This window comes from Rattus rattus, chromosome 9, assembly GCF_011064425.1.
Source record: "Rattus rattus isolate New Zealand chromosome 9, Rrattus_CSIRO_v1, whole genome shotgun sequence".
In the NCBI taxonomy this organism is placed as follows: Eukaryota; Metazoa; Chordata; class Mammalia; order Rodentia; family Muridae; genus Rattus; species Rattus rattus.
Genome location: NC_046162.1, coordinates 55,594,148 through 55,811,647, shown reverse-complemented (window position 1 = coordinate 55,811,647; position 217,500 = coordinate 55,594,148). Strand labels below are relative to the sequence as shown.

Here is a 217,500-nt window from a genome sequence, read left to right as displayed (position 1 = left end):
CGTGTCTTCCAAAATAAACCCTTTCCTCTCCAGGTGGCTTTGGTCATGGTGTTGTACCACAGCGACAGTAACCCTAACTAAGACACGGCCCCAGGCCAGCCTGCTGATCCCACAAGTGGCAGTGCTACATGACATGGACCTGAGGAGAGATGGACACCGTCACATTGTATGTGGGCCTTGAGAGAGGTACCACATAGAGGCAATAAATAAGTCCTCTCTGCAAGGGCAGGAAGCTCTTCAGGGTCTTCGGTCACCTCTGACACTGGTGGGCATTCTCTTCCTAGTGATGGACATATTTACTCTTGGACTCTGAGCTGCCACTGCCCATGTCAAGGAGCCTGCACCCTTATGCAGAAATTATACTTACACGCTCCTTCCCACATCCTTAGAGATAGGTAGCCCAGGGCTGTGCCTGGATGACTCAAGCAGCAGCCAATACCCAGAGAAGGTACAACATGCCCTCCGTCCCTGCCCAAGGCCTCTCTGGCGATACAACTGTCTTGCTTGGGATTAGATAAAATCCCATTCAAAGCCACAGACCTTACAACCTGGTCAGAAAACACAGGACGTGGGAAGCCACGGAGCAAGAGCGGCACCAGGGCTAGGCTTGCGAATACTTCAGTGTGGCTGGCTCCTTCCCGTCCCAGCCGTGCTGACATGAGCAGATGGCCAGGAGCTCAGCTGTGCTCTGTAGACATCGGACCTTCAGGGAGGACACACAGCAAGTCGGAATTGCCCTGGAAGGAGCCTGGGGTCCCTAGGCCAACAGTGCATGGAGGCTGCTTCTCCGTAAGCAGACTTCCCGTCTGTGGCTCCCACCTCCAAGTGCTGTTTCTTCCTGTAGCCCTGGCTGTCCTGGAGCTCACTCTGTAGAACAGGCTGGCCTCGAACTCAGAGACCTGCCTGCTTCTGCCTCCTGAGTGCCGGGATTAAGGGCGTGCTCCGTCACTGCCAGGCTGCACTAACTGTTTTGAATGCAGCAGGCAAGCAGCTGCTTCTTCAGCCTCAAGAGTCCAGGGCCTCTCCCTATCCATCAAGTACCTCCCACTTGACAGTAGGAGCTGCCAAACCTATTGCAGTTCATTCTACCTACTGTGGGATGGGGGCAGGGATGCACAGTGGGAAGGGAACTCACTAGAGCTTACAGTGTGCTCCTGCCATCACAGGTGGTGAGAGGGAGGAGGAGGAAAAAGGAAGGAGGAGGAACAAAGAAAAAGAGGAAGAAGAGGGGAAGAAGGGGAGGGGAGGAGGAAGAGGCGGAGGGGGAGGGAGGAGCAGGAAGAAGAGGAGGAGGAGGAGGAGGAGGAGGAGGAGGAGGAGGAGGAGGAGGAGGAGGAGGAGGAGGAGGAGGAAAAAGGCCTCCATAACCTCCATGGCCTTCCCCTCCCTCCAGGAATCCTACCCTCAACCTAGAATCCATTCGAGAACTCTAGAGAAGCTCAAGAGGCCTTTCCTGAGCAGTGCTACGGTTAAAACAGTTCAAAAGACCAGCAAAGCCTCTCTGAGTTTTGGGGCTTGCAAAAGGAAAAAGTGCAGACACGTCCACCCCATAGGAAAGAACCCGCCATGAAAGCAGGAGGGAGCCTTCCCCTGTGCAGCTATTCAGCAGACCACCCACTGGGGGGGCTGGAGACAGGTAAATAAAGGCAATAATGTCACAAGTGCTCCCAACCCAATGGAGAAGCCACGGAAGCCACGGAAGCCATGGGTTACAAGGCAGAGCACAACAGTATGATGGGGTTAAGCAGGCAAGTCAAACCTGGCAATGGTGGCACATGCCTTTGATCCCAGAGCAGAGGCAGGTGAGTTTTTGAGTTCGAGGCCAGCCTAGTGAGTTCCACAGCATCCAGTGCTACACAGAGAAACTGTCTCTAAACAAAAGATGCAGTCTCTGTTCCATCTTCCTGCTCACCAACTCTGCTATGTATTTTCTCCCCTTCTTGTGTCTTTCTTTATGGAGGTGCACAAACATGTAGCAATCAACTAGTGGGTGGCAATGGGGAGCCAAGAATGGAATCGAACAGAAGCAGGCAAGGCCCCTGGCTGGCCGTTCCTCACCCGCCATACACTGACCTCTGCATCTCGCAAGCTGACAACAGTGCTTTGTCCTGGGTTGTGTCCACTATGTCCTTCAAGGTGAGGTCTGTCTGGTACAGCACCATCCCCAGAAACTATTCCTTCCTCTCAGCAAGTAGCAGCATTTGACTGTATCCTCCTCCTCCTTTTCCTCCTCCTCCTCCTCCCCCTCCTTTCCTTTTCCTCTTTCCCCCCCTCCCCCAATCCAGTATCCATGTCCTGGACCAGAGAACTGTGACTCAAATACAGGCAGTTAGCGTGGACCAACTGTGAGGAAAATGTATTGGTTCAAAGGGGCATTGGTTATTTTGCTCTTACAGTCCTCTGTAACTCAGGCTGACTTCAAACCTGTGCAGTGAAGGGTGGCCTGGACCTTCCGACTGTCCTGCCTTGTTTAACATGTTTTTATTTGACCTGTTTCAGTGTTTTGCCTGCATGTACATGTGTGCGCCACATGTATGCCCGGTGTCCATGAGTCAGAAGAGGGTGTCTGATCTCTGGGGATTGATACTATAGATAGATGGTTGTGAGCCACCATGTGGGCGCCGGGAACTGAACTCAGATCCCTTGGAAGAGCAGCCAGTGATCTTAACCACTGAGCCATCTCTCTAGCCCAGACTCACTTTGACGCAGTAAAGGTGACCACCGCAGATCCCAAATCTCTCTGTGTCCTTCACAGAACCTGAGGCAAGAAGGGGTGGGGGGGTTTCCCCACGTGGGAAAGGTGATCCCCATTTTCTGAAGTTCTTCAGAGCAAAGTTACTGTCTATTCTCAAAGGGTAGACTCTCAGCAGTGTTAAACACGACTTCAGATGATCAGTCCTAACTTGGCTATTTCTTCCCTAGGATCTCTGCCTCAGATCCCTGAGCTTCCCTACCAACCCTTTCCCAATGACAGGGTGCTCAGCCAGCCCTGGAAAGAAGCAAAAGCTTCCTGGGTTTCCATGACCACCTCCACCTGTAACCTATGTCTTGTGACCTTCTCCTAAGTCCCTTAAGGCTAGCCCAGGCATTGACCCACCCACTGCCCCTTTCTCTGTCCCCAGTCCGATCACAGTGGTCTGCTCTCAATTCTCTTCTGGTTTGGTGTTGAGACAATGTCGAGGACCGCAGGCCTGTCTCACGGGCATCATCCTCGGCTTCCTACTGAAATGAGAGAGTCAGGATCCCATCAGACCTCTGCACAGCTCCCAGCTGGAGTCTCAGGTGCTCTGATAGGCACTGAAAGCACCCAACACGAGTACCTCCAGGAAACCTGGTGAGCACAGGCGCCCCACCTCTCAGGCCTTTAGATAAGGTGAGTTATGGCCTACGTGGAAAGATAAGGCCAGGAGAGATCTTGCCCTTCTGACCCAAGTGTGAGATTCTGATAACTCAGTGAGCTGAGATGACAAGAGCTGGGTCCCAACCAAGAAAGGTAATAGCCATGGCCATGCCAGGGAGGGAAAGAAAGACCTCAGGGCCAGCTAGGCAAACGCCGTGGCGTAGCAGGCAGTGGTAAAGACCAAACACAACCCCAGCCAACAGCTACAGGTTGGTCCATCAAGTACCTGGCCTCCCATAGGACACATTTCCACATCGGGCCCCTCCTCAGAGTCCTGGGAGGTGAATGAAGGTAACACCTATCTTCTTCGTGCCTTCTCCTCCCAGGAGTCTGCTGGGTTTCCCTCTATTTGATCTCGGAGGTAACTGCTAGAGTGAGCCCGGCCTATCTTCCGGTCTCCCCATCCATCCATCCATCCATCCATCCAAAGCACCCTTGAGGAAGTAGTGATGCTAAATGCCATATACAGCTACTGAACTGCTGGCTCTATGCCAGCACTATGCTCGTGCCCACACCAGCCTGAAGAGCTCTTCCCTCATCAGCAGAAGACTGAGCTCAGAGAGGCAACTAGATAAGACCGTGGAGCTCCAAGTGGCAGACAGAGCGGGGATCAGAACAAAGGTCACTCACTGTCCAGATACCCTGGCACCTTGCCCTGACAGGCTTCAAGGACAAGGAAGCAAGTGGGTGTGCCCACACCCATGACTGAGCCCGGTGGCCGGCAGCCCTTCTCCCAACACCACATGGTCCCTATGGGAGGAGGGAACAGCGTGGCTAGACTAGGACGAAGGTCCCACTCTCCTTCACTCCCACTACAAGAACACCACGGCAGTGGGTGGGGCCACGGAGCCCGGCTGCTGGGAAGGGCTTCCCCGCTTGCCTGGAACTTTGTCCTGGCCAGGGAGCAGCCGACAGCAGTACCCAGAAGAGCCTGAGAGGCCAGTGTCCTCAGGAGATAAAGATTCCTTCCTCTCCTAGCTGTGCTAGCAAAAGCTAGGGTGAGCCCTCTTCCCCTCCTCATCCTCAAAGCGGGAGGAGGCACAAAAGCCAGTCCTCCCCAAAACAAGAAGTGGCTTGAAATGACCAAAAGGACCAAGGTGAGAAGAGAGGACAGATCCAGTGGCAGGAGGAAACCAGAGGTAATCCCAACCCCACTGCACTTGTAAAGCCAGGTCTGGACTGACCTTTCCAGCCACTAAGCCCCATTCCCAATACCCCCAGCCAGACCTGTAAAGTCAGAAGCTCAGAGCCAACTGAGGACAGCGCAAGGCACAGACAGCAGCAGGACTCCACTCTGGCTTACCGGGGTCATCACTATCTTCCTCACACCCCTACTGGCTGGCTGTGCTAGACCTAGAAAAGGACCGGCCACCCCAGAGTCCCCACCACTGCCTGGGCAGGAGCTGCTGTTGCCCACGCTGCCAGCTTTCCTCCCAGGCCTCCAGGACACAGAGGCCAGACGTGGAAACAGACACGGTGCTCTTTATTTGCATTGTTCAGAATACTGTACAAAGGGAGTAAAAATCCTATTCACACTTTGCTTAGAAAGACCGGAAGGTGAAAGTTCCCTATGATACATGGGGTTCAGAAGGAGGGCAGGGGGGAAACAGGTGAGTGACCTCCCTCTGGCCCCTGGGAGAGGGCTTGGGCAGCCACACTATCCAAAGGAACATGCCCCAGTCGAACCAGCGAGGGGAGAGACTGCTCCTCTCTGGCCTAGCCTAAGGCTCTATGACCTGCCTGCCACTCTGGGCTGAGGAGACAGTGCCCGCAGCTGTCCCTACTACTGCCTTGTCTGGGCAGGGATCCTTAGCACTGTGGAGACCACTGACCGCATGTGGAAGTGGCCTCCTGACCATTCCCACGCAAGCCACACACCAGGCACTGTCCCAGCCCAATCAAACAAGAATACAAGTTGAGTTTTAAGGAAGAGCCTCTCTGCAAGCTTCCTCACCCCACTAAGGGAAGTGTCAAAGTAGACTGCTCTGAGGGCTCACAGGCCTCTTCCAGCCTGTGCACACCCTCATGCAACCCAGGGGTTTCAAACCCACAGAGGCCTCCCTTCCCCATCAGCATCATTCTGTGGGTAAATTAACCCTCAACGCCAGCTCTCCTTCCAGCCCACATCTCAAAAGGAGGCTGAGTCTGGCTTCTCCCTCCCAGACCTCTTTTTTTACATTGATCCATACTGGCTGCTGCTATCTTGTCCATTCTAAGACCCAATATACTATCCCCACCCAACCCCTGCTCTGAACTCCCCTCTCCCCAGGACCAGGGCGGCAGCATCCTGTCCCCCAACTCCAGGTGTCCCACCAACCCATCTTCCTTTCCTAATCCCCCCTGCTCCACAGCCTACCCATCGTGGGTTGCAAGAAAGTCCACAAAGCCCGACTGCTCTCTGCCTGGGGGGCGGAGGCAGCAGGCGCAGGGCTCTAATACAGACAGAACAGAGTCTCACTTCACATACTGAAGGACTGAGGCCAATCAATGCAGAAGCTGTACCGTCCTTCTGCCCCCTTTCCGGAGGCTAAAGTGCTATGGCTGCCTGAGGGTAAACAAGCCAACAGGGGTTTTTCCTGGCTTCCTGTCCCAACTTCTCAGGCCCACAGTCAGCCAGAGAGCCCGGCCTCTTTCCTGACCACCCCCATGGCATCTCTATTCAAAAGGCAAAAGGAAAAGATCAAAAACTTCAGAATGGGTTAGAGCCCAAGGGCCCCACCCTAACCCCACTACAAGCTACTCCAAGTCGGCTACTGGGGAAGCGAGGGGGAAGCCAGGCCCAGGGCAACCCCCATCTCTGGCAGTGTCCAGAGGCTCCTGTCTTCAGCGTCACAGCAAAGGCCTTCTGCCCTTCCCCTGCCAACCTGGCTGGGGAAGGGGCTACAACCTCAGTACTTATTGATTCCAAAGATCCGGACTCCATGGAGCTGGGGCAGCTTGGGAATGAGCACACTCATCAAGGACACAGTGTTGAGTATGAAGTGGACTTGATCATACTTGGTGTAGAAGCTGGTGAGGAAGTACCTGGAGGGGGGAGGGGAGAGAGGGAGAGATGGGAAAAACAGGTTCCCAGATAAGAGGAGCGACAAGTCTCTAGCTAGCAAGGCCCTCCTGACCTACCCATAGCTTACTCCAGGCCCATGGGCCTGTCTCATGCACAGAGTGGGGGAAAGACAGGGCCAGGGAGGCCCAGGGCTCCGGGGTGAGACCCAAGAATGTCCCCTCCCTCCCTCTGCTCATCCATACACCAAAGGACAGAGCTGGAATGACTTAAGGCCAGCGAGCCCACCAGTTTGCCTCTGCTTACTCTCCCATAGCCAAAACACTCACAGCACAATGGGCGTGATGGTCAAGAACTTCCTGGAGGCTGTGAACTGGACCCCATAGTCCATCTGCTCCCAGTGGGTCAGCAGCCTTGCCTTGCCCTGGTCCGGAGTCTCGAAGGGTGTCCCTTTCACCGTGTGCAGAAAGATATACATGCCCTGAAAAGAGGGGCCTTCATCAGAACATACAAAATGACTCCCAGCCTGTCTCCCCACCCATCACAGACAGACTGCCCCCTGCCTCTGCGGCAGCGGCTAACGAAGGCAACGTAGGAAAGAGCACCTGATCTCGGTGGGAGAACAAGGGGGAAATAAGTAAGGAGCAGACACAGCAAGGCAGCCTTTCCAACTGGGGTCTCTACATGCTGGCTAAAAGAAGCAAACCATGGAGGGAGGACAAGACCCCCCGCCCGCTCAAAAGCAGGGTACAAGGCAGGTTTTAGGGAACACAGAGGAACATGAGATCCTAACTTGGGAAAAGTGTTTCTGCACCAGATCCCTGGAACCCGGGACAACCTCGGCAGGACTGAGCCCTCAGCTGGCCGTCCTCCAAATGTACCCGCCACCCCGCTCTGGAGACCCAGGCAATGTGCAGATTTGATTTACAGCCCACAAGGGAGAACCAGGCAGAGGTAAGAGCTGGGCCTAGGCTCTGGTGACACATGTTCTCAGGACCTGCTGTCTGTCCCATTACAAGCTGTTCCTGTCTCTCAGCTCTGGCCTAGACCAGCACATATGGTGGGAGGCAGGTGGCAAGCAGGATCTTACCAGGTTATGGATAAGGTTGGTGAGGGTCCAGACGACGGGGACGCTCACAAAGGGGATGCTCAGCAGCACGACGTGCAGGAGTCCGATGGCCAGCACGTAGGAGAGCCAGATGCCGCGGCTGTTCATCACCCGCGTGTTGGGGTTCACCTCACTGTGTGCTGTGCCCACATTCATCCTGCCACCCCTCTTGACTGCCGCTCTGCAAACGAGCAACACAGGTGAGACAGGTCACACCACTTTCCCTGCCCCCTCACACCCCGCGCCCCGCAGAGAGGCAGGCTTTTCATTCCCTGAGAACTCCACACCACCGTCCACTCTTGACTCTCAAACCCACAGGCTGGAGAAAGTCCACATGAATGTAATGCTAGTCACTTCCTGTCACTGGGCTGGATTAGCACCCGGCTGTCATTCACACCATCCGCTGGGACTAGGGGCTGACAAAGCCTGGGAGGACAAGTCACCAAGAGGTGACTAGCAATCAATAGCCCAGGCCATAGCGGTCAATGCCCACTCCCCAATCATATTCCCCACAGTTCCCAGGGGCCTCTTCTTCGTCAGGTGGAGAGGCCTGCCCTGAAACCCCCTCTCAGAATAACCTCTGTTATCTCTCTCACGGAAGACCTGACATCCACCACTCTAAGCTCTCCCCAAAGAGCAAGGAGCAGGGGAAGAGCTGTGGGTACAGTAACTACGGATGAAGTACTCTGGGCTTACTGTTCCACCACCCCTATTTCTTCAATCCTGGGTTTCCTCAGGCCCAGGATGACTGACAGGGGAGAAGAGGAAGAGACAACAGCAGGCCAGGGACAGCCTCCACTCAGACCTACAAACATCTCCACACAAAATGACCCATCCACTGGGACACACATTTCATCCATTTGGCATCTGCTGAGGCTCTCTTAGGGTACCACCATTAGGTGCCAAACCCGAGTCTTTATCCCACCAGAGAGAGAGAGGACAGGACGGAACACACAGCGGACATTACAGTTCCCATAGGATGTGGTACCCATATCAGGCATACCCCTCCCAAGGACACAAAACTACCTGTGGCCTCCCTCTTACCGCCTCCCTCTTACCGCCTCCCTTCTCGGCCTCACCTGACCTCCCTTCCCAGCATCTGTCTGTGGGTGTGAGTAACAACACCCCTTTCTTGTCCAGTGGTGGGAGCTCTACCCCACAAGGAACAGAAAGGGCTGCCCTCGATGCCCAGAAAACAACATAGTAGCCCACAGTGGCCGGAGGGGAGAATGGCTCTCCCCAGATTCCCGGGGGGAGGGGGGGGACGCTGACCAATGACAGTGGGAATGGGAGGCACTTGTATACTGGATCACCTCCCTACCTTAGGGCCCTGCCTAGTAAAGACCCCTCACCGTGGCTAACGACTCCATTCCAAGGAGTACAGAGAAAAGGAGCAGATGGAGACAGTCTGGAAGCCCGGCCCAGCTCTCTCACCCTGCAGCAATCACCTCACCCCCAGACTCAGATGCTACCTCTCACCCAGCTAGGATTCCGGCCAAGCCTCCCCCACAGGAGCCAGAACTCACTCAGATAAGTTCATTACTTAAGTATAATGGAAGTAAGTTTCCTCTTCTCCAACACCTCGGGAGATATGACCCACAACAGTTTCCCAACAAACATACCAGTGAGTTGGCCTAGGGTGCATCCAAGTGGACATACTCCTGGGACCAAACTCCTGGCTCATTAAGACATTAACTGGTCCCCGCAGAAACCCAAGGAACTAGAAAACCAGTTGTTTACCTTCCTCAGACCTTAGGGCTTCAGTTACCTTAACATAGCCAGCCCCTGGGACATCTACTGTGTTAACAGCCTCCATGTGAGGGACAGGGACTGAGAGGTAAAGTCTCTGAAAGATCATTAAGGGGAGGAAGAGTTTCCCAAATTTCAGCAGAAACTACTGTCCCTCCTCAAAACGCAGCTCTACAGTGGCACAGCTACAGACAGAACTCCCTCACACTGCATTCAGGAGTGCCAAAAGTCTTGGCTAGATCCCAGGATTAAAAGCCCCTTCACTCCTTTCTGGCTCTAACAGGGCAGGCATCTAAGAGAGCCAGAGTGCCCCAATGGAATTGGCTTCCTGAAGCCTAGGTGCCAAGTCTTTTCTTTTCTTTTTTCTTTTCTTTTTGGAGCTGGGGACCGAACCCAGGGCCTTGTGCTTGCTAGGCAGGTGCTTTACCACTGAGCTAAATCCCCAACCCCAGTGCCAAGTCTTTTAAAGCAAGTTAGAAACTTCAGGAGACCCCCGCACCCTCTTCCACCATCCCCCCAAAAGTACTTCTGAGACTTTCCTGTGGCTTTGTGGATTTCCATTAGTGTACAACTGACCTTTCTCCCAGAAGTGAAGAAATAGGAGATGGCAGGGACAGAAAGGCCTGCAGTGGCCAGATTAAAAACTTCTACCACAGCTGGCAGGTGGCTGGTGTGATTTCATAATCTGCCTCAAATCAGAGCCCGAAGCAACTCTGTTCTGTTAACCACTTTTTTTTTTTTTTTTTTTTTTTTGGCTATAGCTCCTTGCCTCTTTTCCATGCAGGCCCAAGCCAGTCTGTCAGACACTCATGCCAAGACCAGATTACCGCCCCCATCCCCCAGCATAGCCATCCGGTAAGCACCTCCAATTCCCTCTCCAGCCTAAGACTGGCCCTTTATACAGCAAACCTGTCCCGAGGGATCCCAATAGGGAGTTCATGCAACACACTATGTCTCTTCCACTCGGCCAAACCCTCAATCTGCAGGACCACAGTTGTCCTCGCCAACCAGACTCCTGTACTCGGGAAAGTGGGAATGGAAAAAGAAAGCTAACCCCCACCAGTCAGGAGCAAGGAAACAGTGTCCTCGATATACTGGGGTTGCGTGTATGGAGAACTCCTTCCAAAGGGCCTCCCGCTCTGCTCCGCAGCCTGGTACCTCGCACTAGCAGTCTGGCTGGGTTCGGGGCCCAACCCCCATCTCCATGCATTCACTCAGCCCTGGAGGCAGCCAAACCTTTATCCCAGAAGTCCAGCCATTCCCCGCCTCCCACCCCCAGCTGAAGCGCTCCTCCCGGACGTACCACCCCCGGCCTCCTGCTCCCACTTTCCTCTCTCGGCACTCCTTCGCCTGATGCACGCACTCTCCACCCCCAGCCACCCAGCTCAGGTCTCCTCCTGCGCGGACGCCTCCTCAGCAGCAACCTTCTCTCTCGGCTTTCCAAGCCGTGGAGCCTTCGAGCTTTACCACTCCGAAGACGCCCGTATGGACTCACCGCGCTGGGCCGGAGGTCGAGGGCCCGGGAGAGAAGCCCGAGAACCCGGGCCGCGGCCGCTCCAGCAGCTGTAACAAACCAGCGGCGGTGGCCACCCCGCTGGCAGCTCTGGCCGAATCAGCTCCTTGAGCCGGAGTCGTGACGTCACTGCCACGCGCCTATCACGCTGCGCCTCTTGGGAAGTGTAGTGTCTACGCTGCCTCCTCACCCGCCCGCCGGCGCCTCCTGGGAGTTGTAGGCTTTTCTCTGGTCTAGATCTCCGACCCCACCGCGAGCTTCCGAGCTGCAACACGGCGCAGAATGTCTCACCCTGACGCAATAGTGAGATCAGATGCTCTCTCTCTTCTGCGTTAACAATTCCAGCTTTTGCATGCACCCTTCAAGAGATGCACAGCGTTTTGCCCATGTCCCGTCTTGTAGACGAAGAGTCAAGAGGTTTTGGTGTTTTTTTTTTGTTTTTTTTTTTAAAGTAACTTACAATAAGGCCCTTGTAAGATAGTCTGACCCTAAGTGCAGAGTTTTTTTCTCTCCTAACCGTCGTTGTCTGGGCCCCAGATTGTCTCCAGAAGCCGAGCAACACGACCCTTTGCCCTTAAGGAGTCCCATTCACTCCCGGGATCACATTTTCAGAACTTTGGTAGGGGTACATGAGTTTATCGTTGGTCCACCTAGTCTTTATTAAAGCTTAATTCCTGCTGGTGTGGGTCTGGCCACTCCTGGATCTCCCCGCAGCGGGTATAAGATAGGATTTAAGTCAGAGGAAGAGAGCTTACGAACATAAGGAGCTTTGAGCTTCTGCCTGAGGTTAATAGGTGTAGCTTTAGGTAGGGAGCCTCGGTTCTGCAGTTTTCATGTCTGGAAGCACTGAAAAGGGCCCAGACTTTACTGCTAGGTATATAATAGTGCACATACACCTTTATTGGCAGAGTAAGCCTAGACGAATTGCCTTAATCTCAGTTTTACAGCTGTGAAAACTTACTTCCAAAGTTGTTTTGATATTTCAAAACAATGTAGTACAAAACACCTATTATCCTGTAGGAACCCAACTAGATTGCTCTTTAGTTCTCCTAGGCCACTCCCACTCTCCGTCAACAAGCCAGGGCCTCCTTTCAGTTGTTTCTACTTCCCCCCGCCCACCTTCTCAGTCTCGTGCCCACAAATCCTGGCAAGGCTGGAATGACAGGATTAAATGACGTAACATGCCAACCTGGCTGCCTATAAATGCGCGGTGAACTGAATGTGCGAGGACAGGAAGGAGGCCTGCCCAGACACCTGGGAGCATTTTCCTTAGGCCCGCCCTTCATCGGGAGTTACGGGAGGGTGGGGGGCGGGGAGGAATAGCTATCTCAGGCTGGAGGGGGAGTCCTGGAAGCCAGGAGTGATAGTATATCTGACCTACCCAGAGAAGTAGAAAAAGGCAATTTCTCAAGTATTCCAGAGCTAGGGTCCCTTTAGATCCGAACATCTAAATAGCCATTCTTCAGCCTCTATGGCACTGAAGAAGCCTCATAGAGACACCCCCACACCTCCATATGCCCACAGTCCACCTCCACCCACTACGCCCACACAGCCTTAGAGCCAAAACAATGGTTCGGTTTTGTTTTGTTTTTTTTCTGTTGTTGGTTTGTTTTGGTTTGGGTTGGGTTTTTTTGTTTTTATTTTTGGTGTTTTGTTTTTGCAAACTGAACCTGCCTGATTCCTTTGATTTTTTTTTTTTTTTCCTGGAATTCTTTCATTGTCCATCAAGTTGGTTGAGCTCTGGATCTTTGCCAGGTTTCTCCCATCTCTGTGAAGTTCAGTGACCAGACAGGGTCTGCGTCTCAACAAGGCACTCTGAGTAATGCAGACTCCATTGGCAAGGACATGGCTGTGTCATGGCCTATTAATAGCTCCTGTTATCAAGTTGGGTTTTTTTTTTTTTTTCCACAATGGGAATGAACAAAGTCCTGGCTCTTTCTGCCTTGTGGTAAGTTAAGGATCACATTACACTTGAGTTAGTTTGAATCCCTGTCATCATCTTCTGTAATTCACTGCCTCATAACCACCAAGGCTTCCACAAACATCCTCTAGCTGTGGTGGCCTCAATACTGTTCAGGAAGAGTGAGAGCTCTCGGTAGGTGGGGAACATGCAATCCCTGAGACAAACGATCCGCACCGTGCACCAAGGAAATAAATTGCCCATGCCCTGAAGGCATGATTGTATCCATGTCTAAGAAAGCAAACCCATTTACAGCACAAGGATCTGTGTGTGAGGTTGTGTATCCCAGCAGCGTGTAAAGCAGTGAAATCCTGAGAGCCATGGAAATGCCTAAGAGAAAAGGAAAAGCTTTACCCACACCAGACAGAAAAGTACGATGCATTTGTGGCTGTGGAAACTGTGTGGCAGCATGGGAAAACACGCCACACAGGTTATACGAAGAGATAAGGATAGAGACAGCATTTCTCAGGGATGTCGTCAGCCAAACCTAGATCAAGGGACACAGGTGCATGCTGGGAAGCAGGGACAGGAGGCTCACAAGTTGGAAGTCAACCTGGGCAGCACAGTGAGTTTTAGGACAGCCCGGACTACATAGCAAGGCGATTTGAAATTGAAGAGCCAGGCATAGAGGTCTTTGCCTGGGGTCCCAGCACTCAGGTTTTGGTTTCAGACCAAAGGGTCTGAGGTGCATATTTTACATACCAAAGCAGACCTGACCTCCTGGTTCTCCCAATATCCCTCAGTTCCTACCTGGCATATCCTGCCCCAACCTTGAATTTTCCAACCCAGGGGCTGGGCTGCCCATTCTTCAGAGGTTCTTCCCTAAATAATCCAGACATTTTGCGCTCTCTCCCTCTCCCTTTCTCTTTCCGTTTCTCTTCCCCTCCCCCCTCCCTGTTGTGGTTTGCCCTGGAGTTATCTGTATTTTGTTGCTAATTCCACTGCCCCAAGGACTGCTGACTAGTCACGTACTCAGGACTCAGGTGACTTCACCAGAACCTTCTCCCCATTCAATTTGTAAAATAAAGCGAGAGCTGGTGATTGGGCAGGGGAAGGGAAGTTGCAGGAAGAGGAGGAGAGAGAGGGGGTTGGAAGAGAGGGAGGAAGGTGGAGCCGAAGCAGCTGGCTCGGAGAAACTGTAAATAATGAGGGATTTCACAACTGGGGAATAGGACAGTGCAGTGGTAGATCTGCCCAGTCTAGACTCGAGCTTGCATTCATGTTAATCAACTTGTGTTTTCTTTGCACGGGCATATTCGGGTTGGAGAGGTTACTGCAATACTTCCCTTCCCCTCTCCCCTCTGTCTCTCTTTTCTCCTCTTTCTGCACGAGCTCACCCCTCCTCCCCCCAACTACCCCCCTCCCCAGTGACTTCCCTGGCCTCCGGCCTTGGGGCCAGTGAACTTGCCCATCTGAGTGCAGCTTCCCAATGAACCTGACTTTAATATAATCTAATCTGGCTGAAATGGGCTCACTTTACCAGTGGCGGCAGAGAAATAACCTATCTCTCAAGAGGTAGATGCAGAAGCGTCAGAAGTTCAAGATGAGACCCTCAACTGCGTGGTGAGTTGGAGGCCAGCAACGCTATGAGACCCAATCTCAAGAGCTCGTGAGAGACAGCTAGGGTGAGCTCTGCGTCACCCCAAGCCTTAAGAGTATATTTCTAATTATCAGAGATAATTGAATAATGACCAGGTATTTGATGATAAAAAGAACTTATACATTCTACAGCATTATGCTCCTACCATAAGTTTTTTCATTAAAAACAAAACTGCAGGCTAGGAAGACAGGTCAGTGGGTAAAAGCCCTTACCACACACACTCAGCCACCTGAGTTCAATCCCTGGAACCCCTGGCCGAAGGAGAGAAACAACTCCCCAAAAGTGACCTCTGACACATGAGAGTGTGCCTTGGCATCCACACATGAGCACACGTATACACAATAATGATAAAATAAATTCAGAGATATATAGTATATTTCTGAATAACACACACACACACACACACTGAGGGGAGAGCTGGGCAGGGGTGGTACACACCTTTAATCCCAGCTCTCCAGAGGGAGGCAGAAGCAGGTGGATCTCTGTGCTTTTAAGGCCAGCCTCGGGGGCTGGAGAGATGACTTAGTGGGTAAGAGCACTGACTGCTCTTCCAGAGGTCCTGAGTTCAAATCCCAGCAACCACACGGTGGCTCACAACCATCTGTAAAGAGATCTGGTGCCCTCTTCTGGCTTGCAGCCACATATGCAGGCAGAATGCTGTACACTGGTTGTTCTTCAGAGGTCCTGACTTCAATTCCCAGCAACCACATGGTGGCTCACAACCATCTGTAAAGAGATCCAATGCCCTCTTCTGGTATATCTGAAGACAGCAACAGTGTACTCATATACATGAAATAAATAAATAAATCATTAAAAAAAAAAAGGCCAGACTGGTCTACATAGTGAGTTCCAGGACAGCCAGGGCTAAGTAGAGAGACTCTGTCAAGAGAAACCCTGTTTCTAAATTAGTAAATAGAAGAAAGAAAGAAAGAAAGAAAGAAAGAAAGAAAGAAAGAAAGAAAGAAAGAAAGACAGACAGAGATAGATGTATTCTAAACTATTTGCGAACGGATGATACAATACCTGGATTTATTATAATCTGGACTCGGGGCATGGGAAAATAAACAGCCATAAACTGATAATTATTAAAACCGTGTGCAATGGTAGTTATTAAGGCGGGGTGATAGCGACACCAGGTCCTTCATATTATTTTCTCTACTCCGTTGGCACTTGAAATTGCTCGTAAAAGGGTTTTTGCGAACCTGAGCCTGGGTCCACTAAGCAACTGTGGTATCGGGCTTAGCTCTTCACTCCCTTGGCTCTGGGCTGTGCGACCTTAAGTCACTAACCCTCTCTGTACTTCGGTGACCTCATTTCTAAATGGACGTTAATGATCACAATAACCTCGTTTGCTAAGATCAATGGGGTCGATAAGTGTAGAGTACTTGGAACGGCCCTGGCACGAGGCTAAGTATCCAGCATAGGCCGTCTGCTATTGGTCCGTTTCCCGTTGGAATGATGACGTCTTTACTAGGCTATGGAAAGTCGGCCGAAGGAAAGAGACCTTATATCAGGGGGATGGACTCAGGGTGATCTTTTCATTCTCCAGTTTCAACCTCTATGTAATGTGATATAACTTTTAAATATTTTATCAAATGTGTGTTGTTGGGTTTTTTTTTGTTTTTTGTTTTTTTAAATATCGCCAGCTCTCCCTGCCCTGTGCGGGCTGCTTAGCCAACTGAGCAGCCCTTACGCGTTCCTCAGCCTTGGGGTGATTCCATCTGGGGCTGGGAGGCCCTGCTTGTGACAGACACGCATACGCCCCGGTGGATCATGGCCAAGATGGCCACCTGCATGCAGGACGGTAGACAGGGAACACATTCTTTGAGAGGAGGCCACAGTAGATGCTGGGAAGTGGGAACCCATATGTTCTGTCTTGTCAACGGGAGCACTGGGGCCACAAATACCACCTCTGCTCCTCTGCACCTTATTCTCTACTTCCTACAGAAATGCAGGAGGGGAAGGCTGTGTTGAGATTGTATTTGTGCTTTTGTTTCGGTTGGGGGAGACACCCCAGGCCTGAGTAAACCTCCTGGGAACCACTTTGGGGAAGAAGCTGAAGGTTAAAAAGATACAGCAGGGGTTGGGGATTTAGCTCAGTGGTAGAGCACTTGCCTAGCAAGTGCAAGGCCCCGGGTTCGGTTCCCAGCTCCGAAAAAAAAAAAAAGATACAGCAGCAGCCTGCCTCTCACGTTGTGCCCTGCCTAACAGTGGGCTCTCATGAGCTGCAGAGGGGAAAACTAGCCTGCCCAGGCCTCTGGGCCCCCAGCCAGTGCCAGGCACCAGAAACCTCTGTAGAGAGAATATCTTGGATGCATCACCTGTCAATTAAGAAGCCTATGGCACACGGCTTAGGCAGAGAATAAAGGTGGGACATCCGGGAAGAGAAGAATTCTGGGAGAGAGCCAGGCGGGAGAGGCACGGGAAGATGTAACAAGATGGACACTTGATACCTAAGCACAAGTAACCAGCCACGTGGCAGAATGTAGGTTAAAAATAAATGGGTTGGTTGGGGATTTAGCTCAGTGGTAGAGCGCTTGCCTAGCCCTGGGTTCGGTCCCCAGCTCCGAAAAAAAGAAAAGGAAAAAAAAAAATAAATGGGTTATCTTAAGTTATAATTCTAGTCAGAGAAGAGCCAAGCTATATGTGGAGGTATTTGTAAGTATATTTTTGGTCCGAGTCTTATTTCTGGGAGCATAGGAAAGGAAGGTAAAACCAAACAGAACTTCAACACCCCTCCTTCTGGGTATCAAATGCAGGAAGATATTTTTCAGCCTGTATGATCCATGATGTGGCCACTGTCTCTGGATAGACTGCCAAGACAGAGGACAGAGGGTATAAAACCCAGCAGTCTCACCACAAGGCCCACCCTGATACCTTCCCAACTGAGTTCCTGCTCCTAAGAGGCCTTACCTAGATAGACAGTCTGGGTGGCCTCCACCCCTAGACACTCCTCCCCCTGCCTGAGGCTAGCCCTTCTGGTAGAAGCAATTCCAACACTATTGGACACTTGCTTTATTTACAGCTCGGGGCCAAGGGCTTTACTCTACAGACTTGTGGCTCTGCTTCCTGGGTCAGGCTGCCTACCCCGAGTTCTGACTGGGATACTTAGGTTTCCTGCACAGAGAAGAGCTCATGACTGAAGTGTGCTCCTGCACACTTACCAGTTACACCTCAGGATTTTCATTCCCAGAACACACCTGCTCTCTCTTGATCTTTGTCTGTCTCCAATCCCTCTCCTCCTCCCTCTCTCTTTTTTTTTTTCCCCCCCAGAGCTGGGGACCGAACCCAGGGCCTTGCGCTTGCCTAGCTAAATCCCCAACCGAGAGAGAGGAAGAGGGAGGGAGAGGGGGAGAAGGGGAGAGAGAGGGAGAGGGAGTTTTATAGCAACCTTTTTGAGATGTAACTTGAGACCCACCAAAGGGTTTATATGGCTTTGTATGTGTGTACAGGTTTTGCATATGAAAGACATTTGATATTTGCTTTTCTGAATCTTCCTTTTATGCTCAACATGATGATCACCCATTACATCCATTTCCCCCCCCCAAAATGGCCTAAATTAGCTCTTCTTTAAAGCAAAAACGAACAAAGCCCCTCCATTGCGTATCTCTCATGTTTTCTTTATCCACACCAGTTGGCTTCAAAGCTTCCAATACCCTATTGTGTAGCTAAGTTAAAGGAGGGCGGCTAATCTTCCTTAAAAAAAACGGGGCTGGAGAGATGGCTCAGTGGTTAAGAGCACTGACTGCTCTTCCAGAGGTCCTGAATTCAATTCCCAGCAACCACATGGTGGCTCACGACCATCGGTAATGAGATCTGATGCCCTCTTCTGGTGTGTCTGAAGACAGCTACCGTGGGGCTTACCTCTCCATGTAGTGAATCAAGGAGGTACAGGGTAGGGGGTTCTCTGCGACCTTCACGGGCAGCAGGGAGACCGCTATGGGAGGCAAGAAGGCAGCACAATAGCAGCTCCTGAGTAGTCAAGACTCTTTCCAAGTTCAGGAGTCTGACTCCAGATGGTTTATTTTAGGGATCTTTAAGCACAGCACAGTTTGGTGAAAACTATTCTGGTGATAATTAACTCAATCCCGTGCGCACAAGGAAGCTAAATACAGCTCAGATGTGTCTACACTGAAAGATTTTTGTAAAGTCCATAAAGATAGGTTCTATAGATTGACTGAAAAAAAAAAATGTATGCTGAGGGTCTTGGGGAAGATCCAGTAATGGAAAATCGCCAGGGCTGGAGAGATGGTCCAATGGTTAAAAGCACTGTTAAGACCTCTCCCTAGAGATCCTGACTTAAATATCCAGCAACCTCATGTTGGCTCACAACTATCTGAATTGGGATCCAACGCTCTCTCCTGGGGTATCAGCAATGACAACATACTCGTATACATTAAATAAGTGGATAAATCTATCTTTTAAAAAATTGCATAGCCACACAGAGTCACCAGGTCATAGACTAGAAAACACAGCCCCTCCAGCCTTCTGGATTCTTAAAAGGTTTTTCATTCCTTCCCTTGAAGGGACAACCCACTGTGCTTAACAGTCTAGGCCTCCCAGTGCTCACCTGTGAGCACGAAGACCTCTGTTCCCTACACGAAGGAAGGCTGGTGCTGGCTGAGTGACCCAATGATGCCAGGCCAACACCTCACTGAAGTTGTCCCTTCTGTATTGCACCATGGTGGCAAGATGGCTAGATTGCCCCTCTCCGTTCAAGGCACGGAACATGAAGGGCCTGGCCCCATCCTCTCCTGCGAACAAATCAAAAACTGTCCCAGAAAATACTTTAGTCAGCCCCTAAGAAATCATTGGCTGGAATCTGGACCAATACCAAGCTGCCAAGGAGGTGGGGAAAGAGGACCTGGAGTATCTCAAGGGCCAATCAGGCTCCATCATCAGAGACTGAGTATCCAGAGACTCCCCCTAATCCGTGAGGCTATCACCGAGGGAGACGAGGGCTAGATACCGAGCTGGAAGTCAGAGGGTTCAGCCACATCGTCTCTCTGTGCTTCAAGCTCCTTACACACATGTCAATCAAGGCAAATGTCACATTAATGTATGGAGAAGACATATGTCAACATGTCTGTGGTTCCTAAACTGACAAGTCATAACACAGGCTCACATTAGAAATTCCTGGGGATGCCTAGGTAGTGACACACGCCTTTAATCTCAGCACTTGGAAGGCAGAGGCAGGCAGGATCTCTGTGAGTTCAAGTCCAGCCTGGTCTGCAAACTGAGTTCCAGCACTACACAGAGAAACCTTGTCTCAAATCCTACCCCTCCCTACCCCCCCAAAAAAAGAAGAAATCTCTGGGGAAAGCCAGAAACATTGCCTAGAGGCAATGCATGAAAATATTGGTGTAATTGTTCCAGATGAACCCTGGCACAAATGATTTTCAAAGCACTCCCAGAGAGTCCACAACACGGAGACTGGTTTTGAACCATGGCTACAGGCGCAGCACTCTAGGGCCGAGGACTGGTCAGTACACTCTTCACCTCACATACTTGAGCATCAGGCTGACAGGAAGTCCTCACTGCATGAGGAAGCCAAATGTGGGGGGAGGTGTGCAGAGATGGCTCCGTGCTTAGGACCCCTGTTGCTGTTTGCAGAGGACCTGAGGTCGGTTCCCAGCACCCATGTCCAGTTTTCCACAACCACTTGTAACTCCAGCTCCGGGGGTCTGCTATTCTCTTCTGTACTCCGATGGACACACTCCCCAGCACACACAAATACACAGGTGTGCGAATGCACACACACACATACATACACACACACACACCAATACACACACACATAACACACTTTCTTAAAAATAATACACATAAATCTTTGTCTAAAATGGCTGGATGAGCACATCTTCTCCTCTGACCTCTATTAGCCTGCACGCCGTAGTGTACACGGTCCTAAGCACGGTTTCGAGAACCCTCGGATCTCCCATTTCTTGAGCCCTGGCTTGGCCTCCCTTTATCAACCATAAGCACAACTCCAGGTGGCCTCTCCCGTGGGCAGATTGCCAGCTGCTCTTTTAACTGCTCTGTGCGTGGCACACGCCAGTCCTACTCTTGGCTTGGCAAATGTCCTTGTCCATCAAGAGAACTCTCCAGCAACAGCCAGACTCAGCCCTTGGTCCTTGGATCATCTCCCTGCCAGGGTAAGAGAACACCAGGATGGGAAGGCTGAAAAATGTACTTCCAAGCATTCAGTGGCAGAGTGTCTAACCTTAACTGGAAAGCATCTCACACAGGACAAATGCAAACAAACCAACAAAAAACCAAAACCGACCAAACAAACAGAACCAATACCACCAGCAACAAATTGTGTGTGTGTGTGTGTGTGTGTGTGTGTGTGTGTAGGCAGTGTCTAGTCTTAACTCAAAAGCAACTCACACAGGATAAATACAAACAAACAAAAAACCCAAAAACAAACAAACAGAACCAACGCCACCAGCAACAAAGTGTGTGTGTGTGTGTGTACTTTGTTCAGACACGAGGGCTCAGAGGTACACACAAAACACTCTCCAGACCTCAAATCCTTCCTTCCCACCACCCATAGGCTATCAGGAGAGGGGATGTAGCAGAATGGTGGGGCCCATAAACAGTCGTTAGGATGAAGAGACCTTGAAGAATAAGTCATTGCAGTCCCAGGCTTGAAGAAGGATTGGAAATATGCTGGGGACCCAAGAACATCTTAGTTGGCCTCTCATTCAGTACTGAAAATTGGAACATACACACACACACAGACACCCTGATCTTCAGATGCCCCTAACAACAAAACAAAGATGAGTCAGAGGCCAGTACATCGCCAGAGGCGATAACATCTGGTACCCTACCATCCGGTCCTAACCCCATCATACTTCTCAAACTGCATTTTCAAAAGTAAGTCCCGGGGACAGTCTCATGACATAGTGTCCATGGTTCCAGGAGAGCCCATGTCAATGCCTGGAGAAACCTTGGGCTAGGTTTGCACTATTACTCTCTTGAAATTCTTAAGTTCATAAACAAAAACCCTCATATTTCATTTTGCACCAGACTCTACAGTTATGTGTCTGATCAAACACAAACTCTTACAAAAACCCAGCAAGGTTTGGGAAGCTAAGGAAGAAGTGTGAGTTCAAGGCCAGCCTGGACTACATAGCATATGGTCAGCCTGGGCTACATAACGAGACAAAATATCAAACTATAAATATAATGATAATAAAAACAATAATAATAATAATAATAATAATAATAATAATAACAACAACAACCCAGTAAGGTTCTAAACCTTTCTAATGCTACAACCGTTTAATATAGTTCCTCATGTTACGGTGTCCCCCACCCATAAAATTAATTTCATTGCTACTTCATGGCTGTAATCTTGCTAGTGTTACATTATAAATAGTAATGTAAATATCTGTTTCCAGCAGTCTTAGGTGACCCCTGTGAAAGGGTCGTTTGACAACCCCCTCAAGGTGTTGTGACCCATAGCTGAGACCAACCAGTCTACACAGCCATTCATATCTATGACTTCGGGTCACCCCTGCCCCTGCAAAACACAACAGGGGAATGGAGCAGGGAAACCTGTCTTGGTGTTGCAATAAAGTCAGACGGTTCTGGGAGATGTAAAGAAAATAGCACTACAAGCTCTCTCACATCCATTCCTCATGGAGCCTCTCCACATTCTGCCTTTGTTCAGACACGAGGTCTCAGAAGTACATCCAAACACTCTTCAGACCTCAAATCCTTCCTTCCTAGGTCCCTAGTTCAGAGTGAAAGTTTGGCAGGAAAGCTCATAAAATCACCACACCAGGCTCCAAGCGCCTTCAAGAACCCGGCTCAAGTCCTAGAGGGACCGTCTACAACAGCAAACGGAAACGGAACCACAGCGTCGCCTGGTGGTCAAGAGGGTTAGCCCTGTGAAGATTCAGGGGCATTCTCTTTAGATGTTTCTGAGGAAAAGACAGGCACCAGAGAACAAAAACATAGCGGGAGGGGGCTTGGGTTGCAAGTTACTGAGGTGGAATCGCAGGATTCTGCACCCAGGGCAACCAAGCCGCCATCCTTTTGGCCAGTCAGGGTCTAGGCAAGAAAAGGAGGTTCTGGGAGGCGGATCTCAGCAGCTGATAGGAGAGAGCAACTGCTGGGTTATGGGGAAAAAGTCCGGGGCAGGGAATGGAATCCAGGCCTGTCTCCCTCACATCAGGGTCTGGGATCTGCTCTCTCTTGGCATTGTCTGGCCAGGCCATGGCTCAGGTATCTGACACCTGGGGCCTAGAGTCATATGCCAGGAAACTCTATACTCTTGGGCCCCAGGTCGCAGCTTCCAGCTGCCTCAAACAAACAGGACTTCTGAAGGAGGAAGCGGGTCTCCAGAGCCCACTGGCAGGGGGGCTACTTCTGGGAGGAAGGCGGCAGCACAGGAGAGGACTCAGCCACCAACCAGGGTGAGAGGCAGGAAGGAGAAGGCAGAAGAGGTGGAGAGGTGAACTGAGCCAAGAACACAGAGCTGGGGCAGGCTGGGGTAGATGCTTCCAGAAAAGGGAGTTGATGAGCTCAGAGGGCGGGGCCAGAGGTACCGGCTACCTACGTGGGTAGTCTGACTGGACACCCTGGGATCTATCACTAATAAATCCCTCTTGTGACACTAGTGCCAACCAGAACCGCTGGTGTTCGCCTGGCCTCCCTTGGCAGTCATACTGGTACGTAGAGGACGAAAATGTTTATTTCAGTGAGTGAAATGAATATGCAAGCAGAAGAAATAGCGTGGGAATCCCCCTCAGGCCCATTTTAGCAGGGCAAAGGGACAGAAGGACTATATAGATTAACCTAGAGTCAATAGAACCCAAAAGTTCCAAGTCTAAGGGAGTCCCCTCCCCAGGGACCTGTTGGAGAGAGAGAGAGAGAGAGAGAGAGAGAGAGAGAGAGAGAGAGAGAGAGAGAGACAGAGAAAGAGACAGAGAGACAGCCAGAAAGAGATAGAGGGATGCGGTCGGACAGACCAACTGTCCTAGGGTTCAGAAAGCCTGGAAAGGTGTGGCTTGGGTCAAGAGAGATCCCACCTAGGGACTCTAATCGGAGAGCTCTTCATGGGACATAGAATTCTAACTTTGTCCTCTGTCATAGGTTCGTCTATTACTCAGATTCTCCTCAAGTCCGGGATTATGTTTATCTGCGACCATGCTCCTACTAGCTCCTCGCCTCCTGCCCCTCCTGCTGGTGATAGGCACAGGGCGCTCTGTGTCCAGCCCCCAGACGCTGCCCCAAGGCTGCTACATAGCAGAAGAAGCCGGAGAACAGACATTCCGCTGCAGCCGGGCTGGCCTGAGTGCCGTGCCCAACGGTATCCCCAACGACACCCGAAAGCTTTACCTGGATGCCAACCAGCTGGCATCAGTGCCAGCTGGCGCCTTCCAGCACCTGCCGGCCCTGGAGGAATTAGACCTGTCTCATAACGTCCTTGTTCATCTCTCAGGGGCTGCTTTTCAGGGCCTGGAGGCCACTCTGCGCCACCTCGACCTCTCCTCCAACCAGCTAGCATCTGTGCCTGTGGCAGCCTTCGTGGGGCTGCAGATCCAAGTGAACCTGTCCGCCAACCCATGGCGCTGCGACTGTGCCCTACAGGAAGTGCTCAGGCACGTGAGGTTAGCCCCAGGCTCGGGGACAGGCATTGTGTGTGGTCCAGAAGCCCGACCAGATCTCGTGGGACACGAGTTCCTTCTGCTCACCGGGGAGGAAGAGTTGTGTGGGACCGGACGAGGTGGGACCCGAAGGAGCACGGACGTGGCCCTGTTAGTCACCATGGGGGGCTGGCTGACACTGGTAGTGGCTTATCTGATCCACTATGTGTGGCAGAACCGGGATGAGACGCGGCGCCCGGTCAAGCGGGCTCCTCCTGTGCAGCCTGTGCGCTCAGAGGATTCCTCTACGCTCAGCACAGTGCTCTGAAGACCGGAAGCACTCCAAGCTCTTGGCCCTGTGCCCCAGCCTTTTATCTGTCCCATGTCCTCTCTCTATACCAGCGGTTCTCAAACGGGGGATGGGGTAGGGGGTGCAATGACCCTTTCACAGGGGTCACCTATCAGATATCCTGCATATCAAATATTTACAATACAATTCATATCAGTTTCAAAATTATAATTATGAAGAAGCAACGAAACTAATTTTATGGTTGGGGGATCACAACAAGTGTTGAAGGGCTGCAGCGTTAGGAAGGTTGAGAATTGCTGTTCTATATCTTCCTGCATCCCTAAACATCTTCTGTGGTGCTCTCTCTCTCTCTCTCTCTCTCTCTCTCTCTCTCTCTCTCTCTCTCCCTTCTTCCGTCCCTCCCTCCATCATTCTCTGGAACACTTTGGCGTCTGGATTTGAGGGTACCTCCTATACTGAGATTGTGCTAAACTCAGAGAATCCAAAGTTCCCGAATCCACGGGGCAGAGGTGGGGGCGGCAGAAGGGACAGCCATCTGGGTGTGCAGCAGCTCAGAGGGAGAAGCCAGTGGCTATAGGAGGCTGCAGGTGACCACAGAGGCCTCGCCATACAGATGTGTGTAATGACCCCAAAAGAATGATGGTTTTGGGGGGTTAGGGAGATGCTTCACGATAAAGTGTCTGTCCTGCAAGCAGGAGGACCTGAGCTCAGATCTCTAGTCTCCCCTTAAAGTCTGGGCGTACGTAGGGTGGGTGTCTGCAAACCCAGTGCTGGGGGCTGGGGGAGAGGCAAACAGATCCTAGAGCTCATTGGCTGGTCAGACTAATCAGATCAATATGCTCCAGGTTTGGTGGGCCACTGGAGGCTGAAAGAATGGGGAGAGAGCTGATGAACAACGTGTACACGTGCATGCATGCTCTCTCTCTCTCTCTCTCTCTCTCTCTCTCTCTCACACACACACACACACACACACACACACACACACACACTAAGAGCCACCCAGAATGAGGGCTTTGGGAAGAAGAGGCAGAAAAGAAAGGACGCTATGAGAAGATGTGGAACATGTGGGTGGCCACAGGACCAGCCTTGCTAGTGGGAGGGAGGGTGTGGAGAAAGTCGAGGGATGGTGGAAGCAATATGAGGTGAGAACAGAAAGCAAGGGTGCGGTCAATTGAGGTGCAGGTCAGGGCCTCTGGGCTCTTCCTTTGCTCCCCCTACCTCTTCTCCACCTTGCTTCTCACCTCTCTGTTCCCAAACTCTTCTCCCTGTGTCCCCTATCAAGGACCTCTATCAAGGTCCCCTACTTCCTTTCCCAAAATTTCCCCGTCCTCCTGCCCTTTCCTTTGTACACTGGCAGTTTCCCCGAGCCCTTTCCCCTGGAGGAAAGATGGCCCCATTTAGAGATTGAACTGGATATGGATGACAACAATTTGGGGGTTGAGCAAAGACCCCAGAGTATCATTGAACAAATGAGAAAAAAAAAAACCTTTTATGAGCTTGGTTGGTCTGTTTCTTTGTTCATTTTACTGAGCATATGTGGTATGCAGAGAGGAGCAGGAAGAATGTGGAGTCCTGCCTTCACCTCCCATCTCTGTGGGTTGCTCCCACTGAGCTACATGCCCACCCATCTCTCTCCTGCTTTGGCCCCTGACACTGGAGTCCAGCAGTAGGAGAGAGTCTATGAAGTAGTGCGGGTGGACTCGAAAGTGTGAGGAAGGCTGGAGAGAAGGTGGCCTGGCTTCCCCAGTCTCCAGCCTTGCCAAGATTCAGGGAGGATAGAGCGGGTTCTAAGATACACCTGTGAAACCCGTAGGTAGCCTCGCTGATATTATATCTATGGCCTGACCAGGAAGAGAAAGGTAAGCCTCTCCAAGGGACCCAGTATGTCAAAACTAACCTCCTCTGCCTGGACATGCTGAGTTCAGATACCCAGCTCCACTCTAAGGCAAGATTCCAGACACCTGGGGATAGGCCCCAGCCTAGCACGAATAGGCAACTTCCTGGAGCTGGCTGTCCCTGGAAAGGAGTAGAAAGGGAGAAGAGGCCCGGAAGCCTTCCACCATCAGCTTCCTCACCCTGCTGATTCCTCAGAGAATCCTGAGAAACTCAGATCAAAGTTAGAAGAGTTCTCCTCTGGGGAGTTCTGAACTTGACCAAGCTAAGTCACCCCCAACACTGGAGACAATTGTCCAAAGCCTTCTTATCTACAAAGGGGGTTTGGCAGAGAGCAAGCCCCGGACACTGAAGCTGAGGCCTGAAGCAAGGGCGTGAGAACAAGTCTCCTGCTGTAGTGGGACAGAGCCCGGTAGGGCCAAGGTTGCAGCTAAGAGGAAAATAGGGTCCAGGCTTCACCCCCCCCAATTACAGGAAACTAAAAAAAAAGAAAAAAGAAAGAAAAAAGAAAAAAAAAGCCAGAACAGTGACCACGGGTAGTGGTCAAAGGTGTGGAGACGCTGGACACCCTTCTGGAGGAAGGGGCAAAGCAATGGGGACACTCCACTCCAGACCCTGACCTACCCATGGTTCCCTGACCAGGGGTGTCTGAGGAACGAAGCAAAACAACAAGCCCCAGAAAGTTCTGTGCCTAGGAGAGGATCCTAAAGATGAAGCCCTGTAGAAAGCCAGTTGCTAGGTCCGACCCCCAGAGCTTAATATGGGCCTGAACAAACAGGGTTTCCGGAGCTAGAAGCTAAGGTGGAGGATGAGCGGTGATGCTGAAGGGCTTGATACCGCTGACGGATTTCTTGCAAAAGGGAAAAAGAGTTCTAATCCCGCCCCAGTGAGGAGTTTGCAGGTGCTGGAGGGCACTGCTTTAGGGGACAGCACGCAGAGTGGGCGGGGCTTGAGTTGTGTGGGGCGGGGTAGTCAGTAGGAGGAGGGGTTTAGGAGGGTGAGTTTTGACCTGAAGGGACGGGGTGGAGGGATACGTGTGGCCTGTGGCCGGGGTGGGAAAGAAGCATTCTGGAAAGTGGTGCTGAAGCAAGCTCGAGGTTAGGCTGGGCCCAGGTCTCTGTTGTAGCAGCCCAAAACAGAAAAGCGAAGCAGCTCTGAAGGGGGCGGGAGGTGTGGTGTGTGGCGGAGACGGAGGTGGGGACGACGACCGGCCACCTTTGTAGTGACGCTATCTGGAGGTGGAGCTGGATGGACAATGACTCCAGTGCTGGAGAGAGGCAAAGAAGGGGATTTAAAAGGACTGGGGACCGGGCTGGTCACCCGAGGACCGGATCGCGGGCTGCTAGGGAGGGAGAATGTCTTAAATGAGGCCATAACTGGGAGATTGTCTTTCACCTCAACGAGAGACTGACTGAAGCTTGCGCTCGAAGGGACGCTCACTCGCCTCCTTCAGGAAGCTTCCTGTTTCTGGAAGTGCAGGAGTATCTCATCTTCCTGGGGATGACCCAGAATTTTAAGGAGTCAGCTAGTCTTGGAAGGGGGGCGTGGAGACAGTCCTTAAACAGCTGTTTGAGACTTGTAGCAAACTCGACTCCAAGATGACTAGAAACATCCTCCACCTGCTAGACTTTGCGTGGTCAGAGTCAAGAATGGGGGACGGAGAGGAGGAGGAGAGGGGCAATCCTCTATGTAGTGGGCCTACCAGGATAGGCACAGTAGCACCAAACAGAGCCTACCGTATAATTTGTAGGTCTTAGTGCAAAAAGAAAGTGCAGAGTTACATGTTCAAAAGTAAAAATAATTAGGCTAGAGAGTTGGCTCAGCCGAGGACCCAGGCCAGGGCGTGGTGGTGGCTTGCAACTTTAATCCCAGCACTCAGGAGGGGAGACAGACTCAGCTTGAGGCCGATCTGGTCTACAGAGTGAGTTCCAGGACAGCCAGAGCTACAGAGAGACCCTGTCTCGAAAATCCAAAAGCCCCGTCTGGATGTAAACAACTTATCCCGCATGAGCAGGCTTGTCCCCTTGCCAGGGCGGCCGTAGGATAATGACGTGATCCGGCGCCCTCCCGTGGTGAACAACAGTACTGCGCATGTGCGGGTTTGCACCTGGTGTCAACCTGGCCGGGGCCGTGCCATGCTAATAGGGTAGTTCATGCTCCGCCAATCCCTGGAGGACAAGTAGCAGGGGTGATAGTGGGGTGATTCGTGCTCTGCCAATCCCTGAAAGACAATTAGCATAGCCCCAGCCTGTTTGTATATAAGGCAAGCGCTTTTGCCGCTCGAGGTCCTGCAATAAAGGCTTTGAGAAGAATCTGATTGTGTTGCATCTTCTCTTGCTGGCCGAGGTGGGCGCGACAACCTGGTGGCCCGTACGGGGAACGAGGACATCCTCGTGGATTCAGGACTCTTCAGTTCCAGGACAGCGACGGCGACGGCGACAGCGACGGCGACAGCGACGTCGGTAAGTTCCCGGGTAAGGGATGATAAAGTTCTCTGGAGGTAAGCAGAGACGATGGGTTTAGAGGCTATAAAGTCTGTGGTCTACAGCAGTGTTGTTTCCAATTGATCCTTTGTGGGTAGGACTTGTAATTTTGTTTCTTTTCTTCTTTGTGTGGTGGATTTGTTTTTTTTTGAATTGCCACAGTCCTAGACGGGAGTGCATTTGCTGGGAATAGCCAACAAGTGCCAGGCTACGAAGTCGTGTGTAAACAAACACGTCAGCCCACCCTGCTCGTAAGACCACTCGTAAATAAGTGCATTGAGGGGTTGGGGATTTAGATCAGTGGTAGAGCACTTGCCTAGCAAGCACAAGGTCCTGGGTTCGGTCCCCAGCTACGAAAAAAAAAGAATAATAAAAAAAAAAAAAATAAGTGCATTGAGTATGGGAAACTCACATTCCAGCCCACTCCTGACAGCTCTCCAGGAACTCCTCAATCAGCATAAGCTCAAAATCGAAAGGAAAATCCTGTCGAGCTTTCTTGATGAATGCGACCGTTGTGCTCCATGGTTTATAGTATCGGGATCTCTTACCTTGCGAGCATGGGACAAATTGGGAAAAGATCTGGATAAAGAAGCCACAGAGGGCAAGCTTAAGCCCGGATCAAAACCTCTTTGGCGAATGGTCCGTGCCTGCTTAGAGGATAGACGATGTGAGGAAGCCATTAGGACAGGTCAGAAAATCCTTGCAGAGCAACAAGAAAGTATGTGGGAGGGAGAAAAGGTCCCAAAGGAAGAAAAGAAAAGAAAAGGATACAAAAGGAACAGAGAGAAGGCAGAGATAAAAAAAGGGGATAATCAGGACCAGGAAACAAATAAGATATATCCCTCTTTAAAAGCCTTGACCTTAGGAATGTCAGATGATTCAGAGCTTAGTGAGGATGATGAGGCTGATCTCAAGGAAGAGGCTGCTCAGTATGAGAGAGAGAGATGATCCAGGATGGCCGCACGCTAACACCATGTGGCAACGAGGCAGACAATTAGGCAAGAAAGCGGTTATACCAACAGCACCTCCATATAACCCTCAACATAAAAGCATGGTGAAGCCTGCAAAAGGTACTTCCTATTGCCCAGAGGTGTGGAAAGAGATGGGATTAAGTTTTCCAGTATTTCTGGATGCTAACGGGCATCGGTATCATGAACCCATTGATTTTAAGACCATAAAGCGGGGTTGGGGTATCATGAACCCGTTGATTTCAAAAAAAAAATAAAAAAAAAAAAAAAAAGACCATAAAGCAATTGGCAGAATCTGTCAGAACCTATGGGGTCAGTGCAGCTTTTTTTTTTTTTTTTTTTTCGGGGCTGGGGACGGAACCCAGGGCCTTGCGCTTGCTAGGCAAGAGCTCTACCACTGAGCTAAATCCCCAACCCCTATCAGTGCAGCTTTTGTTGTGGCTCAAATTGAGGCTATTGCTAGATATTGCCTCATCCCTGGGGATTGGGGGAGTCTGGCTAAAGCCTGCCTCTCCTCAGGTCAATACTTGGATTGGAAATCTTACCTTTATGAATATGCTAACACTCAGGCCGCCATTAATCTGGCCTCAGGAGTAGACCCTCAGAGACATTGGGACGCTGACATGCTATTGGGTCTAGGGAGATTCGCTCTGGACCAGACTGGTTATCCAGAACAAGTTTATAGCCAAATTAATGAAATAGCCATCAAGGCATGGAAAGCACTGCCTAATAGGGGCGCAGTCTCCAGGAACCTTACCAAGGTTCTGCAAGGGCCAACGGAGCTGTTTTCAGACTTTGTAGCCCGCATGGTAGAGACCGCTACCAAGATCTTCAGAGATCCTGATACGGCCATGCCTCTCATTAAACAGTTAGTGTATGAGCAATGTACAAAAGAATGTAGGACTGCTATAACCCCATACAAACATAAAGGTTTAGAAATTTGGATGAAAGTCTGCAGGGAACTGGGAGGACCATTGACTAATGCTGGCCTAGCGGCAGCTATGATGCACTTAGGGAAAACCGCCACCACGGATACCTGTTTCAAATGTGGCCATAAAGGGCGTTATCGAAGACAGTGTCCTGAAAGGAATAAGGGGAGAATTAGCAATAGACCCAAGCAACCTGGACTATGTCCACGGTGTAAGAAAGGAAACCACTGGGCAAATGAGTGTCGATCTGTGAAGGACTTGGATGGCCGACCCCTATTGACAGGATATGGTGGTGCACGACCAAAAAACGGACAACGGGGCCCACGTCCCCAGGGCCCTCAAATATATAGGGCTCTGCAGGGCGATCCTAAGGATCCTTTGCTACAATTTTTTACTGAACATCCAGTGATCTTTCCTAAGGTCACTGCCTCAGAGCCTTTGTCTGGAGCGTTAGATATTTATACAGATGGCTCCAAAACAGGTATAGGTGCCTATATGGTTGATTCTCAAGAACCAGTCTTAATTCAATACAGTCCAGGCACCCCCAAAATTACAGAATGTAAAATTGTATTGGAAGTTTTTAAAAGATTTCATGATTCTTTGAATTTAATTTCTGACTCTGCTTATGTAGTTAATGCTGTGTGCTCACTTGAAATTGCAGGGCCAATTCGGTCGACTAGTACCATATGTCAAATTCTTTTAGAATTACAAAAATTGATTTGGGCCAGAAAAAATAAATTTTTCATACAACATATTCGAGTCCATACTAGTTTGCCTGATCCCATGACCAGTAATAACGCCCTGGTGGATGCTAGTACTCGTAGAGAGTTTACTTTTCATGCTGCTCTGGTTGATCTCGCTAGAGAATTTCATCAAAAGTTTCATGTTCCTGACTTTACTCTTCAACAAAACTTTAAAATCTCTAGAGCTACAGCCCATGATGTGGTGTTACGTTGCCAGAATTGTGTTCAATTTCACCACCCTCCTCATGTGGGGATTAACCCTCGTGGTCTGATCCCGCTAAAACTTTGGCAGATGGATGTCACACACATATCTCAATTTGGAAATTTAAAATATGCTCATGTTTCTGTTGATACCTGTTCCGGTATTATACACGCTACTCTGATGACTGGTGAAAAGGCTCGTAATGCCATTAGTCATTGCTTAGAGGCATGGGCAGCCTGGGGAAAGCCTGATAGTCTCAAGACAGACAACGGGCCTGCCTACACAGCAAAGTCCTTTCAGACATTTTGCCAGACAATGCAGGTCGGTCATACTACAGGATTACCATACAATCCCCAGGGTCAAGGAATTGTGGAAAGAGCACATCGTACCTTAAAAGAGCTTATACAAAAACAAAATGAGGGAATTGCCAGCGGCCGAACACCAAAAGAACAACTTTCTTTAGCTCTTTTTACTCTAAATTTCTTAATTTTGGATTCGCATGGCTGCTCTGCCGCGGATCGCCATGCTGCTACTACACCTATGACTAATGCAGAAGTAAAGTGGAAGGATGTCTTAACTGATGAATGGCGTGGCCCAGATCCCGTGATTTCGAGATCTAGGGGAGCGATTTGTGTTTTTCCACAGAATCAAGAAAATCCAATTTGGGTACCTGAGTGCTTGACTCGAAAATTGCCTTCTGCTCTTCCTGAAGATGAGACTACGAGCCCTATTACTACTGGGAATGGTAATACAGGCTGAGTCACTCATCTTGTGGGCTATTGCCAGATCCTGGCCAGTACCTTACCATGCCAGTTCATAGCATTCTACTGTTTTGCCAACCTTTTTCTCCACCTCCTGTTTGCATGATGTTCTCTGTATAGTGCCAAATGGAGAAATGCCCCAACGGTATGCCACCACTAACTTTTCTCTGTCACATACCTTATGTTTTACTGTTAAGAACTCTTCCCTGCCCTGTGTTTGGTTGCGTAGAGCCACATTAGCTAATTGGTTGGATCCTATGAGTGGCAGTACAGTGGACACCAGGATCATCCTGGCTGCTTTGAGTCAAAATACCCAGGGGGTCTCTTCAGCCAGCAGGAACACATCAGTCAATAGTTCTGCTGATTTGAACATTACAACACTGATTATGATGCATAATTGTAGCGTTCCCATCACACCCAGGTATACACAGCATAACTCTACCTGTCGTAGAGTCTTACCCACTTGCCCCCCATATCAAGAGTTCCCACCTGATTTTACCCCATGTCAGAGTCCATTTCATAGAGCAAAACAATTCTTGCCAGGATTTGAGTTTTCCCCACCTCTTGGCAAAACACAATTTAATTGGAAACAGAATAAGTCTGGCATGGAAAATCTCTGGCCTTGGTTTCAGTGGGTGCTGTCCAATGAACAAGGGGCATATACATCCCTGACCCCCTTTGCTAGGTTGATGGGTGAGAACTTCACACTGTATAATGTTTCAGCTACCAGAAAAAATGATACCAGGTTGATCAATATAATAACCTTTTGGCAAATGATACTGCCACTAGTACTTCAGTATGTGTTAGATCACCTTTTTTCTTTCTGATAAGCTCTAATGTAAGCAAGGATGTTTTAAATTGTAATAGCTCATGATGTAGTCTGCTATTTAGCTGAATGCTGGGATGGCACCAACGACACCGCAGTGATGGTCAAGATTCCCTCCTTTGTGCCAATCCCAGTGGAGGCAAACCCAGATAGCTTTCCTATCCTTAATTTGCTAAGAGCCAGAAGAGATTTTGGAATTACAGCAGCTATAATTTCAGCTATTGTGCTGTCTGCTGCCGCAGCTACTACAGCCGCAATAACCATGACTAAACAATGCAGACGGCTGAGACTGTCAATCAGATTGTAGAAAGAACTGCAGTGGCGCTAGAGATACAAGAAGAATTTAATACCCATTTGGCATCTGGCCTTCTATTAGCCAATCAAAGGATAGATTTAATTCAAGAACAAATTGAAGCACTGTATCATATGACACAGCTGTCCTGCGTTTCCTCCCTTAGAGGTTTATGCATTACTCCTTTGCAAGCTAACTTTTCTCAGCATTCTCACCAGAGCAAAGAAATCTCGAATTATCTGAAAGGAAACTGGTCCATGAAAGCAGAGCAACTATCAAGACAATTGCTGATGCAGATTGCTGTCCTTAACAGCACTAGATTGGACCCCATCACAGTTGAAAATTTTACCTCATGAATCACCAATGCTTTCTCCTTTTTTAAGGAGTGGGCTGGCATGTTTGCCTGGGAAACTATTGTCCTCCTGGGATGCGGAGTATGTCTCTGGTTATTGGCCATTTAAAAAGAGAACATGCCAGACACAAAGCGGTTGTTTACCAGGCTATGATCACCATTGAAAATGGTGCTTCTCCCAACATATGGCTGGCCTCTTTGAAAGATTAAGAGTTCGCCCTAGATCATTTTTGTCACTGTCATGTGGAGTCATTGTATCCAGAGACGGGCAACTTTCCTCGAGCTCGGACCAACCTAAGACACGGGGCCCGGTGGCGATAGGGTAACCTAACGACGGGTAAGGCCGAGTCATCATCAGGAACGACCTAAGACAGGAGCAATGACATATTGGCGTGACACCCTGATCTAGACCAGTCATTTTATTAAACAAAAAATGTAGGGAGCTTCGCGGTAAAACAAAGATGGCGCCTACATCTTGCCAGGGCGCCATAGGATGAGGTGATCCGGCGCCCTCCTGTGGTGAACAACAGTACTGCGCATGCTCGGGTTTGCACCTGGCGTCAATCTGGCCGGGGTAGTACCATGCTAATAGGGTGGTTCATGCTCCGCCAATCCCTGGAGGACAAGTAGCAGGGGTGATAGTGGGGTGATTTGTGCTCCGCCAATCCCTGAAAGACAATTAGCATAGCCCCAGCCTGTTGTGTATATAAGGCGAGCGTTTTTGCCGCTCGAGGTCCCCGTATCAGCAATGAGGTGGTCCTGCAATAAAGGCTGTTGAGAAGAATCCGATCGTGTTGCGTCTTCCTTGCTGGCCGAGGTGGGCGCGACAAACAAGTACTAAATTGTCATACAAAAAGGAAAGATAGTTTATCAGCAAAAGCACAACAAATAAAAACTCACGGTAGGGGTTGGGGATTTAGCTCAGTGGTAGAGCGCTTGCCTAGCAAGCGCAAGGCCCTGGTTTGGGTCCCCAACTCCGAAAAAAAAAAAAAAAGAAAAAAGAAAAAAAAACTCACGGTAAGGGGCTGGAGAGATGGCTCAGGGGCTAAAAGCACTTTCTGCTCTTGCAGAGGCTGTGGGTTTGATTCCCAGCATCCACAAGTCAGTTTACACCTGTAGTTCCAGTTCCAGGAGATCGGATGCCCCCCTTCTGGCCTCTGAGGGTACATGGTGCTATGCATATACAAAGGCAAAACCCTCCGAGACATAAAATAAAAACAAACATTAAAGGCAGAGATTAGCAAGATGGCCTGGAGGTAAAGCATTTGTTCTGCAAGCGGAAGGCACTGGGCTAGAGCTTGGATCTCCTGAATCTTTGTAATGTTGGGTGGCATGGTGACTTACCTGTAGTCACAGCATTAGAAGGTGAGGACGGACTCCCTGGAGCAGGCTGACTGGTATTGAGGACTTCAACTGAGAGCCCTTGCCTTGATGAATGAGAAAGAGACCAATCAACAAAGACTCCCAAAACTACCTTCAAGTCTCCACAAGTGCATGCAAGCGGACACACATGAACATGCATGCACATGGATACCACACACACACACATAAACATGAAAAGAAAAGGATTTCTTAAATCGTGAATTACTATTCAAGGGCTTAGAGAGATGATGGCTCAGGAGTTAAAACCATCTTTTGTTCTTGTAGAGAAACCTGGATTCAGTTCCCAACACCCACATGTGGCTCACAGCCATCTATAACTATAGTTCCAAGGGATTTCATGCTTTCTTCTGGCCTCCCCAGGCGTGAGTGTGTGTGTGTGTGTGTGTGTGTGTGTGTGTGTGTGTGTTTATGCACATATGTGGCATATAAATATATATGCAGACAAAACACTCATATACATAAAATAAATAAATCTAAAAACTGTGTTAGAGCCAGCCAGTGTGGCCCCTGGGGTTTCAGGATAAGCCTGAGACTACAAGAGGACAAAATTGAGCTTGAGGTCATCTAGCTGTCATGGATGAATCCTCCAACAGTCGAAAAGCATAGGGGACTTCAGGGCCACCTCGCCGGCTCCTAACAGGCTTCTGTACTGAACTTAGGTGTTTGAGTTCTAATCCTTGCTGGGTTCTGCTCACCCCTAGCCCGAGAGTCATCAAGGATGAGGGTGGAGCTGAATTTTAAGATTTTTGCTGCCGGTCACTTCTGAAATCGATGACTCTCTTAGTGCAAAGTGTTTTGTGGGGGCTGGGTGTTGTTCATTGGGTTTGTTTTGCTTTCTCTCCTGTGCAGATGGAAACCATCCTAGGCCAGAATGTCTTCCAAGTAGTAGCCAGGTCCTTCCACCTTCATGTCGGCATGCTCAGGGACCTCTGGATGAGGAGTTGACAACTAAGCCCTGATGGGATTTTGTTTTCTGGCCTTTCCACATATGCAAACAGCTGGTTGTGGTGGCAAATGACTGAAATCCCAGAAGTCAGGAGGCTGAGAAGGAGGATCGGTAGTTCAAGGCTAGCCTCAACATGGAGAGTTTGAGGCCAGAGGAGGCTATGTGAGACCCCGTCTAAAAACAAACAAACAAAAGCACGCACGTGTGTGCACACACATGCATATGTGCAACCATGCACACACACACATACACACACACACACACACACACACACATACACACACACACCCCAGACAAGTTTCTCTATACCGAAAGCCAAGAGCCTTGCCACATAGCTCTGTGACCCCTAGTATTTCTCCATGTTTTGTGCACGGGCCAACAATAGCCACTCTTCAGATGTTTCATCCTGCTGCAACTGTGGTTAGAGAAAGTGGAGCCTAGGGATAGGCCTGGCTGAGACCCAGTCTCTTCAGAGAGGGTCTGGACGCTATGTCCCATTGAGCAGGTCTAGCAATCCCAGCTGAGGAGGCTGTGCCTCTCCCACCATCCACAAGGAGCTCTGACACCTGTCACTGCCACCCCCTCAGGTGCTCAAGAAGGTCCCGGGGGTCAGCTGACAGAAGAGGTTTCTAGAGGTTGGTGCGGATGCTAACAGTAGTCTCTGTGTTTCCATCAGCATGTGAGATGGGGAAGGGTGGGGGGAGAAAGGAAAAGAGGGAAAACAACAAGCTGATGTGGTAGGGTACTATAATCCCAGCACCCAAGTGGCTGAGGCAGGGGAGTTGGGAGTTTGAGGTCAGCCTGCATTATATACTAAGGGGAGAGGGGAGAAGGGGAGAGGGGGAGAAGGGGAGAAGGGGAGAGAGACACAGGGTGGGGAGAGAAAAGGAAGAAGGGAGGGGAGGAGAGGAGAGGTGCAGAAGCAAGCTGAGAACTTGAGTCTCTGGTGTGAGATATAAAACAGCTTCCTCCTGCCCCAGCATCTCCCTCCAGGCTCTTTTCCTCATCTTGCCAGAGAAAGTCTGGGAATGTGTCTGTGTGAGGAGTCGCTGCCCTCAGCTGCTCCATACGGCTACCCAACAACCCACAGCATACTTGTCTCCTGCATTTCAGAACCCCCTCTGCCCCCTGACTTCCAGACACCAGAGTTCCCCATTCTTGCCAGGATCAGCAACTCCCATCCAGACTCTTGTGGTCTGCTTTCCATTCCTTATGCTGGCCCACTCCAAGGGGTGAAGTCAGCCGCAATGAAAGGAGAAACGTGCTAAGAAAGCTCTGTCCTGCTGCCCAAGTCTGTCCTCAGAGAGCTCTGGGACAGAAAGAGGCATCGAGTTTGCCAAAGAGCACGAAGCTGGGGACTTCCTCCTTTTCCCATTTCCATGTTCCAAGTAGCAACACATACATGCATGTATGCATGAATGCATGATACATACATACACATGCACATACGTTATGCATGTGTACAGCGTCAGAGAATCCGGGATGAGCCTCTGCTAGCATTTACATAGACTGACCACCAGAGGGCGATAAAGATCAAAGCCTACCACCAACTGCAGCACCACGGCCTCCCACAACTGTTTTCAGTTTGGGATTAAGCCACTTTAATTGACTTTGAAAGTTTTCAAGGTTTGTTTGTTTGTTTATTTTGCCCCTCCCCCTCTCCCACCCTCAGGTCTCTAGCCTGACCTCAGGAATTCTTACAGGAGCTGGAAGGTGGCTTAGCTCACCTTAGGCAGCTTCTACCTACGGTAACTCCAACTCCAGGGGGATCCCACGCCCTTGGCCTCCATGAGCACCTACATACACACGCACACATACACATAATTAAAAACAAAGGCCAGCCTAAGTACTGGAGAAATGGCTCAGTGGTTAAGAGCACTGACTGCTCTTCCAGAGGTCCTGAGTTCAATTCCCAGCAACCACATGGTGGCTCACAACCATTTGTAACGGGATCCAATGCCCTCTTCTGGTGTGTCTGAAGACAGCTACAGTGTACAGTGTACTCATAGACATGAAATATGAATAAATAAATAAATAATCAAGCAAGCATTGGCTGCTCCTGCAGAGGACCGGGGTTTAGTTCCCAGCACCCATGTGGTGGCTCCTTACTACCTATAGCTACAGATCGAGGGGCTCTAATACTGTCTTCTTGTCACACTTACATATGTGCAAGTAAACACTCACACATAAAATGAACACAAATAAAATAAGAACTTAAAAGTTCTTACAGAGGGGGTTGGGGATTTGGCTCAGTGGTAGAGCACTTGCCTAGGAGGCGCAAGGTCCTGGGTTCGGTCCCCAGCCCGAAAAAAAAAAAAAAAAAAAAAAAAAAAGTTCTTACAGAGATAGGTGTAGCCAATTCAAGTTTTGTAGCCTCAAAACTCAAGAGGCCGAGGCAAGAGGATTGTGTTCAAGGTCACCCTTGGCTACACAGATAGATTCAACACACACACACACACACACACACACACACACACACAATTCTTACAGATTAGCCAAATTCACCTATGTGTGTATACATATATACACACATTTTTTCAACTGCAAATTAAATTCTTACCTATATTCCCCTGAACACAGATTGCTCAGAAAGTCTAACCTATTGCGTTGTTCTCTTCCCCTTGAGCGGTTCACTTTCTGGATACTACATAAAAGTGGGAAGAAATACTTGACTCCAAAATTGTCCTCTGACTTTTACAAGTGCATCATGACAAGTGTAACTATTCAAACCACACACTCACACACACTCATAGGCTCACACACACTCACACTCACGCATTCGCACAACTGGCACACTTACACTCACTCACACTCATATACACACTTGCACACCCACACACACACTCACACACCCCCTCACACTTATACACACACATACTCCCACACACACACCTCACACACACATTCACATTCTCACACTTACACACACGCTCACACCACACATACTCACACACACACACATTCACATCACGCACACCCCTCACACTTATACACATTCACACCACATTTACACCACACTTACACACTCACACACTCACACATCACACACACACCACATACACCACACCACACACACACCCTCACACCTACACACATTCACACTCACATTCACACCTCACACTTGCACGCACACACATTCACACACCACACTCACATTCACACACCACACACATCCACACACATCACATCACACACCTCACACACATCCACACACCCACACACACCACACTATACACATTCACATCCATGCACCCCACACTTGCACACACACCTCACACACACATTCACACACACTCACACACATACTCACACATTCACATACCACACTCACACACTCATTTACACATTCACAAACACATTCACACCCACACACATCCACACACACACATTCACACCACACTCACACATTCACACCCTTACACACATTCACACTTACACATATTCACATGCTCACACTCACATTCACACACTCACACTTACACTCACATGCTCACACTCATACACACACACACTCTCACAGTTATACACATTCACACTCATGCACTCCCCACACTTGCACACACACACACACACACTCACACACACACCCCAGCTCCAACAGTAAATAAACTCCACAGAGGAGCTCTGGGATGGAAGAGGCCAGGGCATCTGCATGTGAAGGCCAACAGCTCAGAGACATGCCTGAACACACTGTATCTCCTCCTCCTTCCTTCTTCGAGCCCTCTAAGCCCGGAGCTTAGAATACCATTAGTCAGTCTGGGGAAATGGTGCAACAAGACAGAAATGAGGTGGAGGTAGGATAAGGAGAATGACATCAGGCTGGAGAGAGATCTGCATGGACGCCAAGAGAAAGAAGCCAGATGTGAGGTCAGGAAAGAACCGAAGGGGGACTTGGGGACTTCCAGGAAAGACAGACAGACACATGTGTGACTTCACTCAGCTGCTGCTCCATAGAACTTTCAAAGATGAATGAGACAAGAAACCTTGGTCATCAGACACCAGAGGAAGATAGACTCTGAGAAGAGATTCCCATATGTCTGACTGAGGTAATTTTCGGTTTGGCTATCTTTGAAGAGCTAATTAAGAGATAGGCGTTTGCACAACCATCGGACTATATACAGGAGCTCAGGTGCTCTACCAGTGTAATGAATTAAAGAAACAGAGACAGGGGCAGAAACCTAGGGGGAAAGAGAGAGAACAGATTTGCATAACACACCAACCACACTTCTGCACGTGTATGTTCACATAACAAAGCCATCCTACGCACCCAAGCCCTCGACTCTGCCTCCCCTAAGGGAGATGAGCATGGACAACAACTAGAGCTGTCTCAGAGGCTGACAGCTATGCCAGAAGGGCGTGAAGGGGCTGGGAATAGAGGCAAAAAAAGGAATGAGGGATGGGGACCAGAGAAGCAGGGCAAAGTGTTGAAGGAGGATTTGAGAAAGTAGAGTAGTAAAGTTTTCAAGGTGTTTTGCGGAGAGCGAGACTCTGTCCTCCTTCCTTCCAGCCCCCAAAGAGGTCTCCAGGGAAGCGATTCTTCATATGGCCTTGGAGTAAGTCTCATAAGTTGTATTCTGGAGCCTTGCCCGTGCCTGTAGAATCCTCTTTTAAGTGATTTCCAATCGGCAAGGAAAGAGAGAGAAGGGAAATTCCTGAATGACCTGCCGGGAGACAGCTGAATGCCCAGGGCATGCGTCCTGGGCTGTCGTCACCGAGGTTGGGATCCGCCACTGTGTATGGATGCGCATATATTCCATATCCTTAGAGAAGCAGAGGTGCTTCTGAATCATGGGAGGCCATTCGAGCTCTCTCTATCCTGCCTCCCCAGACTTCTGTGCATACTGGCACCAAGCTACGCATGTGTAGCCAATGTGCGTATACACATAGAGAGAGGTAGCGATCATCAGGCTGATGCACACAAAGGTGAAGGGAAGGTTCTCAGCTGCCCTGCTGTGTGTGGTCCCTGAGCATACAGGATTTCTTATCACTTATCATTCCCACAAGGCCTCAGATGAGCCGCAGATGCTTCCGGATGGGCCCTAATGACACCAGAGCATGATCCACCCTGTATCACTCCTGCACCCAACTCCCACTGCCTCCCTTCCTCCCCGTAGTCCACAAGCAAACTTTCAGTCGCCACTTCTTTCTGTCCCAGCCCCGGTTACACAGATACCTGCCTGGCATATCCCTACCCGCCCCCTCATCTCTTAGGAGGCCAGGGCCCAGGGCCTGAGGCGGGGCAAACTTCAAACAGGTTGATGCTGTTCTCCTGGAAGTGGAACAAAAAGGGGTGGGGTCATTGAGGCAGGCGGGGTCTGTGGGAGACGACATCCCCGCCCCCATGGACATATAAAGCAGCCTGTCCTGGTAGGGGATGGTCAGTCGTTCTCTCGACCTGTAGAAAGAACAAGTTCTGGTTCCTCACCACACACCCAGCTGACGGACAGGACCCAGCATCACTCCCTCCCTGGTAAGATCGATGACAGCTGAGAAGGCAGGGGGACATTCTGGGGATCTAGGGGAAAGGTTGGGACCAAACGGGCATGGGATTTCTTATTCTTTATCATGGCCATAAAGTCCCCCTGGATTTCACTGGGAACAGGAATTATGGGAAACCTTAGAGAGAGAAGAGAGAGGTAGCCCTTTGAGTGCCTCTCTGGTGAAGGGCAGGTACTTCTAGGTACACTCAGTTGGTCCCTGGAGGGACCCATGCCGTCCCAACCCTTCCAGGAACAAGAGCTAAAAAACACATTGTAGACAGACAGCAGGATGCCCCACACATCTGTGTGTGCACCTCCTGTTTCCCTGCCTCTGTCAAGTACCACAGAAAGGTGGGGCCCATGGAGGCTACCTGATGTGTCTGACCTCTTCCACCCACCAGGAAAATCTGGGTGTGTCTCCTGGACTTCAAAGACAGAGACCTAAGATGTCAACCTTGCGGTCCTTGCGGGTCCCACATCCTTTGGACCCTTTCCCCGCAGCATGTCTCTCAGGACCACATTCACTTTTCTATCCTTTCTACCAGCACAGTGCCTGGTGCTGATGCTGCAGAGATGACTGAGGCCCATTTCCTGCCCTCTGGGAAGTCACAGTTGAGTAGGCGAGGCAGTCAGGTGAACAGGTGGTGAATTAGCAGGTGTTTCAGGTGTACCAGGTGCCTTGGGAATGCAGGCAGAGTCACCAAAGTGCCCAAAGGAGTAAAGGGGAGGAGTAAAGGGGTGAGCAGGAGAGCTGAGGGGTGACCAGGTGACCTGAGCTGAGTCTTCCAGGACAGATATGAATTCTTTCTATTGGAAAGGGGATATATCATAAGCAGTACTAAGAAAGGCAAAGAAGTAGAACCCGGGCAACTGGTCCACTTATAGCCATGTTGCTAGGAGGTGGGCGGGAGGAAAGTTTGGGGTACAAGGAAGTGTAACCTTGCCAAGGAATGGGCAACTGGGGGAGCTGCTCAGCTCTGACTGCCCAGGCTCCTGGGCCCAGTGGCGGTTGTGTCCTTTTCCTAGTGTCCCCAGGTGCTAGCTTCAACTGTGCCTTAGTGTAAGAGGGAGTTTCACTTCTTTTTTTTTTTTTTTTTTTTTTTTTCTTTTTTTTCGGAGCTGGGGACCAACCCAGGGAGGCTCTACCACTGGAGCTAAATCCCCAACCCCAGGAGTTTCACTTCTGATGATGGCAGAGCTGAACTCTGCGGCTGTGAAGAAATGGACGTGTGATGAGAAAAGAGCCCTTGGCAAAGAGGAGGGCTGGCATCTTGTGCCAGCCGTGTGAACTCTAGAGCTCAGGATTGTCCATCACGGAAGGACGACTCCTTGGGCTCCTTCCAGATCCAGCATCCAAAAACCCAGGCAGCTCTAATTGTCTTCTCCCAACTCTAGGAGTGAAGCCTGGTGACAAACTCCTTACAAAGTCCTTGACTTTGCCCACCTTGACGTTCTCCATCTCTCTCTCCACAGAGACAATGACTATGTTCGAGAATGTCACCCGGGCGCTGGCTAGACAGCTGAACCCTCGAGGGGATCTGACACCCCTAGACAGCCTCATTGACTTCAAACGCTTCCATCCCTTTTGCCTGGTGCTGAGGAAGAGGAAGAGTACACTGTTCTGGGGGGCCCGCTACGTCCGCACCGACTACACTCTCCTGGATCTGCTGGAGCCTGGCAACACCCCCTCAGGTCAGCCTCTGAAGCATAGCTGGGCTCTAAAGGATGCCGTGGGGCGAGGGCCAGTCATCTGGAGGACAGGAAAGACTCTCGATCTTCTCCCTGATACGGCTAGCCCAAAGTTCTCTCGAGGGGTGCTCCCCGGCTGAGCTCCTTCTGTCTTTTCCCTCCCGCAGATCCAACAGATGGCGGGAACTTTAGCTTTAAGAATATGCTGGATGCCCGGGTCGAGGGGGACGTGGACGTGCCGAAGACAGTGAAGGTAAAGGGGACCGCAGGCCTGTCACGAAGCAGTACACTGGAGGTGCAGACACTCAGCGTAGCTCCCAAGGCTCTGGAGAGCCTGCACAAAGAGAGGTGAGAGGGGACGGGGCTGAGGGACTGACAGGATGGGGTTGGGCAGTGCAGAGATGATGCTTCGAGTCACAAGCGGAAGGGTGGACCCCTCACCCTGACCTTTACCAATCCCGGAAGAGAATTCTCCTGGGGGTGGGGAAGAGCTAGGTGGTCAGGAACCTGAGTGTTCTTTGCTATGGCATCATGGGAATGCAGGACAAGTCCTAAGGTTCCTTCAGCCCTAAGACTGTGAAACGCAATGGAAAAGAAGTTTGTAGTAACTGTTCCTTACAGAGACTGCCGGAGCTCGGCTCCCATTAAACAAGCTTCAGGCTGGCTTCATCCATATACAAGGAACACTGCCCCAGAGGACAAGGGGTGTGGCAGAAACGATGCTCATACAAGGCTCTGGCACGCGTCTGGCTTGACAGGGGACCTAACTTTTAAATAATTAAGTAGTAGTTGAAAGAAGCAGGTGAGGACTGGAGGGGCCGGAAGGGGAAGGAGAGTCCTGAATGTTTGACAAGTCACCCGGTAAACATTTGCAGAGTTCTCACTAAGTGTAAAGCACCCTACTGTGCTGGTGTACCTAGAATGTCTACATCCAAGAACCTTGAGGTGTAGGAGGGTGAAAACTACCTCGCGTAAGAATAATTATCCGAGGCTGGAGAGATGGCCCAGGGGTTAAGAGCACTGGCTGCTCTTCCAGTTCAGTCCCCAAGAGTAATTATTCAGTCCGGCAGTGGTGGCAGACTCCTTTAATCCCAACCCTTGGGAGGCAGATAGAGGAGAATCTCTAAGTTCGAGGCCAGCTTGGTCTACAGAGTGAGTTCCTGAACAGCCAGGGCCACACAGGGAAACCCTGTCTCAAAAAACCAAGAACAAAAAGCATGCACTTAAAGCATTGTAGCCAATGCAAGAAGCTTTAAGTGCATGGTGAGCATTCGGGTGGACTTGCAGCAAGGGAGGGGGCTTCTGGCTGGGGACTTGAGGCAAATCCTCATGAGGCAGTAGTCTTGGGTTTAACCTTGAATGATGGGGTCAGGCAGGGTCAGGCAGGGAAGGAGAAGGGCCTTACAGAGACAAACAGGTGAGATGTCTCAAAACCAACAGGAACCACGAACTAGCCAGATGCAAAGGAAAGACAAATGGAAGACAAGAGGGAGGGTAGACCCAGAGCAGGTGGGAGCCAGAAACAGGTCAAGGAGCCCAACCAGGACCCTGAAGCTGCTCTGATGTGTGTCGTGACTGACCTGAACAAATGGAAGAAGCGCATTAGAGAGAGGAAGGTGGACAGAAACACACTGTCCCGCTATCCGTCAGAGAAATAAAATGAGGACATCAGCTGAGAGGCGTGGCCGGCATGCAGGGAGGCGTGGCCGGGTTGCAGGGAGGCGTGGCCAGATACGGGAGGAGTGGGCGCCAGGCTTACGGCAAAGGATGACGAAGTGGGTTAAACTCAGCAGCTGACTTCAGGGTGACAGATTTTTTTAAAGATGACTCCAAGTCTTGACCTAGGTTGTGTCATTACAAAACATTAAAGGTGACAAACAGGTGACAAACAGGAAGACTAGTGAGCTGTAGTTCTGTGGGGACGGTTGTCAGCTCCTGTGGTGGTGCAGCTGGAGTACTACCTGAGACTGTTCAACGGGTAGGAGGAAAAGGGGCTGGCAGCTCAGAGAGGTAAAGACGCACGCGTGGGGGTCAGCAAGATACAGACTAAGATGGCAGGAATCATTGGGACGCTCAGAGAGACGAGGCATAAAAACAGAATTTCGGGGACTGGAGAGGTGGCTTAGTGGCTAAGAGCACTTGATGCTTTTTGCTGAAGACCCGAGTTCAGTTCCGAGGTCTCACACATTAGTGAGCTCACAAGCACCTGTAACTCCAACTCCAGGGGATCTGATGCTTTCTTCCACACACACACTCAAGCACACACACACACACACACACACACACACACACACACACCACCCACACACCACCACCACCAAAATCTCAGAGGACATAAAATATTAAGGTTCCAAATCAACTGGAAAAGGGAAGTCAGATGGTGTGTGTGTGATTTGGGAGCCAGAAAGACAGCAGAGGCAGCATGCAATTGGAAGCCAAGATAAGGCCGGAATGGGACAGGACAGGAGGTCCAGTGTGGTCCACAGTTAGGTGAATGGGGCGGGTGGGGTCACTGTGATTTCAGCAGAGTGAGGCTCCGACGGGTGATGAAGACAGACTGTGAGGATGGCTCAGCTGTTGAGACATTTGCCAGGAGGTGAAGGAGAGGAACGGGGTGGTGATTTGAGGGAGTATTCAGGAACGAAAGCAGATTTTGTAAGGGCAGAGACATGTTTTCATACGGAAGCAAAGGGGAGGAGGAAGTGGCGATGCCAGGTGCTGAGCCTGTGGCTGTTTGCACAGTTTATCTCGGCGCCCTGGGAGGTAGTCGGCGTCACCTGTGTTTTATAGGCGCGGCAACTCAGACTGGGCAGCGGCCCTGCCAGGAAGCAGACGTCTGAGTTTGCACTGTGCCCTGATCTGAGCCTCCTTTCCTGGTACCACACCGTCTATGATTGACAGATTGAAAAGCAGACACGGAGGGGTGACTCACGCCTTTAGTCCCAGTGCTTGAGAGGCAAAGGCAGGTGGATCTCTGTGAGTTCAAGGCCAGCCTGGTCTACATAAGCCAGCCAAGGCTGTACAATGGGACCCTGTCTCAAAAGTAAAATAATGTAAGGCAAAGGTGGTAGGAAACACTGACTGTGGTGCCTTTGTGCTTCTCCTGCCTTAGGAAACTGTCAGCAGATCACCCGTTCCTGAAGGAGATGTGGGATCGCGGGGAGAACCTGTATGTGGTGATGGAGGTGGTGGAAACCGTGCAGGAAGTCACTCTGGAGCGAGCTGGCAAGGCAGAGGGCTGCTTCTCTCTCCCCTTCTTTGCCCCACTGGGACTACAGGTTTGCTATACACAGACACAGATAGAAACACACACACACACACACACACACAGAGAGAGAGAGAGAGAGAGAGAGAGAGAGAGAGAGAGAGAGAGATCCTCCTTTGCTCAGTGGTACCCAGCAGGTCAGGTTTCCACATGCCATAGAGGCAAAAGGGTCGTCACAGGTTCAAGGTCAGCCTGGGCTACCTGGTAAGATCCCAGGATGATGACTGCTTTCGGAAAGTCTTTTAGAACCCAGTAGAAATGAGTGCATCTCTTATCATCCATACATGCATCCAGTGAGCATGTTCAAGAGGAATGTCATGGGATCGGGAGCCAGGGGAAGACTTCCTGAATGAGATAAGAATGGGGCAGCTGGTGTGGAGGAAGGAGGAACCTGGATGTGGGGCAGGATGATACACAGGCAGGTGCTAGAGCAAGTCCGTCCAGTTCCCTTCCCCTGTCCAATCCAGAAGCTGGCATAGCTTGATAGGGGGTGACCACTAGAAATGAATGGGAAGGGGGCTGGAGAGAGGCTCAGTGGTTAAGAGCACTGATTGCTCTTCCAGAGGTCCTGAGTTCAATTCCCAGCAACCACATAGTGGCTCACAACCATCTGTAATGAAATTCGATGCTCTCTTCTGGTGTGTCTGAAAACAGCTACAGTGTACTCACATACATAAAATAAATAAGTGAATATTTTAAAAAAAGAAATGAATGAGAAGGCCTCAAGGCCCATAAGTTCAGAGCACAGAGAAAGACAACTGGAGATCCTACTGAAGGCATTCCAACTGCTTGTGTCCTCAAAGGCTCTCAGACCTTAGTCCCTGCATCCTGCCCCTCTTCCTAATGGATCTCAGAGAACTCACAGATTCCCCTTGTGTTATCCTAGGGATCCTTGAACCACAAGGAGGCTGTAACCATCCCCAAGGGCTGTGTCCTGGCTTATCGAGTGAGACAACTGATGGTCAATGGGAAAGATGAGTGGGGTGAGCAGAGCCCAGCATGTTCCCGCCTCAAGATAAGGGGCAGTGGCATCCTGTGAGGGGATGGGGGGGAGCATCTTACAGCGCCCACTGCTGGAGAGAGAAGAAAGTTTGCTCTGGAAAAAAGAACTGAAGGAGACCTGAGTTCCAGGTGTCCCTGGGCACTGGGGGAGATGTGGGGGGTGTGACCCAAAGACCAAACGAGCATAGCCTCTACCTCAGGAAGCCCACGGAGGAGACAGATCCTGACACCAGTACTAGATTGGTGATGGGGGTGGGAGGCTGTGCTAGTGTACTCCGGAGCTTACAACCTCCAGCAGTAAAGGTCGGGTAAAGAATTAGATAGGGCATTCAAGGAGCTCTGCACTTGAGACTGAAGAAGGAAGGGTGTGGCGAGCAGGTCATGACCTCCTGATGCCTCTCCTGCTCCTTACAGACATCCCACACGTTTACAATGACAGCATGCAAACCTTCCCTCCCGGAGGTAGGTGCACAGTTTACAGGCTTCCCTCAACATCTGCTCCAATGTTATCTGGTAAAGTCTCCCACCACCCTAAAATAGCAGCGGCTCCTATGATCTACCCCCAAGAGCATCTGCTCTTGTTTCCTGGGTCCTCAGACGGACAGGGGTATGGGATATAAATTCTACCCAGAAGGGACAAAGAGACGGGGTCAAATCAGAAACGGGGAGATTTGGAGGTGGGGTGTGTTCCAAAGTAGAACAGAGTCTAGCAGAGTCTCTGTGTTTCCATAATGCATTGCGGTGTCTTGGCAATGGCTTTAGGGAAAGGCAGCAAAGAGTTGGTCATAACAGATGTTCTTTTTGTGTTTTCAGAAAAGCCAGGAGAAGGGAAGTTCATACGTAAGTGTTCCTTTGGTTTCACAACCTCCTTAAGTTCAAAACCCTCGCCTTCTTCCCTCCTTCATGGGACTGGCTGGAGAGATAGTGGGACAGTTCTCAGCCAACTGCAGCAGAACTTCCGATCAGAAGTTAGGATAAGAAGTTCCAATAAAAAGAAAGACAATAGAATGGGGAGATCAGTAGACAAGATGCCCAGGAGATCTGCTGCCCCAGACCTTTGTTGTCAGCTGTAACCTGTTCCCCGTGTATCTGCTGCCAGTAACTAGGGCAGCTGGTGCTGAGTCACCCAGCTGCTGGGTGATACCAGTTCAGCCTGTGTGCCCTTCTCACATTGTATTAGTTCTTCTGGTCCATTCCTGCCTCCCCGGATGAGAGCGAGAGGATTCTGAAGACAGCCGAGATCTCAGAGGGGTGGTGCTCTCTCATGCTCCCCGAGGGATGGCTGCCATTCTGAAGGACTGTGTTCTTGTCTATTTGCCTCTTATTTTCTCAGTGATCCAGGCATCTGATGTCGGTAAGGAGCTTTGTGAATTCTTTCAAGACTTTGCTACACAGGTAGGGGGAAAAGCATTAGAATAGAAGGAGAAGGGAAAGGCTGGATTAGAGCCACTTCCAGGAAGCCATTACCACCAACACAGACTAGATGTACTTTTAGGATTCAGCTGCGAAACAGGCAGGCTGCAACTCACACCCCACCCCTGGTTACAGACCCATTGCTCTCTAAAACAGTCCTGGTCTGCCCGTCATAGGGCATAAGTTGCCAAAGCCGCCGTTTGTCCCCAAACTCAAGACATTTAGGCTTCCCCTAAATGTCTGGGTGCCATAGTTGAAACCAGAATTCAACTGCGCACCGATACAGGATGAATGCTAGGATACGGGACGATGGTGGTAACGCTAAGGCGACTGTCACGTTAGTTGAAGGCAGGGGGTCTAGTTCACCTCTTTGCTCCATCCTTCATAATATAAGCACAACCACACCCCTTGGTAAGGAGGAAAAGTCAGGTTCAAGCTGGAAGCAGGGCACCGGGTCCTGAGGAAGGTGTCACGAAGCCTACAGAACGTATGTACAGGGCGAGAGGGCGCCAGCTGAAGGGGTGCCTGCCACATTAACTGTGCCCCTAGGGGAGATGCACGACGACTTCAAGACATTAAAAGAAGAGGTTCAGCGAGAGACTCGAGAAATAGAGAAGTTGAGTCAAGTGGGGCGAAGCTCCCTACTCACTTCCCTCAGACATCTCCTAGGAAAGAAGAAAGAGCTCCAGGACCTTGAGCAGACGGTGAGACACCGGAACACTGGAAGCACGGGGAAGGGGAGTCTGGGTGGTGGCAGCCATTGCAGATGGGAAGAGGGAACTGGCAATGGCACAGGGTGACCAAAGGCTGTGGAATAAATAGCAGATAGACAGCCTTCCCAAGGCTGGCCAAGTGTACCTCGGCTGCTGGGCCACCACTGAAAAAGAGCACCAGTACAGGGTTCCCGGAGGTGGTGCGCGCCCTCTGATGGCCAGAGGGTAACAATAGGCCTGTGGCGCCCTCTGCTGGATAACAGCTTGAACCTTCCAGAGTTCAAAACCCAGGGATCAAGGAGCCTACCAAGAGTCCAGCACTTTCTAGGACCTGACCACAGAGTCAGCCTCGGTTCAGAGTCACTGTGTGCCAAGTGCTAGGTTAGACCTTTACCGGAAGTAGTCATTCAGTTTTCCTCACAGCTTGAAGGGGCTCTAGACAAGGGACACGAAGTGACCCTGGAAGCACTCCCCAAAGATGTCCTGCTGTCGAAGGATGCTATGGACGCCATCCTATACTTCCTTGGGGCTCTGACAGGTGAGCGAGAAGTGGGTTGAATGGGTTTCTTTCTGTTACAAGAGTAAATCATGTGAATGAATTCCCAAATGAATGAATGAGTGGATGCCAGGTGGCTTATATTACAACAGTGTGTGTGTGTGTGTGTGTGTGTGTGTGTGTGTGTGTGTGTACGCCCTGAGTTCAATCCCCGTACTTGAGAGAGAGAAATCACCTAGGGTTTCATTCCTAGAGTTTCAGTTGGTTCATTTTTATTTTTATATTTTGCTACAATTCCGAACCTTTTTTTGTTCTTTTGTTCGGAGCTCTACCACTGAGCTAAATCCCCAACCTTCTGCATGGGACCAAGTCCATCATTTCCTTATTGCTGCCCACCTGTTAGCTTGCCCGCCTGTTAGCTTTAATTTAATTTCAGAGTCACTACTCTTCTGATATTGTGCCTGTATTTTCTCCTTCCCTCTACAGGACACATTTTCCCACTTTAAAAAAATGTCCTTTAGGGGTTGGGGATTTAGCTCAGTGGTAGAGCGCTTGCCCAGCATGCGCAAGGCCCTGAGTTCGGTCCCCAGCTCCGGAAAAAAAAATGTCCTTTAGACATAAGCTGAAACGTTTGCTACTTTTTTCAAGGGCCATAAAATGGCTCAGTGAGTAAAGGTGCTTGCCACCGAGCCTGACAATGCGAATTCAATTCCCAGACCCACACAGGGGAGGGCGGACCCCTGCAAATTGGCCTCTTCTTCCATATACACACCATAGCATGCACCTGAGTGTGCTTGAACACATATGTGCTTATGTTGGAGCGTACACACAACATATACACATATACAAGTGGGGGGAAGTTAGGCAGACTGAGGCACACCTTTAATCCCAGCACTAGAGAGACAGAGGCAGGAGGATCTCTGTGAGTTCAAGGACAGCCTGGTCTACCTAGTGAGTTCCAAGACAACCAGAGCTACACAGTGAGATACTGTCTCAAAAAAAAAATTGTGGGGGTTGGGGATTTAGCTCAGTGGTAGAGCGCTTTCCTAGTAAGTGCAAGGCCCTGAGTTCGGTGGTCCCCAGCTCCGGAAAAAAATTATGGGTGGGTGGGGAACTTTCTGTCAAATGCCAAACTCAAAGGAAACCCCTCAGCTATGGCCCCCTTAACATGCTGGATAATCAGTGTGGTAGGTACCTCGTGCCTATAGACCCAGCACTCAGGAAACTGAGGCAGGAGGATCACTGTAGATATGAGGCCACCTGGGGCACAGAGTGAGTTTTAGTTCAACCCTAATCTAACCCGAGCTATAGAATGAGATCCTGTCTCCTTTTTTTTCGGAGCTGGGGACCGAACCCAGGGCTTTGCGCTTACTAGGCAAGCGCTCTCCCACTGAGCTAAATCCCCAACCCGAGATCCTGTCTCAAAAACAAGCAGAAAATAAATGACATCTCCCCAAAACTACCTCCAAAGATTAGAATTTGGGTTGGCTTTTTTTTTTTTTTTTTGGACGAGGTCTTACTATGTAGCCCTGGTTGGCCTGGAACTCACTCTGCAGAACCATCTGGCCTCAGACTCACAGGGGTCCATGTCCCTCCACCTTCCAAAATGCCGAGATTAAAGGTGTCACTTTTTTCAGTCAAGGATCACAACCTTTTTTTTTTTTTTATTTAATGGCCAGCAAAGGTGTGTGTTATACAGCAGGTGTTCAGCTGTGGACAGAAGGAGGGAGGGATGGTTGGCTGGCTGGCCAGACAGACAGATGGACAGACAGATGGATGTGTGTGGACTGATTAGATTGTGCTAACACTATTTGGAGTCTGTAATTCCCTCTGTACCAGCAACGTATTATTTTTTTCTTCTCTGATTTTTCCCTCCAGTGCTAAGTGAGGCCCAGCAGAAGCTTCTAGTGAAATCCGTGGAGAAAAAGATCCTACCACTGCAACTGAAACTGGTGAGGAAGAGTAGCAGATGCCAGGGGGAGTTGGGGGTGGAAGGAGCGCTAGAGCCGGTGGGACCATGCAGACCTGCTGTGCTCAGAGGTCGCAGCCTTATCCCTATAGGAGAGAGAGCCTTCTCCTCTCCCTAGAGGCCCAGGCTAATCAGCGTGCCTCTGAGGGGAGAGAGAAAGGTTTTCCAGTTCCTCATTTCCAGATCACCTTGGTCCCTTGCAGGTTGAAAGCACCTTGGAGCAGAACTTCCTGCAAGATAAAGAAGGTGTCTTCCCCCTACGGCCTGACCTGCTCTCCTCCCTCGGGGAGGAGGAACTGACCCTAACAGAAGCACTGGTGGGACTAAGCGGCCTGGAAGTCCAGAGGTCCGGCCCCCAGTACACGTGGGATCCAGACACCCTTCCCCATCTCTGTGCCCTCTACGCTGGTCTCTCCCTCCTTCAGCTGCTAAGCATGGGTTCCTAATGCACCTTCTTGGCCTGCTTCCCTAACGCCTCCCAGCCTTACTGTGTGCTCTGTCTGTAACACTCAAGACACTACAGAACCTCCAGGCTGAAGATAACTGAAATGCCGGCTCCTCCATGGTCACCAAGTTCCTCCTGCCTCACCATCTCTCTATCCCCTGCCCTCCAGCTCAGCACCCCCTAAGCCCATCTCCTGATGCTTAAATCCTGAAGATACAGAATCATTCAAACCCTTATTACTTTGAGTCACTTCATTAAAGGGGGGGAGGGGGCTGGGGTGGGAGTGTGTGGGGTATACGACTTTAATCCCAGCATTCCTGAGGCAGAGGCAGGTAAATCTCTTAAGTTCGAGGCCAGCCTGGTCTACAGAGTGAGTTCCAGGACAGCCAGAGCTACACAAGACAACCCTGTCTCAAAACAACAACAACAACAACAACAACAACAACAACAACAACAACAAAAACCACATTCACTTCCCATGCATGTTTCCGAAAAAAAATATTAGCCATTCAAGAATGAATGAAAATATTATGTCAACCCTAGGACAAGCTGTCTTCTGGTTTTTCTGTAAAGGGAATGGTTCATTTGTGCCAGGTAAAGAAACAGACATTACCCATAAGCACATGATACTGCTCGCACTGTCCTCAGGCTGGTGGGGAAAATGCTCCAGGAACTCAGAGGGTTAGAATTCAGAGTGACTGCTTTACTTGAGAAGATCATCGAAGCAGTGTGACTTCACCGAAGAGCCCCTGTTCTCCAGCCATGGTTGAGGGCTTGGGAGAGGGAAAGAGAGGTCTAGAGGACTATGATGCAAGCACAAAACAAAACAACACATTTTCATGTTGATTATGTAGAAAATGGGGGCAGGAGAGGTGCTCAGTGGTTAAGAGCACTGACTGCTCTTCCAGAGGTCCTGAGTTCAATTCCCAGTAACCACATGGTGGCTCACAACCATCTGTAATGGGATCTGATGCCCTCTTCTGGTGTGTCTGAAGACAGCTACAGTGTACTCATATATAATAAATAATTAAATCTTTTTAAAAAAAGAATTAAGTAGAAAATGAAGGTGAGATCCTATCTCAAAAAAAAATTAAATTAGAGGAAGAGGAAGGAGGGACACCCAAGAATAAGACCTAAACCTTTTTTTTTTTTTTCTTTTTCTTTTTTTCGGAGCTGGGAACCGAACCCAGGGCCTTGCACTTGCTAGGCAAGCGCTCTACCACTGAGCTAAATCCCCAACCCCAGACCTAAACCTTTAAACAGTGGTTTGATCTGTGGGTCTTGACCCCTTCGGGAGGTCAAATGACTCAGAGGCGTTACATACCAGATATCCTGCATATCAGATATTTACATTATGACTCAGAACAGTTGCAAAATTGCTATGAAGTAGCAACCAAAATAACCCTATGGTTGGGGGTCACCACAGCACGAGGAACTGGATTAAAGGGTTGCGGTGTTGGGAAGTTAAATAGCTGGTTTAAATCATATTTGCTTTTTTATTCGTTTGTTTGTTTTCAACCCTCAAGTGAGGATGGGTGTGGGAAGCAACAGTATGGATAGCCTTGACCCGGATATTATAATTTCATTAAACTTCTGGGGTCTCCTCACCCTCTGCCTAAAGCTGGCTTTGAACATCTGTCACCAGTCTTATTTGTTTGTTTACATTCATGGGGGCGTGTGTGTCATGCTTTGCTGTCACGGGACAACCTTTGAGAGTTGGTTTTCTCCTCCCATCCTGTGAGGATCAGAGTCACTTGTCAGCCTGGGCAGCAAACAGAACCCTCTCACCCTGATCCCTCAAACGTCTCCATCTTCTCTTTCCTCTTACGTGCACATGTCGGTGTGCACCACTTGTGTACCTCGTGCCCTCAGAGGCCAGAGGAGAGGGTTGGATCCCTGGAGGGAACTGGAGTGTATAGATGGTTGTGAGCCACCATGTGGGTGCTGGGAACCTGGAAGAGCAGCCAGTGTTCTTAGCCTCTGAGCCATCTTTCCATCATGAATGCATGCACACACACACACACACACACACACACACACACACACACACACACACACGATCTTTTAAAGCATTTTTTTTCTTTTTTTCGGAGCTGGGGACCGAACCCAGGGCCTTGCGCTTCCTAGGCAAGCGCTCTACCACTGAGCTAAATCACCAACCCCTTAAAGCATTTTTTTAAAGATGTATTTATTTTATTCATTTAAGTACACTGTTGCTCTCTTCAGAGATCTCATTGCAAATGGTTGTGAGCCACCATGTGGTTGCTGGGAATTGAACTCAGGACCTCTGGAAGGACATCTGGACATCTCTCCAGCCCTTTTAAAGCATTTTTATGAGTAGAATCTATCTCTAAGGCCCCAGGAGTCAGAACCTCCCCCTCCTGATCCACCTCCTTGCTCATTTCCTCCACACAGCAAGAACTCATGACCGGCTGTCAAAAGCGGCTTCATAGTTATCCATCCTCCCCATTCCTAACATCCTCTGAAACCCTCCCGTCTATTGGGCTGCTTGCTCTCTGCTGACTTGTCTCCTTGTGATGTAAACTTAACAGAGGGATGAGCTAACATCCCCGCCATCCAGAAGGGTAACCTCTTTGTTTGGAAGGACAAACAAGAAAGTTGGTCTGTTTACTCCCTTTACCGTTCCCACGCACCCCAAGTCCTCAGTGTCACGTGAGTTCATCACTAAGTTTATCCCTGTGCTCATTCGAAAGTCCTGTTCCCTGTCCCCCAGCCCTGAGAGGTGGGGCAAGGGGGACCACTCAGATGAACAGGTCCAGGTGTGTACCCCAAAACTGGAGCACACATTTCTATTGGGCAAGTGACTATTTAACACAGAGAGTCATTTGCCACAAAGATAAATAAATAGGGACACCAGCAAGGTGGCTTAGCGGGTAAAACCCCTTGCTGCCTCACAACCTGACTTCAATTGCCAGACCCCCCCACGGTGGAAAGAGAGAACTTCTGAAAGTTTATCCTCTGCCTTCCACACTTACATCGTGGTAAAAGTGCCCCCCCACACTGAATAAGTAAATAAACGTAATTTTGTAAAGATATGCAGGGCTGGAGAGATGGCTCAGTGGTTAAGATCACTGACCACTCTTCCAGAGGACCCAGGTTCAACTCCCAACACCTACATGGCAGCTCACAACTGTCTGTAACTCCAGTTCCAGGGGATTCAGCACTCTCACACAGACACACATGCAAGCAAAACACCCATGCACATAAAATAAAATTTAAAAAAAAAAAAGGGGGGGTGTTGTGGATTTAGCTCAGTGGTAGAGCGCTTGCCTAGCAAGCACAAGGCCCTGGGTTCTGTCCCCAGCTCCGGGGAAAAAAAAAAAAACAAACAAACCAGGAAATGGCACAGGAATGCCTTTAATCCCAGCCCTGGAGAAGCAGAGGCAGGTGCTGGATCTCTGAGTTCAAGACCAGACTGATCTTCAGAGCGAATTCCAGAACACCCAAGGCTACATAGAAAAACCTCATTTTATAAGACAAAAATGTGTGTGTGTGTGTGTGAGTGTGTGTGTGTGTGTGTGTGTGTGTGTGTGGTGTGTGAGAGAGAGAGAGAGAGAGAGAGAGGGAGAGAGAGAGAGAGAGAGCGCCAGGTGAGGTAGGGCAGATAAGGATCTAACTCCCTTTCATCCCAGCACTCTGAGACATCTCTGTGAATTACAGGTCAGCCAGAGTCACATAGTGAGACCCTGTTTCCAAACAAACAAACAAAAGAAGGAAGGAAGGAAGATGTCTCGAGTACAAATACAAAGAGAGTATAGTCTGAACACACCCCCTGTCTTCTGAGTCCTTTTTAGAGTGGGAGCTGAGCCAGCCCCAGCTCTGACACTCACTCGGGGTCTTGTTTATGGAGGATTTGTTTATATAAGTTTTGATGCTGGAATTTTGTCTTGTGCTTTGAGAAACTGAGCCCTGTATCTTCAAAACCGATGGTGAATACGTCTTATGAGAAAGACAGGAAGATGTCTAGTCTAGTTTTCTCCTATTTATGTAGACACCACAAAGGACAACGTTCTGCTCCCCATTCACAGGCATTTGGGTGTGTAAAGTCCTCCTCAAATTGCTCCCTGGAGCCTCTGCCGCTGAGGCTCCGCCCTCACCCTTCATCCCCTCAGTGCACTGGAGAACAGAATGCAGACTGTCGGCTTTCTCTAAAGGTCTCTGTGACACATCCATCATCCCCTGTTGTCTCCAATTAGAAAAGATGGTGGTGGTGGTGATGATAGTGGTGGTGGTGATGCTGATGCTGATGGTGAAGATGGTGGTGGTGCTGCTGCTGCTGGTGATGCTGTGATGGTGATAGTGAGGTTGTTTCATCATGCCACAGCCCCCTTATGGAATCAGTGAACCTTTCTTCCACCTTTACCTGTGGTTTCAGGAACGGAACTTTAATGGGTCCCTTTTTCAGGCTTTGAGTTTTTACTATGGACTCATCTATTTCCGTTGTTTTGAGCTTTTGGAGCATGTTTTCTTAACCGCCTAGACTTTAACCTCAAACTAATAATTCTCTGGGCCTAAGCGCTGGGGTTACTGGAGGGGAACATCGTGCCTGACGGGGTATAGTACTGTCTCAGTTAGGGCTTTATTGCTGTGAAGAGACACCATGACCAAGGCAAACATTTATTGGGGCTTACAGTTTCAGAGGTTCAGTCCATTATCATGGTGGGAAGCATGGCATCTTACAGGCAGACAAAGGGCTGAAGAAGCCAAGAGTTCTCCATCTTGATCCGAAGGTAGGCAGGAGACTGGCTTCCCAAGACAGCCAGGAGGGGGCGCACTTCCACACTGAGCAGAACCCATTCCCACAGTGGCACACTTTCTCCAACAAGGCCACATCTGATAGTGCCACTCCCTACGGGTCAAGCATAGTTAAACCACCACATTTACATTCTTTAAAAAAAAAAAAAAGTATTTATACTTATTAGCGTGTGCAAAGGCTTTAATTCCAGCACTTGGGAGCCGAGGAGTTCCAGGACATCCAGGACATCTGGAAAAACCTTGTTTTAAAAAATGAACAAGAGCTGAGAGATGGCTCAGTGGTTAAGAGCACTGGCTGCTCTTCCAGAGGTCCTGATTCAAAATCCCACATCCATACAACCATCTGAATGGGATCTGATGCCTCTTCTGGTGTGTCTGAAAACAGCTACAGTGTACTTATATATAATAAATAAATCTTTTTTTAAAAAAGAAGCTTATGTTTAAAAAACAAAACAAAGCAGTTATGGGGAGGAAGAATGAGGAGAACGCACACTTTAGCATGCTTGTGAGGTCAGAGAAAAACATGTGGGACTCAGGTCTCTCCTTCTACTATAGGATCCACGGATCAAACTCGTGTCTTCATACTTGGCAGCAAGCACCTTTACTCCCTTTAGCCATCTCACCACTCAACATTTTTTTTTTTTGAGACAGGTCTTTTTATGTAGTTCTGTCTGTTCTGTAATTTGCTAGGTAGACCAGGCTGACCTTGAACTCAGAGATCTGCCTCCTTAGTGCTGAGATTAAAGTTGTGTACAATACCTGGCCCTACATTACGTTCTTGAGCTGGTGTTTGTCTGCTTGCTTGCTTGCTTGCTTGATTTTTCGAGAAACAGTTTCCCTGTGTATCCCTGTTTGTCCTGGAACTCACTCTGTAAACCAGGTTGAGCCTCAAATTCACAGAAACCCTGAGTGCTGGGGTAAAAGGTGTGCACCATCACTCTGGGCCTGTTGGGTGTTTCAACAGTCCTATATGTACTGGCCCTGAGCAGTATACAACGTGGACTCCTCTTATTACATTTGACTAATTCTACACAAATACACACTACCCCACACTCCCAAGCTACAGAGATGGTATGTCTTAAATTCAACACTAGACAAAATATTTGACAAGGAAGTTCGGATGCCCTAGGGGTTGAGCTCAGTTTATCGTAAGCCCAACAGCCTAACTACACCTCCACAGGCTACTTTTCTTTCTGGTGCTGGAAGCATCTGGCGGGCGTTGAGAGCACGAGCCTGGCGGATTTCATTGGGGACCTGACCCGTGAAAACTGGGAGAGTTTGACAGGGGGGAGACCGCCCGGCAACTCATGACGTCATCCTCATCTGAGCTCTGATAGGTCCTACCTACTTACGTTTTAGAGTCTGTTGTAACCCAGTTTGAAGTCTAAAGGGACCTCTCGCGGACATTCGAAGATATGCACTCGAGAGGAAGATAAAATCACCACTCTCAAGGCCCACAAATTCCTGTAGGCTCCTTCCACTTCCTAGAAGATCCGTCTTCATCGATTCCTGCAGACTCCTCCCACTTCCTAGAAGATCCGCCTTCATCTTGCACCTCGGCTGTTGATTTCTTTTCCCTTCCTGGACTCGGCCATCTGCTCGTCCTACCTGGCATTTCCCAGAAGCCCCAGCGCCGGGAAGGAGTTTGCAGCTGCTCGGTCATCGTGCGGCCCGACGCGAGCCCGCGCTGGTGTGCAGGCCCGGCTCTGTGCCTGGTCTCTGGTGTGAAGGTTTACGCGAGGCCCCTGCTTCGGTCCCCGGACTAGGCCGCAACCCCGGGCTCCATGAAGCAGGAGGGCTCGGCGCGGCGCCGAGGCGCCGACAAGGCAAAGCCGCCGCCGGGAGGGGAACAAGAACCGCCGCCGCCGGCCCCCCAGGATGTGGAGATGAAAGAGGAGGCAGCAGCTGGGAGCGGCTCCGCGGGGGAAGGAGACGGCAAGGCTGCTGCGACCGAGCACTCCCAGCGAGAGTTGGACACTGTCACCTTAGAAGGTACGGGATCCCACGTCGGGGTCGTGCCGCGATCGCTGGTGACAGCGGCCACGGTGATTCGACTTCTCCCTGGGACCTCTGCGTAACCTCCACCTACCTCGGTTCCGTGTGTTTGGTCAGTGGGGCTGGGGTCAGAAGTGCCCGTCCAACCACCATTGACTCTCTGGACCCCAGCCCATGACCGAACCAGTTCTCCAGTCTGCGGACTGTTCTCCTCTCACTCCCTCTCCTCATCTGGGGTTGCATTTTAGTCTCGCTGAGTCTTTTCTTCAGTCCTTCCCACTGATCTACTCCTGCCGACCGATTCTAGCGCCTGTTATTGATATGTAGAAATCAGCATCTGTATTTGTGTCTAAAGAAGCCAGGGTAACATTACATTGGCCCCTTAGTTTAAGAGTTAAAAAAACAGAAAAGGGTCTGTAGCTCTAGCCTCCTTTAGTAAACTTCCTCGGAGAGCCATTTCTGCCTTGTATTCCTTACTTCTGTAATTGAAGCATCTAAACTGTCTCGGTGCACCTTTTCTCTCTCTTAAAGTTCTTACCCCTCCTTTCCTAAAGAGTCAAGCACATATACACTTTTACTTCTGAATCAACCTCCCCACCCCTTTGTTTTTTAGTTTATAATGCTTACCTGTGACCCCAACTACTATAAACCAACACCATCCTCATCTTCTTTCTTCCAGAGGTCCATTCTCAGGTTCCTATTGTCCCCTTGTCCCGTTTAAGTTGCTGTTTTGCTTTTTCCACTTAGTATATCTTGTCCATGTTTGAATTGGGTGTGATGAGACCTCGGGAGTGAGGGTGTCTTCTGTAGCTTGTTCTTCTCTCTCTGTCTGCCTTTCTGTGTCTGTCTCCTTCTTTCAACTGCATGAGAAACTACTTTAAAACATGGAGATAGGCCATGTTATGCCCTGAGTGGTACTTTTGAAGATGTAGGTATGGACCGCATAAACTCCATTCTAAAGTTGGCAACAAGGTCTGTATACAGTAAAGGTCTTCGTACCTGAAATGAAAGTTGCCAGTGGCAGAGATGTCACTCGGCAGCGCCTGAGTGTGTGTGCATGTGGTGAACATTTCATCGTGGTTTGTATTCACTGTAGAAATTTTGGAACAGGTGAGAATTTTAAAATAACAGGGAGAAAATTTCGACTAGGGTTAACATGTTTCCCTGTGTACTTTCAAACTGTTCCATAATTGAAATCACTCAAGTACATAGTTTGGATCAGGGTATTAGTATGTAAAGATATTGTCTTTTTTTTGTCTTCATTTAATACGTCCATAAACATAGGGGTCAATTTATTCAAGAGGCATTTGTTGACTACTTAGTATAGTGATGGAGATTATAAACTCCAGAATCTGTTACCTTGCTTATGCAGGTGAGTTAATCGCATTCGCTGTTTCCTTGGGTTATTGTGAACATGGTATAAATGCATGGTGAGCCCTCCACACGTAGTCGCTGTAACTGTAATAATTACTATTACCCATTGTTAAGTGGGAAATGTAACCGAGAGACTGTCAGTTAATTGCATTCTCTTAATTGCTGCACATTTAAAGTTTTTTTTTAAGTAGTTTTGGAGTCATCACTATTCCAAAGTTTTTAATCTACTTTTGTAACTACTTAAATGTAGCTTCCAGGAATTTATATACCTAAATCAAAAAGGGTAAACACATCTAAATTTAAATTTGTGTGTATACATATGAGTGTGAGTATTTTAGCTGCATGGTTGTAAATGTGTGTAGTGTCCACAAAGGCCAGAAGAGGTCATCTGATCCTCTGGAACTGTAGTTAGGGACAGGTGTGAGCCACCATGTGGGTGCTGGGAGTGGGACCTCTGCACAGAGCAGCTAGTACTCTTAACCACTGAGCCGTCTCCGCAGGCCCCAGTTCTAAAGTTTTTTATGTTGTCCTAAAATCTGATCTACAGTATAAAGGTTATTTTCCCTACTGTTTATTATTAGCAATAAATATTGCTAATTTACTAGTATAAAATGTTTCCGTTTCAGATCTTTGAATGCTACTGAAGTACATTTCTGTCTCTCAGCGCTTTGCCGTCCCTGGTTATGCGCACGCCCACTTTTGTTTTGAAGTTACAGCAGTAATTTCTCTCACCCAGTTACATCAATTCTTTGTGAAATGAGATGTGAATCTGGGGGTTGGGGATTTAGCTCAGTGGTAGGGCGCTTGCCTAGGAAGCGCAAGGCCCTGGGTTCGGTCCCCAGCTCCGGAAAAAAAAAAAAAAAGGAGATGTGAATCTGGTCATATTGTTCCACGTTTCTTTTCAGAAGGCTTTTTTTGTAGTTACATTTCCGGTGTGTCTATCTCTGAGATTTCTCCATTATTTACAAAGTCCATGTTTTGAGCTCTAGTGAATCTCCCTGTGTTTCTTCTACTTTGCCTCTCAACTTTTCTAGGCCTTTCTGCTATCCTCTGCCCTGTCCCCTGCCCAGCCAGCTTTCTCCTTGTTTGCTGGTTATGTCTGAAAATTGGTGTGCCCCATCCCTAAGTATTGCTTAGCCCTATTGGGCTGGGAGGAGTAAATGCCCATGCTACCCCTTGGTAAGACACTCTGTGGAACTGTTCCTCAGAGTGCTAGGAAAACCTGAGGAATTGCAGGTAACATCTTTTTCTCTCTGGTCCTCTGCAGACATCAAAGAGCATGTGAGACAGCTAGAGAAGGCCGTTTCCGGCAAGGAGCCTCGGTTTGTGCTGAGGGCACTGCGGATGCTGCCATCCACGTCACGACGCCTCAACCACTATGTTCTGTATAAGGCCGTGCATGGCTTCTTCACCTCCAATAACGCCACTCGAGATTTCTTGCTACCCTTCCTAGAAGAAGTGAGTGGGGCTAGCTTCAGGGGTGTCTGATACGATTTGCAGTGATCTTGAGTGTGGCGGCTTCATCCTTAAGTCAAGAAGACTTCTGTGAAACTATTGAAGTCGTTGTTATTGTATTCTGTCGTTAGCCTCTTGGCACTTCAGGAAAAGGACTGTCTGTTAATTTTGTATCCTCAGCATCTGGTAGACTCTCTGTGTATTAGGAAACACCCAAGAGTGCCCAGTAAACTCATGTTGATTGCTCTGTCCTCCCCCAGCCCATGGACACAGAGGCCGACCTACAGTTCCGTCCTCGCACAGGAAAAGCTGCGTCAGCGCCCCTCCTGCCTGAGGTGGAAGCCTATCTCCAGCTGCTCATGGTCATCTTCCTGATGAACAGCAAGCGCTACAAAGAGGTACCCAAGATGCAGTGGGAGTGACTAGCAAGCCCCAGGGGCTCTGGAGGAGATTATCTGGGGTGAAGAAGTAGAGGGATCACTGTGGACTCTTTTGCCTCCCATCTTCCCAAGCCAGCGTGGTGGTGCGCACCTGCGACCGCATAGCTCAGAGGCTGGGACAGAATACAAATTCAAGACCAGCCGGGGCTGCATAGTGAGATCATGTCTCAGACATGCACACAATAAACTTTCATAGACCTGCAAGACAGCCGGGCAGTGATGGCACCTGCCTTTAATCCCAGAGCTTGGGAAGCTGCCACAGTCATAGTATTATAGGGCACAAGCATATACAGATAACAGTAGTGATTTTTATATTTTTTATTGGTTATTTTATTTGCATTTCAAGTGTTATCCCGCTTCCTGGTTTTCCCTCCACAAATCCCCTCCCCCCTCAAAGTTATATTTTTAAAAAGCCAACTCTGTGAGCTTGGAGAGGTGGGTCAGCTGTTAGGAGCACTGGCTGCTGTTGCAGAGGACCTAGGTTTGATCCCTGCACCCATGTGGCAGCTCCCAGCCATAACTCCAGCTCCAGGGCATCCAACATTCTCTCCTGGTATAGGCACCAAGCAGGCATGTAGTGCACTTGACATAATTCTGGCAAAACACTCATACAAGTAAGAAAAAAATAAAATGAAAACTCTCCCCTCTGGCCTGAAGCATGTCCAGTAAGGGCCAGTGGATGCTTATCCTACTCTGCCTCTCGCCAGAGTGGGCCATCTTGCTTGACGGTTAACTACAGGACATGCAGAAATGACAGGTCCTGCTGGGCAGTTGTGGCGCATGCCTTTAGTCCCGGCACTGGTAGAGGCAGGTGAATCTCTGAGTTCCAAGCCAGCCTGGTCTACAAAGCGATTTCTGGGACAGCCAAGGCTACACTGAGAAACCCTGTCTCAAAAAAACCAGAAACAGAAAACAAGAAAAGACAGGAGCCTCTCTCCTGCTGTTTTGTTCTTTTTCACCACACTGTCTTTTCTAGGTACAATTTATTTTTTACTGAATAGAGCTGGGTTTCCTGTATATCACAAAAGGTTATGCAGCCATCAGCACTCATTCCAAGGACATGTCCTTGTTCTAGCACAAACACCATGCTTGCCGTCGATCATTTGCCACAATTTACCCACAAACCACTAGGTTGATTGCTGTCTCTTTGGAAGATTCGCCCCTTGCACTTAATACAGAGTTTAAAGATTATGCACGGGTGATGGGGTAGCATGGACCAGTGGGCATGCCGTTCTGCGTTGTTGTTTAACTGAAGGTGGAGCCTAGGATGTCATGGGTGCTAGTTCTGGGCTTAGCCTGTTGTTGTTTTGTTTTGTTTCAGTGTTTTACTGTATGACCCAAGCTGGCCTGAGACTTGCTGCTTTCTGGCAAGTGGAATCACATTTTTGTAACTGGCTAATATTCTAATGAATATTCTTACTTTGTTTATTGTCACTATTTTTTTGTTTAGTTTTGTTTGTTTTTTTCGCCATGTCTCACTCTGGCCCAGCCTAGCTTCCCTCTGGATCTTCCTTCCTCATCCTCCCAAGAACAAGGTTACAGGCCTGTGGCACCACCGTGGTTATTTATGCTTTCTTCAGCTACCAAGAAATTGGGGTCTGAGTGTTCGTCTGTAGGCCTTTGCGTGCAGCTGTTTCCAGGTCTCTTGGATACACACCTAGGGACAGAGTTGTGGCTTATGATATTCCTCTGTGACTCTTGGAGGACTTACAGTTTGTTCTCTTTTGCCTCCCGACCCTTGCCAGGCACAGAAAATCTCTGACGACCTGATGCAGAAGATCAGCACTCAGAACCGCCGAGCCCTGGACCTCGTAGCTGCAAAGTGTTACTATTACCACGCCCGGGTCTACGAGTTCCTGGACAAGCTGGATGTGGTGCGCAGGTACGGGTCCTCAAGGTCTCCATGGTGTCAGAGGCCCGGTCATCCCTTCTGCAGAGGTGTGGGTCTGGAGAGAGAGAGGAACTGGTGTGTGTGTAAGGGTCTATGTCAGTCACTGTTCTGTTGCTGTGAAGAGACACCATCACCAGGTCCCCTTATGAAGATAAACATGTCACTGGGGGCTTGCCAACATTACCATGGCGACATGTGCAGGCTGGAGCAATAGCGAGGAGCTGCATCCTTAGCTGAGGGGTCGGGGGCTGTCGTGGGCTTTTGAAACCTCCATGACATACACCAATAAGCCCTGAGCTGCAGGAGTGGCAGCTCTGGGTAAACAGTGGGCTAAGCTCTGGGCTCTAAAGAGCTGTCCCTGGCTCTTTCTGTCACCCCACAGGAAGAGAGAATTGTAGGTGAATTAGAGCTGGAAGGAGAGCTAAGAATATTTTGGCCTTCTTTTCAAAACCTGCTACTGCCACCCCCATCCCTAACCCTGCCCCTTCACCCCTGACCCTGCCCTTACGTCCAGGGCCTATTGATGGACGGATGGCTCAGCAGGTAAAGACACTGTTGCTGAGTTTGAGGACCTGAGTTTGAACCCTAGGACGTAGGCTGCGGACTGCGAGGACAACCCTTGCACAGTGTCCTGTCTACACACTGTAGCTCTTGTGTGCGCACATAAACCTGACGTAAAGGAGAACCAGGCCAGAGAGACAGCCCGGCTGCTCAAGGCTCAGGCCCACACCCAAAGCACAAGGAGAAGCAAGGCCACCATTCTTTCCTCCTGCGTCCCTGCCCCGCTTCCCCTGATGTCCTCCTGGCTTCTGCTGCTGCCTGCCCTGCCTAAGCCACATTTTTTGGCCTAAGCACAAGTTTTGTCCTCTCTAGAACAGCGCCAGACCTTAACGAATGTTGGCTAGGAAGCTCAGAGTTGTGTTTGGGACTTTTATTGTTTGTTTTGAGACAGGGTCTCTCTGTAACTCTGGCTGTCCTAGGACTAGACAAGTAGACAAGGCTGGCCTCAGACTCACAGGGGCCCATCTACCTCTGCTTCCTGGGTACTACGATTAAAGGTGTGCCACACCACACTTTAGTTTGTTTATTTTGGGGGCAGGATCACTATGTCCCCTTGGCTGGCCACTCTTTGTGGACCAGGCTACCTTAAACTCATAGAGGCTCTCCTGCCTTGCCTCCCGGGTGCCAGGATTAACGGTGTGAACACCAAGCCTGACCTTGGTTTAAGAGTTTGACGTCCCCCTGCCTTTCCCTCTCACAGCTTCTTGCATGCCCGGCTCCGGACAGCCACCCTCCGGCATGATGCTGACGGACAGGCTACCCTTTTGAACCTTTTGCTTCGGAATTACCTACATTACAGCTTGTATGACCAGGCTGAGAAGCTAGTGTCCAAGTCTGTGTTCCCCGAACAGGCTAACAACAATGAGTGGGCCAGGTACCTCTACTACACAGGTAAGCAGGGGTCCCCACCCACAAAGCAGGGATGGCTCAGGCTCTGTGGTGCGGACTTGTCGGGGTTGGTCCATTTGGTAGAGACGGTCCTCACTCAGATAGGCCCGTGAGAGACCAGCTAACAGCTTGGGCCGATGAGCACAGTCTAGACTGCACATGGGATAATATGCAGATCATCAGGCCAGTGAGAGATGACAGCATTCTGAAGCACAGCGTTTGCCCAAAGAGGGGTAGCGGGTCATGGTGGGTCACACCCCTCTTTTGACCCACTCTCCTCTGCTGCACCCCAGGGCGAATCAAGGCTATCCAGCTGGAGTACTCTGAAGCCCGGAGAACGATGACCAATGCCCTTCGAAAGGCACCACAGCACACAGCAGTTGGCTTCAAACAGACGGTAGGCCACAGTTCACCTGTGCCCCCTCGTGCTTGTCGGGTACCCTAAGGTCTGCTTCCCTGCCATGGAGCCGGAGCGTCTTGACCCTTATGTGCTGAGGCTGCTCCAGCGCCCCTGCCCCTTGTGTTCAGATGAGCCTGACGTGTTCCTGAGTCCCAGCACTGACCAGTTCTTCTGGCATGGCCCTGGCCTGCCTGGACAAGTTCTGGCTTCTCCTTGTCCCCTCAGTGTCTGTCTGGATGAGTGTTGTCTATGACCAGGAGACGTAGAAAGTCTCCTAACCATGAAGCTGAGGGGCCCTAGCCTATGTGCCTGCCTCAGCCTGGTATCAGCCTCCATTGCTCCCTTGTCAGGGTGGGTGAGTGTGCTCAGTGACGAATCAGAGGGCTGGAGAGCGTGGGATTTCTGTTCAGAAGCTCAGAGTGGGCCAGCTTGGTTTTAAAAGTCACTAAGCAGCACGAGTGGTGGCACCCAGTAATCCATGTGGTTGGGAGGCTGACACAGCAAGGTAGCAAGTAGAGGCCAGCCTGGGCTACATAGTGTAAGACTCTGTCTAGAACAATAAAAAACACTGCAGACACAGATAAAGAAATAGTGTGTCACATGCTGGTGCATCTCCGTGGGGTGAATCCCGTATCTCAATAAGACGTAAGGGGGCAGGTTTCCTTACAGGAGTATCTGGGGCAGAATGAAGCAGACTTGGTCCAGAGTCTTGGCCAGTGTTGAGTGATGAGGAAGCTTGGGATGATGGAAGGGGAATGTGTGTGTTTAAGGAGGGGCTTGTGTGGGGTGGTGTGTCCCCCTGCACTCCCAAAGCTTATTAAAATAGTTATAGCTGGTCGTGGCGGGGATACATAGCTGTACACCTAGGCACTCAGGAAGCCACTCCAGCCTATAATTCCTTTACTCTCTTACTTTTTGGGGTGTGTGTGTGTGTGTGTGTGTGTGTGTGTGTGTGTGTGTGTGTGTGTGTCCAAAGCCTAGGGTGTCCTAGAACTCACTATGTAGACCAGGCTGGCCTCAAACTCACAGAGATCCGCCTGCCTCTGCTTCCCAAGTGCTAGGATTAAGGGTGTGTGCCACCACCACCCAGACCTTGTTTTCTTCAAGATCTACTTTTGTTTAAATGTGTGGGTGTCTGTCTGCCAGTGTGTGCCATGGGTGTGTGGGTTCCCGCAAAGAGGGTGTCAGACCTGCTTGAGCTACAGTCGCAGGCAGTTGTGAGCTGTCGTGTGTGTTCTGGAGACCAAACTCCTGTCCTCTGCAAACCTTACCTGCGAGTCTCCCTTTTAATGTGTTTAGTTTCTGTGTCGTTTGTGCCTGCTGACTGTGTGCATCCCAGCCTGCCTCCCTCGTCCTCCGTATGCCTGAGATCACAGCCCAGTCACTGTTTTTCCCTTTCCCGTGTCTGTGCGCCCTGCCCACTGTGCTCCATGTCGTACCCTGTGCAGGTGCACAAGCTTCTGATTGTGGTGGAGCTGCTGCTGGGGGAGATCCCAGACCGCCTGCAGTTCCGTCAGCCCTCCCTAAAGCGCTCTCTCATGCCCTACTTCCTTCTCACACAAGGTAAGGCTGATCTCCCAGAACCCTGCTCTGTGGTCTGATGTGTGTGTCCATTTACATCAATAAACCACTCCTGTCCCCACACAGCTGTTAGGACAGGAAATCTTGCCAAGTTCAACCAAGTCCTGGATCAGTTTGGGGAGAAGTTTCAAACAGATGGGACCTACACCCTAATTATCCGACTGCGACACAATGTGATTAAGACAGGTATGGGTTTGGGTCTGACCAGGATGCAGACGCTTTCTTTCTCACACAGGCAGCCTCATGGGTCGGTGGGTGGTGACCTGTCCATGTCCTTGAGACCATCACTGTTCCCCCTCCCAGGTGTGCGTATGATCAGCCTGTCCTATTCCCGTATCTCCCTGGCGGACATCGCCCAGAAGCTGCAGCTGGACAGCCCAGAAGATGCAGAGTTCATTGTCGCCAAGGTGGGGTTTGCAATGGCCAAGGCTGTGACCTTCCTGCCTGTTAGAGGGGGCGGGAGTAGGAGGGAACTTACCAGAGGCCCAGCAGGAACCCAGTCTCATCAGGAAACACCAGTTACCGTAGCAGAGCAGCTTCCCAGGGTGCAGACTGGGCCTGGCATGCGTGTTGGGGCAGAGGAGCTGACCAGCATGAGTCTGACAGGAAGTGACCTTTCCTCCCTTTGGGAGCCCACAGGCTATCCGGGACGGTGTGATTGAGGCCAGCATCAATCATGAGAAGGGATACGTCCAATCCAAAGAGATGATTGACATCTACTCCACCCGGGAACCTCAGCTGGCTTTCCACCAGCGCATCTCCTTCTGCCTGGACATCCACAACATGTCCGTCAAGGTGAGCAGCGGGCACAGGGACACAGGGCTCGGCCAAGGCTCCATACCCTGGCCAGCAAGACTGTAGTGCCTTCCCCCGTAGCATAGCAGGAATATCACCAAGAAGGAGCAAGCAGGGTGCCAAGTTTGCACAGTCCCCTCTCCTGAGTCTCTCTGCCTGTGTGACACGTGAATGGCTCCCTGGCTGGCCTGCATCAGGAATTGCTGAGACTGAAGTGAGCGCTTGGCCAGGCTCGCCTGTGTGAAATGAGAGATGGCCTTTAGTTCCGCAGGAGATTAAGCCCTTCTCTGCCTGATCACTGAGTTTGGTGCTGCTGCTCCCTCCTGGTTGTCTTCCTTCCCCCAGGAGCCAGGGTGGTGCTGTCTTCCTTAAAATCTGGCAAACTCACTGCAGACTTGTGAGGCTCTTGGAGATCCAGCTCTTTCTGTCCTCACTGTTAACATCTGGCAGTGTCAGAATCTGCTTCTAAACAAGTGTGCCTTTAGTCTCAGCCCTCAGGGTGGAGGCAGGTGGATCTCAGTGAGTTCAAGGACTCCCAGGGCTGTGCAGAGAGATCCTGCCTTTGGATGGATTGGGTGGATGGATGGATGATGGATAGGATGGATGGATGGATGATGGATGGATGATGGATAGGATGGATGGATGGGGTAAATGGATACATATATGAAGAGATGCATACATGGATGGAGGGATGGATGGATGGATGGATGGATGGATGGGATGGATGGGATGATGGATGGATGATGGATGGGCTGGATGGATGGATGGATGGATGATGGATAGGATGGATGGATGATGGATGGATGATGGATAGGATGGATGGATGGTGGATGGATGGATAGATGATGGATAGGATGGATGGATGGGTGGGTGGATGGATGGATGGATGGGTGGATGAATAGATGGATGGATGGATGGATGGGTGGATGGATGGATGGATGGAGGGATGGAGGATGGATGGGTGACCACTTCCAGCCTAGATAGGAGGGAAACCATGGCCCATCGTGTTCAGACCTTGGTGTCTGGGACATGTGAAGGCTCAGTGATGTCTGCTTCTCTTTCTTCACCTGCCATTTTCAGGCCATGCGCTTTCCTCCCAAATCCTACAACAAGGACCTGGAGTCTGCAGAGGTGAGCAAGAATCAAGGGTGGACCTTTTCAAAAGGGAAGCAGGGAGGGACCTGGAGGGCAGGGCAGCCCCTGCCTTGGGTGGAGCCGTCAGCCCCTCTCCTCACAGGAACGGCGGGAGCGGGAGCAGCAGGACTTGGAGTTTGCCAAGGAGATGGCGGAGGATGACGACGACAGCTTCCCTTGAGCCAGGGCCTGGGGAGGGGTGGGCTGAGTGGAGACTGGCTTTTTGTCTTTTCCCTCAGAGGTCCCCTGCCCGGGAAACTGTTCTCCGCTTCCCACACACAGCTCACAGACTGCATATGTGCAGGGGTCAGGGATGCTGGGAGCCAACCGTCCCCTTCTTGCTACCATGCCTCTCTGTAGCTGGTGACAGTACACTGTGGGCAGGAGAACGGGTGGCAGCCTCCTGGAGGCAGAGTCCTGCCTCATGGTGGTGTAGGCAGCAGGAGGGGACGGACAGAACCATGGATTAGGGTGTGGACTAGGGCCTGGAGTTGGGGCACATTGGGTTCTATGTTTTTGAAGCTTCAATTATGATTTTTAAACAATAAAAAGTTCTCCAAAACCCCATGTGCGTGTTATCAGTGACTACATAGTACTTGCTTGATTGACTGCACTGTTGACAGGCCCCGGGTGGCTTTATTTTTCTTGGCGTCTTAGCCCCAAGTGTGATAGCATATATGCAGGGAAGGAAGCCAACCAAGGTGAGGGGAACTAAGGTCAGGAGGCCTGGCCTTAGGGCTCACACATGGTGGGTAGACTGATGAATGCCCTAGGCTTCTGTGCTCCTGTCATCAAGTAAAGGACTAGACTCTGGCCTCCTGGCTCTTCAGATCAGGAGCCTAAACTTCCAAGAGGCTCAAAGGGGCAAACAGTGGGAATGGACGTCAGTTGGCAGAGTGTTTGCCAAGCGTGTACAGAATCTGATTCCCAGCACCACACAAACCAGGCTTGATGGTGCAAGCCTGTCTCCCAGCATGGGATCGGGTTCAAGAGCAAACTGGGCTACTTGAGACCCTGCCTCAGAAAAGTCAAGAATGAGCAGCCGGCCTCAAGTGCTGTGCAACAAGGGAGCAAAGCCTGGCGGCGGGGTGGGAACAGCATTCTGCCCAGTGGCCCTATGCTGTGGAAGATGGCTGAAAACAAAAAACTGGGGGGTCAGGACGGGGCTCCCCAGCTCCTCAGCCAATCCCAGCTGCTGATGGCAAATGTCCCCTGTCCCTGCTGAGCTCTCCATCCCTGAGGTGTCTAGCATTCTGCCTCCTGCTTTCCAGCCTTGCCTTCCACCTTGTCAACCTCGCTGGCGTAGGTCTGTTCAGTCGTGTTTTCCTGAGCAGTTACCGGTGAGAGCTCCATCTTGCCAGCCTGTTTGTGGGCTCCTTAAAGGAGGGGCCTCAGTGGCCACCCTGGTGCCCGGCATAGTTGGGCTGGTTAAAGTATTGTTTGTTGGGAGAATGCACACGGACACACCTCACCAGCCTCAGATCTTACTCCACAGGTCTTGGTCTTTTGGTTCCTGATCCCAGCCCTGGTCACAGTGACCCAGCACTGCCACCTCCTTCAGGCTAATGCCACCCCAGTGCCATGAAACGCACAAAGTCACTTCTGAGTGAGATGGGACTCCCAACAGCCTCCATCAGCAACATCTCCCAACAGCAGATGATCTTATCCGGTGTCCTAGTTGTTCACGCCTTAAGTATTCTGTAGTTTTGTTTTTTGAGACAAGGTCCATGTTCGGCTGGGAACTGGCTACACAGAGCAGATTGGCCTTAAAATTCCAGATAGCAAGGAAAGGAGGTTGACAGAAAAAAACAAAGGCTCACAGATTGAAGAAGAACCAGAACGTTTTAGCAAATTACTCAACTGTCTGTAGCAGTGTCAAACCGGAAGTCCTAGACTCACCAAACCAGGAAAGGGTTTACCAGGATCCGGTGGTAACCATGAGCCTGTGGTACTAGTAAGTACCAGGCCTCACCAGGGTCTTACCCTGGATGCTGGGCGGGGGAGAAAGCCGCTGCGCCAGCTGCATACACAGCTGCAGCTGCACCATAGGCTCAGATTATATAAGGTGAAAAGGAAAAAATGCTCACTTAAAGATCACAGACGAGGGGTTGGGGACTTAGCTCAGCAGTAGAGCGCTTGCCTAGCAAGCACAAGGCCCTGGTTTCGGTCCCCAGCTCTGAAAAAAAGAAAGAAAAAAAAAGATCACAGACGAGGTTGGAGAGAGGCCTTACTAGTTAAGAGGGCTTGTTAGGACCTGGCTCATAACATGGGGACAGTCCCAGTGGATCCAGTGCCTTCACTGACACAGAATGCATATACATACATGTATAGAAGGGAAACACTAATACACAGATATATAGATATAGATATAGATACATATATAGAGGTAGATAGATAGATATATGTTTTGGTTTTTTTTTTCAGAGCTGGGGACCAAACCCAGGGCCTTGCACTCGCTAGGCAAGCGCTCTACCACTGAGCTAAATCCCCAACCCCATAAATATATTTTTTAATTAATCCAGGGATGTTGCTCAGGTAAGGGTGCCGGCTTAGCATGCCAGAGGCCCTGGATTCAGTCCCTGGCCTTGAAAAAAAAAAACAAACAAAACAAAAAACAAATCTTTCCAAGCCTTTAGTGGAGCTGACAGCAAGCGTTTGTGCAGCCTCTCACGAACCACCCTGGCCTCTGATCTTCTTCAGTTTGGCCCTGCTCAGCCCCTGTGTGACTTGTCCAGGGAAAGAGGCCATTGCTCTTTGGTCTTTTTTTTTCTTTCTCATATCATATAGCCCAGGCTAGCCACACACTTGCTATGTAGCTAAGGATGAGCTTTATAATACTTATTTATTAGTATATACTAATTTTGCATAGTTGCAGGCGCCACTGTGACATTTTTTTAAGATTTTTTAAATTTATTTTATGTATCTGAGTAGTACACTGTTGCTGTCTTCAGACACACCAGAAGAGGACATCAGATCCCATTACAGATGGTTGTGAGCCACCATGTGGTTGCTGGGAATTGAACTCAGGACCTCTGGAAGAGCAGTCAGTGCTCTTAACCGCTGAGCCATCTCTCCAGCCCCACTGTGACATTTCCATAGAATACATATAACGTATTTTGGCCATATTAGCTCCTCATTACCCCTTATTTCCTTGCTGATGGTCCTCTTCCTCCTCACAGCCTCTACCCTGTCCACTCTTGTTGTGTTTTGGTGATCAGTGAACTTCCTTTGGGTTCTTTGTTGTTGTTGTTTCAAGAAGGGATTTCTCTGTGTAGCCCTTGCTCTCTGTGTAGCTCTGTGAGTCCTGGAACTCACTCTGTAGACCAGGCTGGCCTGTAACCCAGAGATCCGTCTCCGGGGATTAAAAGCATGCACTGCCACCCAGTGTCCAGCTCCAGGTTCTTACAATAACATGGAGGAGTTATTAGAGGCATGGGTAACTTGCTATGGCTACTGAAGAAAAAGTCTCTTCTTTCCCCAGTGACTATAAACTGCTTATAAATCCCCCCAGGGGTAGAGGCCCACAGACCTAGTCCCTTGCAGGAAGCCATCAGAGCGCCCCTGGGCTCCAGTACAATGACCATAGCCACACCTTTTCTGCTGCTGGTGAAGTGTGTCGACTGCATAGCCCCTTCCTCCAGGCCTGTATTCTCTCTGGTCTCATCCACAATGCTCGCTGGGCCTTGGATAAGCTGATACAGCTCTCTCAGTAATAGCTGAGCATCCAGCAGTCACTTCTCAGCACTTAGACCACCACAAACAAAGCTTCTCTGGCCAACACTGATGAGCTATGATGGTCATAAACCTAACTATTCAGGTGGCAACCGGACAAGGACACCATGTCTGTTTTTCAGCCCTAGCTTCCTACTGGGCCCCAGGACTTCACGGACATAGGCGTCGACCATGATTACAGCACTACAGTGGATTCCATCCTGTGGGGCAGGCCTCAAATCCAATTGGGAAGCCACTGGCCAACCCTATGGACAAGACATCGTCGCGTGCCGGAGGCCCTGGGCTCAGTTGTACAACATGCAGACACCATAGCTGAGTAAGCCATTGGATGGTAATTCTCTTAGCATCTGCACACACTCCGAGGTCTAGCGAGGAAGAAGCTCTGAGGTCGCTTCCAGCTTGATTTCTAACTCCTGTGACCAGAGCCTGTGGTGTCTTTGGCAACGTCTTACCACTGAGTTCTGGTTAGCGGCTAGCAGCGGCTGGCAACTGATTATACTATTTTGGGGGCCTCAGGGTCCCTCTCTAGCCAGATATGGTTCTGATCCCTCTGGCTCTATCTCCGAGGTGCTGAGATGACAGATGTGTGGCACCATGTCTGTTTTGGGCAGGGTTAGAGATGTAACCCAGTGCTTTGTGCATGCGAGGCAAGTACTGTATTGATTAAGCTACACTCCAAACCCTACCCTCTGGTCTTTATTCTCCACCATCCAAAGTGGCACTAGAACAAAGGGGGCTTGGGCTGGGAAGATCATCTATGAGCTCTGACACTCCAGGCGAGGTCACCCCTTGTCTGCAGCCCACCAATTGGTTGGCAGGACAAAATGACAGCAGCAAATGATCTCTGACATCCCCACTGCCACCTACACCATGGCTCTCAACCTTCCCAATACTGAAGCCCTTTAATACGGTTCCTCATGCTATGGTGACCCTCAAACACAAAACTATTTCATTGCTGCTTCATAAATGTAATTTGCTACTGTTATGAATCATGACGTAAATATCTGATATGCAGGATGTCTGCTGTGTGACCGATGCAGGTCTTGAGTTTGTGACATATAAGGTAGGCAGCTGTGGTTAGTTAGCATGTTTAAGAATGAAATCTGGGGGTTGGGAATTTAGCTCCGTGGTAGAGGGCTTGCCTAGCAACCACAAGGCCCTGAGTTCGGTCCCCAGCTCAGAAAAAAAAAAAAAAAAAAGAATGAAATCTCAGGCTGGAGAGATGGCTCAGCGGTTAAGAACACCTGACTACTCTTCCAGAGGTCCTGAGTTCAATTCCCAGCAACCACATGGTGGCTCACAACCATCTGTAAAGAGATCCGATGCCCACTTCTGGTGTATCTGAAGACAGCTACAGTGTACTTATATATAATAAAGGAATAAATCTTTAAAAAAAAAAAAAAAGAATGAAATCTCGCCTGGGGTTGGTAGTACATGCCTTTAATCCCAGCATTTGGGAAGCAAAGGCAGTCGGATCTCTTGAGTTTGAGGCCAGCCTGGTCTACAGAGTGAGTTCCAGGAGATCCATGGCTGTGGAGACAGAGAAAACCTGTCTGGAAAAACCAAAAACCAAAACCAAAAACCAAACAAAATGGGAATCCCTTGTCCTGTCCTCTCAAGCAAAGAGGCTATGTAGTTGTCGTCCATGACATCTGTGGCCACCAGAGGGCACTCTAGCCCCAGAGATGGCCCCGCCCCAACAGGTATGCCTCAACGTCAAAAAATGTCTATATTCTTTGGCCCAAAAGGTGGGGGTGAAAAAGTTCAGAAAGTACCAGCCTGAGATGCCACCAGTCAGACAAGGGATCCCTCCCTCCTTTTTAGGCAGTAAAACCCTGTTGGGACTGAGACAGAGGCTGGGATGTCCCTCCAACCCTACTAGCCATGATTGGGCAAGGCATTTATTTCCCTCTCTGACCCAGTTCACAGGGTTGAAAACACCCAGGTCCGTCCCAGAGCTAACACTGGACAGATATCTAGGACTGGAGATGCAGCTTCTCCGTTCTCACCCCAGCCTGCTTCTACTCAAGCCAGCTCACACCACTGCTGGGTGATGAGGAGAGCATCAGGACGCCACATGTGTCAGCCCCTGACACCAGATGCCCCCGACTGGCTCCGCTACAGCGAGGTAATCTGCGACGGGAAACAGAAAGGCAGGGTCAGGTGAGCAAGGAGCCCCAAAGGGTCTTGATTCATTTAAGACAGACATCCGGTTTCCTCTGGCCTCTCTGCCAGGATCTAGGGGCTTAAAAAAAAATGAGTCATAATGGGGGTATTGGGGAGTTCCCAGATAATCAGCCTGGGACAGAGTGGCCTGAATGCTGGATCATTTTGTTTTTATCCAAATGGGCGGGCGCAGACAGCAAGACCCTAGGTTCTGTGAAGGGCTCCTGGCACTACAGGAGGCAGCGGCCTTATGGGTACAAAATGAGATCAGGTTCTCTCTCTCTCTCTCTCTCTCTCTCTCTCTCTCTCTCTCTCTCTCTCTCTCTCGGAATGTTTGTCCCAGGTAGGGGGCTACCCAAGCAAGTCTGTCAGAGGATAGAGAGAAGGAGCAGTCCTGACCTGGGGGCCAGCCTCTTCCCCAGGGTCTGAGTTCCCAAAAGTAGGCTGAACCCAAAGTAGCTCAGCCTTGTTGGACAATTCAGATCAAACACCCTGCAGCAACTCAGGCCTGGGTGTGGCTGGAAGAGAGGAAGAGAGTTTGAGGGGGGGACAAGACGTCAAGGAAGGAACAGAGATTCCCCGATTTCATAAAAACTTTCGCAAACAGCTTTTCCCCAACCCCCTGCATTGTCCTGGGCGATGGACAAATTTGCATAAATCCTGGGAAGTTATTACTAAGCCTGAGTTGCCCCAGCCCCAGGTAATTTCCTCCCGGGGCCTTGATGGGTTTATGTATAAAGGCCCCCTGGAGCTGGGCCCTGGCAGAGCCCAGAGCTGTAGCCCAGATCACCCAGAATTCATGGCTCAACTTTCTGCTCAAGGACGCATGAGGCTGATGGGTGAGTGCCCTGGTTACCTGCTCTGGGTGTGGGCCGGAAGGAGGCTGGAGCAACACGTGCCTCAGACCCGTCTGTTTGCTTCCAGCCCTACAGCTGCTGCTGTGGCACAGTGCACTATGGTCAGGACAAGAGGCCATTCCCCTGCTCACCGTCAGCTCTCTGCCACCATCCCTGCCTTTGCCCCGAAGCTTTCTGCTTAAGTCCTTGGAGCAAGTGAGGAAGCTTCAGGCCAGGAACACTGACCTGCTGGAGCAGCTGGTGAGTGCGGTTGCTCTAGGTGTGGAGGGGGCAGGCGGGAGAACAAATGGGAAGAGGGCAGGCTAGGGACACACAGCAGTGACAGTGTTTGCCTAGTGTGCACAAGAGCCTGCATCGTGCCCTCAGAATACTGACGGAAACATAACATGGGGCACAAAAGGGACAGGGAAGAAAGAGACAGCAGTGGGACCTCTGGATGAGACTGTCCTTAGGGTCACTAGGAAGGTAGGGAGCTGAGACATCAGGTGGATGAAGAAGTCGGAGGACCAGAGCTGGACGAACAGCCTGGCCCAGGTGAGAGCCCTCAGTGTCCTTCCATCTATAGTGTGCCACCTACAAGCTGTGTCATCCGGAGGAGCTGGTGCTGTTTGGCCACTCTCTGGGTATCCCCAAGGCTTCCCTGAGCAGCTGCTCCAGCCAGGCCTTGCAGCAGGTGAGTATTTGGAAAAGGAGGAATAGGAGGAGGAAGAAGAGAAGGAGGAGGAGGAGGAGGAGGACCAGGAGGAGGAGGAGGAGGAAGAGGAAGAGGAAGAGAAGAAGGAGGAGGACCAGGAGGAGGACCAGGAGGAGGAGGAAGGAGGAGGAGGAGGACCAGAACCAGGAAGAGGAGGAGGAGGAGGAGGAGGAAGAGGAAGGAGGAGGAGGAGGAGGAGGAGAAGGAGGAGGAGGACCAGGAGGAGGAGGAGGAGGACCAAGAGGAGGAAGAGGAGGAGAAGGACCAGGAAGAGGAGGAGGAGGAGGAGCAGGAGGAGGAGGTGGACCATGAGGAGGAGGAGGAGGAGAAGGAGGAAGAAGAGAGGAGGAGGAGGAGGAGGGAGGAGGAGGAGGAGGACCAGGAGGAGGAGGACCAGGAGGAAGAGGAAGAGGAGGATCAGGAGGACCAGGAGGAGGACCAGGAGGACCAGGAGGAAGAGAAGGGAACACATCCTAGTATTTGTCTCCCGAAGAGAGGGGGTATCCCAAGGCCTGCTGCCTAACCCTCCTATTGTCCCTAGACAAAGTGCCTGAGCCAACTGCACAGTGGGCTCTTCCTCTACCAAGGTCTCCTGCAGGCCCTAGCAGGCATTTCCTCTGAGCTGGCCCCCACCTTGGATATGCTTCACCTGGATGTCGACAACTTTGCCACCACCATCTGGCAGCAGGTGAGCACCATCTGGAGGGGGTCACAGCAGCGTGCCTGGGCACCCTGGAGCCTCTCTCTTATTTCTAGAGGCCTGGGTATGGGAAGACACCCCTCGCCCCCTGCCCAGCTTCCTTCAGGCTGACAGACAGACTGGGTTGGAGTCTTGATTGTGCTGTTCATGAGCCCCACAGGCTAGCTCACCACCTTCCCAGCACTCCCCTGCCTGCAGGAAGGACCGATCCCTGACTTCTTCTCCTCCCCACAGATGGAAAGCCTCGGGGTGGCCCCTACTGTGCAGCCCACCCAGAGCACCATGCCAATCTTCACTTCTGCCTTCCAGCGTCGGGCAGGAGGAGTCCTGGTCACTTCATACCTGCAGAGCTTCCTGGAGACGGCTCACCACGCTCTGCACCACTTGGCCTAGGCCTGCGCAGAAAGCACTTTCCAGAAAGTTTATTTATCTCTATTTAATATTTATGTGTATTTAAGCCCACTATTTAAAGACAAACAAGAGAAAACGGAGCTCTAAGCTTCTAGATCCTTCTCTCCACTTCTGAGTTTTGTTCTCCTGCTTGGAGCAGAGAGAGAAGGCTCTTGTGTCCTCCTGTGGAGGGCAGGGAAGGAGATAGGTAAATACCGAGTATTGACTCCTGCTGCTGCTCCAGGCACCCCGTCCTGTGGTGGTACCCAAGAAATCACATTGAGCCCTGCTGTGCTGAGGCACCTGTCTCAGGGGCCCAGGCAGCATCTGGTCTCCCTTCTGGGGGACAAGACATCCCTGTTTAATATTTAAACAGCAGTGTTCCCAAACTGGGTTCTTACATCCCTTGCTCTGGTCAACCAGGTTGTAGGTTTTCCTGACCCCGTAGGAATGAAGTCCCTAAAGAAACAGTGGCGGCCAGGTTTGGCCCTGGAATTGACTGGATTCTTTTTTAGGGCCTTGCTGGCCTAGAACTGGGAGTGTGGGAGGGAAAAGGCACAAGGAATCCTGTGGGGAGTGCGTGGCATAGAGGAAGGCCAACTTGTCTACCCTCCCTCTCGACCCCACTTGTCAGTGTAACCAAGCTTGCGGATAATAAAGTGTGTGTGTGTCCAGTAAATGTTTTCCTTCTTGGGTTTGGCTAATGCCTGGCCAGGGGCTGGTGGGTGGCAGGAGAGACCAGATAGAGAAGGTGCAGGGAAGAAGGATGTTCTGGTGACCAGTTCTCTCGGTGCCACTCTGTATAGTCTTGAACTATGCCGTCGGGACCTGACACTAAAAGTGCCGACAGTGTCCCTGCCTCAAAGAAGCCACAGCTTCTTGGGAAAGAAAAAAAAGTTGATGGATCATAAATCAGTGGGAGAGAGGAGGCCTGGGGCTGGGGCTAGCTGAGCTGCAGCCAGGGCATATGAACAAGTGCAGGGGCCTGGTCTCTTCACCACCTATGACCAGCAGCCCTCTGCAAAGCTCCCCGCACCCTCCCTTAGACTGACACCATGCCTATTACAGACAGAAAGCCTACTTCATGTGACCACTGGGTCAGAACTAGGGTTCTGGGTTGCATGGCTTTCCCTCAGCAAGCTCCATCTCCCCACGATCTCGTGCTTGGCTCACTCCTGAGCTGAAGAAGCCCCGCAGAGTAGGGAAGCACACTTCAGCTCAAGGTCAGCTGCAGGCTCCCCTGTGGTTCAGGCTAACCTATCACTGCCCTCCACAAAACTGTCTCCTCCCTGCTTCCCCTCCCCACCTCTTTCCTTCCCTCAGCCTCACAGGCCATGCCCCTGGACTGGCAGTCTACGGAGGACAGACAGTCCTCACCCTCAATCCCAAATAATCTTCTGGCAGGAACATACTCTGGGCCAGAGGGTAAAGTGTGACTTAAAGACCAAGGCATCCTGCCCTGCACAGTACAGGGCAGGCCTTTCACAGAACGTCCCACTTTCAATGAGTCCACACCATTGCAGCAGGACTGTGAACAATGCCCCCAGCCTTCCTCACCTCCTCCTCCTCCTCCCCCCTACCACAAGACTATGCCCACCTCCCACTACAGCACAGCAGACTGCAGGAAAGGACACTGTCCCCACATGAGCCAGAGAGCCACAGAGCCACCAGCAGCACTTGATAGCCATAAGGATCTTTATTTACAGAGGGACCAAGGGGGGACCTCCCACTCATGGGTTATAAAAATAAACTTATATACACACTGTGGCCGTATACATTCCTCCTTGAAGTACAGCGACTGCTAGAATTGGGGTGACCACAGTCTTTGGGTGCTCGTTGAAAGGACAGAAATTACAAAAGCAACTGGGAGATGTGCAGGGCTATGGTAAGTCAGGGCACGAGAGGGGAACGTCTCACTCTCCCGGCTCCCTGTCTGGATCCTGGGCCTGGGGTTCGCTGTAGGCCACTCATAGCTCCTCAGAGTGCCGCGATGGCTTTGGCAGCCACCTGCCGACCCAGGGGCAGGCTGAGGTCTGTGATGGCCAGAACAACCTTGGGGCTGGACATAGCAGACACCTTTACCAGTTCTGATACCTGCGCAGACAGACGAACACAGGTAGCTCCTGGGCATGACACCCAAAGAGGAGGATCCCTCCTTTCTCTGTGGGTCCCCCTGCAGCCACTGGGACACTCACGGTAGTGAAGGGCATGAACTGCAGAATGCTGCCCCTGCTGTCCTGCTCCAGGCAGTCCACACACTCCTCCATGAACCACTGCACAAACTGGGTGTGGGGGCCAGCGGTGCGTGAACCCAGGATGGAAGAAATGAGCAGGAACAGGTTGGCTGTGCAGAAAGGAACAAGACACACAGTTCTAGAACAGGTCAGACAGGAGAGGGAAGCAAGAGGCGGTGAATGCCAAAGGCAGCAGGCCTGGGTGGAAGAAGATGCAGTAAAGGGGGCTGAATACCTTAGACAGACAGTAGTAGGGGCAGGGCAGGGTGTGGAGGTGGAGCAGGATGCCCCTTCTGGGGGACTCAGCCCTGTCTCCGATGAGGGCTTCTAGCTCAGTCTGCAGGTAGGTGCAGCTGGCAAGACTCACCCAGGACTCGGTTCAGAGGGTCCCTCATGTTGACTGTGTGGAGCTGGGAAGCTGAGAGGGAGCTGTTCATGGAGCGGTCAGCTGTGGGACGGCAGGGAGGGTACCGTATCAGCTCTGTGCAGGGGAGCCTTACCTGTCCCCCTCCATCAGGGGAGTCTGGGGAGGAGCTGAGGGGAACCAGGCCTGCTGAGTACCATCAAAGACCACTCTGTGCCTCGGGCTGCCTCTCTGCCTGCTCAGAGCTCATCTTACAGACAGACAGACAGATCCACAGTCTGTTTGCTAAGGGCCTAGCTAAGGCCATAGGTCTCAGGTGGGCAACCGAACATCTTTCCTTTGCACAAGCATGTAGCTCGGACCCTGATCCCTACAAAGCTCCAGAGAAAGTTCTAGGTTCAGGAGAAATCTCTGGAAACAAGAAAAATTGGATGCCACACAAGAGTTTTTGGCAGAAGGGAGTCTGTCAGCAAGGAGAGGGTGGCATGGGCTGCCCTCTGAGTAGGAAGGCAGGAAGACAGCCCCGGGTCACAGCCTGGCGGGGCCTGTACTCAGCCACAGGGCATGTCTCTGGGTTAGGAAGGAAGGGAGAGTGGGTGAGTCAGTGGTACAAGGTGTGTCAAGCTGGCGAACTCACTAAATGCCTCGCCACCCTCCCACTGGTGATAAGGGAGGGGGACCTGTGGGGTCAGAGCACCCACTAGGGACAGAGAAGTGCAAGCTCCTGCTCTGCCAGACGACCATGAGCTGGGAGTCGAGGAAGCTCGTGAGGGAGGAGTGAGTCCTGGGCAGGCCCGTGACCCCCAAGTGCTCACTGGGACTTGACAGGATGCTGGCATCATCCTCATTGGAGCTCAGGAGCCGCATAAGCTTTGAAGGCTGCATGTCCTCCACAGGGAAGAGGCTGATATAATCCTGGGGACAAGGAGTCACTGTCACACACCCGACTTCCTAAGTCTCCAGGAGCTGGAGAGGACTGGAGGGCAGATCTGACTGGAGAAGTGAGCTTCCTACAGTCCTTGGCCAGCGTTACCAGTGGTGACCCTTCCCAGACCCCAATCTCTGCCCAGTGAGCAGAAAAGGACCCTCATCAAGGACACTCAGAGGCCCACTCAAGCCACTCCTCTAGACCCTGACCAATCAGACAGGCTCACACACAGATGACCTTAGCCCCAACCTCTGGCTGGGAGAGCACCTCTGCTTTAAGCGATCAGAAAATGTTTGCTGAATAAACACATGACCAAGTCAGCAGCAGGCCTACCTCTATGTCTTCTCTGTGCCTCTTCTTCTGGCGGGAGGATGCCTGTCCCTTGTGGGAAGAGTAAGAACTCAGGGCACACCAAACGGCTAGCCTAGCAAAGGTTCCAGGAAAAGGCATAGTTAAGTCGGTCCCAGAAGAAGTACATGTTCACAGTGAAGGAGCCCCTTCCGTCCCTCACTCCCACCCAGATCCCAGCTTCCTGAGGTGACACCAGACTGAATCTGGATGCTAGATGCTTGGGGCTCAAGGAAAGCTCTGGAGAGAATCCTACTTGGCTAGTGCGGTGCCAGGAGGGTCCATGAGGCTGTGCCACTTGGAGGAGTCAGTAAGCAGCCCAGGCAGGATGTGGCCCAGCAGAACTAGGGTCACTTGCTGCATGTCCAGACAGAAGATGGAGTACAATAGTTGGACTGCCCTTAGCGTGTGCTCCTTGCGAGTCTCCTTCAGCAGTTCCTGAGAGGCAGGCGAGTGGCTCCTGAGGTGCTGCCTGGACCCTAGGATTCTGATGCTCTAACCACCTCAGCAGCCAAAGGTGCTATTCGACCCCAACTCCCAAGGTGCTTCTCTGAGGTGAGGCCCTATTTCCCCAGGAGACCACCCAGCTTCTAGCAACCTCTCAAAGAAGCCTGGCCTATCCCAGACAATGATGTCTCCTGTTCCTGTCCACCTGGCTGTCCACATACACCCCAGCCCAGCCTATCCCAGCTGATGACATCTCCTGCCCCTGTCCAGCTGGCTGTCCACATGCACCCCAGCCCGGCCTATCCCAGCCGATGATGTCTACTGCCCTTATCTATATGGCTGTCCACATGTACCCCAGCCCTAGTACCTTAATCAGGTTGTTGCAGAACCAGTAGACGCCACCCATGTGCAGCAGGGTGTCAAGGATGTGAATGGAGCGGCTGTCCACCCAGCCCTTCTCCAGTACCTTGGCAAAGATGTCTGTCAGTACCTCCTTGATGGGACGCTTGGGAGGAAGCAGGTTCCAGTAGGGCATTGTGTCCACGCCCGTGGATGGAAACTTGATCTGCGTGGCTGTCTGCTGTAGCACGTCCGCACACATATGTTCCAAGATTGAGTTCATAATCACCACCCTAGGGGAGCAGGGAGGGTACATGCAGGCATTACCCCTGGAGTTGGGTTACGGAAACATGGCTGAGGAATTAGACCCACCGTATGCTGGGGAGGACAATACAGTTCACTACCGTATACTGGGGAGGACAATACAGTTCACTCCTGGCAAGGAGCTCACTTGCCAGGCCTGAAGCCTAGGAGAGGCACAGACCAGGATTTTCTTCTCTTGCAGGTTCCATCAATCCACTCAGATTTTCTGTTTCTCCTCCCCTCAACCTCCTCGTCCCGCCAACTTGTCCCCTCCCCCAGGCCTGAGCGCTGCCAAATCAGGGTCATAAATAAACACAATCACTTCCACTTAAGCTGAGCACTTGGGGGAGGGGGGTCGGACCCAGCCCTGGCACCCTCCCAAAGTAAACTGTAACTTCCAGGAGAGGCCTTTAGGCTGCCCCACAAGACTCTTCCCGGCCCTGGGCAGCTGGGCAAAATGTGCATAGCCTGGAATCCTCTCAGGAACATCTGGGCTGCAAACACAGCTGGGGTCTGAGTACTAACTGCTGGGATGTCAGGGTGCAGAGAGTGCAACCTTGACTTTCAGAGCCCCTCTGCGCCCGTGTGCTAGTGTGTGTGTGTGTACGTGTGTATTTGTGTGTGTATTTGTGTGTGTACGCGTGCGTGTGTTTGTGTGTGTGTGTGTGTGTGTGTGTGTTATACACACTTAATTTGGATGACGTCCCACAGGCAGGGGAGTGCAGATAAGAGCGTACAGAGCCTCCCCAAACTTTGCTTGGGCTGTTTCCACATGTCCCTCAGAAAGCGTCTTCAGCAGCTGCCCTGCAAGCCAGCCCAGCCCCACATACGCAGCAACTCTCTCCAAGTCCCCTTGAGGGGCACGGATATGCAATGTTACTCAGCCTTAAAAGGAAGGAAATCCTGTCACATGCCAGAGTATGAATGAATTTTGAGGAAATTATGCTGAGTAAAGTCAGTCAGTCATGAAAAAGCAGGTATTACATAATTCTAGTTATACGAAGTATCTAGTGTAGTCGCTCAGAGGGACAGACAGCAGCATGGTAGCTGCCGGGAACCCAGAAGGGGAGGTAGACAGTTGCTTATTGGCTAAAAGGCTCAGATACACCAGATGAAAATGTCTGGAGATCTGTGTCACAACCCACATCCTGAGTGACACACAAACACAGTTGAAATGGCAAATTTTCTATTATGTGCTTCACGCCACATTTAAAAACCAACAGCCCACAACCTAACAGTTGGGGGAATGAACGGACACCACCAGCCCCGTGTGGCGGAAGTCCCTCAAGAGCCAGTACTTGAAATGGTCACCAGGACAGCTGGGGGTGGGGGAGGGCAGCTATAAAAACTGCAGATGCCTCAGAGTTCCTCGACAGTGACACAGCCCTATAATCCCTTTGCCCTTCTGCCTCAGCTGGTTCTCTACAACTGGGAGCCTTTGAGGACAGCAGCCAAGCTGTCTGGGGTCCATATTTCCCACTCATGGACTGCAGGACTAAAACCCTCTGGATCCAGAGAGACACCAACTACCTGCTGTGCCAGCTGAAGGAGTGTGTGACTAAGAATGTGAGGGAGTGGTAGGGAAGGGAAGCCGCAAGCCGAGAGGGTAAGGAAAGCCAGCCACCCTGACTGGGCACGGCCTGGGCAGCACAGCAAGGTGGGCTGTCAGAGCCTGGACGGAGGAGGAAGTGGTGGGTGAGCGGCTCCCGGGGACGGGGAGGGCTGCTTGTTCCTGGTGGTGCTGACTCCTCACCACACACCTGCAGGGGCCAGGAGGGCCAGGCCAGGTTACTGACCTCTCATTGTAGAACTGCAGCGTGTTCTCACTGTACAGTGGCCCTGCCAACTGGCGGATCATCTGCAGTGACTTCTCACGCTCATCCAGCCCCAGCATCCGGACGTGGGCCACAAGCCAAGCCACAGCACACACTGCCAGACTGCATACCTTTCCCTTGATATTATCGGTGATTTTCTGTGGGGAGGAAAAGGGAATGACTTGGGGAACTCTCTCGCTCTCCCTAGCCATGACTCCCATGGCCTCTGGGGGAAGCTGGGGGGTCACAGGTGGCATCCCGAGGTACATTTCACACCTTTGCAACACAAATTTGATTTTCTCAAGGACAGCTGGGAGGGATGAAGTGGTTAAGAGGGGGACACTGTGGGAGACTAATACCGGAACACGACTCCAGCTTGAGGGTTTGTGTGTATGCACAATGACAAGCTCTCAATGACAGCCCTGTGTCTCAGGCAGAGAGGCTCAAGTAATGGTGGGGCTACCTGGATGGACTCGAAGGCCAGAACCCCATTCTCCCAAGCGTTGAGGATTTCCAAAATGGCTGCTGAGATGCTCAGGCAGGCTTCATGCCACTTCATCTGCCTACAGAGAAGATTAGGGATGGGAGAACCACCACGGCAAGGGAGTGTGAGATGGGATTAGGGGAGAGGGTCTTGGAATGTCCCCACTACTACCCAAGGTCAGGACCTAGACCACTGACACTAGCTTCATCTCTGAGGAGTTGTTGAGTAAGGCCACCAAGGACTCGACTTTGGTGGAGTCAGGCCGGAAGCAGGGGTGGTCAGGGTTCAAAATCTTGCCCTCCTCAGGCATGCAGGTCTGCATCCAGGTCTCGAAGAAGGGGACTTCTTCTCCTGAGCTTGACTCGGAGAGAATCACCTGGAAAAGAGCACCAGCTGAGAGAAGAGGGCATGGCGCCTGCCAGAGCCCAAGAACGGACTCTACTGCCATTCCCTTTCCTTGGACAAATCTAAATCTGTCCAGGGGAATCAGACAGGGAGTTGTGCTGCCACCTAGTGGTCAGCACGAATGTGTCGCTAGAGGACCTGGGACGCTGGGCACCTGTTGACTGGGAAGCCAACAGAACTGGCTGGCTTGGGAGATCAGCGGGGGCAGGGGTGAGTAAGGGAGCTCCTGGCAGTTTCCTTCCTCTTTGTTCCACTCACTTGGGGCCTCTTCCTGTCACCAGCTCTCATCACTTACCTCGGAGCCATAGGTCTGGGCCACGTGGCATAGCATGAGGAAGGAGATGTCAAAGAGCAAGGCACGAACTGAGGCTGTTTTTGCTGTGGGAAAGACAAGAACGCCAAGCTCAGCCCAGGGCAGAGGCCCCAAGCCCTGTGTAGATCAGGAGTGCCAGGGATTGAAGGCCTCACGCACAGTAGCAAGTGTGGAGGCTACACCCCAGCTCAGGACTTTCTGAAGGAAGGTCAGGGACCAAGTGGTTCCTTCAAAGCTCTGAGGCTCAGAATCCTTTTCTTGGGTCTTAGTAAAAACATCATCCCTTCCTTGAAATCCACAATCTCCAGAACGCAAACCGGTCTAAAATGGTCCAACTTGGAGAAGGGCAAAGGGGTGGTTTTGGCAGAGCCCCTTCCCAGCATCGCCCTCACCCCCGGAATGAGCAGGCATTCCCTCTCCTCCCTCCTCAGGTATCCGCAGATAGCACAAACTTACTGCTCTCTCCGCTGCCGTGGGTAGTGAACTCATTCAGACTACAGGGGACAGAGACAGGTGACATCAAGCAGAGCAAGAGCTGAGCTGAGCTACAGGAGGGGGTGGGGTGGGGCAGGAGGGGGCTACACATTCAGGGGGGTGGTCCTTAGAACCTGAACTATAAACTAAGTATGAACGAGTGTTATAATTACAGAAACAAATCACTATTATTAAAAGAACTTGGTGCCTCACATCTACATCCCAAGACAGAAGAGTCTAGCACATGGTGTGTCAGAGGACAGCTCACACTACACAGTGAGCCCCAAAGACTTATAAGGAACCATGTTCCACATGTAAAATCCTGGTAACCTGCGAAACTCCAGGTAACCCCCCAAAAGCTGCAGAATTTAAGAACCCATTAATAGCCAGGCTGTGGCCATGCATGCCTCAGGGGGCAGAGTGAGGCAGATCTAGGAGTTTGATGCTAGCCTGGTCTACAAAGTGAGTTCCAGGATAGCCAGGGTTGTTACACAGTACAAAACAAAAAACAAAAAGAACCCCATGAGCTAGATACAGTCGGCTACACAAGACCCTATGTCCAAAGTCAATATCCAGACCAAGGAATTCTCCCATGCTCACTGTTCAATGTCTCATTTTAAAAATGTATTTATCTTTTATTTTTATGTATTAAGTATGTCTGTGTTAGTTATGCATCTCATATGTCACAGGGAGGGCAATGGATCCTCTGAGACTGGAGTGACAAACAACTGTGAGCTGAATGTAGGTCCTGAGCCATCTCTCTACCCTTGCACGCACCCATCCCCCTGAACCGTCATTATCTTAGCAAGCATCTCCATCCACCTTCAGTGAACCCTTCTGTCACGGTTTCTAGTTAGGATGCTCTGCCCTGGTCTGTATACCTCAATGGGAGACCCACACCTAGGTATCTCCTCCCTCCAAACAGGACATCCCATCGCACAGCAGGGCATAGCTCTACTCACTTGATGAATTTCGGGCAAAGGATTTGCTTCCCAGTGGCAGCAGCAGCAGCCAACAGCAAGTCCAGGCTCTTCCCAGACAGCATGTGTCCCAGGACCCCGAGCAGCCCCTCCGGGGACTTGGAGTGATCCGCATCCATTGTCTGGTGCAGGACAAAAGGCCAGGGAAGGACACTGATGACCCCAGACAGCCTAAACACATTCCTCTCTGCCTGTGTCCACTGGCTGGCCCACAGCACCTTCAAATAACCTGCCACTTCCTGCTCTGACAGAAAGATGATCATTGCTAACACTCTCTACTCTGTAAGCCTTGTGCTCAACTACACGGGTGTGGTGGGGTGCAGGGGCAGGGCGTGAGGGGTGAGCGGTGAGGTGGGGGACAGGATCTGGCTGGGAACTTCCCTTCTATGCCTTCATGGGTAGTGTCTGGAGAGGCTCCAGCCACATCACCTAGCGCACAGCGGGAGAGCAACCAATGTCAGCTTTCAGTGGTAGCTACCTTTGCCTCCCCAGTTGTTCCACTCCCCAAACAGCTCTCCGCAGAGAGCCAGAGAGGTCTGTGGGCCCTGTTCATTTATCTGGAAACAGGAAAGCAAAAGAAGAAAGGAGTCCACAGCGGCACAGGCAGGGTGCACACACGCACCTTGAGAATGTTTGTGACAGTGGGCTCTGCCCGCAGGATCAGTCCAGGATTAGGCTGGATGTTAGCATTTTCTGATGATTTTAGCTGGGGGTCCCGATCTGCTGTGCTGTGGTCATAAACCAGAGAAGAAAACAGAAACGAAGATTATTTCCTTTTTGGAGACAGATCTCGTATTGTCGCTCAGGCTGGCCTTAAACTCAAGGTCGTTCTCCTGTTTCAGCCTCTCGAGGTTGGAATTACAGCTGTAAACTACCTCACTCATACTTGGCTAGGAAAATCCTGATACAGTCTCTAATACACTGTGTGTGGTGGCCTGCACTCTAATCAAATCTTAAACCATTCAAGTGGCAGAAGCAGGCAGACCTCTGTGTATGAGGCTAGCCAAAGCTACATAGTGAGACTCCTATTTTTAAGAAAAAAAATTCTCTAATTCAACTCCAGAAACAAAGGTAGAGAGGAGACGGAAGCATATAGCCAACGTGGGAGCCGGCCGGACAGCTTTTGCCTCACGTCATAGCACGCTGGGTTTAATCCTTAGCACGGCACAAAAGCAAAGAATCTTGAGAGTCAGGATGAAGTTTATGCGTGAACCTGTGCTCAACATTACCATCATCTCAATTTGTCAGTATCATTACACACATTCTGAGTTCAGTTAAGATTAAAGGAAGATGTAAGACTTTCTCTATGGCCTTTGCTCACAAAGGAGGACGGGACAAAGAGCAGTGACTTGGAGGGCAAAACTCTCGTCTGAGGTTCTGCTCTCTAGACCCAGAAGGCATCAGCCACTTGCAACTCAGGCCTTAAAGAGGAAGGGAAAGGCACCAGGAACCAGTCTGGCAAGAGGGAGGCCGCCCGAGGGGCTCACAACGTACCGCTTGCTCACAAGGCTGGCAAAGCTGGCCTCAGACAGAAGCCCCTGCTTGTTGCACTCCTGGAGGAGGAAGTTCGTGCAGTCACAACTGTGAAGGAAAGCCAGAGGATCCAAGTGAGAGGAGAGTTGGATCACAGGGTATCTGTCCGGTCTCCTCTCTCCTTCAGGGTGACGAAAACCTCAGGTACCCAAAGGTAGAAGTGCTCTGGGTACTTGGCAACTATGAGCCTACTGCCTCTTGCCTCTGCCAAGTGGGAGAGTCCAACAGGAAGAAAGAGTTCCCAATGCTCATCTAACACGGTGAGCAGGGAAGGACTCAGAACACTTTCCAGGGAGCTCGTACTTGCAGCGCTGGTCAGCTTTGTCCAACAAGGGTGTGAGCTTCAACAGGAACTCAAAAGCACAGTTGACATCCTCAGTGAAGTCCTAAAAAGAATCAGAAACTGCCACCTGGGGTCTACATCCCAGGGCCCCACAGCCCAAAGGGCAGGGTTACAAGGACACCTTGCTTGGTAAGAGAGAAAGCTGGCTGTGACCCCTACCAGCCCCCAGTGACTAGGTGGGAGGTACTGGAGGCCCCACGCTCTCCTTGTGGTTACTTTGGCCAAATCACCACAAGCAGTCTTTCTGCTGGGTGGACGGGAGCCACCATCTTTACCTGGGTGTATATGCAAGGACATACCCAGGTGGTCACAGGTCCACTCAGCCTCCTCTGGGCACAAGAACATGTCACCACAGAGCTACAGCCCAAAAGACCCACCCTTAGCACACACCCTTAGTCCAAGACTCGGGAGGCAGAACCAGGTGGATCTCTGAGTTCGAGGCCAGCCTGGTGTACAGAGTGAGTTCCAGAACAGCCAGGGCTACACAGGAAACCCTGCCTCAAAAAAAAAAAAAAACAAACAAAAAAAGAAAAAAAAAAAAAAAAAAAAAAAAAAAAAAAAAAAACGAAAGGAAAGAGAGACCAGGACAAGGACTTGTCTACCTTCCTCTGCTTCCATGGCCCTCACGCAGGCTCCAACTCACCTTGTCTCCATGAAAATATTTCTTCAATTTCACCAAAACCTGTGGAATCTAGGACACAAGGGAGAAGAGAGGAAAATCAAGGACCTTTTTCTCTTCCACTTACCCCAGAAGACTGTGCATTCCCTACTGTGGGCACTGAGGTAGGAAGGCTCTTCTGGCGTGGATGGTACTCTCTGAATGACCTGTAAGCCTACACACAGGGACCCGAGCACCCGATGCCTCTGGCCTACAGGACATGGCCCCCCACTTCTGCTGCCCCCAAATCCTAACAACAAAATTGGAAGTAAGGTTCAGAGCCACCTCCCCAGCTCTCTTAGGTGACTGGAACCAACCTGGCTAAGGACGGGCTAAACAAGCAGCAGATCCCCAAGGGGCTAAAGCAGCCAAGACTCAGAGACAATGACCAGCTAAGCTTGTGCTAGAGACTCAGAGGCGACTAGGTGCCAGGAGGGGGACACACAGGGCAAAGATCCAGCACACTGCTCTTCTCCTGAGCGCTGTCCCCCTTCCTGGGTCTTCCTTGCCACCATATCACCAAATAGATACCTTGAGATAGGTGAAAGCCGTCCACTTCAGCTCCTGTGTACCTTCAGGGGACTCGATGAGTCCCACAAAGCAAGCTTTCCAGATCTCCAGGACAAAGAGAGGTGTGGGGATATGCTGTGGGAAATCCAAGGGGGTGGTGTAAGAGGTCCCTCCCCTTCCACAGGCTCCAAGGACCAGGTTGGGTTTGTGACTACACAGCAGGGCTCCAGTTCAGACCCAAGATCTGGAGGACAAAACTGTGTACAACTGGCATCTGTGGTCCACTAGGGGATCAAGAGGAAATCTCTATTCCTCTGGAGGACCAGCCTCCTCCCTCTTCCCCCATGGCCGCCCACCCTGCTTGGCCACGCCCACCTGCATGCGCTTCACCATCATCAGCTGCTCCACCAGGGGCTGCATCTCGCCTGTCAGGTTCATGGTGCCCTCAAGCAGGATGAGCGCGTGGATGGTGGGGAAGCCAGTCTTGTGCAGCTGCTCCGAGTGCACAGACAGCATGGTGGGGATGCTGAGGAGAGACGCATGGGGACAGTGTCGGGGACTGAAAAGACAGAGGGACAACACACCGCGGAGCCCACCTTCCCGTCTCCGGCAGAAACTTAACCTCCTGATGAGTGTGCCACAATGCTCGGCCTGGCTCCGGAGTTGGGGGTTGCTGAGGTTGGCCAGGATCTCCCCGAGTTTTAGAAGACAATGCTCAATGGCAGTCCAGGAGGCTGGGAGAGAAAAAGCAAGGCAGAAGCATGCTGGGAAGGAGACGCGGGCACAGCCCACACTCCGTGACTGTGGTGCTCGCTGGCTGTGAAAGCACACAGCAAGAAACCTCCGAGGATGAGGAGGCAGAGTCCTGAGGGGAGCATGCTTCTGTAAGGGGAGTAGGCGCCATGGGACAAAGACCCCTAGAAACCATACCAAGGGCCTGACTTCCAGTGACCACACACAACTGACACACAAGCAGTGGGAGCAAGGCACAGGGTGGGTGTAGCATCCAGTGGGCGAGCGGGGACAGTCACTTCTACTCTAGGCAACCTAGTTCCAAATGCCTTGCTGACAAGGCTTCCGAGTTCCTGCTATTTTAAAGCTCACCCAGCTGGGTGAGCCCACTGGCCTCTCTCTTAAATGGCCGCACTTGTGGCCTACAGCACATATTAGTATTTAATTACTAGTCACTTATCCTAGTTACAAGCCCCACGGGTCAAATGATGAATGATGGCACCAGCTAGCCAATTAACCTCCACGTAGCACAGGGACAAGAGAAAGACAACCGAGACCTGAGATCCATCAAAATGAAGCGTTCATCTACTTTCCTACCAATAACACTTATCAAGTGCCAGGAAGGCAAGGCACTGCCAACACTAACAAGAAAACAGATGAAGAAAAACTGTCGGCACAGCCCATTTTGACACAGTGATCAGTCTCTTTCTGGACTTTTGCCAGAGACACTAATCCCCTAACAACATCTCCACTGAGCCCTGAAGACCTGGGTGCCACCCATTTTAGCATTCCTGTCAATGGAAAACAAGAGACCCTTAGGTGGCCCTAGCCAGAGGGGCTCAAGACTCAGAGGCCCGAGGCCTCTGTTGAAGAAGACTTCCCTCCTATAAATCTGGAAGGTTCCAAGACGTAGCAGAACTTGAGTTGAGAGATAAGAGCAGACATGGCAGACAGGTACTGAGTTTAAACTGAAAGCTTAGGTCACACCTGAGTCATCCGCTTCTAGGCGAGCAACATGAAGACAGACAAGAGCGGGTGCCCGTCTCGTCCTCGAATTTCTCAGGTGCATGGCATTCCAATCTTACTCCCCACCAGTGTGTAAGCTTGCTGAGGGCAGGGACCCTGCCACATGCGCCTTCGGCAGCCCCCCTCCCCCACTCGAGCACCTGGCGCGGTGCTGGGCACAGGAGAAGGCTCAGTAAATACCTGTTGGTTGATTGGCTCGGGTGCCACCCTGCCCAAGTCCCTGGGATGTATGCAATGCTTATGGGGAGAGAAAAAAGGAAGTGGGATGATTTCGGATCCTTCTAGAAAGAAGTGGGATGGCATCCTGCCTCTCCCCTCTCAATCAAAGGACCAGCTACAGAAGCAGCAGCAGGCAGGGCGCAGGGGAGTCGGGGACATACAGGCCTCCTCTAGTTTGGCGATGTGCAGCAGGGCTCGGTTCTTGGTGCTGCTGAGGGTCTTCTCCAGGCATTGCAGGCACAGGGCAAGCTGCTTCTCCCCAGTGACCGCACTGCCAGCCTCCAGCCCTTCCTGGAGCCGCTCCGCAGAAGCTGCTGTACATCGCAGCAGCCAGTGGAGGGCGCTGAGGAGCGCTCGGCACAGCCCGATGCATTCCTCTGCTTTGCCGTGGCAACTACCCAAAAAGGATGAAAATTTGTATCTATTCCAAAAGCTGAAATCCAACCCACACCAATGTTCCCCCAGAGTCTCTGGCACAACACTACCAGGGGACAGAGTTGGAAAGTTGGCAGAATCCTAGGTAAGACACCTCGTCTAGCCAGCTTCCACTAGACAAGATCTTAAAGCAGCTGTTCCAAATAGAGGAGGCACTTTGTCTTCAGGAAATAGTTAAGAAGCTGGGGGTGGGCAGGCAGAGACCCAGAGATGGTCTCAGTCGTCTCCTAGACTATGGGCCTCTGCTCGGCACTGAAAGAATGATGCAGTTCTCCGAGCTTCCTCACCCATCTCTTACCTGAGTCGGTCACAAAACATGTCCATGATGTCCAGCAGAGCCTGGACACACAGGTCCCGGGAAAAGTCATCAAACTGCAGAGAGAACAGAGAACAATGGAGAGGCACAGCACTGTCTAGTCAACCCCGGTCTCACAAGCTCTGCTCCTTCTCCTCCCTCCAGCCCTGGGCTCAGACTCTCCACGTGGACATGTGTTCCTAACTCCCAGACCTTCTCCTCAGCTGGGAGAGGCATCAGGTGTTGCCTATTCAGCCTCAGGGGACACATGACCAGAGTGGCGAGGCCGGTGGCCTTGTCTGAGTCCTCCCCACAGTTCCTGAGGGGCCATGGTCATACCTTACTGATGGCAGTGAGCACGGAGGAGTAGGACACCATCTAGAAGAAAGAAGACACAGGACGTTCAGACAAGTCATCCACTTGAGAGGGGCCAACACTGATGCTTGAACTGCCACAGCTCGGGATCCCCAAGGCCTTCAAGACGCTTCCTCAGCTCATTAAGGGGCACACGATAATGTCATGTGCTGTCCTGGTTGCTACTTCTGTCACACTCATCGCAAAGGGCATCCATATAAGGCTCTGAGAGGGTTTCCCGTACCCAAAAGGGACCCTGTCCTGTCTTTATGCTGTTCCTTTCCAAAGCTAAACGAACTTCAGTTGGCCCCTAGTGGGCAAAGGGTCACCGAGAGTGACAGTCATGTGGCTTTATGTCTCTAACCTTCCTGTATGTGGTCCGGAAGTCCAGGGGACGAGGCTCAGCCCCAGCCCCATGCCTGCTAGGCAAGGGTGATGTGCCATTCTGCTGGGCTGAAGAGACACTTCAGTGGTTGGTGCCAGCCAAGCGTGTGCCCTAAATTCAACCCGAGGCACAGAGGTGGTGTGTGTGCATGTGAACTATTTCTCCTCCACACTAACTAGTCCCATTGCTTCTTTTATCAAGAAGACTAATTGAGGGCCGGAGAGATGGCTCAGCGGTTAAGAGCACTAACTGCTCTTCCAGGGGTCCTGAGTTCAATTCCCAGCAACCACATGGTGGCTCACAACCATCTGTAATGGGATCTGATGCCCTCTTCTGCTGTGTCTGAAGGCAGCTACAGTGTACTCATATACATAAAATAAATAAAAAAAGAAAACTAATTGAGCTGGACGGTGGTGGTGCACACCTTCAATCCCAGCACTCGGGAGGCAGAGGCAGGTAGGTCTGTGAGTTTAAGGCCAGCCTGGTCTACAGAGCAAGTTCCAGGACAGCCAGGGATATACAGAGAAACCCTGTCTTGAAAAAAACAACCAAACAAACAAAAAGATTAACGGAGGCTGAGGGTGTGGCTCGGCAGTAAAGTGCACTCCAGTACTTGCCAAGATGAGCAAGACCCGGGGCTCAAGCTCCAGCACTAGAGAAATTACAAGAAACAGTGACCGTCAAGGACACAGTGGCAGCCCCCGTAGTCACAGCTACTCTGGAGGTTAAGACTGAAGAACCACTGAGCCTTTAAATTGGACATCAGTCTGACCATCATAGCAAAGCTTCGAGTCAACAGAAAGAGGTGTGGGGTTATCTGATTTGGACAAGGACTGGCGAATATCTCCCCTGGGAAACAGGAGGCGCCTGCTGCCTCTGTGGATCAGGGAACCACTGTCCAGTAACCACCGCAATCCTGACGTTTGTAGAGTGAATACATTAAAGTGTGCCCTTAGATCAGCACTTCCTAATGTTGCTGCCACAGCTGCACCAGCAAGGAAGCCCCCAGCCGCACACCTTCGAGCCAGCACGCAGGGCTGCTGGAAAGGTCAAAGCCAGCCTGGCCTAGATAGCAAGACCCTGGCTCGAAAATCAGAAGCACATAAATGAAGTGAAAACGCTGGCTCCTGGTGCTGGTATGCAGTTCAGTGGTGGGTGCTTGCCTAACATGTACAAGGCCTCAATTTCATTCCAGTCTGCAAAAGAAGTAAATAATTTTTTTTACTTATTTCTTTATATTTATGCGTACATGTGTTTTGGCTGCATATATGTCTGTGCCACCTACATGCAGTGCCCTGTTAGTCAAAAAGGGGCATGAGATCCCCTGGGACTGGGATAGGTGGCCGGTTCTTGTTTTTTTGAGACAGGGTTTCTCTATATAGCTCTGGCTGTCCTGGAATTCACCATGTACACCAGGCTGGCCTCCAACTCAGAGTTCCATCTGCCTCTGCCTCCCCAATGCTGAGATTAAAGGCATACACCACTGTGCTTGGCCAGCAGCTAGCGTTCCTGACTACAGAGTCATCTCTCTGACCCACAATAAATTCTAATTCCTCGGGCATATAACCCTCAATACAGTGCTGGTGCCCACAGTATTACTCAGCACAAAAAGAGCAACTTTTTAAAAGATTTATTTATTTTATTTATGAGTACAACGTCACTGTCTTTAGACACACCAGAAGAGGGCATCAGATCCCCTTACAGAGGGCTATGTGGTTGCCGGGATTTGAACTCAGGACCTCTGGAAGAGCAGCCAGTGCTCTTATCCACTGACCCATCTCTCCAGCCCAAAAGAGCAATTTCTTTACTATAGAAAATCATATCAGACCATGTTGCTCCTGGCTTCTTTAAGACATTGGGGAATGTTACAGGCCTTGGTGGTGTGCTCGGCTGTAAGAAGAGTGTGTACTTTGGATGGTCCTGGCTTCCCCCCCTGCGCTGCAAATAGGGAAATCTTTTCGCAGGCACACACAGTGCTTCTGTGTGATAGATGCCATACAACCCTAAAGTAAAAACATACATAATACGTACATCCTCGCTGTGAGACTTCTCAGAACCAGGATGCATTTGTAAACAATGAGAGATGACTCAGTAAAGAGACTTGCTGCGGAATCTCATGACTTGAGATCAATCCCCAGACCCCATACGCTGGAAGAACTGACCAGCATGCCCTCTGCCTTCCGCACGCCATGGCACACGCCGTCCCCTTCCCAGAGGCGCCCAAGCAATAGCCTTCAAAGTCATTTCATCACAAGATCTCATTTAAGTAGTATTTCCAAATACATACTTTATATAATTCTATCTAGACAGTAAATTCCTTGCAGACAGAGATTACTACATTTATATCCATTTCTCTAGCACAAGGCCTTGGACTTGTCCTTGGGAAATTTTCATTGCTTCAAGTAACTGAGTTCTATTAATGAGCTGCAATCTAAAATGATTTTACCTTACAACACACTTCTGTTAGTGAGTGTGCTCTACATCACAGAGAACTGGTTTGATAGAAATAATTTGTCCTGAGCAGATTTAAACTCTTAATTCAGCAGGCTGAGGTGTATGCAGCTCGGTGGCTAAGTGCTAGGCTAGCACGCTTAGGCCCTGGGTTTGCACTGCAAATAGTAACGGTGACAGCATGTGTGCAGTGTGTGGTCAGAGATGACGGCGATCATCACCTGAGCAGACTGGCTCAGGCATTTTAAACCAGACCTCGTGGATGAACACGCGCAAAATACAGACAGGGCTTAAATGCAGACAATTAGCATTCAGAGCCGTCAGCAGCAGGACATACTGTGAAGCCAAAGCGAGTGTCTGACAGTGAGCAGAAAGTTGGGAGAATGCCTGGGCAGAATGGCCGTGCCGTTCCAGGCCAGTGTTTGTTTATTTATAACCAATGTCCCCATAGAGAGAGCTTGGAGAAGAACTGAGCCTTGCTGGGTGCCAACCTGTAGGGGGAGCTGGATGTTTCAACTTAAAAAACCTGGACCCCACAGCGAGAAGAGAAGCCCCCGCTGTGCATGTTCTCATTGAGGGCTTAGTCAGAATGAGTTGATGGCCTCCACACGGTGCATTCTGTACATGGCTTCTAAGTGTGTCACTTAAGCTCTGCTCCAGACACACCTGAAAGCGCTTACGCATGGTAGGTAACCTCTTCCTCCCAGCAGGACTTAAGGCAGCTCCAGTCTTAACAATTCCACCAACTAGACACTCTGAGCTGACACAAAACCTCGAGGCTGGAGGCTGGCGTGGCCATCTGCACACGCGGCTAGCCCAGGCTGACCTGGCAGCTGTCTCTAATCCTCTTGCTCTTCTTCATACCCAACACCCCCAACCACTCCTAAGTGCCCTCTCCAGGCATAGCACCCGACCAAAGAGCCTCTTAACTCCGAGGGAAGAATAAATTACTAATTTTGTATAGCACTTGACAGGCTGTGAAGATATTCAGCCTTTCTGAGCCTGCCTTTCTTGCTGGTGTTTATGTATCTCGAGAGCCTCCTATTTTAGAGAGAGCTTCCCACAGACCCCACATTTCTCTTAACCACCCTCTGTCCTCTCCAACAGAGTTCTCTCCTCTCACGGTCTCTACCTCCACACCTTCTGCTCGCTCTTTAACACACTGCAGTCACTTCTGTCCTGACCCCTGCACTAATCTCTCCCTCACAGCTGCCAACAAACTCTTGCTGTGAGACCCACGGGCTCTCACTTCTGATGGAGTCCAGCCTCCTGGCTGCCGCTGACGTCATCAAGCACATCCTTGATTTTCTACCTTTCCTTCCTTCATACCTTCTACCTGATACACTCTTTTTTTTTTTTTCTTTTTTCTTTTTTTTCGGAGCTGGGGACCGAACCCAGGGCCTTGCGCTTGCTAGGCAAGCGCCCTACCACTGAGCTAAATCCCCAACCCCAACCTGATACACTCTTGACGGTTTCCTTTGCTCTCCTCAGATCATTTCTTACACATGCTCTTACGTGACTGGGTGCTTAGGAATCTGGCACGGACCACTTCCCTTGCCCATATTCCCTGAACAATGTCCTCTATACCCACATCCCCCGTCAACCATCTGGGCCCGACAACTTGTTATGATTTGTTCCCCAGATATAACCTAAAGGCTGACTGGATAAACTGATTCATGGACTCATAAAGTGATGGCGCTGCCGGAGGGAGGGGCCTAGTTGGAGAGAGGCATGTTTTTGAAAGGCCATATCTTGTCCCCAGCCTCTCCTCTGCTTTCCTTGCTACCAGGGCAGGAGCAACTTCTCTTCTGTGCGTCTTCCTAACACTCCATTCTGCTTCATTACTACCTAGAAATGACAAAGCAGGCCAGTCGTGGCCCAAACAAACCCTTCCTTCCCTAAGTGGTTTAACTCCAGTATTTTGTCACAACAGAAACTGACTACACATTTCTAAACCAGGTGCTCACATTCAGTCAGACTCCTGAGCTCTACCTCCTTCTGACTGTCTCCTTTGAATTTAAGGCCAGAATCGTCTGTACAGACCAACCCAAAGGACCACTCCTCTCCAGTTCTACTCTCCCCTCGTGATGAGGCCAGCATCGAACTAGAAATCCAGGGCTCACCTTGGACCTCTCTCCTGCACTCATGCAGTTAATCAACAAACCTTCCCAACTGGACCCCCTAAACAAGCGGTTCTCAATCTCCCTGATGCTGCGACCCTTTAATATAGTTCCTCATGCTGTGGTGGTCCCCAACCATAAAATTATTTTCACTGCTACTTACTAACTAATTTTGCTACTGCAGGATGTCTGATATGTGGCTCCTAAGAAAGGGTCATTCAACCTCCCGAAGGGGTCACAACCATTTTGAGAACCATTTTCTTAAGCTGTTCTTAAACTCATCCCTTCCTAAGTTCATGCTGGTATCCTCTCTAACCTGAGTGACTCAACTGTCCTGAGTAGGGGACCAGAAAACTCCATCGTCACATCTGTCTCCTCAATAACACAGCGTCTCTGCTTTCAGGCTGTAAGAACACAGCAGTGGCATCCAAGAAGGAAGGACCTGCGGATGTGAAATAGTTACTATCTAGTCCTTTACAAGAACAAACAGACCAAAAACAAAACAAAACAACAACAACAGCAAGAAAAAACAATCTGAGGAATAGTCTCCCTGCTTTCTGTCTATTAACATAAAATTTGAATTTAAAATTTGTCTGTAAACCGACATGCCTGGAAACAGACAAGACATTTTTAAGGATTGTGTTTTTATTTGTATGGATGTGTGTTGTGCGAGCCATGAGTGTGCCGTGTGTGGTACAGGTGCCCACGGAGGCTGGAAGACGACGCTGGGTCCTTCCGAGCTTGAGTTACAGAAGCTGTGAGCCAACAGATGTGTGTGGGCGCTGACTCCTTGGGAAGAGTCGTAGGCTCTCTAATAACTCATGGGCTACTCTCTAGTCTCAATCACACGTTTTTGGAAAAGAGTTAAAATATTAGGGCTGGGGTGTATGTATGACTCAGTTGGTACAGTGACCTAAAAACGCATAAAGACCTCGGTTCAATCCCAGTTCATAAAGCTGAGCAGAGTGGCTCAGGCTTGAACCTTCACACCTAGGTAGTGGACCGCAAAGTAAGTGCCAGGCCTGAGCTACACTCAAGCCTGTCTTAAAAAAGAAGATAAGAAAAATAAATAGGTTGGGGATTTAGCTCAGTGGTAGAGCACTTGCCTAGCAAGCGCAAGGCCCTGGGTTCGGTCCCCAGCTCCGAAAAAAAAGAAAAAAAGAAAAAAAAAAGAAGTTTTACCCAAGTATTATGTATAGTATATATTATATATAATATATATTATATAGAGACCAGATATGGTAGTGCGTGTCTGTAATTCCAACACTCTGCAGGTGGACACAGGAGGAGGAAGCATTTAAGACCAACCTAGGCAGGGTGGCTGTGGCGGCCTGCACCTCTAATTCCAGCATTCGGGAGGCAAAGGCAGGTGGATCTCTGAACTCAAGGCCAGCCTGGTCTACAAAGTGAATCCCAGGACAGCCATCGCTACCTGGAGAAACTGTGTCTCTAAAAAGCAAAGAAAGAAAAGAAGGAAAAAGGGAGGAGGGAGGGAGGGAAGAAGGAGGGAGGCGGGAGGGAGGGAGGGAGGAGGGAAGGAGGGAGGGAGAAGGACGACAGAACAAACCATAGTAATTGAAACAGCACTTTCCTAACATACACGAGGTTCTGGGTTTGATGCCCAGCATAACAATACAACAACAACAAAAGAGCAAAATACTTGTGTAAAAAAGGACAAATATATATCTATAAGAGAAGACAGGACAAAGGATGGCCAATCAATAAAGTCTGTAACTCCAGCCTCACGGGATCTGAAACCCTCTTCTGGTCTCAATGGATATCTACATGTTAGTGGAACACAGTTGAGTGCTCACACATACACAAATGCAAATAAAACCGCTGAGCTGGCAGTGGTGGCCACACCTTTAATCCCAGCACTTGGGAGGCGGAGGCAGGTGGGTCTCTAAGTTCCAGGCCAGCCCGGTGTACAGGGTGAGTTCCAAGACAGTCAGGGCTACACAGAGAAACCTTGATGCTAGGTGCAAAGGTGTGTGGCACTACCGCCTGGCAGAATTCTGAAGTATCTATCCTAGAGGTATTTCCCAGGTATGGAGGGAAATCTGCAAAAGAAGGGTCTTTGGTGATTACTGCATGAAACAAATAACAACAACTTAAACTGCAGGAAGCAGGAAAACGATACAACCGGGGGAACTGCAGTGGTCTCAGTGCTAACAGGGAGAGCAGACGGGCTGCCAGGGGTAGAGAACAGTGGATTCCCAGCTGAGGAAGTGTGGTCACAGGCAGCCTCCCTAACACCAACACATACCACAGGGCTACACTTCCACAGATTACAAATATTGGTAGTATTTGCTGACACAAGTCATCAGGTAGCTGTGGGGAAGGAGGCTGAACAAAAAGTACAAGGGAGGTTTCCAGAAGAATGCAAATGTCTTGCCGTCTGCTATTTTGGACGCTGGTGAATACAGAGAACTGCTAAAAATCACTGAATATCTGGGTGAGTATCTGGGTACTTTAGGGCTGGAGGTAAGGCTCAATGGAAGATTGCTTATGCATAAGCCTAGCTTCTATCCTCAGAGCCCACCCTACGACAGACACAATTACAAAGTCTGTACATCCTATCCTAATTTTACACATTTACATATATACACATATTAAAAAGTATTTCCTCATGTGCATGGTGTGTACACATATGCTTGTTCCTACGTGTGCTGCTGGTGCATCTATGCATGTATGTATGTATACATGCATGTGGAGGCTGGATGTTGATACAGGGTCTTTCAACTGAACCCAAACCTCCCCAGTGAGGCTCAGCTAGCGAGCCTATTACTAGCTCCCTGTGGACATCTCATCTCTGCCCTCCAAGCACTGAAATTACAGCTGGCTGCCATGCTCAGCCAGCATTTACTTAGGTTCTGGGATCTGAGCTCCAAGTCCTAATACTTCTCTAACCCCCCCCCACACACACGCACACACAAACACACACACAAACACACAGTTCCCAAGAACTCTCCCTGACAATAAAAGTCTTACCAACACTGTTTTTCTTCCTGAAACTCCTAACATGACTTCTGGTGACTGTGATAAAGTCCACATTGTTCACATTACCACAGGGGCCCTAGTATCTGACCTCTATCTTTAAACCGTCTTCCTACACCAGATGTCACAGTGACTTACACCTGTGATCGCAGCATTTGGGAAGCAGAGGCAGAACGATCAGTAAGGTCAGGATGAACTAAAGATCAGGACTCTGTCTCAAAAATACCAAACATTGAGCTGGGCAGTAGTGGCACAGGCCTTTAATCCCAGAAGAGGTGGGCGGATTTCTGAGTTCAAGGCCAGCCTGGTCTACAGCCTTCCAGGGCAGTTGGTGCTGTTACAGAAAAACCCTGTCTCGAGAAAAGAAAAAAAAACCAACAAAAATAAAAACCACACCAGTATCCTTGAAATGCTATGCAGCAGATCTCAAGGTATGATTCAAGGAATACTTAGGGTCTCCAATACCTTTCTGAGGGGCTGGAACCCCCAGGTATGTTTAAAACAAGGCTGAGAAGTTGATTCAGCAGGTAAAGTACCTGCTGTTGATTCCAGGACCCACATGATCAACTCCCAGGAACTATCCTCCGACTTCCATGTATATGTGATGCTCAACACACACAGACACACACACACACACACACACACACACACACACTTTACTTCCCAACTCACACTTTCTCCTAGTTGTGCAATGGAGTATCCCAGAGATTCGATGATGTGTAGTGATACAGTGTAGGTAAATGTATCGATAGCTAGATCATCTCCATAGCTCAGTCATACAGTTCCCAAATGACCAGTTCATGATGTTGCAATGCTCAGTGCGATGCTCTACAACCCCAGCACAAACCTGTAATCTAGCACTTGCAGGGCTGAATGAAGCAAGAGGTTCAGGAGTCTGAGGCCAACTTGAACTACACAAAGACACTCAGTCTCAAAACAAAATTACACTTCAGTAAAAGATTGGCTCAAAGTGCAAAAGGGTCACTGAGGGTGTCTGCAGGTGGTAGAGCAGTCACCTGCTGCGTGTAAGTTCCTGGGTTTCATTCCCCAGCACAAAGAAGAAAAGTGCAAGAGAGACCAATGGATTTGCATGTAACAGTATAAAGTCATCGGTGACACAGCTCATGTTACCTGTCACAGTTTAGTATAATAATAAAGAATAAACCCAGGGGTGGTGGCCCACACCTTTAATCCCAGCACTTGGAAGCAGAGACAGATGATCTGTCAGTTTGAGGCCAGCCTGATCTACCTTGTGAGTCTCAGGACATTCGGAGTTACACAGACACAGGTTTGAGACAATGTTTCTCTATTGTATTGTAACATCATAAAAAAAAACATTGTAGCATCATAAAACAAACAAACAAAAAGCCCAGTACCTTGTCTATGCTAGGCAAACATACTGCTAACCGAGCTCTGCCCCTATCTCTGGATAAGCATACCTTAAATCTCTGTTCCAATCCCTATGCTATCAAGTGAGTGTGTGACAAACATAAACAGAAGTGCCGTGCAGTGTTCAGCTCTGCTGCGGCCATGCCAAATTCTCTTCAGTTCTTTTGTGGTGCTGGGGAACAAACCCAAGGCCTTGTCCATGCTAAGCAATGAACTAAATCCCCAGCCCTTACTTTCAGGAGTGGGTATCTTGTGATGTCTCCCACCCAGCCTGTGTATAATTTCCTCTGTGCCTTTCATTCTCATTAATCTGTGTGGCTAACTCCTACTCAACACAGAGACTTTGGTTTAAAATTCCTCTAGAAAGCCTTCCGTGTTGACTCAGACAGGACTAGGCATTCCTTCCCCATCTTCTCGTCATTTTTTTTTCTTTTAGGAGCTGGGGACCGAACCCAGGGCCTTGCGCTTGCTAGGCAAGCGCTCTACCACTGAGCTAAATCCCCAGCCCCCCTTCTTGTCATTTTTATACTCTGCCCTAACCATGCCATAAACCCATCCGTTCAATGATCAGTGACGGTCTGCATCGCCTTCAACATCCCTTGTGTACTAGGATCAAGTCCCCAGGACTTACCACTGCGTGACAGACAAACATTAACACTTGTAAACACATTTGTAGGGACTACAGCTCAAAAGGAGAACGCTCACCTAGCAGGTGCAGGTCCTAGCTTTGATTATTAGCACTCACCCACTCCCAAATCAATTGTGGGAGGGGGCAGCAGAAAAGCAGGAATTCAATCCCAGCCTGGGCTACATAAGACATTGTCTCAAAAATAGAAACGAGGAGCTGGCAAAGAGGCTCAGCAGGCAAAGATGCTTCGCATGCAAGCCTACTGACATGAGTTCAAATACCCAGAAAGGTGAGAACAGGTCAACTCCACAGAAGTATCTTACCTTCACGTGCATTCTGTGGTATACGTGCCCTTCCCACTATAATTACATGTAATTTTTTTAAAGATTTATTTATTTTTATGTATTTGAATACATTGTGGTTGTCTTCAGACACACCAGAACAGGGCATTGGATCCCATTACAGATGGTTGTGAGCCACCATGTGGCTGCTGGGAATTGAACTCAGGACCCTTGGAAGAGCAGTCCGTGTTTTTAACCGCTGAGCCATCTCTCCAGCCCATATGTAATTTTTAAAAGTTTTACTTGTAAATGTATATGGAGAGTAAATGGACGTAATATTCATTCACTACAACAAATGAAGTGTTATTTTTGTAAGAAGATAAACCTAACCTAAACTGACAACTGTTTCTCCTCCAAAAGCCAGGAGGAGGCATGAATGTTTTACCTGGGAACTAATGGCGTACTTCAGGTAAGACAGGATAAGAGGATTGGGGGAAGGTCCAATCATGGCCTGCTCCAGGAGTGCTTCTGCAAGGGAAATTAAAGTAAGGCTGAGTGGTTACAGCTTTCCTGGGGTTGCCCCTCCCATCCTTCCTTCCCCATTTGACTTGAGACCTGCTAGGTTGAGAATGTCCCAGGTGGCTCCTTTGGGAAAGAATTTTTTCATGTTGATTGCCCATTGGTAGTCACTCCATCGCTCTTTCCAGGCTTGCAAAATGGCCTGCTTCAGGTTCACCACCTTCATGATGTCACTCCAAGGAGGCGAGAGGAGGGACAAGGTGGGAGTTTAAAAATGGAGCCAGAAGAGAACCGGAGTTCTGAGGAAAAAGAACAGGGGAGAGGTAAACAGAATGGAAATTCGGGAAGACTTAAGCAGAACAGAAAAACTAGACAGAGTGGAGGAGTCGAGTTACCGGCTCTGTCACCCTCTTAATTTCTGAACCATCTTTTCTTGAATTGGGACAGAAAGTGTCTCCAAAGCTTAAGAGAGCAGGAAAGGGTTAAGCCCGCTCCGGTTGCCTAATTATGCGCTTCGCTCTAGCTGCGTTCCTCACCACTGCCACCCCCAACGTAGATCTCTTCCCATTTCCTCTACCTTCCTCAGCCCTGAAGCTGTAATTCCTCCTTTTCTTTCATCCACCATCTCCCCAAATTCAAGCCTACCAAACGAGTTCTACATCGTAGGCAGCGCCATCTTGACACCTATTAAGGAAATCATTTACTATTGGCCAGTGGCAACACACACCAACCAATGGAAACGTAGCAAGAGGCGCGTCCTGCCACAATACCTTCTGGGAATTGTAGTTCTCTGTCTAAGACTTGTCTAAGCCGCCGAACAAGCAGAAGGATTAATCTAATTGGTTATGGTGGTTTTTATCTGAGATTATCCGAAGAGCTGAAGTACGTTGGTACCTGGAGACTCAGGGTCTGGGGAGAAACCAACTCTCTGTCTTCCAATGACGTCGCCATCTACTCCTTACCTTCAATCATGCTGAAACTGTGGTTATTCCCCAGAAGTGAGGCACAACAGTGGATTCTAACCTCGCTTCCCTTTTGAGTTCTAACCTGGCTTCTGTTTGGGTTTTGGCTTTTGTTCTCCAAAGCCCCCTGTAGCCACAAGAGTTCTCATTTTCACATTTCTATTCCAAAAGGACACTGAGGTGTGGGTACCGTCATACCTACCACCATTTTATCCCCAAATCTGACAATTCTTCCAGAACTCACTGATCCTGAATAATGTTTGGATATAAAGGGAAATAAGGAGAAAACTGAAGTCAGGCATGGTCCCACACACCCTTAGTCCCGGCACTCAGGAGGCAGAGGCAGTTGGATCCCTGAGATTAAGGGCAACCTGGTTTACAGAGTGATTTCCAAGTCAGCAAGGGGGAGTACACAGAGAAACCCTATCTCAAAGAAAAAGAAAAAAGAAAAAAAAAAAAAAAAAAAAAAAAAGAAGGGGTTGGGGATTTAGGAAGAAAAAAGAGCGCTTGCCTAGCAAGTGCAAGGCCCTGGGTTCAGTCCCCAGCTCCGAAAAAAAAAAAAAAAGAAAAAAAAGAAAAGAAAGAAAGAAAGAAAAAAGAAAGAAAGAAAGAAAGAAAGAAAGAAAAGAAAGAAAAGAAAAGAAAAAAAAAAGAAGAAGAAAGAAAAAAAAAACCAAACCCTTTTAAAAAGGCCTAGGGAAACAAAAAGTAATGTGCTGTTGTGAGTGAGACCATCCTGTAAAACCCATTTGGAGGCAGAGTTTTATCACCCCTCTTTTTCTTGGCTCCCAATCTCATATCCCGAGAAGATATGTCAGCCTGTTTCTTCAAATTCTGTTTATATTCCCCAACAACTCTTTTGTCCCACCCTCCTTTTTGTACAGCTATGAACGCGCTCTCCCACTGAGCTACATTCCCCTCCCTACTACCTTTTGAATGAAAATCAGGATAAATATTGAGAAAGCAGTCCACAAGGGCTCTAAAAATGGCCGTGCAGACATTTAGGGAGACTAACAGGATCCTGGGTACCTGGAGCTTGCTATAAACAGGGAGAGTGTGGTTGGAGTGAGGCCAAATCACACCCTTCTAAGATGGATACTGTCCGTGGTCTTCCTCCCTCTCTCTCTAAACACACACACACACACACACACACACACACACACACACACACACACACACCTTTTTACTCTGCTCTTTTGTGCCTTCCCAGGGGATACTACTGGAGAATTGGATTTATACAAAGTAGCTGCCAAGAATGTGGAGCTAAATCTTCCAAAGCAGGAAGGAAGAAGGACGCAGACTCCAGATTCATAACCTTCAGGCTTCCCCCTCCACACAGACCTGCACTTCATACCGCCACATTTGCCAGTGCTGAGCCCCCTACTCCTTTGCTGTTACACAGCCCAACACCCTACCACCACCACCACCACCACCATAAATTGTTTCTGGATACCACTGCTCTTTTCCTACCCCTCATAGCTCAAACTGCCCCTCTTGGAAACAGACTGTCAATTCTGAGTGCGCCTTACTGAATTAGTGAGTGTTGGTCCAGCCCATATGGAAGGGGGTGGAGATATTTGGGCCTGACGATGGTTAGACTCTGAGCTCAAATCCTTCCCTCTGGCACAAATCCTGGCAGATTTCTGAGAGGGAGGGTGCCCCGCCTCCACACTTCATAATGATGAGAGGCAGCTTTTGGTATTGAGCCATCTGCCTTCCCTGGTCCCCTACTCCTCACCAGCAGCGCATTCTTCAGGCTTGGCAGGGTTTTCTCAAGGACTCAACTGTACGTACAAGGACTCCCTTAGCCTCTGGGCAAGGACCATCACTGACTTCCCTACTTTGACTTTCCTGCTTCTCTGGCCTGCAAATATCAGAGCTAAGACTTTCTCTATCCCACGTCCTCCCTCCTGGGAACCCTTTTAAGCTCTGTGACTTACCTACCACATAAGACTCGATGATAATGTTCCCAAGAATGAGAGAAAAGATGCTATGTTCCCTTTGGAATGTATGGAACATGTCTCCAGCTCGTCTCAACCTCCTCCACCAGCCTTTACTTACTCCACTGTCTCTAGCTGTCCCTCGAGTGGTGGGCTTCCTAGTTCTGAGCCCTAGTATCTTTACCATTTATTAATTTATGTTATTATTTATGTGTGGTGTATGTGTATGATCATGTGTGTGTGCATGAGTGTGCACGTGTGTGTACATATGTGCATATGCACACATGGAAGCCAGAGATTGACTTGTGTCATCCTTAATTGTTCTCTGCCCATTTTTGAGCCAGAGTCTGCCTCTGAACTTGGAGCTCACCCTACTTATTTGGCTACATAGCTGGCCAGTGGGCTCCAGGGGTCCACCTGATTCCACCACTACCCCTTCCCCAGCACTGGGATTATAGGTGTGAGCTGCTGTATATGGGTACTGAGGATCCAAAGTCAGAGTCTTGCAAGCACTTTACTGACTGAGCCATCTTCCTAGCCCTTAAAAAATTTTTTTGAAACATTGCATAGCTCAGGCTAACCTGAAACTAGCAGGTTACCTTTAAACTCTTGTTTCAGCTACCTGGGTGCTAGAATTATAAGCTTGCATCTTAGTGGATGGTCTGCCTGAAGAAGAGGAGTAGCTGGAGAAGAGGAGTAGCTGGAGAAGAGGAGTAGCTGGAGAAGAGGAGTAGCTGGAGAAGAGGAGTAGCTGGAGAGCAGGGAGTACAAAGAGGCCAGCAGGCTGAGTGACATGGAAACATCTGGAGCCATTGAATAAATAAAGCATCCTGGCCTTGGAGTAAGGGACTGCAAGAAACAGGTTTTGGGGAGCTGGACAGAGAAGCTGGTGGTTAAGAGGACTCGTTGCTCTTGTAGAGGACCGAGTTTCAGTTGCCAGCAATACAGTGACTGGTAACTCCACTTCCAAGGGGTAAGATCCCTGTTCTGACTTCAAAATGCAACAGGCACACATGCAGGCAAACCTCACATTATTTTTTAAAAAATCTTTAAAAAAGAACAAGGTTTTATACTCAAGGTTGAGTGAATGTTCCTGACAAAAGGAGGGTAAAGAAAAATACCAAGAGTTCAGACTCAAAACAATAAAATCACTTAGAAACACACAAGGCCCAGATTCCTTTTTCTCCAGGGGGAAACTGAGTCTTTCCCTCTCCTCTGTGGAACACTTTCCTCTAGAGGCTTACGGGACTTCTCTTCTGTGGGCTCCAGGTATGAGGAAAGAACTCACACATGTAACTGCAAAGTAGTTCGCAAATTGGGATCCCTGCTTTCAAAGACTGGAGAGACAAGAGGGCTCAGGGGTTAAGGGAACTGACTGTTCTTCCGAGGGACCTGGGTTTAATTCCCAGGACCCATATAGCAGCTCACAACTGTTTGTAACTCCAGTTTCAGGGGACCCAACGTCCTCTTCTGGTTCTGAGAGCCCTTCGTGCAATGGATGCATAGAAACACATGCAGGGAAACACCCATACTAGTGAAATAATTAAAAGAGTATTTAAGCTAATTGTGGTGGAGCATGCTGCCTTTAATCCCAGAATTCAAGAGACAGAGGGAGGTGAATTTCTGAGTTGGAGACCAGTCTGTTCTACATAGGGAGGTCCAAGACAGCCAGAGCTGCACAGAGAAACCCTATCTCGAAAAACAAACAAACAAACAAACAAACAAACAAACAAACCAAAACCCAGCTGGGTTGGAGTGGCCCATGCCTCTAATCCCAACATTCAGGAGGCAATGAATTTCTGAGTCAGAAGCCAGCCTGGTCTACAGAGCACGTTCTAGGACAGTCAGGGCTACACAGAGAAAACGTATCAAGAAGAAAAACAAAATCAAACAACAACAATAACACAAACAAACAAACGAAACCTCATCCTGATTTCTATTTATTTGGGGAAAAAGATATTTGGGCAAAGAAACCTATAGGTGATTATACCCCCTATAGGTGATTGATTATACCTCCTATGGTGATTGATTATACCTCCTATGGGTGATTATACCTCCTATAGGTGATTATACCTCCTATAGGTGATTATACCTCCTATAGGTGATTATACCTTGGGCAGGCCTTAGGTTCCAACAGGGTCTCTATCTTCCTGCTAACTCAGAAATGGAAGGCAAAATTTTCCTGGGGTTCTTTGTTTTTTGGAAAAGAATTTATTCGTGTTTATTTTATGTATACGAGTGTCTTGCTGGAATGTTTGTCTCTGCACTATATGTGTGCAGAGCTCATGGAGACCAGAAGAGGGAGACAGAGCCCGCACAACTGGAGTCAGAGGCCGTTATAGCAGGACCACATGGTTGCTGAGCCCTGAACCCAGGTCCTCTGAAAGAGCACCTAGGGCTCTAACCTACAAAGTCACATCTCCAGCTGCTGGGCTTTGCTGTTTCTGAGACAGAAACTTGCCACGTGTCCCAGGCTGGATTGGAATTTACTAAGACACTTGACCTGGACTGGCCTCCAACTCCTGTCCTCTGGTCTTTGCTTTCTGAATTGGAATCACGGGTCTACCGTTCTACATACCCAGGAAGGAGGACAGAGTTCCAACCGACTCTTGAAGCTTCCTTATGCCTGAAGGATGCCTCCCCTCCATACTCCTGACAACTGGAGAAAAGGAAGGAAGATGCTATACTACAGTCCTGGAGCCCCGGCCTTGGGGAGGACAAGCCAGCCTGCTGTCCTCTTTGCACTGCTCTTCCCTCACCACCTAAGAGCGCTCTCACTCTACTCTATGCTTGTGTGCACAGAGGACAGGTGTGGGCGTGTCATTCCTCGGGTTTTGCTTATTGATTTGTTTGTTTGTTTCTTTTTTTTTTTTTTTTTTCGGAGCTGGGGACCGAACCCAGGGCCTTGAGCTTCCTAGGCAAGCACTCTACCGCTGAGCTAAATCCCCAACCCCTGTTTATTTCTTTACTTCACCTGGGGTCTCTGAGCATATAGCTTAGGCTAGCAAACCCCAGGGATCTACCCATCTCTCTCTTCCCAGCACTGGGATTACGAGCGCTTGCCACCACGCCCAGCTTTCTTATTGTTTATTTCGTTTTGTTCTGTTTTGTCTCCTACGTAGACCAGGCTAGCCTCAAACCCTCAGATACCTGCTTGCCTCTGCTCCTGAGCGCAGGGTTTAAGGTGCGCACCATGATACCCAGTTGAGGCGCGCAGGTTTGACTGTGGGTTTTCAGGGATGGAACTCAGCGCCTCGTGCTTACAGAGCTAGCGGTTTGCCGCCTTAGCTCCTCTCCTCAGCCCTTGCCGTGCCTTCTGTTCTTGACCTCCGTGCAGACTGTGCCATTCTCTCCTCTAAGTGGAGGGGGAGGGCTGCAGGGCAGCAAGCCTCACACTGACAGTAAATACTGGCCTCTGCCCCATTCTCTTCTCTCCTGTTGGCAGAGGAAGGATAAAGGGATAGTGGGAAGATGAAACAGAAGGTGGAAACAGTTGGAGGATCCAATGCCTGGCACACATGAAATATTTTTTTAAAAGTCAAATGAGGGACTGGAGAGATGGCTCAGTTGCTAAGAGTGCTGGCTGCTTATTGCTAAAATTCCTTCCCATGAGGAGATGTAGGCAACGTCTATCCCTTCTCCTAAGGTCTTAATGACAAACCGAGGCACGGTCCTACCAAGGTTCACTCCAGGGGACCAATGAGTGTCCAGGGCTTCTTTACAAAGCACAGGGGTTTACTTACGGGGCGTTGTACTCTGCTCCTTCTCCAACAAGCTACATCTGAAAGCCTTCACCCAGTGGGGTTGAGGACTTCCCCCTTAGCCAAAAGATGGACACACACACACACACACACACACACACACACACACACACACACACACCAGTCCCGTGTATGTACTGCAGCCCCTCCTGGAGACTACTTGCAATCAAGGTAGGGCCGCTCACCACAGATTGTAGAGAACAGTTGGAAACTCAGGTAAGGGTCTTGTGACCCTCCTCACATCTCCATCAGGAGGTATAAACAGTCGACAAGCCCACCGGGGATGATCCTTTGGCAATGGGGGATACCTGAACTCCCCAAGATGGTAGATCCTTGGCTCAAAGGACAGTCTTCTACAGTACGGCTCAGCCCTGGGATATGAGTTTGATTTCCAGCTCCTACATGGTGGTAACAACCATTATCCAACTCCTCCCCCAGGGGATTTGACATTTTCTTCTGGCCTTTGCCGGCACCAGGCACACATGCGATGCGCAGACACGAATGCTGGCGGAAACACCCATATAACTAAAATAACTTTTAAAAAATGAAGTCGACACTCAGGAGGCAGAGGCAAGGGGATCACTGAATTCAAGGCCAGCCTGAGCTATACAGTGAATTCCAGTTCAGCCGGGAGGAACCACATAAGAATAGACTCTGTCTCAAAAATAAAATAGAAAGGAAAGTCGAATGAATGAATAAAGGTAGGAGAAGTCTTGAAAGGCAACCCGGAGAAAGCATTGGTTTATTCGTATTGACTGATTGATTGGTTGATTTTTCAAGACAGGGTTTCTCTGTCTAGTCCTGGCTGTCCTGGAACTCACTCTGTAGACCAGGCTGACCTCGAACTCAAGAGATCCACCTGCCTCTGCCAGCCAAGGGCTAGGACTAAAGGCATGCGCCACGATTGCCCGGCTTAGCTTATTTTTCATATCTTTCTTTAGTGCCAATACCAAGGCACACTAGGCCTGGTCCCTCCCCTGGCTTCCTCTTCAGTGATCCACCTGAGGGAGCAAAGACGAGATAAGGGGAAAGCAGTGGTCTCTGTGCTCTTATCAGGGTCAACCCTAATTTCGTAGATTCTCGTGCCTTCCAGACACTTAACCCCCAGTCTCTCCATATCGCCCCTTTTCTCGTTTACTTTTTCTTCATTTCTATTTTTTGAACCCTCTGCCTACGGAGCCATTCTTCCATTATTTATTTTAAGACAGGATCTTTCTATGTAGCCCTGGTTGATCTGGAAATTTGCTATGAAGACCTGGTTGGCCTTGAACTCTGAGATCTGTCGGCCTCTGCCTCTCGTGTGCCAGAATGAAATGTATGACTCCTTTTTTTTTTTTTTTTTTTTTTTTTTACTTTTATTTATTTACTCTCCATTAGTTTAAATCCGGGATGGGTACAGCATCACACGGATTCCATGTCCAATGGCCTTAGCAGGAAGGTTGCTTTGGAATTTGGCACGAACCATGCCACTGTTTCCATGAGCCCGAGTTACTTTTCCCCAGATCACTCTGGTTTGGTTTGGTTTGCCTCCAGGAGTTACTGTATTGTTTTTTGCTTTGTACACATAAGCACACCTCTTGCCTAAGTAGAACTCAGTTTCATCTCCGGCATAAACGCCTTCCATTTTAAGAAGAGCCTTGTGCTCTCTTTGGTTCCAGAGGCCTCGCTTGTAGCCAGCAAAAATGGCCTTGCACCACAGCCTTCCAGACATACTTGCTTTTATTTATTTATTTTTTTTAGAAGTCCTGTTCCCGGCAGGCCTCCAAAGGCGCCAAGATGGCAGAAAGTGTATGGCTCCCTCTTTTTCCCTTTTAAATTACATTTTTTTGTGTATCCAAGTTCATACACATACGTAGAGAAATTAGAGGACAACTTGCAGGAATGCGTTCTCTCCTTCTACCATGTGAGTCTCAGGGATCGAACTCAGGTCCTTAGGATTAGCAGCAAGCCCCCTTTAACCGCTGATCCCTCTCACTGACCCATTTCTATTACCTGCTTTATTTGTTTAAGTTTATTTTATGTGTTATGAGCATTTTACCTGCATGTATGCATGTGTACTGCATATGTGTCCGGGGCCCATGGAGGTTCAGAAGATGGTGTTAGATCCCCCTGGAGTTATGGATAGTTCTAAACCACCATGTGCGTTCTGGGAACCAAACACAGGTCCTCAGCAATGAATGCTTTTAACCACAAGCCATGTCTCCAGTCACGTCAATGCTTCTCAGTTGAGAGAGCATTAAGGGGGAGAAAGAAATCCCGGCTGGTGGTACTTGAGTTCCTCTCACCTTTCTCCTCATCTCATTACCAACAAGATGGGTCTTTTGTCTGCAGACCTAAGATCTCATGGAGGCCTCATCTGGTCCTGATGTCACTCAGCAAGCTCCATGGTAAAGTATGTGCTTCCCCTTTGCAGACTCTGAGTTTGACCCCCCCCCCAACAACAATGAAATATAGAAGGCAATTACCGAGGCCTGGGCTAGCTAGCTGCAGGGCTGGCTGGCAGGCAGGCCTGCTCCCTCGTTCGTCAGATTGCTAAGACTCGAGAAGCTTCCCAGCAGAGGTGAAGGATGCTGAGTGGGTTTTGGCTGCCAAGCTTTTGGAGGAAGCTCTGCAGAAAAGATATCTCCTGGTTCACAGGGGGTGGAACCCTCAAGAAATCTTGGGGTGCTTCCTAGCAACAGCCTTGGAGGAAGGGAGGGAGAGGAGAGAGGGAGGGGCTTGGGCATGTCTGCTCCCACTGGAACCCAAAGAACAGGCTGTCCCTGCTGCCTCCTTGGCAACCAAAATCCAAGCTGGAGGGGAGGGGCTGGCAAAGAGAGCCCCTCAGAGGGTCTGCAGCTATTTCACTCATGCCGGCCTTTAGGCTTTTCTGGAAGGTGAAGGAGCACCTTGAATCAGAGATAAGGGGATAAGAGGGGACCTACTGATGGGTGGCGGAGTGGCAGTGGTGGGGGATGGGATGGGGGTGGAGATACATGGCAAGGAGAGAACAGGAGCTGGGGATGAACTGAAGTTGAGAAGAGCTAGAAGCTTCAGGAAACAGGTGGGCAGGAGGAGCAGGTGGTAAGAGGGATAATGCAGCACCAGGTCAGGGGCTATAAGCCCAGACCTGGACTGGATCCTAGCATCTGGTGAGAAGCTAGCTCTGGAGGCAACACGTCCTTCACATTGCCCTTGTCCAGGTCTGTTATCTGCCCATATTGGAAACTCAGAGAAAGGTGGCTATAGGGAACCTTTGTCTTTTAAAAGTTCAGTGTGACCCCCGACTGTATCCCTGGCAGGGGCTGGTTGAAGGTGGGCTTTGTAAGTGCTTCATCAGCAAGATCTCTCCTAGAATCTAAGGAAGCAGCAACCTTCGTCGTTAGAGCCTTACATCAAGACAGATGTGGTGGAGAATGACTGAACGGACTAGCCTGGTGTCGCATGACTTTAATGCCAGGACTCGGCACTCAGGAGGCAGAGGCAGGAGGATCACCGAGTTCCAGCCTGACAGTTAGGGCTCCGTAGTAAGTTAGTAGCAAGACCCTGTCTTTAAAACAGACAGACAAGCAAACCAGCAGGCATACCCAGTAAAACGAGGCAAACAACCAACCCTGCAGACCATGAAGAGAGGCCACCTTAGTGCCCTGGGTTTTCTCAATCCTTGTCCTAGTCCAGATTACTGCTGAACCACAACTTCCGGGTCCTGCCTATCCAGGCAGACTATAATTGTATTTCTCACAACTTGAGATTATCCCTTAGCTCCTCTGGTACCCCAATCCCAGGAGACTACTTCCCCGTGAGCATGGACCCTGAGCCTGTACACCGCCTTGCTCCCCAGAGTTTCAACCAAATTTGATTATTGTCCAGGTGGCTTCGATTGGCAGACAGCCATCCTGCGTTGCCTCAGCGCGCCAGAGAGCACAGTGCTCTAAACTACAGCTGTTGCATGCCCACTGGGAGACGGGACTGATCAGGTTTATTTACTGTTTGCTGACTCTGCACACTACAGCCTCAATTCCCCACTGCAGCTGCCACTGTACAGTGCAGGCTTCTTTCAACCATTGTGTGTGTCCCTCTGTCCCCCCTTCCCATCACCAGTAACCGTAGGCTTCCCCTTCATTCCTTCCTCATCCAGCGTCCCTCCTTTTGTATCAGGAGCCCCACCAGAGAGGCATTCTCCCTTCTCCTCATCCCTTGCAAACCCTTAAAACCTCTTGTACAAGAAGTGACTCCGTTGGCTCAGGGTGTAGGTGGCTGAGACTAGGATGAGCAAGGACAGCCCAACTTGGATAGACTGTTGGTCAGCATCCCACTCAGCAAACGATTCTATCCAGTATGAACGGTTAGAAGAGCAGCTCCCCTGACACACTCTCTGGCTCCTCCCCAAGAGCAGGCTGTGGAGGCAGGGCTCCGCCCTGGGAGCCGTGGGAAGGCTATGGCCCCCGCTGGTAAAACTGGGCTAATGACAGCGGGGGAACCGGCGGGGCCAGAGGGGGGTGCTAGGGTAATTAGACCTCTGCCTGGCGGTAGTAGATCCCGAGATGAAAGGGGCTCTGGCGTCACTGGCAGGATTTTATGTCCATGAATGCAGGTGTGTGTGTGTGTGTGTGTGTGTGTGTGTGTGTGTGTGTGTGTGTGTGTGTGTGTCTCGCACGTGCGTGCGCGTGCGCGCGCAAGGGTCCGGAACTGGCATGGAGACCTCTCCTTTGAGAAAACGAGTCCACCTCTTTGCAGCCACTCCGCTCCTTAGGTTGGCCCTTGAACCATTTGGATTTTGATGGTACAAACAGGAGAGGAAATATCACCTCAGTGAAGCTGGAGATAAGGGGCTGTCTTGTCCTAGCCAGTCTTGTCCGCCCCCATTCCCCAAGCTTGGCATAGGAGTATATTGTTGGGGAAAGGATGGTGGGCAGTGAATAGAAAGAGCTTCTATGGAGAACAGAGACGTTTGCAAGAGGAGGCAGTGGATCCAACATTAATGTTAAAAGACGAGAGAGGAGGCACAATATGGAACCACCCTCCAAAAGGGCTGGAAAATAGGATGGTTGAAGTTAGGAGGATTTCAGAAGTAATCTGTGCAACCGTTGGATTTTGAGCTCTTACCCTGAAAGCTGTAATTCGTTCAAGGTCACACAGGGGAGTTGCTCCGAAAGAAGGGACCCGAACTCTGAAACAAACTACCCTTAGCATTTGGTTTCTGGACTTCCTCCCGGATTTATAAGGTGTGGAGATCTCCTCCATCCTTCTCCCCTTACCCCAGGGGACAAACCAGAAACCCCCCCAATTCTCCCCGCGAGTGAAAGCTATTATATTTGAAAATGACATCTTTCTCAAAACGTATCACCGAGCGTCGCTCCTGGACAGAGCCGCAGGGGGGATGAGGTGGGTGAGTCTGAGCCTGGTAGGGGCCAAGGAGTAGATGTGCTGCGGGGCGGTAGGCCAGGGTCCCGGGAGCGGCGGGGGGCGAGGGGCGGGGACCGGCGGCTTCTAGGCGGCCTGCAGGGAGCAGCCGCGAGCCGGCCGAGCGCGCGGAGCTGGAGCCCCAGCCGGAGCGGGGCGGGGGAGGGAGGAGCCAGAGCGGCCGCCGCCTCTGCCGGAGGAGCCGCGGGGCCGCCACACTCGCCCCCCGCCCCCCCGCGCTCACTCGCACTCACACCCCGGCGCTGGAGGCGGGCGGCCCGGGCCCCACCGGCCCCCCATGGACGCCCCCGGCACGGGGCGCTGAGACCCCCGCGTCCTTGCTCAGCTCGGTCCAGCGCGCCAAGCCGAGGTAAGGAGGAGGGAGCGAGGGGGCATTAATATGCAAATGCATCGCGATTGATTATGCAAAGCCGCGGGTCTCTGGCCAGCTCGGAGGCGGGCTGGGGGCGCCCAGGGGGTTCCCGCCGCCGACCTCAGCCTTTCCCGGCGCCCGGGTGACCCTGTCACAGCCCGAGAGCTAGTCACTTACGCCCTGGGGAAGGAAGATGCTGTTAAGTGGTCGGTGGGCCCTGGGGTTCGCCCGCGGAGATGGCGTCTGGGCCTCCCCTTCGAGGGCCCGCCCCGGCCTCTGTCCGGCCGGTCTGCTGCGCATTCCCGGGATGGGCCCCGCTGCCTGCCGAAGCTCCCCCGCCCGCCGCGCCGCGGTTTGTTTACGGTGTGCCAGAAGCCTGTCGTGTACCCCCACCCCCACCAAGCCCCCAGCCAAAGAGACCGAATAGCCTTTGCAAAGCTGCCTCTAGCTACGGAGGGCAATGTGGGTGCGGCAGGGTGGGGGGGCTTGCATGGGCTGGGGGAGAGAGAAGCCCCCCTCCCTTCTCCACCTCTCCAGTTGAGCATGGCTTTCTGGTTGCAACACTCCTAATTGCAAAAACGCGGCGGGTGGGGTGGAGTCGGGGGGGGGGAGTGTGAGCGTGTAGTAGTGGGGGTGTACTTGATGGTCCCTGGATGATTAGAATTGCTGGCCTGTGGTTGGGGAAGAGAGGAAGAAATGGACCCGTGGTGTGTGTGTGTGTGTGTGTGTGTGTGTGTGTGTGTGTGTGTGTGTGTGTGTGTGTGTGTGTGTGTGTGTGTGTGTGCGCGTGTGTGTACACGCGGGCACGCGCCTGTGCATGTTTCCCTGTTTCCCTCCCTTTGCAACGTGTCTCTGATGCCCCTTTTCTGTCCTGGGCCCTCCCTTGTCCAGTGTGAAAAGAAGGCCTGGGAAGATGTCAGAGGCAATGAAGAGAGCCACCCATTTTAGGGACTGGAGGGGGAGCACACAGAAGGAAAGCCAGGGAGATGGGAGCCTGCCCCTGAATGCTGGCTCTGGACCCAAGAGGGGGAGGGGATGAAGGGGGCCATTGTCCAAGATGAAGGGGGAGGCAAAGGTGACATGCAGACACAGATATGCCTACACAGACAGCCACATGCACACTCGGGGACACCCAGGCAGATTCAAGGACAGGAGCTGCTGGACACACCCACATGGGGACAAGGGAAGAGGCAGGCCGCCACTGCATAGTGGAGCTCCTGGGGTGGGACACACCCACGGGAGACCAAGAGCAGAGCCGAGAGACGGCCTATGCACATACCCACGCACAGGTTCACAGGGAGCTGCTGTCACACACAGGGGTAAGGAGGAGTCGCTGTCACCCACACCGAGAAAGTCACTATCGAATGCATGCATGCATGCACACATGGCAATTTGCACACAGCCCCACGACCATAAAAGACTTTATCATTCAGAAGCACACACATGTGCACATGTGCCCAGTCGTGCAGCAGCCGTCATTGCTTGCCATGACAGTAACTGTCACTCAGGCAAACAAACAAAAAAAAACCCGAGGCTACACATCAATACATTTGTACACAATTTAGCAACAAGTATTTTCCTGGATTCATCTGTGGAGCCGAGGTTCTGTAGACAATAAAATCCCTGCTACGGAGGAAATCACCTTCATCTGTGTTAAAAGATTTTTCTGCAAAAATGGTGCAAAGCATGCATTCCTGATAAAATAGTTTCATTTCTGCCACTGGCCATACCAGTTACTACATGGCAGGCTCCTTAAGACATGGGAGAATCTCTAGAAGAGCCTGGATCCCACCCAGAGCCTAGCACAGTATGTGCTCTGTAAACACTTGTTAATTGATTGACTGTGGGAACTCTAGGCACAGGTGCACTTTTTTACACCTAGTCTCACAGGTGCAGGGGCCATGCACAGGGCTCCGGCTGAAGTCACAGGTCCCACCTGGCAGTGTCCAGATAACCCTGCAGGTCGACACATTGTAGCTGGGGCGGGAAGGCCCTTAAATGCACATAATCACAGACTTTTCTCTTTGGCTTCTTTCTATCTTTTAGGCTCTGGCACTGTGTAGCAATGGGCTCCCCCCCCCCTCCGCCCCCTCTCTAGAGGGACAGGGGAAACAAGAGCAAAGTGGGTGCAAGGGGGTTCCAGAGGGCCGAGTCATAGGCCTGCAGCAGTGTCCAGTGACTTCTAGCAGCTGGGTTTGTCCTGGTTGCTGGGGGAGGGGTGTCTGGGGAAGAGTTGGGAGTGGCTCTCTGGCCCTCTCATCCCTAGCCCGTAAGCCAGTGTGGACCTGGCTGCCTCTGCTTGGGGTCATTTGGCTGGGCCTTTCCTGGGGACCCTTAGTTGTCCCCAGCTGAGTGCTAGCCTCCCACTGCGAATCCGCCCCTTTTCTCACCTCTGGCCCTCCTGTCCAAACTTGGAAGCTTTCCTTAGGAGGCCGTAAGCTGGCGAGTGGCTGAGTGAGTGAGGTGTATTTTTGACTTGGAATTTCTCTCTAACTCCGTCTCTCTCTCTCTGTTGCTGTCTTGGGGTGTCTGACTCCTGCTGCTCCTCCGCCAGTTTGTAACATTCTGTCTTGCCCTGTGCTCCTCTCTGTTTCTGCCACGGCCTCTTTTCTCCGAGCTGGCAGCAACATTCTTCATACTTTTCCAGTTGTTAATACTCAGATTCAGGCCCTCTGGCCCGCCCAGCCTTCCTCTGGGGTCAGTAGGAGGTTGGGGGGGGGGCGTGCTCAGCTGGCTGTTCAGGACATCCTGCGCTTCCTCAACGCCGCAGCTGTGGCTGGCCAGCAAATTTTGGGGGCTGGGAATGGGGAGGGAAGGGGAATAGGCTACTGCATGTGTTGACCCCTCAAGCTGGCAGGCCCATCCAGCCAACCTTAGTCAATTCAGTGAGAGGACCTTAGGTTCAAGCCACAGCTCTTTAAGGAGCCAGCGAGGAGGCTCCTCCCCTGACTGGACCCAGGCGGGGTCTGAATTTGAACTCGGGGCCTTTCTTCACATCCCTAGCTTCTGAGACCCACCTCAGAGATGTCCCAACAGCTGTGTCTTCTTTGCCCAGCTTCATGCTTGGTTCTGAGGGTACAGCTGTTTAGATTGTGCCAAATTGGGGTGGGGGGGAAGACCGTAGCCCACACAGGAGAACAGAAAGGGTGCTCTTTCAGGGAGGGAAGTTGAACAGAGGCTACTGGTACAGGCGCCCCAATGCCTGTGGGGGACAATGCATGGTGGGGGCGGGGGGACTAACATGCTGACTACGCACCCTGCAGCCTTGGCCTGCTTGGATAAGAATGCGTTAGTGATGGTTGTCGTAGAGTACTCATGGACTTCAACAGAAAGACAAACGGAGGTTTGTCACAGGGGCTACGGGGCCAGACGAAAGGACAAGGTATCCTTCTAGCAGGACCCACTGCGGGGTTTATGTTGTCATGGTTAAAAGCGGGATTTTGTTGTTCACTTTGGAGCTCAACTGCCTGGATTTGAACCCTAAATGCCTCCCGCTAAGTGTGTAACCTTGAGAAGACTTTGATTTCCTTCTTGCCTTATCCGTAAGCTAGAGATGATAATATCTACCTGGTTTAGCTTTCCACATGTATAGACGCTAAACTACACTAAATGCTTGGGGAGCTAAGTCAGGAGTTTCAAGGCCAGTCTCACCTGCATAGAAGAGTCGAAGGCTAGCCTGAGTGGCATGAGGCCCTGCCTCAGACAGACAGACAGACAGACACATATATATTGCTTTAAGTAGATATGCCCTGTTTAAGTGCCCTGTTCCTAACCAGGTGTAGTGAATGGCACAAGCTGTAATCCTGGCACTGGCTGGAAAGGCTGGGGAAGAAAGACTAGGAGTTCTAAGCCAGCCTGGGATACAAAGTGAGACTTCCTAACCCCCACAAAGCAACTAGTTTGTGCCTGGAGACCCTGGGATTTCTGATAGAAGTCAGGTAGAGAGATAGGTCTCCTGACCATGACAGGGATGGGAATAGAAGTGAGGGGAACAGCAGGGGTCCAGCCACCTCACCCTCTGGACCACAGATTGGTCTGTTTTATTCTTTTTTTCTAACAAGACCCACTGCAGGCTTCTCTGCCCCGCTTCCTCTGACCCCTCACCTTTTAACTTAAAAGGAGCCCTTGGCATCTCAGCCCAGGACACACCTCCTCGGCTAAGGGCACATGCATGAATGCTGGGTGTCACCACATCTCTCTTGGGGCGAACCTCAGTGTTGGCAGTGAGAGACACAAAGAGAAAGAGAGTGCAAACATGAACAAAGGCAGGGTGGGCTCTGTCAACCTAGGAACTTGGGGAGGGGAGCAGCTCCTTTCCTCCTCCTTGGGGGTCCCATCACCCCAGCTACCTACCAGGACCTAGTCCTGGCGCACAGATGCCAGGTTCCTCTGTTCATAGCGTCTGCTATAGAAGGTGGTGGCAGAGAGGAAACTGACCAGTACCTGGAGATCCTGGATCTGTCCTGGTGTCCCTTACTTGGCTGTGGGTCTAAGGGACGGGATCCTCTTTCCCACAAGCCCCATTTATTCAGCCCCTGCTCTTCAAGGTTAAGTAAGGACAATGAACGGGCAGTGTCTGTTAGTAGATTGACTTGGAACCTTTGGTGTGAGAGACGATCTCAATTCCAGGTCTCATGGCTGCCGAGGCACTTAGGGGAACTTTGGAACCTCTTGAGAGGAGGCAGGTGTGGTGTGTGGACAGAATACTGGCTGGGAGTTGGGGGCTGGGTTTCTGCTATTCACCAGTTGTATAACTTGAGGCCTGGCTTTTTATTATGTATTACCTGCTTAGGGTAAGGGTCAGGAACATAATAGTGGGCATGGGGCTATAGCCTGCCAGCAGAACACTTGCCTGGTGTGCGTGAGATCCCAAGTTTGAGCCCTAGCACCACAGGAAGAAAAGACAAGACCAATAAGGCAGGATGTTAGCATGTTCAATCTATCGCTGCCTGGCACGGTAAGTCATTCCTGTGGATCTCTCTCCTCCCCGGGCTGACGATGCACGTGCCACCAGGAACCAGAGACAGTTCCGTCTCTCACTGAGACGTCTGTGGCTCTAGTACAGCGGGACACGTGTCATGTCCTTTTGCCTGATGGGCAAGAGCTAAGGGTACCCAATAGGGACCTCCTTCCTGTTTGTTAGAGAGGTCAGAAGTTCACAGGTAGAATGGGAGACAAAATGGATATTATTGTACCCGGAAATACTGTCCTGTCCCTTTGCTTTCGGGGTGGGCGTTCGACCTGGAGAGCAGGGAGTTAGGGTTTACTGTTAGTGCCAGGGGCACAGCCACACCCACTCGGCAGTGGCAAAGAGTGGTGCTTTGAGCCAAGCAGCCACCCACCTTCTCGTCTTCCTCCACCTCCCCTTCCTCTTGTGAGGAAGAGATGAGCTCCTGGCTCTGAAAGCTCTGGCTGCACGTTTCATTTTCTCTCTTACCAGGCATGGGGAGGAGGAGGGGACGAGCTTCGGTGACTATCCGCATTTTCATACACATCAGTGAGTGGGCGTGTTGTGCATGCATCCATGTGAGAGTGTTTTGTGCATGTGTGGGCCGGGTAGGGCTCTGAATATCTCCTGGAACGGGTACTGGAGCCCTGCAGTTCTGCGCATGCGGGGTGAATGTGTGAGTCTGCACGTGTCCATGTGTGTGCCTGAGACTCAGCTGCATTTGCTGCTCTCTCTCTCTCTCTCTCTCTCTCTCTCTCTCTCTCTCTCTCTCTCACACACACACACACACACACACACACACACACACACACACACGCACGCACAATCTCCCTCCCCCTTCCATTCTCTCCTTCCTTCCTTTTCTATTCTTTTATTCTTTCCTGCTCTCTCTCCCCCTCTGTGTCTCCTCTCCTGCTGTCTGCCTCCCTCCCTCTGCCAGTTCTGACTGGGTGGGGGCTAGCTCTTGCCTCCCTGGGGTGCCTCGAAGAACATCCTGTCTTTCATTTTCCCTACACCATTCCTTCCCTTCCGAGGTGATGCTTTCTGTCGCTGGTAGACAATTCCTTCTGCTTTAGAAGAGTAGAGTGCAGGAGTACCCCCGAGCCCTGTGCCCGTGGTGCCATCTGCTGTAAGCGCCTTGGCCCCATGACATTCATGCCTCTAGCGTTCAGCTGCCCTAGCTCCCAGCTCCAATTACCCGTCGGCTGGGGGTGGAATGGGGAGAGTATACTATGCCCAGTTTTGGGTTTTTGTTTTTTTTTTTTCTTTTTGGCGGGGGCTGAAGGGGAGTGCTCCTAACTCTGCTTTCTTGGAGACTTGGATCTCCTGCTGCTTTTTCTGAGGGGAATTGGGAAAAGGGATCTGAAATTCTGTGAAGATTGGGTATACACCCATCCATCACTTAAAAGTGTGAAGGCTGGGCATGACCAGGGAGGTGATCCTAGACCTAGCACCCTTGATACTTGATGGAATTAGCCTTGACTAGGGGAAGGGAGAAGAAGCAGGTGGGTAAGGTTATAGGAGAGTGGGTCTGAAGCGCTGTCTTTGATGTTAATACTGGGCATCTGGCCCAAGACAGGCTACTGTTTATGTCTTTCTGTCTTTGACCTGCAGGGGGGAATTTCCTGTTATATTCTTTGTGGTGGTGGCGGTGGAGGGGGGGACAGGGAGGATCCTTTGTTTAAAGCAACCAGTCTCCCCACACGCACATCCCCCATCTAATCTCCCATTCCCTAGTATTAAGGCCTCCAGTAAGCTAGGAAATCTGACTTCTGGGTTATTGCTCTTAAGTTCTAGAATCCCAAGCAAGATCCTACCCAGAGGTGCTGCCTCTCCGGTTCCCCACCCCCGCCCCTATCCATAAAGCTGTGCCTATGTCTGTGTGTACTTCTCTGACACCTGCCAAATAGTCCCTGCCTTCCCTCCTTCAGTCTCTCCTGGCACTGGGATAGCCGAGAACTGGGTGGGGCAATCCTGCCCAATCACTACCTGAGAACAGAACAGGGTAGGGGGTCTGTGAAGGAGGGATAGACCCCAGCCCTGGGGAGACATCTGCCTCAAAACATAGGGTGCATGTTGCTACCACAGGTCCTCGATGTCCATAGATGCCCCCTAGCCACTGTTAGGTTGGTGGCTACTTGTGGGAACCCACGTTGGCACCGGGCACGTCTGCACACAGATGCCTATTTGCCTGTGCACGCCCGTGTATGTCTAGGGCTACAGTGGCTGCCCTGGCCTCTCCACATTACCCTTGATGATTCTATAGTATGGAATCAGGACATCTATGCAGATGACTGGGACTTGGGCAGTATTGGTGGGGGGTTCTTCAGCCTGCCCATCCTAGTAGCAAGCAGAGGGGAAGGGGAGAGGGGGGTGTGAACCTACCCACAGCACTATTAATAGCCCACATGCCAGGCCACCAAGAACCAGCTGTCACCGTGGAAACCATTTCTACTCCCCCCTCCCCCAACCTCCATGGGGTGGGACTTAGGCAGGGCAGAAGCACCCCCCACCCATCTTTCTTTGTTATTTTCCTTTCTCCCTTTGTCTTTCTCTTCCATCGGCCTCTCCCCTCCTCCCTTTATCTGTTCTTCCCATTTCACCTTTCCTCTCCCATCTTCCTTCTCCTTGCTCCCTTCTCTCTTGGCCCCTACTTCCTGGACACCCCTGACTCTACCCGAATCTTCCCTGCCTCCTGTCTTTGTTCCTCCCTCTGTCTCCCTCTTTGCTCATCATTCCTATTACCTGTTCTTCCTCCCTTTTCTCCCCTTTACACCCTACCATGTGTGTGTGTGTGTGTGTGTGTGTGTGTGTGTGTGTGTGTGTGTATCCAGGATGGCTGGGCTTTCTTCAAAGCCTTAAGGACAAAGTTCAGGGGCCCCAGAAAGGTAGAGCCAAAGCCAGGTACAGATACTCAGAGGTATTCAGACCACTTGCTACTAGACAACTAGGGAACAGGCCCTGCTGGCAGCCTCGGGAGGCCTTTGGGGGTATCCCAGGGACCCACAGAACTACGGAGTAGGACAGGCAGCAGTGGGAACCTGGCACGGTGCCCATGGATGCCGCATTGGCTTCTTGTCCCCATCCCCTCGTTGCAGAATCACTTAAGCTTAATGAAATGCTTCCCCCTCTATGGGCAGCTTGCCCATACTGCCACCCAACAGCTCTTATCTGACTAAGAAAGAGTGGGTCGTCGGGCCAGCAGGCAGGTGGGGCTTGCTGTCCAGTTGTCCATCTGAGTGCCTGAACCCCACAGCTCCACCCCCTCTGTCTCCTTGGGTCTGAGCTCTTCACCTACCCCAGCCAAAGAGGTACTAGACATGAACTGGGGACTATTAAGCTGGATTCCAGAAAGAGGGGAGAGAGGCTGCTCTTCAGGGTGTTATCTCTGACATAATATGCTTTTCCACTAACCTTTTCCTACGCCTAGCTACCCAGCATGGACTCACATGGTCCACACCTTTCTCCATGCTAGGCCTCTGCCTGGGCTTTGTGTAGCCTCAGAGGCCCATATGTCCTTGGAGAGGTTTTCAGGTGTCCCCAGGGGTTCTAGACTCTTGCTAAGGGCCAAGCAAATGCCACAAGAAGTGAAGCTAGCACCTTGACCCTCTTCCACCGCCAGGAGACAACCATAACCTGGGCTACACCACCTGGCACTGGGGTGCATTCAGCTCAGCCCAGAGATGGGGCAGACAAGGACCCTGCCCCTCCCGCTGTGGGCACGTGCAAGCCCTTGGCAGTGCCCAGACACACTTGGAGTTAAGGCTGGGCCAGGGAGGAGAGAGGGGAAATAAACGGGGTGGCTTAGATTGGCACTGCCCCAGGTCTGCCTTGTAGCAACTGGTCGTGGTGGGATACTGGGGGGGAAGGGCACCTCCAGAGCTATGGCCTGAGGCAGGAGCTTCCCATCACTGGCTCCTGCTGGGGTTCCCTGCCAGGCCCTGCCCACAGCTGCTAACACCCATTCCTACACACCCCACACCCCGGCATTCTTTGCCTGCCCCCAAGGCCTGTTCCCCAGGGCTGCCCCTCTCTTTGCTTGCCCACTCTTGGGTCTGCCTCCTCCCTTCCCTGGGGGCGCTTGGGCCTCCGGCTGGCGAGTGGATTTTTCCAGCTTCTGTAAACAAGTGATGGCAGTGTGCCAGGCGGGCAGGAGACAGGCGGGGGCAGCACCGCAGCCAGGGTGTGCCAAGCACTGAGGCACGGTGGGGAGGGGGGACTGCGGGGAGGGAGACACCCAGACCCAAAGAGAGAGAGAGAGAGAAAGAAAGAGAAAGATTCAGACAGACAGATCGACTAAATGAAGCCTTACTGGGCACCGAGAGCAATGGGAGACAGAACAGTCTCTATTGTCCAGCCCCCCCAGAATGCTCCTTGCTGTTGCCCCTCTGTTCTAGCCAAGAGCAGTAGGCCCCAGTGCCCAGCCCTGGGCATCCCCACCCACTTCTTCTCCTCCCCCACCTCCACCCCTTAGGGCTGGCTATGCCATTATAAATTTATAACAGGAATTTCTCCACAAGCCAAGAAAAACTTGACCTACTTTCTTGACGGCTCCCTGGGCTAAGTCTCCCCACTCACCCCCCCAACTCCTGTCCAGCCCCCAGTGCCCAGTCCTAGCCTGGGGTGTCAGAGACAGAGTGGGCCCCTTTCCTGTGCTCCTCCTATTCTCTCCACCCAGGGGTTGCCTGAGTGCAGAGGCCTGTCCTGATGCCCTGCCCCTACCCAATGCCCTGCCTTATCTCTGCCCCCTCCTCTAGACCGACTCCTTATCAACTCAAGGGGGTGGGGCAGGGGGGCCCAAGGCAAGGTCTCTGGTACAGCAGCCACGTGAGTTGTACGTGGGAGCCTTACCCTTTGTCTCCCTCCTTTATGCCTGCACCTGCCTAAGTGCATACACACAGGAAGGCACAGGTCTGCAACAGGGTCACGCTGGGCAGCTCAGAGGGACGGGAGGTGGGGGCTCGGCCTAGCACTACCCTAGCTCCTAATAGCAGAGAAAGACTTGCTTTAGAGACTGTGACGTTGTTGTCCCCAAGCCACCTGCTTCCTAGCTGCATGAACTTGAGGGAATCACCAAGCCTTCTGACTCGGTTTCCCCATCTGTTAAGTTCATTTTATTATTTCTTTTAATGTTATCCTGTTTTGTTTTTGAGATAGAGGGCCACTGTATAGACCAGACTTGCCTTGGATTTGTCACAGTCCTCCTTCTCAGTCTCCTGAGTACTGGGACTATAGGTAAACATTATTAAGTCTGGATCCATCTGGGGGAAGAAAGGTTTTTTTTTTTTTTTTAAAGATGGGGTCCTTAGCCCAGACTGATCTCAAATTTACTGTGTGACTGAAAATGACCCTGAACTCCTAATCCTCCTACCTCTAGCTCCTAAGTGTATACAGACAGGAGGGTACAGGCCTGCAACAGGGTCCCAGTGGGCAGCTCAGAGGAACTGGAGGTGGGGGTGTCTAGCACTTTGGTGATGCACACGGCCGGCCCTTCCGTCTGCGGAGTTCCCGTGCCCCCTTCAGAAGGCACAGATCTGTTCAGTCAACATCTGCACGTGATATTTCCCTTCTCCTTCAGCTAAGTCAGCTGATTCTGATCCTTAAACGGGACGGTGGGATTTGAGACTTGGTGTGAGAGATTTAAGAACCCTTAAAGGAGTAAGGCGTGGTAATACAGCAGCCCAGAAGGAGAGGCAGGTGGATTTCTGTGAGTTCTAGAACAGCCTGGTCTATATAGTGAGTTCCTGGCTAGCCAGGGCTACACAGTTGAGGCCTAGACTCAAAAGAAAAAACAAACCACCAAATCCTCAAGGGGCAGGAACCGGGGTTTCATTAATGCACAGGAAGCTGAGAGTCACTTCTCATTCGCCTCTGTTGCCTCCTCGCTCCTTCAAGACATAGTGTGGGGTAGGGATACAAGCTGGAGGTAGAGCTCTGGCCTAGCAGGTACAAGGCCTAGGGTTCCATTCCCAGGCTGCCCCACCCCCGGGAGACACTATTGTGAACGAACATTCATAATCCCCATATGCTATTCCTCTGCCCCACCCTGCCTTTGTGGGGACCCCTATGCCTGAGAGGCAAACTGCTTGTCTCAGCTCCCCTCTTGCCCTGTAACACTGACGAATCCTAAGAAATCTTGGTTAAAGGGTGGTAACAATGGCTAAGGTTTAATAGGCGCTCATAAAGGGCCAGGCATTTGTTTGAATGTGAGAATCCAGACTTGTTGCCTGCTGCCTAGATGACCTCATTCTCTCCCTTCATCCCTCCCTGTGTCTGGGGCCTGCGTTGTAGCTCTCCAACTGCACCTGTGATATGAGGTTATTCTGGTCCTGTTCCTATGCCTCCCCTCCGTTCCCACCGCCATCTTGCTCTAGGCCCCTGAAAGCTACTACATATCTCCACCAAACCTTTCTCCCTGGCACACCGCTACGGCAACTTCTTACCCCTGCCTCTCTCTTCTTTCCACAGGTATCTCCAGACAGGACAAGTCTCTGAAGACTTCCCAGCCCCTAACCCAGTACCATTTACCAAGCCAGCTTGCCCCTAGCTCTCCCACCTGCCACTCCCCGGCCCCTCTAACCACCGGCCCTCCCGTTTTTTTGGGGCACAGGGCATGGTGTGAAAGGCTGAGTACTGAGGGGGATACTATGGGTGCTGTCCCCTAGGGCCTGGGTGGCGGGGGGTGGGTGGCCTGTGGGCGTGGGGGGGGCAGTGTGCCCACCCCAGTCTCTTGGCGTGCTGGAGGGCATCCTGGATGGAATTGAAGTGAATGGAACAGAAGCCAAGCAAGGTGGAGTGTGGGTCAGACCCAGAGGAGAACAGGTAATGAATGGGCCTGGCGACCTGGTCGTACCTACTCATAGCAGCAGACATAGACAGCTCTCTGGGTAAAAGAGAGCTGGTCTCTGTTTTAGATACTGACTTTTAAGCACCCCTGGAAATGGACCTGAAGCCAGCAAGCCTGCTGTCTGCCTTAGTCTCGGGGTCGAGGGCATAGTCCTATGTCTCAGGGAGTTAGGCACTCAGATTGAGAGATGCTCATTTTGAAGGAGGAAGTGGTAGGAAACAGAATCATGACAAGCAGCAGACACTCGGCCCCTTCCTTGACAGCACCGGCTGTCTTAATGGCCCCACCCCCACACATTGTCTCCTCTCGGTAGTTACTCTCACTTGAGCATGTGTGACCTCAATGGCCTTGCCATTTTGTTCTTTCTCCCAGTCCATTCACCGCCTGACCACAAATAAGCGTGTTATCCGCAAGCCAATGTGCATGTAACATAACATTTCCGGGGACAGGCACCAATAACTTTTGGTCACAGCCCACACTTATTTTTGGAATCTATTGGAAACCCCACACGCTCTTCCTTGTTCATGGTCAAAGGCGGGCACTGCCATGCAGCTCCTCCCAGGAAGTGGAAGTACACATCAGCTACGAAAGTTTTGCTTCCACACGGACGGACCAGGCGGTGTCACCTTGTACACACACAGCCAGGGAGAGGTTACCACTCATTTGCACTGCCCTAACCTACATCAGTTTAGAGGGTCTCTACTTTCCCCGTCTGCTCCAAGTGTCACAGAGCTCTGTCCCATTTGGCATGGTGTCCCAAGAGCAGGGTACATCCTGTGCCTATGGCCAGGGAAATAGTTGGGGTGGGGTGCTCTGGGGAGCAGTGTAGCTAACTGTTGTCTAGGAGATCAGATCCTGAGCCAGAAGGCCGGAAGCTTGGCCAAGCAAAGCCCTTGTGCCCACGACCGGTGCCCAAGACCTTTGGAGGGTCAGAAATAGTAGATGGAATTTGTGGTTGTGTAAGTGGGGCACTGGGTAAGAAAGCCCCTTCCCCAAAAGCCCTTGTCTCATGCTTAGACTTATGAGACAGACTGATCTCCCCATGTAACCGCCACTTGGATCTCCTATATTTCCCTGCTTACACTTCTGGAAGAGCCTGCTCTTAGGTCTTGTAAAAAGGTAGAAATTAAGTTCCTAGTCCCTCAGAGCTGAGGCACCGCTTCTCCTAGCCCTCCCCTCCCCCATGACTATGTGCCACCTTGTGGCTGTGCCTGGTACTGCACCCAGAGGCTCTGAGGCTGGTGATAACCAAAGCCTCTCGCTGCTCAACTTGAACCTAAGTGGTCTGAGTTTCCCTGCACTCACACTACCAGAAGGCCGGAGGCAAGCCTGACCTTCCAGCCTTGTAGGAACCAGACAGGGGTAATCCCCAGGGTGTGTGAAGCACAAGGCTGTCTGTGACCGTGACCCTGGCCAAGGTCACTGTGTCAGTGTGTTGGGAACTGTATCAGGCCTTAGGAGGAGGGGCCCTGGAACAGGGCACACACAGGGTGGTTGTAGAAGGTTATACAATCCTTGCATGCATAGAGGCTTATGTAACCCGTGTGTACTGAGGTTATGTAACACATATGTGGAAAACCTGGCAACATATATGTGCAGTGGCTGAGAGTTGCTAAAAATACCTAGCACGGAGAAGCTCAGGGTCTTTTTCCTGGCTGCTTCCAGCATCACACCCCCGTGTATGAAAGGCCCCTTGGCTTTCTGATTTGTTAAATGGGGGCCATGAGCAGCGCGATCCTGATATTTTCAGTCAGCATGGGTTATTTAGTATGTGTGCATGACCTAAAAATTGAGCAACATGTTCACATGGGAAGAGAGGGACGGCACCATTAGGTGCCTGTCCAGAGGCTTGGATAGCACATGGGCACATACCAGAAGCCATAGAATACATTTGAGAATGCCCAGAAAATTGCATGAGATTGTAGATCCCACGGCTTATTACCATACTTGGGTTTATATTGAAGGCTGCATAGTTATTCACACGTGTGGGCGTCATATTGCATATATATATATGTATATATATACATTTGAAAGGTTACATAGCTTTAAGAATATTCTAAGGAGCACTTCAGCATGTTTGGCATATACTAAAGGCTTAACTATGTGAACGGCCCATCCTGTATATTGTGGCTGAATGTATATATGTGTATGTGCGCCTCAGAGCAGTGTCTTCATGTGGGGGGGGTTTAAACATGATTGCATGTGAGGTGTGTGTGTGTGTGTGTGTGTGTGTGTGTGTGTGTGTGTTTTGGGGTCTCATAGCAATACTTGTCTGTGTAAGTGTGCTGGGGCTTCAAACATGGTTTTGGCCCCATCAAAACCCCTTATCTGTCCCACGCAGCCACCAGATAGCTAGACCCTTTCTAAGCTTCGTCAGCTGATATAGGGGTGGGAGATAGAATAAGGGTATAAGACAGGGAGAGCCAGGTCTGAGGGGGAGGGGGGGAAGTCTCTTAGGTGAGAAGGGACTGCCCAGAGGCCACTCCGTGATTCTTCCCACTTTGCCCCATGCAGTGCCAGGTCACCAGATGGAAAGCGAAAAAGGAAGAACGGCCAATGTCCCCTGAAAAGCAGCATGTCAGGTGAGCCTGGCTGCATGTGCCCCTCCCTTTCCTCTCCCCTCCCCCACTTCAGAGCATACTTGGCCTCCTCCAAGGCTAGGCCTGGACCTCCTATGTCTCTCAAGGGAATGGTCTACATGGGTTGATTTGTCTGGGGGTGAGAGTGGTGATTCAAAACCTATCCTGGCCTTTGAGGAGGACATGGGTCAGGAAGGGCCTCTTGGACCCTCCCATGAGCTTCTGGTCAAAGGTTCCACCAGATGGGTTGTTTCTTCTCCCAACCCCCTCTGCTATTCTATCCCTTAGATGTAACATGGAAGGAAAAAAAAAAAAAAAAAAAAAAGCCCTACCTTGGCCAAGTACCACGGCACCTACCTTCAGTTAGAGCCATTTAGGCTACTGACAGGAGGATTGATTGAACAGGGAGGGGGTTCAAGGCCTGCCTGGGCAACATAGTAAGGTCCAGGCTCAAAATATAAGTACATGGAAGTGGGCCAGGCCCCTGAGTGGACAGTCAGCAACTTCCATTATATATATCTGAAGGGAGATGGACAGTCCCCACCCCCTCCTCCCTGGACACGTCCCCAGGGTTTTTCCTTTCTACTTTGAGAGAAGGTGCCCCTCCACAGTGCTGGGCTGGGGGATGAATGAGAAAGGTAGAGTTGGGTGGGTACCGTATAGGAGTTGCTCCACTGGGCTCTGCCCTATGCCCACTGCTTCCACCCTTTCCCCTCCCAGGGTATATCCCTAGTTACCTGGACAAAGACGAGCAGTGTGTCGTGTGTGGGGACAAGGCCACCGGTTATCACTACCGCTGTATCACTTGTGAGGGCTGCAAGGTATGGATGAGTCATCCCCTGTCCCTCCCCTGTTGCCCGATTCCCTTTGAGTCTCACACGTGGCATAATTCGGTCTCTATAAGCATGTAACCTACAGTGTACCTGTTAGATCCTTTTTCTTCCCCTGCATTTATCCGATCACTTGTTCGTTCATAACCCTTGCCGTGACACTCATACACCATGTGTCTAACCGTTTCTTCTTTGATAAGATGGGGGTGATCATGTTACCTTCACCATAGAGTTAATAAGCCAATTAAAGGAGCTAGTTCACCTGGCCCAGCTTTAAAGAGCTGCAGAGGGGTGGGCAAAGGGTATATGGCAGAGGTAAGAATCATAGATGACAGGGTTGGGGATTTAGCTCAGTGGTAGAGCGCTTGCCTAGCGAGCGCAAGACCCTGGGTTCGGTCCCCAGCTCCGAAAAAAAGAAAAGAAAAGAAAAAAAAAAAGAATCATAGATGACTGCGATAGCCTTTAACACAGTGCCAAGCATGTAAGAACACTTAGGGTCAGACATCATTCATCCTTAGTGTGTTAGGAATACGGGGTGTGAAACTAAGTGTACTGCATACCGGGATTCTAGCACTTGGGAGACTGAGGCATGAAGACCATGAGTTCAAGGTCACCCTGGGATATATGGTTGGTTCTGGGCCAGCCTCAGCTACACAGGAAGACCCCCGTATCAAAAAAAGAATGCCCAGTGCAGCAGCACACACACACACACACACACACACACACACACACACACACACCCTGAGCTGGGGACCGAACCCAGGGCCTTGCGCTTCCTAGGCAAGCGCTTTACCACTGAGCTAAATCCCCAACCCCGCAGCACACACCTTTAATCTCAGTACCCTGGAGGCACAGGCCGTCTGATGTCTGTGGGCTGAAGCCAACCTGACCGACATAGCGAATTCCAAGCCCTGAATCCAAGGGTACACAGTGAGCCCTGTCTCAAAAACACAAAAAAGAGTGGGGGATAGAGTATACATTGTACTCTTGGACTACTTGCTGTCTACCGAAGAAGCAATCTGCAAACAGGATCAGTGTCCTTCAGAACATAAGTCACGGAGGCTGGGGAGTTGGCCCTGTGGGAAAAGTGCCTGCTGCACGATCATGAAGTTGTACATTCAGACCCCTCGACTTTTGTGTACAAAGCCAAGCATGGCAGCATACCTGTCTGTAGTCCAGAACTGCGAGACAGAAAGAGGAAGATGCCCAGGGCCTCCTGGCTCGCCAGTCTACCTTGTCCTTAGCCCCTTAGTGAGACCCTGTGTCACATACAGAATGAGGTCCAAAAGGTGGAGACTGGTTGAAGAGGATACTAGGTGTTGACCTCTGGCCTCCATGTGCACATACACACACGTGCACATACATTCGTGTCCACACACTTGTGTTCATGCACATGTACATATATATATATATATTAAATTAAAGATTCCTGGTAATTATGCATACCCTACTTAGTCCTAACAGCCCAGGAATCTGCTGTTAACAGGAGGCCCGGTGCTCCCAATGTTCTAATGAAAAGATTAGAACCTGTGCTGAGGGCTCACGATGGGGACATGGAACAGATGATGGCCAAAGGTTTCTTTTTAGCAGAGGATCTTGGAAAAGCCTATTAAATTTAACCTATGTAGCTTTTCCGGGACTACCACCTCCTGCAGGTAGAGGTCTTTCCAGAAAGAGATCATTTAAAAGTGAGACCAGGCATGGTGGTGCATATCTATAGTCTCATAGTCAGAAGATGGAAGCAGAAAGATTAGAAATTCAAGGCCATCCTAAACCAAATAGTGAGCTTGAGGCTAGCCTGGGCTACATAAGACTCTCTCTCTCTCTTTTTTTTTTTAATTAATTTTTTAAATATTTTATTTATTCATTTTATATATGATGAGTACACTATCACTGTCTTCAGACACACCAGAAGAGGGCATCAGATCCCATTACAGATGGTTGTGAGCCACCATGTGGTTGCTAGGATTTGAACTCATGACCTTTGGAAGAGCAGTCAGTGCTTTTTTTTTTTTTTTTTTTTTTTTCTTTTTTTTTTCAGCTGGGGACCCGAACCCAGGACCTTGTACTCTTGCTAGGCAAGCGCCTACCACTGAGCTAAATCCCAACCCCCAGTGCTCTAACCACTGAGCCATCCATAAGCCCATAAGACCCTCTTAAGTCCAGCGGTCATAGCACATGCTTTTAATTCCAGCACTTGGGAGGTAGAAGCAGGCAGATCTCTAAGTTTGAAAAGGCTAGCTTGGTCTACAGAGTGAGTTCCAGGACAGCCAAGGCTACACAGAAAAACCCTGTCTCAAAGACCAAAACCAAAACCAATCCAAAAAAACCTCTCTCAAACTAACACATAAAGGCTTACACACACACACAAAGAAGCATGAAGTTTCTCGCTCTTCCTGTCAGCCAAACCAGTCCAGATCCCACGTTTCATAGCTGGAACTATGTTCCTGGAAATAAGAGTAGCAACGTAGCCAAGAGCAAGGATCCTCAGCTTCAAGGACATCTAGGTCCCAGAGGAACCTGCCCTGAAGACAGAGGTGCCCCTCTCCACTTCTAGAGCTTGTGACAAGTGATGTCTGGGAGTCTTTATCTTGGTGCAATAACTTTAATTCACCCCAGATCTGGACTCTCAGACCTCAGCGTCTTCTAGAGAAGGCTCAGTTTTGTTTCGTTTTAATAATTGCCACTTAAAAAGAAAAGGTTTACTTACTTATTATATATGAGAATACTATAGCTGTTTTCAGACACACCAGAAGAGGGCACCAGATCTCATTACAGATGGTTGCGAGTCACCATGTGGTTGCTGGGATTTGAACTCAGGACCTCTGGGTGAGCAGCCAGTGCTCTTAACCACTGAGCCATCTCTCTAGCTCAAGAAGGCCCAGTTTTGACATGGAGGTTAAATGTAGCATGCACGAAAGGCACATGCCACATGCCCGTCACAAAGTAAGCTTCAGCAGGTATTAGAACTCACCTTGCTGTTGTCCTGATTCCTCAAGTGTTTCCTTTAAGACAAAGACTAAAGCAACAATTTGGGGGGGAGAAAAAAAAAGTTTCCAAGCTATTAATGTTCCTACTCAGTGCATTCTCGTGAATACTGATCTTCCAATTTTATAAATCGTACCTGCACAGATAAGAGGCAAAATAGTGTCTATGAGAATGCTTCTGGGATCAGCATTGCCTTTAGAGCCATTAAGCAAGATAGGCAAGGAATTAATCGGACTTTCTAGGGCTGGCGATGTAACGCTGTCAGTTGATTGCTTCCTCAGAGTTCCCAAAGCCTGGGTCCCATCCCTAGTTCCACATAAACCAGCTGTGGTAGCACATTTGTCCGCAGTCCTGCCACTCCAGAGGTCAGAAGCTCAAGGTCATACTTGGCTACATATCAAGTCTGAATCCAGCCTAGGCTGCACGAGGCTCTCTGTCTTGAAAAAATATAGAATACTTTTTTTTTTTTTTTTGAGCTGAGGACCGAACCGAGAGCCTTAGTGCTTGCTAGGCAAGCGCTCTACCACTGAGCTAAATCCCCGACCCCTAGAATACTTTTTGGTTGGTTTTCTCTGTGTAGTTTTGGCTGGCCTGGAACTTGCTTTGTAGACCAGGCTGGCCTCGAACTCACAAGAGATCCACTTGCCTCTGCCCCTTGAGTGCTGAGATTAAAGGCCTATGCCACCACCACCACCACCACCACCACCACCACCACCACCACCACCACCACCACCACCACCACCACCCCCCCCGCATAATACATTTAAAAAAGTATTTAAAGTAGACTTCTAAGACCTGGTCGAACCCTACAGCAGCCCAGGCCCAAGGCCGCCTCCCACACTCATTGTTCTTACCTTCTGCCAGTACAGACTTTGCTCATCTCTCTGCAACTTGAGGGTAAGGACATGGTCGTGTCCCCCCACCCCCCACCCCCTCCCCACTCCCACCTCCGGTCTTTTGGCCTGGCAGGGTCCAGCAACCCTGGGCCCACAGTGACAGGAGAATGCCAGGTGATTTGTATTTCCCTCGCCTCTCCCCTACTCGGTGAGCTGTGTAGTTGGTTCGGGAGAGGAAGTCTTAATGGCGAACCCTGCTCCGTACGCCTCCACCCTAGGGCTTCTTTCGCCGTACAATCCAGAAGAACCTCCATCCCACCTATTCCTGCAAATATGACAGCTGCTGCGTCATCGACAAGATCACCCGGAATCAGTGCCAGCTGTGCCGCTTCAAGAAGTGCATCGCTGTGGGCATGGCCATGGACCGTAAGAGGCACCCACGGGGCAGTGGAGTTGGGCAGCTAGGATGGGGTCGAACGCGAGGGTAGCAGATCCCTTCCTGGATACCTTTGGGGCAGGGTGGTCAGGACGATTCTAAAGTCTTGGTTCCAAATCGCAAAGGATTTGGTACCCTGATCCCAAAGGAAATGGAAGTCCTGTGTAGTCTTTATTAATTTTTAAAGATTTATTTATTTTATGTATATGAATGCCCTATGTGTACACCTGCAGGCCAGAAAAGGGCATCAGATCATATTATAGATGGTTGCGGGCCACCAGGTGGTTGCTGAGGATTGAACTCGGGACCTCCAGAAGGGCAGACAGTGCTCTTGACCACTGAGCCATCTCTCCAGCCCCTCCTGTGTAGACTTGATGTATCTTGCCACTTGATGACCTTAGAGAGGGATTTGTTGAGTAGAAACTCCCATGCATATAACCAAGCCTGGTTCCTGCTTCCCAGGGAAGGTACATCCAAATGAGGAGGGGCTTTTTCCTCAACTGTAGGTCAGTCAGCAGGGTCAGCTAGCAAGTCCCCCACAGCTCAAATCAGACCCTGTTATTCCTTGGATCAGCCTAGTAGGAGTTGACTTGGCCCCAGTGATTAAGCATGGTTTCTGTTGTGCCACCCTATTGCTAAGTGATTCGGGAAGTCACCTGACCTTTGAATCAGGGCGAGTGATTTCTGAGCATTGGAGGGGGTTTGCCATGCAAAGTGTCTTTTTCGGTAAACAGTGGTTCTAGACGATTCAAAGCGGGTGGCCAAACGCAAGCTGATTGAGCAGAACCGGGAGAGGAGGCGAAAGGAGGAGATGATCCGCTCGCTGCAGCAACGACCAGAGCCCACTCCTGAAGAGTGGGATCTGATCCACGTTGCTACAGAGGCCCATCGCAGCACCAATGCCCAGGGCAGCCATTGGAAACAGAGGCGAAAATTCCTGGTAAGAAGGCATGCGTGCGCATTGACAACTCAGAGGCTCGACTTCTCTTGGAAACCTCCTTGGTTTAGTCCAGCGCAAAGCTGGTGCTCTGTGCCTGTTGGCAGTTTAGACTTTGTACACCTGTACATACTCCTTTGCTTTCTGGGGCCTGCCCGTTCCATCTAATGAGCTGCTCCGTGAGAACTGGGCCTAATCCTCTGAATTCCAGGGTGGAGCTAACCCACAGGGACAGGGACTGTAGTCACATTCACAATATCTTGGGCCACCTGCAGGGCTCCAGGTGTTGTGCTCAATGCTCACAAAGCTGATGGCCAAGTGAATGATCGGTTTGGAAGATGGACCAATGGGGCCTTGGTTCTCTGGTAGAGGATGCTAAGGGGTGGGGAATGCACTCATAAGCTTCCCGACACCAAGCAGATGTGTTTGCAAAGGACTAGTTGTATGACTCTGGCCATACCACTTAGCTGCGTGTCGAAGCACTGGTGATTCTGATTTCCGTGTAGATTTGTGGCAGGATTGGCAGGAGCTTTGTAGAGCAGGCGACCTACAGCTTGGTATCATGCTTAACCTTACTGTGGCTGTGTTTTTATTATAATTTACTAACCAACCATCCACACCATTATCAACACGAGTAAGTTCGAAACGCTGGCTCCGGTCTATCCTCTGCCCCCAAAGTTGAAGCCTTGGGGCAGAGACAGTGGTGTACTGCAGGCTCCACTGGGACCCCCCCCCCCAAGCTGCCTTGGAGCTCCCCCTGGTGGGGAGGGAGTCTCCGTGAGCGGTTAAAAGGGGTCTGCAGCTCCAGCTGACCCTCCTCTCCCCCTCTAGCCGGATGACATTGGCCAGTCACCTATTGTCTCCATGCCGGACGGAGACAAGGTAGACCTAGAGGCCTTCAGCGAGTTTACCAAGATCATCACCCCGGCCATCACCCGAGTGGTGGACTTTGCCAAAAAACTGCCCATGTTCTCCGAGGTGAGTGGCAGATGGAAAGAGGGACTTGCTAGAGGGAACCTAGGGCCACTCCCCAGGTCACAGAGCCTCACTGGGTATTCCTCTGATGTTCTCTGGACAGGGAGTGATCCTTGTAGACCAAGATATTCAGCACACACTCACACACACACACACACACACACACACACACACACTCCTAGAGTGACCATTTTACCTCCAGGCAGCGTGACTCATCTCCTCGTTCTGCACAGCACTAAGTAGAAACAGGCTGCCGTTACGAGTACGAGCTGTGGGACCTCGGCCAAGTTACCTATGAGCTCTGTACTCCAGTTTCTGAAGAGGACTGGGAGGATGATGGGGCCACACCCTTAGGCATAGCTGTGAGGTTTAAGTGCAATAGTGCATGGGCAGGCATAGCCCAGCACAAGGTGGAGGAGATTGTGGGGACTCGGGGAGGAGGTACTGACGTGGTCTGTGGTCCCGCTGTTCCACAGCTGCCTTGTGAAGACCAGATCATCCTCCTGAAGGGCTGCTGCATGGAGATCATGTCCCTGCGGGCAGCTGTCCGCTATGACCCTGAGAGCGACACCCTGACCCTGAGTGGGGAGATGGCGGTTAAGCGGGAGCAGCTCAAGAATGGTGGCTTGGGTGTAGTCTCCGACGCCATCTTTGAACTGGGCAAGTCACTCTCTGCCTTTAACCTGGATGACACGGAAGTGGCTCTGCTGCAGGCTGTGCTGTTAATGTCAACAGGTATCTTGCTGTGGCCGAGCGGTGCCAGAAGTTCTCAGGGCTCTTGCTTGCCTCTCTCTTTAATTTTGCATAGGTCCTGTCTCATCCCTTTCCTCCCAGGCTCTGGCTCTGTAACGGAGACCATCCTCCGCCCTGCTAGCCTGCGCCCCATTATATTTTCTTTGCCCTCATGTTGGGTCTCCAGACTTACTTATTGCTTCCAACCCTTTCTCTGCCCTCTCCTCTCTGCCCTCTCTCCATTTCCCTGTCTTCCTTATGGACTGCTTCACACCCCCGGTCCAGCCCTCAGTGTCCCTCCCTGAGCTGCAGTCACCTCTTCCCGCTAAGTGGTTGCTACTACCCTCGCCCCTCAGTGCTATTTTCTTCCCTTGATCCCTCCCAGCCTCTCTGACTCAGCGTTCATTCATGCTTGCCCCCCCATGTTTTCTCCTCTGGCTGTCCTAGACCCTCTCGTGCTCACGCCTCACGCCTTCCCCCCCCCCTGCAGACCGCTCCGGCCTGCTGTGTGTGGACAAGATCGAGAAGAGTCAGGAGGCCTACCTGCTGGCGTTTGAGCACTACGTCAACCACCGCAAACACAACATTCCGCACTTCTGGCCCAAGCTGCTGATGAAGGTGACTGACCTCCGCATGATCGGGGCCTGCCACGCCAGCCGCTTCCTCCACATGAAAGTCGAGTGCCCCACCGAACTCTTCCCCCCACTCTTCCTGGAGGTCTTTGAGGATCAGGAAGTCTAAAGCCTCAGGCGGCCAGAGGGTGTGCGGAGCTGGTGGGGAGGAGCCTGGAGAGAAGGGACAAAGCCGGGGGCTGAGGGAGAACCCCCATCTCTTCTCTCCTTCCTCCGTCCTTGGATAGATACAGCTCCCATACACCCCTGCACCGCCCAGCCCCCTCAGAACCTCCAGCCCTTGGACAGGGCGACAAATGAACTTGCTATGAAAGGCCGTGTGGGAGGCTGGGACCCAAGTTCTAGAGTCTCTGGGACCCCAACCTCTAAGAAAGTAGGGGAAGGGAAGAAAGACTGAGAGGGACAAGCCATCTTGACTGTAGGGTCAGGAGGAATGAGGAATAGGGGCAGGTGCCCTTACTCACCCCTACACACACACAGGAGAGCCCTGCCAAGTTCCTTGGCCTAGATTTCCCTTCAGGCCACAGGTCTCTACTTCCCCAAATACCTGGGTCCTGGGTGCAAAGGACAGCTTGGCTTGGCTTAGCTCCTCCCCTGGAGGCTAAAAATGGTAGTCATCCTAACTGCACTTTGGAAACCAAGAGAGAGGGGAGACTATAAATGAAGAAAAACTAGACAGAAAAAAAAAAAAACAAAAACAAAAACAAAAAGACAAAAAAAGAGCGTTAGAGAGAGAGAGAGCGAGAGCGAGAGAGATGATATTAAGTTATTAGCTGAGGCTGGCCCAAGGGGAAGGATCCTCCCCACCCCCACCCTTCCCCACACCCATGCACTTTGAGAGCTGCCCTTCCAACCCCCAGAGAGAAATGCCCCCGGCAGACCTACACAGGTAGGGCTGCTGCTCAGAGCTGTGAGAGGACACAACAGGGTCCCAGCACCCCCCCTCGCCTTGCCCCCACCCTCGTGCCCCTTTGGCACTGCACCCCAGTACTTCTGCTCTCTGCCACTTGTGCCCGCTGAGTTCCATCTACCTCTCACGCTGGATGCCAGCTGGCCCCTCACCAGCCTGCCCTGTTGCCCACACAGCTCCCCTTTCAAGTGCCCAGCCCCAGGGGCCTCCTGTCCCCCTCTTCCTATACCTTGGCACCCACACAGGAAAAACTGTGGCCCGGGCTCCTTCCTTCTTCATAGCCTGCAGTATTAGCTACAATCCAGATGCTGCTGTGTGGGGGGTGGGGTGGACATGTGTGTCTCCCAGAACCTCCACCCTTGTGGGACTCCTGTTTCCTGTCTGTCTTTGGGGCTCCCTTTGCTCTCCTTACTGACTCCCACTGATGCACTAGCCCAGACCTAGGGCAGGTTGGCATGCAGTGGGGATGTTTCTATCAGTGGCACTTAGCTGGGGCCCAAGGGAGGAGGCAGTTGGCTCTCCTCCCACTTTCTTTGAAGCTCTTTAGGCCAGCCACCCCTCTGCCCCTGGGAACCCTTTCCCCTCTTCTTTTCTAATTCAGGGACTTTGGCTTGAGCCACCTCCCACCCTCTGGTGAGGAGTGCTCTGTGGTCTGCACTTGGGTGAGCTGCCCCCTCCCCCCCTTCCCTTGGCTAACAGCCCACTCCTCTGCAGAGAGAGAAAGAGAGAGAGGGAGGGAAGGAGGGAGGAGGCGCCCCTCCCATAGTGGAAGGGAAGGGAGAAGGAGGAGCAGAGCAGACCAGTGGCCCTGGGCTCAGGGCTGCATAGTCGGCAGGGATGGATGGGTGGACATAGACGCCCCCCGGAAGCCATGGGGAGTGGGGCAGGGGCAGGGGAGGGGTGCCAGGGCTTCCCGCGCTTTGCACTATTGGGGCAAAAATGTCTTAAGCGGTGGGGAACCTGCCACCCCACTCTGACCCTCAGCCTGCCACAGCCCCTACACACACATACACACACACACACACACACACACACCACTACACGGAAGGCAATGCTTTGCTGTTCCCAGGGCAGCGTCCTCTGCCACTGTTCAGGTGTTCCAAACCGGGCAGAGGGCCTGGAGGAGAATCTCCTGTCACCTGTGCATGTGCCTGCCCCACCCCTTGGGGCCCCTGGGCCACCTGTGCTATCTTTGTCTCTATCTTCCTTCTCTCTCCCGGGGTACTGATTTCTGTATTCCTCCAGTCCCACGGATGATGATACTCTCATACTTCCCTCCCCTACCCGGGGGCTCAGTGGAGTTCCTAACCTGCCTGCTGTCTCCCTCCTTCCCCTGACTACTCCGCCCCTCCGTTCCCATTCTCAGCCATGGGCATGGCCTCTTACAGGCACTTGGGAATTCCCTTCTCCCCCAATGATACGAGCTGTGAGCCCTTTGCCCCCAGCCCTTCCCCTTCCCCTCAGTGATGTGGAGTGTATGTGTGTGTTCCTACGTGTGAATGTATGAGTGAGTACATGTTGTGGGCGGAGCCAGAGAGACTCAGGAGTGCCACGCACCTGCTCTAGAGAGGCAGCTGTCCCAGTCCCTGCCGTGGAAGTGGGGGACAGGGCCCTCTCCTGGGGGCCATTGGTGCTAATGGGGGGATGGCCTTGGCATGGGTGCTTAGCATGCCTTCCCCCAATGTTGGCCCGGGGCACTAGGGCAGGCCGGGTGGGGCAGCAGGTGCAGTATTGATGGGAGGGATGGGTTGCTGGGAGAAGGTTGGGGGGGGCCAGGCCAGGACAAGGGGGTGCCAGAGCCATGACCACTACCCTGCCCTACCACTGCCTCTCCATCTCAGTATTCCCCCCCCCACCCCCATCACTTATAACACACATACCTCATCCAGCCTCCTCCCTGCTCAGACTTGGGGAGGGTGGGGGAGGAGCCCCTACCCCTTCCCCGGGTGGTGGGTCTACAGGGCTGGGAGAGGGCAGGGCGTGTGACACAGACACCGTCCATAAGGGGGAGATTACTTCCTGCCCTAGGAACTCCTGGGTGGAGGAGGGGGACACTACCCAGAGGCGCTACTGAATGTATGAGAAGCTGGTGCTGGGGTGGGGGGAGGGGGTTGCGGCTAGAAACAGGGAAGGAGGTAGACAGGTCCCTTTCCCCCAGAGATGGGTGGGACCGGTAGGGGTGACTTGAGGGGCTCCTACTCCTGCCCCACAGTTGACAATCAGTATGTCTGTTAATGTGCGATTTTTCACCCCGTTGTGTTTTGGGTCAGGATTTTAAAGAAAGATATTTTTATGGTAATTGTTGCTCGTCTATTTTACTATATATTTATGTAATAAATATATGATGAAAATACCCCCCGGGCACCCCCCCTAGACTTGCGTGCTGTTTCCCCATATTCTCCCATCTGCTGGCAGAGTACCCACCCCACAAGCTGACCAGATGGAGAGGTGCCCCCCACCCCCAGCCTTGGCAGTAGTCCCCCCCCCCCATTCCCCAAACGAGAGCACATCACAGAAGCCAGCTCAGCTGTGAACTATTGGATTTGAGACAGGAACAGAACAAATTGAGGGGCCAGAGGAGGGTGGGAGAGCAAGAGTGGTTTAAATACGGGAGGAAGGGAGCATGGGGGTGGGGGGAAGAGTTATTTACAAGAAGGCTCAGGGGGCCAGAGGCTCATCTTGGAATATTTTATAACAATATAAATAAGATTCTGGTTTGCTTTTCCTTTTCGTCTCGTAAAGGAGAGAGAAGTGCAGAGTTCGATTCTGTACAAGGGGGCAGCGGCAGAAGGCCGGCCGGGCGGGTCACTGGGCGTCCACCCGGAAGGACAGCAGCTTCTCGGAATGCATGTTGTTCAGGGTCCGCAGGTCCGGCAGCTTGAGCAGCAGTTTGGTGAAGCGGGAAGTCTCCGAGGGCCGGTTCTTCAGCACCAGAGCCCGAAGAGCCCGCAGCAGCGTCTCCTGGAGCTGCTCCACCGAAGCGGAATTCTCCATTCCCGAGCGGTCTGTGGGGAAGACGACAGCAGTGAGGCAAGCTCCCTGAGCTCCTCTTCCTCTGACGAGGACACGGAGGTCTGCGAGGACCTGGCAGGCAAGGCAGCCTCTCCCTGAGGCCCCTTGGAGGGCGATGGGGAAGGAGAAGGAGCATGCTACTCCTCCTCCAGGGCCTCTGCCCTAGAGCTGGGCACGCCCACATGCTGGGAGCAAGGCCACAGGCTGGCCGCCTCCCACCTCCCACTCAAGACCACCCTCCTACCCCTGAGCACGCCACACGTGGCCAAGCTCCCTTGTTATTTGTTCTGTAGTTCCCTCTGCCTGGGATGCCCTTCCCCCTCTCTATGCCTGGCAATACCTTGTCCCTTTGAGGCCCCACTCAAGTGTCACCTCCTTCCCCAGCTCTCCCAGGCAGAAATAGTTGTCTGTGCTTACGTGGTTCATGCTTCTTCTGTGACACTTCTCGCTGTTTTATAATTAGTCGGGCATGAGTCTGTTTCCCAAGCTAGACTGTGTCTGAATCATGTCTGTAGCCCAGTGCCCAGTGCCGGGCCTGGCATAGAGTAGGAACTCCATAAAAGGTATGTTGAATTGAACTGCGTGTGCCTCCTCCAGGGTCAGGTGAGAGCTTGGCTTACCTGCAGAGACAAGTACCACTGCCGTGAAAAGGCCCAGCTCCTCCTCAGTAAGCGCCAGGGAGTTGAGCTTCTCGCTGAAGTCAAACATGGCATTGAGCAGGTCACCCATGCCCATGGCACCGAGCTCCTGCAGGCTGTAGGTTGTGCGGCTCAGGAACATGACTGTCTGGTCCTTCACGTTGAACAATGACGCAAAGCGCACCATCAGCACCTGAAGCGAGCACAGTCATTTTGAGCGAGGTGGGAGGGGCGTTTTGCCAAATGACCCCGCCCCCTAGAGCCTGCTGGCAACTTTGAGGGGCGTTTCCTTAGATTGCCAGTAAGGGTGGGTCAGTCTCTGAATGGTCAATGAGGGATGCCGGTGGGAGTACCCGCTACTTCTGGACCGTATTTAACCGAGGATCACACGCTCCTGTCTTAGAGGAGGGGAGAGTGTGTCTTAGGTTACTCGGATGCAGTGGGTTTGGGGGACACCAGCTTAGGAGATAGAAGTCCCATAAACCCTGAGGTGGTGGTGGTGGTGGTTGGTGGTGGTGGTGGTGGTTGGTGGTGGTGGTGGTGGTGGTGGTGCTAAGAGATCCACCTCTTAGGTCAGAGAGCTAATACAGTGCCAAAGACTCTGGGAACCCCTTCCCACCCTAGTCACACTATTCTCCTGGGGCCTTCCCATAGTCGAAAGCAGAGATCATAATGTACAGCTCACCTCAAAGGTGCCAGCCTTAAGCAGGGTCACCTGGTCGTGCTGAGAAAGGTCACGGAAGCCAGGGATGTGTTTGGCAAATTCTACCACCTCCCGCACAGCGGGTGTGAAGCTCATAGAGAAGTCTTCCCAGATCTCCTGCACTGTCCGGCCACTACGTCCATGGGGATACATGTTCATGGGACATGCCTAGGGAGGAGTAAGGAGGGGGTGTGTTAGCCAGGTGGGCTCCCCAGCGGGACTGGCTCCAAGTACTGTCTGGGCTAGGAGCTATGGCCCTTGAGAATGGGCCTCTCCCTTAAACGGTAATCAGGCGCCAACTGGTGATTAAGGGTTCCCAGGCAAAACCCAGACTCCGGGGTAGAATGTCCTTTCCTGGGCAGAAGGTATCCCCACCCTCAGCGTCCAGGAACACTGGCTGTCTTTCTCTAGGCCCAGTCTTCAAGGCCCCCTCCCTCTCTCCACACTGGCTCCATGCCCTCACCAGCAGAACATTCTTGGTGTTGCCTTGCCGTAGACCGTTGGCAGGTGCCTTGCCTTCTGGGGCCGAGTATACGTGGGTGGGGCACAGGCGATGCCCATTGCTGTTAGGCTGGTGGCAGCTGTGGTGGGCAGGGCCAGAAGGCCAGGTAGGAGGGTAGGAGGAGGGACCCTGGCGTAGACCATTCAGTGCTTCATTATGACGCTGAGCCGCCAAAAGGTTGTTGTCGTTGGGGGTAGACGGGCATCCCTGACTCTCCCAGCACTGTGGAGTGGTAGCCGAAGGGCTACCTGATGCATGATTGGCATTGAAGTTGCCAGGTGAGGTGCCTAATTTGTCATGGGCATAGGTGAAGATTTCTCGATGGGCCCTGGCCACCTGGGATATCACATCCTCCACGGTGGGCTCAGGACTCGGGGATCTGGGTGGTGTCAGCTGTTGTGGGAACTGAGAGAAGCCCACCAAAGGTGTCGGGGCTGGTGCAGGAGGTGGTGAGGGGCCCACGGAGCCTGAGGTGGGGTGCGGGGCAGGTGAGGTCTCTAGAGGGCACAGGCTGCTCAGTTGGTTGTTGGCCAAGTTCATGGCGTTCTGCATCTCAGCAAGCATCCGCTGCTTCTCTCTCTTGGGGATACGTCCAAAACGCACAGCTGCGAGAGGGTGAGAACAGCGTCAGGAAGTTCTGACATACTCACATGCCTCCCTTCCTTCCTTCCTCCTGAAAGGGCAAGCCCCTGAAAGCCTGGGGTTCCACCTAAAAAACTGAAACCAGCGAGGCCACACACAAGGTTAACACCTGGGCATCCTTCACAGTACCATGGGTCTCAGTGCCATGGGTCTCAGTGCCATGGGTCTCAGCTTAAGGCTCGTCTTAAATGGAGGGGTGAAGGCGGAAGCTGGGTGGAAGGAACTGGGGCGAGGAGGAGGAGACGTGGGACACGGGCCTTACCGTCTCTAGACATGCCAACGGAGAGACACTTCTTGAAGCGACACTGCTGGCAGCGGTTGCGATTGATACGGACAATGGAGCAGTTCTCGTTTTTCAAACACCGCTTGTACTGGATGTTCTGCTGGATGCTCCGGCGGAAAAAGCCCTGGAAGACAGGGACGGCTAGCGTGAACATCTTCGTCAAAGCGGAGGAGCCTGTGTATCGCCTACCCAGGTCCTCGACCTCAACCGGCCTCACCTTGCAGCCCTCGCAGGCATGCACGCCATAGTGGAAGCCTGAGGCCACGTCCCCACACACTTTGCACAGCAGCACCATGCCGTTAAGCTCTGTGGGAAGAGACAGGCAGAGGGTAAGCAGAGAAGCCTGAGACACGGACTCTCTCCAGAGGCTGAAGGTTCTAGGAGGGGAAAGCCAGGGGGCTCTCATGTCTAGGCGACTCGACTGGGACTGGCTAGGAGCTAATACAACTCTGAAGAGAAATCCCAAAGACCAGAACATAGACCCCCAAAAGTAACTGTCAGATAGAAACCAACTAACGACTGAGTCCCGGGTTCACTTCCCTTCCTTCTGCATCAGTTGGGCATTTACTCACTGGTAATGTTGCTGGTGCCCTTGCTGGGGGACACGCGGCTGCTGTCTTCCATGGCCACTTGTAGACTTCCAGGGGGGCTCCCATTATAGAAGGAGGAGGAGGAGGAAGATGATGATGATGATGAAGCAGAAGACGGGGAGCTATCATCACTGAGGCTGGGTGGCACAGTGCCAAATGAGCGGGCAGGGTCCTGGGTGAGGGAACCCGTGGGTGATGGTGGGAAGTATGTGGGACAACCTTGAGTCAGGGACTGGAAGCTGCCATTGGAGCTGTCACTATAGAGGGACTCTGGGCTGGTCCGGCTGGGGGAGGATCCGCTGGAGCCAATGTAGGTGATAACACCACCTAGGAAGAGAGCACAAGGGGAGGGTATGAAGCATTGTGTCTGTCGTTCAAGGACGCCACATAACCACCACCAAATCACTGTTAAGACCGCCTAACCTTGGAGTGATATGCAACTCTCCCACATAAACTAAAAGTAGCACTGTCGGTCAACCTAGTCATTAGAAGAAACTCTCCGGGTTGGGGATTTAGCTCAGCGGTAGAGCGCTTGCCTAGTAAGCGCAAGGCCCTGGGTTCGGTCCCCAGCTCCGGAAAAAAAAAAAGAAAGAAGAAACTCTCCATCACACACTGCTTATGATAACCAGGTCCCCAAAAAAAACCACTCAGGGGCATTTCTTTGCAGAATACACTCAGGTTCTGGTTTGGGTGGGGGCTGTAACTCCAGTGGGCATCTCATACATGGGAAGAACCCATGGCCTAGCTGCTTTCTGGGGGGTGGGGGGCTATCAACAGCAGCTGGGGACTTAGTTACTTAGGGAGGAGATAGGCAGCTGACAGCCATTCATAAGTTAAAAAAAAAAATACTAGTCACTAGTTCTACACCAAGACCTATCCAGTGACGGACCCTGCATCGTGAAGGGTAGCTGGCCTAGAGTAAAGAAAAGAGAGGCGTAGAAATGTTAAGACAGTCACCTTTCTTTTAAACCCAAAGACATATTCTCATAGAATACTGCAGGGAAGGACTCTGTTCACCCTGGCTCTGGCCTCCCAAGAGATGAGTCACAATGACTCTGAGTCCAAGAGACTTAGAAATGTGATATGGAGATAAGACTCAGATGAGTTATAGGAGGTGAGAGGGAGAAACAAACTGTCCAGCCTGGAGATTTAGGAAATTCCCCTTTCAGGTCTCAGCCGGGTGATAACTTTAGCCCTGTAGCCACTCAGCGACTCTGCTCCTCTGGTTACATTGCTGGCCAGGTGATTCTTCTCCCGCGGTATTCACAGAAGAGAAGGGCGACTTGTCTGCCACACCTCTGCCAAGCACTTAGCTTGGCCTACCATGGGTGGAGTGGGGAAAGGGGAGGATCCCCAGACACGTGTGGGAGCTGACACATGCCATGCCACCGAGCCTACAGAAGCACATGTCTTGCTCACCCACTGACACACACTAAACTAGGCAGGGCAACCTTAAAATAGCTCAAGGTTGGTCAGGGTGAACCCTGCCTGTAAAATAGTTGCAGAATGGCTACTCGGCTACGGTTTCACGGCGGGGTTGGAGGATGGGTTATTTATGTGGACTTAAATGAACTTGACCTAGTTTATCCTGAAAGAGGGCATGAGAAAGTCACTCAAAAAGTCTTCCAACTTGAAGCGAGGGGCACTGCTCAAAAGACCCTACTTCTAAATCTAGACCTGTATTGCTACCAATTGGCTTTCCGACATAGAGGAAATCAACTCTCTTGGTCTGTTTTCCTTTCTATGTGGGGACAAAAAAAACCCAGAGTGATGCAAAGTAGTATGGTGTCAACTTTGATTCTAAGGTGTTCGTATTAGGGGGGAGAGGAGATACCTGGGGAACAGTAAAACTTTGGGCATGAACGTGGGAAAGCTGGGTCTGGATGCAGAAAATTGATGTAGGTACGATTAGCATAAAGGGGATAAGAATGATCTGGTGTGAGGTTTCGCTGGGACGCATAAACTTGAGGCCAAACAAGACAGGGGTGCCCCCATCTTACTCAAGTCTCGGTCATAGAGGGTAAGAGGGCCAGGCAGTCTGAGAGGAAAAGAAGCCAGGCGGGGGCGGTGAGTCAGCCCAGCTTCACCCAGATCTAGGCGGAGAAGGGCGGGGCGGGAGCCTGGCCCTCAGCTGGCCTCACGTCCCCGCTCCACGTGTGCCCCTCGCACGTGGCACCCCAACGAGGAACCCCGGAACTCGAAGCACCGCCTTCTCCGGTTCCCTTCTGTCGCAAACAAAACCCCGCCCTCGCCCCGCCCCTCCCAAGCACCCTAGGTCGAAGGCTGTCCCTAAAACCAAGCTGGGCTGGGACAACTGAGGGGAGGAGAGAAGGCAACACGCGTTGCTCGGGCAACTTAAGGGGCGGAGCTCATTATGTAACGAGGCCGGGAGGCAATGACCAATGGGATGGCGGCCACGGCTTCTACTGAATGAAAACAAATGCAGCACGTGGGCCCGGCTCTGCAGCCATGTGAGCCCTCCCCGGGCTAAGTCGCTGTGGGTGCCCTGCCTGGAGATGAGTCCCAAGCACCCGACTCCTCAAACGGAGCTCCCCACTGCCGCTGAGGATTCCCCAGCGAGGTGTGACCCATTCACTCAAACCCACCAGCCCGGATACCCCCGCTGCTTCCCAGACTCCCTGGAAGTAAGCTAGAACTAGAGGAAAGAGAAAAGAGGCAGGCATACTACAGCTGCAAGGAGTGGGCAAATGGGGACGTTTCCGAAGGTTACTTCAAAACGCTGAGTCTCCCTGAACTCTTCACTCGCCACTGGTATCCACCCTCCATTTCATCTGCCCTCGGACTCCGGGGAACTCAGAGGGGTGGTGATGATGCGTTATAGGTACATTAGTCCCGGCCAGAATAACCCTCTCTAGAAATCTTATCTACTAACTTTCATCTCAGTACATAACAAACACCGGCCAGAGGGAATCCCCAATCCCTTACAAAGTTCCTCTTCATAAGCCATGGATGGAAATGGAGACAGTGACAGAGCAAAGATAAGAATCTCAGTACCTGTGTTGTTGTTGGAGTCTAGGGTCGTCATGTCTTCACCAGCTGAAAGCGGTCATTCAAACTGGACCTTGACACAAACTGGAGGTTGTGGTGGCCTCTCTCGCCCCGTGGGCAATGGCTGAGGGAGACGAGTGAAGCCCGCAGTTCACAATCAGGATTCTAGGCACCGAGCAGTAAGGTCTTGGGGTGGCTATACTGCAGCCCTCCAGAAGGGTAGGATGCTGAGGCAACCGAGATCTGATTTGCATGGGAAGAGCAGACAGAGTGTGTGTGAAGAATCAGCCTGCAGCGGTTCTGGCTATAAGGTAGCAAGGAGAGTCGGGTCTCTGCAGTGCACCGGATGCCACTCCTGAAGGCTCCGCAGCGAAGCAGGGTAGTGAATCTGGAGCTCCGGGTGCAAAAGTCCCAAAGGGAGAGAAGCTGCAACCAGGAAGTAAGTAGGTGATGGAGAAATGAAGCACCCAGTCGCAAAGAGAGACGTGTGCCCTGCTACGTTTCCTCAGCAGTAATATTTCACTCTGCCAATCTCAACCGCCTTTTGCCCGAGCCTTTCCCTGGGACAGAGGGCTCTGCGCAGGCGCCAGCAGCCCAGGGTTCCCGGGCCGCACGCGGCACTGGAGCAGGTACCATGTGATTCCAGGGAGCGCCTCGTGCCCCAGTGACACACTTTTCCAGCAGCGGGCACGTTGAGCTCTATGCGTCTGCGCACCGCCAAGATTGTTGGGATTTGTAGTCTACTGACAATGTAGGCGGAGTGTGCACATTCCCCCTTTCTGCTTTGCAAAAGTGCTTGCTGGCAGCGGGGAGGAGCTGAAAGTGGACCGGGGTGGGGTTTTCTGAAGAGTCAGGGTGGCGTGTTTGGAAAGCCTTGTATGGCAAGGGCATGTGAATTCCTGGGGAGGGCCTGGCAAACTTTACTGCTCTGTGTAAGATCAAAGCTAAAAGGCCCTTTCTGCAAACCTAGCAAACGTGAGAGCTTCACGTGATTGCAGAACTGACCTTACCCTGAGGTTATTGGTGACAAGGGAGAAAAAGACAAGCTGGGGAGGGAGATTTCCCTTAAGTAAAGAACTTAAATAAGCAGGTTTTTGCTATGGTGACGAGGTGGGCGACAAGCAGTGTGAACCCCTTTCCCTTCTACACCCCAACCCCACCTCACCCCACCTCCCCCCCCCCCGCGGGTAGGACTGGCATAGCACAGGGATATCCCTAGGGACTCCTTGTTTGCTTATATGACACCACACTGCCCACTCAAGTGACTTTGGGGTGAGTCATTTCCCTTTGTCTGGGAACTATAAAGGAGAACAGAGGGAAAGTGCTTTGAGGTTCTAATGTAGAGAGGGGGTCTGCTCCCTGCAGGGCTTCATGATAGCAGAAGTCCACAGATTAGAGAGGACATGAGGATCCTTTAACTACCCCCCTCCCATTGGCAGGGCGTGGTGCCTCATGCCCACAATCACCGTACTTGAGAAGCTGAGGCAGGAGGACTGCCATGAATTCCAGGCTGGCTTGAGCTGCATAGGAAGACCCTACTAAGCAAGGAGGGGTGAGGATCTTCCCTCCTCTTACTGAAGAAGGAAAGGGACTGACCCTAGGTCAAGGATCCACTGGTTATTTCTTAGGAACAGAGAGAACGGATAGATGAGCAGATGGAATATGTTCCTTCTCTTTAAGAACAGCGGTTTTCTTAGGAGACTAAGGTCTGGGGGGAGAGGTCTGTTCTCTAGGGCTTGGGTTGTAAAGACAGGTGAAGGGCTGGAGAGATGGTTCAGTGGTTAAGAGCAGTGACTACTCTTCCTAGAGGTCCTGAGTTCAATTCCCAGCAATCACAGGTGGCTCGCAACCATCTGTAATGGGATCTGATGCCTTCTTTTGGTGTGTCTGAAGACAGTGACAATATACTCACATAACATAAATAAATCTTGGGGTTGGGGATTTAGCTCAGTGGTAGAGCGCTTGCCTAGCAAGCGCAAGGCCCTGGGTTTGGTCCCCAGCTCCGAAAAAAAAAGTAAAAAGAAAAAAAAAAAACATGAATAAATCTTAAAAAAAATGTTTTTAAAAAAAGCCATGGAATTATCTTCAAGGAGTCAAGTGAGCCTCAGCCACCTGCCTGTCTCTCCCCTCCCTTCCCCCCAGGCCTTTCTCTACTTCTCTACTTGCTCTTAGGAAGCTCCAAAGAAACATTGGAATCCTGGGAAGCAGGGCAGCTACCTAGGAAGCAAAGAAAAGCATACAGGACCCTGGCTACTTGGAACAACTGAGCCAGGAGGACCACTCTGAGCCCAGGGATTTGAGACTTAAACAACATGAGACCCTCACCTCAAAGCTGGAGCGAGAAGCACCAAGGGAAAAGAAGGCTGAAAGTTAAGGTCAATCAATGATCGTGACCGAGTAGCAGGCTTAACCACTGACCCTCTGAAGGTTAAACTTTGACTCTGTTCCCTCACACCTAACAGGCTTGGAAGAGAGGGGAAGCAAGCCTTTTTTTTCTGGCTGCCCTGGCTGCCCTGTGGGTCCGAAGCTAGGAAGTTGCTGCAGAACACCGTGGGAGGAACTGGGAGGAGCTGGGACCAGCAAGGCCAGAGGCTTTTCAGGAAAACTTGGTTTTGGAGCTCCGCTCCGTCTCCCTCCTCCTAGCTGCCTGTGTGGAGGGAGACCGGGAAGGTGAGCAGCTCTGGCCCAGGCTGCTTGCTCTTTGAGACCTTTTTGATTGGCTCAGAGCCTGGGGACCCCCACCCAGGTATCCGTGAGGACTTCTCAAAATTCAAAATCAGTCCCTTGGTGCTGTCGAGATGGTCCATCCCCCAACCCCCACCCACGCCTGGTCCCAGCATTGCCTCCAACATAGCTCACTCCCCTGCTTCCTTTAGTTGCTCTGGGTCCCCCGAAGGCCCTCAGCTCTGTTTGCAACTGTGGTGGTCCTGCCCACGTCCTCTTGCTCAGCATGTTTTCATATCAGGGGAGGGCCAGAGATCAAGACTCCCTCCTGGAGTTCGCAGCCAGGGAGAAGAGGGAACCAGAGTCGAAATTCATTCGGCCTGACCCTGCTCTTGGCAAGAAGCAAGGTTGTTTTGTAGTCTGTGTGAGGTATGAAAGCTGAGGCTGGGAGGAAAGGAAAGGAGGAGAGCCTTTGGGGCGGTTACATCAGACCCCTGTTTCCTCTCCACTTAATACAGGGCTCCTCCTTTTCTCCCTGACAAAGAGTGGTTTTTTTGTTTTTTTTTTTTTAATCTTATTTTATTTTTGAGACAGGGTCTACTTCTATAGGCTGGCCTTGCATTTTTTTTTTTTTTTCTTTTTTTTTTTTTTTTTTTTTTCGAGCTGGGGATCGAACCTAGGGCCTTGCGCTTGCTAGGCAAGCACTCTACCACTGAGCTAAATCCCCAACCCCTGGCCTTGCATTTTTAATCTTTCTGCTTTCTGCCTCCCAAGCACTGGGGTTACAGATGTGTTAACCATACCCCAAGTCAAAGTGTCTTTAGAGACTCCTTCTGTAGCAGGTATAGCAGTATGAGCCCACTTCCCACGCTCTGTCTTTTTTGTTGTGTTCCAGGGAACAAAATGAAAGGTAGGGCTTTTCCTTAGCTCTAGAAAATTCTAACCTGTAAACTGTATTCCTTTCTCTATCAGGAGCTTCTGGAAGAAGAGCAAAGGAACCAGGGAACCAGGGTTTGGGGGGTGGTAACTAGATATGTGGCCTCTCATTGACTTGAACCTTGGCGAAGACAAGCGTAGGGAGATGGTTCAGCAGTGGAGAGCAACTGTTGCTGTTGCAGAGGATCAATACCCAAGGCCCGCATGGCAGCTCACAACCATCTTGTAACACCAGCTCCCAAGAATCTGGTACCGTTTTCTGGCCTCTATGGGCACCAGGGACACACATACATGCAGGGGGCAAAATACCCACACACATAAAAAAATTTAGTTAACTAAAAAATAAAACAAGACAACAGATGTAGTTGAGTATACCTGATAGCCAGTAGGATGGTGGCTGACCATGCCTATAGTCCAAGAAGTCTAGAAGTTGAGGCAGGAGAATTACTGTGAGTTCAGAGTGAGCCTGGGCTACTTAGAGTGCCAGGCCACCAATTCTTGGTGACAGCATGAAACTTGTCTCAATCAATCAATTAGTCAAAAATCTCTATAAAAACAACCACACAACAGCCTTCCCCTCCCACTAGTCAGACATTTTAGCTTAACACATGTACACACACACAAACTCAGAGGGAGACACACATAGACACATACACACATACATACAAACACACACATACACAGATACACACACACACATACACACAGACACATACATACACACACATGTAGACACATACACACATACAGACACAGATAGACACATACACACACACATATACAGATACACACACACACACACACACACACACACACACACACACACACGTATATGTAAAGCCAGCCTTAGCCCCCAAGAGATTAGACTCAATGACTGGCACTCAGTTAAGCCCAGCCCTGGATCCAATCCATATTGTGAGTTCTTCCACTTGGTTTCTTTGAAAAGTCTGGGATCCTGAGGAGAAATCTCACTATTTAGAGGCTTTGTTGAATCCTCTGTGTGTTTGCATTTTCGACTTTGTCCTTAGTTTTCCCAGGATCCTTTGAACTGGAAAAGACATCAGAGACAGAAAAACAAGGTGGAGAGATGGCTCAGCGGTTAAGAGCACTGACTGCTCTTCCAGAGGTCCTGAGTTCAAATCCCAGCAACCACATGGTGGCTCACAACCATCTGTAATGGGATCCGATGTCTCCTTCTGGTGTGTCTGAAGAGAGCAACAGTGTACTTATACATAATAAATAAATAAATCATAAAAAAAGAAAAAACTTTAAAGAAAAATAGAAAAAGGAAAGATCAAGACTTTTAAGCTCTGGCTAGAGGTCCTCTGCATACTACTGAGGGGCCAGGAGCTTGTGATCATGAGTATAAGCATCACCTTTACACGTGAGTTTGTGCGCTGAGTGTACATGGCTGGGTGGGTGTGTGATCCAAGATCTATTCTCCTTGACAGGAGGTAGTTCTGGGGAACAGGACAACACCCTGTGCAGATCTCCAGTGGCCTAAATCTTGGGCAGACTGTTTGACTGAGTGACTGAGGGTGGGTCCCGAATGAAAATAGGTCAGGCTTCAGTAGGTGCCTTCCCATCCCCCTCCTTTCTCACCAAGGCCTCAGTGCCCAGGGTAAAAACCTGTTGGCCCAGGTGATGCAAACCTGGGATAGAAACCTGGGGATGCCCCTGAATCAGGAAAGCAGCCACTTACCTATGAGAGAGGCTCATTTCCTGCCTTTCTGGATCATTCTCCTGGTTTCTGAAAGGCTAGCTGGTTTTCCCTATCCTACCCAAAATCTCCCTATTGGGGGGAGGACCTCAAGATAGGAGAGACAAAGTCTGAGTTGAGAAAAGAGAGAATAAGGCAAGAGCCAGGACTGGCTGGGTTCAATGGATGCGTTTCTCCATCTTTACCTAATCACAGTTCTTTCCAGGAAAAATCAGACAGTAAATTTCATATTAAGGACCAATTGTATGCCAGGCCTTGGGCTGAGAGCCTCATGAACATGATCTCCTTTTCATAGCTTCGCAGGGCAGTAGGTCACATTCTTGTATACTGGAGATCAGGAAACTGAGACATAAGGAGATTTGTCTTCAAACTGTATTTACAGAACACTACCAAAGAAGGACAGAGTTAATGGAGGTCATTGGAAGCGTGAAGCTCCCCAGCCTCTGTTGGAACAGCCACTGTGTCACTGTCAATAAGCAAGGTAGTGTTGGGGTTTCAGGGCCAGGCTCGAAGCAGAAATTCAGCTAGCAAGATCTCCCTTCCCAGGGAGAACGGGTGCTGGAAGGGATACATCCCAAACAGTGATGGTGCCTTAAGGAAGGTGTGGCACCAAAAGAGAAGCTTTTGCTCCCTCCCACACAAGAGCCTTGACTTCCCAGAACCTCTCCTCTAACTCCAGCATTTCCTCTTCCCTTAAAGCCTTTGGCCATCCTACGTTCCCATCATCTGATCGTACAGAGAAGGAAGGGCCCAGAGTAGGATGCAAAGACCAAACCAACCAGCGATTAAAAACAAAAACCAAAATTTTCTCGGGGGTTGCTCCAAAGGTGTGGGACCCAAGCAGTCATCGGAGTTCTTTTTCTATCAAGTCCTCTAATTATGGGGTCCACAGCTGGTGATGAATTGGGACAAGGGCTGATAGGCCAGGGCCCTCAGAGCCCCTTGGTGCTTTCTTCCAGGGATGTGTTAAAACTGGGTTGAGCCCGTTTTTTGATAACCGTTCTTTGATCCTAGCTTGGGAGATAGAGGTCGGTGGGGTTGTGTGAGTTCCAGCCCATCCTGGTCTGCACAGTGAGTTCTAAGCCAGTCGGCGAGACCCTGTTCTAATAAATAAATAAATACATAAATGAATGAATGAGCTAGGATTTGCTGGAAGTCTGGACATGGACATTTAAGACAGAAGTTGTGACGTGACCCTAAAGGAAAGATGATCTGGCTCTCCCATTTACCTGCCTGAGAAATGTGTACCTTTAAGCCACCATCCAGGATCAAGGATACCTTAATGCTCTGGGAACTCAGAGGAGGGTCACCTCCTCTGAGCCCAGAATCTAAGTCACATCACAGGATCCTGGAAGTGGCATAGAGTGTCCTTGACAGTGTAAGATAAACACCGGCTGACCCTTTATCTGGTAAAGAGTCCATCTTTCTAGCTAGGGAGACCGTAGTATCTAGCATGTCATACTGATATCTCCTGTCCTGCTATACTATTCCTGTAGCCCACTGGTGATACTGTCTTCTAAGCCCCTGCTGCATGCCTGTCCTGTGGATTAAGGTGCAGAGAAGCCTGTGGGGTGTGGATGCATGAGGAGGCAGGGTGCCTCTGTGCCTTTCTCATCTCCATTCTGAGCTGCACCTCAAACCCTCTCCGGATCCAGCATCTCCTCTTCTTTGGGCCTCTGCAGATCTCTGTGCAGCTGCTTAGGGCAGCCAGAAGCTCATGACAGTCCTCGTGAGAAGGATGGACTTCGGAGAAACTGGGGCCTGGGCAAGCACTGGGGGCCATGTGTAGCTTCTGGGAGGCTTACATAAACACTGGCTGGGATGAGGAGGGAAAGGAGGGTGTAGTGGGCTGCGGGGGGGGGGGGTGGAAATGAAAAAAAAAAAAGAAAGCAACCCCTGCCCGGCTAGCTCAGCTTGTGTGAAAGGAAGGAAGGAATAAGGCTCACGTTCCCGGTCCTCCTCCCTTGGTTGCAGCTGTTGGTTGGAAGGTCTGCAGTATGATGGGGGGGAGGGAGTCAGGGGAAGGAGGGAGAAGATGCTACTTCACAAATTTAGGATCCTTCCCACTCTTCTAAGTGGGGGGAGGGGACAGGATTTGATGAAATTTTCAATGCGGCAGGAAGGAGCTTTGGCTCATTAGAATGCACAGTTTGCACCCTGGAGGGGGAAGAAAAATCTGTGCGGGTTGCAAAAATGCAGACGTGTGTAGGGGCCCAGTGGAGAGATTTGAAAAAAATAAATAAATAACTAAATAAATGAAAAGCACCGGCTCTGCAATGCAGAAGCTGCAAAGTTTTTCGGTGTGCGAGGAAATGTGGGTCGCTCTCATTTCATTTGCTTGTTCCTGCTAACCTACTGTCCGCCTGACTCCTGCAGTCTTAGCACTGCAGTGCAGAAACAGGGTCACCAGTGGGCAAGGGGGCAGGAGCTGTGGGCTGGAAGTAGGGGCTCTGGGGTTCCAGTCCCTGTGAGCCGTGAGCGGAGGGAGGGGGCGTTTCAGTGAGGGATGAAAGCTAAACTTGTCTTTTACCCCCGTTGCTTGTTCTTCAGGAGTCGGGTGTGACAGCCTTTCTAGGTCTCCAGCTCCTCCTCACCACCAAAGGGACTTCCCCGTCCGATCCACCGGACCCACAGACCCCCCGCTGCAAACGCATTCTTAGCTTCCTGTCCCCGGCTCGTAAATCGCTGAATTCTCCTTGTTCTAATCTTGGAGTGGGCAATAGCTGCACGAATGTGTGACATCGTCCTTCCTAGAAAGAGGGGATAAGGGAAGCCTGGTTGGGGGGAGCCCAGGCTCCAGGAAAAGCCAGGTCTCAGCTTGGAGACTGGGACGATACATATTAAGGAGACTGGGGTGAGATATACTGTGTTCCTGACCTGGAGAGACCCTTTGTTATTTGGGGGATTTGGGCTCTGGGTGGGTGCAAATGCCAAAGGGCTGTTTGGGGAGTGAGCATCCTGGAGAAACCGGGCTTACTTGCTGTTGACTGTGCTATCGGCGTCTCAGCAAAGAGACAAAAAGGACATAAGCAGAAAACAGGGCAGCAGATAACAAGACGGCCCAGTGGCCTTTCCCTTCTTCCCCCTTCCTTCCCGCCTGTTCCTCCGGCCACTGGAGGACAGGGCCGAGTGTGTTTGTGCTGTCTTGAAGCTCACGCGGGCTGCCCGGGTCACATGGCCCGGGCATGTGCAGCCTGCTCCATTTCTACCACAACAACTCGCTCATAAACAGCCCGGCTGTTGCGGCGGTGGCGGCGGAGACATGTGCAAGCGAGGGGGTGGGGCACGTGGCCCTGCCCGAGCCAAGGGAAGGACTGGATTGCTCAGCTCTGCCTCCACCCCTGCCGGCACTGGGCTGCCTAGCCACAGGAAATTCCTAGTGCTCCCTCGCTGTAGCAAAACATGTTTGGGGGGAAGTGACTTTCAATAAGGATGGAGTCAAGGAACTAAATAAAGAGAGCACAGATAACCAGTCCGAGATTGACCTGCTTACCCTTGTCTTGTGTGGCGGACAAATTTAGGATGCTCAGAATTCTCCCCTCTTCCTTCCTCCTGTATAAAATTGAAACCAAGCAGGTCTTCTGTGTGAACATTGAGGTTAGGAGCTGGGATTCACTGAGGCGATGATTCTCAGAGCAGTAAAGGAGATTCAAGTCCGCTTTACCTGGGACCCTGTGAGAAATGCCAAATCTTAGGCTCATCTGAGCCTCACTGACTCAAACTGGGGACAGCTCAGGAATCTGGTTTAGGACGCCCACCAGAGGGGTCGGTGGGAAAGAATGGAAGGGAAACACAGCTCGAGGTCCTTGTTCTCTCCAGGAGATCCAGCTGTGGTCTGGGGATAATTTTTTAACCTTTTCCAATGTGGGACAACGTCTGTCAGAAAGCATAGTCAGATTTAGTTTGACTCTGTGCAAAGCCCATTTATCAGAGTGCCTCCTGGGCGCCAGGATTCTGCTAATGAAGGCAAATGGGCACCAAGCAGTAGCAGGATATACTATCGGTACACCTTCTCGGGAGTTGAATGTACTCTCAGGGGAAGAAGGAAGCAGAGAAGACTAGATCCTTCCACCACTTCCCCTCCCCCGCACCCTTGTTTCCAGTTAAAACAGGCTTAAAACAACTGATTTGGGGACTGAAGATGCCCCTGAGTATAGACAAAGCTGTGGGTTCAAGTCTCAGCACTAAGACCAGATGAGGTGGCAGCCACCATAGAACACATCTTTAATCCCTGCACTCAGCCCTGAAGGCCGGAGGTCGGTGGATCTCTGAATTTGAGGCCAGCTTACTCCACACAGTGGGACCCTGTCCCCAAAACAAACAAACACAAACGAAAAAGCAAATGAACACCCCCACTCCCCCCAAAAACCTACCATGACTGTGACTAATAAATATTTTTTTTTGAGACTAGAAGTAGAAACTGGTCCCGTATTTATTTTTATTATCCTATTTTATGTCTATGAGTGTTTTGCCTGCATGTCTACCTACGATTTGTGCATGGCTGGTGTCTGTAGAGGCCAGAAAAGCACTGGACCTCTTAGAACTGGAGTTACAGATGGTTGTAGGCGTTAGAGATGGGTGGGAATTGAACCTCTGGAAGAGCAGCAAGTGCTCATAACTGCTGAGCCAGCTGTCTCTAGCCCTTGCTGCTGCTGCTGCTTCCTCCTCTTCTTCCTCCTCTTTTTCCTTCTCCTCCTCCTTCATCTTCATCTTCTCCTTCGCCTAGGGACTCAGAGCTGGATAAAGCCATGGGCCCTTGATTCCCCTGTGTGAAACTAGAATAATGAGTTTACATTTACCCAAACTCCTATTACTTAGATCTCCAGGGTAAGGGTAGGAAGAAGGCAAGGAAAGGGATAAGAGGGTTGGAAGTTCCCTGGGTAAAATGAGTTTAGCAGATAACAAGCAGGAAAGGGTTTTCAATAGGACAGGGTGGGGCAGAGGCAGTCCAGTCCAGGTTCCCTCCAAGACCCCGACACTGTGGCCAGAGGAAGTAGAGGGTCTCTGAGATAAATCCCAGAGGCTCCTGAGGATTGAGAGCCGAGCCTGCCAAGTGACTGAAGAATAGAGGACAGGCACCAGAGTCGCCTTACATAGGCAAGGAAAGCAAGAAGAGGGTAGCCAAGAACCGGAGCGTGCCCAAGCCTCCTCTGGCTCTCCCCCAAGCATGGCTAGCTCTGCAGACTCCAGCTCCTATTACAGCCTCGGCTCTGACCACTCGCCTCCGGCTTTCTCCCTGCTTTCCTTCCTTCTTTAGTTCATTTTAGCAGGGAGGGGGTGAGACAGGGTTTCTCTATGCCACTTTGGCTGCCCTGAAACTTGCTCTGCAGACCAGGCTGGCCTCGATCTCAGAGATCCACCTGCTTCTGCCTCCCAAACTCTGGGATTGAAAGCATGCGCCACCCCACGCCCCCGGCTCTGCTTTATTTTCCGAGATATATATTTTTGTCTGAATCTCACTGAGCTCTTCCTTTTGCTTCTCTGCAAGACTTCCTCTGGGCCTGAAAGGCTCTCTGCCCAAGGAGCAGACAGCCCTGCAGGCTCAGCTGCAGTGACCTACATTGGCTCTCCCCTAGGCTCAGGGTGTGGGGGCTGAAGTTTCCAGAGAGGAACTTGGGAATCTGGCACAGGTCTATAGATGATGACGTCAGGCAGACTGGCTGCAAAAGTGGCACCGGGGAGCTGTGAGGCAGGGGGCGCCACCGAACTGCATTATCAGAAGATTCTCCTCCCACAAATGCAAAAGCATTTTGGAACGGCTAGCCCCTTCAGTAGGACAGAGAAGTCCTTGTCAGGCTTGGACGCCCTCCATGATATCTGAAAGTGGCTTTTTTAACGGCTCCTCATTCTTGCTAAACGCATCTCAGTCGGCTACATTGGGCTGCAAAGATTTCCTTGCTCTTGATCTGGACGTGTGAGTTCAGATTTCAGCTTATTTATTTCAGGGAAATGAAGGCTAAGTCAAGGTCAGGTACTCAGAAATCGGCTTACTCCTGTGTTAAACTATATAGGGACTTTAGACCCAAGGTTCCGAGAAGAAACTTGAGAGGATGAATTGCCATTAATAACTGCTGGCGTGAGACCCTGACAACTGAATCCCTCCTTCCAGCAACGCGTTCCTGGGGCAGGGAAGGCAGGTCCCGAAATAGGTGCCTCGCCTACCGCTGTGAACCACAGTGCACCCGCCCCCAGATTGTAGATGTTTTTACCCGGGCTAGGAAATCCTATTGAGGTGGGGGAAGGAAATTAGATTGTGGTCACAAAGAGAGACTTCAGAGCCTTTTACTTAGCAGCGAGAGAGGTGGGGTGGGGTGGGGGAAGGGCAGGCTCTACAAGACTGGGTGGCTCTGTGTCCAAAGGACTTCGCCTTGCCAAGCCCCACCCCACAGCCCAGGAAGTCCACAGCTTGGCACCTAGCCGAGGCAGAGCATTCCTCAACCTTCTGACCAGCTGCGGGTTGGTTCCCACAGGAGGATGGGGGAAGGGAAGGAAACTAGTCAAGGAAGAAGTGACCATAGTGTGTGTGGGGGGGGAGTTCGGAGAAGGTAGAGAGTGAGTCTCCAGTGACACGAGTCCCTTTTTGCGGAGATGAGGTGGGAATGCCTTTCAGCGGCTCAGAGTCCGCAGCCTGAGAACAGAGGGCCCTTGCGTCAACTCTCCATTCAGGGTCATCCCTGACGTTCTAAGCTGTCCTCTAGCAGCTAGCTAGTTTAGGTTGCTTGTGCTCTGTCTCCCTTACTCTAGTTGAGCTTGGGCGCTCCCGAGTGGCTAAAAGCAAGAACTGCAGCTGGGCTGGCGGGGAGGAGCTCACTGGGTCTCCCTTTGCCTAGACGTCTCTGCCCCTCCCTTTTCTTCATCCCAAACCCTGGTCTCTGGAAATAGCACCTGGTAACCGGAGCGTTGACAGATGCTGACTTATAGGAGAGCAAGTGGCCCAGCCAGCGTTTTCAGTCTTCTGACTTGCTCGATTTGGGACTCTTCCTTTAAAAGTAGGTGCTCCGGACACCTACTTGTAGCTCTTGGGCTAGAGTTCTGTGACCTTAGAATGACAATTTGTTTGTTTATTAGGGGCTAAACAGAGAGGGGGTTGGGAGAGGGAAAGAGAGGTTGCCAGTGGTAGCCGCGGAGGCCAGAAGAAGGCATTGGGTACCCTGGAACTGGAGTTACAGATGGTCACTAGCCACCATGTGGGTGCTGGGACTCGTCCTCTGGAAGAGCAACCAATGCTCTTAATTACCGAGCCTTCTTTGCACCCTCTCTGCCCCCACGCTTCCTAGTTTAACTTCTCCAGTGTTGGGATTGGAATAGGCTTGTACCAAATTCAACCCTTCTTCTCCACACTGTGTAGCCCTTCCTTTCTGTGAACACTACCCATAATCCACTGCTTAGCTATAGCTCCCGTTCCTCAGCCAACTTTACTTCTAGTAAAGGATTTTTCCCCCGTTTTAATTTTCCCACATAAGCTGTGAATCATGGTGTTGAGAGAAGAGAGACCTCAAACCAGGTTCAAGATTCCCATCCCACTATCTTTAATTTTATTAACTTATTTTTTTGAGACAGGTTCTCTCTATATAGTCCCAGCTGTCCTGGAACTCCATACGTAGACCTGGCTGTCCTCAGAGACACATATGCCTCTCCAGTGCTGGGATTAAAAGCATGGTCCACCATGCTGGGCCCTGGGCTAATTTTTGCTGCTTACCTTCTCCTCCTCCTTCTAAAACCGTCTTCTGGGCCTCTCTCTCCATTCAATGTGTTCTTAATGCTGAACGAGAGATACTGTTTTAGAAACCTGTTAGCTTGACCAGTCGGACTGAGCTTACATAGAGAGAATTACTTACAGTGTTGTTAAGGAAGGCCATTTAGGAACGATCCATTCAATGCAGAGAGGTGCTGTGCCCGTGACCCAACACCATGAAGTCTAAGGAAGGTAGAACTGGAGTAAAGGTAACCGATTTGCATCCAGAAAAGGAAAACTAGCTCACTCCACACCAAGACAATTTCATCGATGCTACCTAGCTCTCTCTTGGATTTGTCTCTTAAAGATTGAATTTAGGGGCTCTGGCTGCCTATACCCTACCATTCAGCCATGTTACCACTGAGCTAGATTCTCATCCCCTTTACTATTTTTAAATAGTGTGGTGGCTACATTAAACCCGAACAGCCCTGTATGTCGCTACCCTCTTCAGCCTCTGGAGCTAGGACTACAAGTGTTACTATACCTGACTTCTCTTCTGTGCAAACCTTAAAGTTACTTATTTTGTTGTTTTGGTTGGTCTGGAACTTGCTATGTAAGCCAGGCTGGCATCGAACTCAGAAGATTCCCCTGCCCTTGCCCTCTGACTGCTCTGCAACGCCAGCCCCAATCCTTAAGGTCATTAACCAGAGAAGTATGCGGTATGAAGTCATTTTAAGCTGAAGCAGCATTATTGCATAGTTTCTAAGCTCTCAATAACCTAGGCTGCTGCCCCAAAGTCACCCTCAAGAGGGCACCTTTGTTCAGTGGCTAGCGGATGCTTGCTAAGTGGGAGCCTGAGGAAGGAAACACAACAATTGACCACGTGTTAGGGGTGGCTCTCGCAGGGGTTGCTGGGACAGGGAAGGGAGGTCCACGTGGAGTGGGAAGGACAGACTGAAAGTTTTGGCGGGGCGGTCTGAAAGTGTGTGTGTGGGGGGAGATAGAAATAATTAAACACACACACAAATTTGAGTTGTGACCATATTGTAAAGGGAACTGAAAAAAGCAGTTGGGTATATCCGTCCTTGGAGAGGACCAGGAGACTGGGACTCCCGCAGGCCTGCCGGAACGAACCGCAGGGCTGCTGGCCGAAAGCGCTCGGAGCCCCATAAAACTTCGGCAGAAACTTTTGGCTCCGTACTGATTGGTGTCCTAACCTCCAAGGTGGCGAGCATGGCCGTGGTCTCCCTTCGGTGCCGTGTGGGACTAGGCTAATGTCGTCCACGGAACTCCAGTTTTTATTTACCTTTCTGAGCGCCTCGGAAAGCCACCCGGGAGAATCCTCTCCCTGGAGAGAAGCCAAGACAAACATTCGCTTTTTTTTTTTTACTACCAAGTTCTGCCCCCTGTTAGCAGCCTCGCTGTCAGGAAAAAAAAAAAGAGAGAGAGAGAGACCGGAAAGATGAGCTACTCTTGCTTCCTTATTTGGGGGCTGTGGTGGAGGCGGGTGTGGTGACTGGGAAAACCAAGACACAGGCAGGTAAAATGGTTTGCCAAATGCTTTTTCACTCCATAGGGATGCCCTTCAAAAAATGGAGAAAATAGGAACGGAATCCAGCAATTCCATAAACCTGTGCAGGACGGTGAAAGATTGGTATTAACCCTCTCCAAACTTTCGGCCACTGGGCAAAGTGCTTAGCATTCCACTACTGATAAAAAAATTTAGGGATTTAACTTACGGGTATTAAGCACCGCTTCTTTTAGGTCCCCTCACAACGGACTCCACTTAGTTTTTTGTTGTTTTTGGAACAGGGTCTGAAATTGTAGCCCAGGCTGGCCTAGAACCCATTATGTACACCAGGGTGAACTCAATTCTCTGGCTTCAACCTCCTTCCAGAGCTGAGGTCACAGGCGTGCCTCACCACACCTCTCCTGGCCTTTACACTTTGAAACCTACTTCCGTGTATTTTTTAGTTCAGGAATCACCACAGTTTAAAACTTGATGGTTTAGAAGCAAGAATTCTAATGAAAGGAATTCTTTGCCTGGAGGCTCACTCCTGGAGCACTTTGGGAGGCCCAGGAAGGTCACAGAGAATTTGAGGCCAGTCTGGGCCATAGAATGACATCCTGTCTCAAAATAGTTCCTAAAGTCAAAACGCAAAAAAGACCTCTTCTCATTTTCTGGTGGTTTATATTTTGGAGTTGAACTAAGATGAGTCAATCCAAAGATTACAGTCTTGGCTTTGAGGGGGAAAAGTATGTTTCCTTAATTTGTTGCAGTGAGATTGTAGACTCTAGATTTTAGAGCTGAAAGTCTCCAGAAGGAAAAAAAAAGAAGTTTGAACATTGATGAAAATTACCAGGTTTTTTCTTTTCTTTTTTCTTTTTTTTTCTTTTTTCCGGAGCTGGGGACCGAACCCAGGGCCTTGCGCTTTCTAGGCAAGCGCTCTACCACTGAGCTAAATCCCCAACCCCCACCAGGTTTTTTTCTTAAAGATTTATTTTGTATATAAGTACACTGTAGCTGCTTAGACACACCAGAAGAGGGCACCAGATCTCACTACAGATGGTTGTGAGCCACCGTGTGGTTGCAGGGATTCGAACTCAGGACCTCTGGAAGAGCAGTCCGTGCTCTTAAACACTGAGCCATCTCACCAGCCCAGAGCAGCAGTTTTTTTTATTCTAATAATGTCATTTAGAAGGTACTAACATCCATTAGTTTACTGGCCTCCTTCATTTGTTTAGGGCCGTGGATTGAAAGTTCACTGTCAGGGTCAGTGTGTCAGTTCAAAGTCAGCCTGGGCAATTTAGTGAGACAATCTCAAGAGAGAAAAACTCTGCAGGGCACAGAGCTCAAGAATAGAGCATTTGCCTAGCATTCATGAAGTCCCAGATTCAGTGTCTAGTACCACCAGAAAAGGCACTTTTTAACCAACTCAGAATAACTTCTCTCCATTAGAAACAGCTCTCACTCCCCTTGCACCTATGGCTTGGGCACTAGTACTTCCATTCATATTTGATCGTAGACTGCCTCCAGTTCAGGCTATGTGCCCTTAGATCAGCAGTGGGCAGCCCAGAGGGAAAGTCTAACTCAGCATTCTTGGTTTTTTTTTTTTTAAGATTTTATATATGTGAATACACTGTCACTCTCTTCAGACACACTGGAAGAGGGCATCAGATCCCATTACAGAGGGTTGTGAGCCACCATGTGGTCACTGGGAACTCAGGACCTCTGGAAGAGCAGTCAGTGCTCTTAACCACTGAGCCATCTCTCCAGCCCCAGTTTGTTTGTTTTAGTAAACTACATACCCTAGCTGGCTTCTAACTTAATGCCCTTGCTTCTACCTCTGGTGTTAGGATTACAGGTATGTACTTTCAGGCCTGGTGACCCAACACCTTTTGGTACGTCTCACAAACTAAGAATTGTTTCCAGGACTCCAGAAATAGAGGCAGGCAGATCACCATGAGTTCCGAGCTATTCTGATCTAATTGGTTCCAGGACAGCTAAGGCTAGACACTGTCACAAACAAGTCAAACCAAAACCTTGTAATAGTTGCACTTTTTAATTGTTTATTTTCTGTGTATGGGTCTTTTGCCTGCATGCACATATATGTGTACCTTGTGCATGCCTGGTACCACCGATCCCCAAGAACTGGAGCTACAGACTGTTATGAGGACCATGCGGGTGCTGGGCATTGAATCCAGGTCCTCTGAAGGAACAGCCAGTGAGTGCTCTTAACTGCTGAGCCATCTCCTCAGCCTGATAGTTATGGATTTTTTTTTTTTTTTTTTTTTTTTTTTTTTTGAGCTGGGGACCCGAACCCACGGCCTTGTGCTTCCTAGGCAAACGCTCTACCACTGAGCTAAATCCCCAACCCTGAGTTGCGGATTTTAAAATCAGATGGTAAACTGTTAAAAACAGGGTTGGGTGCGTAGCTCGGTTAGAGAGCACTTGCCCAGCAACAGTGAAGCCCTGGGAAAAACCCCCAGCACTGACTGTATTTGGCTTGTGATGAGTGCGTGCGCACAATGGTCTGTAATCTAGCACCCTAGAGATAGATGCGGGAAGAAGTTCAAGGTCCTCTCAGCTACACAGTAATTAGAGGCTACCTGGAAGAGATAAATATACATGGGAGACCTCATCTTAAAACTCCAAACAAAAGTATTAGGAATACAAATTTCATATAATAAAGTTATATTGGAAAATGATCACGTACACATTCACTGGGGCTGCTTTTGCATCGCAGTGGCAGCACTGACGTTGAAGGGGGCAGGAGGAGGGCCTTATAGTTAATAGTCATTCAAACCTAATATAGTCACTGGCCCTTTAAGAGTGGGTAGGAGGTAGGCTTGCCTAGCATGATGGTGCTGGCTTGTAATCCCAGCACTCGGGAGGTGGTAGTGGGAAGATTAGGAGTTCAAAGCCAGCTTGTGTATTCAAGACCCCGTCTCAAGAAAAAAAAAATGAATAGAAACAAAGCCCCAGGGGAGGAGAGAACCACAAAACCAAGGCAGAGCTTGAGAATTACTCGGTCGGGGTTGGGGATTTAGCTCAGTGGTTAGAGCGCTTGCCTAGGAAGCACAAGGCCCTGGGTTCGGTCCCCAGCTCCGAAAAAAAGAACCAAAAAAAAAAAAAAAAAAAAAAAAAACCGTGGAATTACACGGTCTAGGGTGGGACCTGGAAAACCGCACACCCAAGTCTTCAAGTTGATGCTAATGATGCTGGTTTGGGTTTGTGCGCAGGTGGGCGAGGGGCCTGTCACAGCATTCTGCGGCAGTCAAGATGCTTTTGCGGAGTGGCTTCCCTCCTTCCACCTGTACATGCGCCCTGGGAATTTACCTCAGGTGGCCGGGCTTGCAAGGCAAGCATCTGTGCCTGCCGAACCAGCTCGCCAACCCCGTGACAGCCTCTGGTCGGTTCAGGCTACAGCCTTGGCTTCTCTTTTTACATATTTACATTTATTTAACTTATGTTTGGATCCTGTACCCTCACGGTGAGAGGGAAGGTCCGAAGTGGTTATCTCATCATTTGTGTTGCAGGGATCAAACCCTGGTCCTCAGGCTTCCCCAAAAGTTCCCTTGAGGCTGTCTCAGCAGTACTTTGTGTGTGTGTGATACTGAGGATTGGACCTAGGACTTTGTGGATGCTAGGGTACTCAAAAGCACTAACCACTGAACCATGGCAAGTCCTGTCATTCTGCAACCTGGGAAGTCTTGAACTTGGGATGGTTTTACTGCAGTCTCCCAAAATAGCTGGCAACCCTAGCTTTGGTCTCTGCTCACTCCCCTACCTGTAATTTCTCTATACATCCCTAGAGCACTGGCACCCTACATGAAACTGACTCATGGACTACACCTGAACTAACAGTCTTCAAGATGGCACTTTGTAACAGGTGTGGCTGTCAACGCAGAGAACACTCAGTGAACAATCTATAAAGCTCACGTTGGTAGCTGAGGATAATGCAGGACAAAGTATGTATTAGGTGATGATTAAATCCTGCAGAGAAAATGGAGGCCAGCAGAGGAGTTTAAAAGATGACACTTAGTAAGAGGAGCCAAAGAAGTGAGGGGGTCCTGTGTGTAGCTGATGAGTGATCCACACAGAGAACAGCAAAAGAAGGGACCTGAGCGGACAGACAGGGTCCCGGGTGGGGTGCATGGCAGGAGATGGGCGAAGGGGAGCAGTAAGAGTCCTGAAGTACACAGCAGTGTGCTGAACCTTCAGGCCATCACAACGGCTGCTTTTCATCCACCTACATTATGATCTTAAATCTATCAGGATCACTCTAGATGCCCAGGGAAGACCTAGGCAGAGGTTGAGACTGAGATTAGTTACAAGCGTTTCATAATTAAAACACTAGAAAAGCAGAGATCGCAGCTTACATCAAGATGGAGTTGTGGAGAAGACGCGCAATGCATTCCTTTGGGTTTTTAAAGTAAGATGGTCTGACTTACTGGGTACGGGGAAGCAGGATTTGGGCAGAGAGTCAAAAGCTTGAGTTTGAAATGCCTGTTAGACATCCAGTCGGACATCTTAGAGGTAGTTGGAGATAGGGTTTTGGAGTAAGAGTCCAACAAGCCACCAATCTGGGAGGTTTCGGTGTATGTCAACTGAGAGTGAGGTGGTAGTCTTCACACGGGAGAAGACCACTAGTCTACTAACTTCTAATCCTCCTGTCCTTCTACTGCCTTCCCGTGCAGATCTGAGGCTGGTCCAATGGAAAAGGGCCTGGGACTCAGGACTTTCACAGACATTAAGCTTGTCAGTTTCATGCTTAGAACCCATAACGCAGGAGCAGTTTCTAACTAGCAGATTTCACATTGGGCCAATGGGTACAATTTACCGCTTATTTATCTATACAGACAAGGTCTGCTTGCTTATTATTTATTTAGAAAAGGTTTATGTAGCCCTGTCCTGAAACTTGCTATGTGAACCAGGAAATCAAATTCTCCTGTCTTTACCTCACAAGGGATGGGATTAAAAGTGTGCACCACTACACCTGGGCTATCTCTATACACGTTTTAAAAATTTGAGACAGATAAGCAACCGATTAATTTACAACTATGTACATGTTTGTCCATAGGGAACTAGGGGGAGTCAGTGGATAAAGTTGCTTGGAAAACTAGATACTGTGAACCTGGAGAAATGGGAAGTACTCAAACAGAAGGCCCTAAAGAACGCTTAGTCTAACACAAGCATACATCTCTCCATAGACTTCCTGAACCTTCTCCCAAAAGATCCTAGGAGTAGCTTAAGAAGGCTGGAGATACGGCTCTGGGAAACAACCGTCGGTAGTTGGCAGTACGTCACCCCAAGGTTGTGGTTACAACTCCCTGGGCAGCAGACATCATGGATTTTGCTGCTTCTGGGAACCAGAGGTTCCTCCATTTCTGTGCTGGATCCCTTAGAGACAAAGAACTTCATTTGTTCTCCAAACCATGTGGGACCGCCAGGGAGCCTAGAGGGTGGAAGCTTTGACTTGTACTCCATGAAACAGCCGCAGGCTCCATGGGAGCCTGGGTCGGGGCCGGTCCCGAAGGCGCGCGGGGCTCCGGCGTGGGCAAGGCGCGTTGCCAGGTTGCCGGGGAAGGGCCACCCAACGAAGGCCGGCTCAGCAGAGCGGTCGGTACGCGACCGCGAGGGGCGGGAGCATCTACCTCCTTCCTTCCTCCCCAACCCCATTCTCTCGCACTTGGTTTTTCCGGGGATACTCAGCATTCCCCAGCCATCAGCGGCCGCCCTCGCCCTTCTTCCTTCCCCAACCCGCCCTTGCCTCGGCAGCCCACCTTCGCCCGCTCCTGCGTCCTCGCCCTCGTCCCCGACCTCCCCTCGCGGGCCCCCGCGCCTCGGTCCCCTCCCCCTCGTGGCGGCGGCGGCCCCTCTCACAATAGCGCTACCCGCCTCCCTCCTCTGGGCTCCCGGTTCGCTCCCGCCCGCTGCCCTCTCGGCGCATGCGCGCTCCGGTCGGCGGCGGCTGCGGCGGCTCCGTTTTTTTTAAAGGGAAACGCTGAGGAGCCGAGGGTGACTGTGGGGGAGGGGGACCCGGAGCCGCGGAGACCCCCGAGGGAGGCGGCAGACCCCCCCTCCCGGAGTAGGAGGGCTCTGGGCGGACCTGTCCCTCCCCCCCCTCCCGAGGAGGAGCAAAGGGGGGGAAATGGAGGCTCGGGGCGGCTGAGGCGAGCTCCGGGGCGGGGGGCCGGGGCGGGGAAGGGGGGGTGCGGGGTGGGGAGACGAGGCGGGCCCGGCCGGGCCAGGGGGGGCCGAAGCGAGCTCCGGGGATGAGCTCGGGGGCGGCTGGGTGCGAGCTCCTGCCTCTGCGGCGAAGGCGACGGTGGCGGCAGCAGAGGCGGCGGCGAGGCCACCATGGGTCGACGGCGGGCCTCAGCCGCGGCCTCCACTTCTCCGCTCGCCGGCGGGATGGCGCCCGGGCCTCGGAGAAGCCGCGTTAGCGGAGGCCTGCGGCCGCTCTGCTGAGACGAGCCCGCCAAACTCCCCTCCCCCTCCTCCGTCCTCGACCCCCCGCACCTCGCCCCTTCCCCACCCCCTCCTCCGTCTCGGTCCCCCGCGCCGCTCCGGACCACTATGACCATGAGATCCGCAGTGTTCAAGGCGGCCGCGGCCCCTGCCGGCGGCAACCCCGAGCAGCGACTGGACTACGAGCGGGCTGCGGCGCTGGGCGGGCCCGAGGACGAGTCCGGGGCGGCCGAAGCCCACTTCCTCCCCCGGCATCGTAAGCTCAAGGAGCCGGGGCCCCCGCTGGCCTCTTCCCAGGGCGGGAGCCCCGCGCCCTCTCCAGCCGGCTGCGGCGGCGGCAAGGGCCGGGGCTTGTTACTCCCGGCCGGGGCGGCCCCCGGGCAGCAGGAAGAGAGCTGGGGCGGTTCGGTGCCCTTGCCCTGTCCGCCCCCGGCTACCAAACAAGCCGGCATCGGCGGGGAGCCAGTCGCAGCCGGCGCTGGCTGCAGCCCCCGGCCCAAGTATCAGGCGGTGCTGCCCATTCAGACGGGCTCTCTCGTGGCGGCGGCCAAAGAGCCTACGCCCTGGGCTGGGGACAAGGGTGGGGCGGCTCCCCCAGCTGCCACCGCCTCGGACCCGGCGGGACCCCCACCACTACCTCTGCCCGGGCCGCCACCCCTCGCGCCCACCGCCACTGCCGGGACCCTGGCGGCCAGTGAGGGCAGATGGAAGAGTATAAGGAAGAGCCCTCTCGGGGGTGGCGGCGGCTCGGGAGCCTCCAGTCAGGCCGCCTGCCTCAAACAGATCCTTCTGCTGCAATTGGACCTCATCGAACAGCAGCAGCAGCAGTTGCAAGCCAAGGAAAAGGAGATCGAGGAGCTGAAGTCGGAGAGAGACACGGTACGGGAGGGGTTAATCTGCATTAGGGATGGGGAGCGAGCTCTGCGCATGCTCGGGGGAAGGGGGCTGTAGGAGGCAGAGGTCCCCGCTAGGTTAGGGTTAGAGGAAGTCAGCCATCAGCGAAGGAGTGCCTTAGATGTTGGGTCGTTAGGAGCCTGGCATCACTGACACGTTGGGTCGGAAGGAAGGGTTAAAGGGCAACCTTTGTGTGTGTGTGGGGGGGGGGGGAGGGGGAGGCTTGGGGTGCCAAAGGGGTAGCTTAAAAGGACAGCCCCATACTTGTGGGAAAGACGTTTAGGATGGGAAAAGACCTGATTTATGAGGGGTTAAAATGATAGGGTGGGGTACAGATGTGGCTGTGTGGAAGGGGCTATATTAAAGCGCTGTTGGATTGGCAGTGCACAGTAGAGGAGGACATAACAGCTGTTGCCTTAACCACCGCTGCAGCATCTTTAGACAGAAGGGTTGTCACGGGTCTTTCGGTCGGTAGGGGGTAAAGATGGTTTGCACGGACTCCTATTTTAGCTTTCTTAAACGAGAAGCACTGCCTTTGGTTTCAGAGTTTGTAGTGGGAAATCTGAGTTATAAAACACCACCCACTGACCAAGTCTCTTGAGTAAGCTGGCAGATTTTGAGACATCAGCTCATTCGATGTATTCTGTGAATCCCTCCACCTCCCAAACCTGTTCCAGAATCTTGAGGTGGTAGAGAAGTGGTTTGTTCTTTCTTTGTACTTCTGGGGAACATGACTACATAGGCTTGTTTGCGCTGCAGCAGCAGCAGCAGCAGCAGCAGCAGCAGCAGCAGCAGCAGCAGTCCTAGGCATATCCATGTTAAGCACACTCCCTCACACATCAGGGATGCTGGCTGGCCGGGGTGGTGGGTATTACAGGGATAACACACCTTTTAGCTCCCTAAAAATAAACATGGTTTCCACAGCCTGTGTGCTCAGGCTCTGCCCTCCTTTTCACTCTGCTCTCCTGGCTCCTCTCACTCGGGGCTGTGTGCACCAGAGGCTGAGCATGGGAGCAGAAGAGCTGTTCATTTTGTCTGCTTTCTAAATGAGTCGCCATCAGGCGCCTATGTCATTGGAGACTGCATTCTGCAAGGTGGAAGGAGAGCTGGGACAGGTCTGGTTGAAATGCCCCAGTGTTGATTTGTGGAAGTTCCTCAACATGGAGGTGGCACTGCTCAGTTCTGTACTGCAGTCTAGGGTGTGATGGTACTGTAATTACAACACAACATATCCTTCCTTTGATGGGAAGGGGGTGGGAAAAGAGACCAGTAAAGGAGAAGAAATGAAGACTGTGTCACCCACAAAACATGGTTAAGTAATGCTAAGGCTGTGAATCAGAGCAAAGATGAAGTGATGGCTGACAGGGGATACTGCTACTGCTGGAGGGGTTTGCTGCGTCCCCGAGGTGATGCCCCCTCAGAGGCTTTTCAAGGTAGGAAAAAGTGGGGTGAGTGAAGGATAGAGCATCCGCCTGAGCCTCACTGCTGCTGCTGTGTACGAGAGTCTTAGCGTTGCTTAAGCCTGCGCTCAGTCTCTGTTGGCTCTGCTGTAATCTATGCAATGGATATAACGAGAGCAGCAGTGATATCAGTGACCAAGGCTCAATTCCTGTAGCATGTGTCAGTAGTGCAGTTGTCAGCTTTTTGTCAAAACGGAGTTAATACCAAGTCTTTGATGACAGTAGACTTCCATTTTGTTTTATTTTTGTGGTTCTCTTTAATTAGAATTAAAATAATTCTAATATCTAGATAAGTTATCTTCTCATTATCTCCAATACAAAGCAGAATATATATGTCATATGTGTTGGGATTATATTACTGAGGTCGATTATTACTGTCCCAGTGTAGTATGTTTTAGAAGTACCCCCTCAAATACGCACACACAACATTTTGAATGTGATACTGCTATCCCTAGGGACACTCTGTGAGCTCTTGACTCCTCTTCACTGTGCTGTTTAAACATTCCACTGAGTCTAGAGTTTTGGAGTGAACACAGAGCAGATAGAATTTGGACAACCGTGGGACACCTTAAAAGAACACAGGGCTGAGAATGTAGCTCATTGGTGCTTAGAGTGCTTGCCAAGCTCACGTGGGAGGCCCTGGTTCTGTCCCTAGCACCACATACAACAGTGAAGAACAGAGAAGGTTCAGTTGAGTGGCTCCCAAAAGACTTGGAGCCACATGGCTAGCTGTAGCAGAGGCTTTGTCATTCATTAAAAGGCACTCTGACCCCACCCAGTGGGGAGGATCTTCTTTCAGAAGAATGATCTTCGGATTGTCCCATCCCTCTTACCATCCAGACTAACTCCTATAATTCATTGTCTTTTGCCTTTACTGGGTTTAAGGGAAGCAATTCAGTGGTGCCTGCCAATTCAGAGGAAAAGTTGAATTGGTAGGGTCCACAGCAACATGTAGTAGCGCCAATTCCTACGTGGGGCTAAGTACTGGTGTCTAATTTCTATGTATAAGTCTGCATCTTGTGACTTCCTTTTAGCTCCTTGCTCGGATTGAACGTATGGAAAGGCGGATGCAGCTGGTAAAGAGGGATAACGAGAAGGAAAGGCACAAGCTGTTTCAGGGCTATGAACCTGAAGAGAGAGAGGAAACGGAGTTGTCTGAGAAAATTAAACTGGAGCGCCAGCCGGAGCTTTGCGAGACATCCCAAGCTCTGCCTTCTAAGCCTTTCTCATGTGGCCGGAGTGGCAAGGGACACAAAAGGTGTGCTGATGACTTTGTTCTATGAACTGAAAAAGATGAGGAACTGCTAGTGCTGATGGAATATGGCCCTTGGATCTGTGGATTGGCTTTAGAGCAACCATAGCCTGAATTGAGAAGTCTATTGTGCTAGGGCATGGTGGCTTCCCCTGTAATCACAGCACTCAGGCAAGAGTTTATTGTCAGTTCAGGGCCAGCCTGGCAGTAGAGAACCTGTTTTTTACTTGTCTTGAGACATTTTTTTTGGTCACAGTGCTTAAGTACAGAATGCAGAGTATATTTTAAAGAAAATGGAATAGTCTTAAGTATAGACGCTTGCTCATTGACCAAAGGCCTTTTCTGTATACTTTTAAGCATGACACTTGCTGTCCATGGCTTCCAAATGAACAGTAGATATTTAGATACCTGGCTACCTCTCTTGCCCTCAAGTATATTCAAATCAAAACTTATTTGAAATTAATTAATTTTTATAACATTTTCTTTCGTACCTAATAGGAAAACCCCATTTGGAAATACAGAAAGAAAGACTCCTGTTAAAAAGCTGGCTCCTGAATTTTCAAAAGTCAAAACAAAAACTCCTAAGCACTCTCCCATTAAAGAGGAGCCCTGTGGTTCCATATCAGAAACTGTTTGTAAACGTGAATTGAGGAGCCAAGAAACCCCAGAAAAGCCCCGGTCTTCAGTGGATACCCCACCAAGACTCTCGACTCCCCAAAAGGGACCCAGCACCCACCCCAAGGAGCAAGCCTTCTCAAGTGAGATGGAAGATTTGCCGTACCTTTCCACCACAGAAATGTATTTGTGTCGTTGGCACCAGCCTCCCCCATCACCGTTACCATTACGGGAATCCTCTCCAAAGAAGGAGGAGACTGTAGCAAGTAAGGCATAGAGAACACTTGCTCTTATACCCTAGTGGTGGCGGTCAAGCTAACAAGTGTCCAATGCCTTTGGCATTTTTTAAAAAGTGCAATCAATAAAGCAGAGTTCTGTCAAGAATGAGTAAGTTAACAGCCAGAGACAGACACTGTGCAGGCATTGCAAATAGATGGAATTACAGCAAAATGTGCTCAATGTATGTGTCTGCTTACAACACTGGGAGATGTGTTTACCAGTAAGTTGCTCATCACGAGAGCACCAGACTTGGGGGGTGTAATCTCCGGCAACTTGCATGCCCTCTGAAAGAAGGGTTTTCTGTGCTGTGAAATGCATAGAACTTACACTTTTACGACTGTTCCTGCAATTGATATTGTGTGAAACCTGGGAGGGTGGTCTTTGGGTGTTCTCAGGGGCCAATGGTTATTTTTGGTTGGGGAGCCAGCTTGGGGTGGGGAATTTTACCTGGGCCTCCGCTCTCTAACTACATAAACGTTTCTCTGTATCTCTCTGTCCCGGTCTGGGGGCAGGAGGAATCTGCCAAAGGCCAACAGTCTTCCTTTACTGCACTTCACAAGGTTCTAAGATGTGGAGAGTTCACCCGGATTGCAGTAGCCCATTGGTTGTTCATATATTTAAATAAAATGGTCTACAAACTATTTTTCAAACAATAAGGACTATCTTGGGGTATCTGAGCTGCTTGGGGAGGGTGGGGGGTGTGGGGACTTGGTCTTTATTCCTGTTTATTTCTTAATGGCTTCCACAGAGATGATCCCCATCTTCCGTATGAACCAGTAACTATAATGTGTCTTCAATTGTGTTATATTAGTCTATGACAGACATTGCGGGTACTCTTGGGTAATGGTGGGGAAAGCTTTCTTAGCTAGCGCCTTAGACCTAAGTTTCTACCCCTGTGCCTTCCTCTGGCAGGGATGGGGATGGGAATCCATTCCAATGAGATGCGAGCATTCTCCAGGCTTTGTCTGGCTATGGTGCCAAGTCCAAGTGGGGAAGATGGAGAAACGAGCTAACGTTTATTAGGCCTCATACATGAGGACACCAGACAGATGAGGGTCCTGATCTAGACTTACTGTTGTTTCAGTCAGTAGAACAGGTTCATCTTAATAGTTAATTTTTGCTGCTATAGCAATGCTGTGTAACAATTTAGGAGAAACCATGAAGCAACTTCCCATCCGGAATTAGGAAATGGCTTGGTCTGGAGTTACTCTTTGTGACTGGCTGTTTTTGAAAATCCTGTCTACTCTAGTAGAGCAAGTTGCAAACACATGCGAGATTGTGGGCATACCACTCTGAGGGGGTGTGACTGGGAGATCCCAGTCTCTTGAGGAGCCTGAGTTATGCCTAAGTGTGTGAGTCCTTCCGATATTGACGCTCCTATCTCAAGAGGAAGTCTCAATGACTTGTCCTAAGGAAGCCAAAGTCTTTGTGCATGTTGTTCAGGCTGGACCAGCAAGGTAGTTTGTTTGGAGGGAGGAGGAAACTGTTTAAGAAGACTACATATGTAAGTTCTGAGAACACTGATCTATTTATTTGAAAAATAGGGTCAACTTTTACTCACCTGCCATGTTCTGAGTTTAAGGTTTGATATCCTTGGCCATCAACTGTTGCAGGGAAACCACCCTAAATAATGAAGAAAAGAAGTCGTCTCAGTGTAAAAAAAAAAAAGTGGTGGGCTTATTTTCTTTTCTTTTGTCTGTTGTTCCCTCTTCCCCTTCCCCAGAGAGAAATTCTCAAAAGAACAACTCAGAAAGCAAAATGGCGTCCTAGTGAGCGCATCAGAGAGGATCCTTTCCTCCATTTTGGGTGTGGGCTTTTTTTCTTTTTACACTGAGATGATTCTTCTTTCCTACATTATTTAGGGTGTCTGATGCCATCAAGTGTTGCAGGAGAAACTTCAGTCTTGGCTGGTGAGTAGATTAGGAATTGCTGGCTGGGCCTGGGGTGGGGACTGGTGGGATGGTGGCTGGTTGGGAGCTGCGTTCTCGTCTGTTGGATGTGGAACAGTGAGATTCTTGGCACTTGATGACACTACTGTAGACATCAAAATGACAACACGTCCCAGTTGTTTTCAGGAACTTTAGCAGCTTCCATTACGTGAATTGTCAGGTGTTAGCTTAGGGTGTTTTGTGACCCTGAGTTTGGCAGACTACAATGGCGTTTTAGGTTCTTGTATATGATAGTGAGGATACTGACTGACTCTCTATGGCCTTGGGTAAGGCCATAATACGTATTCCTATCCCTTGATAACTGTCTTATCTGGGGAGAGACCTCTTGTCCTTGTGGATAGTTGGACAGTTGTATGACTTTGGATTTAAGGGTGGTTCCACCCCTCCCCTTTTTCTTCTTCTTTTTCTTTATTTTTTCAGTTCCTTCTTGGAGGGACCACTCAGTAGAGCCTCTAAGGGACCCAAATCCTTCAGACATTTTGGAGGTGAGTACCCAGAGCTGTTAAGGGGATTGGAAACAATAGAATATGGGGGTGTACAACTGGCCGTTGTTAGCACCCAGAATCCCAGCTATTCAAGGGACCTTAGCAAGAGAATTACTTGAATTTAAGATGTTGAGGGTTCTGTAGGCAACATAGGGAGATCTTGTCTCAAAAAACATGGCGGGGAGGGAGCATGGGGGAGAGACTGGCTTGAATATTTCTTATAGCTGTGGATAGATTAAAAAGAACTCTTAAGACAGAAAGGAACTTGGGGTTATTGGGTCTATATTTTTCATCTTATGGATGAAATCAGTATCGTAGGGGTTTTCAAAACTAAGGTAGATTCCATGCTGCCACTCAGCAACTTAATCCTATGTTCCAAGTTTATTGATAATTAAAATAAAGATATTTTGAACTCAGATTCTTACAAAGTATAGAGAAGGGGAGAATTTATAGTTCTCTCAGAGATGTTTGACATGATTTACCCTGAAAAGTTAGGAAAATTAATTTTGAAGTCTGGGATTTCAGGGAGGATGGGGGTAAGGACGGGAGTTTATTATCTTACTAGGTTTATGTCATATCTATAGGTATTTTTTGAACCTGAGATGAATGATTTTGTACTCTTGAAAACTCTTACTCCAATGTGCTCATAAGTAACTTGTCCCTGACTCCTCTTCCAGAACCTGGATGACAGTGTGTTTTCAAAGAGGCATGCAAAACTGGAGCTAGACGAGAAGAGGAGAAAACGGTAAGGCCAAGACTCCCATCCTGGGAGCATCTGAGCCCTAGGACTGTGACTCCCTCTTCCATGCTGGGAGAGTCCTGGGGCACTAGTGCCATAGTCAGCTGAGTGTCTTAGCCGGGGGCGGTTGTCCTTACAGGCACACATGTTGGCCTTTTCATGGATGTCTTCCCCCAGTACTACTTTGTGTGGAACACCAACACAAAATCTAGAGTGCTACACCCACTGAGTTCTTCCTCAGCCAGGTAGTCAGTTCCCTTTACCCTGACTAGAGGGGTTAAACAAGGACCTTCTAGCCTCTCGAAAGTGCAAACTGCTTTTGTAGAACAACTTCTAGGTAAGAGTAATGCTTGCTTTGTTTGTTGTGTTTGTCTGGTTTTTTCCCAGATGGGATATTCAGAGGATCAGGGAACAAAGAATTTTACAGCGACTGCAGCTCAGAATGTATAAAAAGAAAGGAATTCAGGAATCTGAGCCTGAGGTTACCTCATTTTTCCCTGAGCCCGATGACGGTAAGTTGTATCTATCTAAAAATGTAGACTTTGGGGGTTGGGGATTTAGCTCAGTGGCAGAGCACTTGCCTAGCGAGCGAAAGGCCCTGGGTTCGGTCCCCAGCTCCGAAAAAAAAGAAAAAAGAAAAAAAAAAATGTAGACTTTGGGGTTGGTGAAGTGTGGCTCAATGATTAAGACCATGTCTGTTCTTGGACAGACCAAAGTTTGGTTTCCAGCAGCCACATTGGGCAGCTCAGAACTGCATGTAACTCCAGTTGCAGGGGACCCAATGCCCTTTTCTGACCTCGAAGGGCACTCACTGGACTCACATGTACAAACGCACACACAGAGACATAAACACATAATAGTATAAAATAAAGTGAATAAGAAATTTAAGGTTGCAGACTTTTCAAGGGGACAAAAAGGGTGCAGGCCTCCACAGCAAAGCCTTTTGTGATGAGTGGGTTGTGCTATGGAAGTGGTAGTTTTTAAACATTTCTTACCTCTTGCTAACAAGGTCCCATGTGGTTTTCTTCCATAGTTGAAAGTTTGATGATTACCCCCTTCTTGCCTGTTGTAGCATTTGGACGGCCATTACCAAAATTAACTCCACAGTAAGTAGAATGGATTGTCCCTCTCTTTTCTCAGATAGTTTGTACCTCCTTTCAGTCTCCGTGGAAGTCAAGATAGAATGGGGACCCACATGACTTAGGGAAGCCATGGCAAGCCAGGAAGTAGGAATTCTCTTTAATCAGAGGTAGATGACTGTGTCAGCTGACTATTGGCTTTGAGTAGCCTTTTCACTTTGCTTTTTTTTTTTTTTTTTTTCTCTAGGAACTTTGAACTACCCTGGTTGGATGAGCGAAGCCGTTGCAGATTGGAGATCCAGAAGAAGCAAACACCTCACCGGACTTGTAGGAAGTAGCTGTGCTGGCAATAGCCTGTCTTCAGATAGTTGTAGCATGCTGTTCCAAGAGAATAGCAGAGACCTGTATGTGTGACCTATGTCCTCATGTATGTTATCATTCACTGGTAATGCCTTTCCATGCTCCCTTTTTATTAGTTTTATTTTCTTTACTCTGATTTCACAAAACAAACAAAAGAAACCTCTTGCATTGAGCTAATTGTGAATTATGGAGTTATTGAAACTTCTTTCCCGTTTTGGGGAAATGAGCTCTTGAGCTCATCCTATAGGATGGTAGATTTGGGAGTTTCGGGAGCCTCTTCTACTCACTTGCCTACCTAAAAGGGGTAAAGGGCTCCTCATTAGCCACGTCTCAGATGGAGCAACCCTTCCTGTATGTAGGAGCTATGCCTGCCCTGACCCCATGCCTACCTGGTGCGCCTTTTAAATGGTGTGGGTGTAGTAGGTTTCACACTAAAATAAAACAAAAAGACCTTGCCATGAGCTGTGGGGCCCAAGGAATAACATGAAGATGAAGCAAGACGTTCCTCAGAGGAAGAAGCTGGGACAGTGGCATGTGGGAAGAGACGTGTGGCTGCTTTCTTAGTTGATTGGTAACTGAAGTTCTTCCCACCCCCAACAAAGAAAATGTTTAGAAAAGGGGTTGGGGGTGTAAGTTTCCAACTAGTTAACAGTTCTAAAGCGATACGGTTGTCATTTGGGGATGGCATACCAGAGTCTGTAGAGATGTGTCTGTGCCATGTCACTTCTCAAGTATTCCTTTGTGGGGCTTCATCCTATTGGCCAAACTTTTGGTGGTGAGGTAGAAGTTTGGGGCGGGCAGGGGGTTAGGGCATGGAAGGATGTGCGTCCTCCGCTGACAGTTGTCTACATCTTGAAACAAACAGTTGCACCGGATGAACTTTATTAAGCTTAGTGAAGATAGATGGATACATGTACCATCTTGTTTCCAATCTCCTGCCCTTGTTTTGTTACCGGAAAAAAAAAAAAAAAAAAGAAAAAGAAAAAGGAAAAAAATCAGGACAGCACTCCCAGGCCACTCTGGTCTCAGTGAGATTCCTGTTAACTATCTGGAAGAAAAATGGAGCCGAGGCCTGTGGGCTTCTGTATAGGAATTGCCTTTCGCTGGCCTTCAGGACTGTTGTATAAAAACAAGTAGGGGTCTAATCTCTAGAAGGGTAGGGCTCTTATCCTTGAGGAGAACATGTCCCCGGATTATTAGCACTTTTAGAGGAGAAGCCAAGGTATGTAGGGTGTGTGGTTGGCCCATCTGCTGAGCATGCGAGAATGGCATTGCCACTGTGGGAAGAGAAGACAAGTTCCTCAGGGCCTCCCACTGCTAAAGCTTTCTTGAGATGTTATCTGTGCTCCCTGAGTTTGACTTTGAAAGGAATTATTCCAGCAGTACACTTAGTGTTCTTGGATGATCTTGCTGCTCTTAATTCTCCTTTGTGTGTGTTTGTGTGTGGCTCTGGGTTTTCACTTGTAACTCCATCTGCTTAGGAGCATGGTTTCTCTGTGACGGAAGCTGCCGTAGACTTCACCGCAGCCAGGATGTAGAGAGAAAAGAGGACTTCCTCCACTAGTGGCTTTCATCTCACACCTTAAGGATGGGGATATATTCAGAAATATTGGGCCAGATTTTTTTTTTAAATGTGGCCCACTGTTTAGTGCTCCTACTCTGACCTGTGTTGTGTTTCTTTATAACGTGCTCCTCAAAAATAATAACCTCAATCCGCTGTCTCTTTACTTTGTTTCTTGATCCCTCTCAGTTTCTTCTTGACAACGAGATTTGTCAGATTCCTAATTTGGGTATGGGTTAACAGACTTAACCGCCAGGTTTCTGCCCTATTCAGAGGAGTCCTCATATCCTGTTTTTGCTAGACTGAGAGGAATCCATGAGGTGCTATCTGGCAGGACTGAAGTGGATTCTATTGCTTTGGTTCTCCTTTCCCTGAGGACCTAATATTTGATTATGTCCTCTCCTAGCTGTCTTTTGGTTTGGAGATGCTGAGGTTGGTTGAGGAGGAGGTTGGAGCAAAGTTCCAGGAGTGAGAGCACAGTGTGTGGAGAGTGTGGGGAATTAATCTTATTTTCCCCTGCGTGGGATACAACACTGTGTGAGATTCAGCCTTCAACAGAAAGAGAGACCCTGCAGTTCTCCTAAAACATAGTTCCTTACTCTTTCTTTAACAAAGTTTAAGCTAGTGTTAATAAATTAAAAGAGAAAGTGCTTGTCTCTCCACCTCAGCTTTGTTTTATGCCCGTTTCATATCGTTGTCTGTGCTGTAATTCATACTTTTGATACCATTTCTGATGTGTAAAGTCGGCTGTCTTGTAAATATCTTATAAAGAGTTCAATTGTAAATAAACTATTGTGGCCGTTAACTTTCGAACTTTTGGCTCAATTTATTAGATTTGTTGGGAAACATTAAGTCTGCTTGTATATATGAAAGATTGGAAAGGAATCTTTCTATTAACCCAAGTAAAATAGAGTAGCACATCACTCCCCCCTTCTTGTAAGGGGCTCACCCATTGTGTCAGAGGAAAGTGTATGTTACTTATATGCATATCCCTTTGTCCTGAGCCCTTCTTTATACATATATGGCAAGTTACAAAGCTCAGAAGCAAGACTTTATAGGTCATCTACTCAGCCTTTGACACATGGTTTTTCCTGAATAACAGTCCCAGCAAATGAAGTACAGATGTGCTTCAACCCAATGTCTTCCTACATACATCTTCTGTATGTTTGAAAACCCTCATTGTAACTTGAAAGCTCCCTCACACTTCTCTAAGTGTGGGACCCCAGACCATCTGTTCATGCTAAACATTAACTGTTTGTCTCCTGTTACTCAGGAGGACTTTGATCCCAGGCACCCACCCACACAGCTAGGTTAGCCCCAGGTTCAAGGTCAGCCTAGCTCCCATGAGACCCTGCCTCAAAACCAAAAGTAAGTTGGACTCAGCAGGGTCTGGCGGGGCACACCTGTAATCCTAGCAACTGGGGAGGCTGAAGCTGGTGGATCCTGAGTGAAAAGACTAGCCGAGGTCATAGACTTTCTAAAAAAAAATCCCAAACTGGACTCAGACCAAACAACTAAAGGACAAAGTGGCAGACTATCCTTTTCCTTATTTAGACACTCAACTTGGCAGTCTCACTGCACCGTTTTAGCTTGTGATGGATAAGATCCTTATGCCTTTCACACTTATTAAATCATGTATCCTCCATTTTGAATTCAGGCAGTTGTTTTTGGAGCTGAACTCTGTTATCCATTTGACCACCTACCACCAGTTGAATCAGTCCCTGCATTCATGATTCCTTCTAGTCTCATACTGTTTAGAGATCTCGTAAGCAGTGAGATCTTTAACTATGAAAGCAGCTCAGAATCCTGTTAACGCAGCGATTTGATGTATATTAACAATATGCCAGAATAATTTAGCTCACAAACTATGTGTTGTTGTAAGGTAGTTGTGCTGAGATTTTTCTCATTGCTGACAAATGTACACCCAAAACATTCTCTGTAGTGTAATGAACCAGGATTTGAAACACCAGGCTTCTATTAATACCGCTAGACATTTGGGGTAAGGGAGGGTCGGTCCAAAACTGGCCTCTTAACTAGTCAAGGATGATCCAGCCCTAAGTTTTAAAAGCGCAGTAAGACCAGTGTCATCCCAACCTGCAGTTCTCAAAATGTGATAACTAGGTTGGGGAGAAACACGGAGAAAAGAAAATTTGAATACACATAGAAACACCGCAATACTAAGTTATGTCTCCACTGCAGTTTCTCCTTTGCCCTAAATTTAGACTGAGGTGAAGAGCTGGCAACTGACGCAGGACTAAAGGCTTAACCTGGGTTCGTGATTTTTACCATGCGAAGGAATACAGAAAATGTTCCATCTAGAGTTCAGGGAAAACGAGAAATGGAAAACGAAAAATCATGCAACAGCTCCAACGTCGCACTGGAGCTACAACAGGTCGAAACCCTCCCCAAGGAAAAGTCCAAGATGGCCGAGCTAAGAACCCGTAGAGGATGCAAGAGCCCGATCCCCCCGCGCCCTCCGCCCGCCCGGGGGAAATAAAGCGCTAAGTCACGCCTCCTTACATCACCGACAGACGTAATCTCGCTCTCCAGAAAACGTGCCGCAGGGCGCAGGCCCCGCCCCACAGAAAGAAGGGCGGCCCGCCCTAGACGTGAAGCACGCTGGGACTCCTCTCGAGCTTCCCGGCAGCCTCTGCGACGGGCGTGGTGCGTAAGGAGCTGACCAGCGGTGGCCGTTCTCCGTAAGATGGCGGACCGGCGGCGGCAGCGCGCTTCCCAGGACACTGAGGACGAAGAATCTGGTGCTTCGGGTTCCGACAGCGGCTCTCCGGCGCGGGGCGGCGGCAGCTGCAGCGGGAGCGCCGGAGGCGGCGGCAGTGGCTCGCTGCCTTCTCAGCGCGGCGGCCGCGGCGGGGGCCTTCATCTGCGACGGGTGGAGAGCGGGGGCGCCAAGAGCGCAGAGGAGTCTGAGTGTGTGAGTGAGCGCCTGCCGGGCGGCGACCCGGCAGGGGGCGGGGTGTAGGTGCTGTGGGATGCTGGACCTCCTGGTTGAGGGAAAGGTTATCCCGCTGCGAATTTGCATCCACCCAGAGCCCCAGGGAAGAAGGACTGGGTGGTTTCTGAGCTCAGGGCATGCAATGTTTACACTGACACTGGGGCTGGGATGTAGAGAAACGCCATTCTTCCTGTGACTTCTGAAGATTTTACCTTTCCCCGTATTCCTATCCAACCATTTGTGTTGACTCTTCAGTTGACCCCCCACGTTCATTTGCGGGTGGGCTCCCCACGTCTGGAAATTACGGCTCTAACCTGTGCTATCTTCTTCCTCTCAGGAGAGTGAAGATGGCATGGAAGGAGATGGTGAGTGATTTTACTTTATAGTGAATTCTTTTGGACATAAATCAAGGCCTCGTATATCTTACATTGGATTTCTCTCAGATTGTTAGGGGTTTTTCTGAGCGTGTGCCCGAGAGTGGCGTTTGTGTCACAGTGATTATGAGCATACTTGTTTTGTTTGGTTCCTTTTTGGACGGTGACAGATTGAGTACACTACGGTGACTTAGTGTACCACCTGACGACAGCACACTTTTTCATCAGTGTGGTCACAGACTTCTCCATCTGTAAACAGAAACTATAATTTTATCTGCCTCGAAAGTTGCCGCGTCCAAATTAAGTGAGAATGTTTGCCTGGCCCAAATCGAGCTGTCAGAAATGTAATAAATGTTTATATTTTTTTTTCTACCATCACATAATTTGTCTTTTCCTTTCAGCTGTTCTCTCCGATTATGAAAGTGCAGAAGATTCAGAAGTGAGTGTGATAGATTCTTTTTCCTTATGGCGTAACTCAGAAAATGTCTTTTAAAAACCTGCATCTGTCTGTATGGTACAAAAATTCCCTGACTTGTTCCTCTGCTTGTACATTCTTCGTGTGTGCTTTTAAAAGTCTGTTATAAGCTGGGTGATGGTGGTGCACGTCTTTCTTCCCAGCCTTGCTCATGACAGCAAGTTGAAACCACACCTCTTGAAGCGACAGGTTATACTTAGTTCATTTATTCTCAGTGAAGAAAGTGAGTTTCTGAATCAGAGTATACACTGCTGAAATCCTTTACAAGGCATTGGACAGTATACTTTATACTGTCCAGGTTGAGAAGGCAGCCACGTGACTAGCTCCCCACCCCTGTATTTTGAATACTTGAAAGGACCGAGTTCTGCTTAGTTCTGGAGCTTGGTGGCCTGACAGTCTAGCCTTCCTGGTGAGCTCCAAACCACAGAGAGACTGTCTCAGAAACTACAAAAGACACCTTTCCCAAGGAAGAATATCTGATTCTCTGAGTTCCACATGCATGTTTATACATGTGCACATTTCTGCACAGGGACACTATTCAAAATCTAGCATTTAGGAGTCAGGGGCAGGAAGAGTCTTTCAAGTTCAAGACCATCCTGGGAAATGAAACTTCAAAAATTTTTCATTTTATGTGTATGCATGTTTTACCTGAAAAAAATGTGTGCGTGTGTGTGTAGAGTTGGTCAGGTTTCAAGATTAAGGATTCACCAGAAACTTGTACTAAGTAAGGTTCAAGAAAGCCACTGCAGGGGTTGGGGATTTAGCTCAATGGCTTGCAAGGCCCTGGGTTCGGTCCCCAGCTCCGAAAAAAAGAACCAAAAAAAAAAAAAAAAAAGAAAGAAAGAAAGCCACTGCAGCCAGGTGGTGTGTAGGTCAGTTTCCATACATTGAGGCAGTGGAAGATCAGTGCTTTAACTGTAACGCTCAGACGCTCAGCTGAAGTGGAGACCCCAGTGTGTTGGAGATGTCAGGAAATTGAGGCAAACTGCAGCGTTCTTGGCCATAATCAAACTATTCTATCTTTTGGTTACTGTTGCTGTCATGAAACACCATGACCAAAAGCAACTTGGGGATTTTGCTCACATATCCCCAATCACAGTCCATTGAGGAAAGGGAAAGCAGGAACTCAAGCCTGGCCGACCGGAGGTGGGAGCTGATATAGAGGCCATGAGGGCTGCTACTCAGGCTTGCTCCTCATGGCTTGCTTAGCCTCCTTTCCAGATTTTCAGGGGGTTTTGTTTTAAAAGATGTATTTGTTTGTTTGTTTGTTTATTTATTTCATGTATATGAGTACATTGTCACTGTCTTCAGGCACACCAGAAGAGGGCATCAGATCCCATTACAGATGGTTGTGAGCCACCATGTAGTTGCTGGGAATTGAAGTCAGGACCTCTGAAGAACAACCAGTGTTCTTTTTTTTTTTTTTTCTTTTTTTTAACTAACCCTAACCCTAACCCTAACCCTAACCCTAACCCTAACCCTAACCCTAACCCTAACCCTAACCCTAACCCTAACCCTAACCCTAACCCTAACCCAGGGCCTTGTGCTTCCTAGGCAAGCGTTCTACCACTGAGCTAAATCCCCAACCCCGCAACCAGTGTTCTTCTTAACTGCTGAACCATCTTTCTTGTTTTCGTTCTTAGTGCCTCATGTGTAAGGGATGCTTTTTTTTTTTTTTTTTTTTTTAAGATTTTTTTTTTTGGGTTTGGGGATTTAGCTAAGTGGTAGAGTGCTTACCTAGCAAACGAAAGGGCCTGGGTTCGGTCCCCAGCGCCGGAAAAAAAAAAAAAGAAAAAAGATTTATTTTATTTATGTGAGTACACTGTAGCTGTCTCCAGATATACCAGAAGAGGGCATTACAGATGGTTGAGCCACCAAGTGTTTGCTGAGAACTGAACTCAGAAACTCTGGAAGAGCAGTAAGTGCTCTTAACCTCTGAACCATCTTTCTAGCCCACCTTCTTTCTTATGGAACCCAGGACCACAAGCCCAGTGATAGAACCACCTACAATGGGCTGGGCCCTCCCCCACTGACCACTAATTAAGAAAATGCCTTAGGGCCTACCAATCTTATGGGTCTATTCTCTCAATTGAGGTTCCCTTTTCTCAGATTATTACAAGTTGGTATAAAACAAAGAGAGCACATCTCCCCTAAAACAAAAGCCTATGACTACATGGATTCACTGCTGAATTCTTTCAACCTTTTAAGGGAGATCACCAATCCTTCTTTTTTTTTTTGGAGCTGGGGACCGAACCCAGGGCCTTGCGCCTCCTAGGCAAGCGCTCTACCACTGAGCTAAATCCCCAACCCCGATTACCAATCCTTCTTAAGTTATTCCGTAAGTAGAAAGAGAAGAAACATTGCCAAATTCAGTCTGTGAAACCAGTATAATCCTGGTATCAGAACCTGGTGAAGACATAATTAAAAACAACAGAGCATTTTCTCAGATGAGTATAAATCAGAAAATCTCAGCAAACCCAGTTCAGGAACACATGAAGAGTCTACATCATGACCAAGTGACTTCATCCCAGAGGTGCAAGGTTGGCGTGACATGGGTGAATTAATAAATATAATGTACCACATAGATAAGCTAAAGGACGGTGAACTCTCACAGAAGTTAGGGAGAGAGTCTCATTCATAAGGAATTGTTGGCCAGAGTTATGACTTGTTTCTCTTTTTTCTTTTTGAAAAAGAAACTGCTTATTGTTTCTAAATAAGAAAGTACCATATGTCACTGTATACTACTTGAAGTCTATAGAAAAGTAAAGTGAACTCAGGATTGGTGACATTGGAAAAAAAGAAACAGCCATAGAGCTGGTCCAGTATGGAAGTGTCTGAGGCTAGAAAGAGGTGTGGAACATGGAGTTAAAGTCACAGATGGTTGTGAGACGCCCAAAGTGGATGCTAGGAACTATGATCTGAACTTTGGTTCTCTCCACCTAGGCTCTGTCTGAGTAGTATATAGGAACATAAGTCTTATAAGTAATATAAGTCTCCTTGCAGAAAGTTGCAGGTGGAGCCAGACTTCATGTTTATACCTCCATGTCCATGACTCTCTCAGAGATTTGTGGACACTGACTTGAGTAGATAGATTAGAGCATTTTGTCTGGCTGTGAGTTAATCATACCTGTTGAAGAAAATATACTTTATTATGCTGCTCTTCGAGAGAACCTGAGTTTGGTTCTCAGTTCCTAGCATCCCCCCCCTTTTTTTTTTCTATTCTTTTTTCTTTTTTTTTTTTTTTCCTTTTTTTCTGGAGCTGGGGATCGAACCCAGGGCCTTGCGCTTGCTAGGCAAGTGCTCTACCACTGAGCCAAATCCCCAACCCTCCTAGCATCCCCTTTTGGGAGTCTCATAACCACCTGTAACTTTAGCTCCAGGGGCTCTCACACCCTTTTCTAGCCTCCAGAAACTTGCACACATATCTTTGACATTTATTATTGTGGGTGGGTAGGGACATATAACAGGCTTTGAGTCTGTTTTGGAGTCTCCTCAGCACTACACTGTTCTCTTTTGCCCAGTAAACAAAAATACGTTTATTTCTTTGTGTTTGTGTGTAAGATTGGATTTTACTTTACAGTCTTCGCTGGCCTGGAACTCACTGTGTATAAACATGATTGGCTTCAGATTCACATGTGTGCCTGCTTCTGCCTCCCTAAACTGTGATCAAAGGTGTGCATCATTATACCCAGCAAAATTAGTTTCTCAATAGGAATGCACAAACTTCCTCATTGATATTCTATCACAGCCTTTAGAGAATGCTGTATAAAACAAAGCTCCCTCATTAATAATGTTATTTGTAACAGTTAGACCTTTTTGTACTCGCCCCAGTTCCCAAATAATGAATGACATGGAGACTTATTTATGCGTTAATGCCTAGACCTTAAGCTATGCTTGTTCCTCACTAGCTGGTAACTTAATCCATTTATACTAATCTAAGTCCTGCCATTTGAATGTTACCTCTCTTCAATTTCATATATCCAACTCCCTTTGAGTCTAGGTGGCAAACTCCCTCCCCCTTTTCCCCTGAGTTCTCTCTGCCACATGTCATGTCTTACAATTCTGTTTTTTTTGCTATATGGGTCATAGGCTTTCTATTTTAACCAATCAGAAGTTGCCTTGGATAGGCAAGAAAGGACAGACACATCTTCACACAGTGTATGAAAACGTCACTCGAACAGTCAAAAATATTTTTTTAAAGATTTATTTATTTATTACATATAAGTACACTGTGGCTGACCTCAGACACACCAGAAGAGGGCATCGGGATCTTATTACAAATGGTTGTGAGCCACCATATGGTTGCTGGGAATTGAACTCATGACCTCTGGAAGAGCAGTCGGGTGCTCTTAACCGCTGAGCCATCTCTCCAGCCCTCACCCAGTGCTCTTAACCACTGAGCTATCTCTCCAGCCCCAAAAGTATTTTTAAATCTTTAAATTACCTAGATATCGTAGCATGTCTGTAAATCCACCTCTTGGATTCATAGTCAGCCTCAGCTATACAGTTAGACCCTGCTGAGAGAGAAGGGGAAAGGGGGGAGGCAGAGGGCTGGGTGAGAAACTCAGTGGTTAAAAGGTTAAAAACACTCACTATGGGGTTGGGGATTTAGCTCAGTGGTAGAGCGCTTGCCTAGGGCATAAGGCCCTGGGTTCGGGTCCCCAGCTCGAAAAAAAGAACCAAAAAAAAAAAACACTCACTATATGGCTAGAAAGATGGCTCAACAGTTAAGAGCACTGACTGCTCTTCCAGAAGTCCTGAGTTCAATTCCCAGCAACCACATGATGGCTCATAGCCATCTGCAATGGTATGTCTGAAGACAACTACAGTGTATTCCTATACATAAATAAATAAAAAATATAAATCTTTAAAAAAAAAAAAAAAAACCCACTCCCTACAGCCAGGTATATGCCTTTAATCCCAGTACTCAGGACGCAGCAGCAGGCAGATTTCTTGAGTTCCAGGCCAACCTGATCTACAGAGCTAGTTCCAGACAGCCAGGGCTACACAGAGAAACTGCCATGAAAAGACCAAAGAACAAACAATTACTGTTCTTATAGAGGACCCTAGTTCTGTTCCCAGCACCCCACCCTCATGGCAGCTCAGGGCCACCTGTAACTCCAATTCCAGGGGATTTTATGCCTTCTCATAGCCACAGGTCTCTGCATACATGCGGTGCATTAAAATATATTCAGGTATGCACATAGATGTGTAGAATAAAAACCATTTTCTTTTGAAGTTGAAATTCAGAGAGCATGTGAGTGGAAGAACATAGTGAAGTAGCAACCTGTGTATTCAGCAAGCACGCTTTTGTATTGTCTGCTCCATACCCTGGGATCCAGGAAAGTCCCGTCCGTTCCCCGAGCTGGGGTCGGAACTCAGTGCCTTGCGCTTGCTAGGCAAGCGCTTTACCACTGAGCTAAATCCCCAACCCCTCCAGGGAAGTTCTGAATGGTTCCTGTCCTTTCCTCTGGAACAGGAAACAGTGTAACTGCAGAGGATGGAAAGAGTCCAAGGTGCTTGTTAAGATGTGGATAGAGAAGCTTCTTGAGTTCTCTATTGTTTTTCTGAGAATCCTCAACTCTAGACACTTTGAAGACAAAGCATCCAGAGTAGTTGGGATGTAAACAGAAGTGGAAAGAATGGGAAGAGGGTTACTGGCTTGTTTGTCTAGGTCACTCAGGCAAGCTTAACTTCATTGAATAAAGTGCAGAACACTGAAAGGTTCTAACCCAGTCAGGACTACCTCTGACCAGATTCCTGGGACTAGCCTGAGCCTGAAATGAGAGGGCAGTCAGGTTTAGATTAGGTGCCGGTCAGAGAACAAGAGACCCCAGTGTGCACACAGCTAACGGGTGGTAGAAGGAACACATGACTGGTGGCTAAACCACCTTCCCTTCAACCCTTTTCTCTTTGAGCTCTTTAAACCTCCCTACATAATCTGTTGTTCTGTCTCCTTAGCACCAAATCTGGAGAGAATGGGGAGAAGATATGACCCTGTTAAAAACCATCACTTTTCCTGGGCGGAACTAGCCATACCTTCATTTCTTGTTTCATTTTAGTGTCCTAATGATACCTTTTTTTTTTTCTTTTCTTTTTTTTTAGGAGCTAGGGACCAACCCAGGGCCTTGCACTGAGGCAAGCGCTCTACCACTGAGCTAAATCCCCCCCCCTTTTTTTTTTTAAGTGGAGAGATCGAATATTCTTTGTCAGGAACTGGATCATTCAAACTTGATCTATCTGTTAAAGAAAAGGAAAAAAGCCAAGTGTGGTGACTCATATATTTAATGCTAGCACCAGGAGGCAGAGGCAGGTTTGAAGCTAGCCTGGACTGAATAGCAAGTTCCAGGACAGCCAGGACTACATGGCAAGACCTTCTCTAAGGAAAGGGGGGTGGGGAGAGTGATAGTAAGAGGGAAAGGAAGAGAGTATTCATACATTGGCTGTTTTTGTTTCTACAGCAGGTTGTTCTTTTAAGATTTTCCAGATAAAAATCTTATAATTTTATGGTTACTGTGCATAGTGTTTTCTCTAGGAATTTGTGCTATAGGAAATTCAGTACTCATAACATAAAAATACAGTCTTGGAACCTGGGGTGGTGGTGCACGCCTTTAATTCTAACACTTGGGAGGCAGAGGCAGGCAGATCTCTGTGTGCTCTAGGCTACCCTGGTCTACAGAACAAATTTAAACAAGCCAGGGCTACATAGTGGGACTCTGTCTCCAAAACAGCAACAAACTTGTGTAATCTGGGCCTGTAGTACAGATAACTTAGTGGTTAGTGCTTGTCTTGCCTATTTGAGACCCTGAGTCTGATCTGCACATTAGGGGTGGGGGTGAGTAAGTCATGGGGCTAGGACTATGGCTCAGTGGGAAAATAAATATACCCTAGGTTCAACCCTAGCTCCAAAAGAAGGGCTGTGGGGCCTTCGAGGTGACTCAGTGGGTAAGAGTACTTGCCATGAAGACTGGGTTTAGTTTCTGGAACCCACGTGTGCAAGGAGAAAATCAACTCCCAGATTGTCCTATGACCTTCACACGAGCCATGGAAAACTTTTGTCTTTGGTTTTCTCAGTCAGGTTAGAGAAATCCTGAGAGTTTAAGATCCTAGATTCAAAGGACCTCTGTGTGGTATTTTTTGGTTTTTGTTTTTTTCTTAAGTTGAAGAATGTGAAACCCAGGTTAGCATTGAACTCTCAACCTTCTTGCCTCAGCTTCCTGATTGGCTGGGATTATAGGTGTGTGCCACCTCACTGAAGCCACATACTCAGGAAGATTGGTAATTTCTACTGTAAGGCATTTGTAAAAACAATTGCGTGTGCGCGTGCGTGCGTGCGTGCGTGCGTGCGTGTGTGTGTGTGTGTGCGTGCGTGCGTGCGTGTGTGTGTGTGTGTGTGTTGGGGGGTAGTTCTGTAGTTCCCTGTTCTCTCGAAGTTTGGGTAGGAGTATTGGCTTAGGGTTGAATATAACGCTGCCTTGCCTTACTAGGCAGATATTCTACACAGAGATAATAACCCTCGCCTTTGTAATGCTTTTATATTTTGTGTTTAGTTTGTGTAGAGGCCAAAAGACAAGCTCTGGTATCATTCCTTAGGAGCTCTCCACTTTGTTTCTTGAGGTAGGGTCTCATGAGAACCAGAGGCGCCTCAGTTAGCCAACAAGACCCAAGAATCCCTCTGAGCCTCTCGAGCTCTAGGATTGCACGTGTGTACCACCATGCCTGGCTTTGTATCTAGCTGCTAGGTCTAGGTCTTCATGCTTTTGTGGCAAGCACTTCATCAAGCTATCTCCTCAGCCCATGTCTTGTTTTTATGGCAGGGTCTCCTAGCACAGGCTGGTCTCAATCTGTAGCTGAAAAATAACCTTCTACAACAGTCTTGTCTCTACCTCCCAGGAGCTAGAATTACAAGCATGAGCCACCGTACTTGCTGTGTTTGTTTCTAATTCTAACATTGTAGTGAAGTCTGTCAGGAAATGTTTCTCAAAATAATGGAAAATAAAAATGTACTATTCAGATCTTATCTCTAATTAACAAGGACACCTTTTCAGGGTGAAGAAGAATACAGTGAAGAGGAGAATTCCAAGGTAGAGCTGAAATCAGAAGCTAATGATGCTGCTGATTCCTCTGCAAAAGAGAAGGGAGAAGAAAAGCCGGAATCTAAAGGCACCGTGACGGGGGAGAGGCAAAGTGGGGATGGACAGGTCAGTACACAGCACAGCCCTCCCCCTGGGGGCTGGCACAGGGCCTCTCAACTCCTTCAAAGAGTAAGGAGGCCCTTATCTTCCAGGAGAGCACAGAGCCTGTGGAGAACAAAGTGGGTAAAAAAGGCCCTAAGCATTTGGATGATGATGAAGATCGTAAAAACCCAGCGTATATTCCCAGGAAAGGGCTCTTCTTTGAGCATGATCTTCGAGGACAGACTCAGGAAGAGGAAGTCCGGTAACAGCCATTTTTTGCTTTCCTGCTGCTGACTGCTATGCTTAGTACTTTCTGTATGTCAGATGCTTTCCTGACTTCTTTGCCTACACTGCCTCCTTTCCTATTCAGAACGTTTTAAGATGGGTATTACTGATGGGGAAGTGCAGCTCACAGTGCTAGCCCAGTAGCTAGGTGCCAGGCATGCCTCCACACACTCCGGAGTCTCAGCAAAAAGAGGTAGGTGTGGTAGTGTGCAGCCCAATCCCAGCTTTCAGGATGACGAGGCAGGAGGAATCTCAGAGAGGTGAGTTCCAGGCCAGTCTAGTCTACATACAACAGTTTCCAGGCCAGCCAGAGGTACATGGTGAGACCCTATCTTTAAAAAAGGAAAGATTTGGTGACTATTGATGGTAAATTAGCTAGGATCCAGATTTAGAGCAGATGTCCTCAGAGCCTTGGTCATTAAACCTCTACCACTTTAATCTGTGCCTCCTGAGATAGGAAACTTTTATAGGCCACATTTTAGTAGAGAGATAATTGTCTCAAGACACCTCTACTTGGTTTGGTCCAGACCCAAGGGACGGCAGCGAAAGCTATGGAAAGATGAGGGTCGCTGGGAGCATGATAAGTTCCGTGAGGATGAACAGGCTCCGAAGTCCCGACAGGAGCTAATTGCACTTTATGGCTATGACATTCGGTCTGCTCACAATCCTGATGACATCAAACCCCGAAGAATCCGGAAGCCTCGGTAAGAAAATTCGGGAGCCTTCTTAATCTTTTAAGTGACTGACTATGGGATATGCATAGTCTTCCTGACTGCTTTGTTGTTGTTATTTATTTGTGGAGGTCTCTGTTTGTTTGTTTTTCTTAATAATTTTACTGTTTCAGATTTGGAAGTCCCCCACAAAGAGATCCAAACTGGATTGGTGACCGATCAAGCAAATCCCATCGCCACCAGGGTCCTGGGGGCAACCTACCACCTAGGACATTTATTAACAGGAATGCAGCAGGTACTGGCCGCATGTCTACATCCAGGAATTATTCTCGATCTGGGGGCTTCAAGGAAGGTCGTACTAGTTTTAGGCCTGTGGAGGTTGGTGGGCAGCATGGTGGCCGGTCTGGTGAGACTCTTAAGCATGAAGCTAATTACCGGTCACGGCGTCTGGAGCAGACTCCTATGAGGGATCCATCTCCAGAACCAGATGCTCCATTGCTTGGAAGTCCTGAGAAAGAAGAGGTGGCCTCAGAGACACCAGCTGCTGTACCTGACATCACACCGCCAGCACCTGACAGACCTATTGAGAAGAAATCCTATTCCCGGGCAAGAAGGACCCGGACCAAAGTTGGGGATGCAGTCAAAGCAGCTGAAGAGGTTCCTCCTCCATCTGAAGGGCTCACTTCAGCAGCCACGGTCCCAGAAGCTACTCCTCCAGCTGCTAAGACTGGGAACTGGGAGGCTCCAGTGGATTCTACCACAGGTGGACTTGAGCAAGACGTGGCACAGCTAAATATAGCAGAACAAAATTGGAGTCCAGGACAGCCTTCATTCCTGCAGCCACGGGAACTTCGAGGTAGGCATTCCAGGCTGGGAACCAGATCTTACTATGTCACTGGGACTTAACCTCACAGGAATGCAGTGTATGACAGATGGCCCCTTACTCTTTAACAGGACAAACAGGGTAGATCCGTAGGTTTGTCTGCTTGTCTTCAGAGCAGTTTTTGTGTTCCCCAAGCCTGTCCGGCTGCTTCTGCACACTGCTGTCAATACTTAGCTCCCTAGTATTGGATGAATTTCCTCTTCTCTGTACAAAAATAATAGAAGAGGGCATCTTCAGGCTGTCTTGACCAGTGGGTAAATGTGAGAAGGCAGAAATGTATTTGATTTTGAATCTGGATATTTTGTTCTAAAGGAAATCCTTTCTAATATCCTTCTAGAGACAGACTTCTTAACTGGAACTATGTATACTGGTGCTTTTTGGTATGTTTTGAAATGTGGCTAGGAGGAAAAATTTAACTTTTAATTAATTTTATAAACACATGTATGGTGGTAGTGCCACATACCTTTAATCCCAGCACCAGGGAAGCAGAGGCAAGTAGATCTCTGTATTCAAGGCCAGGTTGGTCTACAGAGTAAGTTCCAGGACAACCAAGGCTACACAGAGAAACCCTGTCTCGGGAAAACAAACAAAATAAAAGCAAAGCACGTGTAGCTAGCAGATACCATTTTGTTTTTGAAAGCCCCCTTTTTTGAAAATTTTTATTTTTATAATTTATTTTTATTTCATGTGCATTCATGTTTTGCCTGCATGCATGTCTCTGAAGGTCTCAGATCCCCTGAAAGTTAACAGGCAGTTAAGGGTTGCCATATGGATTCTGGGATTTGAACTCAGGATCTCTGGAGGAGCAGCCAGTGCTCTTAACCCCTGAGTCATCTCTCCAGCCTGAAATTTTTTTTTTTTTTTTTTTTTTTTAAAAATTTTTTAATTTTTTATGTACATGTGCTGTCTTAGGTGATTTTCCTGCCACCATGTGTTCTGGGATTTGAACTCAGGACCTCAGCATGTGTAACCACTAGCCATCTCTGCCCCTGAAATTTTAATTTATGTATGTAGTAGGTGTTTTTCCTGCACCTGTGTCTGTGCAGCATGTGTGTACAGTGCCCATAGAGGCCAGAAGAAGACATCAGAACCCTTGAAAAGAGAATTACAGATGTTTGAGCTGCCATGTGGCTGCTGGTATTAAACCCAGGTCTGGAAGAGCAACCAGTGCTCCTCACCCCTGAGCCATCTCTCCAGCCCTCTAGGTCAGACTTAAGGATTGGAAATCTTCGTAAGCACTGGGAATTTTGCCACTCTACTTTGGTACAGGTGACCTTATTTTAATTATTATTTCTTTTGGTTTTTGAGATTACAATTACACCGTTTTTCCATTCCCTTTCTTCCTTCCAAACCCTTGCATGTACTCTACTCTTCTTGCTTTCTTTGAAATTCATGGCTTTTCATTAACTGCTTCATTAATTGTTATATGCACGTGTGTGTGTGTGTGTGTGTCTGTCTGTCTGTCTGTCTGTCTGTCTGTCTGTATTCCTAAAGACATAATTATTCACCTCACTCAGTCTGTATAATGTTGCTTGTGTATATGTTTTTAGAACTGACACTCTTGGTGTCCTGGATAACCATTGGTGTACTCTTCCTAGAGGAAGACTGTCTCCTCCTCTCAGCATCCCTTCGTTGTTTGTAGGTCTTTGTGTAGGGTTAAGGCCCGGTAGGCTTTTCACTCTCCACTTTGGCAAGTCTGTGGTTGTTCTTGTTCAGCTCATGTTTGGGAGAATTTATGGGTGTAGTTTCTGATGGTACTAGGAAACATAGTCTCTCAGCAAACTCCCTGATCTGTAGCTCTTAAACTCTTTCAACCTCCTCTTCCTCAGAGCCTTATGGGTAGAACTTGTTTTCTGGGAGTATCTGCTGGGACTGAGTTCCAAAACTGCATTTTGATTGGTTGTGTTTTGGTTTTCTGTAATGGTCTTCACCTATTGCAAAGCCAAGTTTCCTTGATTGGTGGACAAGACTACATTGATCTGTGGTATAAGGACAAATATGTAGAATGTAGTTAGGGATTATGCTGGTTTAGTAAAATGGTGCTTGTAGATTTTCCTCCAAGATCCATGACCCTACTACCTTGAGTAGTTGGCTAGATTTCCCTCTTATTGAGCAGGTCTTATGTCCAGTTAGAGAACGGCACCATTGGTCTATCTGTGCCGTGCTGGTCACTCTTGTGGTTCATAGGTGCCTTAGTTGGGTATTGCTGCTTGCTTCTTTCCTAGAAGCTTGTGTGGCGCTTGCTGGTACCATGAAAGCTAGTTGTCAGAAAAAAGACTTCCAGGTCAGTTCCAGCTCAGGAGTCTCTGGGCTGGTACGGGTGATTTTTGAGCACCAAAAATTAGTGTAAACTATTGGCCCTAGAGTTGATCTCTGGACAGAGAAGTATACTTTTCATACTTTTGATACTTTACTGATATATTTGGTTTTATATTGATATATTGGGTTTTATACTGTCTATAAGACATTTGTTAAACTAAAACCAATTATTTTATTTTTTTTTAAGATTTATTTGCTTGAGATCTAGAGAAATGGCTCATTGATTAAAACCCCATATTATTCTTTCAAACAACTCAAGTTCAATTCCTCACACCCACATCAGGCAGCTCATAACTGCCTGGAACTCCAGGTTTACGGAGTCAACACCTGTCTTAGTTAGGGTTTTACTGCTGTGAACAGACACCATAACCAAGGCAACTCTCATAAGGACAGCACTTAATCAGGGCTGGCTCACAGGTTCAGAGATTGAGTCCAGTATCATCAAGGCAGGAACATGGCAGCATCCAGGCTGCAGGAGGAGCTGAGAGTTCTACATCTTCATCTGGAGGCTGCTAGTGGAACACCGAATTCCAGGCAGCTAGGATGAGGGTCTTATAGCCCACACCCACAGTGACACACCTCCTCCAACAGGGCCACACATTCCAATAGTGCCACTCCCTGGGCCAAGCATATACAAATCATCACAACACCTCTCTGACCTCCTTAAGCTCATACACATAAATAAATTTACTTGTTTATTTTAGGGGATTTATTTACTTTATGTATATGAATATTTTTGCCTGCATGTATATTTGTGCACTACATATATGTCTGGTGCTCTCTTAGGCCAGAAGAGGGGATAGAATTCCATAGAACTAGAGTTACTGATGGCTGTAAGCCATCACCATCACATAGGTACTGGGAATCAAACCTGGTCCTTTGCAAGAGCTCTTAAGAGTACTCTTAACCACTTAGCCATATCTTAATTCTAAGTAATTTTTATCCAGAGAGAATATAATCTCCTTTCCATATCTAGTGTTATTAGGAAACATTTGGGTCAACATTTTATAGTATGTTTAATAATATGCTACAGTCTCCCAGTATATAGGGAAATACCTTATTTAGTAGGAAAAACTGGAATTTGAGTTTATTTACTAGTCTTTTTTTCAAGATGTTAGGTTTCAAAGGTTTTTTCAAGATGTTAGGTAATTTTCAAATGTTAGCATTAACAGCAGTTAGTTTAAAACATTTATTTTGTGTCCATATGTGTATGCACACGTACCTAAATAGACCTGTGTACATTACATGTGCGGGTATTGGATCCCCTAGAACTTGACTTCGAGGCCAGCCTGGTCTACAGATTGAGTTCCAGGACAACGAAGACCACACAGAGAATAACAAGTAAAACAGACAGTTTTAAAGGATGGGAGTACTTGTTATTTCCTGATGGTACCTTTGAATCCTATTCACATTTCTCTGTTCTCAACCAGTGACTTTTTGGTATGTTGCAGGTATGCCTAACCACATCCATATGGGAGCAGGACCTCCACCTCAGTTTAACCGGATGGAAGAAATGGTACAGAAGTGGGGAGGAGGAAGGAAGGCTGGGGCTGTACCCTTGGTGGTAGAGAATACTTATACCCTGATTGACTCCAATACTGTTTAAAAAAGTGTTGGGATATAGAGTCTCACTGTTTAGCTCTGGCTGGCCTGGAGCATCCTATGTAAACTAGGTAGCCTTGGACTGGGAAAGATCTGTCTGTCTCTGCCTCCCAACTGCAAGCACTAAAGATGTGCACAACCCTAGTTAATACGACAACACCATGACCAAAGCAGCTTTAGAAGAAGGCACTTAGTTGGGCTTTCAGTTAGGGGGTTTAGAGGCCATGATGACAGAGCAAAGACATGGCAGTGGGTATATCTGAGAGTTTACATCTTGATCCAAAAGTAGGAGGCAGAGACAGCACATCTAGAACGGCCCAGTCTTTTGAAATCACAAAGCCCACCCGAGTGACATACCTGCCAATCTTTCCCAAACAGTTCTGCTAACTGAGGACCTGGTATTCAGAGCCGGATCATCCTCATTCAGATGCCACGTTTGTTCTCTGTTAAGGCCAACATAATCTCTTTATTGTTAGAGATGCCCTTATCCCTTACCACAGACTGGCCTGGAACTGTATAGCTCAGGTTAGCTTCACACTCACAGTTCTCCTGCTTTTGATTCCCATGTTCTGAGATTACAGGTTTAGGCTGCCATGCCAGCCAATGTAAGTTCTTGACAGCAGTTTTTCAGATTATTCATGGGGTTTTGTTTTGTTTTAATTTGGACCTTGGAAGTGTAGAGCATTTAGGTTCAGATGCTGGTGTTTTTCACCAATTTTCCAGTTCATTTTATAAATACTTATTAAATACTGTCATGTACTAAGTAGTACAGCATAAAGCAGGTAGGAGTTGATATGAGAATCACCTCTCTGACTCTTAATCAGACCTCTCTATTTCAGGGTGTGCAGAGTGGTCGAGCTAAGCGTTACTCTTCCCAGCGGCAGCGGCCTGTGCCAGAGCCCCCTGCTCCTCCTGTGCATATCAGTATCATGGAGGGACATTACTATGATCCACGTGAGTCCTTTCTTAACTCTAAAGAGAATTAAGTGCCAAGTCTTCCAAACTTTCATTTCCCCTCTGGCTTCGCAGTGGTCATCCCACATTGTCTAGTTGCTATTTTCTTCATATGAAAATCTCAGAATTTAAAAGTCTGCAGGACAGAAAGAGTTGCTGTTGTGGTATGAAGGGTCAGGGTTTATAAGAATCTTGATATATCTTACAGTGCAGTTCCAGGGACCAATCTATACCCATGGTGACAGCCCTGCCCCACTGCCCCCACAGGGCATGATTGTACAGCCAGAAATGCACCTTCCTCACCCAGGTAAGCTTGCACTCGTCTTGTGTATAGTAGCAAGGATTTGTGTTAGGACTCTACAAACCCTGCCTTTTCAATACTACCATGCTGTCGGATGCTGACTGCCCTGGCTGCTTATGAAGCAGACTCAGTTTGAAGCCCCATGTTAAGGAGTGCCGTCTAGCCTGCAGTGCTTTGTGGTCCGAGTTAAGCCATCTCAACATAAAAGTGGAGAGAACTACAGTTTTTGTTTTCCTTTTTTGCCCAGGTTTACACCCCCACCAGTCACCAGCACCTCTGCCCAATCCGGGTCTCTACCCACCACCAGTGTCCATGTCCCCAGGACAGCCACCGCCCCAGCAGTTGCTTGCTCCTACCTACTTTTCTGCTCCGGGTGTCATGAATTTTGGTAACCCTAGTTACCCTTATGCTCCGGGAGCACTGCCTCCTCCTCCACCTCCTCATCTGTATCCTAACACACAGGTAAGATACCTGAGGTTTCTAGGTTTGCATCCTTTAATTCACACAGGACTGTGATAAGGGAGAATAGAATGTAAAAGAACTTTGTCAGAGCATTTCAATGCCTCTGATCCTCCTTTGTGGCACTAGGATGCCCCTTGGTGGTCAGGAACTGGAAATACAGCTTATAATGTCTATCACTGCTTATTTTCTGAGTTGTTTCTTGGTTTTTGTTCTTGTTTTGGACACAGGGTATCTTGTAGCCCTCACTGGCCTGGAACTTGCTATATAAACAAGGCATGCTGGCCTCATTCACAGAGAATCCACCAGCCTGTACCTCCTGAGTGCTGGGATCAAGGGCGTGTATCACTAAGCATGACCCTGTTTGGTTTTTTTGTTTTGTTTTAAGCTAGAATCTTCCTGTAGCCCTGTGTGGCCTACAATGTATGTCTCAGCCTGTTGACTTTGAGGTACTTGGGAAAACCATGCTTGGCTTTCCCTTCAGTTTCTTTAAGGATCGGTGTCTTGCATTATATTTTGGGGTGTCCTGGACAGCAAAGCCTACCCCTGTCCTGATACCATCTGGCATCTAGAATGCCAGGACTAAGTTCACCTTTCTGTTGTCAGATAATGGAGTGATTATAGAGTTGGACACTACTTTAAAAAATGAAATCAGGGGCTGCAAAGATGGTTCAGTGGTTAAGAGCACTTGCTGCTTTTGCAGAAGACCCAGGTTCAGTCCTATCACCCACAGCAGGCAGCTCACACTGGCAGCACCTCCAGCTTGAGGGGTTCTGATAACTTTTCGTGACCTGTGAGGGCACCAACATTCACTCCCAGAGACACTGTCTTCATTAAGATTACTGTTGCTGTGAAACAAGACCAAGAACAACTTGGGGAGGAAAGAGCTTTCTTTGCTTACACTACTGTCACTGTTGATCACTGAAGGAAGTCAGGCCAGGAACCTGGAGGTGGGAGCTGATGATGTAGAGGCCATGGAGGAGTGCTGCTCTCTGTTTTCTTGCTCTTCGAGATTTGCTCAGCTTGTTTTCTTTTTCTTCTTTTTTGTTTGTTTGTTCGTTTGCTTTTACAGTCAGGGAAAACTGACTGTGTGGTGTTTGGCAGAGAAAACACTGCTATTGGACAGCTGTAGTTTTATTCACATAGTAGTCTCATTGCACATGGTCCAAGAACACTCAAATAAGAACACAAATAAAATCAGAAGTTAAAGATTGGTCTTCAAACATCATAACCAGCAATGCCAGGTTTGCCTGTGATCTCTCTGATATAAAACCACATCCACATCAGTGGCCACCAAGCCATTCAGCACAGCTTCCTTAACTGTGAGCTGTTTTAAGCTGCTGGTTTCAGCACTGTGAATTTGGTTAATTGTGAATTATTTTTTTCATACTCTGAATATAGTTGTAGGGAGTTCAGCAGGAGTTGGGGTGGTGCCAAAATGTGGGTAATTGAGACTTTGAGTAAGTCAGCCCTGGGGCCTCCTTCTTGAAGCTACGGATGAACTTGGCTGTGATCTAAGGTAGAAGGGCTAGCTCGCTGAACCACTGGCTCTTGGGGGGTTTTTTTGGTTTTTTTGGTTTTAGGTTTTGGGGGCTTTTGTTGTTGCTGTTTTGAGACAGGGAGTCACAACGTATTTTCACCCCCAGCCCAAAAAAGAAAATGTATTATTAAAAAATAGAAATTCTTCCTAGCAAGCGCAAGGCCCTGGGTTCAGTCCCCAGCTCCGAAAAAAAGAAAAGAAAAAAAAAATTCTTTAGTGCTTTTTTTTAAAGATTTATTTATTATATATAAGTACACTGTAGCTGTCTTCAGACACAAGAAAGCACCAGATCTCATTACAGATGGTTGTGAGCCACCATGTGGTTGCTGGCATTTGAACTCAGGACCTCTGGAAGAGCAGTCAGTTCTCTTAACCACTAAGCCATCTCTCCAGCCCATGTGCTTTTTGTTTTTGCAGTTAGCTAACATTTTCTGTTTTTCATAATTTGGTTAATTCTTAACTTTTTTCTCCTGCTGGCTTGTGGGTTCCTAGGCTCCATCACAGGTGTATGGAGGAGTGACTTACTATAACCCTGCCCAGCAGCAGGTACAGCCAAAGCCCTCTCCACCCCGGAGGACTCCCCAGCCAGTCTCCATCAAGCCCCCTCCATCTGAGGTATGGCTCCCTCCCATACTCCTAACATACGGGCTTTGCTTTCTCCAGAGAATTTCTTTTCTCTTCCTTTTAGGGTGTGTTTCTATGGAAGTCTTTCTTTTTTTATTTTGTATGGCGTGGTATGATAACAATTTCCAACTTTATTTGTTTCAGGTTGTAAGCAGGGGTTCCAGTTAATAAGAGTTTTCGACTATTTTAAGTATAACATCATGTGAATGTAAGTACCCAATGTACTGCGACTCTTAGTCTAAGACTGACGCTCACACTTAGGTGCTTAATAAAACCACCTCATTAATGCCGTCTCAGGGAACTTGTTTTATGAATGCACTGGGCAGAATTGACGAGCAGCCTCTCCTACCTTCAGATTTTCCCTCGGGAAACTGCAGAATGAAAATACAGGAGCCCAGTCTAAACTAGATTAAGGAAAGAAAAAAAAAATGAGTTAAATTTGTTATAGCCGAAAAAGCAAATTGTAAAGATTTTAAGAAGAGAGGGCTGGAGAGATGGCTCAGCGGTTAAGAGCACTGACTGCCCTTCCAGAGGTCCTGAGTTCAATTCCCAGCAACCACATGGTGGCTCACAACCATCTGTAATGAGATCTGATGCCCTCTTCTGGTGTGTCTGAAGACAGCTACAATGTACTCATATATAATAAATAATCTTTAAAAAAAAAAAAGATTTTAGAAGAGCATGGCTGTGGGGCTGCCACAGGGCTTTGAGGAGTGTGTGTGGGAGGTAAGCCTGGCCCAAGCCAGCCTCAAACTTTCCTTCTTGCTGCTCTCACCTCCGAAGTACTCAGATTACAGGTGTGGCCACCACACCTGATTCTGGGATACTTTTATTGCTGTTTTGTTTGGTGGTCATTAAAGCACATTATTTAGAAGCATGTTCAAGGGCTTATTATTAGACTTGATCCTTGGCGCCAAATAAACCACATTATTTAGAAGTGGGTCTCTGGGCTGGAGAGATTATTAAGACTTGATCTTCCAGAGGTCATGAGTTCAAATTAAACCACATGGTTCACAATTTAGATCTGATGCCCTCTTCTGGGTATCTCTACAGATGCTTATATAATAAATAAATAAATCTTTAGATGCCTTATATAAATAGTTATAGGTCCAACTGACACACAGTTCTTCTCCTTTTAACTCTCAATAGAACAGGAGAGGTGGAAACTCAGGAGAGAAGAGAAATGCAGCTGGCTGTTACTACTCAGAGGGCTTCGAGGTGTGGGGTGGCCCTGCCAGCAGACGGAGGTTGAGGCCCTCTTTCTCTGAGGATAGGTCTGCTGGAGAGAGAAGAAACGGGTGGCTGCCTTCCACCTCCACTCCTCACTCGAGCTGCCTGGACTTAGGGAGCAGAGACTGCACAACCCAGGCTTCAGAAGCCTGGTTTTTACTTTCTCCCCGGAAATTCAAGTGTCTTCTGCTCCCGGGGAAGCTTCTTCCTGCTTGTTTGTTTGAATGTTTATTTTTTAAAGCCTGATTTACCCTTCTTAAGTTAATGTTTTTAGTTTTTTCTCCTTTTCCCTGCTCTGCCCTGACTTTACGTGAAGCAAGTTCATTTTAGTTCATTCTAGCCTTTCTGGGTTCCTTTTTGATTCCTTCCTCTACTCCCACTTAATTGAGAATGTTTCGACCAAGTGTAAAAATAGCTGGCCTTTTCCATGTGCTTGGTCTTTGTTGCTCTTTAACTCCTCTAAGCCTGTGGAAGCTGTCTGCACGCAGTGTCCAGTGTAAAGGGGAGCTCAGAGTGGGTGAGTAGGAGCCTTGTCTAGGGCGTAGGTTTATAAATCTGAGCCTTCAAGAGTACTCTCTTCTAATGGGCTTCAGGCCTCTCCTGAGGCAGAATCTGCTGTGGGATGCTTTTGTGAGGAAGGAGGGTGGAGTGAGACCCTCTGCACGGTTAAGGGAATGCACTGCTAAGTCCTCAGGGCTGTCTTTGAGGTAAGTGAATTAGTGGGCCCTGCTTCTTTTCTTTGTAGCCCTCCTGCTACATCCCCTTCCCAGTTGTGGACCAATGCATCTCTAGAGGCAATGCTACCCAGCAGTCTGTCTGCCTTGTCTTTGGCAGTTCTTCTCCATGCCTTCCCTGCTACAAGTGTTTTTAGATGTTATTACTGTACTTTCCCCAAATTCTGCTCCTGTACTTGCAAACTGAAGGTAACTACACCTAAGGAAGCAAGTCACCTTGTGGGCAAAGGCTGTCCCTATTTTCCCTCTCATGGCACCATACTACATCCCTGTGCCCCTGTGGAAGTCTGTTACTGCAGCACTGTGCCTGCCAGAGTTCCTACAGCAGCTGAGGGAGTAGGTGACGGCTGTCTCTCTCTAGTAATGTCACTGTTTTTATTCTGCCCTCCTGCAGCTGGCCTAACCACTCTTGTGTTGGGGTTGGGGGATAACCCTCAAGGAGGAGATAACTAAGAGGTTCTTCCAGGGGTAGCTGGTGGTTGTGCCTTTTATAGGCTTCCCTTTGCCTTAAACCTGAAGATGTCTCCTCAAGCCTGTGGGCAGCTGGCCCAGATTCCCAGACTAAGACACTGTGACAGTTGTCTGTTGCTCCACTGTGTTTAGTTGCAAAGATTTCACCTTGTGTGTTGTTTTCTGTTATTGTTTTAAAGGGTGCACATTTGTGATCAGCATTGTGACTTGGAGAAAATAAAATTTAGACTGTAGACCTGACTCTGTTGCCAGTTATTGTGTGTCTTGATTTGGGAGGGAAGAAAGACTCAATTTCACTACAGAATTATAGTCATAATTTGAGCCAGACTGGTAAAATGGAAGACCAGAGAGGTAAGGAGCCCCCTCAAGGCCCTAAGTTTGAAACCAACAGTTTCTCATCCTTTTTTTCTTTGTTTGTTTGTTTGTTTGTTTTTCAGACCAGGGCTCATGTAGCTCGGGTTGACCTCTTAACTCACCTTTAGCTGAAGATCAGCTTCCCAGGGGCTAGGATTTCAGGTGTGGGCCGCCACATAACAGTTTCTGACTTATTTGTTTTAGATATTTATATTTGTTGGAGTTTTTTGAGACCCTGTGTCACTGCACCACGATGCCCAGCTGTAGATAGCTGTCTTTTATTGGAGACCCTGTGTCACTGTGCACCACGATGCCCAGCTGTAGACAGCTGTCTTTTATTGGAGACCCTGTGTCACTGTGCACCACGATGCCCAGCTGTAGACAGCTGTCTTTTATTGGAGACCCTGTGTCACTGCACCACGATGCCCAGCTGTAGACAGCTGTCTTTTATTGGAGACCCTGTGTCACTGTGCACCACGATGCCCAGCTGTAGACAGCTGTCTTTTATTGGAGACCCTGTGTCACTGTGCACCACGATGCCCAGCTGTAGACAGCTGTCTTTTATTGGGGACCCTGTGTCACTGCACCACGATGCCCAGCTGTAGATAGCTGTCTTTTTTTGGAGACCCTGTGTCACTGTGCACCACGATGCCCAGCTGTAGACAGCTGTCTTTTATTGGAAAGTAAAGACGGCACTAAAATATCAAGGCCCGCCATCCGGAGGACGCTACGAGCCTTAGAACTGGTAGCGCAAGGAAAGCAAAGGTCCAGCTGGTCCATGCTGCCTTTCATTTGAGAGTCTGGAACAGACAGAGTAATTCCCAGCTTCTTGGGTGGAAGTTTACAATTCTACAAAGGCCACTCTGTGGATAACCAATGGGTATTGTGGGGCTGGAAACATTTGTTCTTTGTTCCACAAAGCTTTACCTTGGTGGTAAGGGGATGCCCACAAGTTTGGACATATTTCCTCTGTCCCCCAAGGTGATGGGTCTCCCTGATCATGTAAAAATTATCAACCAACCTTGTGGGTAGGTTACTGGCAGGAAAAAGGAATGTTGGGGTGCCTTCTCACCCCTGCCTCTTCCTCAGTCCTGTGTTAGATCCCATTGCTCTCTCTGTTACCCTGGCAACCAGCTCAGCAAGAAGAAACTCAAGCTCAGCAAAGCCCTCAGGTTCTCTCTGCCCTCCCAGCCTGCTTCTCAGTGGGCAGAGATAATGGGGGTTTAAGGGGCAGATTACTGCCTTAGGTAGCCCTGTTGGCCTCCATTTCCACAGTTAAGTAATTGGATACCACCCTACCTTTCTCTTAGTTTTTCTTATGGTAATGTAGATGCCCTATCAGTTTCCCCCCCTGTGGGTCAGTCCACAGACCTACCTGTAGGTGACTAAAAACATCAAGGATTTGCAATTCCCGAGTCATTTTACAGCTGCAGTTGATCTAGAGCAGTGATTTTCAACACTGGCTGTTTGAATCACCTGGGTAGCTTTCTAAACTAACAGAGACCTTGGGCCTGCCACAGAGGATCCCATGATTGATCTAGGGTGTGACCCTGGGCTCAGCAATTCTGAAAAGCTCCCCTGTGGTTTCAGTGTGTAGCCAGAGCAGAAGCCACTACTATTGGAGGAGACCCACAACTTAATGCTTCCTTTGCCTCAGACCCAAGGTCTTGAATATAGTGACTCCACTTCCTGTAACTGGAAGGGTTTGGAGTCCTGTTCCCCAAGCTTTTAGTTTCTAGAAGTCTCTCAGTCCCTTTTATTTCCAGCTCCCTTCGCACTCCCCAATTTTTCACCCTTTCTAACCGACAATCCCAAATCCTGCCCAGAGAGGAGGTTACCAAGGCAACCGGCTTAATCTGGTAACTGTGGCATGTGCAAAAGAGAAGCCCTCCCCTCTTCTTACTTGGTTCCTAAAAGGTTACCTGGGAAGCTCTAAGCCACTCTAGCCAGTTTCTACTTCCTACCCTAAGAGAGGCTGAGTGTCTGATTAAGGCTGTCCAGGAAGCCAATACCCAGACCTAGCTTCCTAGCAAAATCAGAGCTTTTTTTTAAATTTTTTATTTTTTTTTATTGTTTCCTCTCCAAATCCCCAGATGGGTGTGCAGAGCTTAATTTCTGTGAACACATGCTCTAGCACACATGGAACTGCGTTTGCACAGACAGCAACACAAGTGTAGTACACACCCTGTCAGTTTCACCACTCCCAGCTATTAGCATTCCTGTCCATCCATGCCTTGCCGATGCACAGTAAACAGGGGTGGGGTTTTGCCCAAGGAGCGCCAGCCCACCTGGAACCTGGTACCACTCTCTCACCGTGATGTGTTCACATGGTGAAGCCTGGATGTGTTCACACTGTGTCTCTACAGACCCATCCTCCTAGTGCAGTGTACCCTTGGGAACCAAATGCTCTGTCGTGGCCATTAGGAGTAAGGGCAGTATTTCCCCAATTCTATGGCTATATATGCTAGACTTAACTTGCTTAGTGACGACAGTTGTCAGTTTAGGGACTTAAACATCTCTTCAGTCTTGCTTCCTTTTGCTGCCACTTGGGCTAAGATGCCCTTGTGCTTTGGTCGTCTCTTGCAGTCTACTATCTCTTTTCACCCCAATTAGACCTGCCACAACCTGCTGGCCTCTGCCTGGCTCTTTCCTACCTGCCAGTACCTGCCTTACCGGGCGGCCCTGCACCACCCTCTATACCCTATCAGCAAAGGGCTATGGGTACTGCCTCCGGTGCCAATGCCAGTTTACCCAAGACGCCGTCCCTGCCCTCCTCAACCAAATAAAATTGTGGGAAAGATGCAAAGAGCTTAGCAGTCTTTAGAAGCCTCACCTGTGCACAGGTAGGCGTGCCAAGGTCAAGGATCTGCCCTGGTTATTGAAAATACTCGTAAGAGACCCGGTAATCGAGAGCTAGGAGTCCTGTGCTTTAGTAGATCTCTCCCTCGCCTTTGCCCTTCTGCGACTGTCAGCAACCAAGTCCGAATTTTCCTCGCGGTCAGCACCAGCGCCCAAGTTCAAGCCTCGCGCGGACGGGTGGGGGCGGGCCTAAGCAGGGTAGGGGCGGGGACTGGAGAAGGGGGCGCGGTCTCGATTCTGCCACCTTCCCCGGGGCCAGGAGCGCAGCCGCCGCCGCGTCCTCAGCCTTGCGCTCCGCCCGCTGCCTCTGTCGCCTCGGCCCGGCCCCGGAGCGCTGAGACGGGGACACCAGCCCCTCAGCCTGCCAACCCTTCGGCCGCAGCCAGCATGGGGGGCCGCTGAGAGCCAGCTCCTCTTCCCTCTGGCACCTCCCCCGGCCACTGGCCACTGGACTCTGGCCAGCGAGGCTCGGCCACCTCTCGCTCGCAGTCCGACGCCTGGCACGGCCCTCGGCTCTGCTCCCCCGGCTCTGAGCATCGTGTCCCCGCCTCCCCCCGCCCGCGCCTGGGACACCTGGGTCCCCCGGCGGCCCCAAGGAGAGGGGCGGGGGGGGGCATGAAGCCACTGGAGAAATTTTTGAAGAAGCAGACGTCGCAACTGGCGGGGCGAGCGGTGGCTGGAGGTCCCGGCGGGGGTCCGGGTTGCTGCGGAGGGCCTGGAGGGGGTGGGGGCTCTGGTGGGGGCGGCGGTCCGACCGGGGGACTGCGGCCACTGCAGCGGCGTCAGAGCGTGTCTCGCCTGCTGCTCCCAGCTTTCCTCCGAGAACCCCCAACGGAGCCCGGGCTGGAGCCGCCCGTTGAGGAGGAAGGGGGAGAGCCATTAGGGGTCTCTGAGGAGCCAGGCAGTGGGGGGCCCTGTTGGCTTCAGCTAGAGGAGGTTCCCGGGCCTGGGCCGATAGGATCCGGGGTGCCCCTGCGCTCTCCTTCCTCGTACTCCTCAGATGAGCTATCCCCCGGCGAACCCCTGGCTTCACCACCCTGGGCCCCCCTGGGCGCCCCCGAGCGGCCAGAGCATCTTCTGAACCGGGTTCTGGAGCGCCTGGCTGGAGGGACCACCAGGGACAGCAGCAGCGCCTCAGGTAAGCCTGCTCATCCATCCCAGAGCAAGAGAGCATGGGGTGGGGGCTGAGGGGTTGACCCGGGAGGTGGGGTGCTCTCTGTTTTTTTTATTTTTTTTTCTTGTCCTTAGTGCTGGTGTAGAGGATGAGGGGAACCCGAAGTAATGTAGGGGAAGGAACATGGTAGTGCCCACCCACCTTCCTCCCCACATTAGCGTCATTCTCAGGGAAGAAGGGAAACCGTCCCTCTCCGTCAACCACCCTCCCTCTCCCCTGGACATTTAAGCTAGTCTCCCATGAGTCCTTGATACTGCCTACCTCCTCCCATGCCCCCAAATTAGGGCTTGATACCCTGAGGTGGAAGTCTTCAAGCTGAGGTTATATCCCGCCCTCCAGAGCATAGCTGAGGCCTGAAAACCGCTGACAGGAGTCCCTGGCTGTGTAGAAGCGTCCAGAGCACAAGCTGGCTCACTTGGTGGGGCCTTGTGGCTAGCTGTCACAGGACCCGGCTGCCTTTAGGGAAAGTCCTCCTTGGGGGTGAATTCGAAGGTCCCTAAGGGAAGGTACCAGGAGACTGCAGCATCCAGAAGATTTAGGCCTCCATAGTTCCCACCCTTCCTATGTCATGCCTCAGCAGAGGACCTTTTTAGAAAATAATAACCACACCCTGAGAAGCCCGAGATGATGCCATTTCACCCCCTGTTAGGATACCAGCACCCTATTAAAGGGCTTTGGAGGAACTTAGGCCCCCACATTGTTGTTGGAACAGATGTGGAAGACATCAGGGTCTTTAGATCTAACTAGGTACAGCACTAAGCCCAGAAGGGTCTCAGGACTGAGAGCCCAAGCTTGAGACCCTAAAGACGTGGGTGCTATGTGTTACCCCTTCCTCCTCTGCAAGGAGCAGAGTGTCAACCTCTACTCCATTTTTGTCCTGAAGGTCGGGGTCCTGTCTTTTGGCTCAGGCTGCAGGTGCCCTGGGGAGCTGACACCTTTTGGATTTAATTAGAAAAATATCAGACACACACAGCTCTCTTAACCATAACTTCCCGCCTACACCACATACCCTGTGTCTCTATGACACATTCCCCAGGGAGGCTGTGCGTTGGACCGGAGCCTGCTTTGGAAGAAACAGATGCCAAACTGGAGCCCCCGTATCAGCTCTCCACTCTGCCCGTGTTCCTTGTCCTTTACTCCGGTTTTAACATTCGCTCTCTAGTGAGAGGAAGATGCGATGCGAGGAAGGATGTCAGGCCTCCTTATGTCAAGGCCCCAAACCTGGAACTGGCCATGAGGGCTGGGAGCCCTTCTGACTGACTTTCAGAACGTAGCAGGGTACCTGAGTAAAGAGAGAAAGAGAAGCCGTCCAGTATGGACAACGGGTTGTCCAGTTTTCCCTGGGTTAAGACTCCCAATTTGTCACCCATATTATCTCGCTTGATGAGGTAACCTCTCCAGAGTAACTAGTTTGGAAAACCTCCCTGTTTAAACTGCCACTCCAGTATTTTTAATATAAGCCACATTCTCAAGCCACTTGATTTCTGCCCAGGCTGTGTGGGAGGAGACAACTGCTTATTGAAGGCTCTCCACACCTAGCCAGAGCTCCTCAAAAGATCTAGGCAGCCCCTTGTGGCCACTAGGTACTAGGCTTCACCATTAGAGTCTACCCTGACACTGCTTGCCCCTGTATTGAGGAGAGAACAAAGCCTTAACACTCTAGGTTCTTCTGGCTCTGGTCAAGTGCCTTCTAGCTCTGGACCCCAGTTCCTCATCTGTGAAACAATATAGACAATCTTGTGTTGCTTCTCCACCTCTACCTTTGTGACTGGCATTGGCAGCAGGGCATGACGACCAAGGGTTGTCAGAAGCCTTGGTTTTGTCCTGGAGCAGTGCCTGGGGACCTGGCCCTAACCTGTCCTGGTGAGGACACCTGGCTCCCTCCCTGTGCCCTGCCTGTCTGTGTGTGCCAAGCAGTCCTGCCCCACCCCAAGGCTGGCGGCAAGTCAGGGCGACCTTGTACCTGGCTGACTGGCTGAGCCAGGCCCAGACTGGGGTGTGGAGAGAAAAGGGTGGTGAGAGGAGCCCCTCCCCCCTCCTTCCCATCGTTAACCCTTCCACCTCTGGGCACCCTGTGGACATAGGACTTCTATTTAAAGACTGAGATTATAGAGATGGCAGCCCGTCTCCTCTGCCAGTTTTTATGGGGATGGTCCCACCTGCCCTGTGGAAACTCAAAACTATGAGGCAGGGAGTGGTAGGAGAAGATGGACCCAAAACATCTACATCCCTCTGACTGGAATGTCTGTCTGCCAGTTCTCTGTTGAGGGTCCCTTCTGTGGACTCCCTTTTCTCCTGAGCAGATCTCAGGCACGGTATATTATCTGACCAACTTCGCCCACACCGAAGAGAAGAAGTGTGCATGGCCTTCAAAGGCACCCACCCCCCTCCCTCCAGCTGCTTTGGCAGCTGCCAGCCCCACCCCCGCAGCGGCTGCCCAGAACCTTCACACGTGTGCGCGTGCGAGTGTGCAGAGCATGACGGGGCAGGTGGCCTGGGGCTCTGGGCTTACTAGAGGCAAGAAATGAAGGCTTGGGGTTTCCAGACGGGTTCTGGAAGCCCCCTTCTGACCTCCGTGACACCCATTGATCTCCACAGATATTCTCCTTGATGACATTGTCCTCACCCATTCCCTCTTCCTGCCAACAGAGAAATTTCTACAGGAGTTACACCAGTAATATCCTTTTCTGCGGCTGTCTGAAAGGACAGACCCGGGAGGGAGCCACGCCTCCTAGTCTTACCAACTACGTCCCAGCCCAAACTCTCCCTTCGAGGACACATCCTGCCTTTTATCTTGCCAGCTGTGTGACTTTGGGCAGATCACTTCACACCCTGGAGCCTCAGTTTGCTCGTCAGTCAAATGGAGATAAATAGTTGCTCTGCTCTGGGCTGCTGTGAGAATCAGCCTTGCTACAGGCGTGGTAGTGCTCTGAGACACCTATACAGAACAGGGTGCCGGCTGGTCCGAGGTAGGGAGTTCTCAGTACTCATTGGTGTCAACCACATGAACATATGCACGGTGTTACTGTTCTAAGGGGAGGAGGGACCCTGTCCCCACTGAAGAGCTCTGCGCTAGATAGGGCAGCAATGGCATGTGCTTTTAATCCCAGCACTCTAGAGGCAGAGGCAGCTGGATCTCTGAGTCTGAGAGCAACCTGGTCTACAGAGCAAGTTCCAGGACTGCCAGGGCTACGCAGAGAAAGCCCTGTCTTGGGGGGAGGGGAGGGTCAGCTAGAGATGAGCTAATTGGTTAGGTCTCTTGGCAGCCTACAGCATTCATCTGACTCGGTTGTTTTGCTTTTAGAGACAGGTCTGACTATGGAACCCTAGGTAGCTTGGAACTTCTTATGTAGACTAGGCTATCATTGACTTGTGGTGGTCTTCCTGCCTCTGCCTCTGCCTCTGCCTCCTGAATGCTGGGATTTCAGGAATAAGCCACACCATGCCTGGATTCATTGAATTAGTACCTAATTGTTAATGTCAAATCCTTGGGTAGAATGTCACTAAGTTCTCTGAGAAAAAGTCTCACTGTGATATTTATTACATCAGGTTTGCGGGCTAGCCAGAGATTAGCTGGGTCCTGACAGAGTTATTTTCTTTTAAAGATTTATTTATTTATTATATATACAGTGTTCTGCCTGCATGTAGGGTGCCAGATCCCATGTTGTGAGCCACCATGCGGTTGCCGGATTTGAACTCAGGACCTCCGGAAGAGTAGTCAGTGCTCTTAACCACTGAGCCATCTCTCCAGGCCCCCGGCAGCATCCTTAAGTGAACCCCTCCCTTTAACAGGCAAGAGCTGAATGTGGTCAAGTTGAAGCTCTTTGTATTTGTATTCTGAGCAGACTCGTGGCTGGTGTGTGTAAGGGTCTTGGCTTCAGGGTCCTAAGAACCTTCTTTCCTCCTGGTACCCAGGTCCGGAATATTTGGGGACAATTTACCTTTCCCCATTCCCTTGGCTACCCAGAACTTTTACTTAACTTAGGCGTCAGCTTTGTTCAGTCAAAGAATGTGGAGGGTCCAGAGGGGCTCGGCCGGAAGCAAGCCTGTCTTGCGCTACTCCTCCATTTCTTGGATACCTACCAAGGACTACTGCAAGAGGAAGAAGGGGCCGGCCACATTATCAAGGTGGGCCTGGGAGGGAAGAGTGGGTGACCTGGCTATCAGCTCTGCAAGGGCTCCCCGTGAGGGGATCACATTCCTCCTCAAGCTGGGTACCTGGAAGCAAAAGACGCTCTGGGGCTGTGCTTTATGGGATGCATGGAGACCCTGCCTCAGCCCTTGTAGAGCGTGGTCTTTGGGATGAGACATTTGCCTTCATCTCATCTTTTACCCTCTCCCTAGGAACTGTATCTACTAATTATGAAGGATGAGTCCCTTTACCAAGACCTCCGAGAGGACACACTGAGGCTGCACCAGCTGGTGGAGACAGTGGAGCTAAAGTGAGGGGGAAGGGGACCCCTGAGTTCCTCTGATACAGGGGATGCCTCTTGTCTTGTGGCTTCGACATATTGTTTCTTTGCTTGCTTGCTTTCTGATTTATTTATTTTTATGCCTGTGTACCGCCTGCGTGCTTGGCTATGCCAAGGTCAGAGGAGGACGCTGGGTCCCTGGGAACTTAAGTCACAGACGGCTGTAAGCAACCACGTGGGTGCTGGGAACAGAAATGGGGTCCTCTGCAAGAGGAGGTAGTACTCTAAATCACTGAGCCATTTCTCCGACCCTTTTAACCTTTCGATATGGTTTCTGCTCCTCTCTCCTGCTGGAGAGTAGCATGAAAACCACAGGATGATGTCTTGAATCCAATCTTGTTTTAAAGGGGCGAGGGGGAAGCTGGGCAATGCCTCTTATGATGTGGCTCAAGCTAACCTCCAACTCACTGTGTAGCCCAAGATGGCTTCTACCGGCAATCCTCCTGTCTCAGGGTTCCAAGTGGGTCTGTGTCACCAGGTCCAGCTCCGTTCTTTTTAAGTTTTTGCCCCATTTCCTCTATTAATTTGGTAGTCTCCCAGCAGGTATTTAACAGCCCCTGCTTTCTGAGAAAGATCCCCAGTTTATAGCTCTGATTCCCATGGTGTAGATTTTCTCGCCCGAGATATTTGTGTCAAGCTATCAGCCTGGCATCACTCACTGTGGAGCTGGGAAGAGATCTGCAGGAGTAGTTAGTTACGTTAGTTACGTAGTATTTGCACTGCATTCATACGTAAGCATAAATACGCTAGAACTTAGGGAAGGGAACTTAGAAAAGCCACCTTTTATTTCCTTTCTCCCCCCTCTTCTTATTTACTTACTTACTTTTTAGATGGAGTCCTTGGAAGTTGCCCCAGTCTTTTTACATTTGCCTCCCAAAGTCAGGTTGTAGGTCTGTGCCGTGAGGCCTGGCACAGGTTTTGCTGTGTTTGTTTTCTGAGACAGGGTTTCTCTGTATAGCCCTGGCTGTCCTCGAACTCACAGAGAGAACTCACAGACCTGCCTCTGCCTTCCCAGTGCTGGGATTAAAGGCCTGCGCCACCACTGCCTGGTGAAACTGTCTTTTTTGACGATTTATTTGACCTTAAGTTTACGACGTGTGTGTGTGTGTGTGTGAATGAGCACACATCTAATGGCTGTCCTTAAAAATTAGTTAACATGGGGTTGAGGATTTAGCTCAGTGGTAGAGCGCTTGCCTAGCAAGGACAAGGCCCTGGGTTCGGTCCTCAGCTCCAAAAAAAAAAAAATTAGTTGACAGGGGCGACAGAGATGGCTCCATGGTTAAGAGCACTTCTTGCTCTTCCAGAGGTCCCAGGTTGGAGTCCCAACACATGGCAGCTCACCACTATCTGTAATTTCTTAGTTCCAGAGGATCTGATGGCTTCTCATCCACTCTAAGTGTTACGCTTGCGTGTGGCACACAGGGCACATGCAGGCAAAATAGCCATATGCATGAAAAATAGGAACGAATCTTGAAAATGCGTATCAGTTGATCACTGTGCGTGGTGGCACACCCCTGTGATCCCAGGTGTTTAGGAAGCTATAGTAGAATCATTGGTTCAAGGCCAGCTTGGATGACTTAATGAGATCACGTCTCAAGATTAAAAAAAAAAAAATAGTAAGGGCTTGCGATATAGCTCAGTGGTGGAATGCTTGTCCAATACGTGTGGTGTCCTAGGTTCGATCCCCACCATCACCAAAACAAACAAACAAACAAACAGTTAGCAAGAATCTCCAAAATTGACCTAGCTTCAGGGCATGAGTACGTCTAATCACCTCTTGCTCCCGGGTTCGTTACCTCCCCTAGATTGTTACCACAGCCTGTTCAGGACTTCAGCCTTGCTTCTTTCTCCCTTTTGAGACCAAAGATACCTTTCAGATTTTCCCAGTCGATTCCCTCGCCTCCCTGTTCCCAAAGCATCCGTACTCCCTAGTGTCTCCCAGCCCAGCATCAGCATCCTTCCCTTCCCGCCATCTCCTGATTTCCCCGGCTCCTCTCATGTTCCCTCTTCAAGTGCATTGGGGTTTTGCCTGCTCGTGTGTTAGATCCCTAGAGCTGGAGTTGCAGACAGTTGTGAGCCACCATGTGGGTGATGGGAATTGAACCCCGGTCCTCTGGAAGAGCGTCTGGTGCTCTTAACCGCTGAGCCATCTCTCCAGCACCCCACCCCCTTCATCTATTTTTCTGGCAACTTGGGTGCATTCCTACTGTTTCTTCCCATGATCCTTCAGGGCCGGGGTCAAATGCCATCTCTTTGATGGAGACATCTCTGATTTTTCCCCTTTCAGGAAGTTTCCTTCCTCCCCCACAAACATTACCCTCCTGCACCTTTAACGCCTCACCAACACTTCCTGGCTGGTGTTAGGAGTAGCTGCACACACGTCTGTCTCCTTCCCAGACTGTGAAGTCCCTGTCAGCAAAATTCAGGCATCTGAGGTCCTACTACCTACCATGTGCTGAGAGATGTGGTAGGATGTGAAGGATGAAGGACCATAAGAACCAATCCCACTCCTCCAGAGCTGTCAATCTGGTAGAAAAGATGATGTGAATGCAAACGGAGCCCCTCAAAGAGGTGGCATTTGGTTTGGGTCACTCGCACACTTATCCTATGCTTGGCATTGTCCTATCCCTGCTTACTGTTCCTGCCTGGTGCTGCACGTGCCTACATATGCCTGGCGGGGCGTGCTGACACCCGGCAATGTTCACGCCAGGATTCCAGAGGAGAGCCAGCCACCCAGCAAGCAGGTGAAGCCGCTCTTCCGACACTTCCGCCGCATAGATTCCTGTCTGCAGACCCGAGTGGCATTCAGGGGCTCCGATGAGAGTGAGTGTGGCCATTAGGAAGAGCGATGCTTCTGGAGGGGCTCTGGGAG

General features: G+C 50.0%; 12 protein-coding genes, 1 non-coding gene and 1 pseudogene across 22 annotated transcripts in view; 8 read left to right on the top strand and 6 right to left on the bottom strand.

Annotated features, from left to right (window-relative positions):
- Positions 1–4,862: 4,862 nt before the first annotated feature.
- On the bottom strand, positions 4,863–10,881 carry Ormdl3 (ORMDL sphingolipid biosynthesis regulator 3). Of its 2 annotated transcripts, none has more exons than XM_032913206.1 (4): positions 10,754–10,881; positions 7,492–7,690; positions 6,731–6,882; positions 4,863–6,424 (listed from the first exon to the last, which is right to left on the bottom strand). In XM_032913206.1, exons 2-4 carry the CDS (start codon positions 7,663–7,665, stop codon positions 6,289–6,291), a joined length of 462 nt encoding a protein of 153 aa, XP_032769097.1. In that variant the 5' UTR covers positions 7,666–7,690; positions 10,754–10,881; the 3' UTR covers positions 4,863–6,288. The 2 variants fall into 2 exon arrangements, with proteins under 2 accessions (XP_032769097.1, XP_032769098.1); XM_032913207.1 differs by having other exon boundaries at positions 7,492–7,685; positions 10,754–10,880.
- Positions 10,882–23,490: 12,609 nt separating this feature from the next.
- On the top strand, positions 23,491–24,258 carry Lrrc3c (leucine rich repeat containing 3C). Its single transcript, XM_032912636.1, has one exon. The coding sequence runs from the start codon at positions 23,491–23,493 to the stop codon at positions 24,256–24,258; it is 768 nt and encodes a 255-aa protein (XP_032768527.1).
- A 17,145-nt stretch (positions 24,259–41,403) lies between these two features.
- On the top strand, positions 41,404–53,954 carry Gsdma (gasdermin A). 2 transcript variants are annotated; one of them, XM_032913391.1, is made up of 12 exons: positions 41,404–41,488; positions 42,972–43,190; positions 43,355–43,535; positions 46,300–46,465; positions 47,339–47,435; positions 47,869–47,916; positions 48,268–48,294; positions 48,788–48,808; positions 49,417–49,571; positions 50,004–50,118; positions 51,955–52,028; positions 52,249–53,954. In XM_032913391.1, exons 2-12 carry the CDS (start codon positions 42,977–42,979, stop codon positions 52,489–52,491), a joined length of 1,341 nt encoding a protein of 446 aa, XP_032769282.1. In that variant the 5' UTR covers positions 41,404–41,488; positions 42,972–42,976; the 3' UTR covers positions 52,492–53,954. The 2 variants fall into 2 exon arrangements, with proteins under 2 accessions (XP_032769282.1, XP_032769281.1); XM_032913390.1 differs by lacking the exons at positions 41,404–41,488; positions 48,268–48,294; positions 48,788–48,808 and having other exon boundaries at positions 42,964–43,190; positions 47,869–47,967; positions 52,249–52,491.
- Positions 53,955–58,702: 4,748 nt separating this feature from the next.
- Positions 58,703–70,347, top strand: Psmd3 (proteasome 26S subunit, non-ATPase 3). 2 transcript variants are annotated; one of them, XM_032913061.1, is made up of 12 exons: positions 58,703–59,258; positions 61,903–62,093; positions 62,351–62,488; positions 64,276–64,412; positions 65,683–65,873; positions 66,164–66,267; positions 67,719–67,833; positions 67,918–68,037; positions 68,155–68,258; positions 68,491–68,646; positions 69,727–69,777; positions 69,884–70,347. In XM_032913061.1, the coding sequence occupies exons 1-12, from the start codon at positions 59,051–59,053 to the stop codon at positions 69,959–69,961; spliced, it is 1,593 nt and encodes a 530-aa protein (XP_032768952.1). In that variant the 5' UTR covers positions 58,703–59,050; the 3' UTR covers positions 69,962–70,347. The 2 variants fall into 2 exon arrangements, with proteins under 2 accessions (XP_032768952.1, XP_032768951.1); XM_032913060.1 differs by having other exon boundaries at positions 69,727–70,347.
- Positions 70,348–76,477: 6,130 nt separating this feature from the next.
- Csf3 (colony stimulating factor 3) lies at positions 76,478–78,998 on the top strand. 4 transcript variants are annotated; one of them, XM_032914325.1, is made up of 5 exons: positions 76,478–76,517; positions 76,603–76,775; positions 77,101–77,208; positions 77,771–77,917; positions 78,164–78,998. In XM_032914325.1, the coding sequence occupies exons 1-5, from the start codon at positions 76,478–76,480 to the stop codon at positions 78,320–78,322; spliced, it is 627 nt and encodes a 208-aa protein (XP_032770216.1). In that variant the 3' UTR covers positions 78,323–78,998. The 4 variants fall into 4 exon arrangements, with proteins under 4 accessions (XP_032770216.1, XP_032770215.1, XP_032770218.1 ...); XM_032914324.1 differs by having other exon boundaries at positions 76,603–76,784; positions 78,164–78,322; XM_032914327.1 differs by lacking the exon at positions 77,101–77,208 and having other exon boundaries at positions 78,164–78,322.
- Positions 78,999–79,996: 998 nt separating this feature from the next.
- On the bottom strand, positions 79,997–105,322 carry Med24 (mediator complex subunit 24). Its single transcript, XM_032913417.1, has 27 exons — positions 105,273–105,322; positions 104,724–104,926; positions 104,554–104,636; positions 93,843–93,881; positions 93,507–93,580; positions 92,935–93,167; positions 92,735–92,791; positions 91,419–91,530; positions 91,172–91,322; positions 90,818–90,931; positions 90,272–90,319; positions 89,589–89,671; positions 89,247–89,333; positions 88,375–88,480; positions 87,735–87,874; positions 86,755–86,792; positions 86,281–86,363; positions 85,778–85,956; positions 85,560–85,659; positions 85,079–85,254; positions 83,008–83,272; positions 82,450–82,631; positions 82,179–82,269; positions 81,733–81,832; positions 80,921–81,001; positions 80,515–80,663; positions 79,997–80,413 (listed from the first exon to the last, which is right to left on the bottom strand). The coding sequence occupies exons 2-27, from the start codon at positions 104,851–104,853 to the stop codon at positions 80,297–80,299; spliced, it is 3,018 nt and encodes a 1,005-aa protein (XP_032769308.1). The 5' UTR covers positions 104,854–104,926; positions 105,273–105,322; the 3' UTR covers positions 79,997–80,296.
- LOC116910741 lies at positions 86,492–86,595 on the bottom strand. The gene has a single exon (XR_004389254.1). It is a non-coding gene; the product is annotated as a small nucleolar RNA SNORD124 (small nucleolar RNA).
- A 7,293-nt stretch (positions 105,323–112,615) lies between the features above and the next one.
- LOC116909738 (60S ribosomal protein L35a-like) lies at positions 112,616–113,001 on the bottom strand. Its single transcript, XM_032913416.1, has one exon. The coding sequence runs from the start codon at positions 112,999–113,001 to the stop codon at positions 112,669–112,671; it is 333 nt and encodes a 110-aa protein (XP_032769307.1). The 3' UTR covers positions 112,616–112,668.
- A 3,699-nt stretch (positions 113,002–116,700) lies between these two features.
- Positions 116,701–140,471, top strand: Thra (thyroid hormone receptor alpha). Its single transcript, XM_032913415.1, has 9 exons — positions 116,701–117,042; positions 128,462–128,815; positions 131,355–131,422; positions 132,140–132,240; positions 136,352–136,499; positions 137,244–137,449; positions 138,278–138,424; positions 138,898–139,156; positions 139,644–140,471. Exons 2-9 carry the CDS (start codon positions 128,763–128,765, stop codon positions 139,892–139,894), a joined length of 1,233 nt encoding a protein of 410 aa, XP_032769306.1. The 5' UTR covers positions 116,701–117,042; positions 128,462–128,762; the 3' UTR covers positions 139,895–140,471.
- Positions 140,472–143,218: 2,747 nt separating this feature from the next.
- On the bottom strand, positions 143,219–150,683 carry Nr1d1 (nuclear receptor subfamily 1 group D member 1). Its single transcript, XM_032913414.1, has 8 exons — positions 150,081–150,683; positions 147,048–147,392; positions 146,693–146,781; positions 146,455–146,599; positions 145,512–146,155; positions 145,031–145,216; positions 144,328–144,538; positions 143,219–143,700 (listed from the first exon to the last, which is right to left on the bottom strand). Exons 1-8 carry the CDS (start codon positions 150,109–150,111, stop codon positions 143,501–143,503), a joined length of 1,851 nt encoding a protein of 616 aa, XP_032769305.1. The 5' UTR covers positions 150,112–150,683; the 3' UTR covers positions 143,219–143,500.
- A 20,125-nt stretch (positions 150,684–170,808) lies between these two features.
- Msl1 (MSL complex subunit 1) lies at positions 170,809–180,340 on the top strand. Of its 2 annotated transcripts, XM_032912213.1 has the most exons (9): positions 170,809–171,923; positions 174,433–174,656; positions 175,149–175,531; positions 177,407–177,454; positions 177,914–177,978; positions 178,656–178,723; positions 179,105–179,229; positions 179,751–179,823; positions 180,044–180,340. In XM_032912213.1, exons 1-9 carry the CDS (start codon positions 171,153–171,155, stop codon positions 180,132–180,134), a joined length of 1,848 nt encoding a protein of 615 aa, XP_032768104.1. In that variant the 5' UTR covers positions 170,809–171,152; the 3' UTR covers positions 180,135–180,340. The 2 variants fall into 2 exon arrangements, with proteins under 2 accessions (XP_032768104.1, XP_032768105.1); XM_032912214.1 differs by lacking the exon at positions 177,407–177,454.
- A 2,980-nt stretch (positions 180,341–183,320) lies between these two features.
- Positions 183,321–206,009, top strand: Casc3 (CASC3 exon junction complex subunit). The gene is made up of 14 exons (XM_032912291.1): positions 183,321–184,649; positions 185,008–185,035; positions 185,446–185,483; positions 193,568–193,720; positions 193,807–193,958; positions 194,509–194,685; positions 194,826–195,508; positions 199,306–199,370; positions 200,296–200,410; positions 200,619–200,717; positions 200,959–201,173; positions 203,203–203,325; positions 203,479–203,542; positions 204,484–206,009. The coding sequence occupies exons 1-13, from the start codon at positions 184,422–184,424 to the stop codon at positions 203,500–203,502; spliced, it is 2,100 nt and encodes a 699-aa protein (XP_032768182.1). The 5' UTR covers positions 183,321–184,421; the 3' UTR covers positions 203,503–203,542; positions 204,484–206,009.
- Positions 202,389–203,152, bottom strand: LOC116909054 (annotated as a pseudogene).
- Positions 206,010–209,231: 3,222 nt separating the features above from the next.
- Rapgefl1 (Rap guanine nucleotide exchange factor like 1) overlaps positions 209,232–217,500 on the top strand; it is a 15,106-nt gene continuing 6,837 nt past the window's right edge. For 2 of the 3 annotated variants that reach the window (XM_032913192.1, XM_032913193.1), the window contains exons 1-5: positions 209,232–210,120; positions 212,755–212,833; positions 214,149–214,284; positions 214,501–214,598; positions 217,339–217,451. In XM_032913192.1, the coding sequence (XP_032769083.1) occupies positions 209,598–210,120; positions 212,755–212,833; positions 214,149–214,284; positions 214,501–214,598; positions 217,339–217,451 (949 nt within the window). In that variant the 5' untranslated portion in view covers positions 209,232–209,597. Of the gene's footprint in view, positions 210,121–212,754; positions 212,834–214,141; positions 214,285–214,500; positions 214,599–217,338; positions 217,452–217,500 lie in introns of all 3 variants that reach the window. The other variant, XM_032913194.1, reaches the window with a different exon arrangement.

Coding starts and splice junctions, on each gene's coding strand:
- Casc3 (XM_032912291.1), top strand. CDS start 184,422: ATGGCGGACCGGCGGCGGCAGCGCGCTTCCCAGGACACTGAGGACGAA. Junction 184,650..185,007: donor GCGCAGAGGAGTCTGAGTGT/GTGAGTGAGCGC, acceptor TCTTCCTCTCAG/GAGAGTGAAGATGGCATGGA. Junction 195,509..199,305: donor GCAGCCACGGGAACTTCGAG/GTAGGCATTCCA, acceptor GGTATGTTGCAG/GTATGCCTAACCACATCCAT.
- Ormdl3 (XM_032913206.1), bottom strand. CDS start 7,665: ATGAATGTGGGCACAGCACACAGTGAGGTGAACCCCAACACGCGGGTG. Junction 6,883..7,491: donor CCAACCTTATCCATAACCTG/GTAAGATCCTGC, acceptor CCCTCTTTTCAG/GGCATGTATATCTTTCTGCA. Junction 6,425..6,730: donor ACCATCACGCCCATTGTGCT/GTGAGTGTTTTG, acceptor TCCCCCCTCCAG/GTACTTCCTCACCAGCTTCT.
- Msl1 (XM_032912213.1), top strand. CDS start 171,153: ATGACCATGAGATCCGCAGTGTTCAAGGCGGCCGCGGCCCCTGCCGGC. Junction 171,924..174,432: donor TGAAGTCGGAGAGAGACACG/GTACGGGAGGGG, acceptor ACTTCCTTTTAG/CTCCTTGCTCGGATTGAACG. Junction 179,230..179,750: donor TTTCCCTGAGCCCGATGACG/GTAAGTTGTATC, acceptor TTTCTTCCATAG/TTGAAAGTTTGATGATTACC.
- Thra (XM_032913415.1), top strand. CDS start 128,763: ATGGAACAGAAGCCAAGCAAGGTGGAGTGTGGGTCAGACCCAGAGGAG. Junction 136,500..137,243: donor TGTGGGCATGGCCATGGACC/GTAAGAGGCACC, acceptor TTCGGTAAACAG/TGGTTCTAGACGATTCAAAG. Junction 139,157..139,643: donor TGTGCTGTTAATGTCAACAG/GTATCTTGCTGT, acceptor CCCCCCCTGCAG/ACCGCTCCGGCCTGCTGTGT.
- LOC116909738 (XM_032913416.1), bottom strand. CDS start 113,001: ATGTCTGGAAGGCTGTGGTGCAAGGCCATTTTTGCTGGCTACAAGCGA.
- Psmd3 (XM_032913060.1), top strand. CDS start 59,051: ATGAAGCAGGAGGGCTCGGCGCGGCGCCGAGGCGCCGACAAGGCAAAG. Junction 68,038..68,154: donor ACACAATGTGATTAAGACAG/GTATGGGTTTGG, acceptor TCCCCCTCCCAG/GTGTGCGTATGATCAGCCTG. Junction 68,259..68,490: donor CAGAGTTCATTGTCGCCAAG/GTGGGGTTTGCA, acceptor GGGAGCCCACAG/GCTATCCGGGACGGTGTGAT.
- Med24 (XM_032913417.1), bottom strand. CDS start 104,853: ATGAAGGTGGTGAACCTGAAGCAGGCCATTTTGCAAGCCTGGAAAGAG. Junction 90,320..90,817: donor CGGCTTTCACCTATCTCAAG/GTATCTATTTGG, acceptor CTTGTGTCCTAG/ATTCCACAGGTTTTGGTGAA. Junction 85,255..85,559: donor TGGCCTTCGAGTCCATCCAG/GTAGCCCCACCA, acceptor TCCTCCCCACAG/AAAATCACCGATAATATCAA.
- Gsdma (XM_032913390.1), top strand. CDS start 42,977: ATGACTATGTTCGAGAATGTCACCCGGGCGCTGGCTAGACAGCTGAAC. Junction 47,436..47,868: donor CAATGGGAAAGATGAGTGGG/GTGAGCAGAGCC, acceptor TGCTCCTTACAG/ACATCCCACACGTTTACAAT. Junction 50,119..51,954: donor CTTCCTTGGGGCTCTGACAG/GTGAGCGAGAAG, acceptor TTTTCCCTCCAG/TGCTAAGTGAGGCCCAGCAG.
- Csf3 (XM_032914324.1), top strand. CDS start 76,478: ATGGCTCAACTTTCTGCTCAAGGACGCATGAGGCTGATGG. Junction 76,518..76,602: donor AGGACGCATGAGGCTGATGG/GTGAGTGCCCTG, acceptor GTTTGCTTCCAG/CCCTACAGCTGCTGCTGTGG. Junction 77,209..77,770: donor CCAGCCAGGCCTTGCAGCAG/GTGAGTATTTGG, acceptor TATTGTCCCTAG/ACAAAGTGCCTGAGCCAACT.
- Lrrc3c (XM_032912636.1), top strand. CDS start 23,491: ATGCTCCTACTAGCTCCTCGCCTCCTGCCCCTCCTGCTGGTGATAGGC.
- Nr1d1 (XM_032913414.1), bottom strand. CDS start 150,111: ATGACGACCCTAGACTCCAACAACAACACAG. Junction 147,393..150,080: donor AGACTCCAACAACAACACAG/GTACTGAGATTC, acceptor CTCTCTTCCTAG/GTGGTGTTATCACCTACATT. Junction 146,156..146,454: donor CGTTGGCATGTCTAGAGACG/GTAAGGCCCGTG, acceptor ACCCTCTCGCAG/CTGTGCGTTTTGGACGTATC.